At 36.5% G+C, this 226,115-nt stretch overlaps 5 protein-coding genes and 1 long non-coding RNA gene across 20 annotated transcripts; all 6 read right to left on the bottom strand.

Annotated features, from left to right (window-relative positions):
- Positions 1-26,300: 26,300 nt before the first annotated feature.
- ralba (v-ral simian leukemia viral oncogene homolog Ba (ras related)) lies at positions 26,301-41,133 on the bottom strand. 2 transcript variants are annotated; one of them, XM_028022720.1, is made up of 6 exons: positions 40,986-41,101; positions 39,413-39,461; positions 31,094-31,306; positions 30,047-30,255; positions 29,418-29,595; positions 26,301-27,756 (listed from the first exon to the last, which is right to left on the bottom strand). In XM_028022720.1, exons 3-6 carry the CDS (start codon positions 31,205-31,207, stop codon positions 27,634-27,636), a joined length of 624 nt encoding a protein of 207 aa, XP_027878521.1. In that variant the 5' UTR covers positions 31,208-31,306; positions 39,413-39,461; positions 40,986-41,101; the 3' UTR covers positions 26,301-27,633. The 2 variants fall into 2 exon arrangements, with proteins under 2 accessions (XP_027878521.1, XP_027878520.1); XM_028022719.1 differs by lacking the exon at positions 39,413-39,461 and having other exon boundaries at positions 40,986-41,133.
- Positions 41,134-42,187: 1,054 nt separating this feature from the next.
- Positions 42,188-47,855, bottom strand: rmp64 (ribonuclease MRP subunit p64). The gene is made up of 9 exons (XM_028022715.1): positions 47,717-47,855; positions 47,426-47,580; positions 47,187-47,275; positions 46,655-46,783; positions 46,440-46,517; positions 44,576-44,877; positions 44,410-44,450; positions 43,636-43,847; positions 42,188-43,537 (listed from the first exon to the last, which is right to left on the bottom strand). Exons 1-9 carry the CDS (start codon positions 47,802-47,804, stop codon positions 43,204-43,206), a joined length of 1,428 nt encoding a protein of 475 aa, XP_027878516.1. The 5' UTR covers positions 47,805-47,855; the 3' UTR covers positions 42,188-43,203.
- Positions 47,856-49,226: 1,371 nt separating this feature from the next.
- Positions 49,227-51,973, bottom strand: tex30 (testis expressed 30). Of its 2 annotated transcripts, none has more exons than XM_028022717.1 (5): positions 51,588-51,973; positions 51,178-51,414; positions 50,588-50,639; positions 50,266-50,480; positions 49,227-49,452 (listed from the first exon to the last, which is right to left on the bottom strand). In XM_028022717.1, the coding sequence occupies exons 1-5, from the start codon at positions 51,603-51,605 to the stop codon at positions 49,282-49,284; spliced, it is 693 nt and encodes a 230-aa protein (XP_027878518.1). In that variant the 5' UTR covers positions 51,606-51,973; the 3' UTR covers positions 49,227-49,281. The 2 variants fall into 2 exon arrangements, with proteins under 2 accessions (XP_027878518.1, XP_027878519.1); XM_028022718.1 differs by having other exon boundaries at positions 51,504-51,602.
- Positions 51,974-52,087: 114 nt separating this feature from the next.
- poglut2 (protein O-glucosyltransferase 2) lies at positions 52,088-58,663 on the bottom strand. Its single transcript, XM_028022714.1, has 10 exons — positions 58,192-58,663; positions 57,029-57,234; positions 56,701-56,906; positions 55,946-56,023; positions 55,595-55,767; positions 54,400-54,637; positions 53,599-53,808; positions 52,712-52,801; positions 52,482-52,586; positions 52,088-52,121 (listed from the first exon to the last, which is right to left on the bottom strand). Exons 1-10 carry the CDS (start codon positions 58,377-58,379, stop codon positions 52,104-52,106), a joined length of 1,512 nt encoding a protein of 503 aa, XP_027878515.1. The 5' UTR covers positions 58,380-58,663; the 3' UTR covers positions 52,088-52,103.
- Positions 58,664-59,987: 1,324 nt separating this feature from the next.
- On the bottom strand, positions 59,988-204,060 carry stxbp5l (syntaxin binding protein 5L). 13 transcript variants are annotated; one of them, XM_028022314.1, is made up of 30 exons: positions 202,979-204,060; positions 174,375-174,472; positions 144,207-144,288; positions 138,633-138,733; positions 130,849-130,983; positions 122,766-122,829; positions 115,805-115,888; positions 114,251-114,374; positions 110,168-110,243; positions 109,776-109,930; positions 109,249-109,321; positions 108,254-108,401; positions 107,450-107,517; positions 106,795-106,835; positions 106,260-106,474; positions 105,917-106,092; positions 105,530-105,655; positions 102,793-102,944; positions 99,014-99,082; positions 94,556-94,621; positions 87,255-87,359; positions 81,853-81,906; positions 78,466-78,645; positions 71,131-71,232; positions 69,385-69,624; positions 67,358-67,721; positions 65,348-65,513; positions 64,819-64,930; positions 64,402-64,622; positions 59,988-63,195 (listed from the first exon to the last, which is right to left on the bottom strand). In XM_028022314.1, exons 1-30 carry the CDS (start codon positions 203,144-203,146, stop codon positions 63,154-63,156), a joined length of 3,807 nt encoding a protein of 1,268 aa, XP_027878115.1. In that variant the 5' UTR covers positions 203,147-204,060; the 3' UTR covers positions 59,988-63,153. The 13 variants fall into 13 exon arrangements, with proteins under 13 accessions (XP_027878115.1, XP_027878119.1, XP_027878117.1 ...); XM_028022318.1 differs by lacking the exon at positions 71,131-71,232; XM_028022316.1 differs by lacking the exon at positions 81,853-81,906.
- Positions 188,444-200,069, bottom strand: LOC114147742 (uncharacterized). Its single transcript, XR_003596125.1, has 3 exons — positions 199,883-200,069; positions 193,777-193,779; positions 188,444-188,455 (listed from the first exon to the last, which is right to left on the bottom strand). It is a non-coding gene; the product is annotated as an uncharacterized LOC114147742 (long non-coding RNA).
- Positions 204,061-226,115: the final 22,055 nt, after the last annotated feature.

The following is a 226,115-nucleotide window of genomic DNA, read 5'->3' as shown; positions in this document are numbered from 1 at the left end:
AAGAGCAATAGTGAACTGTCTGTCAGAAATGAAACTACAGAATATGTGTGAGAAAGTTAAACGTATAAGACATGTGAGTTTACTGCGACAAGTTATAATGTAATTTTTTCCCTGTGGCTCTCAGACGCTTTGCAACAAGTATCACCTAACCAGTGTATGATGGCACAATGAGAAAAAAAACCCTAATCTAAATGTGAGGAAATAGAAGGGATTTTGTAGAGGATAGATTCTGTTCTCTTCTGAAGATTTTCACTGTTGATGAACTCTGAATAGTTTCTGTGTTTTGGGATTTATGGTGTGGGAATCACAGTGTTCAACTGCATCAAGATCTGGTAAGATACTTTTGCTATAATGTTACATTTCTTTGATATTGGGGAATCTCATTCCGATGCTCTGAGTGCTTGCAAGTGCAAAGTTAATATTTCTCAAATTAATAAGAAGGTACGTTTTTATTTTTCAGCTCAACACAAATTTGAAATAAATAAATCACAAACCTGTTGGTTTTTTAGGGAATGCAACGGTTGTAAACAAGTCTCCAGAAGTGCATATTTAACTCTAGCATTTCTACAGATGCTCATAAAAACAAGACAGCAAACCTCTGCATCAATCTTCAAATTGATGCAGATACTTTAAAGTTGTAGGAGAACAAATCAAAGACAAGTAAACATTTTAGACTTCTTTTGATTCTTATATCTTTAATAGCAGCTGTGCTCCTTGCAAGTTGTGAAACAGATTTGATCAAATATTTAAGTCACAGATTCACAGAATGTACATCAGGGTTGTTTTCATCTGTCAGTTTGCTGTAAATAAAATAGGCTGAGCATTTGGTTGGTTTGCAGGCTTCAATCAGTGTGGTTTTAATGAAACTAGTTACGTAGCTAATTGAAAAAATGGGTCTGAGGCTTTCACTATGCATCACTTCAAAATGCTCCCCTCTTAGATCAAAGTTAAGCACTCAAATTAAGATTTTGACTACTAAATCTTTATCTCTCCAAGATTTTTAGTTAATAATTTATTTTAATATTAATATTAATTTAAAAACGTAGCGACTGCTCCAAACACTGTTTTCATCATGATTTTTTTGGATCAAGAGACTCTGTCCTCTTTGTTCTTTCAATAACTTTTCACTCCACATTGATATCAAATTGCTTGATGGTAGACAGAAGCACTCCAGTTCCAGCAGTCTCCAGTGTATAACCAGTTTGAACCATATTTGGTCTGTAGGGAGTATTTTGAAATGATGGGCATGTCAACAGCTCAATGATCAAACACACTTCTGACATGGTCTTAATTGCAACAGAATTGATAATTTATGGATAATAGTAAAAAGCTGTATTCCTAGCAGGAAACTAACCAAAAGATGAGCCCTACAACTTCTGATAAAAACATTTGACAAACATTTAGCCAGAATTATACCAGAAGGTTGGTTCTGCAGTTTTGAAAATCCTGTAGTCAATGTGCGAGTTCCCAAAGAACATTTAACCAAACATAAGTGAGGATCTCTGTTTGTGTTTAAGGTTGTAATTATACTTTGGCTCTGTGCTGATGAGAGAAAATCCACAATAAATTGCAACTTCTACACATCATATTTATTTTTAAAATTCAGTGAAAATGTACGCTGTATAATTTTTCTATTCCACATTATGAATGGACAAAAATTAATATAGGATTCATACCCATTGTAATTTTACAATGTCTAACCTTGTCCTTTCTAGCAAGCTCAAGGTTAATATATGTTCATTGGTAGATTTTATTGAGAAACGGAGCAAATGTTGAGAGGCTCCTCTGTTTTATCATGTATCATTTGTTGAAAATTATTAGATTATCTATTCTTTACAAAACGTACAGATAAGGTTTAACCATAATAATGCCTTCATTTTGTGTAATAAAATTCTGATCTTGAAACTTTCCCAAAGTAGGGAAAATTGGTTTTATAATGAAATACAGTCAGTAAATGAATGGCAGTGGCCAGATATACCGGCTGAAAATGAAATTGGCACTTTGGAAGCAGTTCTCCTGCCAGGCTCTGTGACTTGCTACCTCCTATTTAATCTGTCACAGACAGCCATTATGTCTAACACTGGCAGTTATGAAAAAACATCGCTATCTCTCATTGGGAACCTGTTTACTGTCTTGTTGGTTTTAAACAAACCCAAGAGATTCATTAAAATCGATTAGAATCATTTTAGAGCTGTCATCTGTCTGACATGTCATAGCCATCGCTTGCAATAGATTCACACACATCTATTTGTAATAACTTTACTATTGTGATGCCCAGTGCTGCTGAGAAGTAATACTTTTTCATAAAAGTGTGATAATTAGGTGATAGCAAAGTTGTTCAGAACTCGCCCTGCGAAAATGTTCATCATTCATCTATTTCATCTGTCTTTCATGAGAAAATTAGGTAAAAGTCTTACACAGGCTGAACTGAAAGAATATGGGAACCCTTCCATACAAATTTGCTGATTTTGTAAGGTATTATGAACAGCAAGAGGCTTGAGTAGTGAGGTGAAAATAGAGAGAGCAACAAAAGAAAGAAACACCTGATACACACATGCAGCTGTGTAAAAAGTAAGTGTTCCTTCTCTCAACCCAGGAGTTTATCCGTCTGGAAAATTATCAAGTCAAAGCAGAAAGAGTAAAGATGGCAAAAGTGCAAAGGTCTGACTGTCATATAAAGAATTTTAAGAACTTAAGCTGAATAGATATAACGTACTACTTTGTGTGGGTGAAATAAACATTCTGCTAATCCTATTAGTCACTTTGTATTTTACAAACCTACATTTCTGCTTTTAGCCATCTCAAACCCGACCTTAGGAACATTCAGTAATAATTGAAAAGTTTGATGTGTCGAAGTGGGAAATCTATTTTTTATTCCTGATTGAGACTCGCAGATTGAGAGTTGCAGATCACTGAGAATACATCATAGAGATAAATAAAAGAGAATTGACAATTAAGTGTCTTTGACAAAGCAAGTTTTCACTAAAATAGGGGTATTATGTACAAATCAACTTGCTTGAGCTTTATATCACGTTATAAGATTATTCCCTCATCAAAAACATACGTGAAGTGTTGCTTTGATTTTGTCTCGCATGTTTGATAAATCCTTGAATCTTAAAGTTGAATTTTAAAGTTAAATGTGATTTTGTAAGTCATCTTCCTTCTTTTTAGTTTTCCCCTATTTTTAATGCAGTTGTAAGACCCACAGGCAGCATAGCTCCACACAAGAGTACTGACTTCTCTCAGAATATTTGACAATTTAAAAATGATATCGAACCACCATTTTGTTTTCTTGCTTCCTCTCTAAAATCTATAGCTGATCCTTTAAGCAAATTGATTTTTGTTTTTATGATTCAGTGAAGTGTCACGGCATATGCTATGGACTCTGTAAGTGCACCAATATGAAAAAAACAATGTTATAACACATTTATTTGTTTGGTCACAGGACATGAAGGTCTAACTGTAATTGTCAATTATAGTTAGTCACATACACAAAATGTTCACTCAAGATGAGGGATTGCTGCAAAATCAATGAGTTGATGCAATTGGCTGTGGTCCATTAGATAACTTTTCACCAACTGAGATAATATACTGCATTTTTCTCCACTGTATTAGAGCTAGAATTAAAATGGAATGTGTTTAACTGAATTTGAATTCGTCATTATGACTTCATTGATTTGATCTGTTTATGTTTCTCGACAGTTGGCCTCATAGTGTCTGAGATTACATTTTTATAAATAAACGGAATTAAACTGAATAAGAATGATATAGGTTAAGGAGACGTGGAAAATAGGTGGTGAATGGGTGGATGTTATGTAAAGTCCAAGTAAAAGAGAGACTCAGAACTCTGTATTGTTTGGCCTCAAATGTCATACAGTGATATCAACCACATGCCTCTGGAACAACCTGGTAATTAAGTTAAAGAAATTGCTGGCGAGGCTGCTCTTATTAGAGAGATTTACTATCGAAGCTGGGCACTTTGAGTGACACAAAATATTGCCTGCCAGCCATTAACAGTGACCTTTCCTTTGGAGCCGGCTTTTATGATTGCCATTATTGAGATGTGCAATGATCGTTGCCTTTACCGCTGTCTGAAGTCGTCAAAAGACATTAAACACCAATCAGGCTGCAAATACTTATGTTTGCCCTTGTAGCAGAGAGAGAATATAAATCATGGGCTGAATGGCTATTATCCTGGTAAGCGCTCAATTAGTTACTTCCTTGCATATTGCAGTGAACTCGATCTTTACATTTAGGTGATTTCATATTTTTAATATTTTATTTTCCCCACAAAAATCTATTAACCTTCGTTACATTCAATAAAATGTAAATGTGAGATAAACTGAGGAAAAAACAGCCTTCATAGGAGTGTATATAAATATTTTGTAATTAAACTGAACTCTCTCTCTCTCTGTCAGAGAGCAATGGATTTCTTCAGGACCTGGGAAGATGGTGTGGGTATCCTGCACTAGCATAACCTCTAGAACAGAGCATATTTCTCCAATCATGAGTGAGATTTATATTATATCTAAAACATTGTCTCTGTGCGAAAATGGCAGTAAAAAATAATTGAATAAGGCACATTAACAGTGCAGAAGGCAGACAGTCTATTTCAGAGAAAAGTTCCAGATGAAGAAAACAAAATTCCCAATGATGGGACATTTCTTAAACTAGGTGTTTTACTGTATCTGATGTGACTTGAGATCATAAGAAAGGAGATTCAACTGAAGCATGTTTTCATGTGTTCGACTTATAACATTAAACCACAAAGCCATTTAATGTCCAGATAATAGACCCCATCCTTTTTGTATTTACTGTACCTCTGTCGTCTAAAGTACATGTCACATTGGGGAGTGTCAATGATGGAGGGGGTGAAATAAGTACTACAACAGGTAATGCAAAACTGAGATCTATTTGACATACTTTAATCAATTTTCTATCTGATCTATACTAGTTACTTTTCAGTGTACATGCAATATACATACATTCAAACTGATTACATATTCTCACCTGCTTTTTGCAGCCATCTATTAGATTTTGGTTGAGTTCTGATTGGATATTTGACCTCTCTATGTGGTAGAATTGGTGATTTAATTCACATTTGTTCCTTTCTTGGCACAGGCAAATCCTTTAAGCAAAGTCCACAATTTTATTGTTGAGGTTAGGGCTTTTTATATTACATTGGCCTGTTTTACCTATTCCAAAACCATTAGAGTGCTTAAATTGTTGTCCTGTTGGAACATCATATTTTTCCCCCCAGGTTTTAGCCATTTAACGTTGAAAGAGTTACTTTGCGTTCTACTTTATAATTTCATTCTTTTTTGTAGATAGGGTTAGGGTTAGAACAGTAGAGCAGAACAGTAAATTATAATGCACTATGTATGAAGTAGTAACTTTGTTCTTAGGTTTGATTTAATTTAGTGGCAAGAGAGTAAGGGAGTCTTAACATAGTTGCATTCTGCAGTTTTCACAATTTGAAGCTGACATCATTATTTACCCAAGACAGCCAATAAAGAGAGCCTGGCAGCAGACCTAACCAATGAAACACATCTGTATGGCAGAAAACCTTATAATAAGGGGGGGTGAGGAAGGAGAAAGCTTGGTTGTATCCTGCAGGCAGATGTCAGATAAACATGGATGAAGAACTCCTCAGCAGGAGAAGAGGACACGGGGCCACCTTTGGGCCGAAGACACTGCCTTGTGAAAAGAATTCAACCCTTAAGCTCTTCCCGATTAGGCATCCCTCATCAGCTGTAGTTCAAGCCCAGAAGACGAAGACAAAGAACTTCTCAGTGAGAAGTTGGTGAAAGTTTATATCCAAGAATCTTTCAAGTCATTTGGTGGATTTAGAGTGGTATCACCCCGTCATATCTAAAGATCCGATCTGACTGGGCTATGAAAGCCATTCTGTCTTTGAAAGCCTTCATTTAGAATTCTTCAGTTTTAGCATTAGCTATTTTAGTTTTTCTTGTTTCAATATTCTGCACTGCTTACTTATGCTGTATTAACCCTTGCAAAGCAATACCAATTAATGAAACACCAAAATTTTGGAGAAGTTGTGGACCTTCAATTATTTAAGTCATCTTTAATCTTAAATTCTTCAATGGTGGTAAAATGATCTTAGTGCATGGTTCATAAATTTATGGGAGGGTTTTAAAGGTTGCCTTAAGCAACACCCATGGGTCACCACAAAAGTCCCTAAATAGGCTGACAACAAAAGGCTGTAACGTGACAAAACGTAGTGTTTGAATACTTTTCCAAGGTACTGTACACAGATGGATAAAATCATGCCTCCAGCCTTTGATAGTGGTGTTAATCATTAATCATACTGACCTTTTTTGCTGTGATGCTTCTCTTTAGAGAGGAATTAACATCTCTCAATTCAAGGATGCACACAGTAAAACAGTGCACAATAGTTTAGCCTTGGTGAAAAACTCAAAGGTGAAAGGTGAAAATTTCTACTCAATTTCTCTATCTTTATATTTATGTCTTGACAATGTCTCCATCTTTGCTTGACAATGTCTCCATCTCCATCCCTCTGTGCCACACCGGTGTGGAGCAGAGGGCAACACTGAACCCATATGCAGGACACACATAAAGAGCAGAGGGGATTTGTAGGCAGCAAGACACTCACAGGCAGTTAGCTTGGGGGCTTCAAGCTTCACTTTAGAATCTGATACAGGCTGTGTTTGACTCTACATACCAAATGGAAGAAAAAACTAAATAGGGTAATAGAATGCATTGCCCCGAGATTCACTGGAAGTCACAAGCGTGGGCACGGAGGAGGCATGTAGCTGAAGTGTAAAAGCCATCTGAAATTGAGTTGGCAGCAGGACCTCTAAAAAGGAACAGCTAAGAAAATGTTGAAGATAGCTGAGGAAGGAATATTCCCCCGAGGAGTTTGGATTGCACCAATATGGAAGGAGCGGAGCCCTGTGGGTGGAGGGTGCAGTCAGGTTCACTGAATTCCACACAAGCCTATCAGTCTGAATATGACTTCTCCAGAGGGAGTGGATCCCCCACGCTGCAGCTGTCTGAGCTGTTTTTCTCTCTGGGGGTAATTTGTGGCACTGCTTGCTGAAACATCCATTCATTCTGACGTGGAGAGAAACAGGAACATTTAAAGGCCTTTATTTCTCATCCTTTTTTCCTCAGACAAATTTATTACTTTGGAAGTTGTTGGCCTTGAGATCCCTCACTCATAGATTAAGATATATCTCTTTCATGCTCATGCAAGTGGCTCGTTGGTTTGGTAAATACAGACATACTACTGCTCACTCGGTCAGACATAAACAAGCTGAAGTACACTCACGCATGTTTTAAAATATATATATATACAGTAACTTTCCATTTTCCTGACATACTTCTTCTTTTGTTATTCAATGATTACAAGCATAATTGCAGCACTCACATTTTCCAACTACCATTTAAGATGCATAAGTGCACAAAACAAACTGAAGTGGGCTCCGCTGGACAAACTGTTAATATGCTGAGTGGGTGACATGATAGATTTATAAAGTCTAAATTTCACCAAGTAGAACTTAGTAACACTACAGAACTGATACTGGCTAATTATCAGCATCAAGGCATCCCAAGGTTTTGATCCGTTCTCCTATGAAAGCCTCAAAAAGGTCCAACCATTCAAAAGGCTTAATGTCATTTTGTTAAGATGTGAAGAAAGAGTGACAAGACGGTAAGGAGGTTACTGAACATAAAGTCATTTTTAATAATAATTCTGGTCCCAAACTCCTGCAGAATAAGTTCAATCAAATTAATAAATAGCATAGAATGGGAACTGATATCTGGTCCAGTATTCTTTCACTTTATTTAATGCTTTATTTAATTTTTGATATGCTCTCCGTGAGATTTAAAATTTCTTAAACTTTGAATCTTTTGACTCTTTTTGTTATTTGGCTTTCATAACTTTTGGTTATGGTAATTTTGGAAGAGCACAGAAACTATATCCTGGGGCCTGTCAACACTTTTGTCTCACTGTATAGAGCAAAATGCCAGGGCAGGCAAGTAATTCTCCTAAAGGGCCACAGGGGAAAATATGACCACTGGCTGAAGACAGAGTGAGAGGGAAAGAACATTAATACAACTTAAGGTTACCATACCATGAGAATCTCATACTGGCCCATTCTTACAGTAAAATAAATGAAGCACATATCCCAATTTATTCATATTGTCAATTATAATGAGGCTTCTAAACATTTGGCAGCAAATAAACACACAGTCCTGCAAGCTTCCATGTTAGCCTGACTTGGCTTTCTCAAAGTTCTTGCATGAGTAAATGCTCCATCTGCCGATGCTGATCTCGTCTCCAACACTGCATCTAATCTCTATCCTTAGAAAGGATCAGACCATGTTTCACTGATGATTCTGCTTCCAAATCAGATGACATTCCAGATCTCACTTGGGCAATCAGGCCCCAGCGAGTCTTGAGTGGCTTCCAAGGTGACATTTTCATCTGATCCCTCTACCCACTGTGGACTTTCATCCTCCCACTATCAGGATTTGTATAATGTTACCACTAATCTAAATTCACATAATGTAATCTGTTATTTCATGGCATATGCACATATGTATGTACAGACACGCACACAAATCTGTGTGCATCTGTGCTTTGCACTTGAACAGAACGTAACAGACTTAAATGCTACCACACACACACAAACACATAAGCATGGGGAAGTGGGTATGAACACAAAGACAGACACAAACAACAAAACTTCAACAGACAGAAAAAACACACACTTTTCCACTCTCTCCAATAACTGGCAGGAGTAGAGGAAGCCCACAAAGGGAGTAATATCACACCAGGGAAAATGCCAAGTGTCTTATTAGTGCTTTAGTAGAGATGGCTTAGAATCGATGAGCGACCCTACTGGTCACAACACAAGCTCTCCCAGAGATGCGCACATCATGGCACTCAGTCTGCACAATCCATCATAACAAAACATCAGCAAAAAAAGAAAAAGAAAGAAAGAGAACTCCTCAATGTCTGAAGACTTTCTCCCTCTTATCCCCCATTCTGTTCTGCGCTTTGGGAGAGACGTGAGAGTGCTGCTAAGTGAAGGCACAGATAGCATAAGGAGTCTCTTATTTTCTTCTTTAGTGCTTTCAGGTGGCTCCTCTGTTCCACCTCCATCCTGTTCAGAGATCCTTTTTTTAACCTCCCAATTTTTAAAAGCTGCGAGTAATAGTTTATCAAAACTGTGTATTTTTTTTTTTTTGCTATGCACTCATCACTTGACATTAAAGAAAGAAAGCACAGATTTTTGTTTTTCTTTTGGATGAGGTCTAAAAACTTGTTTTGACTTTTGTCCCAGAAAACCAACCAATTTAAATATGCTCTCTTACTTCTGGTCAAATAAAGCATCCAGTCAGAATTATGCCAAGACCTGTTGATGACAAAAACTTACTGCCTTCAGTTTAATGTGCCAAATAACATTCATTCACATTTTAACACGAGTGCAGAACTTTTCGTTTTTATCGGTATTGGTGAGAAAATCCACAATACATTCAAACTTCTCAAAATTATTTTTGATCACTGAAATTCTTAATAATCATTTCCACCTTGTTAACAAACCAACCAAAATATATAAATTAATATTATATTCATCCTGATGAAGACTATATGTAAACCTGTAATCGAAACTATGTATTGAAAAACGATACACAGACAGAACCTATATAACATCTTTCACCCAGCCACACTCATTTCTGTATTGACACACAGATTAGCAGGCTACTTGGAGTTAAGTGCCTTGCCGAAGGGCACTTGTGAGTTGCGGGAACCTGCAATAAAACTTGCAACCCTCCAACTTCTAACTGTCTTGCATTTTATGAGTTAATTTATGGGTTTTACTCACAATCACGTACTGAGTCATAATTCAGCTGGCAGCAACTAAAAACATCCAGAAGAAAATTGTGAAGGAGTGTGGTGTGAAAATTGCCTTTCAGAATTTCTACTGGGCTTGATAGAAAGACAAATGAACCCTGCAGTTTGACTTGAACTGACCTTTGCAAAAGACCAGGTAGTGCCGGTGCATTTATAATGTGTAGTCATGCCCTTACATACGTATATGCTCTTCATGGAAATTTTTTTTCAACAAAAACCTTTTACTTCTGTACTCTCACAGAGAAACTCAATAGTAAGCTTTACCAAATGAACAAATAGACATGCCGAATGCTTTATGGGGGGAAAAAATGACTGTATGCGGCAGAGGTGTATTTAGAGAAAACAATTCAGGATTGTAAGGTCAGAACATGTTCATTTGTTTAGCAAAGCTGACTAAACATTCAGCGTGTGTTGCTGGCATAAAATGTCCCTCCAATAAGGATAAATGATACCCATCAAAGAGCTTTTACAAATCTATTGTGCAGTATACCAAAACGGTTACTATAAATCACATTTCGAAGTTTGACAAATAGATTACTTTAAGGCCTCTAGTCTTTTGGCATATATATTTCAATTACTGGTAGTAAACAGAAACAAAGATAAAGCGTAGTTTTATGATTTTTTAATTCTAATTCAGCTGTCTTAGTGACTAATGTTGACATTTTTGTACTGCAGCATATTTCTAACATCAACTATGTACAGTACCTACCGCTTTACATGTTGTAGTAGTTAGCATTGTACCCAATTAATAAATGTCATCCAAAAGCATTTAACAAAATAGACAAATCTAATTTCTAAACAGAAACATGCGACCAAGTCAGTCCAATCATACAGAACGACTGGAATTCAGTAACATGGATTTTGAATTGTTCCAAATTATGCTTCAATTCAGTCAAGTTCAGCCTATCAGGCCATTTGGTGAACAATGTTTCTAACAAAACATAAGTGACTACGTTGGCTTTGAAGTAATTCCTTGTCCTAAGCTAACATTCATGTCCACTTAAAAAAAAATTTTAATTACAAAAAGGAGAACATAAATAAAAATAGCTTCTGTTTTGGAGCTGAAGAACATGTTTTTGCTTGAAGGCAGAGTAATTACCATAATTATTGTCACTTCAGATTTACCCAAAACAATAGATTGCCACCCACTGCAGTCTTGTTGTTTCACAGTTTGATTTTAGGCAAAAATCACTAATAATATGAATATGTTCCGTGTGTTGTTTAATGATGGAAGGAACTACAGGTTACACGGTTAGAAATAAGCCATTCTAAGGCGGACCTTATTCCAACCTAAGATACACCTGTCATAACAATAATGGTACGATAATATTTGTTTAAAGTTAGTCTTAAATACTTGCACAAAGCATATGAAACAACTTCAATGTGTGCAGTGTAACCTGTGTGCTCACAAAAATAACCAAGTATCATGATTTAGCCATGGTCCATCACGTTTTATAAAATAAATGAGTGCTTAAGATGTGTTCTGAGTTTCTTTTTCTGACATGATTTCAAAAACCTGTGCTTCAGACAGCAGCAGCAAAAATCATACCAACCATGATTAATGTGAAATGTAAGTGAAGATGCAGTCACAAACCAGTCAAGATGACACATTTCAAGATCTCCATTGCCATTCCTCTAGCTCTTTTTAATCATTAAGAATGCTGTCATAAAGTTACGGAAAGAGGTAGCATAAACAAGGTTATTCTGTATGGGAAGTGTGCAAATTGAACGGCAGCAGCATGACAGACAGGGACACAGCTGGTGGCTAATGGAGTTTCTAAGAAACAGTCTTTATGACTATCTTCCGTGCTTCACTCTGCTTTCCTTTATTTTACTTTGACTGGGCTGCTCATCTTGACTTTCTGATTTACCTTAGTTCAAAATCACGCTCAGCCAGAAAATGAGCTCTGAAATGAGTTCTAAAATGACGTGCCTCAAGGGATACACTCTTTAGTGTTTTTCAGTAAACACTATAGCCACTAAAATAGCCATTCATCAGACAGAGCTGCTCCGACACTCACCGGCTGCTTCGAAATTTTAAATGTTTGAGAAATGATTTGGCAATATGTTCTTTTGAGTTTCCAATTTTGGGTTGATAGTTCCCACTCAGTGTGAATGTATCAGTTTTTGAAGATGAACATATTGTAAGTTTGTTAAAGATAAAACACATCTAAAGAAACATTATTTAAAGTTGGTTTTTAACAATTATGGATAGAATAGCAGTAGGATGAAATATTCTTAAACCAGATTTTGTAATACCAGCAAATGAAGAGAACTATAATGCTTTCTTCAATGTTCTTTTTCAAATGCATTTTTATATATAAAATGTTATGTATGAGCTGCTGTCCATTTTACTGTTTCTGATCTGGAGTTTGCAGAATTTGATAGTGATATATTATCATTTTTATCTGTGGACAGGTTGTTGCATTGATACATCGTCAATCAATCTTCTCATATCCCGATCTCTAGAGTCAGTGTAGCTGAAAAAAGAAAGCGGTGCACGTAGATGCATCATGACAGAGACAAAGCCCCATCCCAAAGTCTGACAACACACAGAACAGTGGCAGTACAAGGAATAAATGAAGAGCTCATCCCTGCCATAAATCCCACTTAAATCCACTGTCTAATCAGTATTCTGCTTAGGCACTCTTTGGCACATATTTCTGTTATATTAAATTCTCCTGTGTGATAGAACATATTAAGTGTTGAAAATGTTGTGGAAACCACCAAAGCTAATTAAAGTTACTTGAAACCTGGTCTAAAGAGTCTACAGTGTATTGCATGTTATATGATAAGTTAGTCTAAGATGGGAGGTGTGACATTAGACTAAGACTGCCACACTTTCAATTACAAAATACCAGTTTAAAACAAAAAATAGAAAGGCTCACTAAAATTTTAGCAAAATTCTAGTAAATTTGTATTAAATCACTGTAAAATAGCAGTAACATTTTAGTAAATTTGTAATAAAAGCAAAGTAAAAATACAAAATAACAGTAAAATTGTAACAGAATTACAGTATTACTGTCATAAAATTACAGTTAGGATATGGTAAAGATTACAGTAAATGTAACAGTAACTACAGCAACACCGCTGCCAGTAATTTATTGTAAATTATACAATTTTACTTTATTGTTTAAAGAAAGCATATATAAAGATTTTTTTATTGAAGGATTTCTCAAGTGTATCAATCTACATGGTAAATATTGTCAGATTTGCCACAAAGCATTTCTTTTAGCATTGTTTTATTTTGTTGAGTAGTTAAATTTAACAAGCTGTCACATTTAGACACCCACTTTTTTGAAACAAATTAACATTCCCAGAGCTTTTTTTTTCAATCAAACTTTTTACAGTGCATTTACAATTACAAAAAAACATTTTGATATAGTGTGTCCTTTGTTTTCCCTCATGTAGGACACAGCAGCCCTTTAGTCCATTTGACTGGTAGAGACTAAGATACAGGTGATATTGAGACTAAAACCTGGCACAGCACGTTATTATCATTGCTGCATCTTAGACTCAGTCTGAATCCTTGAATCTTTTATGCTCAGCTGAACAGTTCAGTCGATGCACCTAACAGTGGAGATAAATCACTTTGGACATTACAATACAAACTGGAGCAGAGGGCTGCTTGTTATTTGATCAGAATCCTATGAGACCTGAATGGGAAGCACTTTACCTGCAAAGGAGCACTATCATTTCTGACTTGCTATTTGATATCTTCCTTTAGTCCTGGACAATTGTTCCATAATTGCAGTCTGATCTCCAAGCCGCACAGCACAAGGTATGTAAATATTATGTTTCTTTGAGCCCATCCAAATACCTGAGGGAGATTAGGGTCGTTGTACAAAAGGTCAACCAGCAGCACAGTAATTGGGGAAACGGCAAGTCTGCTGATTAGAATGGAGGTCTGAGCTTTGGTTAATCCCCAAGAGGCCAGCTGGGTCAGCACCTTTCAGGCAAACATCCATACATACTTTTCATGAACCACTTAAAAATGTATGAGATAATACATTGTAATGCCTTGCAATAGTATTTTTACCACTGAAACTTTTTCAAATTTGTTCATGTTATGACAATTTTATTTTAAGGGGGATCTTTGTATTAAATAAATGTGATCCTTTTTTGGTTGTGTTTTTGTAAATATATACGGTATATAAAAATACAAATTTGAAAGTGTGGTGTACGTTTTATTTAGCCTCCCTTTACTCCACTAAGCCAAAGTAAATTATGTCACTTTAGTTAATTTAATCTCAGTGTAAAGGTCTCTGAGCTATGCAAAAGAACATTAGTGAAGAAATCGCTTCATGAAGACTAAGGAACAGTAATAGACATCAAGTGTTGGTCAAGTTAACATGCTTGGTCAAGATGTGTCAAAGAGAAAGCTGTGGTTGAAAGAAAGTCATAACAAGTCCCATTTGCATTATACTACAAGACATGTAGGTAATACGATAAAAATGTGGAAGACGTTGCTGTGGTAAACTTTCACAGAAACTAATTAGAGGCTAAAGACGGCTACAATAGGTTTAGATCACAGCATATCCATGGGTAAATCAGAGTTCAATCCATCCAATCTGAATGACCTGACACTGTAATGCAAACAGTAATAGGCAAAGATGTCAGTGTCTGCAGCTTTAAATGCACCTGAGAGGGTGTGACTGTTGCACCGTATAACTCATGTCACAATAGCCCTAAAATAAAGAGTAAATTTTAATGTTTTGAGGCAAGAGAAGGTCAGAAGAACTGTTGCTAGATGTAAGAAACAGGCAGAAGAGACTTTACTAACGTCCAAATCAATAGGGCTGGACTGTGTCGAAGACTCTTTAAAATATGTTCATCTACAGTATCTGTGTGTACCCACTGGCAGTAAACTGTAGAGAGATGAAACATGAACTAGTGAAAGGATTGTTATAGATGCTGTTAAGCATGTTTTATCCTCAGCGACCCCACCTGCAAACTTCCATGACTTAAAAGATCTATTACCACACAGCTAATTCCCTGAATGCTGAAGGTCACCTTCAGAGATGTTCTGGACTCCATCACAGCCAGTTTGAGATGTGTTGGCAGCATATAAAGTGCTTGCGGCATATTGAGCAGAATGTGTCATAATATTTTGGCTCATCAGCGCGAGCCTAAAGGCAGAACGCCAAAGGAGATGTTATAATTTGAGAAATCACCATTCCAAATCTGTCAATTAAATTTTACACAAAGGCATGTGTGCAACAAGTAGTGAAGTGATTTTATTTTACTTTACAAGACTAATTAAAGGAAGCACTTTTGCATATTATACAAACACACTGATCACATTCCTTCACACCTGTCACCTGTTCAACAGAATTATAGTGCTGGCACCAAGAGCCCAGCTGTGTTAAGGAACAAGACATCCTTCTGCATCACTATCTTTTGGAATAATTGAATTCTTAACTGCACACACAAACACATTCACACATTGTGTCTTTCCATCTTCATGAGGACATTGCATTGACTTCCATTCATTTTTCGCTCCTTTCTATTGCCAAACCCTGACCGTACACATAATCATTGCCTAACCCTAAACCTAGCCTAAGCTCAACTCACACCTTAGTCCTAAACCCCTAACCCAAAAACAACACTTCTTTTGGAAAATGGGCTTTAGGTTGCCCTAAGGAGTAGTGGGTCCTCACAAAGCAGTATTTGTTGGAAAAATGGGCCTTACAGGGTAAGAAAAGCTAAAGCACACATATATACACACACTTAAACAATTTAAGTTCCTGATGCAATTATTGCCCATATACCTCATGCAGATGATGTGAGCAGTACTGTGGTATCCTGCTGTTCTATAATAAAAATAGTTTCTAATGAATTAAGCATACAGATCCTCCACTGACAGGAGTCATGTGGTTAGGAGGGAGCATTCAGAAAGGGTAATTATTGTCTATTTCGCTTTAATCTGCCTTTGCCGCATCCTTACATGTTACAGTAAGATTGCAGGAAGATGTGTTAGAGTCTGATGATCTTTCAAATCTTCACTGACTCTTTGTTGGATTCTCCCTGGAATCACCATCTAGAGGTTCAGGCTCAGAGCAGATTTCACTCTTCTTGCTTGCCAGCACTGACGACACAAAATGTTCATATTTCTTGATTATTCACTCAGTTGTGTATGTTATTTATTCTCATTCTCTGTATTCAACACTTGGCTAGTAATATACATTTGTTAGTTGTGAGAAAAATTGTGACTTACTGCAAAGAAAATCTGTTTTCTAGTAACTAAAATAGCAAATGACTGGTAGTAAACATGCCCAGATGTACTTTAATGTCTAATCCAGCAGACCCAGTAAGACCTCTACTGTAGTTTTAAACTTGATATTTTAAAAGTAAAGAAGTCAAAGCTGAAGATAAGAAAATCAGTGTCAAAAACAAGAGGAGCAGACAGCATGGGCAATACACATGCGGTCTAAATGCGGTCTAAAGTCCTCATTCAAACCTTTTTGGTTTTGAGTTACAAAATGCCATATCCAGAACTGCTCTTTCATCAACTGCGACCAGAAGAGAACAATCCTCACAGCATGACGCTGTCACAACTATGTTCAATTGAATTATGGTCTTTTCATGGTGATGTGCAGTATTAGATTTTTATCACAGAGAGCAATAAGTTTTACTTTGGTCTCATTTGATCACAGCAAATTCTTCCACTGTCAGAGAACATGGACCTAAATACACACGCACAGCCACAATGTTCAGGCTCTTACTGGTAAAAGAAAAAATGGACAAAAATGATGACGAATAAGAGTCGCAATACTCTTCCTTTTATGTGTTACATTGTGTTGGTCTATCATGAAAAATCTCACAAGATACTATGAATTTGATGCCTATAAAATGGTACAATTGGTAAAGGTTTAAGCTGTTACATTTTCTTCAGTTGACTGTATTTCATCTTTGGATACTTTACACATACTTCTAGCTAATTAGCTGTTACACACTTAATTGATCATGTAGTTTCAGTGGCATATTTGCAGTATATATTTGTTAATTTGTCAAGCTTATCAGTTCATGGTGACCTCATCTCTGTGCCTATAAACTACAACATTGGTCCAAAGTAGGACCAAAGTATACTTTTTTTATTTTGGTGTGCCACAAGAAGGTTTTCAATGGCCTGCATTGTTCAACAAAATACAGTGCATAAAGTAGCTGACCGTAATGGATCGTTTAAATAAAATAAAAAAAAGAACTAGGAATAATTTAGACATAGCGATCCACAAGCTAAACGACCATCGAAAATGCGGTTTTTATTGCACTAGAATATTTTTTCTCCCACATAACTATATTCACAGTTGGTGTTCAAGGTTCCTTTCCTCTGTGTACCACTTGTAGATACTGATAGTGATAAGAATGATAAACAGCTTCCCGTCTGAAGTGCTGACGGATTGTACTGTCAGCTTGACAACATCAGTGGGAAAAGATTTATTGCAAACCTCAGATACCTTGAGGCTTAATGCAGCCACACAGTTGTAAATGAGAGCAAAACAGGGTTCATGTTTCTTACAGGTGCCAATGATGCTTGTCAGCAAATTGAAGCAAACCTTTAAACTCCTGCTTTGAAAAACAGCACATCCACTGCATTATGGAGCTTTTATTCACATTTGAAGAGTGTGTGACACTCTCTGCTCATCTTTGATGCTGAATAGAGTTGAAGGTTGACTCAAAGCTTATATATCTACAGATAACTCCACACTACATTTAACCTGTTTGCAGGTCACTGTGTCTCAAGCAGAAAATAGCATCAGTTGCCTCGCTTCTTTAATGTGTGTGCGTGAATTCAGCACATTATAAGCATCTCTAATTCTCCTGGTATTAGCTGCACAAACTGCAAGCTGAGCAGAATACTAAATCTCAGTCACCCAGGTAAACTGTGAGGTTTGTGCTGCTTTTTTACAACAAGCTGTAAAAGATTAAATTCAGCTAACAGTGGAAATGGCGTCCATAATTACACATTCACACTCACACTGTAAACTGCGGGTATCTGCAGAAGGTGTTAACAATCAGCTAGGAGGTGAGATTGTTATGTGGCAAGCTACTGCTGATAACATATGGTGATATGGATCTGATGATGATCTTCTACCATCATTCCCTAACAGTATGTAACGCGAATATTTTTCGAGCAACATTCAGTGTTTATTATTGTGTAAGGCATTAACAACCTTTCTTCATGTGCATTTGTTATTGATATTCATACCTTCTGAACAGTTTTTTTTATTACATTCACAAACTTTAGCATATTTAATTGGGATTTTAGATCAACACAGATCAAAGTAGAAGAAATGTTTTTCATTTATCAATGAAAATCTAACATGTGTGGCATGCATTAGGATTCAATAAGCCCCATTTACTGTAATGTCCCTAAATACAATCCAGTGCAATTATTGCCACTAGAAGTTATCTAATAGTTAAATAGAGTACTTCTGTGCATTTAGATTTAAGTGTAAATACATGTACAAAATGTAGTAAAAGCACACAGGAAAGAAAATGGGAAAAGTTGTAAATAAAGTTTAAAAATTCTAATACTATTCAGTCCAACATCCAAAAATGGGAAATAGTATGGAATCAACCTAAACCAAGATAATGGGCCAAGATAAAGGGCAAGGAAGTTATTAATTGCAAAAGCAGTCAAGAGCTCCATGATAAGTCTGGAGAAGATTCACGGCTCAGGTGGGAGAATCTATTAACAAGACAAACTATTACTTGTGCACTCTACAAATCTTTTTGCAAGACTTGGGGAAAAGAAGCCATAGAGGAAAGAAGTTCATGAGACATGTCATTCACAGCTCACCACTAGCATTCCTGCAAAGCACCATGAACACACTTGCAACACAATGGTGGTGGCAGCATCATGCTGTCAGAATAATTAACTTCAGCTGCATCAAGCAGGATGGATGGCAGTAAATACAATGCAATCTTTGAGGAAAACTTCTTAAAACCAGCAAAACGTTTGAGACTAGAGCAGAGGTTCACCTTTCCACAAGATAACAACAGGAATCATACAACCAGACCTACAATTGAAAAAGTTAGATCAAAGTATTTCAACATGTTGCAATGGCACAGTTGAAGAAGGGCACCGCATTTTGATGAAAAATACCCTTTCATTCTGCAATTAAGCACTGACTATGCAGCAGCTAGCTCAACATTTAAGAGATGTTGCAATTTTGAAGCTGTATTACAGGGGTGCCCAAGTCTAGTCCTCGAGAGTTACCATCCCGCGACTCTTAGAGCCATCCCTGCCCCAAAACCCCTTCGAATGCCTGAATTCCCTCATCAGCATGTCGCGCAGTTCTGCAGTAGCCTGATAACAAGCAATTTATTTTACTCAGGTGAGCTGGAGAAGAGGTGCATCTAAAAGCTGCAGGATAGTAGCTCTCTGGAGTTAGGAGGATTGGAGATGGGCACCCCTGCATGAAAAGCTACAAATGACAAAGTTTACAAAATTTGACAACGCAGAACACAAACTGAAAAGGAATGGAACTGATTGCAAAGCACTGATGAGGATAGAAAAAAAATCTTGTTTTTAAAGTAAACAACTTCAAAAATTGGCACAATTGATGTATTATAGAATCTATGTAATCAGTTTCTTTTTACATTATAATGAGGTCATATTATGTAAAAGAAACAAACAAGCATTTGGTGATTTATCCTAAATAAAAACTAAGCTAAAGATCCGGTTCCTGTGCTGGGGCTTTAACTGTTATGAACAGCAGTGGTGTTAAATGTGGCATGATATGGCTTCTGGGTCATGTCACAGTTGCAACAGCCTGGCACTTCATCCTCATGCTGCTCATTACAAATATGGCCCCATATAAGGGAAAATAAACAAGTTTTCCAATGGCATAACATTTATTGCCAACAAGGCTTGTTATGATGAAGAGGAAAAAAAATCAACCAAACACAAATTTCATCCCTTTTTGTTTATATCTATACCTGTATCTATGTTCGCAAGTTCATCTTTATGTCTCTCAAATGTAAGGTGCTTCTAATGTCTAATCAACATTTTTAACATTAGAAGCATGAGGACACCATTTATGCAAGAACCGCTGCTGATTAGAAATGACAAATCCCTCAGCTGCAATTAATCTATAAACCAGATGCAACAGTAATTATTTGTATCTCTAATAAATTACAAAATGTTAATTCCATTATTTCTTTTTCCGAACCCATTTTGTCCTGTTCAGGGTTGTGTAGGAGAGCCCATCCTAGCTGTCATACATAAAGAAACATGGATTTCAGTCATTTTGGTCATTTATTCTTGACAAAATTTGTGTTGGACAGTTCAGATTATTACTTATCCCAAACAGGGTCCAATAAGGTCAGCTGATTGGTGTGAGCTTATGTTGTAAATTACATGTCATATGGTGAACTCCTGTTGTTTGTTTTTGGATTAAAATAGAGCTGCTCGATGGGTTCGTTCATTAACTCATAATGAAGAATTGCACTGATTCCTCTAATGAGTTTGTTAGTGATTATGGGAGGACAGCAGCAATTTGCAAGAAATGGCAATCTTTGTCTGCCATGTGATGAAAGAATAGACCACAAGTGTCATTAAAATAACTCTGTGTGACTTTCACATATACTATACATTCATCTCAATGTTCCTCATCTTATTTGAACACTTTATGCAGCAAAAAGCTGCTCAGTTTAACTGAGGAAGAATAAAACATGTCGGACAGTGTCCAAAGACTTAATTAATGTTAAGAATATTTAATTTTTCATATTAACAGAGTAGAAATCCAATGTCATAAACTGAAAAGATATTTAAAATTCAAAATCGTATGTCTTTTTCAACTAAACAACTTCTGACAGAAGTCCTTTACTCCATAATGGTCTCCTTGATGGGATCTGGGACAGTTAAACAATCCTGGTGTGTATTCATTGTTTTGTTTATCATTAATTGGGATAAATTTCTTATCATGATAAGAATTTTGATTTATTGTGCAATAAATTTGCATTAATAATGTTTAAACCCCAAAAAACCTGTCCAAATTGTAGGGATTGTTAATTTTATTGTTTCCCCCACCATTTGTTCAATGAGTATCAATACATATCAATACATTCGAAAATATAATTAAATGCGGTTGGTGTGAAGTTTGGTGACAAAAATCACATCTTCATGTGACTGGTGTCCTAAAGAAGCATATTAGAAATTGTATTGTTTTCAAGAGCAACATTTGTGTTAGTGAGGCTGTGGGAGAGAGAAGACCATAACCACATAAAGTGTTTCCACTGGTACAATAGCATTGTAGTGGATCCATATTAAGCATTGTGGATCTGTCCCAGCTCACACTCTTTGCAGACTGAGTGAAGAAAGTGTCTGCAGAGTTGTTCCAAAGGGATCATCTGAAGATAGCATGTGTGCCAGGCAATAAAAGACACTGTGCAAAACAGGCTTTTTTCATAGGCACTGTTTGTTTTGTTGTGGGGAGCTGATGATAGTTTAGCTGTTATGGAAACAAAATTCAGCTGAAGGAGAATCCTTCACTTTAATTCAGCAGTAATTTATTCTTCAAGAGACAGACATCTGAGCCACTGCCACAACTGACTTTTATGATTTGTGCTTCAGTTGTTGCAAAGGGTTCCATACACCTTGAACTTCTTCACTTTGTGTCTCGTTAAATCATGAATTTCACAGTATTTTTGTGAGACTCCATGTAAATAGGTCAACACAAAGTAGTGCATACTTGTGAAGTGGAAGAATGAAAGTGAAGACTGTTAAATGATAAAAATCTGAAAAGGCCATCTGTATTCATTCACTTTTACTCTGATATTGCTGAATAAGATCCAAAGCAAGTAATTCTCTTCAGAAATCAGCACAGTGGAGTATAAGGGTGTATATAATTTAATGTCAGAAAAATTGAACTGCTCTATGAATCTCAGAGGTTTGTCAGAGAAAACCAAAAACATTGTGAAGACCAAGGCACACATCGGATAAGATAGGTGAGGGATAAAGTTGTGGAGATATTTAAATCGGGGTGATGTCATAAAACAATGTCCCAGACCTTTGAGCTTCAAACCTACCAAGAAATAGCCTTCACCTACATTGACAGGCTGGACGAGCAGAGAGAATTAATCAAAGAAGCAGCAAAAAGGTCAACGGTAACTCTGGGGGAGCTGAAAAGATCCATTACTCTGTTTGCATTGAAAATGTTAGTTGTGCATCTAACAAGTTATGAGAAGTTCAGGATACATTCTGCCACAAGTCATTCAGAGGACACAGCAGACATGTTTAGCTTCTCTGGATAAGACGAGATCCAAAGCCAAAATAAAGTGGTAGTAACATCACTTGAGGATACTTTCCTTTACAGGAACAGTGAAGCTGGTCAGAGTTTATTGGAGGATAAATTGAACTAAATACAATAATAAACATACATATATGACTGTACAATGGAAACTGGAAGAGATGGAGTTGAATGAATCATCATGGAAAAAAACTCCCTGCATGGGAGGTATCCATTACAGATAGCTGTAGTGGCTGATATGACCAAATCATACCAGTAGCTAGAGAGGGTCGGACTGAAAGGCAGAACTGAAATACTGATCACTGTAGTACAGGAGCAGGTCTTGAGCAACAGAAGCTCTGATCTACCATAGCAGGAAAGGTCCCAGACTGTGCAGCTATGCAAAGAGACTCCAGAAACAATCCAGCATCTCATGGCAGGAAAGGAATACATGGAACGCCATAGGCCAAGCAGCCAGGATAGCTGGAATACGACCTGGAGACCCGTAGGTCAAAGTGGAAATCACCTCCCAAGGTGATGGAGAATTGTCATCACCCTGGGAGCTAAGATCCTGTGGCACTTCCAGATACAGACGGACAAAACAGTAATGGCCAATCCACTGGACATTGTGACCATTGATAAGCAACAGAGAATGAATACTGTCATCAATGTGGCAATCCCAAATGTTGGAAACATCAGGAAAAAGGAACACAAGAAACCAGAGAAATCAGGGAATAACTAGAAAGAGCCTGGCAGGTGAAGGCAACATTAATGTAATTAAGCATAAATGCAAATACACACAAATTTTTAAATATTTTTATTTGTATGTATCTTTTAAAGTCATGTCTTTTTCTCTTTCACTTTACAATTAAGCATTAATTATGTTTGTCTATAAACCAAAATCTCAATGCATTAAAGTTTGTAGTTTTGAGAAAAGATGTGAAAAACTTCAGGGTGTAGGAGTACATTTACAAGTCACTGCAAAAACTAAATCAAACAATAAACATTTTAATACACTTTTAATAAAAAATTGCTGACTCTTGTTTTATATTTAATACTTATTTATGGTTTTGGATGTTCAACACGCACTCACTCAGAAGAAAGCTTAATTCATTCCATTAACATTTAAACAAAAATGTTACCCTTGTGTTATCAGTGATGATACACATACATTGGGCTATAAAAATAATCAAAACTTAGTCTTAATTTCTGCAAGAAGACATGATTTAATAAGGGGTGATAAACATTTAGTCATTCTGCCAGCCTATGTCAAGATGAATGAAGCCTTGGGGTGGAAGAGAAGCTGGTAGCACTAATGATGCATAAAACAGCAAACAGCACACAGGCTCTAGAGAGATGCAAGACTGCCATCCCATGGCCAAAGAGTGAACAGAAGTCCTCCCTCATAAGGCTCAATGTGCAGACAGTAGGAAATGGCACAACCGCTAAAATAGGAGTTATTCTCTGTCCATTGCATTTATTTTATAGGTCGAGCGCAATTCCATAGAGCCGGTTTCTCTTTCTGTATAATGAAGGACTGTGATGGTGCTTTATCACTTGAACATCCTCATCCCCAACATTAGCTCAGATATAATGAGGGTTATTCAGAGGACGGGGGCCCTCTCCACAGAATGATAAAAGACCCGAGAGTGTGTCTGTGACATGGCATCGGTCATTAGCCTGCCTCACTTTGCCCTTTCATGTATTTCTAAATAAGTGCCTTCCTGTGGGTTTAACAGACCACCTAATCTGCCTACTTAGAGGTGCGGGCGAGGAGTGGGAGCCCAGAGAGGTGAATTTCAGGCAGGTAAATGTGCTTATCTGTGCTGTGACATGTTTAGCCTCTCTGGTGGAAATTCTGCCACAGGCTTCCAACCCCCGGCAGGTTTCACTGGTGATATAAATTATGATGAGGTGGGGGGGGATTAGTGTATTTATGTGAAGTATCCTGTGAAAGTGGAGCAGTGGCTTTCATAGATGTTACAGCTTTAAATCCCCACAGTAACTCTCTCTGTGCCTTTTTCTTTTAAAGGTTAACGCTGATTTAAGAATTCCCCCGGTGTCGACCTGTCTGATCAATACTTGTAAATATACAGTTCTCTCCCTGAGACTGGAGAGGAAGTCTTATCTCTGTTGCCATAAAGAATAAAAGACTATAGATACAACAGGAGATTGATTTGAGGACAGGTGGGGATATTAAAGTGTTGGCAACCAAAAAGAACTTAACTTGATGCAAAAAAAAAGAAGAAAAAAAAAACAGATGCTGGAGAAGATTAAGTCAACTTTTAGAGAATGTAAAAAATAACACAAAATCAATTAAAATCCCTTAAGAGTTGCTTTTGAATGAAGCAAAACAAGGTCAGAAAAAAAAGTTGCTTTCAGGCAGATTTGTAAACAGCTCCCAAAGAATAAAAACAGAAGGAATTTGTTTGATGATTTTTATCATGAAGAGTACTGCAGACTGGAATAATGCATTTAATGTAGCATAAATGCAGATTACTCTACATTTAACTCCAAAGAAGGTGCAATCAGATTATGGGTCAAACATTTCGATTTACATAGCACCAAGGAAACATGTTCTTATCCTTCACACCCGAAGCTATTTTAAAAATGTCATTATAGTGAGTCTTTGCCGGGCGATGTAGTCAACCCCGTTTTCACACTGTGAAATGAGCTTCACTGACCCAGATGCTCCCTGGGCTTCTAAAATGTGAGCCCTTGCTTCGGCCGATCTTATACCAGTCTGCCATGTGACAGAAGGTTGCGAGGTTAACAGAAAGGCTGGTAAAACATCATTGTCACCAGGAAAACAAGCCCCAGGCTCCCAACTTGACTTGGGAAGCCATATGATGTAAGTTACTGGTCCAAAGAAGATCAGGAACAGCAGCAGTGACATTCGTCCTTTAGGGTTAATGTAAGTGTATGAGAACATTGTATAGGCTTGCAAAAGTATTGAACATTTTTCACATTTTGTCACTTTACAGCCACAAACTTCAAGGCCTTTTCTTTGTATTTTATGTAATAGACCAAGGCAAAATAAAGCACAATTGCAAAGAGAAAATATTATATGCATGGAATGCATTTGTATTCAGATTTACTCTTATAAACCTAAATCCAAAGGCATTGATTATATTTATACTTTATCTAAATAGCAAATAAAGTCAAACTCAACTTTGTAGAAATAACCTTTGCAGGAGTTACAGCTGTAGGTCTTTAGGGATATGATGCAACCAGATTTCAACATCAAGAAACAGAAACATTTGGTCATTATTTTTTACAAAACAGTTCAAAATTGATAACATTTGTGAAAAAGCAACTTCAACATCTTGCTACAGATTCTCATCTACATTGTGGACTGACTAATCTATCCTAGCACAAGATTCTTTGATCCAACCTGTTCCATTGGAGCTCTGGTTGTATGTTTACTGTTGCTACTGAAGGTGACCCTCCTCTCAAGTGTCAAGTGTTTTGCAGACTAACAGCCTTTCAGCTTCTCATTCTCGAAAGGGGAAAAGCATCAACACTCGCCACCATCACATTGTTTTATAGTTTTTTTTCTTCCCACAGCTGTGTAAAAACTAGATATGAGCATCACTAATAACCATCCACTAGACTGATTCGTCCAACTGGGATGTGATTCTCGGCAGCTCTTAAAACTCTAATGTGACCATTTTAGGTTCATGACCTTGTCTTTGTAAGTTTGAATTTGTACCTTACTATTTCCATTTTGGATAAGTTATTAAACAGTGCTCTCTGAAAAATTATAAGCTTGGAATATTGTATAACCTAACTTATCTGTCGCACACTCTGTTGTGTTCATTAGTTTTCATAGTGCCAAATATCCAACAATGTTTCCTGAGCTAAAATTGCACACAAGTGAGCTTTGTTAATGTTAATTAGCTGACTTTTGAAGAAAATAAGGTCAAGTTAATTTATTTAGTAAAAGAATAAATGAGGTCACCTAATAGAAGAATTAATTTTTTTTATTTTGTGTGATTACTCTTTTGCTAAAATTTTAAATATATACACCTACCAGGAGAGGATGATGTGGAACACCAAGCATAATTGTGGTAAATGACTTCATTTCACTTAAGTATTGCTCTCATGAATCAGCCATGGTTAAAACCTAAAACTGGTTTTAAATTATAAAAACATCAAGGTCAAGAATAAAGAAAAGAAACATTTATTTTGAAACTTTCATGCTGCAAGGAGACTGAAGCATGTTCACAGTAGAATGCATAAAACAAGGCATGTTACAAAGAATGGCTTAGGCAGTGGTAGAAACATCTCACTCACTACAGCACTTAATTAAACAAGAGTTAAGATGTAAAGCTTTGCTCAAAGACACAGTAAGGTAGTATAGTTCAGACAAATTGCTCTGTTAGCCCACATACAGAGTGCACAAATATAGTTTGATTTGCAGTTTAGTTGGCACAAACTATTTAAAAGTCTCCACTATGAAGAGACTTTTAAGGAATGAATTCCTTCATTCCTTCCTATGAATTGGCAATGAAATGCATGTTATTAAAATGTAAAGAAAAAATGTCATTATTGAAGATTGTCATCAAAATCCCAGAACATTGACATTCCTTTAAAAGAAACAAGAAATACCATTCTGCACTACTAGAAAGGTCGGAGTATATGAATGCTTTCTTCTGTGTGTGATAAACTAGTAAAGATATTGCATCATATCTGCACAAAGAATTAATTAATGAGTTTTTCAGTCCCCAAAATTCTGCAGCGTTTTACCTGCAGAATTACAAAGAATTTCTCTGATTAACTTTCTGTAATCCTACCAGAGCACGAAAGAAGAAAGGAATATGAAATAACCCTGTTTGGCCACAAATCTTCTAATTGGATTCCACTACCTTGAGAATCACGTGTGGGCACAAAAGTCACAATGTCTTGGGGAAAGATAAAGCTTACGCACTCAGAAAAAAAAATTATAATTTGAAATGTTTATCAATTCAAAGCAGCCAAGTTGAAAGGATAAGTCTGAACAGACCAAATGGATGAGACCTTCGCAGTAAATTTACTAGCAGTAAATGTAATCATTAATGGACAAACATGACAAACAGCAGCATTATAGTTCCTACAGTTTGATGAATACAGAAACAAGAGGTCTGCATGATAAGGTTAAGAGTGGCTTCGGAAATTTAACGCGTTGTTTACTGAAATTCAAAGGCATTATTCAGTATTAAACAGTGGAGAAATTCTTGAGCAGCATAGTTAGTGTCACTGGCAGTTTGGTCATTAGCTTAGTGTGAGCCATCAAGCACTGCAGTTTAAGTCACAGTAACAACAGTGGTCATCTTCCAGTTTTAGTATGTAAAATTGGCAACAAAGTGATTGAGATTGTTGTAGAGACTAATCTATCACAAGCCATTACAAAAATAATTATCAATTTCCATTTAAATGACAATGAAAAACATCTGTTTTGTTCCCCGGCAATACAGATGTGTGTTGTGGCTTATATTTAGGTCCATGAAGAGCTCAAAGTAAACAGCATCTCTCTCTGAAACTCTTCTTACTCTTCTTGTTCTTTCCTTTTCCATTTTTGTCCTTATTTTCAGTCATTTTCTTGCCACGCACTTCGCGCATCAGGTCGAAGAATACCTGGAGAGAAATGAGTAGCTACTTCACATGTTTGGGAGTCAGATAAAAATCAAACAAGTAAATTTGAGTTCATGTTAAAATTCAGTACTGTACAGAATTTACAAGTTAGATACGAGTGGTTACTGTTAGCAATTTGCACCAATGCTTTACAAATTTATGGTTTCATAATCACCAAATTTTCCATCAGAGAGTGAATGGAGTCGTCATTGGTCATATGGGGCAAGCTTCACTGACGGAAAAATATTATTTTGCTGTTTGTAAACATTCTTGTCAGAACTTAAATTCTCTTCTGGAGTGGGAAAACTTTTTTTTTGAACTTTAGGACCAGATTAAGTTAACTTTTGTTAGCATCCAAGATGCAAGAAACTGTTACTTCCTCAATTTTAGCTAGAAATAGATATTTTTCAAAGAATTAAGTTGGAAGCGTGATCAGAAACAAAACAACCAGCAGTTTCTTGGAATATATTTGGTTTTGGAACTTAAAAGTCAGTGACAAAGAGCCTCACTCATCTACTCTGCTAAAATAATAGAATTTTAAAATGGCTTAGGTCAGAGATGCGTTAATAGGTAGTCCGGGGTCTGCATTCGGCCTGCGAACCAGACATTGTGGCCCCTAAACTGTGATTTTACTTAATTTTTTTAATATAGACCGAGGCGGAGTGAAATTGTATGTTCCGTTTCCCTAATAATAAGAAGACAACTAAATGTCAGCCATATAATAAAGCAAGCAAGACAGTCATCTCCATGTCAACCTGTCACTCGGTCATTACTGCTGCAACACCAGCGGTACATTTTTACTTTCACTTTGGGAGTGGTTTTCTAGTTGAAACCTCCCCAGCAGTAGAAAACGGTGAATTCCAAATTTGCAGTGAAAGTAAAATGTACTGTATTTTTATGTGTTTATTCTCCCTCCAACCAACACAAGCTTGATGTGCTTAATTTACCAAGAGACCGTTGGTATGACAAAGCATTTGAGAGCAAGGAGAGGCATTTTGAAGAGACATTTTCTCAACCTTTTGAGTTAAGAAAAGTAAGAATAAAAGCTCTATGACCGTTTTATCAAGCTGCAAGTAGAATTCTTGTTCCATCCATGACACAAAATAAAACAATCCAACAGCATACTCACTCTTAGTGGCATGGATTTTAAAACAGATCTTACTGCAGATCTTAATTTCTGTGTTTACCAACAAATTCTGTGGAGGAGTTGATTCTTTCTGTTAAATTGAAAGGGAGTTGTAACTTTATATTAGCACTTATTTTATTTATTTTTAATTTACGAGATTCTTGAATTATTTTGAGTACAACTGTATTGTTGTATGTATGGACTATAATACATGGACCTCTGACTATGGAAAATTTCATTTTGGTCCTTTGACATATGTATTCATATAACTCTAGTTTAGGTAAATTATGCCTATCCTGACTATGGAAAATTTCATTTTGGTCCTTTGACATATGTATTCATATAACTCTAGTTTAGGTAAATTATGCCTATTAAGTAGCTGACAACAGTCTGGCTACCTGAGCAGGCTGTGTTGTTTACTAACCAATCAACATCAATGCTGTTGATTGTGACTAATTATTCATAGCATAAATTTACCATGTACACCTATAATTTTAGCCTATTTCTGTTCAGTAATGCAGTGAGTGAGCATTGGCACCTTATCCACGTTGGCTCTAGTTTTGGCAGACGTCTCTACATACTGGACCCCCCACTCCTCAGCCTTCCCGCGCGCCTCATCACCAGACACCTGCCGACGATCTTCCAGATCCGACTTGTTGCCAACCAGCAGGAGAGGGATCTTGTCCTCCTCCGCCTTCACTCGCAGGATCTGCTCCCTGCAAGCACAAAACAGAAACCTAATAAGCAAGTGCAAGGGTTGTCGAATATTGTTTTTGTACTTTGCAAATAATAGGTATAATTCTTAAACTAACATTTAGCAGGAGCATAATTGTTTTTGCAATATAAAGGGTTATTTTCTTCCCTGCAAAACAGATCCATGTTAGACTGCATGTAACAATTTTGTTGTATTTTTTTGGATCAGATTCAAGCAAACCTTTTTGTCAATTCCTCAGAACTGACACTGAAAAAAAAAGCTATTAATTTAATCCTAAACTGAACTTGTCTAAAACAATAACATGATTAAGGAGTAGAAAAAAATGTAATAGAATCATTTCAGTGATCACAGTCATTACCAATATAGCAACATGTAATCTAATTTACATCTCATCAAAGTCGCGGACCTTCAACAGATGCCACATTTACGTGCTTGCCTCACTGCATCATTACCTGAACTCATCTGTGGCACTGAAGGACTCGTGCTCTGTGATGGAGAAAACCAGCAGGAAGCCCTCCCCGCTGCGAAAATAATTATCCCTGATAGCAGCGTAGTCCTCCTGGCCAGCTGTGTCCAGGATGTCGATCTGGACTTCCTCCCCGTCCAGCACTACCTTCTTCCTGTAGCTATCTGCCTTAGTGGGTTCGTAGTCTTCGACAAACTGAGAAGGAGAACATTAAGACAATTTATTTTCTTGCGTTTTGAAGACTGTATGTGTGTTTGCACAAGGATACAGAACACCAGATTTAAACAACCTGTCAACCTTTTCACATTATCAGGTTCCAGTCATAACATTCAATATGTTTTCTTTGGATTTTATGGAAGTCACCATCACAATGTAATGTATTTTACAGATTAAAATATGAAAGGTTTGACATGCATTTGTATTTATTTCCCGAAGTCATTACTTTGCAGAATCATTGTTACTGCAGTGAGGGTGACACTACCACCTTTACCAAAGAGGCTTTTCATTTTTAAATTTTTACCAAAACAGCTCAATTTGAGACACACTGAACCATATGTGAATAGCAGAGTAGATTCTTACCTGGGTGTGTGTCTGGGCCATTAAACCATTGTAAATGTACAGCAAATGTTTCTAATTTTTGAGTTCACTTCAACAGAACAGAGACCTAGAGTTTTAGGCGGGCCAGAGTTCGATTGTGCAATCACATGTCCCCAAATGAACTGGACTTTCCAAGCAAACAAATTGGTGTGAATGCATCCTCCCTTTCACTTCACAATTGCACACTTCACACCAAACAGCATTAAATTACAAAGAAGTTTGTGGTTGTAATGTGTAAAAAAGATCATATGATTTAAAAGAAAGTTTGAGCTACTGGTCTTATTAAAGTGTTTTAGCCTCTCCTATATAGTCGTTTTGGGAGCCCTCATCTCATTTTAACAGCGTTTCCCAGGAGACCAATTAAACAAAGGGAACAGTGGGTAACTGATAAGACAGGAGTTTGCGGGTAGACCAGGTGTGTGTAGTATTAACTCACCTCATCATACATAAATTGCAGCGTTAGGGCGGACTTCCCAACACCTCCACTTCCCACCATTATCACCTTGTGCAGTGCCAGAGAACTCTGGTTTTTACCTTTATTGGCAGCCATCACTGGATTTTTCTTCGAGTCCTTCTCACACACTCAAACACATGTGCACTACCCACACGCACAACCCCACACATGCACACACTCGCCCACGACAGCGACCTGTGAATGACAAGAGAGGAAACTTAGCAGTGTGTACAGTGGATAACATCAATAAGGAGGGAACATGTGAGAAGCGGATGGGCAGATGGCAGTTGTTACTTAACAGATAGCAGCGCTCTGTGCCAAGGCTCTAGGCTGAGTTCCAACAAATCTTGAATCTTAACACCCACCGCCCCCTTTAAAGTGCCAAATTGCCTACTCATGAATCCGAGAACTTTATAAAGTTGCCCATCAAAAGGTCATTGCAACTGATCAGGAGTAATGAAGCCATCATTCTCCATGGCCAGGCTGAATTTACGAAAGCATTAAAACAGAGCATCATGTGCTGGAGCCATTAAAAACGAAAAAAAAGAAGAACTGACTGGCCATCTATCTGCTTTATAAGGGCCCTGCCCCGAGTAGGTGAAAGCTCAGAGTCAATTGCTTTTTGCCTGCTTCTGTATCTCCCATCCCTGTCAGATATAACTTTTAAACAGAGTGCTAACGGACTCCACCGCCGATGCCTTAAATGTCTCATCTGAGCTTCAATTAAAATGGAAATTATTTCAAGTGTTGAATGCACTGAGAGCTAAAAACCAAGCTTCTACTGTCAATATTTCTGCAGTTATTTAAAACTGTGATTATATCTGCATTACCGTCACATTACAGCTGGATAAAACACACTCTTCACATTGTATCTTTAGCAACTAGAAGTCCAATCATTTCTTGTGAACTTTAACCTTCATTTCTTGCTGAGTTTGTTTGCCAAGTGCAGTTTCTGTTTTGACAGCCTTAAAAAGCCAACCAAAATATTTATCTTACTTTAGTCCTTTTAAGTGATATTTTCTTTAATTTAGGTTGAAGAAATAAACAGATGGATAGAAAAATCCACCTCACAAGATGAGACAACAACATACTGGATTTCTCTGAAATATTTTAATTTTTTGTTGTTTTCACAGACTAAACATTGTACAGACTACAAACTTTTAAAGAATCCTTATACCATTATAATATTCCAGTTCAGCTTTGGCTGCATGTTCTTTTTATGCTTCTTTTAATCTATTGTAGTCATAATAACAAAAAAAGCACTGAAAATGTGAGATGCATTTATCAGAATGCAACAGCTCTGTGTGAGAGCAGCAACTGTTAAGACAAGCTTTCATTAACATTTTCAACTAAACCAAGCTAAGTTGAGTTGACATTTTAAACTACTGGTACCTTCACTGTTTTTATTAACAACAAGTATTACTTAATAAACAAAGCAGTTTCTGTGTGCATTTCCAACAGAAAAAGAGGATTACTTACTCTGAGATCTTAAAAGCCTGCAGACATATTTAAATCTAGCATTTCAATCACTGATACTTAAAAGGACAAAACAGCAACTTTGCATTAAGACCCCTAGCCTTTCTGTTATCTATTAAAAGTCTTGCTCTCTCTCGTCGCCTCAATGAAAACGTCTTGAAACATAGAAAGTACAGTTTCCATTTATTGCTTCTTTTGACTTCATTTTAAAAACACCATGCATCATTTTAAAAATGGCTAACTTTGCATCTTTTTCACTCAGTAACCTACTGAAAACTGTTGCCGTTAACGTGGCCTGGTGAAGCGTAGGTATGACCAAGTGTGTTAATGAAAAGGATTCTTTGTCTGAATTTCATGGCCAATCAAATTTGCATATTTCAATCAAGTTTGCCTCTACTCCGAATTGATTTTATATTGGAAAAATAAAAATAAAAGATAAAATTCATATAAACTATTGTTTAATTTACATGTGTCCCGTTTAAAGTAATCTAGTTAACGGTTCAAACAGTACAAGTGTTGTATATTTTGAAAAAAGAAAGCCACTGACTTGAATTAATCTACTGGCAGAATAGAAATACCAGGAGGAAGAACTCAGAGTAATATTTGTTGCATCTTTAACTACTAAATGCAGCTAATATAATTTATTAACTTATAAAATTCATCTCATCAGATGGTAAATTACCAGACATTGTTCACAGGAAGATAATTTGCTAGCAAGAATGTATCAGTGTCTCCAAGGTACAACATGTTGTACCTTGTGAACCTAATAGAGAGCACTCAGTAAAATAAAGTGCTCCTGGGTCTATTGTGCTCTGATAAAAAGCATTCTTCAATCTGTTGTGTGAGCTGATCTAATACAAAGACTTAACACAGTCATGTGTTTACCTTGCTCTGGATTGATGCCACTTCTGTCATCTATATCAGTGCATAGAATACCAACTGAGCCACCCAGCAGCAATGTATAGCCAAAAGCACAAGTCCAAAACAAAATACCAGAGCATAAAAATCACTTTGAAAACAGCTTTGACACAAAAACCTCTTTAAGTTAATAATGTTAGACTCTCCTGGCCCCTCCTAATACATTTATTACCTTATCTTTAACATTTTCTCTCTCTCTGTCTCTGTAGAGACAGATCCTTCCCTCCTCTCAGGATGTCATGCTAATGGAATCACTGAGCTGATTCATAGCAGTATTCATAATCTGCTCCTCCCCAACAGTAAACATTTCTGCTTGAAACCAGCAACACTCATCTGGAGACAAGACCAAGAGGAGAAAGTCTTAAAAAAATACCTTAGAATTTCCACTTAAACTTGTCATTGCAAACAGAAGGAAACAAGCCTTTAAATCAAATAAAACCTAAAAAAAAAAAAAAAAGATCTCTAAATGGGCCACATAATATGAGAAGTTTGAACATTTTTAACAGATAACAGCATCTGAGGATGTGGCATCATGGTTCCACTTTCCCTAATCAGGGAATGAAGCCTGACCTTTACTCTTCCTGTCTTTGTTATCCCAAACCAGGCCAGTGGAATAGTTGATATGAAGGATGCCCACACAAACACATTTACACACCTTCTTATGGAACTTGCAGAATTCAGCATTTATGTATACGGGTCACCATTTTAATTATTCACATGTAACCCACTTCCCTGTGCACAAGCACAGATGGAAAAACGAGGCAGGGATTAACATTAAACTGAACACAATAAACTAATTTAACCAAAACCTCCAACATTACAGCAACACGGTCTCAGAAATGCTCAAAGTCAAGATAAACCAGTATTCTGGCAAGTCTCAGATGTTTGGTACAAGCCCTTTAAAGAGGATCAGGGGTTGTGAAAAGGGAGGGGTGAAGTATAACAAACCACTTTGGTTGCTAGGCTTCTGAAAAATAGATGACACCATTGCAATGTGGACAGCAGACATTTATTAGAAAGCCCTTCCGAGAACTACCCAATCTTCAACTGCTGTTTATTTTAAGACATGGTTGAAACTAAAACAACTTTTCCAGGATTCAGCATAGAAATGCCTACAAGCAAATTTTTCACCAACTGAAAAATGTACTTGTCCACTTAATCAAAAGTGATGCAACTTTTGGTCATTCAAGTACGAAGTACGGGTGCACCAATTGCAGTTTTCTGGCTGATTGCAGATCTTTAAAAGGTCTGACCTGCTGATTCCAATTCTGGCTGATTCTAATTGTTTTGTCTGAAATGCTGCTAAAAATTAGCAAGAAAGGTGCTGAGTTGGCACCTTTCCTGGGGTGCCAACTCAAGAAAGGTTGAGTGGGGGTCACTATTATGGGGTCACTATTGTCACTATTGTTTACTGTAATGTGCAGACATTATCTTTTGGTCAAACATCTCTCATGGCAGAGTAACAGAGGACAGTGGCTGATTTTTAGACTTTTGCAGGTGTAGATAAGATCTGTGGATAAAATCAGCTTCAAATTTAAGTATCAGCCGATCAAAATCTCCCAATATTCTGAAAATCATGGCCAATTTATTGGTACACTTCTAGTACGAAGTGAAAATAATCACTAACTTTGGAAACAATTTGGATAGCATTCGTTGCTCATAACCAGTCCTGCCTGTATATTGGTATGGTCAAAGAATATCCACCATCTTGTTTTACAGGTAATGACTTTAACCATATCATTTATGTGCAGTAGCTTGGTCTCACACAGGTGTTGCATTATTACCTTTCAAGATTGATGAGAGTTGCATCAAACAACTTATAACAAATATTATGGTTTGTGATAAGATAATCTGCTCACCTCACCCTCAAAGATGAAAAACTAAATTACTCTCAACACTGACAACTTACTAAGTGAGCAGAAATACGTAATTACTAATTGGAGCAGAAAGTTTATGTTGAAATCTCAATTATATATTTTCTTTTTCTTTTTTTTCCAGAGAACTGCTTTGCTCTCCTTCATGTATGCATTACTCTTGTTGCATCTATATACCAAACAGCAAATCATCTTTTTAATGTTTTGTCTTTATTTGCTACAAGTCTCAAATGAACTCCAGGAACTGAAGGATAAATCTGGCTCTCAGCTTGTTGTGCCAAAACAATAACCTGACAGAGTCACAGTAATGAGGGGAGAGTAAGAATGGGTAAGACGTTCCACGACCCCAGACCAGGTTTCAAGACTACAACTTCTTTATCACAGTGCAACAAACAATGCAAAATTTAAGCGTGAAGCCCTGCAGGTGGCTTTGCATAAGTGAGTTTGGTTCTTCATATGTAGCAGTTATAATAGTCACCGCCTGTGGAGATCAGGAAATGATTTACTATACTTATAAAGACAGCTACAGCAGATAGGAGCCCATTTTCACCCTACAATGCATACTAACAAGTATCTGCCTGTGGGAGTGTACAGAGAAGCCTTTGACAAAACTGGGCAACTGAGAGCTTAAATCCTCCCCGTGTTGGAATCCCCTCAACTGCAGCAGCACTAAGTGGGTTGCTTTTCTTTTTCAAACCAATCTCTAAGAATGAAACACTTCTTGTTTCATTTAATATGAAAATATAATTTTATAAATATCATATTTTCATTTAATATGAAAATATCTTCCAGGTGAAAATGAGGTACTGTCTAAACTGTTCCTCAAACAAACTTGTCTTTTGTAGGGTTGAAACAATTGGGTTAATCGTGATTAAGCAATTGATGATATATTTGTCAACTAATTTGGTAATCGATTAATCATTAAATGGAGTTAACAGACTCTACTAGAGATCATTTGCAGAACAAACAACACCCTCAGAATAGTAATTAAGCCAAAACTGTGCAAACAATATAAACATTTGCATTTCAGATGATATCCATTTTTTGTCTATAAATGTGTTCTACTTTGAACTAGTTAATTGGCATACTTTTGGCTTCACCAGGTTCAAATTCTGGCAAATTGTAGACAATAAAATGTTTATTTTCTTATTTAAAAATAAATTGAACTATTTAATTTGCAAGTGATGCTTCGGTAGCTTTATGCTGAGCATGATATTTGCAGTGACATGCAACGAACAAAAAGTCAGCAAAAGCTTCTTCGAACAGCTGAGCTTCATTTGGATGTTTTTTTTTTCTTAGTCAGAGAACTTTAAAGGTAAATGCAGTAGTGTACTGTCCCATATTTAACATGATCTAGAATTTGGTGGTCACTTCTAAAGACACCCATCTCAGTTCATCATTTAAGTTTTACCATCTCCTTAAGGCTAAGTTACATACCACTGACTATGCATAGGGATGACACCTATGGCTAGAGTTCCACAAAGTAATTGTATTTGTGTCCTTGTCCCAAAAGCAGAAAAAAGGAAAAGTGATTTATTGACTCAAAGTATGTCTAACTCACTTACAGCAAGTGGCCATGTCTCCCCCCTCAAGGTCAATTTTATTGGGCTGTTTTCTGAACAACCTAAAACAACCAGACAAGTCATCCTGTAATGCAGGTGAGCATTAGAGGGTTAATCAGCTTTAATAATCCTTAATATTTTATACATGCTCTATGTATGCTTTTGTATTTTACAGATAAAAAAAAAATATTATTCTATTTTATTTTATGGATCTTTCTGTGTAAAGCCCAGTATTTAATGGGAAGTCAAAGTCTGCTGCTCTGCACAGCACCTTAGTATATTTGGATCTGATTAAATGTACAAAATGTAAATGTACAAAATTAAATTAAATTTCCCACATTAATACCTGGATTCTGAATTTAATTCAGAATCCACATATTATTACATGTCAAGTTGAATTAAGCATCTAAAAATATTTTAAAAGGTAAATTCTAGCAGTACTAATATAAATTTGATTATATACAATGATTATATATGCAATACAAAAAAATTACATATTATTAAAGCATTGCTTTGCATTATTTGAAGACAAATAAACATTTTATTGAAAGTTTAATTCAGAAAAATTTGAATCATTTATCCACTTTAAATTTAAAAAATAGAAACAGAGAATGATCACGATGGCAACCAGTATAGGGTTAATTCATCATTCTAGTTTAAAACTAACATTGTCTCAAGTTAACAGGCTTAATTTCATGCTGTTGAATGCCTTCTCTACCCTTCATTTTGCCACTTTTATACAGGTATAGATTTTTGAAATTTAAGGTAGAGGTTTGACAATGGGTGAGTTCTACATTAATCACTCTGTGCCGTCTGCTTTCAGATTCCCCAAACAAAAACATTTCAATTCAAATGTTTTTAAATTCAATTAGAGGATTATAAGTCATTAAAAGTGCTTTGAATTTTAATAAAACAATCAAAAGAGTGATTTGCACTCATTAGCCAGGGCATCAGATTGTTGTGTAAATTCATACCTCTTTATTTGGCTTGAGCATTTACATAAATACACACACCATCAAGTTTGTGAGTAGAGACAACCCACTCACTAGTCAGTGAGTGGGCCAACACTCACTGACACACTCAGTGAGTGTTGGCCTTGATTATAGCGCATTCAGAGAGTGAGAGACTGAGGAAAGACGGGGTAGTGGTCTAAGAGACTCCAGGTGTCCCTACATTAATGAGAGCTCTAAAATTGGAAACTCTCCTGCTGCTGATTAGGATGCAATGAAAGCAATTACAAGAAAATATTATTTAAAATTCAAGAATAAGAATCACATGTATATGAACCATGGAAGAAAAAAATGTAATCAATTCAATGAAAGTAGATCTAAAAATTCTGACACCAGCAGAAGTTTCCATCACGCTGAAACAAAGCTGCATTTTAAAAAGTCAAACAATTGCCACAGGTAGCGTCTGTCACAGCTTGGTAAACATGCCCACAGGCAGCAGTTGAGAGCAATAAGTTGAAGAATTTATGAATATGAACAATATAAAAAAAATTTAAAAAGGCAGAACGTTTTTACAAATGTAAATTTGCATAACTTGTTCCTCTTCCTCAGGGGAAACAGGATGCTCTGCTGTGTGTTGCTAGTTCCTTACATCCTCATCTACTTTCATCATCAAAAATGAGCTGAAGCAAAAGCTAACAATGTATCAGGTGAATGTCAGAATCAACATAACTCCAAGTCTCATTTAGTCGCTCACTCAATCACATTAAATTAAAAGGTAATTAGTAATTTTTTTACTAATTACCTTTGAAATTAGTAAAAAATTACAAAATCTGCAAAACATTGCAGATTTTTAAGCAACGTTCTAATAAGCACACAATAACTTAACACAAGTATATGGCTCTTTCTGTGTCTCTTTTCCTGTAACCTGAAGCTATTGGCAAAAACAACTCCCACTTCATACTTCTCATACTACTTCCTGACACAATTTTATTTTTTTTCATACACCTGACAGACCGGGCATATAACAGTTAACAAATACCACATTCCATACAGTCGCTTTTGTAGTTCAAACACTACATATGACAGTTGTGATGCAAGTGTGATCTGCTTCTAAATGTTTTTATTGCACACACTGTGGTGGCAACAAGTGACACACTGGTGAGTTTGTTCAACTCACCAGTACTTTCAGTGACGATATATAGTGTTTACTGTATCTTTTTGACCTACAAATGGCACAGAATAGATGGAAAATAACATGAAAACAGCAAAGCTGCATATTATTTGTGGACAAACAAGAGGTTTCACTTTAATATAAACTGTAGGTGTGTCTCTGTGTCTCATATATTTTTGGTTAAAATATGTCTGGTCTTCACTCTCTGAAATTACTTGCACTAAATAGGGTAGCCAGGAATTTTACTCAAGTAAGAGGAGCGATACTTCATTCTACTCAAGTAAAAGTATAAAGTATAGTGTAGTAAAATTACTGTGAAAACATTTTTTTCCTCATTAGTTACTACCCACCTCAGAAACATGAAGATGGTGAGGTCTGGATATACGCCATCCTGACTGACTGAAGAGAAGTGATGGGGGAAAAATGTCTATCATGCTCTGACAAGTTACAGAGTAAAACAAAGACAGTAAACAGGTGGCTACCAAACCAAATCCCATGCTGAGTTAAGAGAACATTGTGGCTGAAACAGAAATTGTTTAAAACCTTTTAGCCATTAACACGTATACTTGTGGTAATGTATACTTTGAAGTGCCTATGCAATGTTTTTAAGTTACGGCAAAAAAGTCCTAGACTAAAACATAGGCACCTTTATGAAATCAAAAAAGTTAGTTATCTGATATATCCAATGTGTTTCATTGCTGAATAAGTGTTAGAAGTAACATTTGAATCAAATCACAAAAAAAAGTAAAACCCTCAAATGCTGTTTGTTGTGAGAAGAAAAAATACCTAACAATCTGCATTAGCTTCTTAAAAGCCAGGCCAAAGCCCTACAAGACTGCCAAGCAATTCCTAAGCTGGTTTCCCTGAAAATGCTGCAAATGTGCTGGGCTCAGCATTCTGTTCACGAGTTGTTTATGGGGGATGACTGCATGTTTCATTCCAAAGCAGATCCTAAAAAACAAGTTTATGCAGGCAGTTATCTGGAAAAGGAAACACACATTTCACTTCCCCTGCTACCTAAATGGACCTGTCATTAATATCGAGATAGAAGCGTGGTGCTTTGCTAACACCGCCCTATACACCCCTCTTCCTTACTCAATAGAAAAGGGGAAAAACCAACCCGCATCTCTACATTACACTGTTTATATGTAAACTATCATCTGGCAACTAACCGAACTGGCTTTGGATCTTTATGACTCTGCATCCTTTAAGAGAGGAAAAGACGAACGTAAAACCTAAAGGTCTAATAGATTGGGTCAGGTTGCCTAGTCTGAAGATACCAACGGATTTACAACATCAGCAGAAGAACACATGAGCTAGTTTGGGTGTGTCTTAGTGGCAAAACTTTACAGTAGTAACAGTTATTACCAAGGTGCTTATTCAAACATTTAATGATGGGAGACATTATTGATGTACTTAAATTATGAGGAACTCACAAGGTTGTTAATTTTAAAAAGAGTAGTTCACCCGCTTGGGCTTTAACAGTTGCGAATACCATTATTGTTAAAGAAAAAATAAACAGTACTTCAAAACCACAGCGTAATGAAGTAAACATAAACGTTTATTCAGAGTATTTTTTACAAGTCAGAGAAAAAAAATTAAGTGCCAACAGATCGAGGGAAATGTCCAAATCAGTTATGCTAGCGTAAACTCAATCAATGGTGCTGGTATTATTCTACTATTAATCGGGTTTTCTATTTAGAAAAAAGTTTGACAACCACCACAACGTGACAATTTCATCACATTAATCTGGTAACTACCAGTTTTTAAACACCCATAATCTGTTAAACGCTGAGCACTTTGCCTCCAGCAGTCACTCGCTCTGCCCTTAAAAACGTATGGTAACGTTATTTCCAGAGCCATACCAATAAGCACATAATAATACAACTACTTTACCGAAATAAGAAGATTCGGACGCCTTACCGAAGCGTAGTTCCAATGACTGCCCTTGGTCGATGCTATCTAGCTGTCTGCTTTTCCAGCGCAGACCGACGCATTGGTTCTCCGAATACAAACCGCTCCCACAACAAAAGCCCCACCTTACGGAAGTAAAAAGAACATATGACAGGAAGTGACGCATCGGCCCTCGCTCCAGTTAAAGAACCCGGTTTGTGGTTTTTGTAGCTTGAGAACCAAAACCCTCGTCCAACTTCTTAAACCACTTAGCAGAAAATAAATAAATAAAACACAAATGCAAAACAACCAGGAAACAGATCTTGTGGTTTTTAAATCTTTTTCTGAAAGGCATTTTTTTCAATTTCACAGTGGAAAAACAACTAAGGACGGATAATTGATTCAAAATTGTACTATGGAACAAGGGTAAAAAGTAAAATGTCCAAAATTACTGCAATATTGTATTAAACTAAAGACATACAGTGCAGCAGTAGAAGTGGCCTTTCAAAGAAAGCCAGTTCATCACAAGTTCAAGAGACAAACAGAGACCAACAATACCTGCAAACACTTCTAAGTTCTGCTCAGACCCATGAATCAAATTTATGAATATGAGAGCATGTGTAATACTTGGTCCATACTGCATCCAGACAAAATAGCCTGCAATGGCAAGGCTTACATCAGATACTTTCTTAATCTTATAAACATTTTAGCACTATGATCCTCTTATGCAAATATTTCATCATAGTCCTTTTAATCCTTCTAATCTTATAAAATAAATAAAATGTAAAAAATTCTAAACTTGGCATACAATGCATTTTTATTTTTACATTTTAGGATAGAAAACAGAACCAGATTCCAGAAATTGCAACAAAACCTGTATTTTTGGAGAAGACAATAAAGTTGTCAAGTTTTAGCTTAATACAGTATGTACTCAAAACTCAGTGCAGCAATAAAATCCTAACTTTATGACTGTACCTTGATCCTTGGATAAAGATTAACAGATTAGGACAATAGCCTTGCTTTTCTCATTTTTATAAGGATCTAAAACCTGTTAAAATCACAGCTTTAAAAGAGCTACCAATTAACTGATTAGAGGCACAACAGTGGTGACGGAGTTCTCACCCTGAAAACGTATCATTCCATTTAACATAATCTGAATTGCAGGATCTCATTGGTTTTAAGATTAGATTGTTTAAGACCATTAATAAAGCAGTTGATGCTAGAGTAGATTCTGTAATTTACAATGAGAATTTTTATTGCAAAGCTACAACAGGGCATTCTGGACCTTAGATCTTAAAAGGAACTGAGACATAACTTGTCTAGATATTATGAGCTGTAACAGAAAACAATAAAAAGACGTAGGTCCCATTGTTTGCTAGCACCTTCTAAACGTATTCATGACTCTTGAACTTTAACCTTTTGTTACGATACAACTGCACATCTCAAAGCATTTTATTTGGATTAATGTAATAGAAAAACACAAAGTAGGGCACATTTATGCAGTTTAATTATTTTTATTTACAAATAAAAATCTGAAAAATGTGACATGTATTTGTATTCAACTCAATACGTTTGGAATACGTCTTGGCCAGAGTTCCTTAGCATTTGGTTTGTACTTTATGTCTGTTTTAACACAGAGACATAGTGTGTGTAGATTTCTTGTTTCCCTATTTAAGGAAAAAAAAAAGACTACATGCAGTATAAACTGACGTTGTGGCACTGAAGAACATTCAGATGCACCAAAGCACTGGTTTTCCTGTAATTTAGAGCTGCTGCTACACTGAGAGAAACTGATACAGGATCGCTGCGATGACGTCCTTTATCCTCCCAGATATCTTCTCATCTCCGATTTGTTTTGTGTGTCGATCTGAGACACGCCCGAGCGAACGGGTTGGACTTCCAGCGTACAAAGAAACAGATCATGTCGATTCTGTATTTTCATCATATTCTAGGCATTTGAATACAAACTATTAACCTACTACAAAAGTAATATCTTGGTATCTTTACGTTTGAAAAATTCAGAATTAAACACAATTCATGTACAAACTTTCAGAAATTCATCCGTGTCCTGTGTGATGAGGTGCAGCGATATAACAGGTATAAAATGTAAAAATATCTGTTCTAATACAACACTTGGCATAAATACAATTTACACATAGATCACTGACCTGACGATTGACCACATTTACTCTACATTGTCAACTTATGACAGTGTAGAGTCATAAGTCTTGTCTTGATTTATGAAGCATTACAAGCCTGCAATTGCAAATATATCATCTATGTCTTCATCGCTATGTGGGTTATTAATCTGTAATGCTCTCCTGGTTGAAGTCTTGCTTTTTTCGACATCTTCAAAATACACCACTGGCCCAGAGTCTTTTTGCTGTCCAAGCAGTCCTGTCCTCTTAAAACTAGTCCTGGCTCTAGATAACATAAATCTTTTCCAGAGTGATTTAGAATGACTTCTTCGGCCAGTGATCCTCTTCGTTACGGCCAGAAAACGAAAAGTCCTCACTGCTGATCCCTGGGGAGATACAGCCTGGCACACTTCTTGTCTGAAGACCCGAAGTTTCCTCTGAACACTGAGTAAAAGGGCAGATAATGAGAGCAGTTAGCATTCAAAATGTGTCACAGAAGTTGAAAGTCATGGTTGAACAATTTTATGTTTTATTCATCTTACTTGTGTCCTGCTGCTTCGAGACACTTCATCTTTTGGCACTTTAATCGCAGGAATGTAAGGTGACGCTTTGTCCTCTTCATTCTTTCAGAACTGCACCACTGAATTATCTCCTCCAGATTGTCATCCAGGAGTGAAAATGTAGTAGCCTCACTCACCTGTTTCTTGAACTCTTGTTTTTTGATTTGGTTGCTCAATTTTGAGATAGTCTTACTCTTTGAGATCAAAATGAGACAATAAGGTAAACAAGGACAAATAAATACAGCGCCCTCCACTGGTAAAGATGTGCTGAAAGGCTTGAAATAAATGTATCTTAGTCGCACAAGCAAAAAAAAAAAATAGGTCAGTCAGCTCACTGTGTTGTGATAAGATAAACATGGGTTCTACTGCAACTTAATTTTTTACAGTTCCAATTCATATTTATTTTTTTGTTGTTACTTTGACTGTGGAAACTGGAAAGTTTAAATAAAAAGCTAATTTCTGACACAAGAAGTAAGTAGTATCCAGACAAAAGGTGTTCTCTAGTCTTTCCCATTTTAAGAAGTAACTATGACAAATCAACCACAGGAAGCCATGAATTCCTAATTAAAAGTCCTTACATATTGTTTTTTTTGCCACAATTTTTGTGTACAAATATTTAAATAGGGGATTTTTTTTATATAAATGAACTAAACTCACTTAAATTAAATTTTCAATTTGGTTAAAGTTTTCTGTGAATAAAAATTAGCTGTATATGGCACATGTTAAAGGAATAAACATCTTGGTTATCATACTGACCTTGGAGAAAAAAGGCTTGTCGTCAACATCAAAACCGACACCTGCAAATAGATTTTTGGACAAGAATTGGTTAGGAGGAGCCAAATTTTGCAAACCAAAATACCAAACCAAATAAATGGAGATAATTGGTCTGGTCTTGGGCTTGTGTAATCAAGTGACTCCATACCTCTTTCTCTTTCAACAGCCACCCCAAGGTCTTCTTTAAAGGTCATCTGCTGTTTATTGTTTTTGACTTTAGGTGTCTTTGTTGCTTGGCATTTTGTTTTCTGATTTTTAGGACAAGTGTGAAATGCTGGATGCTTCTTCAGCACTGAAGCATCAGAGAGATCCAGGAACTCAGCCATATCTGCTGGCAAGACCGTGTTGGTGAGGAAGGGTATGGGTTTGGCTAGGGCTACAGCTTTCAGGAGTTCCAGGAGCCACTGGTAAAGATTGCAAAGGCTGACCAGCAAACCACGGAAAAACACCCTGATGAAGCAAAAGAACCAGATCAGTCATTTTATATGAAAAGAGAAAGCGTTTCTAAAAGACCACCCAAACAAAATTCTTTTATATATTCATTATAACTGTTTAAATTGTTGAATGTACAATACACAGCAGCCTAAAGCCAGGAATGCAGTTTCACAGGAAAAGTCTTTTCCTGCAGCATCAATTAGCTCCAATAAAAATGGCTGACAGAATTGGCAGAAATAGCTTTTATATACTCCTGCTTTGCAGAAATCAATCACAGACCCAAGCACGGTGGAGCAGTGTATGAGCTATAAACTTTACAGCCCCACAGAGGAGAGACTCTGCGCCAGGAGGTATTTGGATGGCTTCCATTTCTGGCACATTCATTATCAAATTTCTCCACAACTAATCACCAGTAATGTTTGCTTTCAGTCACTGTTGTTACCGTTCATTTACAACATTTACCACTGACTACTTAGTCCGAATTAGATTTCTTAGAGTTATCTTTACCCCTAAATGTCTCCCCATTCCTTAGGATTTAATTCAAGAAGTGTTTAAAATATCCTCCAAAGAAATGGGACACTTCTTCACAAATCCGATACATCAGTTTTCACAGAATCGTACAAGTAAGGATTACTGACTTAATATGGCTGAGTGTGTTGAGGATATCAATTAATCAGCAGACATCAGGCTACATTACTGTTCAATGCTTGTTAAAGTGGAACCAAACTATAATGCAGAAAGTACCCTAGTAAAAATACACTTTGCAATATTTAAACTAACTGCAAGAACACTTAAATATGTCAACAACTAATATATTAAGAACAGTTTTCTTACAATGGCAATACATCAAAAATACATCACAATGTTTTTTGTTATATAATTTTTGGTCTAGTGATAATATACAGTTTTGGAAAAAAATAATTTCTGAAAACACGTCCGTTTCCTGAATGAGAAGCATTCAGTTCCAATGTTTGTTGAATTCCAACACAAGCAGAAGTAATAATTATGTGGTCAAATTAACACAGTCAGTGCCAAAGACCGGTGGGAAGAATAAAATTTAAAATAATTTTATTCAAACCAAATATGGATTTCTTAACTGTATCCAGGATAAAATATTGGTAGTTACCGGTATATTAAAAAAAACAACAACTTATGAACTTGTTTCCTTTGGATTGTTTTATATTCAATTCAAAATACCTAATTAATCCCAAAGAGAAATGAAATGTTTTATTTCATATTACCTAACTTCTAAATATACGTAGATGGTAATGGGCAGGAAAGCCTTTCTGGAGTAGTCTGCACTACAGAATGTCTGCGTATCCACTGACTGAAAAACAAATTCAATTTATTATTTTATCTTAATTAGAATGGTTGTTGTGGTGGTATCATGCTATATATTGATAATGTCACACATAGTTTCTAATTTCTGGTCAAGGAAATCTGAATTCTGATGGTTTCAACCTTTGACTTCCGAGTCAAATCATTCTAAAAAGCAGAATTCAAATTATTTTTTGTGCTGCTCTATCTCCCACATCCAATTGCAGCTGCAAATATGGAAAAATAAAGTAGCTACTTACCATAAACGACTCAGCATGCTAGTTAGCACAATATTCAGGATGAGAAACTCCTCCCATTTCATCTGCCACTTTGCTAATCTGAAAAATTAATCTGTTAAAGACAAAATAACTCTGACAGAGATGTTCAAAGATGCATCACAAACCCTCTTTTGGTTCTAATAAAAATAACACTAAAGATTGATCTACAGAACAGTGTGAACTGCTAAACGGGATACAAGAAAGCTCTGCTGCAGCGAGACAAAGTGCAGCTCAGCAGCTTGCCAGCTCCCAGCACTTTCAGACAGGTCCACTCCAGCATGGGTTGACTCGGAACATCACAGTCACCCTTCGTCTTGCACAATGCCCTAAAACCCATGAAGAAACTGTAATTAGAGATGGTACATGCAGCTGCAACATGGTAAACAAAATGCCTCTGCAGACACTAGAGAGTGTGGGGAGCTCAAAGGATCATGGGGTTTTGGCTTTACAATGAAGTGACAACAAACTGAGTGTAGATTTTATCTTCAATTCTCTCTATTATTTATAATTTTCTCATAGTGTTCTGTTAGGGCAGTGCAATTTTGGTGAAAAAAATCACAATTAAGCAGTTATAATAAGAGGATTAACCATTAATCCCACATTTCTCATGGCTGAAAAAAAAATGCAGACAAAGAATTGTAATAACTGCATTGTGTTTTGTAATTGAAACACGTCTGGCTTGTGTGTTAATGATAGCTACATTTACAACAATAATTAGTTAAAACTTACAACTGAATCTGATTGGGACATAGTTCTATTAGCCCCTGAAGAGCAGAATCAAGCTTCATATTCTTCAGTCTGTTTACACATTGTTCAACCTGTGGGACATAAATAGACAAGCTCATGTAGAAATTCAGATTAAGATTGGACAGTCTGACACTTCTATTGTTGCTCGACATTCTGAGGCTTGAAAAGAGAAAATGTGACACACTGAAGCATAATGTGAGGTTTCTGCCTGTAGTTCTCACCTGCTGTAAGCCCTTGAAGGTCTTGTTCCCCCTGTAGCTGTTGTTCAGCATGTGCATCAGATCGTAGAGAAGCCGGATCTCCGTCTGAAGTAGCTTACTGTGAAGAAGCTTCAGGACCTCGCCGTTTTTCAGCAGCAGGTCTTTGAAAAGTCTAACTGCAAAACATTAACGGTGGATTGTCAGTATCCCTGCAAAAGCACGTGGTTAGGGTTAGGTGTATCATTTCGCTTGATGTGTCTTTAAGAATGAGCACGCAACAAGGGAAGACATTTTCTGTTTGGACGATCAAACCTGTTTTTGGAGCAACTTCTATGCGGACGGTTGAAGTTGCACAGGGATAAGGAATGTTTACCCTGTTCCAAAGCTGTTCCTCTGCCATGCTTCTCTGATTGAAATGTGCGGAAGTGGAATAGCCAATAGCTTTTCCAACAAAGGTGACGTCAGAGTTGGCCTTAAAGGAGCCGCAACAATATTAACCCTCCACGGTACGAACCACTGGCATTTTCTTGTCCTAAAATAAACTGCGTAACAAAATCTAAAAAAGAAATTATATGAATTTGCATTTTCATTGCTAATAGACAACATATAAAAAATAATGCATACCTTAAAAAAATGTTTATATTTTATTTGAAATAATTAAATTCATTAACCCATGTACAATTATTAATTAGCTACAATAATGTCTTTGTCTATTCTTTGTATTTTTCCAATAGGCAACTTTGTACAGTTGAGGAGTAAAACATTTAAATGAACATCTTAAAAAGTCACTTATAAAATGTAGTTTTGATCTCCACAATTGATCATTTTCATCTATTCTATAAGATAAGATAAGATTTATTTGTCATTGTCATCAACAGATTACAACGAGATTGAGATTTGCTCGACTCCAGTTAAAATGCAGGTTATGTGTACATAATATACAATATACATATACATACATACATAAAAACGATAAAGAAATAAATAGTACAAAATGAGAAATAAATAGACATCAGAAGATGGTTGCAGCGCCTGGAGGTGTCGCAACAGAATTTACATTTTTTAACAAAGTGGTGAGCAGAAGTTCTTATGCCTTTGAATTTAGTGCCATGATTGCCATCGGGTAAAAACTGTTTTTTAGGCGATTTGTTATTGCTCTGTAACTCTTGCCTGATGGCAGCAGCTGGAAGAGACCATGGCCAGGGTGTGAAGAGTCATTTAAAATGTCCAAAACTTTCTTGTGGAGCCTGGAAGTGTAAATCTGTTCCATAGTGGGGAGGGGGCAGCCTATGGTTCTCTCTGCTGCCCTAACAACCCTCTGGAGCACCTTAACAGATAACTTAATAGAAGATACAGATCATCTTGCCTATCTAATCACATATTGCACTTGTGTGTTATTTCACTCTTACTGCTTTTATCAGTCTCGCTACCTCCGAGTAAGTTTTCTTACAGCTTCATTACCACTGCTTCATTTTACTTCATCTATACTGCACTCACCTGGACGTGTGATTTCTAGTCTTTTTCATCTTTAAAATGAAAATGGAAGGGACTGGCTGAATTCACTTATTTAAATAGAGGAAATTGTGTGGAAATTATTACCCATGAAGACAAGGTTTACTGTAACAGTAAACTAAGCCAAACAAAATATTAACAAGCTGAACTTTAAGTTCTTACATACCTTGCATTAAAATGTACTTCCTTCTCCGCTTGCACTATTATTTACTATATCAGAGAAAAAATCTGTTTTGAAAACTACACTGAAAAAGAAATATATATTAATTTATGATTACATAACGCGGCATGCAGAATCAAGTCATTTATGCACATTTATGATGTAATATCTTTTATTTAACAACACAGTGGACAAACACCAAATGTCAATTCCCTGATACTGTTTTCTCCTTTATCCACAGGAGGACTTTTAAGTTCACATCATCCATTACAGAATCCTCAGACCTTCCTTTCACAGTCAGACCGTGGCTGCCTCCTGGTAGCCAAAAAACTTCAGCCTCGGCTCTCATATCTTTTAGTACTTCATTAAAAAGGTCCTGAGCAAAGAAAAAAGAAGAAAAGTCACCACTGTGGCATGAAATATCATTGAATCTTCAAGTACACGGCTTGGCAAAAACTGATCAAAGAGAGGCACGGTAAAAAGGAGACTTAACAGAATTATAGATGTTGAAGAAAAAAACTGAAAAGTCTGTGAAAAAAGTAGAGTAGAAATGGTCAAATGAAATAAGCTGCTCTGCATGCAAGAGGGGTGGTTTATGTGTATGAAGATAAACTACAGTCATAAAATATTTTACTTTAGAATATGAGCTCTTTGGAAAAACTAAGCCCAGTCTTATTGCTTCTGTAGAATTAAAAAAGTAGATGTAGCAGTCAGATAATACTAAAATGCACTTGATTAAGTTATGATCAGCAAAATGACCAACAAATGTGTGTTGACACAATGGCAAGTTGGGAAAAACATCAGCAACAATCTGTACCTGCCCATAAATTTAGGAAGGTTTCAGGGACATGTTGAGACAATTTGAGGTTCCAAACACAGCAGCAAGTCCTTTTTTTTCTATAATTTTGTTCAGTTTTCCCTTATTTTGAGACATAGAACGTCTCAAAATATTTTATTGCATTTTTGACTATATGTTAACCTGCATATTGAAAAGTGAACAACCAAATCTAAAACAGTACGGAGAATGAAGATGTTGCAATAGAACAGTAAAAATCCGGACTGAAACAGATTGAAATGTTGTGGCAGGACGTTAAAAAAGGAGAACAAATGCAAATGTGGAAAAAAAAATTAAAAATTGCACAAAAGTAAATCCATTTCCTCATCCAATCCAGAACACTTTCACCCTCACCCCGTTGCACATTGTGTCCTCAGTGCCAGACACAAACAGAACACAAACACTCCCAGGCAGCATTTTTAAATCTTCACTCCGCTGATGATGGGTGTGTGTCTTTCCTGGTGGATGCAGGGGGAAAGAGAGGCAGATGACACCCTGCACTGCGTCCTCAGACTCATCGCTCAGCTGCACGGCGAGAGCAGCAGCTGCACGGCATCCCATTGACCTGCCTGATTTTATCATGAAAGGAATCGCAGTTAGTGCAGTAGTTTGTCTAAAACACAAAGTAGCTATTATAAGTGGAAATCAACATGGGCAGGTGGCATTTTCTATTTACCTCCAAAAAATATGTTTTTCAATGTAAACCTCTCCAAGGTTTTCAAGTAGTCCTGAAATGACACATATGTGTTTCTTTTATTTAAATGAGGACTTTGCAATTAAAATAACACAGCTGGATTTCACAACATGCACATTTCTTAAAATGCGCACTGATAGAAAATGTACATTTTGCCTCTTATATATTTCTGTCGATGATGGCACAAGAAAGATTCGATCAGCTGCTATTGCAAACTGTATGTCAAATTCACAATAGTTTACATATTTCTACTTTTAAGCAGCAAAAGAAGCAAACAGTGAAAACAATGTGCATCTTCAAAACTTTATTTGGTACATTTCTGTTTGGCCATCTGATTGGTTTCTATCTATTCACTACTTGAAACAAAAGTTTAAAAAAGTAGAATGTGACTTAATTCTCTTGAATTGATTCTGCAGTTTGCCTTATGTAACTTCATTACAAAGATTTTTGCATAGCGCCTTGTTTTTTGAACACTAAAATAGTGTTCAAGTGTCAAAATAGCTCACAAGTCAGATTTTTCCTTTAATTTTGCATTAGCTTTTTTTTAAAAAACAGAAACAAAAAAGACTTACCCAGACAGCATTATAAGCTTTAACTCTATAAGCCAAGTTCAAGCCTTTGCAGGTGAAACGAAGGCAGAGAAAACCGTCTGATGCCAGAGCGTGTGCAAGAGAAACTAAATGTTTGAAGTTCATGTCTCCTCCCGCACCGTGTGTTAGTATGACGGCTGTCTGAACATCATTCAGTGACGCTGGAACGCACAAGACTGCGTCCAGACTCTTTGTCCCGAACGGCACTTTTACAAGTTCCTGAAAGATAAGTTTAAAAGCAAGCCATTCAACTGCACAGTTCATTACACTTTTTCATGACGTACAGTTTCTGTATCCTCATTTACAACCTCTATGTGTTAAATCTTCTTTTCAGCCTAAACCGCTTGACAATATTTTTAATGAAGAATTTCATATGCTATTTTAACGAATACCTCATTAAACTTGTCCATTGCAGGCGGTCCTTCTTTGTAAACTCTTTAAAATGGCTGAAAGTGAGTGCCATCTAGCGTTCAGGAGTGGTATTTACAATTTTTCAGTTTTTGCCTATCTGAACATCAATTTTGGAACAGTGCCACATATTGAATTCAGGTTTGGACCGCTGCCATGTTTCGTAAAACACTTAGAAAATGTAGAATTTTCCTTTAATTTCAAAACTATGCGATTATTTGTGTTGGTTCATCACATAAAACAATTGAAAAAAAAGGGGGGTGGGGGGAACAATTGTGTTGTGTGTAACATGCAAAACATGAACACAGGGCCAATATGACTTTTGCCGTGATTTTATGTGAATGTAATGCTAATGTGTAAATGCTGAGTAAAGACAAGGAAATAAATCACACACAAATGTAAAAAAAAAATAATTTTAATTATATAAAAAAGTGACATAACTTGAAAAAAATTACTTGGTAATTTCAGATATAATGCATTACTCTTCCCATGGTGTAAGATCAAAGTTCATCTTTTGCCTGAAAAAGGGAGACACAGATAAACAGAATTAGTAAAAGAAAAATATAGTGCGATGTCAACTCATGTACAGCAGAGGGAGCCAGAGACTTTAAAATGAAAGTATGTTCTTATTGGTCTACTATTACGAAAAAGCTAAATTTAACTGAAAACCTAGTTTCTTAAACTTTAAAGGGAGTTAATAACAATAAATCACTTTGGCCAACAGAGCATCCATTTAATGGAGGGAAAAAAAGACAGTTCTTCAATAAAGCATTCACATGTTTAAGAACAGATTTAAACAATTGATAAATATTTTTTTAGCTGTTTAACACTTGTTCTAAACTGCCCTGGTATAAAGGAAACGTACTGAGATCCCTTACCATTGTCCGGTCGCAGGAACATGGAAACAAGTCATCTTTAGGTTGCTCTACAAACTCCATGCCCTCCCGAACCTTAGGCTCTGTGATCTGCAGTCTGGAATACTCCTATATGAAGCACAGCAAAAATTATTTTACCAATATTGTTTACTCAACACAACAACCAACATGATTTACTCAACATGATTTACTCTGCTGTAAGCAGAGGTAAAGGAAAAATACAGCAATGATACCTTGAAAAGCTTGTAGTAGTAACAGAATATACTATCCCCCATTAAATGACTGCGGGCAAACTGCTGACCTGCAAGGGCAATTTTCCTTGCCTGCAAAAAAATGAGAGTTTTAAAAACAGAACCACAAGGAGGAATTACACCTCAAAAAATCAATACCTAACATGCTGAATTTAATGCTTTTCAAAAATATAAAACCTAAAAGAAAATACACATCTAGCAAGCCTGAAATCAAAGAAAAACAATGCATTTCAACTTATTTGTTAAATTACAGGAATGTGGACTTCTTACAACTTTTTTACAAACTAAATTCTGATTACAGTAAGTGTACTCTGCATTTGTATCCAACACCCCCAAGAGTGACAGATTATGTTTTGTACACAAAATCCTACTAAATACGTTGCAGTTTGTGGTTATATCATGATTACATTTCAAGAGGTATGAATACTTCACTAAGCACTGTATAATTGATGAGCTCCTGTTGATAGATTTATATATAGTTAACTCATAGAGGCATAAAATAATCTCAGCGAGTCAATAAATTCATACTCATGAATAATGTATTCTTAAATGGACTGCCTACAGCATTACTCAGCAAGCTAAAGAGATCTGATAATGCAAAAATAATGTGACCATTATTTAACAGATACAATGAGCACAGCAGGAAGGCTTGCATTTTTCCATTACTCTGTTTTTCCAGTTGGGATTTTAACAGTGGATTCTGGTGCTGCTCGAAAAGTAACAATGCATATGCACATGTCTTCATATGACGTGTCTTCATATATCTTCATATATTCTCTTGATGAAAGCAAAAAATCTGTGTGTGAAATGGTTGCTCACAACGACACCAGTTCAATTTTAGTGACCATAATTATCCAACACATGATCACCTCGTCATCATGGTCTCGGGACCACTTGATCTTTTCCAGCAGGTCACCCAGGTTTGCTTTTATCGGGATGTAATGCTCCCACGGCCGCAGCTCATTGTAGAAATGCTCGTAGTAACTGGAATCCTGCTTTAAGACCACACTGTCTCCTGCCAGCAGATACGGCAGACGGTAGGCGGCTACTGTCCCATCAATGTTTATTTGATACTTATACTGCAGGTGAACAAGAAGAGAGACATAAATCAAATGAGATAATTACTTTCCTTAAGCGAAATTAGTTTCTAAATAGTTTTCATGTAGGTATTCCATACTTCTCTGTCCACTTCTGCCTGTTTGTAAATAGAAATTCAAAAACTTCCTGACGAGGGCAGACATTTTTATTAGGCTAGTTTTTACTTATGGGATCTACAAATACCAGGCACTAAAATATACAGGAAGGAAGAAAGGACAAGAGTGAAAATGAAAGAATGGAAAATATGACAAAAGGGCACAATGAATGACAAAAGGAGGCAAAGACAAGGAAAATGAACGAGCTCACAAAGTAGGAGGAAAAGACACAAAAACTGAAGGACATAAAGAAGGAACACTGGAAAGAAAAACTCAAGAACTTTGGACTAAAAGGAATTTATGTTTCCATACTCCTTGTGTTCTTTTTCCATGCTTTTACTGAGTGCTTCTGTATCTAAAGTTGTACTTAACTTGGCAATTAGTTTTCGCGTATAGTAACTTTAAAGATATAATTAATTGGTTTCAGGACATATTGCACAGAGTTGACGTGTCTTCATGCACCCTCACCACTCTCACCTTGAAAAAATCAAAGAAAGAGACATGTTTGACCAGCGGGCCGTAGAGACTCTCATCATGTTTGAAGAAGAAGAAGTTGGTGAAAGCAGCATCTATAAAGTCGGGATGAGCTCTAGAAAGCTTGACCAGCTGTAGGCGCTCCTGGCGGCTGTCCCGGCCCCTCCAGAAGGCCGTGGCGTTCTTCTCCGGCCATGGTGGCCCCGTGTTGGCCTGGACCGACATCATGTCCAGGCTCACTCTGTCCGGTTCAGGAAAATAAAGAGTTGAAGTCAAACTTCCTGCTGTTCCAGAGGGAAATAATCTGTGTGACAAAATATACTTCTGTTTTGCCAAACTCAGTATCTTAAAAAAGCAAAGTAAAATTTGTAGGCTGTGCTTTTTGCATAAAATAGAGTCCAAGTCATTGTGATAAATCAGCAGAGACATTACAGACAATTTATATACAAACGTTTTATAAGCAAATGAAGACCCCTTTAGACACAAAATGAATAAAATATAATCTTTCAAAAAAGCAAATTCTGCTTTTTCATTTAAATAATGTTTTATTTGCTAAATAAATCTACTTTTTAAAAGCCTCCTCAGAATACACAGTGGGATTTGTTTGTTGTTGGGTCAGTTAGCGGGGCATTCAGACCTGCTGTGCATAGACTATCACATCAAAGATGCAGTATTTCATTTCTGGCCCTGTTGTCCATGAGGAATAATTTTTGCTAACAAATTATTTAATTAAAATGAACAAAAACAATAATAAAAAAAACACCCATATGCATGTACAGGACTTATTTGTAAAAATTTTATATTGGTCTACCACATTAAATACATTTAAGTTAGTAATTTTAAAGGCAAATAAAAAAGTTTCTGGGTTGTGAATCCTCGTGAAAGGCACTGAAGGACAGGGTGCCTGTTCTAATGGAGCAGTTTTCTGCTGGTCTATTTTTAAACTTTTGCAAGGACAGGAAGAACAAGACAAATTACTTCCTTTGATTTTAGTTTATTAGAGAAATTCCCTTGAGCGAAACCAGCAGAGGCTTCGTTTTCAAAAAGCTCCTGGAGTGCACTCCAAGTTCACCTGCATAAATAGCTGATTGTGTATAATAATAATAATGATCCTGTAAGCTTTTGCTGAATGAGACTGAATTATACTATTAACTCCGGTGCTAAGCAACACGTAAGCATATTGATTCAAAGGCCCTACCTTCCCATGCTCTCTAGAACTGACTCCGTCAGGTCGTAAGTGGGCATGACGATATCGCTGGTGTTGTTTGAGCCACACCAAGAAAAGATAGGATGGAGCTTATCAGTGGCTTTCCTCTTCTCCAGGGGCCAGTCACCCAGATTTACAAAGAACTCAACATCAGGGAGTCGAACCTACAAACACACCCTTGTAGAATATCAATGATTCAGCTCCTGTCTGATGTTCTCATATATATATATATATTCATGATGAAAGGTTTGCAGAAGAGAAGCATCACATTCGATAGGGTCAATATTCTCTGTGCTGAACTGTTAAGATGAAGGGTATTAGGTTATTCACTTTAAAGCTCACCTTTCTTGTGAGTGAGAGTAAGATGGCATCCATGAAGATTCTAAAACCGACATGTTCTCCAAATGTTTTCACATACACCTGGAGGGAAAAGGAAGGACAAAATGAAGATGCAGGGTTTCCCCTAGTACATGATAAGCCTGGCGGGCCACCAGGCTTTACTTGTGTTCCCACCAGGCTAAGCATTGCTTAAGTTATTTATAAGTTGGTTTTTTTAATGTTTGCATTTTTAAGACTTTATAGTTGTGTACAGGCATCAATCTTCCAATCTCCAATAACATAATTATCAAGTGATATTTTCAAGTTTCCTGTTAACTTTAAACATTTTTTAACTCAAAAACACGCTGGACCACTGGATGAAAGACTGCCAGAGCACTTCAACCACCAGGCTTTGCAAGTTTTCTGGGGAAAACCCTGAAGACGTTTGGCAAAAATAAGTCACACTAACCTCTTTTGCATTTCAAATTGATTTTTAAGTTAATCTGGGTTCATTTATAAAAACAAAAAACCATTCTATTTCTGAAAAGATGCCATTTTGGGAGTGACACTTTAGAATGATGCGTCAACTTGTGTTGATTAATTCTATAAAATCTCAAACAGGTACACAGATGTTTGTGATTGCAATTTTACAAAATCTGGAAAAAAAGCATAAGTCGTGTAAACGGCAAGGGGATGCATTTAGGATTTTCTGTGCTGTTCTTTTATAGAACCTGTGAGTTATAACTTGTATAACTTTTATAATTAAATTTGTCAAGTACCTTGTTTTCTTTAATTGTGTAATGACAGAGGCTTTGGCGCTGCCCAAAGCGCTTTGGGATCTCCTGTGCGTTCTGATCTGGATCAACACTTGAATAAAGAGAGAGATCCCTGCTTATCTGGGCGAAGGACTCAGGACAGCGCATGCATTTCTCCCATACAGAACCACTTGGCTGGGGACAGTCACAGCCTTCGTGGTAGACTCTGCCTGGGAAGGAGAGACATATTCATGCTTTTTCACCCCGTTTCATAGCAACAATGTTGATGTTACACTTCAAAAATGTAATCTTTTGATGTTTCAATGTTATGGCAACTTGAACAGTTTTCTACCTTGGAGAATATAGGGTGACTTGGCAACATGCTTGGCCTTCAGCAGAACATGGATGTGCAGGTCAGTATAGGTGGCGTACGTCCTGTAGCGAACCAAGAACGACCCATCCCGACGATCAAGAACTTGAATCCAGATCCTGGTGAACTGCTCTGTTGGGGAGACCATCTTTACCTCAAAAGTCTTCTCTCCAGGCGACGTTGTTAAACTAAACGTATCAGGACACGGAGAGATTACTCACGATTGGTAATAGTTTAAGATTAAACTGCCTGCTTAAAATTAAATCTGATATCTATTGTTGCTCTCTGTGCAAAATGAGTGAAAATGATACAGCTAAACAGAGAACACACCCTCAATGTGAAACCTAGAGGGTTTTTTTTTTTCTTAGAGGATAAAGTATGTGTGACGAAACTGCTTGAAAGTCAGCTCCATGTGTTCTCCCTAGTTTTAGGTTTAAACTTTTTACTTAAGCAAACAGGGAAAAAAGAAACTGTAAACAGATAAGACAGCCTGCAGGCAACACTAAATATAGTAGCAGCTTTTTCCAGTTTTGATAACTATTGTCAGAGCAGAGAGAGTAAATGTTTTTTGCAGCCAGAAGTGAAGTCAATATTTGAAAACAGCTTTTGCCCAGGATATCTTTACCTAATATTAAAATGTGTTTGATGATTATATGCTTCTCTGCTTTTTTCTTTGTTTTTTTTTTTTTAAAGATATTTGATATATTCTCAAGATATTGTACCAGTTGTTGTAGCAGAATGTTTATAATTCTCTTTAAATGCAAAAGATTTCCTGACTCCTCTGATCCACAGCTTGAGGCCCGACCCTTCCTTTAACAACAACTGGGCTTAAATTAGAATGATTCGAATTGATTTGGAATTCTGTCTGATTGGGTCTAAACCGAAACTGCTTTCTGTAAAGGGCCTTAAAGCTATTATAAACCATCGCTATATAACTAAAGTTGTACTTGTCTGCACTCTTGTTTAGAAACAACTTCCAAAAATCGATTTTTATTTATTTATTATTTTTTGGAGGACGGCTGACGGCAAACTATTTAAAAAAGGGAAAACTTTCAATGTGACACATTTAAAAAAAAAAAAAACATCCATTACTTGGGATTGAGGGAGGTGTAGCAACATACGCAGACCAGGCCATATTTACTCACTTTTTCCCTGAGTTGTCCACCGCCTGAATGTAAAAGAATCGAGCAGGGAGGACGATGTCCGCCTCCAGCCCTGGTCCCCACACCAACGTTTTAGCAGCACTGATGACCGAGCCAACCTTTTCTTCGGATATCTCACACCTGAACACCTCCAGACTAAAAACCAGCAGCAGCAACAGTCGAACAGACATAACGCCAGGTCTTCTTTTCTTTCGGTCGAGCCTTTTCTCTCACTGCCGTCTTCTGCTGATGCCCACCAAAAGATGAGAAACACGAGGGTCGTGTCTTAATATGTTCCGTTTCCATCTGCAAATGCTCCCGGAAGCAGCCGCATTGCTAATATTTAATGTCTGTTTAAAATAAACCTCACATTATATTTGTTTTACAAATATTTTTTCTTGCAGTTCAGCTAAACTTCGGGAATCTGCTAAATAAATCTGGGAGGCGGGCTCAGACTTGGCAGGGCAGAGCTCCTATTGGTTGAGGCTTCACGGAACTGTAGCAACAATTGGCTTCGGGAGCAACAAAATACTAAACAAGAACATGATTGGAGAGAAACACGGAAGTCATTCTTGGCTAGGTCTGCTCTTTTTATATTGCCCGGCACATGACACAGCTACGGCGGCGGAGGAGGAGTTTATCTATAGAATGGAATGGGGGGGGAAAAAGCAATGTTTTGAAATAGGACCCTGGACAGGTCGCAAGTTCATCATTGTGCAACATAGAGATACACAGGGCAAATAACCATGCAGATTAACACCTTACAATTTACAGAGACAAAGTAACCAAACAGTCATGCTCTGGACTGTGTAAGGGAGCCACGTACCTGGAAACCACAAAAGATCCATGCCAAAAGAAACAAGAGCAGAATTCAAATCCAGGACAATCTTGCTGGAAGGTAACCATAGATCCATCAGTATATGTATCGTATGTTTTATATATACATTCAGTATGTGCTGACTTTCTTCAGTAAATTGAACCTAACTTTTGATTTTAGCATCAAAACAGACAAATTATGTTCACCTGGCTCTTTGAGCTGTATTAGCAAAATATCTGCTGTATTGCTGCACTATATTTGGCTCAAAGATTCAGATTTAGTATTAACACTCAATTTAACATACGAAAACATTGGGGATTTGCTAGTTGTTCTGCTCAGCGACCAGAATAACTAGAATTGGAAAAACAAGATGAAAATGTTTTTTTTCCCCTATGTAGTGCATTCAAACATAACATTTTCACTAATGACGGTCATACTCTGCTATCAACATGATGGATTTAGTGAGGCACAAAAGAGCAATTAAGCTGTTTACTGTAACCGTAATTTTCTTTGGTATTTGCAGCAGCCATATTGGAGTCAAAGGTGAGCCACCAACTTTTAGAATTGTCTCTGACTTAATGGGGAGATACAAATCATGTTTTGAACTTCATGCTGTTTAAATGTAATTTTTTTCTGAGTACAAATGGAACATAATATAAATTTGTTCCACTTGAATCAGCAGTCAGATAGAACTTCCAGCTGTGAGCAATGGGAGCTGAAATGGTATTAGGCAAAAGCATTCTTAACTGTTCAACTGTTTGTCGTGTTGAATGGTTAACCTCATTAGGATTTTATAACATACAATAACACCTTTTTCTATTGTGGAGAAAAATGTATATATGTTGTTGAAAATATAGATTTTCAAATAAAAAAGTTCTAAAATGTAAATATAATTGCTTTCCTTAACGTTTAACTCCTAAAATTGCATTTCCTGTACTCTGAATAAGGAGCATGACAGCATTAGAGGCCAAAGGAACAGAGATTTCCAGTGTGTACATCAATCAATGTTTATTTCAGTTTTGCTTTTGCATCAACATATTTTCAGACCTTTTTTTTAATCAAGTTATTTCTATTACACTAGAATATATCAAGAACAAAAAGTGGAATCCATTGAAATAAGACAAACGTTGTTGCCATTATTGAGAAAAACAAATAAATGCCATTTCAGCATACTACATTGTGAAGAACTACATAGTTCCAGTGATTTAGACAGAGCCAGAATAGCCAGATAGTATAGTACCAGCAGTAACAGGTAGAACAAATACAGAAAATATCCCAAGTCTCTCATTTTTTGTATGTTTTACCTTTCACCCAAAGTTAAACTGTACAGTTAATATAAAAACTGAAAACATACAAACCAAAAACAAAAAAAAAAGCTTAATAACAAAACACCCTGTCAACAGAAGTCAGATTTTTTTGAGTTTTTGTTTTTCCTTCTGAATTTTGGTTTTGTTTTCTTTTTATGCGTATTCTCTGCCACTGAAAGAACTGCACAGAACACAAATGTCACTGACGGTACAGAGATAAGAGGATGATGTATTATTGAATCAAAATCATGGTGTTTTTTTCTTTTTACTCATGTAGTTCCACTGTGAAAGGTCAGACTATTTAGGTTAGCTTATGTTTGTGTGAAGGCCATTTGAGTCTAAGGAATGTGTTAGCAGCCTGACAAAGCTGGTGGAAATTACTGATTTACTTGTGAATCTTTGTTTTACAGATTTTAAATGCATTTAATGTATGTCCCATTGAGGATGTGAAACTGGCCTCTACTTGACAGAGGCAATTTATTTTACCCTCGGTGTGGTGATGCTCCAAAGGATAAAGAACACGTGAGTGATCAGATTTTTTTTTCAGGTCAGTTCAAAATACAGACGAGTACACAAGTACAAAATATCCTTCTTGTTTGACGCTGTTAGTCTGTGTCGTGTGGCTACCCACTGATGTACAACACAATCACAATTTGATACACGACCATGTATCATAAAACATTAGTTGCTTTTAAAAATACAGAAGCCATCAGTGAAGAGGCCATAACCATCAAATATTTGACTGCGACACAAGGATATCATAGTCAGTAAGAACAATATTGAAAAGAAAAAAACAACCATTTTTGCCTCCAGTTGAAATTTCTGCAAATGTTTTACACATATACATATTTTCTTCACTGACTCAACATTTTAACGTCACTAAAAAAAAAATACTGTTATTTCCCCTGAACTGTTTACAGATACACTACTCACAGACGGCAGAGATGAAACTGATGTGATCTCAACTCACTTTTATCGGAAAAACTGAAAATCACAATGCACGCCGTCCGGGTTGCGAGTAAATGCCTATTTGGGTTTAACACTGAAAAGAAGGGAGGGCAATTTTTTTGATTGCTTTGACAGAAAAAAGTCATTTGAAATCTTTCTTGAACACACTCACATACACAACCCAAAGGCTTGCTAAACGATGACGTCCAACAGAGGCTGTTAAAGACCTACATAAAATAAACGCCTTTGTTTGCTACGCGAGTCCCTTTCCTTCTGGCCCCAGTTTCTTATGTTTCAGTGCCAAAATGTAAAAAAAGAAAAGAAAAAAGAATTAAATTTTTGTGTTTTCATAAACAGAATAAAGGTTTTAATGTGTCTTAAATCTACCTCTTCTGTAGATTAATAAACCTTCAAGGTTGAAATTATTCGTATTTTAACAAAAAGAATTTACAAAATACATTCAGTACTAATTTATAGAAAAGAAAATTCTTCATTTTGGATCAAATTAAAAGTTGTGATACAGGTACCAACCTAAGAGTCTTTCACCACCCACAATACAGGGACATATTTTCTCTGTTGATCCTGAGTCCCAATTGAATAAACATGCAGATAAGCAATAATGAAACTAGTTGGTATGCAATAGATGGATTAGAGAATAGTTCTTCCTCCCAAGTGCTAGTGCCACCCTTCAACAGGATGCAGTCTTGCAAATTCACCCATTTCAAAAACCTCCACTGCCCTTATTCATACTGTTTAAAGAAAAAAGGAAATGAATTTTGATATGCCCTCTATTACAAACTTCATGTGTAATTCTTTAAGATCTATCGCTCCCATTAATGACCTCGTCTTGCTTAAGCTTCCAGTGAAAAGATTCCTCCTACTTGCTTTTTATGGCACACAAACTGTATATAGGTTTGTACAACAGATATAAACACACGATTCAGAATACAGTCCTCATCTATGTCACTTCAGTTGCTGTTTTTACACAACTTTTGAATATGGAGTTGTCCTTCTTTGTCATCCAATGTATTTGAGAGTAGCAGCAGCTCAAACAGTGAAAACACACTAGGGTGATCAGACCTTGCAGAGTTAAGTGTTATTACTACTTATTTAAATTTGCATTGTGCAGCCCAAAGTAAATGAAGTTAGAAGTAAAGTTGAATATTACATTATTCCAAGTCTGTGTAGATAGTTATTTATGTGCATTTATATTGTATTAAGTAATATTTGCTTAGACTAATAAAAATACTAATAAAATTAACCATAAATGAAAATTAAAAAAGGAAAAGTAACACAAGTTTTGGCTTAATAGCAATGCAGTTATATGATTCCTTTTTAGATATAGTTGTTCTTTTTTTTTTTGCCAGTATCTCAAAAATATAAAGTTTTTCATAGTTTCTGTTGTTGGCTTACATCATAAATAAAAGTTAATTTTTAAATCATTTTAAATCTCCTCTTAAATTAGCATGCTGCTTTTTAATATGGCAGTTGGATATTTTTAATACTCATCCATTGCTGTTTCATGCATTTCTTGTTGGTTTCATAACTTTTGAGTATCTACACAGTAAGATCCAGAAAACCCAACCATACAAGCTCACACTCACGCCAACACGCATACACACACTCACACCAAATTGTTGGATATTTCAAGTTTCTTCTTTAGACCGTCAAACTGTCCCCAACTGTCTGTATTACCTCCTGTCTAGACGAGAAATAAACCTGCTCTCGTTCTTCAGCAAAGTGACACTGAAGTACACACAGCTAGCTCTAAAAGCTGTAAAGACAAAGTCACTCTTCTGTCTCTTCTGATTGCTTTCATTTCACATGTGAAAGTCCAGTCGCAGCATGAAGTTCTTGATAGGCCAATGGCAGCCTCATCTCGCCGTCCCGATGTTAGAACTGGTACCACTTCTTGTCCTTACACTTCAGCATCAGCTGTAAAAAGACAGAGTCATATGCTGTTGGTTAATAAATCAAAGAGTTCAAATTAACAGTAGCTGAGCCTCCAATGAATTTGGTTACTTTTTCTCAAAACGGGGGAGCTTGTTTTTGTCATTATAAAAGCATTTTGCCAATAATTTGAAAACAACAGCTGTCAGGTCCAATAGCAATGCAAGTCCAAGTCAGTCACACCAATGTTAGCTTGCAAACCATATTTCCTGCAACCCATTAAAAAATCACTTCTAAAAGATATGCTTTTCTTGGGTTCCCCCTAACAATCCAAGTGTTTTTCAACCTTTACAAGAGAGACTGTAAATGAGAAACTGTATTGGCTGCTGTAGCTCCTTATCAATGTAATGCAACTTTAATGAAAAAAAAATAAAAAATCAACTAATAGATCTTGTGGCTTATGAAATCTCTGACATGAAACCACATAAATGGGCCCTTTCCCCATGCTAAATTACTCACACCTTTCAGTATGCAGCAGTTTCCTCAACCTGTGGTAAAAGTCAAATGAAATGTCTCCAAAGCCTCAACTAACTGATTGTACAATTAGAGCGGGATGTAAATGTACATTTTCTTCATCTAAAAAACGTATCAAATCAGAATAAATATGCTAGCATTATCATAGCATTTAGGAAATTGCTCTGCAATAATACATTATCTGCAGGAGCAATTCATTAGTTTATTCAAGTTTGTAGTTCTGTGCTTTGAATCAAGTCTTTAGACAAAAATGATGAAGCAGTACATGTTTTAGGTGGTATGTTGTTAAAACACTGAATTAAAATCTTGCAGCAACACCTTTTAGGTTGGAATAACTGTTACTGAAATGAAAATGAATAATCCTGCAGAAATTTGCAGTTATAATTGTAGTACTAATGTGCATAATATCACAATTGGAACAAGGTGCTTGAAAGGAATATTCGGTAGAATATTACCTTTCAAATACTACTCCTTCAAACTGGATGGACTTCTCTCTCCCTGATGTAAAATAAAAAATGTTCTTTGTGTTTGAGATACCAAAGATCATGGGCATGAGTGATAACATTGTGATAAATGATAAATAAAGAGAGGTGAGAAAAATGTGGCAAAAAAGCAACCAGTCAAACCATAACATTGTGCAGACATATGAAATATTACTGACAGTATGCCTACCTTCACTGTGGACCCTTAAACCTAAATATTGTCTTTTATCCTCACCTCATGAGCATGTTTGGAGAAAGTTTCTGCACTGGTCATCATCAGAGCGGTCCGCTCCTCCAGCTCTCCAAGCCTCTGGCCTCTCTCATCCAGAGCAATACGAGCCCGTGCCAGCTCCCCCACTGCTCCACTCGCTGCCACCTTCATGCCTTCTACGCCTCCCTGACCGGGGATGTGCTGTGCCAGACTCCGAGAAGCCTTCCCAGCTGCCGCCTCACCAACTGGGAACCACATCAGGTAAAATTACATTTTTATAAACTGCTATCTTTGTGGTGCTCTTAATGTATATTTTAACTATTGAATTTATCTTGAAAGGGTTAATTGTTTTATGTTTCCTTAATGAATAAGTTAGGTTCCTAGATGCAATGCATACTGGGATTGTATGATAAGTTATAATTAAATAATAAAAAGACGCACAAAGCTCCTCTCTGTCGAAAGTATGGGCGTTTCCTCCAAAGAAGCCCTTTAAAAATCCTCTGTTTTGAGCTTCTGGTGTTTCTATTGGAGTAAACAGTTCCCCAAGCATTTCCTGCAATGAACAAAAAGAGAGCAAAATAAAAATTTTAAGACTCACATTTCAGCCATTTTTTAGAGGTACACTGCCAAAACATCAGTAATGACACTATGACCACCTTTGCCTCTAGATGGCACTATAGAAACATCACATGACTTAATCCACATCCATTTGTTGCAAGTGTGGAATGTCAGCTCTGAACAATAAATATCTTTGATGATGCTCATATTTAAATGAACACATTTACACAGTAAAACCATATAAATTTTCAATCCTTTGAAGTTTGCACCATGTATAACCAAAGTGACATCTGACGTCTAATCCCGCCGTCCGCCCCGGGCTTTAACAAGGACATGAATAATGGGTACAGCTCCTTCACAACACTGGTGCTTTTCCCAACCAAAAGATATATATCTATGCACAGAAGCTCACCTGCAGGTTGTCACACATTTCCTGGCTGTATGTAATTCTCTGGATTTCTGTTGGGGAGCTGAGATACAGTGCCTGCCCCTCATTGGTGAAACAAAAGGTTCTTGCTATGCGCATGTCTGTCAGAGGCAGGTAATTGACATCCATCAGCGGTCTTAAGCTGGGCAAACTGCGAGATAAATGACAGGAGTGAATGAAAGACACATTAGATACCTGCGGAACACTTGGATCATATGAGTTACCTTTTAAAACACCAAATGGGAAGTCAGAGCTAACTTTATGCCCAGCAGTGAAAAGGAAATCAGATATTCAAATAAAACCAATTAGCTTCCAGCCGAGTAGTGAAGAGTAATTTCTTGAAGCAGATTTTCTCAACTATGAGAACATTATATCTACAAAGCGCATGAGAGAAGACTAGAAAGCCAATGCATATCCAGATGAAGCACTTGAATTTTAATATTCATGTCTGAAATACATCGGATCAGGTGCTTTAAATGAAAAATATTGAGTGGAATCAGTAAACTATATTTGTAAATGTTGGAATCTCAATCTGATATCTATGCAGTTAATTTTAGCAGTTCTTATCTGGACTTGACAAAAATCTCCCTATTTTGATGTGAGGAGATTATTAAAAGACAATTCCCATAAGATGTAAAGAAGACATATCATGCAACATCCAATTTTTTAGTTCTTGAATGCATTTTGTTGTGTACTTGGAGTCCATAGGAATGCAGAAAAGTTGAATTTTTCTCTGATGCTGTGTAGATACAGTATCTTTATATTGTCATATTTTTTCTATCTGTTCAGTTTCTCTATTCTCTATTGCATTTTTCTCCAAGCAATAAAAAACAGTATTTGCTTCAGAACTGCCAAAAGAAGGCCATGAACTTCTGGCTAACCAATTTTGCGACACTGCCAGGAGGTTATTTCTTGCAGCAATTTTGAAATCTAAGTTCAAGGAGCTCGAAGCTACAAGTGGATTGAAGTGTTCAGATGTTGGGTGTATCAACTCACACAATTTATCACAATGTTCCATAGCATCAGAACATCTTCGAAGGTTCTTAGAAATGTACCCACATCGTGGGGAAAGTCATTTTTGTTTGCACAAAGCACTTCAAGGACAAATACTTTGGTAGCCTCTGCTACTGTCAAGAAGGATTTGCTGAAAGATTTTGTCTGATTGAAGGTCAGTTCTTTCTGTCTATGGAAATGATGGACACAGCAAAGCAGTATCCAGCAAATAACATTAAAATGACAAAAACCTATACTTTAGACATGAATTTATTGGGTGTTGATATAATGTTGTGGTCATTATATTGATAGCAGTAGCATCATGCCTTCTACTGATGTTAGCGCTTTGTGCTTTCTTTTTGCTCCTCGAGGACATAACTGCACAAGATGTTTGAATTGACATATTACATAAACAATTTGGCATTGCTTTGGCTGCTTTAATTTTTTTTTGCGCTAGTGTTAGCTAACTTGTTAAATATGTTGAGTCCTTGTCTAAAAGACTTGTTAATTGAAATTTTGGTAGCAATTCTGGCTTGAACATGTAAAGATGGATAGTAAAATTCTGTGCAGCTAGATAATTGTAAATAAATGCTTAAGCTGCATTTAAAGAAACCACACCTAAGTGAGTTGCTCTCAAGCACAAATCAGAACAGAGATACAAAAGAGGCTTGAGGAGCTAGTATAATGAGAAATTCAGACAACTTAAAGTAGATCACAAGTAAATGATTTAAATGTGGAAAGGAAGTATTTAGAAGCATGATATATCCACTTTAAAGTTGCAAATTGCAGCAAAACATGATTCTAAAAAGTACAGATTCAAGATTGCTGGGAATGCGTGCTGTTCTTTTCAGAGTTTTACTGGTAAATAACTTTCAAAACAATCCTTTGTCTTGCATTTTGGTTTATGTGTACATTACAAAAGAATTTTATCATCTATTTAAAAAACAGAAGTGATAACTGTGAGCCACAGGCAGAACTTTGAGCACTGCAGATCAATCTTACCTGAGTGTCATGACATGCCCGTTAGCACAGAAGCAGGCCAGGCACACACTGTTGCACAGAGATACCACATCAGCTCGAAGCACAAAGGACGACTCTGTGATGTTGTGGACAAAGAGGCAAGACTGTGAGGGCATCAAGAAGACTTTGGCCTGCCTCTCAGAGCAAACTATGGCCAAATGTCCCTCTCCAAAGGCATCCTGGGAAGAGGACGGGGAAAAGTGGACCAGCTTGCGCCTCCGTGGTCTGTCAGGATCCTCTGGGGCATTCAGGTCCCGCCAAACCTCATATGGGCTCTGAATTAGGGCTCCATTGCAGTCCAAGAAACCAAAGCGAAGCACAGAGCCTTTTAACATTTGGACTGCTCCTGGGAAGTTTTAAAGGATAAACAAGATATAAGAGGCAAGTGGTCTACAACTTTCAAGGCTGCAAATATAGAAGCTATGGAGCTGTTGGGTCCATAACAATATCTGTTAAAGTAATTTAAAGTTTAGATTTCATAAATAAGCTTAAGAAACCCACATATGATTACACAATTGCCAGTGTTTTTACTGACAGCTGCTAATGTTTTCTTAGTTACACATATGACCAGACTGATGTCTTCAAGATTTGGACAACTGAAAAACATAAATTGTAAAAACAAGCTTGTTTCAGCTGTTCAAACCCTAACCCTTAAGACAGCCAATTTTTAAGAAAGTCATTACTTTACAAAATGTTTCTGTTTTACTTCAGAGGACAACTAATGCATGTTTTTCTGCTGCAATTCAATCATGTTCAAAGTAAACAGCGAAGCAGCAAACCCTTTTGAACTCTTGAGTGATAGCAGTAATTTACAAGATCAAGGATGACAAATTCCTGTAAAAGTTCTCTTCCTCTACAGATTAAATCCAATTGAAATAAACGAGTTTCCTATGCTTGCTGTGTTTGACTTGCATTGTTCTAAGAGTGAACATTGAGCACTTAAGTCTGCAGAAAATGTCCTGCCGTTTTACTAAATTGGCCTCCTTTGCGAAAACATGGTATTTTGAGAGGTTTTAGAGTAGATGGGCATGTAATCGCACAATTTTCAGAGGAAAACAACAAAGAAAAATAGAGAAACACACTTTTTTCCGTTCCATTACGCTATTTTTATTAAAATAATCCCATTCTGAAAAAAATAGCAAAAATGCAACCTTTAATTTGAGCACTTTAGTGATGTAAAATTTATCTTAATTTTTTTTTAAAACAAATCACTGGTGAAATAGTCATCTTCTCTAACAATTTTAACACAATAAATTTCTCTTAAATTTTCACTTCCTATATAGAAAAGACGAGAGAATAAATAAAGTATAGCACACAGCACCACCATGCTTTCTGTTGAATATGGTAGGGCATCAGTGATGCTGTGGGCCTGCTTCTCTTTAAAAGATGGAAAAGTACAGGCCACCATTGGCTTATTGAAATACGGTCAGAGGGCGTTCAACGAAAATAGCAGTTCTTTTTCATGTATTCTAATTTTTTATAACACAAGGGACATTTTCTTGTACTGACAATTGCCGCTCTTTATCTAGATGTTCTCCAATGGAAGTACATTAGCATCAAGCTAGTAAAATATTTTTTGCAAAGTGACCAATGTGACTTCCAAAAACGCGTTAATGTAACTTCATTTTACTAATACAGTTTTCTTGACTGTAAGTAGCAGTATTCTTTTAATAATAACAAGTAATAACTTGATCTCATAGAGAATTTTCCAGGATGATGGTAACCTCTCAGATAGAATGTCAAAATAAGAGTGGAAACATGCAAAAAGCTTATCAACAATTATAAGAAGAGTTTGACTGCTGTATTGCCAGTAACATTACAGCAATGTTATTGGCATTACTGGCTTTTCGTGTCTGGCCCGGACACGGAAAGGATTGACAGATTTATATCTTTTCCACTGATTATTCACAAAGGCATACATATTTTCGTCTTTTAAAACAACACATAAATAAAAACAGTTCCTGAGCTACATTTTGTGTCACAAAAAACCTAGAAGTGCTGGCGCTTACCACTAGGGCCAACAGTGACAGGGTCCTCCATCCTCTCCTCTTGGTCAGTGGGGATCGATAGTGGGATAAGGATGCCCACTCCTAAGCTAGTCCCTACCCACAGACATGGAGTGGGCAGGGCATCACTCTTGCGTCCATAGGACTCTCCAAACTGCAGTGTGGTGATAGCTTCTTTGGTGTCCCTGTCAATGCTAGACACGCTGGAACTGCGAGAGCGGCTGAAGGAGTTTTCACGACTCTCTGTAGCAGCAGCGGCAAGAACAATGGCCGAACACACAGGCATGGCGGAAACAAAGAATGAGGAGGCAGATGGGAAGCAATGATGGGGAGAAGAGGAGCAAGAGGGAAAGAAACATAAGGTAAAGTTGTGGAAAAAGGTTGTTTTTTTACAAGAGTTGGTGAAAGATTAGTGGAGAGGAATGGTAGCATAACAGAAAGGAGGTATGGCAGGACAAGCAGTTAAAAAGAAAAAGTTCATACAGGAAGGAAAATGAGTGATAAGCATGGTTGAAACTTTTTTAAAACTCAAAAATGGTTAATTTCTTGACTAAGTGATATAAAACACTGCAACAAAAATGCCTGTGAATGGATGTCAAACACTTAGAAGCAAAGTGAATATTCACAGTAAAGACACCTGGACAGAAACACCACCTCTACCTGAAACATAAACATCCGCACACATAAAGAAACGCATACACATTTATGCTTTAAGTTTATTGACATTACACTAGTCCTTAGTCACTGGACTAGCCAGATGGACAGGACTCCATCTGGCGAGACATGCATACCCACGCACTCATTGTGTGCTTAAAGCTTCCATCATGAAAGTATTTCCGTATTGCTGCATTTCTGAATAATTCAGAGCCAAGAGACGTTCAGTACTGCACTCTTAGACTGATGTTACAAAAAGTGGAGGCTTTATGGAAAAGCAAGTACAGATGGGTGCAAAGCCTTATCAAACAGATAAATTGAATCCAAACAGATATTAAAAGGCTGCATCTTTTTTTGCAACACTTTACAGTATGCAATCTAATTATCTTTTACATAGATTTATACTACCAATGCCATTAAAAAGTATTTTATTCCTTAAACATTTACCACATTTTGTCCAATTCAAACCACCAACATCAATGCCTTTTGTCAAGATTTTGTGTCAGGCCAACACAAAATCATTAATACTTATTGAAGAAAAAGCTTACATGGTTTTCAAACCAGTTTCACTCTGCAGATTTAACTTTTTTGTTAAAAAAAAGTTTGAAAAACTGTTTCCTTTCATTTCACAATCATGTGCAACTTTGTTTTGTTGCATTACGTAAAACACAATAATAAAATACAATGATGTTTTCTGATGGTAATGGGACAAAATGTGGAAAAGGCCAAGGATTCCGAATAATTTTCCAAAGTGCTTTTATCAAAGACAAGTTGAACATTTGATCTTTAAATGCCAGAATACCCAAGCTCTCCTTGTTGATTAAACACAACCTAAAAAGAAACAAAAACAGGACATCTCCGTTGACCATAAAAGCAGTACCAAGCAAAAAGCCTGTGAAAGATTTAGCTGCTCCTCTGTAAAGATGACATGGCCCACCCAGTTCGTACATTGTCTAAGACAAGATGACACAGCTGAAGGCATGTTCAGATGACACAGGGCCACAAAACGAGTTGACATTCTGACTGACGGACGGACGCAAACAAGTCAGCAGGACAGCGGTAGGTGTGTTTGTGTGTCTGCCGAAGCCCCCTTACCTCTCTCGTTCCAGCAGTACGCGGCAGTGGTGTGGTGCTCGTCATGGGAGTACATAGTGACTCCGTGTAACTGCTGAAGCATTGCCCTCCTTGATGCATGCCCTAATTGTCCCCCAACAACATGAACCCCGTAGAAGAAAACCACATCCCCATCATGGTCCAGAGAAACACGTACACACACCAGTGCGCACAAACAAACAAGAGCAGCAACGCAACAGACAAGATGGACGGATGAACAACGGTTCCAGAGAACAACAAAAAGGAAGAGAAGAAAAGAAAGCAACTGAGCGTGGAAAACATTTCTTTAAAAGTATACGGCAGTGAAAGCATAGCAGTAAAAGATGGGTGATCCGACCTGTTTCTAGAGACCAAACAATGTATCTTCACATCTTCTGACTCTTTATGCTCAACAACGTGCTCATGTTTAAGCTCAACTGTTGTGGGGAAAAACACTGCAAGCAGGACACTGTGACAGATGAATAGATTCTGAACAAAACTATTGCATGACAAAATATTAGTGGACATGAATTTTAAATTGGTGATGGAGAATTTGTAATTATTTTGGCTGATATTACTAAAACCACACTCTGTGTTTATTCCCTAGGGCACATTGACCCTTACCTTAACACGGACATTTTCAATATTCTGCTGTTAGTGTGTCTTATACTAAGCAGAGGTTGAAAGCTAAATATAGGCAACCTTATTGTAATATATGAAACCTTCCTATTATGGGCTTAAAATCTTGCTTCATGCATGTGCATATAATTTTCTGTCAAAGAACTCCTTTTATCAATTTAAGCACCTCACTTATTATGATTTTAAAATAGCTAATTCAGAAATTCTGGAATTGTAGATAAACTGACAAATCAACTTGATCTTCTTTGAGGCTGGAGCAGCTGGTTATGAACTCAACAATCCTATTGTTTTTGATCAGTGAATGCATCATAGCTAAGCTCTGACAGATCGTCTTTCAGTTAGCAGACACACATAAATAGAAAACTGTGATAATCATGCTTATCTAAAATGTAAGATTTCAAAGTTTAAAATGTTGAAACATTTTTGAAACTGTTTAACTGCAGAGTTGAGAACCACAGGCCATCTGCTCTCACTTAGACATGGTGTAAATCTGCTCCAAATGTATATAAAAAATATTTCTCAGAGTAGAAAGGCTGTTTTAACTCTCCATTGAAGCTATAAATAAACAACTGGATAAATAGTGTAAAACCTTACATAACATCAGAGTATTTTTCTCTCTCAAATATTAACTTGGACTTTGCTTTACTGTTCTTACTTCATGTGTTTTGAATGAGTCTATTTTTTCTCAAGAGCCATTCAAAACCTGCAAAAAAAGCAAGTCAGCTGTAGCCTCATTTGTAAAAGACAGATGATGTAATTCTGTGCTATATCCAAAGGGATTTTATTGTATTTGTAAGTTTTCAGTGATGCAGAGTAAAACAGCTCTTTACATTTGGGGTACTGGCAAAGAACCAATATTTTATTGGTAGATCTGTTTTTATTATTTAAAAGAGGAATTGGCTAACATCAGCAAGTCAGAACTAAATTGGTGATCAGAAATTGGATACAAAATTGCTGATCAAATAATCTGCAATTAATGTTATTTCAAAATATGTGTACACTGAATTTCAGTTTCCAAACTAGTTAAAAGTTCACTCATGCATCTATGTGGAAAGATACAACAAAACATGTGGGTAAATAATTGCTCTCTTTTTTCTCCAAAACCTTTGCTATCTTTGAAAACAGTGCTGTACACTGCAGCAGGCATCTGTGAGAATACAATAAACCTCTGTCGTGTGTCTGGGCGGCAGCAGCCTGCTTTCGCCGTGTGTCACTGGGGTGTGTTTACGCTGCGTGACAGAGCCTGTGGGGTGCTGGCTAATGAAAGTCAGGCACAGTGGTGTTCTGACAGGACACAGGGACCCCTTGAGGCCCCTTACAGGGAGGCATAGACAGGCTAGGCGGTATAGAGGAGGTGAGACAGACGAGAGCTAAACAGTGCTATGTACACGTACACCTGCAACACATAATAGAGACATGGACGAAAGACTGGAGACGATGCCTAATTCTATTTTATTTGGTGGGGGGTACTTATATTGGCTGACTAAACACAGACAGGTCAAATTTCAATGCCTAACTGGGAAAGACTTTGTCTTCAATTTGTAACAATTTAAAGAGCAAAAGAAGTAGCAAGAGTATGGGTAAGAGTAAAAGCAGGCCAATCAATCTCATATTTGTTTGAAGTTCAGCGAGCCACAACAGTGCGTTGTGATTTAGCTAAAAATGTGCTGTATGGGAGATTCACTAATTGTAAACAAGACTCACTAACTAATTAGACATACAAAGTACTGAACTATAAGTTGGATTGTTAATATTTAATACATTTGCGCTCAAATTAGAGTCGGTGCTGTAGAAATGTTCACTGTACATTCAGTCGGGCTTCCCCTGCCATTTCCCTCCTCTGTCTCAAGGCCTGGCATGTAGGCCTCATTAACATCAGCCTCATTTCTCGCACTGTTTTCTGACCTTTAATTATTTCAGTTATCCTGCTGTCTCTTCACCGTGGTAACCCAGCGCAGCTGATACACAACAGTCCCAAAGGTAGGTAACCGATACAGTATATGCAAAGGTGAGCCAGCAACTGAAAGGCTAATTAAAAGAAGTTGCAGTGTGTGAAAGAAAAAAAAAGTTTTTCAGAGAAAATTGTGATAGCATCCCTAGTGGAGATGCATAAAGTCTTAAAATAAATCCATCTGTTATTGCAGCAGTATATTCTCACATGTTTTATGTTCTTATATCTTTAGCTTCCTGTGTGAGATTATGCTGCTTCAGTAAAAAATTCATGTATTTTTGAAAATGTATTCATGTGCAATATTTACACATCTTCTGCAATGGTGCCCACAAATGTTGTGTCTACAGATAGCTTTAATTGCAGCAAAGAATTTACTTTTAACTTGTTAGTACACTAACACTTGTGAAAAACTTTTCTACCTTTGACCTATAACCTGCCAGATACCTGTGGTAATTGCATGAGACTCCAATGGAGACAGCTAGCACAACAAACCCAAGGACCCACTTGATTGATTTGAAGGGTTCAACTTACAAGCAGTATTCAGTAGAGCTTACTTTGCCTGAACACCAGCATTGCCAGAATTTTGCTAATAGTCAAGACCAGACAAGAGTATTATAAATTTGAACATAGTTGAGTATGAGCTGTTGCTATCAAGCAAGCAGTGGCAATAGATTTGTGTCATTTTCCATGCTTGCACTGATCTGCCTTAGAAGAGCCTAAGTTGTGGATTTGCAAAAAAGCTGAATGTAAGATGTAGAAAAGAAAGAAAACCTTTTGAAATATGCTGCAAATAACTTGATAAATACATATAAAATCCATGAAATAGGCCAACTTTAAGTGTTGTTATATCTCGACATCCAGGTTGAGGCAGGGTGATATGGTACTGCTTATCATTCACATTATTATAAAATTTTTATGCTACATTTCTCAAGCCGTCTGTCAAATTGCAATTATCAGAGGTCATAAATGCTTGAAATCAAGTGTGGTAAGGAGTGACTTTCTCTGTTGTCAGCATTGCTCTCACTGGTAATGCACCTGTAGCCAAGAGAGCAACTTTAATAAAACATTTAGCTTATGGTAATGAAGAACTGCTTCCCTCCTGGTTCCAGGTCACTCTTGTATAATGAGGTTGATGAAGACAGCAGTGTGACTTGCAGAACTGATATGAAGGGCTCGGCTTTGACTGCAACTAACAGCACTGCACTCTGGTTGGTAGAATATACTTTCATTAGCTGTGAAGACTCCTGAAAGCATTCATGGAGCTTACAAACAGACTGAATGCAAATAGTTACAGCTTTGAAGACCAGCAAGGATTTGAAGAACGAGGGATTAGAGAACGCAATTTAACCTCCAACTGACCAACTTTTGCTCTTACTTTAAGCTTGATGTGCGTGCAGGGTGGCAACAGTAGCTGTGACATTTCGTGGGCTGTCACAATGTTGAGTCTCCTGTGGAGAGATCTGCCTTTCGTGACTTGACTGAGACTTTTTGTTGATCTGAGAGAGCTCAGAATAAAAGTGAAAATAGGTCCATGAGTGAAATGGGATTGGCCGACCCACACTGCCAAAGACTTTTGAAAGTTTACAATCAATGGAGAGATTACACGTGGCATCAAGGCACTCTGAAATCAATTCATTGTTTTAGTTTGGCTGGCTTTGCTTTAAGATAATGCATTGAGCTGAATTACAGCTGCACAGTAAGACAGATTTGAACTGTAAATTAGCACACAGCAGTTTGTCACAACAACGTACGCAATAAGGTTAGTCAGACTTCAGTCAATTTTATGGATAGCCAGTTTAAATCTTGTCCTTGAACTTGCAATTTCCTTGGTATGTGTAATTTTTCCCACCTTCAGAGCATCAGCCAACCAAATCAACCTCTCTCTGTGTGACTTTTTTTTGAGAAAATTATGTTAGGTACCCTTTGAATAAATGTAAAAATGCTCAACATCACCATAAATTGTTGATTATTCAACTAAGATGATGCCAAAGATTTCCAGAAACATCTCTTTCTCTCTGCTGCCTGTCAGTGACGGACTAAGTACAAGAACTCACACACAACTTGTGATTAAATGATGCAGTCTTAGCTGAAAAGCCATTTTTATGTCAGTTCTGTTGCCCATACCTCAGAAATTATGTTGCTAGAAAAAACATTTTCATCTTGGATTTGACAGCGCATACTCTTGCCATTTGCTATGTAAGAGATAAAGGGACATTTTTCAAATGTAAAACTGAATCGTGTTTCCCTTTACATCAGGCGTGTCCACAGTCGGTCCTCAAGGGCCGGCATCCTGCATGTTTTTGTTCTCTCCCTGGTTGTAGTAACAACCTTCTCAGCTTGTCAATGTTCTCCTAAGGCCTCTAATGAGCCATCATTGGATCCAGGTGCGTTAAACCAGGGAGAGAACTAAAACACACAGGATGGCGGCCCTCCAGGACCGACTTTGGACACCCCTGCTTTACATGGTGAACAACAACACTGAACAGAAGACACAGACTTTGCTAAGACAATTATCTTATGGTGTCTGTCTTAATTTAGTTAATTTAGCTAAGGAATATGCTAAAATTGCTCAAATTGATATACTGCCTCTAAAAGTGTTCACAAATTTTAAACTTTTTTATATTTCGAAAGAACCGTAAACTTCAGTAGGTTTTGTTTGGAGCTTTGTGGTTGACCAAGACAAAACAGTACATAGTTGTAAAATAGAAAAAAAAAAAGAAGTGGTTTCAGATTGGATGTAGAGAGAGGTTTCTCTCATCCTTACATAAATATGCTTCAATGTAGCTATAACTGTAAATTTAAGGTAATTATGCTGTAAGAAAGTAAGCCTTTGGGCCTTTTACATGCATTAGGAAGGTTGCCCTAAATTTAGCTCAACCCGTCTTACTGCAACTCTAACCATGTTTCCTGATCCTACTGAAGGCGAGCAACCCCTGTAATCAGAATTATTTTCATTGAAATTTCTCACCAACCATGGAGTCTTGCATAAAGGCCAAACACTGTTTAGAGTCATTTAGCCACAGAACAAGTTTTTAAATGTTTGCTGTGTTTCCTACATGCCGTATGTAAAAGGGACTTCTCGGTGAGTTTCTTTTACACAACAGCGTTCTCATTGCCATTCTTCCATAAAAGGCCAGATTTGTGGCATTTCTGACAAATACTTTTTGTTTCTAAGGATTTTCCCACCTGAGCTACAGATCCATGTAGCTTTTCCAAAGTAATACTGATGGAATTAAATATTACAACATCAACCTCTAACCTATCTGGAAAATTACACTGAGATCCCTTAAAACACATCAGTGATGCTGTAAGTTAAAGGTTATGATAACCAACATAAGATATTTTGGATTTTGAAGAGGAAAAAAAAAGATCCTGTGGAAAAAAAAAACTTATCTTGCAAATTCACTTTACATTGCACAACCTTCAGGCCTGGAACATGGTTGACACAAGCAACAGTTCAAAAGCGCACAATGCAAGGGTTGTTTCTTGCATTTGAAAGAGGCAGAGCTTGCAGTTAATTTAGTTGAGAGGTGATGCTAATGCAAGGTGCAGAAATCCTGTTCCACATAATCAAATGAAGAGCACAAAAAGAGTTTCTTGGGAAAAAAATGTTTCTCATATTATTCCAACAAGTAATTCAGCTGATAGATGAGCATATTTTCCCAGTCATTGCACACCAGATTAAGACTGCTCTATTGAATACAGAACATCAGTCTATAGAGACAATTTCATTCTCTTCAAACCTCATTTCAGTGTTAAGGTAACATGACTCTTCTGATTTTTTTAAGTATTTCTCCATGTGACCTTTTTGGCCACCCAACATTAATTCCATCTCTATTAATACTATATCTTCACTAGATTATTTTTGTTTAAATCTGCGGAATCTCCCTGTTAATATGTGAGGTCCCTGTGCTTTTATCAACAGTTTCAACTTTTCTGTGGAGAAGCAAACATCACCAGTGGTCTACCACTGTTGGGTATGTCATGTTATTGTTATTTCCAATAAGTTTTACCTGGTGCAGCACTCTGTGGGCATATTTCAACAAATGTAGTTAGAAAAGAAAAATCATGCATACAAAACTTGAAGTGTTTTTTTTTTTAGTGATCACTATTTCCTACTATGCTGTGGTTATTGTAACTGTTATTACTGTTGCAACCATTGTATTGTATTACAAACCCTATGAACTGCTGCTTGGAACTTTTCCTCCTTTTTTGTTCTTTACCATCCTCATTATATAGTATGATTCCATTGGTTCTCTTTGAGTCATCAATATATTTTTTATTTGAACAAAATATATTGAAATTAAACTCTAGTTGGTTTTCAAGGAATCTTCCCATATGCACAATTTGGAGGTGTGTGTGATTCTCCCCAGTCTTAGCTCAATTATTAAGGCTTTTGTTTTCCTTTGGTTTTGTCTTAGTCTTTTGTGAAGTGGAACCGAACAACTAATATACTTCGTACAATTAGAGTGGTAGCAGACTGTGCTAAGCATATTTTTTTATTTGACCTTTACTTTTTTGCTGCAAATAATTAGTTGTTGTTTATTTTATTATGAGACCATGTGCTCTCTCCTTTTGAGGAGTACAAAAATCAGGGTGCCATCTTGCATTAGCATTGTGTTAACTATGTATCAGGTCACAGTTCACTTACCAAAGGGACAGAGGGTAACATGCACTCATTAGGAATGTTGGGGGTGGGTTATGTTATGAAGGTTTTAAGGATGGGATTTGGGAAGACAAGCACACACCTTCAGTGTGGGACACAGGCAAAGAGATCTCCATGCAAGCAGCAGACTGGGCCTTTCGGAAGGGTGGTCGGCCAGGGCCTCTGCGGGTTAGCCGTGGCCCTTCGGGACCCATTGGAATGCGAGGCTTCCCCGCCGAGCAGGGCTGAGAGGTGGGACTAGTGCAATGTCCATTGACATGATCTGTAACAACGGCAAAGCATTAGCAAACAATAGAACGGAGGGAAATGATAAATTTGTCCAACATATTGTAATCCACAGCTGCAATATCCATCTTTATAGGTCTGAAAATAGGAAGTGAAATCAAAACATTAATTGGCCTTTTTGAATTGCCATTAGGAAGCAGTTTTGAGAATGTGTCTTTTTGTTTCTAGAACGGAAAGGCAAATATACTTCAGGGCCAATGAAGATGGATATGTTGCAGTGTAAGAGGAATAAAACCTGATTATCAAGTAGGAAAATGACAGTGAAGGACAGGGGGTGAGTGCGTGGCAAAGGGCTGAAGAGAGGTTTGAAGGTAAGTATGTGCAAGGAGAAGAAAGAGATGCTGTGTCCAAAGAAAGGAAAAGGAAAATGCAGAGTGAAATTTGTAAGTGCAGCTTCCTCGACTCTGTGCCAGTAAAGAGATTAAAAAAAGCAGGCATATTTCATCTCCACTTTGTGTTTTTATATCTGTCGGTAAATTCTGTTTTTAGCAGAAGTTATTAATTTCTTCATCTAATCACAAGCCTTAAGACATTACCAGCTAAGCTCATAATAAACCTTTAATATCTGCTCTGTTATTCCTGTGCAAATTATTTTAGTTGGAGTGGATACAGAGTCACAGATGGTGCTCACATGAAAACACTTGTTACACGCTGGAATCGTGGCTTTGCATGTTTTCCCCATAGGGACTGCATTTGTTGCTGGCTTTGTCTTTATTTAATGGAGTGGGCCTACGGGAACGAGCATCGGAGAATAAAATAATTTGTTTAGAACTGAACCCTATTAAAGAGGCAACAAAAAGAAAGCAGTGCAGTTTGGATTGGGTGGACTCTGCTATTCTGTGTTAAACAGACAGATTCTGTCGGGATCATCATAATTAACAACCCCATGATATCCGTGCCTTTGCGTGTCTGTTCTCTCTTGTCCTCAGAGAAACAATAAATAAAGCAATGCCCTTTTTAAATGACATCCTTGTAATAAAACCAAGGTTAAAAGCATTTGGGGTTGATGGGAATGTCTGATGGAATTGCCTGCCTTTATTATTTTTCTCCTTCTCTCTCTGATATTCTTGTCCAGACTTTTATGAAGCTTGAGGACAAACAGCACTATGCTAATTGCTAAAAGCAGTATGCAGTGTCCCCTGTTTTCTGATCTCTTTCATATGTCTCCCTTTTCAGATCTAGTTTCCCATTCAGGTGCGTTTTGCAGAAATAATCCAATTTCAAAGTGAAGATGAAAAACTCTGGGTGCCACCCAATCCACGTGCAACACTCACATGGGTTCACAGCAGGACGGACAAATGTAGTACAGGGAGTTTTTTTCCTCAGCATGTAAAATGGGGCTAATGGGAAGCCACATGATAGTATTCATGTCTATCTGCCTGTGTGTTTTCAAACAGGGATGCAGTAACACTATCCTCTCTCCAGATGTTGTGTTTGAAACCCTTATCCACAGCACACCAATCCACAAATCTACTGAAAATAAACGTTTACACACATCCACACAAATCAGAAAATGTTCCTTCCGACAGACTGCATCAATTTTTCCTTTGTTTACTCTACAAAGTTGCTCCTTTTCTTTAAGAAGCCAAAAATTCATACCCCATTGATCTTTTTCATACTTTGACTTGCTTCAACCACAATCTTTAATGCATTTTACCAGGATTTTTTATAACAGACCAACACAAGGTCAAGCAGATTAGTGAAGTGCATCGAAAGTGATAATGTTATTGTATTGAATCTGATTTGGATTCCCTAACTCTAAAGTATCTGTTAACAGAAATTTTAATTTTCACAGTCATTCCAAAAAACATAATATACTTTATACTATTATATTGTGGTTCTGACTATCTTTATTGTTATCATCCAACAGAGTCGCAACTCTCTTGCAACCTCAAACACATTTTCATCCAGGATTAGCCTGAATTTAGCTCCATCCATCTCCCCACTATCTCTGCCTCACTACTTTGTCCCTGTTGGAAATCATCCTCACATCATGATGCTGTCAACACAATGTTTAAGTATAGGCATGGTGCATTCGGATGGAGTGTTAGTTTTTCACCACCATTGCATTTTGCATGAAGGCCAAAAATATTTCATCTTACTCTTTACGGCTGAAAAATGTTTTATAACCCAACAATGTTTTTAACTTCTCACCAATGTTAACCTTCATCTGTCTGCTGTGTTTTTTGGTTTACATGACGCTATTTGCTTTTATTGACACTTTTCTTACTTTGTAAAAAAAAAAAAAATAAAACCATGTATCATTTTCCCTCCACTTCATCTACAACTTTGTGTTTGTCTGTTACATAAAATCCCAATGGAATAGATTAAATTGTGTGGTTGTAATGCGATGCATAAAAAAAGTTCCTACTAGTTGTCAAGGAGAAATACCAAAAAAATGTTGTTGTTTTTTGTTTACTAAAAAAACTAAAGTAAACAGTTTGGACATTTTGATTCTGGCATAAAAATGTTCACTCTTACCATTGCTGAAAAGAATATTACTGTACCTGCATTAAAAAAAAAGTTTGTAATGAAGACAGTTACAGAGATAAGTAGGGACAGGCAAGTTTTATGTTGAAAAGCAGAAATTGTCAGTATGGACAGCCTATGTCATACTGTAGAAGGACAGCAAGGGAAACCAGAGATCATGATGTGTAGCAGTTAGAGATGCATGCGGGGGTGAACACGTCATATCTGTAATGTAGGTGATCCAGTCAAAATGAAGGAAGAACTGTTTGAGAAGGAAATGATCCAGTTACAATGAGAAAGGGCAACGAGTGATCCAATACTGAAAAGCAGCGGTTGTCGATGAAGGAAAGATTGAGGAAAACCAGAAGATGGTCCAATCATGGTAAAAGCGATAGAAAGCCTCAACTTTGAATATGAGTATGAGTTACAAAATCACCTTTATAAACACTTGCAAAATGTAGAAGAAACAGACACAGTAGATTCAAATGAAATCAAAACACGTCAAAGGGCCAAAATAGACAAACATCTCAGGCCGACAGTCTTATGGGCTGGTTGAAAAAACAAACCAGAGAAAGTCATAAGGAAACGGAAAAGGTAGTGAGAAGAATAAAAAAAAGTTCTTAAGCAACAGAAAAGCCTAAAATCTTTGAGAAAAACAGAAATTAAACAACTTAAAAGAAATCAAGTGAAAACTGCTGGCTTTCGCCTACCGTACCAAGATCAGTCTTAAGATCTGTGGGCAGACTTAACTTTCTGCCGGGTCCCTTTACTGAAACAAAAGAATAGGAAACAAACAACCGGTTAATCCCTTCAAATAAAAATAAGTAAATAAAGGAATTAAATAAATAAGAAGAAAACAAAGCTGATGTAATCTATGTTAAGTAATGAGAAACAAAGTCCAAAAAATAAACAGAAAACTTAATGAAACATAACTCAGTCAAATGAACAAGGAACCAGTGCATGCAGATTTGTGCAGTTGCATAAGGCAGGCAAAATGCATGCGCTAAGGTTTTCCCAGGCCATTGTTCACAGTTCTTTCTGCAATACTGGTAACACCCAAGACTGATGTGGTGGTAGAAAACCGCTCTGTGTTGGGTGAAACAATCACTTTCTCCTGTTCATTGAATTATTTAACATCCTTTTGTTTAGTTTATTGAGAGTATTTAAAAGAAAATAAATTCATATTTAGTGCTTTTTATTTTCAGAGGCCTGGGATGTCTCACATGGAGGCAGAAATAAATAGAATGACACCACATGGTGCCGATACAACAGTCACAGTCAGACACTGAAGGCAACTAAAACAGCTCAGTGAAACATTTTGCAAGCATTTTACAGTAAGTAGAGAACTGTAAAGGTTGAAGTTGAGGTGCTAAAAGTCAGTTCCATCTCAAAAAGAAGAAAAAATAATAAAAAAATAAAAAATAATAAAAACTGATTATTATTTACGTATTTCTCCTGAATGATTTAGTTGACACGTGGAAGACAGAAAATGTTTTTTATATGATGCCTGGTAATTTTAATGATCAGAAGAAAAATGGAATGACCATGAATTTGTCTATTTATTTTCATTTCATCTGTGTTTTCAATTTATTGGAAGAGGGCAGAAAAAAATCAAAGGAGCCGACAGATTTCTTTGTGAAAAAGAAGTGGACTCAGGTTTCAATCCTTCTGCTGTTAAACGCCAAAGAAACAGTGCAGCATAAGAGGTTTACCAGGGCCTACAAATGATACAAAAAAAATAACACTAGTGTTAAAATTTTGACAAAAGTAAACTCCAGTTTATGCATGGTGGGTGGAGTCTTCTCAAGATGCTTTCATCCAAAGATTTACCTCCAGTTCCGTGTCACCTGATACTCCAATGACAATGATATCTTCTGGAAAATACTGGGAAAAAATTCTAATTATACAGAATAAATTAGAAATGTATGTGGACAAATTTAAAGAGTCTATTTCTGACTCACTTCATTGGATTTTTTCCAACATCGAGTGCAGACCTTCAGATTAATGCTACTAACGAGATAACAGAGGAGCACTTATGTTTTTCATATATATTAGGGATCAGATGCTGCAGCAGCAATATGAAATGTTGACTGTAAGAGATACAATAACAGGAAAACTATTCTCAAATTAAACCTGTTGCACACAGATAGTTCTCGCTGTGCAATTGCTCCTTCGCTGAGGGAGCTTTACTCGAAACTGGGGAAGAAAAACATCCCGAAAGTATATGTTACTTATGCATGTATGTGGACTGAAAGAGTTTTTTTCATCTCTCAAATTTCTTAATTGAAATTTTCAGTTGGTTCTTTCATCTTAATAACTGCAGGCATAGTAATGTAAACACTCCTTTTATCAATACACAAAACAGATTTAAGTTTGGGAGGGTCTACTGTAACTGGTGTCACAATCAGACCCCAACTCTTGCCATGAGCAAAATTAAATTCACACAACACTACAAAATTAGTGTCAGCTTCAGAATCAGATCTTAAATGGACTTCGTACTTAATCTGATTCATAGTTAGATGTGATTAAATGTAACAAAATTCAACTAACGGCAAACAAGGTGAATATTTTATGAGACACAGTGTATGATTGGTTAGAGACGTAGAGAAACAACAAATATTTTTTCAGTGAATGTCAATTTTATGTAATACATGGTAATTTTTGTGTTAAATTTTTCACCATGTTATGGTGATTTCATGTCACTTTAAACACAACAGCAGTTTTTGGAGCAAAGGCTTCAAATGTGATGTCAGCAGTCTTTTCTCAATCATATGCATATCTCTATGTGAAGAAATTGCACAATAAATTGTTTTCCACTGGTTGCTGACTGTATTAAAGTTATTTTTCTGGCCCAGCGAGTACTTGCTTTCTCTCTACAAATATAAAACATTTGCTCAAGGCAAAAATAAACATTTAACTGTTCTCCAAAATGCTCTGGCAGTGCAGAGCTCAACAGTTTTTCCTTCCTTTTTTTGCACTAGGCAAAAGTCGACATTTTATCTTTCTGCAAAGACAAGCCATCAGTTTACAGTCACATACAGTGGCTCTTAAAAATGTGCACTGTGGTAAAATGCCAGGTTTGTGTGATGTTAAAAAAATATAGAGCATAATAAATCATTTGTGGTTCTTTTGGACATTTTGTGACATTTCCAGTCCCAAACAAACAAAATTAAGAGGGCAAATTCTGAATGATGAAAAGTTGCATTAACTTGCTGGTGTAAAAATGTAAATCCTCAGAAAAAGATGTTTTTTGATTAAGATTGGTCAAGTTTCGACATTTTGTCATCTTAAGTATACACCAACATCAGTTATTTATCTCATAATGTATAAATAATGTTCAATGTAATTTCCTTGACATTTGTTCATTTGCATCTCAGCCAAAGCCATACGTAGCTTGGAGAGTTTCAACAGATCAAAAATAATCTCATTTTACAAATCTACCAGTCAACAGACTAGAAACAATCCTCATCTATGTAAATACATGCCTTGTCACAGGAAACAGAGGCCTCCATAGTTAGGGAAAAATTTCAGTCACCGTCCACCTTCCTGCCTTTACTCATGCCCACAATAGTGGGGAACTGATCATAATGTCGATGCTCCAAGCTGGAGTGGAACTGAACCGGAAATTAACCCGTTAGTGAGACTTGACAATATAGAAGTGACTTAAGAATGTTTACTCCTACTTAATGAGGTAGTTACAGTGTTTTTTTATCTTCTTAGAATTAGCCCTCTTGCATTTTTGTTTTTCAGTTGAGTTGTTCTGCATATATGTCACAATTCAGGTGAGAAAAAAAAGATTTAAAGTTGTTTTTAGGTCACAAAAATCAGGTATTTTAGTGGTAAATTTTTTGGATCTTGACTGAATAATGATAATTTGCACCTATCCTGTCCTGATTCTTCAATGACAAACTCATAATCACTGTTCTGAATTACAAAACTTAAATCTATAAAATGGGATGCTGACATCACATATGAGGCTAATTCATGGGACTAAGACACACATTGCTAAACTGACAAAAAAAGCAAGCTGTATTAATATTTATCAGCCCTGCAATTGGCCACTCAGTGAGCTCCATGCAGTTAGTTAGAGACAAGACAAGGCAATGATGAATGTTAGCCAAGAGGACAACAAGATAAGTATGTGAGTTTATTGACACGCAGACAAAGACCCCAAGCACTATGGCTCAGGAAAGGAGCTTGTCGCCTTTTAGTGGCAGAGATGAGTGACTCTAGAGGAGGCACTTTGAATTATGCCACATAGAATGAATCACTAAGTGAGGAGCAGTATCCAACTGGAATACAACCCCTTCCTCCTCTTCTTAAGCCCACCTGCGTCACAGCATTGGAGAGTGATGAGGGATCCAAGGTCAAAGCCCAGGTCTGGTTTTTACGACAAACATCACTGCATGTGGAGCAGCGGAGACAATGACACCGCCCAGCAATCATCCACACAAAGCATGGAGCACACTGAAAAAACAGCCAGACACACTTTCTTCCTAGCAATACCGTGCTTGTTTACACTGCAAGCAAGCTCATTCATGAGTCGTTCTGTTGTCACCAATGATGGCTACGGAAGGTCTGATTAAATTTTTTTCTGCTGAATCATAAAAAGTAGATTTATCTCAAAACCTACATAATGTTCCCCATGTCTATGTGGTATTTCCATAACTAGAGTGCTGTAGAAGTAAGAAGATTCACAGTGCTTTGCAAAGAAATGCAATCCCCAAACATTTTCTCATTTTGTCACCTTACAACCATAAACTATGTTCATATTAATGGTACTTTAGGTGATACAATAATGTGGTGTAAAACGCTAACATTGTGTTGTACATTTGCAATCACAGCTGCAGATCTTTTTGGGTACATTTCCAAGAGCTTTGCACATTCATTCTTCTTTGAAATATAGCTAAAGCTTAGTCATATTGGATGAAGAGTGTCTGTGAATATCAATTTTCAAATCTTTCTGGAAATTCTTAATTGGGTTTAGGTCAGGATTTCTACTGAGATTTCTACCATAAGGTCCAAGCCATGCTGGTGTATGTATGGGGTCATTTTCCTATGGAAATGTGAACCTTTGCCCCAGTCTCATGTTTTTGTGTATCTAAGAGGTTTTCTTGCAGAATTGCCCTTATTAACACATATTAACTCTGACAAGCTTTCTTGTTCTCACCAAAGAATAGCATCTCCACACTATTATTCTGCCACCACAGTGTTTAGGAAGAAGGAGGAGGTCTGTTTCGATGCAAGTGTAGTGTTAGTTTCTGCCAGACATGGCATTTGTCATGTTTGTTATAAAGTTACATTTTTTGTGTCATTTGACTAATCCACAACCTTTCACATTAGTGAAGGGAAGTTCAGCTCTTTTCAGAAAACCGGTTCTTGTGGCACAGCTCCCAAAGAAGAGCTGTGCTCTTTTTGGCTCCCAAACAGCTCCAAACATTTATTATATCCTGCAGCCTTGTATTGATTGACTCACCTGACTGTAATGTCTATCATCCTATCTGCTCTCATTAGTTAGGCCTTCTTTTTGTAAGGCACAACTAATATTTATCCTATCAAGGAATTCTTCCACCAGAGTTGTGGATCTCTGCAGCTCATACACACCTACCATATGACACTTCTCTGATTAATAGTCTAATAAGGCAGTGAATATAAATGCATATTACATTCTTTGTTTTTCTTTTAGTAAACAAATGAAATGGAAAAAATGCATTTTTTTATTCTGCTTCATGAGTATGTGCTATTTTGTGTTGATAACCATACACAATTCTATAAAATAATTTGCAGTTTATGAATGTAAAGTGCCAAATGTTAAAAAGTGCAAGGGGAATCTGTACTTTTGGAAGGGACTCACTCTATTTTTTTTCTATTTTACATCATCTAATAGTGTTTAACTATGTCAAAGGTAATTGAAATAATTCAACTTCTGCTATCCTGTTAGTAGGGCTGCTCACAGTGTTGAAGCATAGCAAGCATGCAAGGTGAACACTGAAACAACCACCATCCTAAAACTAATGATCCTATCTTCCTCATGTATTACATGTTTGCCACAGAACAAAAACCACAAGCAGGTGTCCGTGAAGAGGCCAAGATCCATGAGTCATCCCTCCGTCTTACCATTGTCCAGTAAGTAAAAGACTGGACTGCAGTGGCTGGCTCTCAGACTGGCCACAGGCTCTGGCAGGATGCGTGGATCATTGTGAAGGGAGGTTGGGTAATGAACTGAAACAGGAGAGCCAACAGAACAGACAGACTTTTGAGGGAATCAGGGGAGAGACGAACACATTGGGTGAACTGGGGAGAAGAGAAACTTTGCAGGTAATGGACAGGAATCAAATCTGAAGGTATAAAAACAAAGGGGTTAATGAGATCTTTAGGAAATATTCCATTCCATCAACAGCTGACCACTCAGCAGTCTTGATTTGCTCTCAACATAACAATGAAAGGACTATCAATACTACCACAAGTACAACAAAAACTACCACCAGCCTAACCCTATATTTACACTACTACTCTAATGTAAATATTTAATGTGATAAACCAATTATAGTAAAAACATATTTAAACATTTTAACACAATCCTTGTAGAGCTACATCCGCAAACACTAATAATAAACCAAACAATTATTGCTATGTTTCTAGCCCAAGCTATTTCATAAACAATGCATCTTTCTCTCAGCTGTACTTAAATTTGCTATTCTGATATCTATATTCATTTTGACTGCAAAATGTACAACTAACTGAACCCCGTGGAAACAATGACAAAGATTTGTACAGCTGATACAATCAGTGTCACATTGACCATGGTAATTATTATTTCTTCAACTATAAAACTACTGAAAGTAAAATGTGAGACATTAAAGTCAAAATCACACAGGTTTTGTCAAAAAAGAAACTTTTTTTTTTTTTAGAAATGCTTATCTTAATGTTTGTTAATTCCAACATGAAAAAAATTACAAACGATATAATCCCATTTTATTACTAGACAATGTAATATTTACCTAACCGTCAGTCCTGTTTCTTCTTTGTATATTAATGCTTTGTTCATAATGCTGTGGCATTCAAAAATCATTTCAGGTAATATTTTAGAGATTCAGTAATGCAGTGTATTTTCGTACAACCAACTCAGTACTCTAAAGAAAACTAATTGGTCATTGATTATACCAAGATAGTGTATTTATTGCATATTTTTAGTATGCTATAGACATCATACAAGACTAATGCTATATCATTAGTTTTAGATCAGGATCCAACCAGGAACTACTACATAGAATTCAAAAAATGCCAAAGATGTTACGACAATGTTTCATTGTCTATTTATTTTGTATTTTCACATTTAGAGAAGCCAGTTTACTCTGGACTGACTTATTTTGCATGAAGGCTGGACTGATATCAATTGCGCCTCTTATGATAGCAGCTGTGTTATGTTTGTGCTGCTTTGTTTTTCAAACACTGGTTAAATTTTTGGTGCAGGTGTTATATGCTTGGACAATTATTCCCTCTGGTTTTGGATGATGTGCCGCTGGAAGGATTTTGACATTACATTTTTACTTTTGGACAGCTACTATGATATGTATTCAAGGCAACAAGGTATGCTTTGTCCACCTGGGAGTTGCTGACTAGCATCTTGACAGCTCAAACAATGCCTGACCTCTGATCCCAAATCCCAAAGAAGTTGAACAGGAGGCTTCATGGATGCTGAGAGAGAAGGAAGAAGTTCAAACCATTTCTGCCATCCATCATAATAGGCAGGGATTACATCCCCGTCTCTAAAGTCTCTCTTCTTGACTTTATAAAGATATGGTCAAATAGAAAATTTTAAATAGCAGCAAAAGGAAATGAGGTGGATTAGCAGTGCTTGCCAACAAGTGATTGTGCAATCCATGACATGTTACTATGAATTTTCTGCTGCCTGGATGTTGAGCTATTAGAATGTCATGACAGTCATGAGACAGCAACAGTCTTCAGTCAGAGGCTTCCTCAGATTCACTGTCAGAACCTTCATCCCTGAAGCATCACCAAACTTATCGACTCTGTAAATATACTTGAATTATATGAATTATACCAACATTTTCCCTTTGGGATAAAAAAGTATTTTTTTAATCGAATTAAACTGAATTGAATAACCATGTTTTGTTCTGTTAATTTGAACTTTTTGAGTACATACAGCATCTAAGTCACTGTTTGGATGAAAATTTTGAAATGTTTTAAATTTATTGTTGAATTTAGCAGTACAAAAATTTTACTTTCATACACGACATGGTTTGTTAGCACCTTTCTATTAGCACTGGTGTTTTTCTCTCCATGTTTCTCTTAAAATATATTTTCTATTCAAAAGAAGAAAACAAAAATCCAGAATTAGCATTTTTTTAACTTTGCTATGGAAATAGAGACATTGATTTATGTGTACTGTCACACTTCAACTGGAGGGAGTGTGGCAAGGAGGGAGGCCTGAATGTTTACAATGATGGACATACAGGTGGAGTAAAATATTTACTTTTTCTCATAAAATGATTGCTAAAATGGGATTTATTCTTGACACATAAAGTGTTTATTTTCTCAAAACCCTATTTTTTTTTTTTACCTTTTTCAAAGTTTTGCTCTTGGTATAATTCTGCATAGTTGTTTTGTTCTATTATTAAGTGGTAGGAGGTTTCTCACAATTAATTGCATGGAAGTTTCAGGTTTGAAGGACCTCTGCTGAATTTATCCTTCTAGATCCAGATCCCATCAGTCATGTCCCATCTTATTAGACTGACTTTGAGGATCAGCTATAAACCCTACTATGGCTACTTGTTGCTTGAAATTCACAAGAAAAAAGGTGGCACATAACCCCAAAACTACTGACCCCTGGAAGTAAAAAGAGGCATAATGTGCCAGGTGTGGAGGGAGACAATGTGCAGTCAGCGGACAGGCCAATTACAGCATCTAATGGCAACAAAAAGATAAGAAAACCGTCAGAATAGAGAGATGAAGATTTGTTAAGAAGAAATCTACAACTATGCTTGGAGTTACCGACTCATGGGGTGAATAAAGACAATTGCTGACTTGCTTAATAAGCTGTCTGAGGGTGTGTACAGCTTTGAGGAGACGCAGAAAACCTGGTTTGCCAGGGGCAGAGAAGTAGCCACAAAGAAGAGTGGCAGTGTGTATTCATCCAGAGAAAACAGGCCATGAACTCTCAGTCTGCCAAGCAGAGCACAGCTGTACTGTCTTATATTACTGCAAGAAAAACACGTTTCTGTGTGTTTTTTAATCGTTCTCCAATTAATTTGCAACAGGTATTGAGATGCAGGGGAAACAATTCTTAAGGTGATCATATTAATTTTCCATCTTATAATTCTAAAGCTATGAAATGGTTTTTATCTGCTTTATGAGTAAGCTCTCCTATAGACAAAATGTGAATCATAGATGTTCACAGTGTCATGTCCTACATATACATATACCTGTGCTTTTCATCCATCTATACATGCATCGTGCCTTCTTTTAATTAACCAATGACAAGCCTGTTGTTACAGTGAATGCCCGTGACCTAGACGACAAGACAGCTCTGAAAGACGTGGTACCACAAAAGAAAAGAACATCTTGTCCTAGTCACGCTATTTTGTCCTTGTGGTCTCAACAGAAGGCAAGGTTGGTGAGTACACGTGAAAACAGGTGACATATATCCTATATTATATTTTAAGAGGAAAAAAAAAAAATGGCTTGATATAAATTTTGACACACTCATAATATATTGCAATGAAAAATGTGTGGGCTGTTTAAATGCACGATAAACACTACGACTCTTAATCTTAGCAAATTAGCTGCAGTGCAAATAAATACTAATTTAAAGCACTTATTTATGGTTGTCCAAATCAAGGTAATCAGTCTTTTAAAACATGTGCCTTCAAAGCCTCATAATGTTTCCATGATACTACTCCAACAGTTTTACATCGTTTAAATATCATGTTGCCCAATGGTGCCCTTTCCCCACATGTTCCTGCAAACTCTGCTGGTGGAAAAAAGGTAACTGCACCATTTTAATCAAACGTTACGCTATTTATCAAAAATCATGAAGAGGAATGGAATCAGATTGTAACTTTTAGTCAAGTCCATCCCTGGAAAGGCTCACATCATACAAAATAAAAGTTTTTGAGAAGCCTAGTCAGCATCAGGGCTTTAATGGCATGCTGTTGAAAGACCTTAAGTAGCCTTTTTGTCATTAAAAACAACTCCAATGTGGCTCACTCGAAGAACAAAAGGCCAAAATTCTTCCATAGTAAGTTCAAATTTGCAAGTTTTCTCAAATGCACCATAGCACTTCTTGCCACCAGGAGTGCCACGACCATTTAACTGGTTTAGGTGGCAATTAGATTTTCAGATGAATCTCTTCAATTTACAGTTATTATTGATAGAAATTTGTTTGATGATCTGAGCCACTTAAATATGTCGGAAAACAAATACAGAATACATTTGAAAATTGGCAAAAACCTTTTTAAGTCACCGTTTAGAAAATTGAAGAACAAATGCTGAGTTTTCTCCTACTACTTCACACAAACCAACAAATTAGGAGCTTAACCCAAGGACACCTCAGTACATGGAGTGGGAAGATTGAGAAGACTGCCAACCCGTCAATTGACAGAGAAGTTTCTCCCAAGCACTTCTGATCTGCTAGACAACTGAAAGGGCAGACATTTCATAGTCTAATTTATGTATTATACCCTAATCAAGAGATTCCAGTGTTTTCGTTCCAGTTGGACACCCTGAGACGTGGAATGGGCTGGCTGAGATCAAACTGTCAACCATTCAATTGGCAAATGTTTTCCTTTTTAATGACTGCCAATGTGCTACTATTGTTTGTTTCTCAGTAAATCTGTAACATGCACTGCTTCATATTCTTATTATTCACCACATGCAGCACTGTTATTTATTATACACACACGTACATGCTGATGAGCACATTAGGGTAATTCAGGGCTCAGTGTCTTGCCAGAAGACACTTTGAAGCATGAAGGACAATTTAACGGGCTGTACGGAGTCAACAACCTTCCAATTGGTGGGTGACCGGTTGAACACTCAAGCCACAGCTGCCAGAGTTGATGCCAGCTCGTTCTTCCTAGATAAGCCTTCAGGGTCTGCCATTTTGGAACCAGCCACAACATTAGATAAGCTAGAACTTTATACCACTTTCCCCCCAAAACAGAGCTCCAAACCCTCTACCAAAAAGAGGTCTTGCAGAGATAACTGGAAGATTCTTATCAAAGAAGCATTTCTGTGTCCTTGGCTTTCTGAGGACAGCTGAGGAAAGAAAAGCTGAGGTTTTGCCGCTGAAAATTGTGTCAGGTGAGTGGCCCCTTTTAAAGTCATTTAAAGGCCCAGCTCTGTGGGGGTCTGTGAGGATAGAATCTAACAAAACATGTCTCAGAGCCAAGCAGGGTCATCACCTATTTGGACAGGTGCAAAGATGAAGTGTTGGCAGCTGGGCAGGAGGGCAGCAGCTGTGGTCCTGATGGCTTTCACCCTGTCAAAATACTATGTTTTTCAGAATGAAATAAAAGGTTTCCATCATGGCACAATTCCCAAAAATCTAATTTCTCTGCAAAGTGAAATATATTGACAACCTACACATAACGAAATGAATCATGTCATTGTTGATAAACAATGACTCAATCCTATCACACAGACGTCCACTTTGGCATACTTGTATCTGGGAGAACAAACTAGATTTTACTGCAGCTCGTTCTTATTTCGACAATGTAACATTTTCAGTCCAAAACAACCTCAACTCTCCTTAGCCGCTCCCAAGAAATTGCTGAACATAACCTCACAGACAGCCAAAGTTTTAAATTAGCCACAATCTGTTGAAAGGTCTGAGAAATTGTGTGCAATTTCCTGAGATGTGAAAAGATTCTTAAATTGTTCCTTGTCTCATCAAAAAGAAGAATCAGACTGGAATAAATTGGCCATCAAGACAAATATTAGAAAGGATTTCTCACCGAAAGAAATTAGTTTCAGCTCCATAGAAGCAGCATCATTGCTGAAACAGGCTCTCAAAAATAGATTATTGTGATGACACACCACTTTATTGGGTGGCATCACATTACTCTGTATTATATTTCCTAATACTCATTCTCATCCCTGCTGATCAGTCCATTTTATATAATTCTATTCTCAATGACACCTAAAATCAGGCATTTTCTTCATATTCCTCACCATCTTTTTGTCTGCGTTTGACAACAATTACTTGAAAGTAAGACAAGCAATACATATGTCTCTAATAAGATAGATTACATAACATTTATGAGTGTATGATACTTTTAAATCACAGAATCTTGTTTTCTTATACCCATACTGTTAATTTATCTATCAGTGGTAAGAATGTTTAGGCAGGTCAAATATTTAAAGTTAAGTCCTGTTTTAACAAAATGAGCAAGTATGTTTGTCCCTTTACCACATGCACTAACAAAACCATTCTGACCTTTAAGTCCTGAAATAAAATGTCTCGCTATGACAAGCACAAAAGCACCCCCACAATGCACTTCCTTTTTTCTCTCCAACATGTAAAACTCAACAAACTGCAATCAAGGTACCAAGTATTTTAATCAAACATCCATACCTCAAAAACATTCAGTAGCTCATGTCAGTGGTTTGACCCTGCTTTTCTGTACGGTGTTATATTTATAATGAAAGAGACAAGATAATGAATAGAACATCACCTACATGCATACACACATTGCTGGATTATGTGGATTGTAACACAATTACACCTTTCAGAAGGCAAACCTCTTTCATCATACATCCTGTATAATCGAATACAAACAGGTCCCTCTCAGATGCTAACAAACACTTAATAGACAGAAGATCAGAAGAGTTTTTAAATGATATAGTACAAATAGGACTAAATCAGCTCAAAGAACAAAGAGGGTTATATAAACTAAGACCTTACCAGCCCAACTTCAAAAACATGATTATAACCAATGCTGCCAGATGCTTCATCAACTTTAGATGACAAGTCAAAGATGCACATAGAAAGAGGATGAAAAAATGATTGGGGTACTTTTTTCTTTCTTACCTTTGTGAAAACATAATCCTGTTGGATTAAAGAAATGAAAGAAAATAACAGCTGCAGTTGTGGAAAAACACATCAGATATTCTACTCTACTTCCATCACCTTTGCGACTTTTTAATCAAAGACTTCCAGCTAATCCCACAGAAAGAGAGCTGCCATTTTAAACAGCTGCCAAGCTCATCAAGTGAAGATGCTCATGTGATGGGTGAAGTGACCGAATGCTGTAATACAAGTTAAAAGTCAACAACAACCCAGCATAGTTTCAAAGTGCAAGCAATGAAACAGATGCAAACTTTAAGCAAGAATTAGGTAGAGGCAAGTGTGGCCGTGTTTTGTGTGTATGTGTAGGCATGTGTGGGTAGATTACCTGAAGTGGGAGACTTGCTTCTTTCCATGTCTATGGACTGCTGGTTGTCAGTGAGTTCAGTAAGGCCTGTCGCAGCCAATGACACCCAAGAGGAGGAAAAGAAGACACACATTCAGTCAAAACTTGCTGTAACCATTTTATTGATACCAATGAATCATAAAAATAGAAAATTTGTACCAGCCAGACAAAACTTTTAAAAGAGAAATTTATGCTTATTTATTGGCACCTCTACTATAGATGTAGGAATAGCATTAAAAAAATACAAATCTTTTTATGATTAAGTCTAACACAGAAATGATATAGAAATATCTACTTTGTGATTTGAATGCTGTAAAAAACATGTTAAGAAATAATATTTAACTAAATCAGTGGAAGCACAGTTTTAAGGGTACTCTAAACAATCCAATTAAAATAAAAGCCACTAATTATTATAATTTTTTTGGAAGTCAATTAAAGTTCCAAAGAGTTGCTCTTTTCTACCCTTGCCACATGTCAGTGACAATGCGATTGACTGAATTTCTTTTAAAGATAACATTTGACTTACTGACATTCGTTTATTTTAGTCTGCTAGTGTAATTGGATTTGTGTAAATTTCATGCATTGTGTATTTCTGTAAAATTACAAAAATGCCTTAAGATTACACTTGCTGTGAAATGCTGCCAGGCTGTGAGAATAAACTCAACTTAACTGCATTAAGAATTTCTTATTAGTAATCCACAAGTATCTGCTATCCTGCAGTATAAACCTAACATAACAAAGAGTCCAAGTTTTTAGTGACTGGCCACTAGTCTAGATAAGGACGAAGTTATTTTGTCACAACAAGGTCAGAAAATACTAGAAGACTGCCATCCTGAGGTCACCACGTCTTCACAACAACCATTTATCGGAATGATGTCCAATTCATCCTCACCTTAAAACGTAAACATCTGGAGTTTGCTTAACTCTGCTCTACTCTATAATCTCCTCTGAAAATGCTCCAAGTGGGTTGCATGTGAAATTTCTTTTTGAATATGTGGGAAAGCACTTTAGTAGGGATTGCATCTCTTCCAAAGACCCTGGGAACATCTGTTTAAACACATGATCTCATGAACTCTGAAACACCAGGGCATGCAAAAAAAGAACAAGACTGTCACTCAATCTTTCAACAAGATAATTGTTCAAATTATATGACCAAATCAACAGAGATTCTAACTTTCCTCAACTGACCTCACAGTCCTTAAGCCTAAATCCCAAAGAAAACCAATGGAATCAAGTGGACAGAAGTAAGCATACTTCTGTCTGTCCGAGAGATGGATCAAAAATTATCTATCTCTCTAGATCATTTTTGATGATTATTTTGAGTGAAAACATCTCAGTATCAGACTCTGTATGCCCCAACTTTGTGAAATCTCATAGGAGAAGACTTCGCACTGACGTGGGAAAACGGGCTCTACAAAGTATCAAGGGCTTGACAAACCTGTTTGTTCCTGTGCACTTAAGTCACTGCAGACAAGCATGCATCCTATTTTAGACCATTTTAAATGTGGCTAAACAATGGCGTTCCCCTCGGAGATGGACAGCTTTCAATACAATCTCTTAGGAGCTGATAATGCACTGGTTTCAGTGTTTCCACAGAAGAGAACAAGAACATAATTACCAAGAAAAAAACAAAGTGATTTCGGACCAGAATATGAATATAGTGTCTGTATCGTTGTTTCCTCTGAGAAATCAATGCTCCACTCTGTGAAAGCAGCTGTTCTCTCCCCACTGCATTTCTTAAAAACAAGATTTGTTTTTCTTTTTTTTATTTTGTTTCCGACTATGATCTGATTCTTTGTTTTTATTATCTGCTGTGTGTTTGTCTCTACCCTCTGACACTGACTATTATTGTCCCTGTTGGTGCGCATATCCAACATGATACTTGAGATTATGCTGCATGTGGCTGTCCTCAGAGAGGTCTCTGTGGGTGGGTGATTGAATTACGCCTTGAAGTGGAGTGGACAGTAGAAGACACTAGGAGGTAACAATTAAGTCTTAACAGCAGGGTGACAATAATGTTGCTCTGCTTTTGTTAAAACCAATTATTTCTTAATGTGGAATTTTTTCCCCTCTAAATAAATTGCACTCAGCTTAAAGCACATTGAATTGACTTGTTGCTCAAGTATGCTATACAAATACACCTGCCTTGTCTAAAAGTTGAATTTTTCTACAAATTTCCCAATGTTTATAGGTCTACACCTATTTCTCAGTGATGCCAATAAATATCAAAGTTGTGCAAGTACTTATTGAATATTATTATTGTCAATAAATAAATGACATTAAAATCAAGTTTTTTTTGTGCTGGGTAAAACTTTAATTTCATGTTAACGGGGACTAAATTTTCTCCACAAGGAGCAGAGTGGCTGATTGTCAGTGTGACCTGCACTACAGTCTGATTAAAATATGGAACTACTTTTGGGGACAAAAAAATTGCACTGAGATGTAAATTTCAATATAATTTAGTATATATAGCACATAGTGCAAATCACACTTTAAAATGACATAGACAAACAATCAAAACACAAACCAAACACAAGTCCAATCAAAATATTATTTCATGCAGCAAGCACAGGTCAAAATGCAGTCATTTCTCTTTCAAAAAATTAAAACAAACCACATCTGCTCACATAACTGCGCCCTGATCTCACTGTGAATGTTTGCTGTTTGATATACATTCATTGTGGGCTCATTAAAAGCCTCACTGAGTCGTCACACATTTTCAATAATTAAATTATTTCCCACTCAGTCAAAAGTTCTAACAAACCGTCTGGTTTCTAATTTTGTCTCGGTGAATGTCTAAAGACTTGACAGACAGTTCGACTGAAAGGTTTCAGTAAAACATTTTTATTGAATAGATCAAGAATTTATTTCAAACTGTATCCCACGAGGAACAAATCATACATATAGATTTCAATCCAGTGCAAGCACAATTCAAGCTCCAAAGTTTAATGTAGTTAAAATATACTTCACTTGAAGCCTAGAATATTTATAATTTGCTCTTACTAAACTCAAGACTTTTTCTCTCTTTCCTGCAAAGAACATAATTTAAACATGACTGAAACTGAAGTAGTCCTCTACAGTGGCTTTCACAAAGATTCCTACTCCTTAAAGGGTTTCCCATTTGGCTTGTTACAACAAAAACCCTCAATGTATTTCATTAGGATTTTATGTGATCCAGCAACAGAAAGTAACATATCTTTGTCAAGTGGAATGTAAACACACAATTAAGCCCAAAGTTATTTCCCTTTAATCAAAAACATGGAGCCTGATGTTAAATAAAACAGATGTCTCTCAAAAGTTAATAAAACAAAAGTTGGAAAACAACAATTTCTGTTTTTTAGAGCTTACTAAAAATGACATTTCAAAAATGATTTATACTCTTCTTAATGACTACTTCAGTTTGATCAGCTTCAGCTGGAGACTCTGGCTGGATTCCCACATAATATGACTTCTAGTCAAATGGATATATGGGTTAACTTAATACTGTTGGAGTATAATTTTTGAGAATAATTTTGGGCTTAAGTGTAACGTTTCCAAAAACTTTTAGACATAAAAATCCAAAATTTAGTATGAATGAGCCTCCTTTACTCTGACATCCCAAAATAAAAGTAAATGCAACCAATAGATTCCAGAAGTAACCTAATCAGTGATTAGCTTATAGAGCAATATTCAAAGTTTTGGAAATCTTCTGTCAACATTAAGTCAATTTTCTGAAAATGGAAAGGCATATGCACAACTTAAGACCTATGATTGTCCATCAAAACTGAGGGGCTAAGCAAGGATATTATTATTCAAAGAAGCAGAACAGACTTCCATGGGGCTCTGGAGGAATCAATATGGTAACTTATGCACTTATATCTGGCCAATGTGTTAGAGAGGATAATAAGAAAGTTGGTGTCGAATGAAGGCTACAAGAAATATCTTCATTACACGAGAATTAAAATTTTGCAAAAATCATGGGAAAAATTCTGGTCAGTGTCTGGAGGTGAAAAGCTATAAGAATCTGGTTCTCCAAGCTATGGTTCTTAGGGACGAATACAAATGCACACCACACTTTTCAGATTTTTATTAAAACCCAAATTTCTTTTTCTTTCGACATCACAATTATGCACCATTTGTCCAGGTCAGATCAGATAAATCCCTCAACAAAACACATTGAAGTTTTTGCCGATAATGTCACAAAAGGTTTAAGGCCCAGGAATGCTTTTGAAAGTCATTGCACATGGCACAATTTTCTTTAGGATTTGCTATTATGCTGAAAAATAGGTTTTAAATAATTTCTTCAACTTGTTGCTTCGGAATGTGTCCAAATCTGTTCCTATGTCTGTCCTCTCCACCAAAAACCTATTAGAGACTCACTCACCCAGCCAACCCCGTCCACTCACACACATTCACAGAGTTCTTTCACTCCAGCCTTTACTGTAGGAAGGCCCGACTTACTCTGATAGGATGTACGGATCCTTTTCTTTGAATCTGAATAAAAGTTAGACAGGCCGCGCATGCAATGCTCTGTCAGGCAGGCCCCACATGCCCACATCAGCAGCCACAGAGTCACCAATAGGTGGAGGAGGAGGGGCCAGTGGAGGGGGAAAGGGAACGAAGGAAAAAAGAGGAAGAGATGTGGGAAGAGATTCAAGACAAGACATGAGATAGGACAGAGGGAAGAGAGCGAGTGAGTGATAGCATTGCGAGTAGGGTGAGAAATGGCAGAAGGAGAGGAGATAAAGGAGTGATGTCAAGAGGGAGAAAACATATTTTTAGGGAGAAAGGCAGGGGGAAGGAAAGGGAGGGAGAAGGGGGGGAGAGAAGAACACACAGGCTTAGAGTGGAAAAGAAAGTGAGAGCAAGCAGCAACTGAGTTAGTGTCAGGGGAGGACAGACAAGATATACCGGCGGCTCCAGCAAACTCCAGAAATGCTGATGCTGATAGGTAATTTGCTCAAAAACCACTGTGTTAGCAGGAGAGATATCATTACTGAGAGGCAGACATAAAATAAATCTCTTGTTGCGAAAACTAATTGCTTTGTAAATAAAAACATTGCACTTTGTGGCTAAACTTTACCTCAGTAATGACAAGGTAACTCCAGTTAATTAATAAAGTAACAACATAAAGTACTTAATTTAAAACTATATTTCAAACTAGATGCACAGTTTTCAAGTAAAGTGTATTCCTTGGGATTGTTATTGTTGAATACACAGTGCAGTAAAAAAGTATTTTCTCCTTTAAATGTTTTTTTTGCTTTACTTGACATTCACATTTTTAATTTAATTATATTGTCTACTTTTGATATCAAAAAGTTCATCTGAGTAAATATAAAACATGGTTTTTAATTAATATTTTTATTTATTAGGGGAAAAATCACTATATAACCAATGACAGTTGTGCCCTCTTTTGACAAAAATGCAATCAAGCATTTGTGATTACTAGCAATAAGTCTTTTACATAACTGTGAAATACTTTTGTTTCCCTTTTATTTTAGTAATATTTTAATTCAGTCAAATTGTTTCTTAATCAGCTGACTATCTTGTAGCCTGCAACTGATTAGCCAGCAAATATCGGCTTGTACTCCTAAGTATTATTCTGTAAAAACATAAACATTTTTTTTGAATGACAAGTTTATATTTTTGGTTTCGATCTATGTATATAAAACAACATGAAATATTTATTTTTAGCAGTAAATGTTAGAAAAATTATCCTCCTGTTCATTTACTCATGAGTTTATTTTACAAGTTATGTTTTCATATTATTCTTTTCATATTATTCTTTTTATATTATTACTCTCATATTATTCTTCTTTTTATATTTACTTAACTTCTCTTTCTTTTGTAGTATATTATTAACTTTGTTTAGGATGGTTGCTTGGAAGCTAAAAACGTTAAACATTCATGTGTTATTAGTTCCATATGTAACTGATTAGTTGTGGTCAGTCACATGCCCTTGTAAGGGCATGTCCATAGGAGGTTCCAGAATGTGAAGACGGTTGGTCAATTCTCTGTGTGAAGAAGCCCAACCTCCTTTTTCTATACAATAGAGAGAAATGCAAAGAAAGAACTGGCAGAATTGATTTCAGACAGTGTTTGACAGCGATTCGTCGCGTCTGTTCTCAATTCTCCTATTCTGCAGAAAAGAAATTAAAAGAAACCTAATCTCTGTCTCTGGCTGATTCTTTGCAGGTTATGACAAAATAAACCCATCAGTAAACATAATTATCCAGTAATCAATATATTCCATTGTTTTAGCAGCAGGAGAAAAACATATTTTTGTAAGTTTCAAATAAAAGCAATTTGAGCATGTTTTACATTCTGATGCAACATATTGTGAGAGTATTTCAATACTCAAGGTTATCACACTGAAAAAACCCAAAAAGCATTAAAGCTGTTTGGCTCAGTAAAACAACATATAAAAGCATCAGAATTGCAATTTGCATAATATTAATGCTTACAGTCTATTTTACAGATATATATGTGTGGTGGGAACAGCTAAAAATGTGTAAAAAGACAGAACATAACTTTCAGAAAGACAGTTGAGCTACAGGAACAGCTGGTCATTATGGTGACTAGCATTTTTATATATATTTTTTATTCCGTTGATATTCACTTTGTAATGACTTTAGAACTGAAAACACTTTAGATTCACTACAAACACCAGTGGAACAAAAAATCTGGATGTTTTTTCTCGGTTCTGAATCCATACATAAAATTTTTTGCCAAAGTCAATTTAAAGACTTTGAAAAAAGCTACTGAAAAAAAATGTGGACCCTAAGACTTCAAATATCTTCTATGGTTTGTTTTTTAGTCTCTTCAGCACAGTTTCTAACAACATGCACATTGTCTCATACTATTTGTTTCTACTTAGATACATATTAAATCACGGGACAGTTTGAAAGTAAGACTAGTTTAAGGTCAGGACTTATTTTTCACAATATGTTCTGAATGTTGAAAATTGCTACAATGAATTAAGGTATGAATAACTGGGTTCAGAGGCCATCGCCAGCCGACGTAGGAAGCAGAGAAAAGGGAGGCAGGGGTTAGGAAGTACAAAAAGACCTCTGTGGCTTTTGACTACAGCTCTATGCTCAAGCAGGACTTAAAACAGAGCAAACAGAGAGACCAAATGACAACATGCATATTAAATGTCAATGTTAGATGACGCATAACTTGTTAACATGCACCGCATAACAATGTGGCAAGTGTTTTTGTTTGCTGTGTGTGACAGGAAAGAAGGAAAGAGGTAAAGAAGAGCAGTATTTTTTGGTAGAGGCTGTTCATGTCCAAAAGAATACAATTTTCTACTCGTTTTAAAGTTTTTAATCCAATTGTGAAATATGCCATTGTAAAAAAATTCAAAGCAGAAGTATTTTGAGGCGTTTATGACACTGAAGGCATTCAGCTTTCTGCATTATTATAGGCTTTTGAATGAAGCTCTTTTTTGTCAGATTAACAATATCTGATGAAAATAAGCTTGAAGAAGGTATTAAACACTTTTCATCATGCCCACTTTCATGTATTATTTTTCTTTTATTAGTCTGATGTCGTATCCTAATCTTTTCTATAAAATGTCTGATTAGCTGAATGCAAAAAAAAAATAAATAATAAAATTGTAATTAGCAGAAATAAAGGTTTGAAAACATCAGTCTGTGTAAATAATCTATAAAATGTGTTTTACTTAGAGTTTTGAAATTAACTTTTCAATAGTATTTTTTATTGAAAATTATTCTACAAGGCATTGGTTTTATTAATTTTAGTTAGTATGGGAGAGGAACTTGCTATCGACAAATGCCTGATGTTAATATCCTTCATAAAATGTAAACTGTGTAACAAATATAAGAAAAGGTCAGAAAACATAGAGGTTTAGGTTAGGATAGATTAGTTACAATAGGTTACACCTTTCTGCTTCCATCACTAGTGCTCAGTCATATGAGCTGTGACATTTACTGGGAATAAAATAAAGCACTAAGCTCATTTTAAAATATTAACCTAAAATGAGTTAGCTTTGCATGCTAGCGCCTTCAAGCATTTTAAATGTTAACAGAAACAATTGAGATAAATGTTAAAAAAAGTAAAAGCAATAGAAGAAAAATAGAGAGCACAGAAGCTTAGAAAATTGAGACAGAAAGATAGTGTTGAATTGCTTTGTTGACAATTAATTGTTTAAGTGCTTGGTAAGTGCATCAATGGGCAGGTTTATGTAGCAAGACAGATGTGCTTGTGTGTGCTACCTGAGGTGGACTGCCTGTTCCTACGGGGGGAACGAGTAAGGCGCTGATAGGGATCAGTGGCTCCATATAGATCCAGTGTCGAAATACACAATATAACAGTTTTTTGTAAGTAGTCAACCACTGCAAGACCATTACAGTTCCCAAACGCCAATCTGGATGCACAAACACACAAAGGAACCACAAAATCAAAAACATATTCATACTTTAGCCTATTTGACAAGGTTTCTCTCACTGACAAAAGATGGAACATGGAGGACTCCCGAACACTGGGAAATTATCTGTGACATTTTGATGCAATTACTGACAACAAAAGCGTGTCTTTATCGCACACCGCTGGTGCTGCTGTGATTTCAATATTAATGCCCGAATCCCAGAAGATTCACAGCCACCTGTTACCCCCTGGCTCTGGAGTATCAGGCATGACTGATCAAGAGAATCGGTAGCAGTACATTGTCCTTGTACATGCAGGATGAGATTTTTCATTTTTCTATAGTAGGGACATGTAATACTTCTGAAAATTTAAAAAAATAAATAAAATAAAAATTATTCTTGCTCGTATCCATTCACAAGTTTAGGGGAGTCAAATCCATGTATTTTAAGTAGGAATCTTTCAGTTTTTAGGCTTGTCCCTTGTGGACATTTTTTTGTCTATTTGTCAGGCACACTTTTAAAAGTAGGCTTCAAACTTAAAAAAAATCAGATAGTTTGGCTTAGGTTTCCCTATGGTATATTCTTAGTTATCCTGCTATAACTTTAGGCTATTGGAGGACTCATTAACCATTTTTTTACGATGTTACTGTGTGCTCCTCTTTAAGGCAATAACTGCAATTATTATTGCCGTCACATTAGTTCATTTCTTTTCTATGTTTTCTATAGAAAGTACTGTTGGCCTAGTGCTTCTGGGTTTCACTGCATCTTTATTTATTTGTTTCACAAAGAAAATACTGCTTATCTGTTGGTGACTCAAGTACACTTTTTCCCCTGTAAAATGCTTTGAGAAGACATTTTTTATGACTCTGTGCTGTATAAATAAACTGAATAAAGTTATATGGTGGTTTTTAAAGGAATAACAGGAATGTCAAACAGTTAAAAAATTGTTTACATATAATTTTAAATTGAAGAAGCAAGCAGTACCTCAAAAACAGGACTAATATCATCAATGCTACTTAAAACTTCTTTCATTTATGAAACATTTGTCTATAACAAAGAAACTAATTTGTTTTTGGAAGTCACGTAAATAATATTTAATCTTTCACTACTTCAATTAGCACAAAGCTAAAATATTTAATCTAGAAAGCTAGAAATTGCTCTTTTTTGTGTACTTCTAAGAAAGAGAGTTTGCATTCATGGAAAAGGCTAGCTAAAGACAACAAAATAAATAAATCTCTTGCAGCTATTTTCAAATTATGGAAAGCTTCAAATGAGAATTCAAACAAAAATGCAATGGCCTTGAATGACACTGGGCTTTTTAAACTGAGCTGTGACTTTACTGTTTTTGATAGCAGAGGTTCTTTTCAAAGAAAAGCAATTAAGCATTCTTAAATGGAAACAGGAAAGAGGTGTGTGGTTGCTGCATATACACATCCACATTATTTTATTTTATATTAGAGCAATGCTCACAAAGATGTTTTTTACTATAATTTTAAAAATGATACAAATTATATTATAAACTTGAGTTTTTACAATGAAGGGCACTTAAATTATCCTAATCAATGACAGCAAAAGTACATATAATTTTTCATATCCAAACTTATCTTCAATGCTTGTCAGAACAGCATGCTGCATAATTAACATTGCTAGGTTATTGCTTAACAAACAGTTCCTGAATGCTTAAATGTGCTGGCCGCTTCTGTTAATGTTTATTTTATGCCCTTTGGAACCTCATACAACCTTATATAACCACAATACATAAAAACCTGCTTTTATGTGTTGAAACTGGCCCAAAGAAATGACAGAAACAACCAGACAGATGGGCAGGACTATGCATACACAACACCATGTGTGCTTGGAATAGAATGCATTTACTCTAGGTTTAGGATTTAGCCTTACCTAAACATTCCCTGCTTGATAGAATTTGAAACTAAGATGCAATTGTTTTGTTTCAGCCCTGAAAAGTAAATCATAAGAATAAAACTATAGGATGGAGAAACACCAGGTTATTGCGGTATTTAAATGTTAATGTAGTCTAACTTGCAGTCCTCTGCAAGAAAACCCAGGACATCCTGGAGGAACTGTTCTCTGGGAACACCTTGGGATTCCCACAGAGGAGCTGGCCCAAGTGGCTAAGGAGAGAGAAGTGTGGGTTTTTCTACTAGGATGATGGATGGATGGATGGATTGGTTGAAACTTGCAGTAATAAGAAGAAGTGTTTGTGATATAAATAAAATCTAAATTGTCCACTGCAACTTGAAAAGGCATTAATCTGAACATTTAGTGTGGGATTAAATATTTTAATCAGTAGTCATCACATTGACCCCTTTTGAATAAGAAACAATCCAAAACACATTCTAACTTAGGCACTTTCTTCTAAAATCACTCATGTTGTAGACTGTAGTTTTTTTCTGCTCAAACAAACCAGCAAATTTCTAAAATTATTATAACATTCAAGCTGTTGCCAAATGTACACAAACTTCTTTCAAGGACTCTATTTGTCCGTGGATAGTAGATTTACCCAATCCACAAAATCCACAAAATATCAGTTGCACAGATAGACGGATAGACCAGCTAACAAACTTACAGCCCATATGCAGAATTGAGGTCCAGACTGGTGATTTGCTGTGGGGGTTCACCATCCACCCACAGCAGCTGTATGACCAAGTCTGACTGATAGCCAGGAGGGACCCGGACCATCTTGTCCTTTACTCTAAAACAGATACAAAGGACAAAGGCAGGTTGCTTAGGTACCCAGCACAGAAAGGAGGGGATTTACACTCAACAGTTAGGTGTTTGTATCTGCTATTAAAACTTTTGTTGTTTCTATCTTCAATTATGTCCTTGCATGCTGAAAAAAAAAACGGAAAAAAATGCACTTTATTTTGAACTATTCTGTTTTTAGTAAATATTTTCTTACACAAGTCAGGAATCATCTGATAATTTGTATTTGCAGTGTGAGCTGAGATCTTACTTGAGGCAGGGGATGCTGTCTTTAGCACCGTCTGGTGTTCTGCTGCCAGGGCTAAGCGGGTGTTGGTGGTGGGGTTGGGGTGAGTGGGAGCCTGGCTCTGAGAAGCAGGGATTGTTTTCATTCTCAGATGGAGTGATAATATCCTCCGGCTCACACTGCAAGCGTACTTCTAAGGACTAGAAATGACAGTGGTGCAGAAAGATGAATGAATCTACAAACCTACAGCTGCGGCAACATGTTTCAAACAAAGCCAGTGATTTCAGTGCTTTAGACTTAACATTTATGCAGGGCACCAGATAATCAGTTTCCGATCATGCTCGTTCAGATTCTTAGTTCTACTCACCACTATCTGAGTGTTGGCATCATATTTGCTGAAGCGATACAGAATAATGTGAGCCGAGATGCCGACCACACAGAAGATGCGACTATGAGGGCACCAGCTAACCATCTGAACAGCAAAAGGGTCTTCCTCCCCCAGCTCAGCAGCCCGGCCCTCACCTGGCTTTGGCTTCTCAAACACTTTGGAGGTCTTCAGCTTGTACAACATCTGCAGTGTGACTTTTGAAACAAATTTGAAGAACAGGAATACACTGAATATTTATTTTCTCTTTGGTAAGACCCCATTTTCATATGCTATTTTATGTCTGTTTCTGTTAATAGCTTTGATATGACTCTAGGCAATGTGCCTAATTAGCTGTGCAGTTTCTCCTATCATGAGTGCTATTAATTTGCTTTGGTCTCCTCTCTCTTAAGCCTGTGGCAAAATGGAAGTGACGCATTGGGGAATTCATATTGTTTATTGGATTGTGGTGTGTCACAAAGAACCTGAGAGGATCTCTAAACAATATTTCAAGAAGATTATTAGAGAAGGGACTTACATGCAGATGCATCCCAAAATTTTATTGACCCATCAGCATGTCTAAACAAAGAGAAAAAAGCTGTTATTTTTCTGAGCAATTGAAAAATCTGTCAACAGATGTAAATCTTAAAATCTCATTTTATATTTCAACACCACAAATTGCCACCCCTAAAGACACTTAAGCAGCTACCGCTTCAGAACTAACCAAACTTCCCTAAATTAGTTATTCATTAATATTTTGTAAATTGCTCTCGTTAGATCTGTAGCACAGCTATTTTTATTCTGTTGGATGAGAAATAAAAATTTAATTCTGAGATTCTTCTGAGGCAAAGTGTCGCTATGATCTAAGATTTTTCACACTGTGCTCTTCACATATCGGCATCAAACACTCGACTAGGCTGATGCTCAGAAACAGGCACCCTCCTGTGTCCAAGCCTAACAAGTTAACATGTCTGTCAGTCCTGTAAAAAGCATTGTGGGTAGTGTTCTTTTCTCCTGAGCTTGGTTTGCATGGACTCAGTTCACATGTGTTAAATCAATAGTATTCAGACATTACTTATAATACGGGTGCCTAAAGTTACTCCTTCTGATTTATTTTATATGTGGCAAGGGCTGCCAGACATCCCAGAAATACAAGTTTTTTTTATAATCTTATTTCAGTATTTCAAACTTACCCTGTGATGATGATTTCTGGATAAGTGTGAGAGCCTAATGTCCATGTTCCACCACCAATTGGCCATTCCTTAAAACAAATAAAATCATTATAAAATTTGCATATTTTCACTACTGATCACCGGTGGTCCTAAGAATATCTTTGTTAAATACTCCAATTATCATTTGACAAAATGTACATTTGTGCTCTTTAATTTAAAAGTGAGTGAATTAAAATTAATCAGAGCTTTCCTCAAGCAATTATGTTATAGCGCTAAATTCCCATGTCTGAATTCCCAAGTCTGAATAAATGCAAAACAAATAACTCAATAGAAACTAAGCTGTTTTTAGTATCAGAGTGTTGGTTATTTTTTGAAAATGAAGTCACAGAAAGCATAAAAAGAAGTTAAAAGAAACCACATTTTTTACAGAGCCTAAATGTTTGGTGTTAATTCAGTGAGTGATATGTCAGCAGATAACAGAAAGACTGAACATCCTATATTTTAGCTTCTATTTGGGATAGAACATACTGGATTTGGAAATGTTAACATTTTACTGAGACTTCTGCTTACGACTAAAGAAATTTTACATCTACAAAAATAAAATAAAAAAATAATAAACACCATGTTTTTAAGGGGCTCTTCCTTCACTCCCAGAGGGAAGTCACCTCTGCTGCGAAATAATAATTCATAATCACTCAACGTAGTAAAATTTGAAATATACTTTGAATGTCTTCAATTAAAGTAAAATATAGATATTACAGCTACAACAACAAAGAAAACAGAGATCTTTCTTAAATTTGGATTTTGATAATAAACCTTCCACACCTTGTGACTATAGCCAGTCTTCTTGTTTTTAGCTCCTATTGAGTAAAGAATGGGGATAATGTCTGGTGGACAATCTGCAAAATAAGCTGTGCAGGTAACAGGAGACTCATGGATATCCATGGGATATGGGTTTTCAAACACAGGAAAGCTGAAAGACACAAGAATATTAAATGTCATAATGTGATATTAGAATATGAGAAACAAAATATGAAGCATTGTAAGCTACAGAGAACAGAAATCTGTATGAGGTATGCTAATTTACAAGGTCAGTAAAATAAGATCTCTGATCTCAAACCATTTTGTCAACAATAAATTTTAACACATTTACAACGAAATCAAAATATTAAAATACATGAATCAGAAATTAAGTTTGTCACAACAAAGCACAGCAAAAACTTCATTTACTGATTGAATAGACTTCTATTAGCAGTGTGTCAGCTTAAACAGAACTTCCTGCTGATCAATGAGAATGTGTAATACAATCTGTGTGTGCTACCACTACAACCGTCAGGAGACATTTATATCTGACTGCTGTAATTATGAAATCTAATTTACTGAGCAAACTAATTTATACTGAAGTGTTGATCTACTATTCAAATGTACTCTGAGGGCTTAGGTGTTAATCTGTTAACATTTTTCATCAGCAGCTTTTATCTTCACATCACCCTTTAGAGGTTAATTAACCCAGGTGGTGGAATTTTCATCCTGAAAGCAAAGTATTTGGATTATAACATCTGAGGCCACATTCACAACAATTCTTATCTTAAAACTTGAAAAGTTCTTTTACAAAGTGTTTCCATTGAAATAAGAAATTTGCTTGAAAACATTTTGATAGATTGATGGACTGATTGATCAGTCTGAGAGGGCTAAAGAGCTTTCTTATGTTTTGAAGCTCAGCCTTAGGTGAAACTTTTAATGCTTTTCTTCTTTTATTATGTTGAATATTGTAGAAAATGTTTTGAGGTGGAGGTCTTTGCAGTATAGAAAGCACCTACTTGCTCTGTGTCAGATCCACCACAATCAAGTCCTTCTCCAACAGTACCACCACTGCATAAGGGTCCTGGACTTCTGCGAGGTATAGAGTCAAAACAAATGGTATCATTTAGTTCAAATTATTCTTCCTTAATCACTTTTAGATTAACATTAAAGTACTTACAAACAGTATGAGAGCAGAGAAAGAAATCTTACATCAAAAGTATGAATCATTAGGAAAATATTAATATGTTTTATACTTCCAGAAAATTCTTTGATGATGAATACCCGAAAACTCTACCGTACTGAATTTAATTTACTTCTGAATCAATCCAGGCCTGTACTGATCCACATTTGACCCAGGACATGTTTCGTATAGTAACCCAAATTGGTTGTTTTCACAGTGTATTGAGATGCCTGATGTTGGATAATTAATGTGTAGAAGCTTCATAAAGATTCTATTCTGACATTTTCAAACATCTTGTGGCTGCCAACAAATTATGTCATCATGGCTTTAAAACATCTGAACAGAGTTGAAAGAAAGTTGTACCGTTGTTGTATGGAGTTTCGCAGAGGACCATGAACTCTACAATAGGATAGTCCATTTCTAGAACCGTGATGGCCTTGCCATGCATGATGGTTAAAGCTGGTCGCCGTCCTGCTTTGTCGTATGAAAGACCACCAGAGAAAATAACAAAAGGCTCACTGTTGGAGAAGAAGAATTTATGTCAAGTAACTTTGAATGGTCGGTATCAGCAGAAGCCAAAAATGGCAATTTAATTATTCTATGAAATTATGCACAAATAGATTACACAACATGGATTAAGTTTCAAATATTGAATTCACAGCAGAAGTAATAAGATAAAACAAATTAAACACAACACATGCATAATGAGGAGTTACTTTAATCAAGAATTAGTTTTCAAGACTGACAGAACATACCTGCTCCTTGAGGTCTTGTACTCTACTTTGAGTATAGGTTTGCATGACTCCTTTCTCCCATCCTTCTGTATCTTTCCTAAATGAGTGGGGAAAAAAATATGAAGAAGTAATAGTCACTTCCAATTAACTGAAACTAATAATCTCTTTCCAGGAAATTAGCCATCAGGTTTTTATGGACATTTTCTCAGACATTCTAGATTAGCCTAAATACATGGGTTGCACTTCATTACTATTTATTTTGTTGCCTTAATACTTTAGTTGAGTTTTCTCTCTATTGGTGTACACACTATTTCGCATTCATAGTTCTGTCCTCTGTTGTTGGGAGGATGACATAGGCTGAGTAACATGTCTCGCCAGCAAAGTCATAAAAAGATTTGAACACAAATGTTTCCATTTCTTTTTTTTATTTGGTGGAATGACAGATCACTGTAACAGTCACTGCAATACAGAAAGCTATTTTCCTTCCAGTTCTTATAATGAAATGATTTGGCAGTTTACGCAAAGAGGAATTATCTCAGCTTGAATTCAGCGAGGCTTTGTGTTGTATTTCATGGGAACAGAACGATGAACAAAAGCCAACCTTTTGTGAAAAAATAAATGCATGAGAATTTCTAGTTGAATATGGTGTCATGGATTAAATTTGAAACTGGACAAGAGCTGAATAAAATAATGATATCCTTACAGATTTATTATACTTTTAACTAATAATGTCAAGGTTGCAACGTTGTGAAATTGTCGCACCAGTTAGAAATGAGTGTAAAACCTTTTTCCTAAACCTATCTAGTCAGACATGTCGGCAGAAAGTGTGTATTAATTATTCTTTACTCCATGTTGGGTCTAAAATGTTTCACACTCACAGATTTACAAGCTCTGTTTACAAATTTCTTGGTGTGAATTGCACACACTACGGTGTCCCTCATTATTTAGCTAATTACCTCCTAAATGCTGACATGGAAATGCTAAAAACAGTTGATTATGGCAACTGGGATACATCTCAGTAATTTTGCTGACTTTCTGCTATAGTACATTCTATAGTAGACCGTACTGCTACAGAAGTACGGTCTATTGCAGTACCGTACTTCTCGAGTGGAAAATTGCACTCGATTTTCTCCAACCACGGAGCCTCAACTAGAGAAGATTTGCTTGGATAAAATAACTTTCTATATATCAAAAGACTGGAAGTAAGGTATAACCAGAAAGCAACCTGAAAAATAATTTTGCTAATCTTGTATTAGAATTTACATTTCCATATTAGAATGAGTTTTAATTTTAATTCTTAAAACCACCAATCAACTCAAAACTAATCAGTAATATGTCAAGACAAATTTTTACCAGACTGTAACATAATTAAGGCAGCAATGAGACCATCTTATTTTTTATATCGCCAGTCCCAGAGCATATAACTATATAAACTCAAGCCCGTGAGAGTACAATACACAGAGTGCTCTTTAGAGGCAAAATGTGCCCTTTTCTTTGTAAACTGTGAGAGTCTGTTTATTCAGCATCAACACCACATCTTGAATTAAGACTTGAATGCTGACTTCCAGTTGGCCACCCCTCTGCTTACCAGTTCCCTGTCAGGGAGCCCACAGTCTGCTGGCCCTCAGCTGGAACCAGTCCCGGAGCAAACCTTCACAAAAAGAAGAAGGCTCCAGGCGGCGAGCTTTAGTCTCTGTGTAGCATTGCTCTCTCTGAGTTTTACTTTTGCTTTTTTTTACTGGGCCTTTTGCTGTAGTCACTTGGACCCAATCACTTGTCTGAGTGTCTGTCCTACAGTTCCACCCACAGTTTTGGTCTTATGCATTGCCTAGCAATGACAGTCACCTCCACTGTACTGTAACTCCACCCACACCGTAATTCCACTCGATTTTCTCCAACCACTCCAGATACCCTTCAAGTCCAGGTTGTTGAGTTCTAGCTGTCTTGTCATTCAAAATCTTGGGTCTCAGGATTCTCCGGTTCTGCCTGTCTTTACTGGTTTTCAAAACATTGACGTTGTTGCCTACTGAGATCTTTCAGGTCAGACCTACCATATAGTTGTCGTCCTAGCCTGTGTACTTATGTGTTTGTTTCAGTAAATATCAAGACAATATGACTGTAAGTGTGTTTTCACACCTGACAGTCTGGTAAACTTGGTTCAATTGGAGACCAAAATTAAAATATATGGTTCGGTAGTGCATTCACACCTTCCCAAACAAAACAAGACTTTCTAGAAAACAAATTAGAATCCAATTAAAGAGCAGTAAACAGGGAAGGTGACGGTGCACCTTTTAGTCAAGTCTCTTTCATTTAGATATTCATCTAACCATTCCTCCAAACAGATTATAGGCAATTGGTGATGAACAAAGTTGCTTTAATTTCATAACTTTCTTGAACATCTGTGTCTTAGGATGTTGACAGAATGTTACAAATTGTCAGGGTGGGCGTTTCAAATAGTGTATTTTACTGTGTGATTGACACACAGTTAAAATCATCTTTGATGAAATAAAACAAAATAAAATTAAGACTTCACTTGGGTCCTAGAACATCCTTCTGATGTTTACCTTCTCACAAGCATCTTTCTTTTCTGCTTCAACTTTCTGTTATTTCACAGCTCTCGGTGAGGGAACGGAAATCTGACAAGGTCAAGATGTCTCGCCAGTAAACAAAGCCAGGAGAGAAAATTTAAAGCAAGAGAATACATTTGAAATCTTTCAAGCGTAATATGGAAATCATTCAGCTGAACCACGGCTTAAGATTTCACAGCGATCTGATTCTGAAAGTTTTCTTTCTTTCCTTGAGCAAGTGAAAATTAGTCTGGTTGAATTAGAGTGAGTTTACGGCTAATTTCATTCTTTCACTCACATGCTTAACACACACACCCACGCCCAGATGGGTACACACCCACCACAGACCACTACTAATGACCTAAAGGGGGAATACGCAATATGGTCACATTATTAAAATGTTCATCACAAACACCATTAAAAAGAAAATAGGATTTGGTTACTATTCTAATCAACACACAGAGAAATCAATTTATTGATGTGTATTCCAATTTTTTTATTGTATTTCTGTTTCTACACTAACAAAAAGTAGTAAATAATTATAAAACAGAAGGAAAGAAAAAATTTTCTCCAAATATGTAACAAAAATAATCTGGCACCTCATCAACACCAGCTCCCATCCATTCACATACTTTTGAAAAGTTACCCTATTCCTTAATCTCAAGTGTTTTGTGCTCTTTAATGGACTTTCTTCCAATATTGCCCTCTATTTAGCTCCATCCATTTTCCCATCAGCTCTCACAAGCTTCCCCATCCCTGCTGGAGAAAAGCAATTCACAGTATGTTGCTGCCACTGCCATGTTTCACAATAGGATTTCACTTCCATCTCTGCACCTTCTTTAACAAACCTGACATGTTCTTCTAATGACTTGTGCCAAACTGCACACCCAACTTTTTGTGCGTTCCTTCCAAACATGGCTTATTCTTCTTGCCACTCTTCCATAGGGAACAGATATTTAAGTATATGACTAATAGTTACTCTGTAAACAAATTCTCCCACCTGAGCTGTGAATCTCTGTAGTTTCTCCAGAGATACCATAGGCCTCTTGGCTGCTCCTCTGATTAATGCTTTCCTTGCCCACTCTATTAGTTTAAGTTGATGGCCACATCTCTGTAGATTTGCAGGTGAACTCTAAATGTTTCAGGGCTTCACACAACAACTATATTAATACAGAGATTAAATCACCTACAGCCATACTAAATTTACCAAGTTGTTGATCTGAGAAGCAAATTGGCAACATGTAATTTATTAAAGGTACTGTTGTTAACTGTGAAAATTTTCTGAATAGGCACATCACACGTTTCTGGTTTTTATTTGTAAAGATTTTATAAAACCATGCATCATTTTTTCTTTCACTTCAGAATAATGCACTACTTTGTGTCTATCACAAGTAATCCTCAAAAATACATTGCAGTTCATAGTGAAATGGTAAAAACGTCAGGGGATATAAACACCTTTGTAATGAAAGGTACACAGGCAAGAGGCCAGTTACATGTTTTTCTGGAATTTGAGAAGTGGAATGAGTGGATATCTCACCATGAGGAAAGGTGACCTGGAATGGCTTGGTAGTGTTTCTGAGGGTCCATAGTGTCAGGCTGCCATCCGAGTGACTGCACATAAACTGCTTCCCTTCATGATGCCAACTGACTGAATGGATAGCCTATACCAATCATAGAGCAAAATAATATTTTACTTTCATATCAAGTCCTTCTTTTCATATATATGAAAAGATATATATATATATATATATATATATATATATATATATATATATATATATATATATGTAGTCTGCTTTATCTATTTATTGTTATATCACACTTAGTGCCAGCATGCTTTATGTAAAAGCTTACAACATTCGTGAAATTGCCCTTCTCACAAATTGTTCTGGGTGCACCCAAAGGATAATTTAGCTGTTTACTCTTGACTTGTCCAATTTTTTAAAATTAATTTTTAACTCAGTAGGTGTGAGACACAACTTTTACGCTATATTGACGATGAGCCACAGAAAGCTCTCGTAATGAAAGAGGAGATAAGAGTGGCAGCATAAGTGGAAGATAAGTGCACAAGGTGACAATACCATGGGCAAATATGGCTGTAAGGATGCCTTGCTTTAGAATAAAAATGAAAAAAAAGATTCAAGTAAAATTTGGTAGGAAAATACAAACAACATACATCTATGTTTGATTCAAAAAGACAATTTAAATGCTTAGCTTAAATTGTAAACAAACACCAGTTTCTTTGAAAATCATTGTTTTTTACATTCTTTAGAAGACGAGACAGCAGATTATACATATACCACTTTTGCTGACCTCTATCACCTCTAGCATATCTTTAACCTTTGAAATAATTTTAATATCTGTAATACAATCTCAGCTTGCTGAAATGTCTATTACATACTGTTACATTGTGATGACAGTTCTGTTCCATTTTTACATTAAAGTATTTGAGTTTTACCAGAAAGTCTCTTCCGACTAACATCAATATGGCAAACAAGTTGAGACAATTATACATCATAAAGAAAGTAAATGCTAATATCCTTCAGGACAGTGTAAGCTTTAAAAGGACAACTTCAATGACCAGAGCATTTGCAGGCTCCAATCCGTCCAATTACAACTCTTTGAAGAAACGGTAATTGGATGCTGACGGACTTGTTGAAGACAATACCATTTGATGCTGCTCAGACATCTTAATTGTGCTGCACTTTGTTGACTTTAAAAGTATTTGCAGGCAAAAAGCTTAAATTGTTTCACTCAATGATAAGAAGTAGACATGATGACTAGAGGCTTTTTTTAATCAATAGTACCGTCTTTCTGAGTAAAAGGTCAATAAAAGGAAAAGGCACTTTTCTTTTGAAACTACTTTATTTCAGCAAATTAAGTAATTAATACAACTAGTTGCATTGTCAATTTAAGTGGGTATTAGTTGTTTTACTTCTAAAGAAAACAATACCCACAAAGTGTAGTTAATCAATTCTGACATTCTTTTCAGAAGTTGCCTTTCATGATTGTTTTTTTTAATTTCTTTAGAAATAAAATGTCACATAAGTGCAGTTTCTATCAGTGTATTAAAGGAAGGAATGGAGCGAACCTCATCATAGTAGATTCTGAAGTCAGCCTTCTTGGCCCGGAGGTCCCACTGCACAATGGTTCCACCCTCAAATCCTATAAGCAACTGCAGAGAGGAGTGACAATAAATGAAATACAAAATCATAACACTTTGAAGAGCATATTTCATTTTCTTTTTACTAGAAAACCTATAACTCTTGATACTACACACAAAACAACTAAATCAACCTTTTAGCTGTTGTTTAAAGCACGTAAGTCATTTTAAATAGAGCTGCTATGATACACTGAGAGACTGTGGAGACAAGCCATTAAAAAAAATGAATTACCACCACCATGTATCAAATTTATATATGTTAATCACCACAGTGCAACAAATTATTATTCAAAGTGGAAACTGGATCATTTTGATTAGCAAGAAAGAATTTAGTAATAGAAATATGCCAAATAAACATACAACTGGTAACACAAAACACAAAAGTTTCTTTTATACACTCCTGCTATGCAAGAAAAGTAGGCAAGATTTGTAAAAATGAAGAGGGTGAGCATTTCCTCACCAGTCATAAACAATGTTTTCACTTCAAAACACTTTGTGCCATAGGATTAAGAAAGAAGGTTTTATGTCCGTGTCTAAATGTTTCCTCCTCAACACATGAAGCTAAATGTAGACTACCTTCAGAGTCTGAGTGGCATGACACTTGATTTGCTTAAATTACCTTTTGACAGTTGTATTTTGACATTACATCATTGCAATTGAGCCAAGAAAACATAAAAAAAATACATATAAAAATGAGACTTTTAGCAGCTTCCATTAATTGTTAGCATGTTTTCAGCAACCACTGAATCGCTTGTTGATGTAAGTATTCTGTTGACACACTTGTTCAGAGAAAACGCATCGTTAATTGTGCAAATCAGAGAAATTGTATTTAGAACCAGAGCAGAATGCTGTCTGAATGCTGAATTAAGGTGTCTTTTGTGAATTCAAATTGATCTCACGAATTAAAAAACAAGTAGGCAAAGCTTGCCACAGCATGCTTTTAATTTCCTGGTTAGTCTCCAGGCTACTGTCCTCACTCAGAATTCCTACTGATGTTGTTCTCCTACTTATTGCAGAAATAACCATTTAAATCTTGGTTTGATGAGCTCACATTTGAGCTAGAAACTTCTCTATTCCTTCTTCATTCTTGGGTGGAAACTGAGCTATGCACTGATGCCCAAGTTCAAGTTTGAACATCCACCTATGGCCATCACTCTTCACAACTTTCTCCCACATTTTCTGCTGCTTTGTTCTCAGCTTCTTTCTTTCAGTCCTTTATTACATATTTGTCAACTGTGGAGATATAAGTGCTTAAAACTTTAAAGGACACCTTTACAATCAAAATGACAGGATAATGGAAACATCTTGGCTGTTTAAATATTAGAGAACTATTTTAGCTTATTTATGCATTTTAAAAACATGAGCGCAACCCCAATTTCAGTTCTGTTCAAAAATTTTACATAAAAGCCTACTTACAATATATTCAGTTTTAGATAAAAAGTAGCCTCTGAGTTTAATGTTCTACAAAGAGAGGGAATTGCATGAATGTAGTATTAAATCTTTACAAATGTCGGAGTCCAATTATAGAAACTCAACATTGAAGTAACAAAAAAAAAAGTAAAGGTCAAAACGTTTTGGCTCTAATTGCTCAGATATTATCTGCTTTTTTGTTTTATTACTCATAATACAGTTCCAGTTGTGCCATGAAATGGGAACGTTTAAGCCAGTAGACAGACTCTTATAGCATTATCTTGCTTATTAATATTGATATACTGGTGCCTTACTTTAATAGCATACTCTTGTCTTTCTCCTTTAGAGAAAGGCTAAAAGAACTGGATCTCTGTATTGTGCTGTATTCAAACACCATAAAAACATGAAGTTATGAATTACTAATTAAAAATTCTTCAACCATGTGAGGAACTAAAAATTAAAACGCATAAAAAAATGAAAGTATAACTTATAAATTAAAGTTCTTTTTATTTTAGAGAATTGTTTTAAATGACTGGATGAGACTGAATAAAACTACTCACTTTAAATGTTCGAAAGAAATTGATTGACCTAAGCCTCAAGAAGTTTATAACTGCTTTCATGCAATTGAAATATAAAGTAGTATTACTTTAATTTGATGTTTATTGATGTAGGTTTCACATTTTCAGATTGTATGTTGATAAGAAGGATTGAGATACACTAATCGTTTACATTGTGATACCAGATTACTGAAATTCATTCAAAGACTTTTCAATATTTGCCACCTTTGAAATGTTCTATGAAGCATCTTTTAAATATGAGACATTAAGTTTATAGGGAGGCTGATTTAACTTTAATTCCAAAGACCTTGAAGGTTCTGAACTATTCTGAAGTCAGAGTAGATTTTTCTAATTAAAAATAGAACATAAAACATTAAGTCCTCTGGTCAAATGTTAATTAGAGACAGTCCTTGGTTATACTTTTAAAATGTTAACTTTTAAAACTACCTGTATAAACACCTTTATTTAAAACTAGCAATAAAGTAAAACTTAAAAGAAAGACACAATATTGTCAAATTTATAAAACAACACTTCAGGTGCAACTTAGACACAAAATGGTTCCCTGTAAGACTTCAGCCATTTGCTTGTTCAAGACTGCTGCAGACCACTGTAGAGTCTCACATTTAGATATATCATAGCATCATCTGCATGCAAATCTTACTAATCATCTTTAAAACTTTCAAGTAATGTATTAATAAGGTATACTGGAGAACAGCGGTTCTAAAAGGTTTACTTGTTGAACAGCTTTGAAGGTTGATCTTATGCCCCCTTTCTTATGAGCGGTGTAGCACGTGTCAGTGCAGGTCGGTATGTTATTTTGTTTGTTTCGACAAAATAATATGCCGACCCACAATGCACCATTCCTGTGCCCCCTTTAGTCGTAAGTCCATAGAACAGTGGTACAGTTAAGGTTAAGGTACTGGCATTACGCAACACAGTCCATTGATTGGGGAACAGAAAAATGTCACTGCTTGTGACAAGCATGAGACATGCTAGCTTGCTGGGCATTTATCCTAATCCCAAATGCCTAGTGTTTCTGGGATGAAAAAGGGAGAGATTCAGAATTTATTTTGTTATTCTGAGAACCCAAAAGGTTCTGGTTCTGAATTCAGCATCTCCAAACCTCTAGGAAAAATTTATTAAAGATCAAAATGGTTTTATTTGGGATAAAATGATGGAAAAGGTAAAAAAAAACAACCTTCAGACATTTGTTGGATAAGACAAAATGTTTCCAAAAACTTTCACATATTATGTGGATAAGATGAAATGTTCTTTTGTCTTATCCACGAATGATAAGACAAATCCAGGAGATCACTGCATCTCCTGCTGACCAGTGAAAATCCAACTGGTGGTGGAAATGCTCCCCTGAAATGCCAGACTGTAAAATAGTGTACCGAGCTGCACTGACCCTAGAAATGAGGCATTACACTGTTAACTCCACCAAATTGTTCTTTATTTTTTGATGGAAACAAAGGAATCCCACTGATTAGGACTGTACAGTTTTTTTTATCACAGATATGGTCAAATTTATACTGTAATATATATGACATGTAAAACTACTTCAAAGGAAGGTAGGACCTTTTGGACTTGAAATAACACTTAATTTCTTCTCCACATGTACTGATGGGTACAAAATTCTGCATGCACCATACAAAAGATAAGAGCAGATTGATGCAGTCTGATCACAAATGACAGGAGAAGGAGATCAGTAGTGCTGGGAGGAGCACAGACAGCATGCGGAAATGGCTCTCCTGCTGAGCAGAGACACAGTGTGACATCTCAAATATGAAAATAGGCGTGTGAAGTTGAGGATAAAAGCTGCCCTTTAGAAACATCCTGCAACCTTGAAGTTTTACATTAGTAACATCGAAAAGTAAAGAAGAATGAAGACATACTGTCAATATGCAGATAGAGAATCAATACTGCGAAGTATGTTCTCAAAGGTATGTGATGTTTGACAGCAAACCTAATTTAGCATGATGAATGGCTGTTTACCGTGTTCATATCAGTTTGACTTTGAGATTGGCGGCAGGTTGTTGACGTAATTCAGACTGAAAACTCAAAGAAATTTTCACAACAATCACCATGGCAGTCTAAGTAGGCAGACCGAACTCATAATGTCTGGGAAGTCCATATTTTAGAAAACAGCCAAATAAACTGGGTGCAAATTTCCAAGGGCAAACTGACACATAAAGAAAAATAAGTAAAACGGAAGCCGATGACAAGACAGACAAAGAAAGCACACAATTCTTTCAACTGCTTGTGGATGATTTAGCAAATGTGTCTGATGTGCAGTGAGTATATATACACAGCAAAGGTAAGGACAAACAGATGACAGCTGTAGGACAATTGACTAACATGGAAAATGTGTTGTTTTAAGCAAACACAGGAAATTACTGTAGCTGAACTGCACAGGAAATACCCCATCTACACAGGAGGGGTGAGTAGAAAAAATTTAAATTTGAAAAGGAAAACAAAAACAGAATAGAAACTCAAAGCCAGCTGCTGGCATTTTGAAAAGAGGATAACACTACAGCGAGACGGAAAACTGAACTGACTACGCAGTAATTTTCTTTCTGCTTAAGTGGAGATTTCATCAGCTGAAAACTCATTATAGGAAAAAAGCATTAGAATCAAATCAGCGTGCCAGAAAGAAACTTACTCTCCACAAAGCAAAGTATTTTTTTGAGTCAGACTTGTCATTTTCAGACATCTATATTCAAGAATAGACATGGGCTGTTACTGCTATGATAGTACACCAAAGTGTTGAAGTTTGTTTCAAAATAGTTACAATTTCCATAATAAAATGCCTATAGTTTAAAGATATTTAACGAGATGCCATTCACGTGGTTGAAAGAGGGCTCCTACACTTTTCTCTTGCTTATAAGAAACATGAATTCACCTGTACAGGAATGATATTCCATCACTCCCATAAAGGTAGAGCAGATCCAAAACTACAGTTTGCAAGCTAGAGGCATGTCTGTAAAGCTGAAGACGTCCAGTTGTCTACCTGAGCAGACAAGCCAACTACTTATCAGATAAACCTGACTAATAAATTAGGATGAGCCTGCGACAACCCAAGAGTTTTTCTATAAAGAACCCAATGACAGCAGGGTGTGACTGTATCTGAGTGTATTCATGGTGTTTATGATTGTCTGCTTTCATCTTCAGACTGCCGGTGTCTGCTGTCTGAAACCTGACAAAATATTTCTAAACACAAGGATTCAACTGCAGTCAGTAACAGAAAAGCATTGCTGTGGCTAAAACAAATTGAGGTCTTAATTTTTACAAGTGTAGCAATGGTGTCTATGACGTATATTAATTGTTATTCTAATCTTGACATAGGGATAAATACAAACAGTAAGTGAATGCAGGTGAATGAGCTGTTTCATGTACTTGAGAAGCGATTCAAATAATAAAATTAATTATCTAAGGACATCCAATAGAGGTAAATCTATCTCAATCACAAGAAATTAATTCACTTTAAGGTGACTAATAAAAACAGAAGGTCATTTTAATAGTTGTACTTTTTGTAACAGATGTTCACTGTAAAATCTGAAGTGCTGTTTTAGCATACCAAAAACAGGTGGGCGAATTCTGCCCTGTTAAAAAAAAAGAGCAAAGAAACATTGTGAACCATAAAGAGACAGAAATTTTATTTTTATATAAAATAGAAGAATAAGAATATTTACTGCCAAATAAATACATGATAGACCAATTCTACAGGAGAGGAAACCATAAATGACTTCTGTTGCTATCTGATGCAATGAAGAAAAATAGGAAAAAGTAGAAATAGCTGTTAATTTTCTATTGTAAATAAAAGGATTTAGATCAAGTCACATATTTATGCTTTAAGTTATTGAGCAAATCCACTGATACTGAAAAACTTTTATTTTAACACATAATTTCCCATTGAGCTATGAATAATTAAGAAGCACCTATGTGAAATTTAAAAATATATTTCTGATCACAATACTTGACCAAATTAAGAATTCAGAATTTATCTTTAAGAATTTGTTTTGATTGTAGGATTTTAATGAAAGATTGCATCTGGGCAAAATTTTTAACCAACACACCTATTGTACAGTTATGGAGTAAATAAGAAGCTCAAACTATCATTCACAATGAAAAAAAAATAAAGCAATCAGATACAGCACAATAAATAATATATTTAAATTTTATATACAAACTAAATTGGATATTTATTATAAAAATCAAATTCCTTAGAGTCCAGCTCAGATACCCGGCCCTACAGAGGTGAGTGTCAGATAAATCACAGCTATGCAACTTGATCGGAGGAGGAAAGAACAGGCAGGCTGATTTTCTTGGTAGAAAACATGATTTCTCTCTAAATCCAATCACCTGCCCAGTGTTTTCTTGGACGTGCCAGCTCTTTTCTAAGCAGTTCACAGCATAATCTGTCCAGATGGTTCTCAGTGACTAACCATCTGGTGAATCGGGTCAAACAGCATGACTATATCTATATATGTGTGTATATATACAGAGAGAGATTTAACTGCAGTGTTATTGTAGTGTGGATACATTTTCTGAATGCAGAAACACCTCGTTAAGTCTGCCTATATCCGAATTATCCTAAGTTTATTGTGGAAATTAATATGCTGAAAACTTTCTGTAAAAACTACTCTGCATGACACTGGAGTCGTCCTTAATTAGGATTGAAATACAAATCTGCTCAAACAGGTAGAGTCACATTCTTTGCACTTCTGTGAGCATAATTCATGAAACAAGAGGAAAAAGAAGACAGCAAACTCAAAAGTCAAAATAAAAGGCATACCAGGGGATGTGGGGCTAAGAGAAGTTTAACAAAGAGTGTAGCAGTGGGAGAAGGAAGGAGCCACCAAGAGTTTGAGTAAAAGAAACCAGGAGATGTTGCCAAGATTTGCTCGAGTCCACCTACTCACCTTGCCTTCGTCCTTTGGGCTGTCACTCAGATGAACTACAGGACCTGGGTGAGTTTTAGTTGACCTAAGATGAGAAGAAAGATGACGTATGAAACACAGAAATGTCCTGTAGTGCTGCAAAACAACATTACAGGAATTATTTTCCCCCCCACAGTCAAGGAATTATGTTTGCATTTTTCCTTTTACCTATACAAGCCAGAGTACAAGTCGTTGCTAGAAATTAGGTAAAACTATTGCTGCTAAAAGCTGTGACATTTATAGGCATTCTCTGAAAAAAAACAAAAGAACAATTACTGATATTTAGAGAGCACCGAGTAAAAATAAAAAGCAGCGAGGGCAGCACATATGCACTTTAAAAGGTGATGTGTTATAACTATAATTTTCTTGTAATAAAAATCCAGCCGACAGCTACATTTAGTAAATTACCCTTTTGTGCAATAACACATGTAATGTGCTTTCCGGAGTGCATTTCTTTTTATTACGTGCCAATGAAAGCTGCACAATGACATGCAATCTAAGAACCATTTACACCTATGTTCTGGTTCCCATTATAATGTCTGAAATACAAAACGGATGCACCAAGTTTTGGTATATATAACCTAATAATAATTGTACTGTTCTATACACTGATCTAAATTAGGGCACTTTGCATAATTAACTGAACTTACATTGCCTTGCAAGTGTATAAGGAGACTTTTGGCTTTTTCCCATATTGTTACATCACAATCAGATAAATTAGAGTATTTTATTGGGATCTAATGTGAATGACCAATGATTCATCCCTGCTGGGATGAATAAAGTACTTCTATTCTATCCTATTAACAAGCAAGTAGTTGTAAAGTGGAAGGATAGTCGATATTTTACAACAAAAAAACTCAGAGAAAATGGATTGTTGCATGTACGTACAGTATATTCCGCCCTCTTGAGCAGCAAAGAGTTACCTGTATGTATAAAAAGCTAAAGCTAATCTGCAAAATCTCTCAGAAGATTTTGGAGAGAATCAGGAAAGAAACAATGTCACGACTTTAGCTGCATGGCATGTTTAGTATTACTGTCCTGCTGGTAGGTGAACCTCACCCCAGTTAAGTCTCTTTTGTGCAGCATCTAACAGGTTTTCTCCCAGGATTTTTCTTTGTTTAGCTCCATACAAATCCCCATCTACTCTGAGCAGCTTGTCTGTCCCTGCTAAAAAAGCAAACTTATAATACAGCGCCGACACCACCATGTTTCACAGTGCAGATGGCATGTTCAGGGTAGGCTAAAATGTTGGTTTTCCACCAAACAAAGAGCTGTACATGTTAGATGAAGGTCTGTTTTAGTCTTTTCTGAGCAGAGAACCTTTTCACATGTTTTTCATGAGCCCTTCATTGTTTGTGGAAAGCTGCAACTGGGTCTTTTTATAGCCTTTCAACAACGGCTTTTTGCTTATGAATTTTACATAAAGGTGAGATCTTTAAAATGCAAGGCTAATACTTGGTTTACCTGTCAACAAATCTAGCCAGTCTATTGAAACAGGTGCGACTCCTTCAGAGTAACCGACCATTTGGCTTCTTCTTTGATTAATACTAATCAGTGTAGGTGAATGACTATCTCTTACCATAGACCTATTCAATCTTTCTGATGATAGATAGAACAGCTCTATGGATTTGTTCTGCTTTCTCCACAACTTTATCTCAGTTCTATCAGTTATTTAGTCTTCATATTGTTGTTCACCAACAATCTCTGACAAACCTCCCAGGCCTTAAGAGAAAAAAATACTGAGCTTAAATTAAATTAAGTATTTGCTAATGATCCCACTATACAGATGCTCCCCAACAAAAACACATAAATTGAAATACTTACTATATATTGATCTATGCATTTTCATAAAGACTAACTAAAACACTTACCTAACTACCTGCTCACAGATAGACATCCATTAGGGTCAACTGATGATACAAAGTTATCTTAGAGTTTATTTATGAAAAACATTGAAGCAGAGGAAAAATGTTCTCTGTACTTATTGGATTTTCCATGACCATGACTCAGGACTAATGCTTGCTTTTGTGTACAGAAGGCTGTATTCTTTGGATGCTGAAAGCCTTCACACTGAAGAGACGGATATGAGAATTTCAGGTGGGTTGCCAAGAAATTAGTGACTTTGTGATGAAGTTTTTTTCTGACAACTGCCAAGGCCAAGCTTTGAAATCTGTACAAAAGTAAAGCAGCAGATAATAACTCAAAAGATAAAAAAAAAAAAAAAAAGATTACATTTATGAATATAATTGCTGAATATAACTGTATTAAGAGGCTAGACAGCAGGCTAAAAGGTTCAGAATTTCTTTAAAAACATGTTGACTTGGCTCTAATAGACAAGAGTCTTTAATCATGTAGGTGTGTGTGAATCCTGATGTGATCATAGAGTTTTAAATGTAAACATTTAAGGGGAATTTTCTTAATCTAGAGGACCTGAAATAGTCCTCATAGTTTAGTTCCTTTGAGAAGTAACTTTGTTTACTTTGTTTCTGGCTCTGTTTTCATTGCTCTGCATGTTTACCCCCACACCTGCTTCCATTTAGTATCCATCACACCTACCCTTGTTCATCTCCCTTAGTGCATTCATACTGTCACTTCTGTCTCAGCCATGGTGCAGCTGTAAGTGTGAAAACCAATGGGATTTGCTAATTGTTGTGGTCAGCATTCAAACTAATTACTGTAAGTGATACAAGCAAATAACTGACTATGAGAAACACTTCTAAGTCAAAGCATACTGGCCCACTTCATCTGATAGAGTAGACAGAGGCAGTAGACATGCTTTATGACTTTGAGATATTTTTGCTACTCTTCAGTTTTCTAACTGAGCAAGTGTCTGTCATACAGGAACGAAACAAACATCTTTGTAAAAGGTAAACTCTCTGCTGACTTGCAGAGTTTGCTGGCATTGGGACCATTTGAAGAATAAGTGAACAGGTGTTTTTGTTTGTCTTACATATATAACTTAAGCAGTTCAAGGTCCACTAACTGTCCCAGGCAAAACACAGATTTCAGGAGTTGTTCAGGTTGGCAATTTCAGAGTAACAATAACAAACATTAATTTTGCAGGTTTTTTGTTCTTTAAGTCACATCCCTCTGAATGTCTTCCTTTCATTAATTTTTTTTCATTTTTCACCTTGTTTTTCTTAAAATGTTTCTCCCAGGAATTAGTTCATCTGACGCTACCCTGTGGAGCGCTTTGTCAATGGAAGGGGTAATCATAACACAAACTGAAGGGCATGATGTGATAGTAGCTCAACATTGTAGAGAATCATCTGTTCTCCATACTGAGTTCTTGATGTATGAGGTTAAAGAAGAGTCAGTGAGTTGAACCTATGAATTCCATTTATTAATACCAAAACACAGCTGGTCCATTCTGACCTGCCACCTTTAAGAGGTAACAGACAAAATGGCACCCCAGAACAGTTTTCCATTTCCTTTGTAAGCCTGTCTCTAAGCTACACCCCAAAGAGGACGTTCCATAGTTTGTCATCCCTTACCCCTAGCTCTCATTTGCATTTTCTAATATATCATTTCCTTTAGGTTTGGCTTAGCAACTAGCTAACAGAGATAGAAGGAAAACACAAATTATTTATTCTCAACAACATACACAGGAAGGATTTTGCTTCTTTTCCCAGCTAAAGTTTATCACATAAATTAATGAAAACAATTAAATGTTACATAGTGGCTTTGGTTGTCAACACGCATTTAATTTTAGCATGAGACAGTATTGCTAAGCTCCAACATTAATTTGTAATTTCGTTGTTTTGTGAATTTGTTTTCAGAAGTAGAGAGAATCTAAGGCCGCAATATTTCCTCCATGCACCCAAAATTATCTCTAAATTCCCCAAGTTAAATATAATATATATATAGCTAATGAAGCTACTGTATTATAGATTAACTTTAATATATACATATTAAAGTTATTAAAAACGTAACTAATATTAGTTACTTTTTAATTGAGTGTTCTGTGCTATAATTTATTATTTATCAGCTTTTACAAGTTTTATATTATAATCTATTTTGTAATTTAATGGTTATTTCACATTTCGTTTGGTCTTTTTAATGTTTTTGTTTTCACATTTCCATGTTTCGTTTTATTGTGTTGTCATAACCTGTCTAATATTTTACTTTTATGATTTTTGTTTCAAATGTACTTAATTTGGTGATTCCATTTGTGTGAATAGGATGTCAGTATCTTTATAATTCATGCAAAACTCATGTCTTACACTCATTTGAATAAAATGTTCTCCTCAAATAAATTTAAAATAATTTACTGACTGACTTACTGACTGATTCTAAACCACAGAAATGTCCATGTATACTTTTTGACACCTTGTTTAACCAGCCAGCCTTCTGGACTCGTCATACTGTTTAGCCAGAAGCCTTAAATAGAATAAATTAACATACAAATTTAAAATTTTGATTTAATTTCTGGCAATGTATTGTGTAACAACTAAATTTGTCCAGATGGCTTTGTCTAATGAACAGATTACCATATCAGTCCTCCTAAAAGCTTTTAAGAACGCTGCTGGTGTCCCAGTGTCTGTTGAGCAATGGTGTTGCCAAAGAAACCAGCAACTGTTAAACAACGCAGCCTTTTGTGGCCTTGGGAATCAAAAAATGGAAATAAAGCATGCTCCGGCACATGCTGGAAAGTGAGGGGAAAGGACTGTATTTAAATAGATATTGTAAGTATTCAATTATTTTCAAACAAATGTCATGCAAGGACATGTTTATCTCCACCAGGTCCACTGAAACCATGGCAACCAATCATGGATACATGAGGGTAAATAATCACAATGACAGCGGAAAGGGAGCCAGACTGGGCAGGAAATAGTCGGATGCAGACATGTCAAGAACACAATACATTCACACTACCACATATATTTATTTTATATCCCACGTGAGAAGGCTTTGCTTCAGGTTGCCCAAGCATGTGACATATATCTAAAGCATTCAGATTTAGATGCATGAAACGGCTAAAAATAGATTATTTATTTTAGAGGAAAAATCTGTTTGATGGTTGTAGATGTTTTGATTTATTTAGATTGAGAGGGATTTTGTAAAAAGAGTAGTGTTAGACAGTCACTGTGCAGGACGTTGTGGTAGAATAATAACCATTGAACACCACTCAAAACATCACAGAAAAAAATTACAGACATCATACTTTTTCATAAGAAATGATTGACAAAGAAATGTACTTAAATGGAGCACAGTAATGCTGGAGGTGGAAAAAAAATGACCCAGTAGTACGCCCTGGACAGGTCACCAGTCCATGACGGGGCACAACAGACACAGAGGACAAACAACTTTGAAACAACCTTGTCATATGACACTTTTAGAGGTAGCATCTAAACATTTTGAGATAAAAGTAACAACATGAACTACAATACATGTTCATATATTTTGTTTATACATTATTATAAACAAAATATGTTAAAAAAGGTTATGTATTGTTGGAGGGCATAACCACACATCATTTAGCCCTTTATTTGAAGCTTGCAATATTTGCATTAGGGTCTTTTCTTTCTGGAATCTCTTTTTCTGTACTAATGTTGCATTTTACCATGGATAAATTAACAAAGCTGCTCTCAATCATTTATATTTCTGCTAATTATGTCAGAACATGTGTACTTATTCCATTAAGAAATCATGATCACATTATTATCTTGTTTAAGTTCCTTTACACAATATGTTACCTTAAGTCTCCTCGCCTGAAAACATATTAAGAAAGTTTGATCTCAGGAAAGTGTAACTACTACACTGTTCAGATATAATCACAATTTTTGTATATTCATTTAAGGCAATGGTTAAAATTGTGATTGATGACCTTTAAAAACCCAGTCAAGATAATAAACTTTCTATACCCTAAGCCTGACATGAATTGTATTTTATGTGGCATGACCACTTTCTTTCTGTTTATTCACGAAGTTGTTGAAAGCCTATTGTTTGTTTTCACTATCTTTGCAGCACAAAGCTAGACATGCCAGTGTTGATTACACAATGCAAGGCGTAAACACAATTCCACTTATTATTAGGATCTATAACATGTAGCCGAGTGAGCTACTGTGTTCTCCCATTCCTCCTTGCATCTCATTTTTTACATCTCATTTTGGAACGAATTTCCTGGAGATGAAATTGGGCATTAAATATGTTGCAAAGCTATTTGAATTTCAATGAGAGTCAGGTCCTCCCATTTTGGCGCAGCAGTCCCTGTTGAATTGTTGCTATAACAGACTCTTTTCAAGAGTGCACACTTCGGTCTGAATTAAATTAATCCATCTGTGAACGGGTGTTACACAAACAAACACTCAGAGCGCACAGACACACAAAAGTGCGAGTAACATGTGCATGTTACTCACGGTTATTTGAAAAATCTGAACAATTTCTCTCCTGCTCACTAAATGATCCACAGTTGAAAAAGCACAAAGCCCTGGCTCATCCTTATTCATGTTCTGTGGAAACCGTTTCATTACAAACAATGAATTTCCCAAGTCCCTCTGTATACTGATAGGAGAAGAATGATTATCTTCTGGTTATACTTCTCATGAACTCTAGCTTAGAAAGGGACAGAATACGGAGAAATGTAAAATATAGAATAGATTAGTTTATGTTTAATAAAGAGAAAAGGATGCTTCCACTGAGGTGGATGAATGCCCTGCTGCCTCATGAGGAAGAATAAACAAACTAGTGACATTGTCAAATCTGTTGTTCTTTAAAAACCTTGGGGTTTTATTTATTGTTAACATATCCATAATTGTTAAATATGTTTGCATGCCCACAATTGAACAAAGCCTTACTGAGTATTTCGATAGCTGGTGGTTTAAAGGTATTTTTAGTGCAATACAGAGTCTTACAAAAATAAGTAATTGCACACCTTGAACTTTTTCACATGTCATATTACAACCATATACGTATTTTAACTGATTTTTTTTTAAAATAATGCAAAGTTATGCATAATCAAAAAGCAGAAAGATAATGGTTCAAGGTTTTTTAATACATATATGTGAATTAAAAGTAAAATGTATTGTGCTGTACAAATAAACTTGACTCGACTTAATTATGGCCAGGGACAGAAAATCCTGATTGGGACATCCACAACAAACAAGACTTGAACTGTTTGAAAATATATTATTTTTGCTTTGTTTCTTCCATTAGAGATCTACGACACAACAGATTAACAACACTTGCCGTCTAACACCCCAGCCCAACAAACTGATTGGCAGCCTTGCCTCCCACACAAACACATCAGTGTTAAAACTGCTCACTTTAGTTTGGGCTGATGTACAACATGGTTTGGAAAAAGACTTATGACTGACACTGCAGCAGGGTGACTTGTCAGGGTTACACCAGAAGAGTGGCATATAGGTGGGTGAAGCCAAGAGAAAAATGGGTGTACAATGCAACTGAGCACCAGTTGTTTTCTTGTGCTTTTAGTTGTCAATCTGCAGCTTCCTGTTTGTAGGCTGCCAGTCTGCACAGCCCGCCATACACAAACAAAAGTAAATGTCAGAAGAGTAAATCCTTGCATTTTAAGTAACGATGACTCCCAAGATTACTAAATATTATTTTAAGAAAAATATACTTAATAATCAGTGCACTTTATGGTGGTTTGTATATTCATGGCGTACTTATTCTGTGGGTGTTTGAGATATGTAAAGTGAGATGAGTTAGAGAAAAAGGCTAATATTATAAGTGCTATTTTTAATAATTACTTTCATAACCCTGTAACAAATTTTATAACAAAAATACAGAGTGGTCACGTATCTGCCCAGTATGCAGTCACCAGTAACAGCTCCTAATTTTAAAAAGTAATTTTATGTCACAAGATGCTCAGCAACAAATGAGCTAAATTTAAAGGTCTTGAATGGCTGCTTGTGTTTTTCTTTAAAGCCAAAAGCAAAAATATTGTAATTTACAATTAATACTTAGCAACCAACAAACCACCTTAACAATTGCTGTCTGCAGCTCCACAAGTATCATTATCCTAACAATTAAAAAATCTCTACTGACATCATAATAACAATGATCACTGTAAACTGTGGTGTTTGAAATGCTAGATACTTACAGTTCTATGGCCTTGTTCCACATGATAACATATCCAGACAAAATAAAAGACTCAATGTTGACGATGTGTGTGTTTCCACGCTCCGTCCCCACGTACAGCCATTTACTCTGAAAGGGCAGGTGGCAAAAGGTGATCCTGGAGAACAAAGGGTGGGAAATTGACCAAGTATGAGAATATAAGACAGAAGGGTAAAAGTCTGAAAGACAATAACATGACTTACAGTAGTTTTTACTGGTCCAGCTTTATTGGTCTTCATTGTAATTATATCTTTAAGCTCTCACAAAAAAGCTATTTTAACCCATTTCCTTTCAAATATAGACTGAATGAAACAAATCTGCATTTGAAGTGAAATTATCATCATGTGGTAGGGAATGAAAAACAAACAAAAAATCTTAATTGAATGAACCATGAATAAATTAAAATCTGAATTTTCATTATTTTCAAAGTAGATGAAACAATTTTTGAAACCATAAAAAAAATCAATCATGCAATTAAAAATCTGTTTAAAAGAAGTGATTGAGCACATTTTCTACAAAGACCATCTGGGAAAGAACAGTTGAATTCTGTGAAAGTACAAATGCAAAAAGCATAGACTGGTCACACATTAAATAATGCTTCTTCTGCAGGAAACATCTGAAACAATATGAAACAGCCACTAAATTGGCTATGAAGAGGACAAACCAAAGCTAAGCAACAGTTGCTGTAATTGAAATGAAATAGAAGGGAGCCAGTATGTGGACCATTAAGGCAATCAAGGTATTTCTTGTGATTTTAAAATATATTTTGTCTGTACAACATGTTAGCTGATCTGTACTAAATAAACTCAAACTTGAGCTGAAGACTTCTCAATTCACTACTTTAGTCCTGGTGTATGCTACACTGATGCCAGAGTTTGACATTTCCAGCTGAACATCATTAAGCGGTATCTTTCACCTGCCTTTTCAGTGACATTGTGCTGGCTTTTTTTCCCACTCAAATTTCCTGATTTCAGTCAAGGATGCACAATTCTGGAGCTCAAAGCTACAAGCTTGATCAAAGGAAAAAAACAAAAGAAAAAAGTTACAAAACCTTTAGGCCTATTTAATCAAAGAAACAACTACTGAATGAAAGAAAGTTAAACTTAAGCTTAACTTTAAATTTACCTATATCATTCAAACACATCTTATTATGACTCATTTCCACAAGCCAAACCATGAGTCATTCTGTATCAAGGTTTTATTTAGAATACAGGTTTCATTACAAGCTGTTGCTTTTCTTGATATATATGCTGTCACTCCCACTGAGTACTTCTTATGCCATAAAAGCAGTACAGTCTTTCAACATTTATATTTTACATGCACATGGTCCTTTTGGCTTCATCAGATCGTGATCTGCAGCTCTCGCTGGAGCGGTTCGCAGCCGAGTGTGAAGCGGCCAGGATGGGGATCAGTGCCTCCAAATCCGAGGCCATGGTCTTGAGCCGGAAAAGGGTAGAGTGCCTTCTCCGGGTCAGGGGGGGTGTCCTGCCCCAAGTGGAGGAGTTTAAGTATCTCGGGATCTTGTTCACGAATGGGGGAAGAAGGGAGCGGGAGATCGACAGGCGGATTGGCGCAGCGTCTGCTGTCAAGCGGGCGCTGTACCGGTCCGTCGTGGTGAAGAGAGAGCTGAGCCAAAAAGCGAAGCTCTCGATTTACCGGTCGATCTACGTTCCCACCCTCATCTATGGTCATGAGCTTTGGGTCATGACCGAAAGAACGAGATCGCGGATACAAGCGGCCGAAATGGGTTTTCTCCGTAGGGTGGCTGGGCTCTCCCTTAGAGATAGGGTGAGAAGCTCAGCCATCCGGGAGGGACTCAGAGTAGAGCCGCTGCTCCTTCACATCGAGAGGAGCCAGTTGAGGTGGCTTGGGCATCTGGTCAGGATGCCTCCTGGACGCCTCCCTGGTGAGGTGTTCCGGGCACGTCCCACCGGGAGGAGGCCCCGAGGAAGACCCAGGACACGCTGGAGAGACTATGTCTCTCGGCTGGCCTGGGAACGCCTCCGGATTCCCCCGGAAGAGCTGGAAGAAGTGGCCGGGGAGAGGGAAGTCTGGGCCTCCCTTCTGAAGCTGCTACCCCGCGACCCGACCTCGGATAAGCGGAAGAAGATGGATGGATGGATGGATGCACCTCTCTACATGTATTTGTTAAAATTGTGTTACTCTTCATTTCAGAGACACCAACTGCTCCACAAGTAATTTTCTCAAAGAGTTTAGTTTTAGATTTAAAAAGAAATAGACTTTTCACAAATATTTGACAATTTCAATGGATTTAGCTCTTAAAACAATCACTACTGTAGCTACGGCTAAATGGGTGTAGTAATTGTCCTTCTGTAATGTGAACCATCACCCGGCTTTAAGTATTTCTCAGCCTCCAACAGGTTATCTTTCTTCTCTCATCTTCCCTTTGGCTCTCAGCAGCTTATCTGTCCCTATTGAAAGAAGCATCATATTCCAACAACATAATGCTGTCAACATGTTTCACCATGAGGATGGAGTCTGGAAATCTAGGATTTTACAAAGGCCATAACTTTCCTCCCCATGTTTACTTTGACATCACAAAGTATTCATCGCACCATGAACAAGTAAAACATTGGCCTTTGTGGTTACAAAATGAAAAATGTTCAAAAAGTATGAATACTGTTGCAAGGCACAGTCTGTTATAAAGTTCTGCGTGTATCTTACAATATAATTGCCCTCAGTCAGTTATAATGGATCCCAGTGGTCTATTATATTTTGGAAACCTAGAGTAATGGGTTTTGCTTCATGACTTCCATATACATTCTACTGGGATCATAAAAACTCAGACACAGGCCTTTGTTGCCTATATTTTTGATTACTATGTTTAGCAGAACATTATTAAATAGAGATTCTAAAACAGTTATTCTACCAATGAGTAGTATCATCTTCACCATATAAAAAAGATCAGGAGACCATTATACATGTCTATGCTGATTACTTTACAGAAGTGTAGGGGCGGAGTGTGTGTGTGGAAGCAGAAAGGGGGGGATGCTCATTGGGCTTCAGCACAACATCCACTCACCCTGAGAGCAGTCAGATTATTTGATAGAAGACAAATGAGATGGCAGACAATTCAATAAGGATTTTAGGAGCTTAAGGTGATGACAATATCAGAATTGGCAGGAGGGAGCAGAATTTACTTTTACAAAACAGAGGATTAGACAATCTTATGCCTTCTAGAAAATACAAATTTCACATTTACTTTAAAAAGATTTTTCATGGTGTTCTTGAATTATTTTGAGTAATCCTGTTACATAAAAACAAGCCAGAGGGGACACTTCCAAAAGTATCAAGACTTTTAAACTTTACTGTTTCTAAAGTGACAAATAAACAGGAGTTACCTTGGAATGGGAAAATATTCATATTAATAATATTTCTATGGTTCTCACCTTGTCTGTGGGTTCAAGTGAGGCCTTGTTGGCACTGTTCACTACAACCTATAGTTAACCACATAGAACATTAACTCTCCTACAATGTTGTCCTCACTTTGTAACACCTCTTAAATGTTTTATTGTACTAACATAGACATATACACAAAATTTCTGAGAAATCAAACCTGAATTTTGAATATATTTAGTATTACATAATGGTCTGTTTTCCTGTAGTGAGTTCTAATACACTGGTATACCAGAAAATAGACTAAAGGCTGAAGGTTTCATTAACAAAAACTTGAAACATGAAAAAGTGGCAGTTGGTCATTGTAAAGTATTGTGGGAGAGATGTGATGATATATGTCTTCCAACAACTTTTAAAATTTTGTTAATTTTTAGTAAAAAACAAATTGGTGCTATCTTGAAGAAAACTGAAAATAGGCCATCACTGAATCTTTCAATAAGATAATGATCCAAATTATCAAGCCACTCACTTGTGCTGGGAAAAGACACAAAGTAGAGGAACAAGGTACCACAACTGGTGTAATAACAACTAAAGAAGACAGGAACAGAGTGTGGTTAGCTGCCTTTTGACTAGGCTCTGTGAGACCAGTTGAGAAGCAAATACCCTTAATGGAGTAAACAGATGTAGAGATTAAGTGGTTTGGTTGCATCACCCAGGAAATTGGCAACGTTGCCATCTGTTCTGCGTGACTTGTGACAACTGCTAAAGCAATTCCACAAAGACTTACTGTATCATTAACCAACAGACATGTGCCATGATGATGACTACATTAGCTAAAACAGCTCATTTTTGCAGAGAGGAACACAATAGAAACTGTCTGGTGTGTCATGTATTGCAAAAATCAATTTTGTTTGATTGTGCTCAGTTGTGTTTTCTATTTTTTTATTTTTTTTTTGACAGCAGCATGCCAGTCACAGGAGATTGCCAGGCACAAGCTGCTGGCTGACAGTTGTCACAAAACAATTCTTCAGACACTATTGTTTTGGGTCCCAGTAGGGTGTTAGGGTGCTAATTGTCAGAGGTTCTGAGACACAGAGCTAACTGGAAAGGCACTGCTCTGCCTCTAGTGGGTGACTCATGATGCCTTTTCCCTTCTTCTTTTGTCTTAGATGGTGACTCAGTGCACCTCCGCTGTGAGCAAGTGGCTCTGCCTCCTACCATTTTGCACCAGAGCCAGGACAAACACATCTGATTTTCTGGAAATCACTTCAGAAAATATTTACCACTGTATTAGAGAAGGTAGCTTATATGTATTACATATCTACAGAGATGTTCCCTAAAATTTTCCACAAATTAAAGCAGATCTTTGCCATTCATTTTTGCAAAATAGATAAAGTTAATGGATGGAGAATGTCTATGATTCCCACAGATTCTCAATTTGCTTTAAATCTGGACTTGCCATTATCTTCATGGAAGGTTATTCTCTGACCAAGTTTCACATTTTTGCAGCCAATAATATATTTTTCTTAAGGATTGCTGATTATTTGGCTCAAGTCATCTTCCCATAAACTCTGACCTGCTTCCTTGTACTTCCTAAAAAGCCATGCCCTGGTTACCTTTCAAGTAGAGGTGTCATAGTACACACAAATATTGATTACCTCAATTTTAATGTGATGTTTTTTGTAGAACTGAACAAAAAGCATAGACCAAATTATAGGTTTTGCCTTATGGCCTAATAACAGAGATATGCTACCTATTTAGCATTGAAAATGTTTAAAATATATGATGCAATGGCTTGCCATACTTCCACATATTATGCTGTAGCACCAGAAAAAGTTTGTGGACTGCTAATCAAAAACAAGCAGTTGGTACTCAATCTTCTGCATGCCATTATTATCAGTCATTTTTGCATTGCTGTTATTGTTGAGAACTTTAGAAATGTTATTTCTCTACCTGGATAATAAGGGTGAGGCCTTTGATAGATAGTCTAAATTCAGATGGGTAATTTATGTACCATGACGGTTAGGTATGAAAACATGTACCATTGCAACCCTACATTTAAGCACTGTTGGCAAAGTCAGTAATGACTTTGACTCTCAACACAGTCACAGTCTTCAAAAGCATTATGAAAGTGGCATCATGAACTTAAAATGGATGTGTCTATCCATGAGATAGCTACTCAGTGAGAAAGTTGGTTGGCTTTCATAATGAAAAAGTTTCACGCTTTGTTCTCTGTTGACCTATGTGTTCAGGTTGGGAATTTGGTAAAAGTTTTTATCACAAACAAATACGATAAACATTGGAAAAAAAAAACATTGAAAATATTAGTTATTCATTTTCTTTGCTCAATGCTAAGTTTTTGCAGCACATCTTTCTAAAGGTCAGCTATTTTAAAATAATTTCAATCATCAGCAAACCGCTGTTAAAAGTTATTGGATTTTGAGAGCAAATGTCTTTGCTGAAAGAAATTTAACACCCACAGTGACATTGTGACCCTGCACACTGTTAAAAAAAATGCATTCACTGTTCAACAAATTCAGCACCATTTTCATTAAATGTCCTTTCCGCTGACACAAGGACAGAAAGCAGTATTTCAAAGACATCAAAAGGTCTCTGATACTGAAGAAAGTCAGAAAATTGGGAAAAAAAACAACAAAAAAACAACATTAGTGCATAAATGCTGTACTATCTCAAAATGTTATCACCAACATTTTCCTGTATAACTGAGCTGCCTTGTTAGCTTGGTTAAGTAAACATGTTTCATAACCCATTTCATCAGTTCCTTTTTCACCAGATCAAGACTACCCTTATAATCTTTTTGCTGCTTCACCGGTCATCCTCCAACAGTGCTCCTCTGCTGGTACGTCTAAAGCCATTTCCTCACCATCTACAGATTTTCTTCCCCGTTATCCTTCCCCTGTAGGTCTTTATTTTTACTCCTTGTGGTTTTACTGGTTGTGAAAGATGTAGCATAAAATTATCAATCAATTCTGTTTTTCACCTCAGCTTCCTTGGAAAGCATTCCCACTAATTTCACACTTATGTGGCCTATAGGATCAGAGTTGATATGCACCCAAGAAGACCTCTCCAAGACCATCCATGGACTAAACAATAGGTTGAACTTTTTTTATTATTATTATGCAATCCTATTATGATATTGAGGGGACCAGAAAATGCTTACACAAAACAATGAAAACAGCTTGATAATTAGAGGCTGTTATTAAAGATGTTTTGTAGTTTCAAGTGGGTTAATTTTATGTTTGTAGTTGAAAACCTTGGATGATAAAAGATTATGAAAACAGAATTGAGTTAAAGTTTAATAGTGGGAACAGAGACCAGGCTGCTACCGTAAGGTGGAAGCGGAGAGTGCTCACATTAAGCTGCTGTAAATTGACAGACTCATGAAAAGTCAGGGATTAAAACTGGTGCATATTGACTTTCACATGAGAGCATACTTCATTTTCAGAGTGTGAGAAGAGGTTTGACATTTAAATCTTGAAAGACATGTTTGCTTTAGATGCGAGGTGAGCAGGTTTTAGAAACTTCAGCTCAGATGAAGAAAAACCAGTTATTTAAAGACAAACAAAGTAAGTCACAGAAAAAGATTTACTTGTATGCCTTTGTTAAATTTAAATCATAAAAAGGTTTTGATCGTTTTGACTAATCGGTAAGATTCTGCAATGGTTTTGTATTTTAGCATTACATGTGTAACCTTATATCTTGTGTAAAAGTAACACAGCAGCAACATCCTCTCTCTATTACCCTCATGACCCTGAAGAGATATCAGGCATAACAGCATCTGAAATAAACTGTTACAGGAACTTTAGGGCAAAACTTTGCTCCTCTGTAGGAGAAAGCCACTCAGTTCTTTCATACAGCAAAAAAATCCCTGGCAGAACCACTACGTTTACAAAGTTGCACATTTGACCCTTAATAACAAATCAAATTGAAGTCATGCACCACCATGCACAGAATGACCAGGCTGCCATTACCAATATATTTTTTTGTTTGGTTTTTGCTCTACAAGCTCTCCTCCATGAAGGCAGTGTGCAGCACTCAGATAAAAATGGTTTCATGTGGTTCCAGGGTTAAAATGCAAAAACAGCATTGGGGTTTTGTCACTACCATAGCTGTAAGGGCCATATCTCTGATAGAATCAAACCTAAAATCATTAATTTGGCCACAGCAGCAAGACTGGTAGAATAATCTTCTGGTACAGCATGATGGGCACAGACAGGTCAGCTGTGTAATGGGAGTCAGATCAGAAGAAGTCTTTGGCCACTGGACTGAATTATTCAGGCAGGTGCATTCCTTTTTCACAAGTGTAAGGTGTGGAGTGTGTGTTCACTCAGTGTTGGTATCTGCTTGTGCAAATCAGGTGTCTGTCAATCAAGCTGAATTTTTTCGAACCTCTCTCTGTTGAATTTGAGTGAATGCAAGACTGCTGGTCGTCTCTGGCGCAGATTCCACAGGTGTAGTGTGTCATCTGCACAGGCTGTAACCAGCGCCCCCTAAAAAAAAGAAAAGACATTTTAGCAGAAAATGTATGCACAAGCAGAAAAGAAATTTGACTTATGAAAGAATTTGGTTTGCTTGAAGTGAGGTTCTGTTAGTCATTATGAGTAATAATTCCAATAATTGTGGTAGACACAATGCTACTTTGATATAAGTAGAAAAGTGAAGAAATCCTCAAGGTGTAAGGATGTCAGACAGACATGATGTTTAGCCCGGTTTAATGATGTAAGCTAAAACTGGAAATGTTTATATTTATGGGATGCAATGCTATGTCAATAACTACCAGCCATCTAAACATTCACTATTGTTAAATATGTATCCATTTGACTGCTCCAACCCAGGTTGAGTATCTATGCAACCTTGAGTTGGTATCTGATTGTCAGTCTCTTGGGGTTATTTCTGAACAACTCCAAAACCTGTAAAAGTACAGGAATCTAGAATCCAGGGTTCTAGATTTCTAGGGTTCTTACAACTTCTAGATGTGTCTCAGCTTCAACAAACTTGAGTCCAATAATGAGGTCATTAGCAGGACTCTGGAGAACCTGACTGCATATTGAGGAGCTAATTGAGCCATTTGATTTAAGAATGCTGGACCAGGGGCACATCTAAAAGCTGCAGAAAGCCAGACCTCAAGTCTTGGATTTGAGGGTCCCTGTTTGAACTTTGCTTAGCTGACCACCTAATGAAAACTGATGAGACAGATTGATACAGCTGGCAGAGGTAGCCAACATGAATGTTTGTGGCACCATAGAGATTGTGCAGGTGCATACCATATTTTTAGCATTTGGACTGTTTCTAGAAGCATTACAGATCCAGATGGAAATGCAAAAACATGCACAAAGATAAATTTGCATAAACACTAATGATTCACTAAGATTGTGATCTCAAAATGCAATAAAGCTAACAAGAAATAAAAACTAGCGATTACCACAATGAAAAAAAGCAGATTCCCCTTTAATGAAGATTTGTATCACAGTAAATTATCATTTAGAGTTCTTTTCTCAGGTACTAAATATCATATCAGTAAGAAAATTCTGACAGCCTTTAAACCTGGAACTGGAACAGATTTTTACATTTTTTTGGATGTCACTCACAGCTTCAAGCTCCAACCCCATAGTTAAATGGAGCATGGCATGACACCCAGCAGTAACTGTTACTAGCTTAGTGTTGTCCTCTTCTGTTTAAAATTTAGTTTTGCAAAAGTGTTCCACAGAATTTTTCTTTTGAAAGTTTTCAGATGAAACAAAGGAACTGTGCTTCAAGAGCTCATGTTTAGGTTGTTGATGGAAATTAGCTTATATGACAGTTAATTCATTCACACTCATCTTTCAAAACAAACAAACAAAATAAATAAATAAAACTGCTACACTGTGCTAAAAGTACCACTAAGGCAGTGGTTCCCAAAGTGTGAGACACACCCCTTATGGGGGGCGCAGTGCCATTGCAGGGGGGGTTTGGGAAGCATTATGGATGAATGAAAAAAAAACTCAGTTACACAACAGTATTTCACTGTAAAGATGGTTTGTAGTGTGTTCTGTTGGAACCTGAAGTGTGAAATAAACTTCAGTGGAGTTTGAAAACAAAATATGTGTATAGGTTTATGTCTGGTTGAATGTGTGTGTCCAGTTGATTTTTTTTATTTTATTGTAATCCAGGGGGGGGAGCAGAAAATCTTGGGAACCACTGGGAGGGCATAGAAAAGTTCAAAATAATACAGCTAGTATCTCCAGAACATCTAGATTATTGTTTTTCTGACAGATCACAGTTTGTGGTGGCCAACAGTTGTGCAAATGAGAAAACAGTAGCACCACATATGGAACAGTTTCTCCTCAGCCCGCAGAAACAAGATATCCAGCACAACTTTGAGTTCTTTCAGCTACAGGAATACTCAAATGACTTCGCAGTCAGTCACTTTTTAGAGGGAATGAAAAGAATCAGAAGACATATTTGATCTTAAAAGAAAACGTTATCGCCAAGATATGAAGCATGAAGGCAAAAAGCAGAGTCTTCTTTTATTTTTTCATAACTCATCTCTTATCAGCTCCCGGTAGAGAGAATATTTTTTATATTTTTACCCCTAATCTTTTGGGTCTGCATAGTTGCTCAAAGAAACTGAACAAACAGACAAAAACAGCTTGCTTTGTCATTGGTACTCCCCCACAACCTGTAGTTCTGCTTAAATAAATAAGAGTGGTGTCCAAGCTGCTCAGCATAATGGACCGCACTACCTGCCACATCCTTCAACACTGCTACATCAAGAACGTTGGAGGTAATACCATTCTGCATTAATTTCCTTTTCAATTCTACAGAGGGAATACACAATTCAGATTCCTTTTCCTGTTTTTTGCTCTGTAATCATGCATATTATATTTGCAATTACAATAAAATTTCCCTTTGGGCGCTGGCATGGATTTGTTTGACTCCACTGCATTCAAGAGTAAAAAAAAAATTGCAATTAGGCCAGCAAATATTTACAGGATTTGCACTAAGCAAAGAAGTAAAATGACACATCATATTGGAGAAAACATTGGTGTCAGCCCAACATCTGAAGAAAATTGAGATTACAATTGAATTCCCACTGAGGCTGTGCCTGCAGAGCATTGCTGTAAAGACTAGAGCCCAGGGAGAATTAGCTTTAGATTACAAACCTAATCACAGGATTACGGACTGTAATGTTGCATGGACTGCTTCCAACTGATTTCCACATTGGTGACATATCCCACTGATTCTCCAAATCCATTAATTTATGGGAAGCAGAAAAGGAGTTGAACAGTAACTTGTTACAATTGTTTTTAAGAAGATTATTTACACCTATCCTCCAAAAATACTAATGCTACTATAGTACTGAAAGTCTTTCCCTCCTGACTGTTTTTCCTGGTCTATATAATTCTTTCAAAGATTTTTGTGAAATACAGCTACAGCTATAGAAAATAGCCTTCCCTTTTTTCTACAGACAGAATGATTTGGATGCTAGCAAGTTCAGAAAATTAACTTGTTTGTATAACTTTACCTTACCAACAGCTTTCCATTCAAAGTGACTCATTTTCTTTTCTGCATCTCATGTAATTGCTCCCCTGGGGTTGGATTATAGCTGTTCTGCATTGAAGGAATTAGTCATTTCCAATTACGGCAAAATGGATTTGTCAAATGGATGTGCAAACTTTCAGAGAGAAAATGTCTTGAGGTGTACTCTTCATTGCTCTGTATTCTTAAAATGATTCTTGTTTCAGAACAAATTTAAGAAAATTTTGAATGCATATAGTCAAAACAACATCCTGCAATGTGTTTTGACATTAGAAATGATCCAAATTACTTTTGGAAAAGAGTTCTAGTTTCAATGCACTCCTTTTTAGATGTTTATCCAACATATTGATTCTCAGCAATTCCCGGTCTCAATACATTTAATAAGTATATTCAAAATTAATCTTTGAAATGTTCCTGTGAGCCATAACCACATTATGCAAAAAAGACAAGAGTGCATGGATTCGAAGAAGGTGCAAAACCACCTTACAAAGAAAATATGTCAGGCAGGAGAACAAGAACATGAGCAGCTGACAGGGTACAATCTACCTGACTGCCAGTGTGTAATTATTGTGATGGCAACAAAAAGAAAGGTGAGCAGATAATACATGGATGGTGCATGTATGCTTACAGCAATATTATAATGAGCAGCAAAACCAGCAAACGATACAGTTTACGTATATACTGTATATATTTATGATGGCCTACACCATCTTGTGTCAAACTACTGACCTCATGGATTGAGAGGGAGCTACTAAAGGTCTGCTGGCTGTTCACAGTTGCTCTATCCTCATAGAAAGTTGGGTGGAAGGAAACAGTATAATATAGCCTGGTAAGGAAGGTTTGTGTATATAGTGGGATTTTTCAAATCCACCTGAGCCCAAAATACTGGTCTAATGTGCATTATTTCAACAAGACATGCTCTGTTGCTCTTCTCCACAGACTTAGTACACATTTGAGTGCTTAGAGTTTCACACGCAATGTTACGCCCACATCCAAAGTCAGTACCTGTCAGAGAGCACACAAACTACTCTCTCTTCTTTTACCATGATCCTCAATTTGCCACAGACACATCACAAGCAGGCCAGTGAGTGATGAAGAAGCAGGCTGAATGAGCCGATGGGCTTCGAAAAATATACACTCCATAAAGAAAGGGTGAAGATTACAGCAGAATGAAAAAGTAGAAAAAATAGAGAAACATTTTACATGCAAACCAGAATCTGATTGTTACTGAACAAGAATTGTCCTTAACGAATTTACAGCAGATTTTTCTGCTTTTGAGCAATTGTTTGTCAATATGATTCTTTTGAAGGCTAGTTCATTGTACACAGATCTGGTCAGACATAACAATATGAATATTCACAAGGCAAGTGAGTAACACTATTTATCTCTTTATTATTGTTCCTGCTAGGGTGGATATATGCTTGAGTATAAAACTGTGAACGGAAGAAGAATGGATCAGAGTCTTTCAATAACATCAGTGTTTAAGTGGTGTTCCTAGTCTGCAGTGGTTAAAGTTTATGAAAAGTGGTCCAAATGGAAGAACACTTATGAACCGAAGGCCGGATGATTGTCTACTGATGCATGTGGTGTTCAAACACTTTCACCAGGATAACAAAGCAAAAATGGTTAAAGTGTTTCCTGGTGAGCACAACAAGTTTTAGGTGCTGACCTGCCCCACAAAATCCAAAGGGTTTCAATTCAATTAAGCCTCTGTGGGAATTGATGGACAACCAAGAAATATCAAACTTACAGGATTTAAAGAATCTTCTGCTAGTACACCATGCCCTTTTCTAGAAAAAATAAGTTATAAGAAGAACACATCATCATTCAAGAACCAGTAGCTTTAACATTACAGCAGCTCTTTGGAAAAACAAGCTCAGCAGCATTTATCATCCCGCACCAGCTCATTTTAATCTGCTCATATGTAGAACAGTTTCATGAATTATCACTTACTTAAAATGTAGTCTGCATAAACTTGGCTTAGAGCAAGAATGTTTTTTATTTTAAATTCCAGATATGTCTGTCAAATTATGGCTTCAATGACTCAATGGCAACTGATGAACCTAATGCATCACATTCAAAATTTTGAATCTGTTCATGCAACATGGTTACAAAACCAACTCATGCTATTGCTGTGCAAAACAGAAACTCAGTGGTGAAAGGGGTTGCTATTTTTCATCCAATGAATATTTCCAACATTTCCTTTAAAATGAAGCATTTTTCTAAATTATGCTTTTTTTCAGGCTCTCTAATAAGGTTTCACACCAACCCCACCTGGAGTTTTCTGCTCACGTTTGCGTGCTAACAAAATAAATACTATCCACACACACCCTAGAGGTTTGTGGATAAGACAAATAAGACTCATGGCTTGTATCATATGTATGCAAGAAAAAAACGACTAAAAATCATAACTTTCTGAAAACATTCTCACATATTCAGGCTTACCTCATTGATGAGGAACTGAAGTTGAAGAACAGCTGCTCCGCTCTCATGTTGACAGTAGCAGTCCACCCCTGGTCGGCCCAGTCTGACGGCACCAACGAGTCAAGGACTATTATGTTGTAATATTCACTTACGAAATGACAGGAGCCTGTTTCAGCACTTCCAAAAAAGAAAAGACAAAATCAGCTTTACCGACTAAAGCACATCAACATTTAAATCCCTGAATGTGGATTGTAACAAATTTTCATATAGAGGTACACCATAGCTGTGTTGAGAGAATGCTGTTGCCTGAAAGTTGCTCTTGCGTTACATAATTTTTTGTTTTCAAACTATACATTTTTGTATTCACAGTAAACTCACAGTTGTTTGAAAAGACAGAAATTTTATAGATGATAATTAACTTTAAAGAAACAACTTGGAGAAATTATCCATATTTGAGCCTTTTTGTTTGCCAACTGATCCTCTGTTTTCACTATTTCACATTTTAACCTTCTTAAAAGTTTAAAATGTTCTTTCCTTCATTTCTTAACATAATGTTCTTTAGACTTTATTGTCCAGTGAGGCTGCACAATAAAGTCCATGGCAACAGTCCATGGCAAACAATAGTCTGATAAAAACCATATTTTCTCATGAAAAGATAATCTAGGCCAGATAAAAACCCTAAGCCTCATCTATTAGCTTGGGGGGTTGGGGATGTCTCGGAAACCTTAATTCAGAAAAGAAAATTCATCAAACTGTGATGCATGTTGGAAGGAAAATATAATAGTATGATGTATGGGAACGTTTTACCTGCACCTGCTCTCTGTGTGCTCCTGCTGTCTATCTGGTTCACTGAGAACAACATTTATTCCTTTTTTTAGTTTCATTCAAATACAGGTACCTGTATCTGCACACTAACAATATATACACATTTAGTATTAGGTCTGAAGCTTAGAATTGTTGGCCTTTCTGTGTCATTAGTTGATATTAAGCAGCATCAAAAATTTAGTTGTAATCTCTAGCTTTATTGTTGGTAAAGACATTCTAGTCTTTTCTGGTAATGAGAAAAAACATGAACTGATTTTTTTTTTCCAGCTACAACATCTCTTTCACAAAAGTTAAAACAAGAATTATGAATCTATTCTATATTGGCAATATTCTTAAATCTTACAGTTTTGAAAAGAATTCTCAAATTATATGTGATACATTTTTTAATTTGTATCACTGGCCATATGAATTGTCAAATTAAACTGTCAAATTATTTTTGAGAAGCTTTGTATTCATCTTAATAATTTTTTTTTTTAATCAAATTGAAGCTATGCGTTTTTCTATGCCACATAGATCAGAAAAAAAGAAACATGATTTGATATTGTGCAGTAAAAAGAGCAGAATTGGTTGCAAGAGCAAAGAGAAAAAGCAGCACCATGTTCCTCCCTCTCTGGTGCACACTGGACATTAAAGGTACACTTTGTTCCTGTCATTCTGGCAATTCTGGGCTGTGCATTGAAAAGCCTTTAATTTAAGAAAATGAGGGTTAAACATTGTGCTTTTGAAGCTGTGATTCACCCCTGCTTAACATTACAGCAGCACAGATAATGGGGCCATCAACAAAAGACTGCCTGTGAAACCTTTGAGTAAAATAGACAGACTTGAACTAATGTTGAGGCAGATGTCATTGTTACTTTGTTTTTAAATTCCACCTTCACAGTTTTGACTTATAATGTATTTTATTGGAGAGAGTAACACAGAGTAGTTGTGGGAAAAATCTGAAAAGTTTGGATATGTATTCAGCCCATTTTCTCTGACCTCCCTAAATAAAATACAGTGCAACCCAGAGGGTTTTTACAGCTTGGTTTATTGGAAACCAAAATTGTGACATTTTCAGCTGGTGTGATTTGCTTTCACACTGTGTCAAACAAACCCTTTGCAAAACGTATTTACCCCAACGCCTGTGGGGGCACTGCACTAGGAATCACTGAACAACATGAAAAACTCTGAGGAATTCATGAGCTTAACTTCCTTCATCACAAAATGTAAGCAAAAATGGAGTGGTGTCAGACTTTAGCTGTTGTAAAATTTCTCTTTTGTAAAACACCATGAGCCATTTCTCCCGCTAGCACTAAACTCTTGCAATTGTTTTGGTTGTTTACCCAGAATGCCCTGCTCTATATTCTGCTTCCTGCTTTTCCAGAAGTCTCTTGTATGCTTGGCATTCACATGTACAGTATATGCCAAGCTTACATATGTACCACACCAGAGTGAGACCTAGGATTTTAGGCAGGACCAGAGGTCGCTTTTTGGTCCACATCAGAGTCCAATTATGTATTCAAACCTCCACAAATGACACAGTTTGATTCAAATGGACCAATCAGGGCTGGTGTGAATGTACCCTAACTTTATAGGTTTGTATCAAACCAGTCCACAACGTTTTAAAATAAAACGTAACCATTCAAAATTTTCTTTGTTGCATTGATACAAAACAATATATTAATACTTTTAGCATTACAATTACTACAATATGTATTTCAGGCCTTGTCATATTTTCTATTATTATTTGACTTATTTTTATTTCAAGAATGTGCTAGTATGTGGAGTGACATCCTATATGAAAGAAGAATGCAATATTCACTAAATGTCTTTAAAAAGAGTTTTGAGGGGCAAACAAAATTGGATTTAATTTATTATGGGTAGACCACAGGAGACTAGAGGAAGTTCTCAATGTTTCAACAAACATATTTCTAAACAGATGGAAATCAGCAGGAGGAAGAAACAACATAATATGAAAACGGGGCTTGTTGGATCTCACTCAAGAGCAGAGGCTCAGAAACTACTCCTCACAATCAAAATCTTTAGGCATCTATTATTTTTGAGTAAGAATAACAAATCATTTTTCAAACAACTACTCGCAATTTACTCTACTTGGTTGTTATTTTATTCAATCACTGGAACAAAACATAATTTGAATACATGATTAAAATTGTAGTTTGCAGATAAAAGCTTAATTTTCTTTTTCATAATCCGATTGCAGATAGACTTGCTTTTTTTTATGAATGCAACCCACATACTCAACTGTGCTGCTTAACCTACTAATGTATTTTCCTTACAAAATTAAAAAATAAATAAACAGACTTTTGAAAGACATACAATTTGTTGGCAAGATTATTACAACAAAGAAATAATGAACCAAATGCAAATTTTCTTACTTAGTCATTTAGGTATAGATGGCACTTCATAAGACTGACTTCACTTTGACAACAAATGTGGTGGCATTTTAATTTCATCCCAAATAATATGTGTTGGCAATTATCCACCTTTTTCTATTTATAAAGAAACCCAAATTGTTTTCTCATTTTATGAGCAGAACAGAATATTAGTTTGTGCCCTGTTATTTTGTGAGCATATGAACTGTAGTGTTCCATTACAAAACACGGTGAATGATGTGACTGGTCGACTCAGCCTCCCCTTTTCCCCAAAGAGATTTCTGTCAACCTTGCTTAACATCACTGGATGCCTATTACACCTTTCAAACAGCTCAAGGCAAGGTGATTGTCTGAGCTGTAATCAAATATATGCTCACTTGACTGACAGGGTAAAAAATATATTATGTATTAAAAAAATACTTACTCTAGGAAAATATTTTCTGTTAAAAGAAAGCAGGAATATTGGGAAAGACAGATTTATTCAACACCAGAAGGAAACGTAGCCCTTGTACTGCTCTGGAAATTATTTTCTAATTCTATTGTGCCTGTTTAAGCAATATTTACAAGTTATAAGTGATGAAACTATGTACTTTTGTCCAGCTAAACATCTCAAGCTTCAGTGTAATGTATTATCAGTATGCAGCCATAAAATAAGGTTGATGGAGCAGAATGTACACATTGCTACACTTTTACAATGTGATCTATAGTCAACGGGCCAGAATCCTCCACTATATCATATCTCCAACAGCAGCAGCCATTGCCTCAGATATGCTGAACTGCTGAACCAGGCAACAGATTGCAAGTGCACCAGAGAAGATGTTTTCCGACCATTCAAGGTTCAAAATACAGCCTGCAATTTCAGGTTACAGTCAGGATTCATGCCTTTGGTGGGTGTGTCCCAGGAGACAGAGCGATGATCCACTGATTAAAAGGTCAGTGGTTTGATCTCTGACTTCTCGCTGTGCATGAGGATGTGTCCTTGGGCAAGATACTGATGTGCTCAACACAGAGAAAGAGGGGGAGAGAGACAGAGAGCAAGACTGTGTGTGCATGTGGGGGAAGGAGGAAGCACAGAAAAAAGGTGCTTGGATTACTCACAGGTCTTAAAGTAAGAAATTAGTGATTCTGTATCTGATAACTACTTTCGCCCATTAACATAACTACTATCTAGCATCAATCAATAATCTATTGGTTGGCTTGTATCTGTTTAAAAACATGTTCTATAGGATTTTTTGCATATCCTTGTGTAGGTAATTGTTAGTTTTTGCCATAATTTATTCATATACTTTTATGGTTACTTCTTATGTTATACAATGGTTAGAATTCAGTTAAATATATCACTGCCACATCCTAACTATAAAATGTACATATTTTATTTGTCTGTGGCAGACAGTAGATATGCTGATGACATTGTCTGAAAACTATACCCTTGAAAACTTGAACTTGTGTGTCTCTCTTTACACCAAATATGTATGAGTTATAGACTGAGCGTGCTGCACAGGAAGATGAATGGAGCCAAATACAAGACAATCGTGAAAGAAACATATAAGAGGCTGCAAAGAAAATGTGCAACCAAATCAGAGGTTCACCCTTCAGTAAGAAACCTTAAGTATACTGTTAAGGAAAAATGATTATTTTTAGTGCTTAATACAGTTAATCTTACGACATGTGTAAAAGGTATATTCAGCACTCTTATTTGGAACAGTTTTCTGTTGAGCATTTGGGATTGAGCAGATGAGCAGGCATTCAGACAAACAGGGGCCAAAATGCAGATCACTCAATGGAGTCTCCCTGCTGTGAGGCCGGGCCATAGGAGGCCATAAAATTAGCATTCCCGGCAATGCAGAAAGACTTTAGATTTCACAGGTATCTGTGAGATTGTATCTCAGGTTGTTCTGTACTCAGAATGACCGTGGGAGCCACGGGGGGTCAGAGCGCAGCGGTTTGCTTCTTTGTCTCGCTAGAAGACAGATGGCCCTTTGATCTTTGCGTAGATCAGGGGGAGTTACAAGTTTCTCTGAGTGCTTAAGGGAGTTTCCAGTTGGTCAACAGGAGGAACGCCTTGAGTGCATAAATTAAATAGAAAAAACACCCCTTTAGTATAAGATTACGTGTCAGGAGAGAAAATGCAGAGAGCGGCCACCATTTTGCCTTTTTGCATCGGCTCTCTCCAAAGACGCGTCTTTGCTTTTTGTTTGTCTTTGTTTTGTGTTTGTTTGTCTTCCCCTTGTCTGTCTTTATTTTTATGAGAAAAATGCATATCTCTGTTCCTCTGCAGTTTTGTTGTTGATTGCTTTGTATGAGATTAAACTCTGTGATCTGTGACGTCAACGCGCTTTGTTGTTGTTTCACTTTAGTGCACGCCGCCGCCACTCGCTGAGGATCCCGGAAGATTAAGGAGGAAAGAGCCAAACGTTTTGTTTAAAGTTAACATTAAATTATCCTCTTTTTTAACAATACAAACAGGGACACAAGAGTTTACAGCAAAACCTTTTCAAGTGTTGGAGTGGTCCAGTCAAAGTCCAAATACAATTGAAAATCAGTTTTAAAACTTGGAAAATTTGGAAAAGTGCAATCCCATCTTACTGAACTTTTGAAAATTCAGTCTCAAAATTTATAACACAAGCTGAGATATCGACCACAGACCTAATGCTAAAGAAATGTGAGAGACATTCCTAAAAAGTATTGACACATTTGGTTCTGAATTTAAAGGCACCATATCATTTATATTTGTGGATAGTATTGAAAACACATTTGACCATACTTTGTTGTTGATCTTATATAGTCTAAAATCATAATAAGAGGCTTGGATGGTTGTGGTTCTATGAGACAAAACGAGAAAAAGATAAAAGCTTTACAAGGCAGGCTTTAAAGCTTTATTAATTTCACTTCTCCCTAGTTTTTTATGCAATCCTATCCACATTGACTTTACTAAACAATCAAACAAAACAACAAAATACCAACAATTCAAGCTTACGAAGAGAACAGCAGCCTTTTTGTGGCCATGTACCCACATCGAGACACCGAACCAGTAAGGGAATATCTGCGATTCGACCTATATGACGCACAGAGTGAAAAGAACAGGCCTGTTCACACAAAGCAGTCGATAAGTGTTTCAGTTTTGAAAGCCCGTGCTGCAGGTGGCTTTCAAGCATTCAAAAGCTCAAAAGAAAACTACCCTGCGGTGAGCATTGGACAAAATAGTACAAAATGTCTGAGTTATGTTTTTGAAATGATTGCTGTCACAACCAGAAAACTGCACTTGACATTTTTCACACACAATGTGTAAAAACACTCTAAAATACACAAAAGTTAGTTTGATTTTAAAGTAGTAAACTATAATTATTCAAAAATTTGAAAAATGACTGCACCACTGCAAAGTTAACACAACATGGCCTTCCACCTAAATTGAGAGGCAAAGAAAGGAAAGCACTAATCAAAGTAGAGGCCAAGAGGTCCACAGCAACTCTATTGGGAGTCCCAGAGCTCAGGAGGGGGGAACTGTTGACACAACAACAATTAGTTACATTACAGAAATCTGGCCTCTGTGGAAGAGCAGCAAGAATCAAGTCACTGGAGGGAAATAAGTTCCCTTTAATGAGTGCTGCAAGCCAAAAGGCTTGTCTACAAGTGTTGACTCCCATTCCATAAGTATGCCATACCTTCTGTTGATTTCACAACTTAAATCTGAAGCAAATATGTAAAGGTTTTGTTGTAATGTGATGAAATGTGGGAAAATACAAGGAGTATAAACATTTTGCAAAATTCTTGAAATGAGCTTAGAACATTAATTTGTCACCTTTATTGGCTGCACACTAAAAATTGTTTACAGTTGTAAGATGTTTCATGTTTTACTGGGAAACATATATAGAAAATTGAGCTTTCCTGAACCAACAACTAGATCAGACGTCTGCAAATCCAGTCCTTCAGGGTTGGTGTCCTGCAACTTTTAGACATGTCTATGCGTTTCAACACATCTGAGTCCAATAATAGGCTCATTAGTTGGACCCTGTAATACTTGACTGAATACTAAGGAGGTAATTCAGACTTTTGATGGGCACATCTGAAAGTTGGAAGACAATCAACCCTTGAAGACTAGAGTTGAAGACCCCTGGCATAGATGTTAAAATTGCCATTCTCTTTCATAATGAAAATAGAATCTTTTGGTACTTTAAAATCATATCATGTGTCATCATTTCAAATGTGCTTATTTTTAGAAGTGTATTTTTTGTAATTTTACAGCTGTATATTCCATGTTTTCTTTGTATTGCTTCAGTAAAGTTTGTGTTGATTTATTTTTTTTCCTTTGTACATAAGTTGTAATTCCACAAAATGTGCACACCACTGCAAAAAAAAAAAAAAAGCAACAGATCAGAACATAGTTAAGTTTGAAAGCATGGCAAATCAGTGTGATGAGCATTTTTAGATGTGCTCAGTAAAGCAGTGCGAAAATGTGCGTCACTATCTTTGTGTGATTCAAAAACCAACTTCAAAGGGAATGAAAGACTAAAACCCATCTCTCTGCAAGTCTCCATCTTCCTCTACCCGACGGGCGAGTCTTTGTGCACGCCAAATTCAAATTCCCATCACACTAGGGACTGCATCAAAACACACAAGCCACTGTCAAAACACGAGCTGATGTGAAGGTGTAGTCGCCTACATCCAAGCCGGAGATAGACACCATTGCTGCAAGCTGAGTGAGTGACAGTGAATAATTGCGGCATGTAGAATTTGATTAATTTTGAAATACCAACATATGAATTTAAACATGTCATGAATGTTTGGTAAAATGTATTCTGTCAAGCATAGACCATATGTATATACATATGTATTGTATGTATGAATGCAAGTTCTTCTTACACTGGTTTGCTCTAATGTAATAAGCGAAGTGAAAGAAGACACCATTTAAACATACTAATACTAATGCAAAAGATATACTAAAATTTAGAAAAAGATTAAATTACATTTTTCATTTCCATTTGGAAAATAGCATAAAAACATCACAACTATACAATAAATGCTGTAATACTGTAAATGAAGCTAGATTAAATAAAATTAATATTGTAAATAAGTATCAAGGTTTCAAAAGTATAATATAGACAATAAATATTTACCCTTTCTGATTTTTGAAGCAATTATTTGCTTACTTGGTTTTCCATTGACAGTAGCTACTGGTTAGGTTTCAAGTTCACCGAAGTACATCGCTGTAGACATAAAAAAAATGACTTCATGCTTATCTCTGTGTCGGTGCAGCTTCACATGAAGCCCCAGGATAAACGGTTGATCCCACCTGTGTTAAGATGAAACTGTCTGCAGCAGAACACAAGATGAAGAATACTTAAGTCATACTATGTAGTGTGAAACTGGCTTTACGGTCTTACTTCCAATGTGTGTATACTACACTACAATTTAAACAAGCTGGAGATAAATGCGCACAGAAATACAGGTTTGTTGCTATTTTCTTCTGGAGGCTGCTTTAATCCCTTTGGATCTTCTCATGCATTTGAAAAATTAACTTGCTCAACTCCAAAATCCTCCAGGATACATCTCATTTTTAAGTCTCCAGTTGTTGCAGGTTGCAATTTAGAGCCTATTTATTCACAGTTAATCCATCCTGTGCCCTTTTTTCTCAGGTTGTTTACTTTACATTTACACCGCAAAAGATTTCTATGCAGGCAATGAGGAAATTATCTCCTCGTTTATTGCTTCCCTAGTCTACCCCAATCCGTGACCACAGAGCAAACTGGGACACAATTTGTGGGAGATTAACAGAGCTCTTCCTCAGTGGTTAGACTTATATCACCCCTCACAGGTTACCTGCTGCACCTAGTTTCCTGTCATCCCTGTAACTTGACTCTCAGACTGTGACAGAACCTATTGCAGTTCCCTGGTGCTGTCATTCAGCTGCCAGCTGCAAAACATTTCTTTGTTTTCTTCAAAATCTATTTATTTTAGAATACGTGAATGAAAAGATGGATGTTCTATTATTTCCAAAACAAACAGGTCTTTTATAAAGGGGGAAAGCAACATGCGTCAGAAACAAATACGTTTTTTTTTTTTAATGACAAACATTTTCGTGTCTAGACACCTGATAGATTTGGAGTCTGATATAAAACAAGCGATTACTTTCAGCATCATTTAGCATCTACATTATAGTAAAATGAGAAGGAATATCTACATGCAGTGTGGTGGTGTACTTATGTCTCTGCCTTAGTCTGGAAGCTGTGACTCAGTGGGGAAAGTACAGTCAATCTGACCTCCCCCAAGTGCATGATGAAGTATCCTTGGGCAACACACTGAACAGTAATGTTGCCTGTATTTTGCCTGGACGTGCATAATGGGGCCTGAATTTGAGTGCAGTAGGGTCAGTGTGACTGTGAGTGCTCAGTTATAGTAGAAAACATGAGTGCAACCCATTTGGAGAATGAGCTTTTCCTACTTAGTCTATATATTGTTACACGACTTGTTGGAAAACATCCCATATTTAAAGTTTTGCTTAAACTGAATTAACAGACAAGAAGTTAAATCACTATAAAAAAATATGGAAAAGCCTAAGTTTTTTCCATATTTTGTTGTGTCACAATTATCCCAATTCACATACTATACCGAGTACTCTGAGTGAGAGTGCATCAAAAGTGACACCAATACCTCACTGGCAGGACTTGATGTTCCCCAGAATTCACTTAATTTCTTGCCGTTCAGAGCAACATTAAAACATTTAGCTATAGCATCAAAAATGGGGATGTAATAAATAGTGTGAAAGCATTAACAGCATACAATATACAACAAAAGCATTAATTTAAAATTTTCTAACCAGTGTTCATTAAACCTGGAAGATACATTTGGTGAGATAAATAATTTCCAGCTGCCAGACTCAACATTTTAACTCTTAACCAACCAAGTTAACTTAACAATTTAAACTCCACCTGTGAGTTTTAGTTTGTAATATGTTACAATAACATGTTTTCAGTACAATAAAAACCACTTACTGAATGCAAGTTCTTCTTACACTGGTTTGCTCTAATGTAATAAGAGAAGTGAAAGAAGACATCTGTCATGCTCAGTAATTGGTTGTTTGACTATTTATATAACAGTGATTAAAAGACTAAAGAACATCTGGACTCAGACTAATTTTCTTTATTCAAGGACTGGCCACAATCTGTGCTGCACAAAGGTTCAACTGATCATCAGTGACAGAGCTTGTTATTTACTGATTACATAGTAGAGCTGAGTCTTATCAATGGAAATGCTTGTCTGCATGTTTTGCTTTGATATATATATATTTTTTTATATACGCAGATCCAGCCTGCATTAAGCCTGCATTAAAAGAAGTTTTACTTCTTTTAATGCAGGCTTAAGCAAAGTATTTGGAATCTATTTTATAAGGTTTAAGTTCTTAATGTACCTTAATGTTTATCTAGTTCTGAGAGAAAGACCTTGTCATGTTCTCTGTGGAATATTGTATTTACTGCAGTTAGCAATATTTTGATTTGAGTTTTATAATCACATCATCCTTTGTGCTTTATGTTCCTTCTTATATGTCTCTCTCATTCCTTAATGGTTAGAAAAAATAAGTAAAACACAATACCTTACTCTGTCTTTATTAGGTAGGGAGGCATCATAATCTGCACCTGTACTTCATGGACATGATATAATTTGATATTTATAAACTGTCAATGTTATATAGAACATTGTGACAGCAGTCTTACAGCCATCAAAAGTTACACACACACAGATATGACATTTCCTACAGGCTGTGTGAATCACACTTCCTTATTAGCACAACATTCCTGGTTCATGATCTGCACACACATAGAAAATGGCAGCTGACCTGTGCTGAAAAACGAGTGAATCAATTCAACATTTTCAGTTTACCTTCAGAATGTTGCCTCCAGCTTTGAGTCTCCATGAATCATAAAGCCTGTACAATTTGTTCCTGACAGAAAATCTAGGTCAAGTCCATCTGAATGTTTCTTCTGTTTATACAATAATAATGTTAAGACATGGCACATGTACAGTGTAAGTGCTCGTATCGAGAAAATATAGTGAAACACTATTTGGTTTCTTAATTGGAAACAAAATAGTCAATTCGAATAACAAAACTTTTGAGGGCGTGAAGGTATAAAGAATGACTTTTAAATATAAGCAAAGGAAACAGGGTGCACTGTTTTGGTTAATCTGTACTGTATCTTGATGAACAGCTCAGCAAATAACTAACCTTCAGATAACCAACTTCAGTAAGGCAATAAGGTTCATCCCAGAGAAGCTGCAAAGCTACTGTACAAAACACATTATTTTAGGAAGAAAACTACTGAGAAGACAACTACTGAATCCTTGTAAAAGTAGGAAACGCACAAAATAAGTCAAATATTTTTAGTTAAAGCAAGACTGCAGATTCCAGGGTTCTCAGTACATAAATACTTGATCAAATTACGGCATTCAGTGCTATAATTTGTCATTTGACTACACCTGGCAGTGTAGATTTGGATGTCTACATTAGCAGGCAAGCTCAAAAAAAGCAGATCAACAAACAGAAAACCAACACAAGCTGAAATTTGTAAATCAGGTGTCAAACTCGAGACCCACGGGCCACAAGTATTTTTGTAGCCTCCTAGACCTCAGAGGGCCACAGACATAAAACTTCAAGATAACAATTGAGTGCTTAAATATTGTTGTATCCGTCAAATTAAATGTTTTTATTATTATTATTATAGGGTCAAATTACCTCAATGTGAAAAAATGTTTAATTATGCATCTTAAAAAGTAAAAATCCAATGCAGAGAAAGTTGTAGTTTTTTTAACAGTTTAATAGATAGTTTTAGCTATACATCCTGCCACAACTGACCCTTTGAGGACATTCATGATCTTAATGTGGCCCGAAATAAAAACAAGCCTACTGTAAATAGTAAATGGCCAGCATATACAGTATATGCCATTTATCAACTCAGAGGACACCAAAGTGCTTTAAATTGCAATCAATAATTCACACACACACACACACACACACTCACGCACTGTTGTTCGTAAGACACAGTTGACACCACTAGGCTCTCTGATCAACACAAGCAGGCAAGGGAGGATGCAATGTCTAGCCCAAGGCCAAGGACGTGATGACAGATAGAGTGGGGATTTGTACTGGCAACCCACCAATTATAGGACAAAAACCTACACACCAAGTTGCCATTATGCCTGTACGGTTGGATTTCACAAGGTCACAAAAACTGGCCTCGTTTATCAATATGTGGGAATTATGAACCTCTCTGCTTAGCTTGCTGTCTCTGTGACCCAACCCCGGATAAGTAGAAGATAATGGATGGATGGATTATCAATATCTGGTTTAGATGTGGGCATAGACATGGTTGTAATTTGATTTTGAGGGTTATTTCTCTGACATATATTCTTTTCCACCAAGAACAAACCATTTGACTCTTGGGCATTACTTCTCCTTCTAACATATACTTGTCCAAAAAAACACCCCTTTTTTGGAACTGAATACTGTGAGGTAGGGAGCGCTCAAATAATACCAATTCAAAGATGACTGGAAAATAAGTTACTGTGAACACAGAGTAGGACCAGAGACAGAGACATTATGATTCTTCCATCAATCATAATGAGCAATGCATGATTGTTGACATGCAAGATTTCATCAATATTATCTACCAAGAAAGTACACTCCACCAACAGCTTTTGCTGACATTGCATTTGATGTCCTTAGCTCAACTATTGCTAAGATATAGAATAAGGAGATTCAAACATATTCAAAGCAAGACCTGCTCCAGGCAAATCAGATCATACTATTGTTTTCTCTGCAGGAATATAAATTCATTGCTAAGAAGCAACCTGTAATAAGGAAATCTGTGAAAATATTGTCACATGCAGGTAGAGAAGTTTTGAGACTAGATGCATCATAGGCCTGTACTCTCACCATTCATTTTCACTCTGTACACCTCAAGACGTCCAGTACAAGACAGAGTCCTGTCATCCGCAAAAAAACCAACAACAATTCAGCAGTCTTATATCAGGGACGGACAAGAAGCAGAATACAGAGAACCGGTGGACTGCCTAGAGGCACGTTGCAGAAACAATTATCTCTAATACAATCAAAACACAAAAGATTATTGTAGATTTCAGGAGAAGCAGCATTATGTCAAATTCTATTTTAAAAGTGGGAGAATCAGAGGCGTAGAAGTAGCATAAATATCTCACTGTTCACATGGACAAGAGACTGGACTAAAGACGCAACTATAGAAGAAGGGACAGAACAGACTGTTCTGCTTGAGGAATATTGGATCCTTCACTGTTGTAGCAAGGTCCGGCACATATTGCACAAGTTTTTGTGGAAAGTACAATCCCTTCTGCCGTCATCTGTTGGGGTCACAGCCAATGACCTAAAAAAAAAAAGCTCAACAAGCTGATAAAGGCAACTGATGGCTCTGGAACCTCTGGAGAGATGACTGAACAAAGAAGGAGTCTTCATAAAATGAAAAATATTATGGACAACTCCTAGTCTCTTTATGAGACTGTCACAAAACCATAGAGTGTCTATTGGCAGAGGCTTCTTCAGACTTGCTGTAATACAGACTAATAGGTCCAACCCAGAATCATCAGCTTTTACAGCAGCTCTTTGAAGAAACCTGCTTCATGTAACTTACAACAGCAGCATTATATTCCTCTTTGAGATTAATAAAGTATTCTCAATCACAGCTATCAATTTCCTGATTGAACTGAATTGAGGGAAACAACCATTTGCCTCTCAGATCAAAATCTAAATAAATAAAAAAAGAAACAGTGAGACAGTGGAGAAATGACAAGAAAAACTTAAAATACTCTGCTGTTAATTAGACATGCTAAGGTTTTTTCGTTAAACAGTTATGACTTACAAAATACATATTTTTGATATTGTACTACTTTTTACGAGAAGTATGTGTGTTTCAGAACTGTAAAAATCAGCACTAAGCTTTTCATCAAGTACCAAACTGGTAAGCTTAGACAGATTTTCTGCTCTGCAGAATTAAGTGCAGCTAATACAGGGTCCTGCTGTGGGCAATCCTTTCTGGGTACATGCCCTTCTAATCAAGAATAGCTGCTACAACCACACCAATTCAAAAAGACACACATTCACAAAGTTCAGCAACCAGCACAGACTCAAGATCCTTTTTCTCTCTCTGCAGATAAGGTACAACTTGACAACTGCAGCTATCGATTCAGCTGCCTGCAGGCTTTTTATAGAAACCAGCACCATCATTATGACCTGCAGCCTGTCCCAGCCTGCCTCTTTGCCTGCCTCGATGTATCAAGGCTAAGACATTTGGTAGAAAACGGAGAAACTTAGGGTGCAGTTGAAGCAGGGAAGCGGAAGATAATGATAGCTATTGTAAAGTTGGATAAATGAGGGGTAATTGGGAGAAAGACAGATGGGTTTTTTTGGAAAGAAAAAGAAGTGGTGGAGGCCAAGGCGAACAATAAGACAAAAGAAGATACAATGCCTATGAAAAGTGTTCATCCTCTTGGATGTTTTACCCTTTTGCCTTACTTTTACAAATCAGTCATGATCAACAAAATTTGACTTTGTTGACAAAAAGATTTAGAAAGAAAACCTCTTTAATGTCAAAGTGAAAGCTAATTTCCACAAAGCAATGACAATAAAAAGTAAATTAACCTTTAGTAAGTGATTGAATGAATATTCACTCCCTTACAGTCAGTACATGTACCTTTGGCTGCAATCACAGCACAGAGTCTGAGTGAATAGGTGTCAGTCAGGTAAGCACATCTGAACACTGTAATTTTGCTCTATTCTTTCTTGCAAAACTGCTCAAGCTCAGTCGTGTTACATAGGTTTTGGCTATGAACAGCCCTATTCAACAACCACAAAACATTCACCCTTTTGTCTTTAAACCATTTCAAACCATATAGCTTTAGCTGTTGTGTTTAAGGTTGATGTATTTCTAGAAAATACATGTTCTCCAAAGTTCTCTCACAGATGGAATCTAATCGTCCTACAGGATTTCCCTTTATTTTGCTGGATTCATTTTACCTCCCATACCTCCCATAGAGATTGTTCTAGACTTTTTAACAATCTTTTCTATGATTTGCTTGAAGTTATGTTTTGTCTTCGTGGCAAAATGGTAGCCAGGAATACCAGTGAATGGACCCTCCTATACTGGAATCACTGTCACACAGTCACTGGACTCAGATGATCTCAATTTCACTCATTGTGAGACAACAAGAACAAATTGTCTGGATTCTGTTGATTTAGGTCAGTCACATCAAAGATGGTGAATATTTTTGTGCAATCTCCTGTTTTATTTCAAACATTTTTATTTGTCGTTATTATGTTAAAATAAAATCAGTTTTCAATTTGACTTTAAAGGGGTTTTTTTTGTGCAATATTTTGGTCACAAAAACCTAGATTTTGTTGATCATGATTGATTTGTAAAAGCAATAGAAAGGGTAAAGCAAGGTGGTGAATACTTTTCCCCCCATTCAAGTATGTGCACACATATATCACATTATCTGTATGTGTCCCGATAGCTAATGTTCCAACCTAAATTAATTTTAGAATTTGTGGGACAGATTGAAAATTGAGGTTCACAAACATTTTCCATCTAATCTGACTAGCTAGCTATTATGTAACATTTTGAGTCTGTAGATATAGTTAATTTGATCTGAAAAAATGGAAAAAGGAAACAAGAACAGAACAAAAATCTACAGTGGGATATATGATCATTCAGATATTTTGCTCACATTGGCAAGGTGATTATTGTAAATGTCTATTTTTACTTTACCTTCATAAAAAAAGAGAAAAAAACAAGTTCCATTGATATTCAGCTTCCGGTATCTTGTGGTATCGCCTCTTTGACTAACAAGCTGTCTGGGAATAAACACCGAAGATGGTGTGCATACACTTGCTAACAGTAACACTTTCTCTGTGTTGACAGAGAATAGCAGGCATTAATGAGCAGCTGACTCAAAACAGAGTCCTCTCCTATCCGAATGACAAGAAGGTGAATTCTGACTGAAAAGAATGCTTCTCGAAATGTGTCTGCTTCAGGCAAAGACTTAATCTTTAAAGAGTTTGTGTTTTCCTCTGCAGTTTTCATCATATTTTCTCTGGATTTTATCATTCAATAGGCGCTCCACCAGGTGTTCAGAAACATCTGTCAGCTAAGCAATAAACAACTTTCACTCATAAATCTTGCATAATGAAAGTTCAGGACAAGCACTAGTAATAGATACTTTTATATTTAATAATCATGCATTAAGCTATGAATACCTTTTTTACTGAACAACAAATTATTATTCATTCAATATCTATTTTTCTGGCTTACATCTTTGTACAACTCTGACCAAAAGGACCCAGTTTAACAGCATCATCTTGAGATATCTCAAACAGAGCATGAAGAGGTAACATATGTGTTTGAAAACATGTTGGTAAAACTAATAAAATAAGAGCATCCATGTGAGTAGCTCTGTGATGTAGCAGTGGGGGTGCAGCAGAATTTACGCTTTTTGGTGGACACATGTTTCTGACAACATTTTAACACCCGTTATTTCCAATGATTACAAGAATTTTTGCAATTTCATCTAAACAGCCTGTTACTTCAGATATCCAATTTTACCATGGCTAAGTGAGGAACAAAGTATATGTCAGGGCCTCTTAAGAATCACTTAAGGTGTCTGAGGTTATGTTTTCCTCCAATGCTGAGAATTGGACAGAATCTACAAATTCTTTGCACTTCTCAGAGCTGCTATCAGTTGATCTCAGAGCAAACAGCATTTTAAAAGCACTCAGTGCAGCTTTTGGCTTTGGTAATACTTGTCAGTTGATTTAAAAGAAAATCATCCACTAACCATGTTTGTCCAGTTCTTTTTTTTCTTTTTTGGCATAATTATGCACAACTAAGAAGTTGTGCATAATTTGTACTTTAAAGTACTGACATCTTTAAAGTCAGTACTTTAAAGATGTTGGATGAGATTAAACTATGTGAGCACTTGTCATGTGTTTATTATGCAGACTGTCACTTCACTGTAAGCAATGTGGTGACGGTAGAACATTTGTAGGATTTATTGTTTTATTTATACTGCAACCACTGGACTTTGGTTTTTGATTCTCTGTAAACCTGAGAGAAATCTGAGGAAAAATTTCTGTGCACTGCTACTGAGACAATCCATATGGCTTAATCAATCTTGCCAAATTCAGAGCAACTTAAATCGCATTTTAAGCCATTTTATCATGGTCGTTTTGAACTTCAGCAAATCATCTTCTCCACAAGTAGATGCATAAGTGCATTGAAATACTGCATAGAAGAAGCCAACCTTTTTCCACATGTTTTCAGTGGCCCCTAGAAGATCAGAGGCAAACCACCACACAGAGCATCCCATAAACTTCTTTCAACAATGTCGACTTACAGCTCCTACAAATGCATAGCAGCTTTAAGACGACTTGTGTACATGACTAATAGTACAATACAACAATAGTATAACCACTGACTACAAGTCAATGACTGGCTATCAGTTTTACACATGTACAGTGTACCGTTCCTAAAAGGTGAGTATTGTGTGTTATTTTGTGGACAAAAACCTCATGGTGGAAAAACACAATCTGTCATGACAGCTATGTAGAAGAATGTAGTTTCACTGCTATGAAATCCATGATATTGTATACACACCAAACCAAGTGATGAACTTTAGGGGTGGACCACAAATAATATTATACTTATATTAATTTATTTTTTTCGTTTTGTATTTAGTATAACATCATCTTTGGACTTGATTAATATGGCATGCAATTTTTTTTAAGATTAATTAAATAAACCTATGAGTATTTGGAAAGTCTTTCAGAAAAATGATGAAAACATAAATCTTACAGTGTGTACACAGATCCACAATTACAGTATTATCATACAGTGAGATGAGATTTAAATGGAACAGCGTGCCTGTCATTGTATAATGCTCTGTAATGCATTTCTATTTGGTGTATTTAAGTGTTCTGTGGTGCTTATCAAGTGCATTTAAGACTCAGACATGGGAAGAAATGGAAACATCATCAGGTAACTAAGAGGGCACAGCTGTGTTTGTGTTTATGGTTGTGAATTATAAATGAATACAATACACAGAAGCTCATTGTAGGAAAACATGACTTGACTATTCAGGATCATGGCTTCTGAGGCCAACTGCATTTGTAGCTTGTCAATTTTAAAAACAAAGACAAAGGTAATGATATACAGTATATTTTTCCGTATTGCTCTTACGTACATGCTAGACCCTTGCCAGATGTTAACTGTGCACATGCTCCGGAGCGACACAGTTTTACTTGGCTCACATGGTGGTGACTGCTTAAGGCAGTCACCCAAACACTGAAGTCCTCCCACTCGCACATGTTGTAAAACAACCGAGTGTAAGCAGGGTGTACAATGCCTTGTGAGCAGTCAGCACACTCAGCCTCGGATATCTAAAACTGTTCTGTTTGGAGGTTGTATAAACCTTCTACCTACTGATATTGAAAACACAGCATACATACAACAAACTTAATTCGACTCAACTGTTTTGATTGTTGATTCTATGTTGCATTGTGTTTCTGTGTTTGATATGATGTAAAGCACTTTGAAATGCCTTGCTGCTGAAATGTGCTATACAAATAAAATTTGATTGATTTAACATTTAACTTAAAGCTCTTTATATACATACTGTATATAACGCCTGCATGTTGTACATACAACATGCAGGCGTTTACTGTATATATATACAGTAGTATATATATACAGTACAGACCAAATGGTTGGACACACCTTTTAATTCAATGAGTTTCCTTTATTTTCATGACTATTGACATTGTAGAATCACACTGAAGGCATCAAAACTATGAATAACACATGTGGAAATATGCACTAAACAAAAAAGTGTAAAACAACTGAAAATACCCCTTATATTCTAGTTTCTTCAAAGTAGCAACCTTTTGCTGTGATTACTGCTTTGCACACACTCTGCATTTTCTTGATGAGCTTCAAGAGGTAGTCACCTGAAATGGTTTTCACTTCATAGGTGTGCCCTGTCAGGTTAATAAGTGGGATTTCTTGCCTTATAAATAGTCATGAAAATAAAGAAAACCCATTTTAATTAGAAGGTGTGTCCAAACGTTTGCTCTGTACTGTATATGTTACATTAAAATTTGTTTTCATTTATTAAAATGAGTGCAACATATTTTATTGAATATATTTTGCTGTTTGGAAATTGGGTTGCAGACAAAACAGGTCCAGGAGGAAAACCCAGCCATTCTTTTCTTACTTGCATTTTCCAGCTCTTCCTGGGTTCCACCATTGTTTTTCAAGGCTGCTTTGGGAAATATAATTCTCTCCAGCAAGATTTGTATGTGCCCAGAGTTTTCCTACTTGTAGAATGTGCCCAGGAGGTATTCCAATCATATTGCATGCTCTTCCTCAGCTTATTCCTTTTCTTGCAGCAGCAAAGGGTCAACGCCAAACCTCCCTAAAGTATTATGGAGCTTTTCTGCCAATAACTATAGTGGACCCTGGACAATCTAGGAAGTTATTTTCAGCTACTGTTACCTGGAATCAAATGTTTAGAAGATCCATATTTCATGGACATAGGTGAGGGTTAATGGCAACCTAAGCATCTGGTGGTGGATGTCAGCAATAATAGAAACCATTAAGCTGAAACAGAAGCTTTTGGAATTTGATTGATGCTAAAGACAGATGCTGAGACAGTAAACAGGTATTGAGTGGCCAAAAGGATTGCATTTTCTGTAACTACAATACAACCTAGGTTTTGCCTCAACTCTAGGCTATGAAGAAGGTTTTCAACTCACTTTATATAATATCTGGGAACTCTTGGAAAAAGAAACCAAGTCTATCTTTCATGTAAACAATAACTAAATATATGGTGAAAGTTGTGCTTTGAAAATCATTTCAGCCTAACCATCATGAATGCTGTTTAGTAGACAGAGTCTAAAGACTCAATGAAAGATGGGTCATGTTACGGCCCTGGGCCTTATGAGCTGGGTTGCAGGTGTCTTGTTGTCTGTCTTTATGCTCCTCCCCTTTACAGGTGCTGCTGATTTTATTCATTTGGAGCACAGAGCATTTAAACCTGGCTGTCTCCACCTTCTGGGTCGCGATCGGCATCCACTCTGCCTTGATGCTTGCGGTGTTTTGTTGCCAGGCCTCAGCTCCCCTCCTTTTTGCACATTTGAGTTTGTCTTTGTTTTTGCACTTCAACAACTCCATATGCACTCATACACCACATCCAAACATTTGCATTACACCACTGATACTGACATCCTCAATCCATTGTTGTTTGTGTTAATAAACATTCCTTTTTATGCACTTTAATCCCTGCATGGTCTCCCGTTATTGTTATGACCTTGAGCCAGTCGTAACAGGTCATAATGAAATTGCATACCCACCTCAAGATTTAAAGGCTCCCTTGGTTGAATGGCGCTCCAACATCACTATCCTATGTCTCTGATACTGAAGCATGCAGAATTTGGTAAGTATTATTCAAATATAGGAGAAATATTTTATTTCTAGAAATTCTGTCTCATCCTATACTATGTAAATGATTTGTCTTCACTGAATAAATTAGTCGTGAGGCTCACCTATAGATGTTGAATGCTTGGAAAGTTGTTCAGCTGACTTGATTGGCTAGTTCAGGGTCCATTTTATGTCCAAACAAGGTAAAGCTCTCTCTTTACGGGTCTTTCTATAGCGTACGTTTAAATTATCTGGGTGATCTAAAATGTGTGCAAAAGAAACAACATTCAAATAGGACATGCATCAAATTGTGAATTTCTCTTAGCAATTTCAATTTACTCTAAATTTTAGCATTACTAGTTCTAACTGAAAAGTACAACTGTTTTTCACAAATTTTCAAATTTGAGCTGTATGCTGTTCTTCTTTTCAGTTTTATCTTTTTACATCTTTTCTATTCTTCTACCAAATTCTCTATTGCTTTCTATCTTTTTTAGTAACGGCTCTAGGACCTAAACTGTGTGGTTTGCAAATGGTGAGTCACAATGTGGGAAGATAAATCAGCCCGACTCTCCAATGTTGCCAACAACCTATCTGTCTTTGCAACCTTTTTCTCTCCTCCTCTACAACATGCAGGCGTTTTTGCGTTCACCCTTGTGTTCACACATCTACACCTACACCAATCGCCTGCTTACAATCGAAGGCAAGCATCCTTTTATTAAAAGCCCACAACCTCTCCTTTGCTTTGTTCCCTCTCTCACTTACAGACACATGAGTCAAGGAATGCATCCTGAGAATGCGTGCAGCGTTACACATAAACACGCAGATTCAACACTGAGCTTGTAACAACGTTTGCATGTTACAGTCTCAGTAAAGCTGCAGGCGGTATTAGAGAAGAGATTAGAGTGCTGTTTTACTGAGGCATGACTCATTCACCCCAAAAACTACAAATGTTTAGAACAACTAGAAACAGTGAATCCTCATAAACTGGAGCAGGCAGAGTAAAGTAAGGAACGGAAAGATTAATTACTAAGACAGAAAGAATATCACACATCATGATGTTGGTGATAGATGTCAACATCTTCGATGGTAATGACGATGGATGCCTCCTTAAACATCTATGACAGTGAGCATAGCAGCTCACAAAGCTTATAATAAAGATAATCTTCCAGATACATCATAGTAATATTTATAGCCATTTGACTTTTTTGTTTTTATCCTTTGAGTATTGTGGTGTCCTACAGTATGAGACAATAGTTCTTCATTGTCAGAAAAAGTCTAAAATTTCTCACAGCACTATTGCTTGAAAAAAATACATAAACAATCAGGTAAACATTGGAGGATAGACTGGTCTGCAAAAGTCTTTTTCAGTTTTACCTTAATAAACTGTGGAACCCTGGATCTTTGAACTGAGGGTAGCAATCTGTGTTCATAATTCAAAGCATGGTCAAGGTAAGAAAAGGCATTCACCCTTTCAGTTGTGTGATTTTTGTAATTGCTAAAAACAATGTGAAGTTCTACTGAAGTTTTCACTGACCTTTCTGCCATCAAGGTACAAAAGCAAGCTTTAAATATCACAGAAAAAAGCAAAGGTCAACAACAAACCTGAACCTTTCTTCATATAGATTTAACAATTTCAAGATAATTGTCCTAGTTCCTATACTTTTAGTGCTTGTGAATGTCAAACAGTTGATCTAAAATTTACATTTGCAAATGTTTCAATAACTGATAGTAGTATGATCCCTACACATGAGTCTACAATAACAATAAAAAGAGAGACAGGCCCACACAAGGGGCAAACTCTTCAAAATGCTGTAATCAATGTAGCAGCAAGTACCTTGAGAAGATTTGAACAAAGACTAATAATCACACATTTATATGTTTGCAAAATTACAACCTGTTTAAAAAGACTTCACTTTTACATTTTTAAAGAGACATAATTCAGCAAATTGGCTTCATGGCTAATTAACCTTTAGGTTAGTAATCAGTACCATTGGCGTTTTCAGAAGTTCACTAAGCAATTGTAATAACAGACATCTGACCTTTTATCCCCTAACTTATCATCCCGTCAAGAGTGAAAGGAAAGTGAAAAAATGCCACCGTGAAAAGATTTTTTAAAAAGTCAGGAGGAACATAATGGAAAGAAGTTTATATTAAGAACACCTTGATTGCAATCAGATAAAGGAAAAAGGTCTAGTGTCCCCCCCCTTGCACAGATTGAAAATTATTTTATTTTTTATCTAATCAGTGCATACCTAGCAACAACAACATTTCAATAAACTGAAAGCAACAGCCTTTCCATAAAGAACATTTCTGCAAAACAGTTCTGTCTTGCATCCTATTTTTATTATTTGGATGGATCTACTGGAAAATCTGACACTAATGTCACTAATGTAAAATTAGTGAATTAATCTGAGTCAAAAGCTTTCAGATCTACTACAATATCGGTTTGTAAAACAATTCACACCCCACCTTCACAAGCGATGTCAATTGAAAAAAAAACCTGTGCATTTTTTTGTTTCGGCACACTTTAGCACAGAACAAGTACATTTTCTTGCCTGTCGTTAAGCTTGACCAACATATTTATAATGTCATCTTGCTGCAGTTAGATGCAGTAAGGAACCTATGTTGTTTTTAACAGTTGCCATCTAATCAGAATTTAGCTGGGCATCATAGTCTCTCTTCGTGCACTGAGCAATGAAACATCTATGAATTTTTAAAAGTTCTTGTCAGTTACAGCCCAAATCACTATTGATTCTGCATGATATATTCACTATGTTTCCATATTCTCATCTACTCTGCTTGGTTAACAGCATACTTTCTTGCCACTATGTTGACTAATTTAACTACTACTGAATAATAACATAATTCGTCAGTCTTCAGTCTCGACTCCAGTACAAAGAACATTTCTAATTCTGTCAATGGCTGTGTATTATAGCAAGTCTTCATTAACTTTCTAATTGTGAGAGAACTGCCATGTGAAAGTCTATATTGAGTGTTGTTCTGCAAGTTTTTAACAAATAGGTCTTTATGAATCAATTTTAGTGCACTATTGCCCTTTTCTAAGTGTTTTTTTTTCTACAAAGTTAACAAAAGATTATAGTAGCAATATGAGTTAGTAAATAAGTACCTAAATAGTTAATCTAAATGATCATAACTACAGTATACAAATATTACATAACAGTAAGTTTGGAAAAATAATCATTGTGGATTGATTGGAAATAACATTTTCATTTTTTTAAGCTGCTAAAATGTGGTGATCTACCTAACTAGCTGTTAGGCTTCCTTTCCTTTGAAGATTTATTTGCTATTGTTGAAAATAACAGTGATACAACATATTTTGACCAGAGGTAATGGAACTACAAGCATTAAGAAGTCAAAGAGAGGCCTAGGATCTTGTTCAAATTGCTCCATTCCCTGTTTGTACCCAGCCATTACTATTTTATCCCAACCCACTTTCGTTTTGTACCAGTAAATAAACCATTCCAAACTTATGCTGTATGATATTAGGAAAACACGATGATAATTTTTTAACCATGTCTTGTCCAACTGTAGAGCAATCAAAATGGTTGCCTGATTGCCAAAAAGAAGCCTAATAATTTTACTTTCACATTACGGCTTTCGCTACATCGCTTCACTTCACTTATATTTTTGAAAATAAAAAACTGTTATAATTTGCTTTGGGCTCATTTCTATCACAGGTTACAAAAAATAGAAATGAAAGGGAAAAGAGAAAAATGGAAGAGATGTCGGGAAAAGAAACAGGGAAATAAAGAAGTGAAAATAGAAGAGGAGAAGAACCAGAGAGAATACAAATATAACACTATGAATCTGATTCTGTACTTGCAGGAATACAGAAAGAGAACACAGAATTTTGATATTATAGTTGAATATTTTTATTAAAATATTGATTAAATATCATGAACAATCTTACTTTTGTCTTCATCACATTGGCCCACCATTTTGCTTGAGCTTTCAAATCTCAAACACTATTATATGATGCGTCGAGACAAAAGCCAGTCAAGTCGCTCCAAATGTGTGAAACTCCATTTGATAAGGTTCTGTTCTGAAGATGAGGCAAAAGTAGCACACGGTCAAATAAAAGCAGAAAAGAAATAATGATCATGACAAAGTGAAGCTTGTTGAAAGCGAAGTAAGAAGAAATGGGTGTTACAGGATTTTTGATATTACTGTAGATCTAACATTTATTGTGACATTATAATAAAAAGTGAACTAATTAATGATTAGTTAGAATTTGTTAGCGCTTTTCTTCTACTTTTTTTTTAAGTTTAAAAAAATATGTTTGTTTCTAATTGTACTTTATATAAACTTTAGACGTCGTCATCTCACTTTCCATTCAACTAAAGAAATCTCCCAGGTATTCTATCTTATGCAACCTTTAATGGTAAGATACAAAATAAAAATGTACTCAAGTACATGGAAATGAATAACAGAACACTACCCGAGCAGCATTCTGTGAGTACAAACTTCACAGAGTTTGTACTCACTGTTTAAAGTGAGTACAAACTAATAGTGCCTTAGATTATAAGTGGAAGACTGGAGATCTGATTAAGTGAGATGAAATTCAGCCAAAGCAAGATACTGGGCAGCAGTGTCTACATATAATGTCAACACTTCCACGTGTGCATGGCCATGGCAACAGTGGTGTTGATAAGTTGTGTTGCTTCTGAACACACTAAAAAATAGAACACTGTGAAAATAAAATATAGCCATACCCTTGAAGTGAGCTGTATCTGATCACAGCACTGGCCATCATGTACCTTGTACAGTCACTGCTGCACACACAGCAAAATGTTCATCATGCTGCACATAAAACATAGCCACCAGCACAGTGACAATCATGAATACATAATAGACTATCTGATGTGTGTGCTTGTCTATCTGGCACTACCGACCTGTCCTATCTCTCTCTCTCCCCCCGTTCTCTCTCACACACATTTTAAAGACTGTCTGATTAATAATAAACTATAACAGATGCTGTGTGTTTACTCAGAGCCACCTTGTCCCATTCCTAGCCCACGCTCCACTGGCCAAATTAAGTTTCATCCTCAAAACCAGAGCCCAAGTCCCTTTTCACTCAGTGATGGTGGCTGCTTAACTTATCTTGATTACTTAGCACTGTCAACAAAATTTCCACAAAGTCTCTGCAGAGCCCGGGGTTGATAGAAGGGCATATGATACAAGTTTCACTCAAATTTGTCCACACTTATCAACTTCAAAAGACCAATTTAAACTAACTTGTTTATTTTCTTACTGCATACCACAATATAAGTTAAGTTTTACTAAAAGTAATAAATATTCCTTGCAATTCATGTCCTAATTAAAAAGGTTTTGCATTATTTTCAGTTTGATGAATATACTGACTGAGTGTACATCAAGACATTTAGGTGAAGATGCCATAATTTTTTTTATTTTAAAATTAGTATAAAGATTTTTGACTTTCAGTGTTTTATGATGGTCAACACCCCCTTTACACCTGACAAGGACCATACCATGAAATTATAAGTGAGACTGTACAGCAGTGGTCTTTATAGGGCCTTATGGAGTTTTTCAGGGGATAATCCAGAAAGCAGTGTGATATCCATCATGCACTGTGAAAATCTTTGATCGTTTTGATCATACAGCATCCTGCCACTCCTCTAGCTATAACCATAATGACGCCGCCAAGCAGCTGAAACAAACAACAATTTCAAAACATAGATAAGCTGATATGATAATAGAAAATGGAGATCAATATTGGCCATATTTTTGTGCAGCATTACTATCAACTAGGGATAGGTGCACACACCTCCAATTGTACATACAAGTGGGTTGCTGGTGGAGATTTTATTTAGACTGCATTTCTAAATGTATCGATTATATTAAAGGGAAGTCTTGTCAATACATTTGCAGTAAGTAGGAAGAATAAGGAAAGAATGCAATAAGCAATAAAATATTGAAGCCTTCAGAACATTAGTACTGTAAGCTCAGTCTGAAACTGATTTTCAATTTGGTCTCTATGATTCCTGAGATTTGTGTCATGTTAAAACATGCACAGAACTAAAATGAAAATACATTCTTCCGTAAAGCTGAAGAAATCTTAAGTAGCATAATGAGAATGCAACAGCAATTGACTGACAGTTGATCCACAATAATCCTAAATTGCTGCCCAACACATGTGGCACTTCAGACTGAATCTGACTTGGAGTGTTGGTCCTAAAGTGTCACACAGCTTAATATTATCTGACCCCTGTGTTATGAGATTATTTTTTTTCCATTCAGATACTGTCTTCTTCCTCTCCACCATTTTTTCCAGTCCTCATAGCAAACTCACTTTTTTGCCCTGTCTGATCTTTTTTGTTTTCTCCTTCCCTGATCTTATTGACTGTTATGAGAACTGACGGCCTATCAGGCTCTGGCAATTCTATTACCAGAAGCCTTTTGAAAGTGAATTTACTTTCACAGCTTTGACACACAAACCATTCACAGGTGGGAGGCAAACATGTGTGCTCTCAGACCTATAATATATTTCTGTGAAAAGAGATACACAGACGTGGACTCACGTAGACAGCCAAAGATTGCACACTCAGCAAGCCAGTTTGCACTGAGAAGTAAAGAAGGAAACATGCAATTGCAGACTCCTGCCAAGCTCTTTCTGTATTCTGTTTGTACTCAATAAACTACACCTCAGCATATGTTGGTAGTCGCGCCCCAGGCAGAGGGAGGAGTGTCTTAGGGACGCCACTGCAGAGAGCCTAGTTGCCAACCCACTGCGCCAACCCTGATGACATTGTTGCTATGCACTATTCACAAGAGCAAGGCTGGTCCTACTGTGAGTGACTCAGCTATTCAAGCTCAATATGTCACAAAAACATGGTAAGCATGGGTCATACCATCTGAAGTTATTTCAGTAGAAAGTGATAAATGATTGGGTATAGAAGGCAATTTGTCATTGAGGAAATCGAAGTAGATAATATGGATAATAGACACCACATTTCTTTAGAAATCCTAAATCTACAACATAAATAGACCCCTAAACCATACCCATCCTCAAACCTGGTCTTAATAAATGTGCCTTTGTCTTACAAAACCGCACACAGCTGGGGCACTTTGTGATTCCTTAGACAAACAGACAAAGACTTATTTTACTTTGTAACAACCATACAAGCTTGCCAGGTCTTTCATTTGGGAGTTTAATTAAACTTAGGGATAAAGAGAAACCAAAATTCCACAAACACGTTTTTGGAACATGCTGGAGAGATTATGTTTCTCAAATAGCCTGGGAAACGTAGTTCCCCTGGAGCAACTGGCCCCCCAGGGTGGAGGGAAGTGTAGGCCTCTCCACTTAGCCTGCTAGCCCTCCTATCCACTCAGTAGAAAATAATGCATGAAAGGACAGATGGATCTTCTTAGAAGTTTGCTCACACCTGGTATTTCGGGTATCTGAGAAGGTCTGCAGAATTTGCACCTTTTATTCCAAGTTGTCCTGAAAATGTGTTCATTGAAACTTAAACTTTCAAAGTTAATCACAGAGAGGAAATGATAAATCGAGTCAAAGGAATAATGGATTACATGGATTTAATCTTTAGCTTATAGCTGCTGAACTGTGTTCATATTGGTCTTTAAATTTGTATATTATTTTGACAATTTTTGCCACCTAGCCATGCAGAAAGGTATTGAAGTGAGGAGTGGTTTATTAGAAAAACTGTTTAGGTTGTAATTACCAACTTTGAAAAGCTGACATCGGTCATTTTGTGTTAGCCTACTAAAGCATTTTATGTTGCTTATGGCCTCTGTAGAGGTCAGGGTTTTGCATTAAGTTCAAAGTTGATGGCACTGAGGGTTGCTTCAGAGATGGTTATGTTATAGATTTTCAGAATTGCACCATTTTTTGTTGTTGTGTTTGTTTTAGGATTATTCCCCTTTGTAAACTAAAAGTTACTCTCCACTCCTACATTGCTGGCAGCACCATATATAACTGTAGGATCAAATCTCTCTCCCTTCTCACCACTGGACATTGTTTCCAAATCAATCAATCTTCCTTTCACCAGATCAGAGGGTTTCTCCTTTAGGTGGTGTGACTCATTCTGGTTACTTTAAAGCAATGCTTCAGCAGAATATCAGCTTCTTTACTGAGAAGAAGCTTCAGTCTAGCCACTCTTCTACAAAGGCCTTATTGGTGCCTCCAGGCACTTAAATCTATAGAGTATATGAAGGAAAAAGTTGCCCCTAAAGAAACCACTAAACACAGTCCCCAGCAGTCAATAAATATTGGCAACTCTTTTCTTTACATTTGAGCTTTTAAATCAAAAGATTTAATGTAAAAATCAAATAAAGCTAAAGGTTAAATTCATTAAAAAAGATTGAGAAACATTGCAGAAAATGACAGCAGACTTTCAAATGCTTTGAAGGAGAAATGCGCTGAGAAATACTATGAAGGACAGAGGAAGGGTGAATTGGATAAATGCAGGAAGAAAAAAACGAGGAAAAAGGTCCTCCAGACAGCCGGCATTACGGGATGAGGCTGAGAAAAAGTTAAAAAAAGAGAAGTGTGTGTATGGGTCTAAACTATGGAGAGAGAGAGACAGAGTCAGTGACAACCACATGGGAGTTGGGGAGGGTGTGTGCAGCATGTCAATACAAATGCTAAATCACTCAAGGGCTTTCATCCAGCTGAAATTTCAGCCTTGTTTCAAAGTCAGGTGTAACGCAGAGAAAAAGGAGGGGTGGAGATAGAGAAGAATTTAACAGATGTTTGCATTTTATTGCACTATGATGAATATATCAGTATAATCCACCAAATCACCTTATGGTCCAGCTCATTCTGACTAATTATTTCAGAAATATATAGCAACGTCTCCCTCTGTTGCTGCCTTTATTCTGTTTCTCTCCGCACAGACAGATTTGCACTCAATCTACTTGTGTATAACCACAAGCAAAAGCCTCGACTACAGCTTGCCACCTTCGGCACAGCCTCCCTGAAGAGATACTTGGAAGCCTCGGTATTTATGAGGATGTAATATCCTACCTGGGCTGCACTCGCAAATCCTCTCCCATCCCTGTAACAGGGTGGCCCAGGGGATGGATGGGCTGTTGGATGGACGGTTCTGAGACTCCAACACGACAACTGAGCAACATGATATGACAGGACAGAGAAAGGGGAGAGGAGGAAGGGAAAGCCTGAAGAGTAGAGACCCCTGCTTCAAAATACAATCTCTGTGGGAAGATAAGCTGCAAAGATTTAAATGGATATCTATTTAGAAATATTGCATAATTAGGTATGTTATTTTTGACATTGTTTTAATTACATCTACTTATGCTTTTGCTCCTGTTAGCATAAGATAGTATATCTTTACTATGATTGATGAGGTTTAATTATATAGATGTAATAGTGTACAGGGTCAAAGGTCACATCCTTGAATTACAGAATGATGCAGTGTTTTCATAATACTTTCAACAAGTCTCTAGCAACCCATAAATGAAAGACGACATAAATTCAAGGATACATTCGTACACCACCTGATCTTGAACCAATGGCCAGGATCTTCTGCACGGGGTCAAAGGCCAAGGACGTGGGTTGGTATGGGAATCCATGCCGAACCGTCTGCAAGAAAAACAGTAATGCAAAATATCAATACAGATGATATCTGTTTTACTTTTCAGATTTACTAAGTCAAACGTTATTTTGCAAAGAAAATATTTTTGTTTGCAGCTAAAAACCTGCAAGGAAAATACTAAAGTTTAAGACTTTAAGTCTTTCTTTATTGCTCCTTTAGGGATTACATCAACACACGAGAGAATCCCACAAGATGTAGCACTTAATTTTAACTTCATATTGTCGGGAACAATTTATAGTAGCAGATATTAAAAAAAAGAAATGTTCTACCTGTGACATTTTGCTTTGTTATTATTGCACCTTATGTTACTTTAGTAATGTTTATTGAAAACGTGCAACTTGCAGTCGAGAAAAAGCATTAATCTAAGAATTTACTGTCTTTGATTTATCTGAGATCAGGTTGCAACAATAAGGAGTCCAAGAAGGAAAACCCAAACATCTTTCATACTTATAGTTCCTGAAACAAGTTTTTGGTCTAAGCACTTAACCATCCAGTGCGACTTGAATTAAAGCACCAGGAGAGATCCTAATCATATGCCTGAACTGCCTCTACGCTCTTCTCCATGTGGAGAAGCAGCAGCTCTGTTTTGAGCTTCCTCTATATCAGTGTTTCTCAATTATTTTCTGTCATGTCCCCCCTGGAAATCATAATTTTTTTCACGCCCCCCTCCGTGACCTTTCCTCCCCAGAATGGAAATATTTCATATTTAATAATATATCTGTACAAACCAATGGCTCCGGTATTGTCTGACATTATCAAAACCGCTGTTTTATTTTTCTCTCAAATTAATTTCCAAAAACTGTTTATTAAGTGAATCAGTAACATTTAATCAAGACTCAGTTTGAAAGAGAAAAAGTGCAAATGATTCACTGGTATGTGCATTTTTAGACTTAATACAGTATAACGTTTTACAATTGTAAGCGTTGGTTACTTATCAGCTTCCTCAGTTTAGTTTTCCACAAGGTACATAGTTCTTAACATTTATTGTGGAAATATTTGCAGCAATATTGCATATATTTCAGCTTGTCAAATGAGAAGAGATGAAAAGTGTATAACATTTTGCATTAACAATAAAAAGATAGGTTTCGTCTATGTCCTGGCCTTTTTCTGCAAGCTACAGTTACTTGCTTATGATGGAGTTTAAAAACCAGGCTCTGAGGTTTGAGTAAAGTTGGACGAGAATAAAGTGGTAATTTTATGGTAACTTTTCACATACTGCGCTAAATTGCGGAATGCTGAGGGTCTTGTAAGGTTATAGTTGGTATTGGTTTAACAAATGACTAAGTACTAAATGTTTTAGCACATTAGAAGCAAATTTTCAGCCCCAGGACTTTGAAACGATTGTTTAAACAACTTTTTATTTAACAGAAAGAACCAGACATGCTGAGCGGGTCACGTTACATATCACTCTATGAAGATTTTTCTTCCGGCAATATTGTGTCTTTATTCTGTCAATATTTACCCAGTCCTATTAGCAGAATAGGACTGGGTAAATATTGACAGATTAAAGACACAATATTGCCGGAAGAAAAATCTTATTCTGCTAATACGACTGGGTTCTTGTAGTATTATGACTGTATTCTTGTATTTGAAAATAAAAATCTCTTAGCTTGGCCATAAAATTCCGTCACACTTGCTTTACTGACCTCTGCTGCCGTTTTTTCTTTTCACTGTCAAACGTCTCCATCTGTATGACGGCAGATATATTTCAAAAGCCCGCGCTTCTATCTTCCCCTCTGCTTCGTTTACAACAGGCCTGTGTAGCTACTTCTACTGGCTGGAACAGGCAGCCTGTTGACTAGTTTGAACACTGCTGCCACCTAGTGACCGGAGGCTTGTTTATCAGTTCTCGCGCCCCCTATGACACTTCGCCACGCGCCCCACTATTTGAGAAGTGCTGCCCTATGGCGAAGTGACGCTCTTTCCTAAGACTGAACCCAGTTGTCCTGGAGTGGATGGTCATTTAGTCTACGCTTGAATATAGACAGAAAGGGAAATTGAGAGCTTGGTTTTTCAGCTCAGTTGTTTCTTTACCACAATGCCCCACAGCAGGATTCGCATCACTGTCAAAATTGTGCAAAAATACCTGTTCTTGACTGACTTCTTCCTACTATTATTTATGAATGAGACATTAAGACAAAGAAAAACAGCATTTGTCAGAGACTTAAATTTTACAGTTCACCTTTTTCCAATCAACAACCAAATTACTTCATACTCAGCTCCAAAACCACTCCAGTGCACCTACCATCATGATTTGAAATCGCCAACAGAACCACATCAGCCACAAAAACAAGTATGAAATCTTGACGTTCACTAACCAATCACCTTCCTTTCCACAAACAAGATTAACGACCAGAAGCAGCCCTGACTGAGTACCACTCAATTTTGAAACAAGAGAATGCAGATAGCAGAATGAGGAAAAAGTTGTCTTTTTCTGTAATATTTTATGTCTATTATTCTCTTTTGCCAAAACAAAACAACATAACTTTGAGAAAAAAATTTGATTAACTGAAGCAGAAATAAAAAGGTCTATATTTTGAACTCCATTAAGTTAATACAGAACCTATATCATTGTACTGAGATGCAAGGGAATAATTTCTCGAGAACCTATTGTTAAATTGTACCTTCTGTTCATAATGCAGCTGGATTCTGATATGAAGTTAATTGAATTAGCTTCAGCTGTCTCATTCCAGAAGCTGACAAGGCAAAACAAGGCTGTCTCTCAAGCCCCACTTTGAAAGGCCCTGAATGCTCTGCAGCTGTCTGCCATTAGTCATGTTAAATATCCCAGCGGACTGTCACTTGCAATAAACCTGCTCTGAAGGGATGTACATAAGAAACATGGACATGATGGCTGCTGAATAAAAGCCCACTGCAGTATGAGGGAATGTCCTAATAAGATGCTATATAAAAAACAACATCCTATGCAGAGCTGCTAAATCAATTATGTGACACAAACAACCCACTGAAGGAGTGACCAGTCCTCTTTATACAAGCAAACTCAATTAAAGAATGTAATGCACTGAGTAATTTTAGTATTTTAATTGGACTTTGTGGTAAACACCACTATACAGGGACACATAATACCAGGGTAATATGGCAGTGCCCATTTTTTCTGTTGTCTTCTCAGTGACTCATTGCTTTCTAGTTTGTAAACTCACCCTGTGCTCTTTTTTCCTTACAAGCAGAAGTTCAGTTAAAGTCTCTCACTGACCATTTAAGACTTCACTGTTTGTATGTCTGAAGTTGCACATTTGTGGCCATTTAAGACTTCACTGTTATTCTTGTACAATGTAATGTCTGTTTGATCCAAAGTGCTGCACAGGACATCTGACAGAGAGAGCTCTTAGCATAATTAGCAGGAGGAAAAATGGATCCTAGACAAACATATCAAATTTAAAACTACAGTGCTCACCATTAGGTACACCTTGCTAGGTCCCTTGTTTGCTTTCATAACTGCCTTAATACTTCATGGCATAGATTCAGCAAGGTGTCAGAAACACTTTGAGAAGATTTTATGTTCGCAAATCCCAACTGAGAGCTATTGGAATGAGATCAGGTGACTGATCTGATTCTGATGGTCAGCTTAATATTCAGCTAAAGTCCAGAAGATGGCAAAAATGCTTAAATGTGATGCTTTGTTGCCATTTGTGTTAAGAATTTGATAGGGTGTAGACAATAACGGGGCTAGTGAGTTTATGTTACACTGAGAAACATTTCAACTTATCCACTTGAATGAAGTGAAGTATCTTAAAAACCATAATTCTATAAAACTAAATTATGGTAGTCATCTCATACCCATTGTGGACTGTTATCAGGCAATGCTCACACACTGAAACATATGGGATCAGAAAAACATAAAGGTCACTTAGTCTGTATCTTCTCTTTTAAATCATTCAATTTGATTGTTCACTGCCTAGTCCCTTTCCTCAGTACTACATCCTGTAAGCGAGGTAGAAGTGTGATTCATCTATGTTATAGATCTGTGTCTCTCTTTGCCAGCTACCATTTATTCACCCATTCACCACCTCAGTCCCTCCATCTCTGGTGTGTCCTCACTATGAATCCCACTCCATCTTCAGGAGTCATAAGCGAGAAGCTCTCACTCCCTTGGTACTCAGTGCTGCTCTCAGTCGCTTCTTGCACTCTTGTGAGTCTCATTAAGCTTTTCTTGTGTAGGCGTGTGCATGCAGCACCACTATCCAGACAGGGGCACATAAAGCAGGCCCTTACATGCCTCACTGCTTTTCACTGGCCAGGGTCAATAATGGAAGCAGTTTCTGTCATAAGTTCCACATTCAGTGAGTAGAGTACCAAATATTTCTATTAATGAATTCAAGCAACGCTCATGTAACAGATCATTTTCATATCATAGAAATTCCTAAGCATTTGCACAAACAGGGCACCATAGCATACGCAAGTTACTTTTATAACGCTGGTCTTGTAAGGCCCTTGTTGTTAAATTGGTTTAAAATATAAGTAGAAACCAGAATGTACATGTGAATGTGCAAATACAGTATAATTGAAATGTAAATAAACTACTTGTCTACAACACAAGAAAAAGACAAAATAAAATGTCTCTTTTGACTAGATGCGACATTTCAGTTTGAGTTCTGCAGTATGAGAAACTCCCCTGCTGTGTTGATATCTTATATCTTATATTCACTAGGAACAAAATGTTCCCAAATACAGCTAATAACCTCTGGGCCAAGAGAGATGGAGGGTTCATGGATCAAACTGTATGAGGAGAGAGGAGCTTGTGCCACTGCATTATTTGGCTTGCACATAATGTCTCATCATCCAAAATACCATCAATTATTCAAAAATGCTGCAATAAAAACCAATAACACAGCATGAACAGAAAAGCAGTAAGAATAGAAAAATATATGTATATTTTTTGTTCCCTCAAAACAGAGTGACGACTGAGCATCAAAATAGATGAACTGAGAAGTTCTTAACTCTGGATGTTAGACTATTGCTAGAACATCCATCCATCCATCCATCCATCTTCTGTACACCTCAAGTTTAAATATGGATTATGAACCTAGAGGGTTCCTGAGGTGTGCTGGTGCTTGTCTCCTGCTACAATATTCTGAGGCTAAATAAAATAAACTAAAGATTGAAAAGATTTACTTGCTACATTTAATTTGATTATGTATCTTTTGTAGCACTTCATCCATTCAAAATTTTGATCTAGAAGAATAGTAATATCTAAGGGACATCATAAAGACAGGGAGCCATGTTCTGCTAAAGTCTGAAAAGATAACATTTATACTAACAGAAAATGAGATATGACAAAAATGAAATCCAAACACAGCTAAAGAGTCTTGATAAGCCAATGATCACATTTAATGAACAGAAGTTTGGTTTTCAGAAATAAATTTTAAAAAAAGCAACAATCTAATATAAATAAACCAGTGAAAAACATGCTTATCATTAACCGTTCTGGAAACTTATGATAGCAAACTGCAGTAAAACCTGCAGATTGTTTTTAGTCAACAATTTTGAACGGCTAGTAAAATGTTAAACTAATCATCATCATTAAAATTCCAAGCCAATTTGGAATAACTCTGTAAACATCCAGCCTTCCCAAGCACCCAGTCATCAACACAAAACATATTTGCTTGACCACCTTGATTGTACAGAATCTGATGTTGTTGCTCTCATTAATGCATTTGTTAACCTGCTGTAAAATCACCTAGAGGAGGAGGTGGTTGCGCTAAACACAGCAATGCGAGAAACAAGACAGATGCAGTCTCATTTCCACTGCACTGCATATGTATGTGCACATGGTTTGCACATGCAGAGATACAAAAAAAGACATGACCCCTTCCAATAGCAATGGCTTTTCCTTAATGTGACATCTGGCAGAGCTTTTTGCAAGTTTTGTTTAGATCTTTTGCTTAGATAAACAGTGTTTCCGAAACATATACTCATTTAATAATGACTCTATTTGCAGCCTTTCTTCACTTGTGTTTGGGGCCAATACAAATTTTTACATCACTGGTTTCTGTCAAGAAATCATTTTGAATGTTGAATCTGACAGTGTAGAAAGCATCACTATATCACTGACCAGTAGGAATATAATGCTAGATGAACCGAACTGTCAGATAAAAGCAGTCAGCTGTTGAATGTGTCAGCCTCAGGTGATCAGTGCTCTGATTCAGAAGGGTACTCACACATGTGCTTTCATATCCAGGGGGGAAAAAATGAGACAAAGCCTCCACACCAAACTGCTAGAGGAATAGCTGGTAATGTTGGTGTGCCAAAGCTTTAAAATTCACCTGTTTGCTTTAAATCAGCATTTTGTAATTGTTAGAGACTTTTAGTAACACAGCCATAGCAGCGGGTAGCATAAAAATGTAGAAGCCCTATGGGTTAGCATAATGCACATTATATGTTAATGTGACATGAGTCTAATTTATATTTGAATATACTGTACATCTGACGATATATGAACTGTCAATCTAGACCCTGAAAAATTGACACTAGCCACAAGGTTAACCAACAACCAGGTCAAAAATGAAAAACATTCCACTTGGGGAGGCTAAGCCTTAATGAAGTTATTCAGTTCTGTTCTGGACTTCAAGGCCAACTTAATTAAAACAAACAGTGTAACTAGAGTTTCCAAATATGAGTATGTAGCAAAACTGCACTTGTGTACCATTATATCACCATTTACAATTAAAATCATAATCTAGTGACATCACAGCGAACTGCAGATAAAAAAAATCATGACCTAAAAAGGTAGACTGGTATAAATACTCTTTAAACACTTTGAGTCTTCAGATATCACAAAGTTCATATCAAATTAACATAATGCAATCCATATTTAAACTTAAACACTGTTTATACTTAAATTTTTTTTGTTTCTCTTGTTATTTCTCTGGGGTCTCTTCCTTTCATAGAACGTTAGGACAACAGTTGCACCGCAAAACACTGACTGCGTCATTGTCTCATAGAAAAAAGGGTTAACTGAAAATAGCCTGAGTACTCGCCACATGTGTGGCATTTAAATCCAAATCTTGGCATATACATTGCAGTTAGAAATGAGAATTTCATTAACTACCTTATAAATAAATAAAATGTCTTTATATTTCTGCTTGTGAGGCTAAGCCTTAATGTAATATGCCATTCTGAAAAAAATGGGTAGAAATATTATACTCCCTGAGGGTAAAGTTTACAAATGCGTTTCCCACTCAGAAAAACAGTACACATAAGCTTTGCTGTAAATCTATATGCTGTGTGTCAACGTGCATTAGAGTAAGCACTCCTGCAGCAGACCAATTAAGACTACCTGACCTTCAGATGCAACCATATCCGATGGTCAACAAATGCAAACATAGCAGGGTTCCTGATAAACAGACTTGGTGTGCTCATTTCATTAAAAATGTATTTGTAAACAGTAAATGACCTACATTCAAGACATAAAATGCAAATTTCAACATCAAATGTAAATCTACTGCAACCTTAACTTGTTAACATATTTTTGGTGGTTGGATGTCAAAGACTATCAAACTCTGGTGATCAACGTAACCTGGCCATTGTAGCCTGGCTCAATTCTAACCTCCCTTCAGTGACACTGGGATTTGTGCCACTGAGCTTGATTTCTCAGGATACATTTCATCCTGGCCAATCAGCAAACAGAGGGGAGGAAGTTGTTAACGATAACCTTAATTTTCTGGAATGTTTTTGAATTGTAGGCTGCCTGTAGTTTTAGCAATGGCAGCCGAGGACATGAACAAAGTCACTCATTCTATGTTGGGCATGCTTCTAAATATTAAACAATTAGTCAGGGCAAGATGAATGTTAAAGCCATTTTATTGTTGGCAAAGATTTTGTTTCCAAGCCTGCACCTCTCATTAACAGAAATTTCGTTTGGCTTGGCATTTCTCTTTTTGCAGTGGGAGATGGTGATTTATAGCATACACAATTTCCAGTAAGTTTCGTAGTGTCTCTTCCTTCATGATCGAGCTGGCGTATTGCATATGTAACGGCCAAATGTTAGAAATTGGGTAAAATAAGATCCAACCATTCAAAACTTAGGGTTTGCACCTCTTGGAATCAAATGTTTCTCAAAAGCTGAAGGGTCAGACTTTCTGTATGAAGCAAAGCATAGAAAAAGGAGCTGATTTTTTTACCAGGCTATAATCAAAGCAAATAAATATAGATACGTTAGAGACGTTTTTAAAATGGAAAACTCCCTTGTTAAGTAACCAGATTCCTATGCTTATATTACACGAAAATAGATAAATATTAAATTATGTGATTAACAGGGTATTGTGGCACTAGAATCTTCAATTCGGTGCACTGCATGCTCATGGTGAAGAAATGCGTATCTCTGAAGACCAGCCTGGTTAAACAAACACATTCACACCTTCTTCCTCCAGGTGTTGCCACTAGTCCCCTATGTTTTCTGTAGTTAGACTTCCTTGACTCCATTGCACAGTTGCTGGGATACAGGAGTACCAGCCCCCTACACAAAAGTGCCAAGGGATTGAGAAATGTGTTATCTATCTATCTTATACAAATGTCCTTCATCTACCTTCTTTACTCTTCACGCTGTTGTCCACACAAATACACATTTATCCACAGGCCTTATGCTCTATCAGATACAGTCCTCACAAATATCCCCACTCCCTACAGACTGATACCACCACATGCCACCCACCAGCCTCTCTCGCTCTCTCTATGCAGCGCTCAGCTGCAGAGCTGGTCTAGACCCCTGGTTCTATAAATAGCAGTCAGCATCCATGTCTACCAGTGCCAGCCAATTGTGCACTGAGGAGCTGGATCTACAAACACATATCAGCACAACATGACATCAGATTTTCCCTCCCAAATGTCCAAAAACAACAATTATCCATAATTATTATATAACATAAATTTATGTTTTGTTACTTAGTAGGATGGAACAATATTTTCTATTCTCCCAGTATGTTTTGCTTTATTATTTTCTATGTTTTCCCATTGATTTTATGTAAGCACAGCTGTAAGGATTTTCTTGTGTATGAATAGTGCTTTACAAACTTGTCTGAATACCTCAGCTGAATCCTATGGTGATTGCCATTATTAGTAAAAGTCGATGTATCCTGTTTTATTGATATTTCTCACTTTTCAGGAAGGTTGGCACCCCATGAATTATGCATTGCAACCGCCACAGAAATTACCAGTAGATGCTTTTTTCCCTGCTTTTAAGAGGTTAGAAATTCTGTTTCTTTTCTGGTCTAAGCAGAAGCAAAAAGTCTTCACATAAGCGTGAGTATATAGCCCACTGCATACCACAAGGAAATTCAAGTTTAAGAGTTGCACTGCCTTTGTTTGATGAAATAACAACGGTCTCTTCCTCACTGTTACTACAAGCCACTGCAAAACATCATGCTAATGTAGCAACCCCCCAAAAATCCGCTGTCTACTACTAGCAATTGCTCATGCTATATCATGCAAAAGTATTGATACCTGAGGATATTTTCACATTTTGTCATCTAGGAGAACAAACTTCAGAGTACTGAGTTTATTTTTGCATATTGGTCTTATTTGACCACTCTTTTTGTCACGTTTCTATGAAGGCTAGAATTTTATAGTGCATTACTAATAGTTGTGCTCTTGACAATATTTCCCACGAGAGTTGTGGATGTCTGCAGCAATTCCAGAATTGTTGTGGGCTTCTTGGTTAATTCTTCACTGCTTAATGCTCCTGTCAACCAATGTGTCAGTTTAGAAGGACAATCATATCTTGATAGCTTCACAGCTGAGTCATATGCTTCCATTTTTGATTGATATCTGAAATGGTGATGCATTAGATGTCCAAAGCGCAGGTTATTGTTTTGTAACCTTAAAATCTTTTTTACAGCTATATCGTGTTTCTGTCTGGTGTGTTCCTTAGTCTTCATGATAATGAGTATTCTCTAAGAAAGGGGTTCTTAACCTTTTTGTACTTCCCAACTTTTCTAGTTCAACGTGACCTGAGGCCCATTTTTACAAATGTATTAATTTAAAAATTGTCCTCACTTTTGTTTGATTTCTATTTATTATTTAAATTGACTACATGTACAGCGTAACAAGCAAAAATGTCAAATAATATGATATAATAATGAGATAATCAGAAGAACATTTACTTATTTGTATGCAACCCTGCATTTACAAGAATCTGAACAAGCCAGCAATTCATGGAACAAAAACTGCAACAAGAACAAAGCAATTCTTGTTGTAGAATCATTTAATTCTTTACTTTGCTTGATTCTTTATGACCACCAAAATAACTTTTAAAAATACTCAAATTTACATATAGGAAAATGTGGAATAAAATGCTCAAAAAAGCATATATTGAAAAAGTAATTTTCAAATTAAACATACTGTAAAAACACATTGAAATAAAATGCAAATAAAAATATAACCATATAATCTGCAAATTAATATGAAAGTTACTTCAACAACTTTAATTTTTACATGGCAGAACCAGAAGCTGCTCTTCATGTCTGTAACAAATTACAATCACAACCGTTTATCTTTTGGCAAACTACCACACTTTTTTTTATGTTCGCTTCTTACTGAGAAACTAGGGCCCGCCTCTTGCACACAATCAGATCCAGTTCAGTTTGAATGGGGGAAAGAATCACTCTTAGAGTAGTCTACAGATTAGCTAGGGGTCTGGTCTTTGTTGTAGCCACAATGGAAAATCCTGATTCACACAGGTATGTGGTTGTGAATGGTAAGGGGAGTTTCACACTCCTCACTGCTAGAGATGGATACTCCTTTGAGACAGAAATCCACAAGGAGCCCAGGTCCAGTTTGCACTACTGAAACGTTTAAATTGGTGACAGGAGAAACTTCTAGAAGCTGGGATTCAGATGTGAAGACAAAGCAACATAATTTTAGTAGGATCCACAGAAAATGGGTCCAAAATCCACACGTGTCCCCCTTTAGGATCCTCATCAAATTTCTCAGCCAGTTGTGACAGGTGCTGAGAGACTGTTTCACTGATCTTCACCTGAGAGAGAGCCTTCAAAAATGTCAGACAAAAGTGGAAACATGCCCATTCTCTTTTTTTTTGTCCTTTTTGTCCACAAAACAAGCTTTTTCTTGAATGCTTGAATGTTGTCTGCAACAAAAAACTTGGGTTTCTGATTTGCTATAGTCTTTACAGAACATATGCTGCAAAGACAGTAATTTACAGATAAGATGACTCTTTTTACTGTTCAGGTGACATTTGAAGTCAATTTGTTCAGAGTGGCTTTCCTGAGGGATATCAAGAAACACAAATGCATACCAACGTTTTCCATATTTATTCCAAAAATATTGGAAGGTGTGTCTCTTTTTTCTTTTAATGCTGATCAACTCTGGTCTTTCATATTTAATGAAACTTACATAGAAGTGTGGTTGTATTGCTAAGGTAGGCAGTTTCAATCCTTACGGGTCCCTGCCCGGCTTGTAGTCACGTTATTCAAGCAGAGAAATTATCTCCTCAGCATATAGGTTTCTGCAGGAGACTGTTAATGAGTTGCTCAACTAAATAAATGGTGTTCAAACAGGGAAAGATCTATAAAAAGGAAATGCAAGACAGGTACTTGTTCACATTGTGAGAAAAACAAAAAAAAGGGGGGGGGGAGAAATACTTTTGATAGGTAATGATTTTACCAATTCAAAATCACTATTAAAAATAGTCTCAGAGCTGCATCCTTGAAAAGCTTTGGGGTTTTTTAAATACAAAATAATGAAAATAATTACTATGAGCAGCAAAGAGCATCCTTGGCAATAACTTTTACAATCAAATGGATTCAGTGATGCTCAGTTGTCCTAAGTATTGACCCAAATGATTTGGTTTTGCTTAATTTATTCTGCATCACATTGCATCTTCAATAACAACATTCCACAGGTACATTAAAAATGTTGCCAGTACACATCACATCCTAACTTTAGTGTTGCTACATTTATTTATGCAAGAACTAAATCCCAGGAGAATCCTTGTTCACAGGCCAGGATACAATTGTAGAATAATTTAAGAGGCCACTTGTGATTTGCAGCTTGGAGCAAGTATTCTGAGAAATGGAGAGTAACACTTGTGTCTGCATGCTGACAATGGTGGAATGCAAATGGGGCAGAATTTATAAAGCCTTGTGTTATGCAAGGCAGGCCACAGCAATTCCTGTACATTTTTGCTTGTAAAATTTTCACAACAAAGTATTTTTGTGTTGCAAACATGAAGCAAAACTTGGCAGAAAGAGAGCACAATTTTAGTCTCAATATTGTTTTGCTATGGTGCTGTAAAAATAAGCATTTGTTTCTGTCTAGTTAAGGAGTCAGTTCCTTTTGTCTATGGAAATGATTGACACAGCAAAGCAGTAAGCAGCAAATAATGCTAAGTTGACAAACTTTAACTTAGCCAATAATTTATTGTTTAATATAATGTTCTGGCCATTGTTTATTAGCAGTGGCTTCATGTCTCCTGCTTATGTTAGCGTTGTGTGCTCACTTTTAGCTTCTCAAGGACATAACTGTATGTTGTGCTTTGAATAGTATTATTAATAGTATTATGCATAAAGTTTGCCATCGTGGATTAGTAAAGCAACAAAGTCTTAAAACGGGTTTGTCACCATTCTCAGACCTTTACACATCAACTATTCAGTTTTTCATCTCTACTTGTGTTGCTTTTTTAGATCTTGAAATCTACTTTATGTTGTCAGACCAGTCATATTTACTTAAGAATGTTAATGTTACAGGTTTGGTATTAAGAAGTCATTAAATTGTACTTTTAAAAATCATTGATGTTATTCTGTTAATTTATGATTTAACAAGCAGTGCAGATTAGTCCTCTATTAAATATTTATTTATTTGTATTTACTTTATATATTTTTGGCTTATATTGAAGTTTGTTTGATGATCAAACTTGAAACAAATGATGACAAATCCAGCAGGACTCTGTCTGGATTTGTTAGTCTCAAACTAACGGCAGCAGTAACTCCTGCTTTTTAGCCTATATGAGTTTGTGCATGGCCCTTCACATCTAAAGCTTTCCGGTGCATTTTTTACTAATAAAAAATTGAAAGACACTTATTTTTCAAAGCCAAAAGAAGTTGCTCTGTTTCCTTTGACTGGAACGGAAAAGTGGGCCAATAGATAATTTATGAAAAATTTTTCTAGGCTAAGTTTGTTATTGAAAGGCTGACGTGTGTAAATGCCACAACAGATCTAAAGATGAGTGCAGTAAAGAGGGACATGAGGTGTTTAGGCTGGACATCAGGCTAAAGGAAGATACGCCAACAAAATATGTAAAGGTTTCCTTGCACCATTTCAGAACTGCTGTTTTTAAAATCCACACACTACATGTGTATGTGTATGTTTGCTTATTTCACAAATTTATATTTGTGCACATATAGTCTACACTTTAACTGTTCACTTTGAATTTAAACCAGAGCTTTTTGAGGTAAACTAGTTTTCATGCTCATAGTGTTTAGATAATATATCAATATGTTTTGAATGCAATCTGCGATTCCTGGTTCCTGGTCTTCATCCATGCATCAAATCCAACCAAGTGGTTTTTACTATATCATCTGGCTATTCAATTTTAAACACTCTTTTTCATGAATCTCAAATATCTTGTGCCTATTTAATAAATGTAAGAGGAATGATGGTATTATTTTCAATTAGTTGAGTCCTGATCAAACAGGTGTTGATACATAATACACTAACAAAGTAATGCACAAACAGGTAATTCCCTCCAACGCTTTGCAGTATCTTTAGCTCTTATTTGATCACTCCAGTAAGTAAATAGGGCACATGTGGTCTTCCTGCAACAGTGCCAAACTATTCTTGTTCCTCTTAATCTGGTGAGGCTGTTTGGTCTGAAAGGATTTTTTTTTGTTGGGATATTTAGGTTTATTTATTTACCCTAAATAACTGGATATTATTACATATTTTGAATGCCAAATTGTTCTTTAAAATAAATTAGCTATTTTGCTTCAGAGAAATACCTTACAGGTGTTTATTATTTGTCTGACATCAAACAGTATATTACTGTGCAATCCTTTTAAGTTTTCTACATGTTTAAGTCATATGGTTTGTTTATACTGCTTTATAGATGATGCTTATTTAAATGGAAACATACCTGGATTCAATATGTGTCTGGTGTTTTCCAATAAAATAACAGCATTTTGGTGTCACCCTGAATGCAATAAGACTCAGCTTTTCCCAATTCCGGTCCTCAGGCCTCCCTGCTCTGCATGTTTTAGATGTGCCTCTATTCCAGAGCAGCTGATTCAAATGATTGCATGACCATCAAGTGCTGCAGAAACCTGTTGAACACCCATATATTCAATCCAGGTGTGTAGCAGAAGGGAAACACCTAAAACATGCAGGGCAGGGAGGCCTGAGGAACGGAATTGGGAAACGCCGCACTAAGTCATTATATTTTCACTTCAGTTTTAGTTGATCGTTTGGAGAAAGTTCTGAAATAATTATGCTTAAAATAAGTATGCTGCTTCATGTCATTAAACCCTTCTTTACTGTATGGATATAATGCTGAGCACAACTCATTTTGCCACTCAGCAAACAGACATGCTAATGTCACCAGTTTGGTTTATAACTATATTATAAACAGTTAATGTTTAATGAATGCCAACCAGGAGGTGAAATGAGATCATGCTCTAAAAGTATTTAATTTTAAATTAAAGTATGTCTTGCAAAGTGCTGTCTTAAGTAGCTATCATCATCTGCTTCTGTCTGGAGAAATAAGTGTGCGCCAACTTTCCCAGATAAAAAAAGTAAATGTTTTAAACTTCACACATTGAATCTATGTTTAATGTTCTTATTTTCAAGTAAAGCTGGGAACACTCTACATGATTTTCTGCCTGATTTTACCCCTGCTTTCAAAGTCGGGAAATGTTTGCATCAGTCTGCAATAGTTGCAGTGAGTAAGAGGGGTGAGTCGAAACAAAAATCTGTTAGTGTGGCACGGGATGAAGACCGGAGCCTGCAAGTGTGTGAGGAAAAGCAACCCTATCTGACCTCAGTCGCAGTCACACAAACGTGGTGTGAACTGATCACCAATCCAACTGCAGATGTTAGTCACTAACTAGATTGACAAGAGACACTGGAATGCTGTGAGTTATTTCATGAGGAACAGAAAACAGTGGGCGAAATAGAGGCCGTCATCTAACTAATTACAGTAGCAATGTGATTAAAAAAAACAACTGAAAAATAACAAAGAGAACTTTTTAAAATAATCTATTCTGCATCTGTTTTTCAGATTGAGTCATTGATAAATGAGATGGCCATTAGCTAACTGACAAACAAATGCTAACATTAACAATATGTTGGTCTCATATGTTCAGCTTAGGTTTAAAGAAATTCCTTATTGGAAAAACAAAAAAGAGATCAAATGTTTCAGAAAGTTACCAAGGAAACCTGGCAGGTAAATTTGGCAAATAAGAGATCTGAAAAACAAACAAACTTTGGAGCAAAAGTGTGACAATATAAACTGGTTCTGCACGTCGTCTCGCATTACCGTATGAACTCCTTGTGTACATAGCCTGCTTTAGTGTGTGCAATGTGTTACCTTTGTGCACCCAAACTGTTCTTATGCATCACCCAGGTGTGTTAGCACCTGTCCCCACAGGCTACGTGTCAGGATGAGAGGCAGCGATGCAGGGAGAATCAGAGTTGCTTATTCCTGTCACAACCAACCATTCCAATCAACATGACTTTACAGAGTCAGAGCACCCATCAAACAAACAACGGCGCATGTGTCTTTCGCCTACCATCGTTTGAAGAAGGGAGATATTTTGAGGTTGCTCTAAAATTCCTTTGATCTAGTCAGGAGCTGCCTAAAATAAAGAGAAGGCATAACAGAACGTGGATTGGAGAGGAAGATTTCTGGGAGGAGGAGTGGAAGAAGAGATTAGGGATGTCTGAGCGTGGGAACAAATGTTGAAAAAAATAAATTGGTAAAAAAAAAAACAACATGGCCTTGTGCCAATTATTCATAAAAAGTAAGCAACATCTATGCATTCATTTTTCAACTGAAGGTTAAAGTTTAATAGTATTTTTTAAATTATTTTTAAAAGTTACAGTTAAGTCGTCCCTGATTGACCCTTAATTGTTTTTGTTTTACATAATAAAGGCACACATATCACAATCTAAATGTCTTGCAGAAGTATTCAGATCACCTTTTCATCATTTTTGAAAATGTGGCATCCATTTGCATCCACACTCTTCTACTCTGATTCAGCTCCACCTACTGCCTCCAGAAAGCCCTTAGTTAGTAGAGTATCTATGACACAAGGAATAAAGTTATGAAGAAGCTCAGGCAGAGTTAGATTATTGAACAAGTTTAAGCAGAAGCTTTGGGTGACTTTGATGAGTACAAGAACATAGCCTGCTTGATAAAAAAAGCAGGCTAGATCCGGACTGAAACCTCAGCTATTCATGCTTATGATACTAAATGCTTCTTTCAGCTTCTACATGAATGAAGTAGTTCAGAAGTTTCACATCCTGATGATCTGTGAAAGTGAAGTGATGAATTGACTTTCCTTTCATCACTGAAAATAAACCAGACCTAATTAGCAACTCTACAATACTGGGTTGCACTTAAATACACGCACACACATACACATTCAGAACAGCCATCAAATGTACACAGGGTGAGAACCCAGTGTGTGAGAAGTCTAAAAATGAATGAATGAACCCATAAAAGATTCCTTCCCTGCAGAATGCGATGATCTCACTTGTAGAGTTACAGACGACGTGCAGCCAGATGGAATGGTGGTGAATCAGATGCATCTTTATTCTTTTACTCTTTTTATTTATAGTAATTTTAAATCTTAATTAGGATTGGTCTTTTTTTATATTTATTTTTTGGATATTTATATTGAACATTTTCTTTGCCTTTATTTTTGATTTACTCAGAGCTACTACCTATTTTGGCATAGGCCACTTTTGGGGTTACATTTTTAGAAACATTTCTTTTCTTTGAACACACTCCTTGAACTGCAGCCAGATTTAGATAAAAATGAGACCAACAATTCTGAAGGTTTTAAACGCAGATATGAAGAACAGTTTTTGATGAAAACTCTGGATAAAATGCTAAAAAATGCACCAATAACAGACCATTGAAATTCTTAATAATTACATTTAATTAATAATAATTACAATAATTACACTATAATATAATTCATTACAAGTTCTAGCATTTCAGTGCTCAGTGCTACAACTAGAAAAAGTAGCTTAAAGGCATTTTGTCATTCACGGTGCTTCCCAAATTCTTAAAGAGAGCTTAGAAATTACTCATCCAGTCATCAGGGGGTTTTCTTGAGTGCAGTCTGTAGTTTAAGGATGTTCAAATAAGCATACTTCATTTTGAGGGTTTTTCCTCTTAGTTTATTATGAAAGCATGGCCTGCTGAGTAACTACTCCCTGTTTCTGGCCACTATCATCAAAGCCACTGAGATGCCATCTGTAACTTCAAGAGGATTGTCACAGTTCTGGCTCTTCCGCCTGATTTGTGACCTTAAAGATGATCATCAGTTCAGGTTACAAGCTATGTGACCATGAGCAGTAGCACCAGTAAACACAAAGATGCATGAAGATGCAAAGGAAAATTGCTTTGGCCCATTAGTGTGTTATTCTATATGTCCAATCTAATCACAATTACATTTTATGCCAGCCAAGGATGATAGAGAATAACTACTCAAACATCCCTGCCCTATAATATATGAAAACATATTTGCCCTTGACAATCAAACTGGTTGCAGCAACCACTGTCCTCAAGAATTTGTGAAAACAGGTAATGACTCTTTTCTATCTCTGCAGAGGAAGTTGATTCACTCTTCTTTAAAGAATTGTTCATCACAGCCACCCTGAGGTTGTTTTCAGCCCAAATTCCCTGCTCAAGATCATTCAACAGCATTTCTATCAGGTTTTGAATGGGCTCCTTCAAAACAATATTTTTTTTATGACCAAGACTTGCTGGAGGCATTTTTGTTTTTGCCTTGGCACATTCATATTTTTGCCTAGTCACTTTCCTATTGTATAATCACTTTAACTGAAGCAAGTGAGGCCTGTAGTTCTTTATAAGGGGCTCTGGGTTTTTGGTGACTCCCGGACGAGTTGTTAATCTGCTCTTGGAATTATTTTGGACGGCTGGCACCTCTTGCAAAAGTTCACTACTTCTACTTATGTTTTATATTTGTGGATTATAGCTCTTTTTGTATTTTACTTGAGTTTCTAGGCCTTAGAAATTGCTTTGCAACTCTTTATAGACCAACAGATGTGAATTACCGTACGATTTTTCTCTGTTCTTGAATTTCTTTAGATCAGACCATAACATGTTGCATTTTGATTTATTTTTTTGATACTTCAGAGTATTTGCGCTTGAGAAATTTAACTGACAAAAAAAAGGTCTGTTGATCTGAAATGTTTAAGTGTAAAAAAAAAGAAGAAGATTTAAAAAGGGAAATACTTTTTACAGCAATATGTGAATAATAGAACGATAGAAAGAAATACACACCCAAATTTCACTAAAGGGTATGTAAAGTTGCTGATGCTTTTGCATCACTGTTTAGGAGAGCTAAAGGTTCACCACGTTTTATCAGAAATTGCTTCTAATTTGTTTGACTTTGTAACATTTTACTTTCATCTTCAGTTTTTACCTCTTCTCCTGTCTTCACATCATTGTTAATACCTGACCTTATTCTGGAAAGTAAATAATTTTTCACTTGATTACTCCCAATAAAAAGTTGCTGTGACACATGCAGCATTTGGCCTCTTTTTATCCGGCAGCATTTAACATCACTCTTTTGCATTTGACCCTTTAATGTTAAGCACATATCACTTTAGATGAGAGCGTGGGCTTGATATCCAAAAATACATAATTCATTTTACGTAATCGCAGAGCAATGCGTACACATGTGTGCGTGGGTGGAAGGGTGATTGTTAAGACTGTAGGCTGGGGTTTTGTGTTGTGTTTCCATGCATCCCTGAGGTCACAAAGCAACCATGCGGGGATCGACAATACATGTGGTTTAACCTTACAAACCAAAACAGCCAGGCTGTCCATCACATATAAAGTCAACAAGGACGGATAATACCAAGGAGACCAGTATGTCTTCCTGAATGTCTTGTGTTAACTAAAAGAATAAATATTTTAAAATGGGAATGAAAAAAATCAGTTGCTTTAAAACATATTTCTTGGTATTCTGCTCCATATAATGGTCCTAAAAGCTGGGCTTCTTGCATTTATGAATTATTAAACACTATGCAATACATTCAAGCTAATGCAATTGGTAGTTCCCTGAACAGTCTCATGGATGAGAGTGTGTTTTTACCACGCGCTAAATCATATGCTGAAAATGCATTGTAACAGTAATATGAGGTATGACTTCCTCCTAAGAGACATCAAGTAAATTTTTGTGAAATTTTAAACAAATGTGTATGAGAGAGAACTTTAACACATTAAAATACATCTTGAACAAACTTCATGTTTGATTTGAAGCTTTGCTGAATTTTCACCTGTCGTCCTAGATTGTAATTTTACTCCAAAAGTATTGGTTTGCACTTGTCTGGTCATTTACTCAATCATGCACATAAATTGCATGATGGGAATTATGTTCGTAACACACTGACCATCCTAATTAAAGCTTGAATCAAATAAACAGACAAAGAAAGACTTTGGATGAGATTAAAGATTTACTGTATTACTTTTGTGTGTTACTTGTATGTATACAATTACAATTCAACTTAGAAAAAGGGGGTAGCAGAACATTTTATGAGAATTTATGACTCCCTTGAAGTGGACATAGTCAATTTTACCCATGCGGTTATATTTTCCACCCACCACTGTAGCCTTGCTACTAACGTAAATGTTGAAGCATCCCAGTCTGTGGTTAGAACCAACAGGTTTCTAATTTCTTGGAATCGAGTCACGTTTAGGTTATCCATCCACCTATCCAGTCTCTGTATCTTACTGTCCTTGCAGGGTTGCAAGAGAGCAGCTGCCTACCTAAACCAGTCACAGGAATCGCCAGTCCATTACAGAACCGTTTTCATTTTAGAGGTTATTAATTAAATTTACTCCAGTTTACATAAAACTCATTTACAAGGACTGTAATATCTAGGCAACAAAGGAGGTTGATTCAGGTCCAGAAATATGTAATTGAATCAATATAATTGATTTTATATTTGAGCCACATAGACAAAAAGAATCATATTCTCAATTTGATCCTTGTTAAAATGCAGTAAGTCAAATTCAGGTAAAGCATCACACAGTAAAAAAGTTAAAACGTCCAACGAATCAAGACTTGCAACAGTGCGTCATCTTGAGCAAGTATATGACAACAATGGAAACAAGTCACCTGTGTGTTTTACTGTATGTGAATTCTCACTACAGACATATTTTGTGTTATCATGGGTCTCATTTGACTTTAATTACCTCTATTTCCTGAGTAGTGATGTTTCTATGGAAACAATATAATACGGGTTTAAAAATTTTAAACAACCGCATCAAGGATGGAAAGATGGGCCACTGGCTATTGTTGCATTTTTTTTTATTGGCAACTTAATGACAAATTCAGAGGTATAATCCCTTGCACAGGTTGTTTTATTTCTCAAAAATGAATGCTACTTGAATTTTATCCTCTAAATGAACCACATCATACAAAAAAGCATTGCATGAGCTCATTCTACTTGAGAGTGCAAACACTGAAAACTAAGTGAAGCGGTGATCTGTTTGAAAAGCTCGCTCGATTATATTTGCACAGCGTGAGGTGAGGCAGGCAGTCTGCTGTCACTGAATGGACAAAGTGTTTGAAAGCCCACACTAAAATCAAGAGGCGTCTATTTCTCGTTCACTCTCTCAGACACATGCTGTCACAGACACCAACAAAATGTAGAGTATGACACAACAGCAAGTGGTTTTGCATAGCATTTGGAAGATGTTACAGAAATGTGTGCATATTGTGTTTTAAAGGGTTCAGTGTTTTCTAAAGATGCTGAGGAAAACAGAATTTCCTGCTTCACCTGAATATGGATTACAGAAAATGTATCCTATATGTTGTTTTTTTTTCTCTATACTATCCTCCTAGCCTGACATCAGCTACTCCTTAATTGATCCCACACTGTGGCTTCTGACAGGCAGCCGACACATGGTAATGTGAGACTAGCTGGAAGTCAACCCACTGAGTCATCACACCCATGGAGAGCTTGTGGGGTCGCTGCTGAGGGAGTGAGGGTGATGTCATCCTTACAAGCAAATATATTGTGCTGACGGAGGAAGGAGATAATAGAAAAAAGCGGAGGTTAACACCAAAATACTAAACTTAGAACATAAGGTTAAGAATATGCACTCATCTAAAATTCCTTCAGAAGAATAAGAAAGTTATAGTTTTTCAATTAGCATAATTTTCTGAAAGGTTTCTGCAAAGTACATACACAAGGCATGAAAAGTGTAATTTCCCTCTAATAAAAAATACATAAGGAGCACTTTCTTTAAGCCGATCCATTACATCTGATTCTTATCTCACCCCATAAGCCTTAATGCTATGTTTGTAAAGGTTAAGGTATCTCAGATGCTTCTGTGTATGATATCATGGAATATCCCTTTATTGACAGAACAAGTCTGAAGTTTGTCTTGCATCACCGCACTATTGTTCACCGAGAGACAGAATCAAAAGTAGACATTATATGACAAGCAGATGGTTGTTAGGGGAAGGGTTGTTAACTGTGTAATCCTAAAAAAACCAAAACATAATGTAGCACAAATACTTTCTAGATGAGACGGACAATGAAAATAGAAGATTAGTATAATTATAGGATTTCATAAATATTTTTTGTATTTAAATTTAAGCAATGCATGATCAAAAATCAAAACACTTTTTAAATAAAGCAGATTTATTTTTATAACAAAGCAAAAAACATGAATTTCATCTTTGTATCCTAACAGGGACAAAAAGGATAACAATATAAAAAGAGTGTCTAATTCAAAATGCAACTGTGCTGCTGTTCTAGCTAATTGTACATCTCCTTCAGAGATTAATCACTTATTAAAGCAGATTAAAAAATGCATTGAGGTCAAGATGACCTAGCAGCACACCGTTTTAAATTAAAAAAAATTCCACCCAAAGAATTATGTATCAAAGGTTAGAAATGAATATTTATATGCAGATGTGGAGACGATAAGAGAAAGCCACTATACATTAAGTTTTCCTTTATTTAACAGAAACTTTTATGGTAAGGGGACAAAAATGCAATTATTGCAATACTGCAGCAAACACAACTAAGCTTTCTTTTTTCCTTCAGCAGACTGCAGTATCTTCACTTGCCTCAAGTGATGAAGAGATTCCCGTGAGCTAAAAGCAGTGATATAAACATGTATATATAAAGTAGATATAAAACTAATCAAAATTTAATAAAATAATCAACCTAACTTTGACTAAAATAGTTGTATCTTCACATCTTCAGTGCTACTGCCACACTACTGAATATTTGTCTGGTGTTTCACTAGAATAATGTAAAAGGTTCATAATTTTATCATTAGAAAATCCAGGCAAAACAATTTCCTGCCATTAGCACTGCAACTAAGGGGCTTCAATATATCTACCGCATTGCTGAGGTATATACATAAACTCAAATGTTACACTAATAAGTCTGCCTAATATCTGATATTATTATGCAGATGCTCTGTCTATTCTGATGAAAACTGACCTACACCAGCTTGCTAAATGTTTGGAGTCGCTGACATGGCAAATATTTTGCCTTTACTGTCATAGAATGGTGAAAAACAGCACCTAAATGCAGTGAGGAGGCAGGCAGGTACAAATAAAGAGTTTGTCTCGTTAAAAAAAAATCTTAGAAAACTAAAGTCCAAAGGAGAATCCAAAGTAACATTCAAGTAGAACAGAAGGAACCAAGCTGATGACAATAACAGGATGATGTAAAAGGAGCTGCCTACCTGAGAAATATTTAAGCTCTACAGATGATTACTGAACAAAGAGCAGGTGGCTGATTAGAAACTGGGTGCAGATGAGAGGGAGGGCAAATAACTGAAGATGAACTGAGAAAATAGGAGAAATGGCCGATAGAAATCAGAAATGCAAACAAATCAGAAACACAACCCAACACAAAAAAATGATCAAAATTCAAACCAAAACGGTGACAAGAGAACACAGAATCAAGAAGAATAAAGAATGCAGAAAAATAAGGTTCTCAAAATAAAACAAAAACTAAGACATAGAACTATAACTAAAAGACTCCAACTGAGAGTTTAAAATAAATACAAAAGACATAAAAAACTAAAGTTAACAAGAAATCCAAATAAACCAAGAAAAAAACAAAATCCTATATATCATGTCACTTCCTTTTGGATTAGTTCATCTAATAGTTGTCAGATTATTTAGAAGCTGTAATTATAAAGTCAGATTGTGCAGTTTGTAGAGTGTTCAATTTGATCAGTAATTATAAAACAAATTTAGATGGTGACATCAAGACTGTAATTATGCAGCCCTGGCCTAATAGGCAAACACAACATAAAGCAGAGACGCATCATAAATTATTCACATACTTTTAAGACATAGCAAGACAAATCTCTTTGTGCTTATTTACATTTTCAGACATGACAATCCTAAATGCTTAGGTAAAAGGTAACTGCTCTTCTCATTACCTGAAGAAGTTACCCCGCTCATCAAAAAGACATAGTTTTGAATATGTTTGAAAGCAACAGGCTTTGTAATCAGAAAAAATCACACTGATGGGTCTTTAAGGTCACTAAAGGGGTAACTAGGACAGGTCAGTCACTGGCTGTACCTTCTATTCAATTCAGTGTTTGGGTTGTTGTTGCCTGACATCTGAAATGTGTCTCTAACGATGCTGTGTGAATTGTTTTAGTCACATGTCCCAAGGTGTGAATGCTGTAAATCTGCCTGGGATGACTCAAGGCTCCACTGTAGGTGTTAGAAAGATTAAACCTGAGGCCACCTTCTATTTTAGAGTCATTTTCCCCCAAATTTAACACTAATGGCTTCTTTCACTCACTCCTTGTTCAAATAACCTGTTTTCCCTGTATAAAATGTGCACAACTTCAACCAAGTGAATTAGAAGTCCAGTTTTCTTCTACACAAGCACTTAAAAAGAATGCTCTTTGTGTTTGCATTTGCAGATGCACCAACTTACAAGGCAAGATAAGAAACAGTTTGACACATCAGAGAATGATTATGGTCAGGTTTTCCAATTTCTACAGTCCTTAACCTCACCTACCCTCTACGTCTTGCCTCAGTCTAATCACACACAGGGCTGTAATTATAAAGCCTCATTTTGAGGGAGTTAAAACCTGTGCACACCTTTGCACATCAAGCACCTCAAACATTTTCAGCCACCCAACCCAAATCACTTTAGAAAAGCTGCACTCTAATAAGTCTATTGCTGGGCTGCTTTCTGATTGGATGCAGGACAGGGTAGCTTTGTCACAGGCATGTCTGAAAACACACGTGTAGGTAAAAACGATCTACACTTATATATATATTTATAGATATATTGATATATCTATAGAGATATACTGTATATCTACATAGATATATATCTATATATCTGTCATAAAAATATGGCTCATGCACCATAATAGGTTAGGTTTTTCTATTCAGTATCCTTAAATTTGTTATTCAGAAATCCCATGAATAATCAGTATAAATATGGGAACCTGTTTAAGAATTCTACAGACAGGACTTCACTTCAGAGAGGTTGTGGAGTAAATGGGAGTTACACATGCAATATGAATGAAGTCATTTGGATGAAAAGACTTCAAAAAATTTAAATGACAGTCATTAAAATCAAATTGTACCAACTTGATGATTAAAGTAATTCCTTCATTTTCAGATGTAGAAGAAGCATTATTCAGAGGCAGTGTCATTGGTGATTGTGATTGAAACTGCAAGCTACACTCCACTTTAAGGCATGTAATTGCAATTTTGGCAACTTGGTCATGCCTCATCAAAGTTCTGTCACAGAATATGGCACAACAGATTAAACATCCCTTGAACTGTGAAAGTTACATATCTTACTATTTTGTTGGACCATATATGGAATTTAAGACATCACAAAACAGTCACAAATTTTAATGTATTTTAATGATTTTTTGTAATTTCTCAGAACAAAATAAGTCATTTTGGTCATTATTCTTCGCAAAATAACTTAAAATTAATTAGACTGGATGGAAGGCATTTGGTGATTTTCAATGTGTTGTCACAAACTAAATTGGATGCAGGTCTAAACTGACAGAACCTACTAATTAGGTGACATTTGAAGCCAGTTGTTACAATGGGTTTTGTCTTGGGTTATCAGAGTAAATGGGGATCAATATACAGCTCTGGAAAAAATTAAGAGTCCACTGCACTGAACCCCATTGAAAACCTCATGACTATTCCATCAAATATTGATTTCTGAACTCTTCCCAAGTTAAAACATTGGTATTGTTGTTGCTAAATGACTATAAACTTGTTTTCTTTGCATTATTTGAGGTCTGAAAGCACAGCATGTTTTTCATTATTTTGACCATTTCTCTTTTTCTGCAAATAAATACTAAATTTTTGCTTGGAATTTCAGAGGCATGTTGTCAGTAGTTCTTAGAATAAAAGAACACATTTCATTTTACTCAAACATGTATGAGTATGTACGTTTGAGTAAATCAAAGAATTGATCATTTTGCAGTGATGTCTTATTTTTTTCCAAAGATGCAAATGAACAACATGCTTTTCACAATTTGATATGTAAAATGAAAACAAAAACCAAGTACCATTGTCCTACAACTGCACAATTGTGTGGTACTTGTGTGGTTTATTGACTTAAATCCAAATAAAAGGCATTAACATTGAGAGCTTTAGCATGACAAAATGTGAATAAGTTCAGGTGAAATTAAAGGATTGCAAGTTATATTTTAAAAAAAGAATGTGTTAAAAACATAAAATAATAATAATAATAATACATAAATTTTTTCTGATATTTCTGGTAATAAATTGAGAAATGTACCACTCTGCAAATTATTTTCTAGTCAATCAAGGGGTTAAGGCCTGAAAAAAGCTCAAAGAAATGCACAGTTCTTGGTTACCTAAGCAACAATATCACACGATTGTTAGTATTTTGATAACTGTTTTGCCCTCCGTTAAGACTGATGTCTCCAGTATTCACTAGTGTGACCTTCTCTGTGTTCGGAGAGTCGCACAAATGTTAGTGAGTAACATTTTCTTGAGGAAGTGAGATAACCTTTAGTCTCTGAATCACAGGCATACATATGACTAACTGCCATCAAGATTTTGCTCTTGTTAAAAAAACAACATACTTTTGGTGTTTTCTTTGTTGTGTGTTACCAAGTAGTAAATAAAGCAGTGTGATAAAAATTCTTAGAAAAAAGGATAGATATTTGACATCTCAGCTACCACTTAGTGCCATGGAGTTTAGTTTGGTGGATATTTATGTTTTATCTTGCTACCTCTATCACAAAATTAACGCATTTCCCTCTTTCAGAAAAATCAATATGCAGAGCCACTGAAACTCCTCCCCACCAGCATGATTCCCATTTCCTTCATTAGCTTCAACCTTTAGAGTGATTTCATTTGAAAGCTTGTTTCAGCATCTCAGCTATAACCACTCAAAACCAGATGTTTTTGTAACCAATGTAAACAAAAATACTGTATTACATAAAAAATGAGTTAATGCATCTTCCTACACTCCACAGTAAGGATAGAAGTCATGACTACTTCGAGAAGTTTGCCAAACCCTCCCACACATCGTACTGCACCAGCTGACAGATTTACATCCACTCCAGAAAGTCTAAATCCTGTCTAAATATATTTGGGATAATGAATGGAAGGGTAAAATTAGATATATTCCTTGTTTCTCCTACTGTTTATTTGACATTCTCTAGCTAGAACATTCTAGAGACAGGTTTCACTGTCTCTGATTGCTCAGTTTGATCCAAACAATGACTCGTATCAATTTTCTTCATAGAATTTAAATTTCCCAATACACTTAAAATTCAGAAAGATGGGTTCCTTTGTGTAAAACCGGTTTGTTCTCTGTCCATGACGAAAAGCTAAGTTAAAGATAGTTTTATTTATTGTATTCTGCACAACATCACGCTCTGCTTCTGCTTGACAAGGGAGAGCAGAAATATCTGCACATCCTCACCGTAGAGATACAAATTGCAGCTATTATCATAGAACACGATGTCAATCTTACATACAACCTTTTCATTCCACCCTGATTCTTATAGATAATGTAGAAAAAATGGGGACACATCCAGATCCCCATCTCTCCACATTTTCTCTGTTGCTGGGAGAAAATAAATCTACTCATACAACAGGAAAATAAGCTACAAATTATTGGTGATAGTAGGTAGTAAGGTAATATTTCTGCATTCACAGCTTTCTCAAGAGAAGTTAAGTCAATGTATTGAGCCATTAAGTGAGGGGATGCAGCCTTCTGCATGGGACCAGTCTATATTGCTCTGCTCTCTTCTAGCAAATTCTCTTACTTGCTATACGGTGCTCTGCAGCATCTTTCTCAGCTTGTGAATCAACCTCCCTCCTTGGTCTTCTCCAACCCACTCCCTCCCCAACCAGTTTCACTTTGCCCAGTAATAATCCAGCTCTGCAAAACACCCTGTTTTTTGGGTTTTTTCTTCTTCTCAATGAATTATTAACAGCCATGCCCACAATGCACCTCAGTTTCTATAAGGAGGTAAAAGGGGGAGAAAAAAAATAAATAAACGCAGCAAAATGCATTCAGAAAACTGGCTGCTATGCACGGCAGTCGCTGCTATAAATACCCCCACCCATGCATTCAAGCTTCACCCCCTCCTTCCCAGTGAAAAGCGCATCAGCTAGGACAGCACTGCAGGGCCCCTTCGCTGGCTGGATGTGCACTTTTTTTTTTATGCAAAGGGAGGGACACCAGTTATGTCATCGCTGCCACACCATTCGTGCTCGCTTGCTGATGCAACGCGGGCTGGTTGCTATTCATTGACTCCCTTTGCACTGTTTGTAGCACATGTGTGTGAGCTACTGCGGCTACACAGCATGCTCATGTCGGGAGCCGTGCTGCACATACAGATGAACTGTGTACTGTAACACTTCCACAAGCGGCAGTTTCAGCAGCATTCCTGCAACAAAAGCGCCTCACATGTCAGCTAAACGCAACAACTAATCGCCTCATTTGAAAGCGTGAAGTCTGATAGAAGAGCAGAGAGAATTTGAATGCTTAATGTTTTGTTCAGAATCGCTGTCCCTGGTGCTGAAGCGTTTATACCGCGGACTAGAGATCCCCGCGGCAGGAACAGCTGCAAAACTCGAAACTAACTTTTCAGGGGCTTGATCCTTTTATGCCAGTAAACTCCCCCAAACATTGGCAAGAAACATCAACAAAAAAATGGATTGAGATTAAGTCTAGCAGGTCGATGCGTTTATCGACTCTGCGCCGTCCCCGATGTTGCAGACCTCCAGCTAAATGCATTTACCTACCTTACACAGCTGAAAGTTTTCCGACACCAGCGTCTCCTGGACGTCGATTTCCTTGGGAGTCGGCGCCGCGGTGGGAGTCCCAGCCGCGCTGCCGCACGATGGGGACCCCATAGTCCCCCCCGGAGAGGAGGTGGTCAAACCGTCCAGCACCTTCCGAAACTTCTTCATTTTCACTCGATCTGTCGAATGCTTTTAAGTGAGTGAAACGGAGGATACAAAAGGAAATCTGCTTCCTTAGTTTTCCCAGTGTTCACTTTGATGCAACAACCCTAATTCGTTTGACAGCAAAAGGGGGGAAAAAAGCGTCTCTTCCTGTGAAAGCAGGATGTACAGAGGGACCCCCCCCCCCCCCTCTTTTTCTTAGGTGCAGTTCAAAAAGTCACAAATGCACCTCATCCTGAGCTTAATGTGTTGCCCATATAAAATGTTCCACTCTGATGGGATGATTTCAGCCAACGTTGTAGATGCAGGTCGTCTATCTCATCTCAGATTATGCACCAAAGGCCACTTAAACTACTCAACTTCATCTTCTCCCTGCATCCTCTAGTAAGATCCACTCCTGAGCATGGAAACAAATCCCGCACCTCAGTTCCTTGATTTCATTAATTGCAGAACAGAGCAGAGATTCTTTCATAAGAAAGCAGCTTTAACATAAGGGGAAAAAATCCAAAAAGAAAGAAAGAAAGAACAACAACTTCGGACAGGCCAGTCCACTCTCTTCCCTCCGTTTTGTGCAAACAGCAGCAACAACAAAAAAAAACACACACACTTTCACAACACGGTAGCCGCCAGTAACAGGAGGAGAACGAGGAGCCAAAAGCCAGCAGACGCAGAGGCAATGCAGTTAAAGGAGGTTGGTCTTCTCAGTCAGGCCACAAAACGAGACAACTCAGGCATCAAGCAGAAGGAGGGGAGATGAGGAAGCTTTACGTTCGCGCTGTGAACTCGTGGTTCATCTGCAGATCGATATGAGTCGGGGTTTTTAACCTGATCCTGCCGCGTTTTGAGCGTCGCTTCGCTGCAGCCCACACACAAGTGGCGGGGAGCTGTCGTGGTGCTGGAGGTGGTGGGGGGAAATAAAACTAAAATAACCAGCCAGCCCTGCGCCCCGCCCCACCTCTCTGTTTCTCCTCCCGCCTTCTCCTCAACGATTGGTTACAAAGCTCTAAATCAGAGAAACGGCATGATCAGGACACAGAAGCAAACCACAATAATGGAGTAATCCACTTCAACATATTGCAGAAAACAAAGATGAACTTGACTCTCTTTCCATAAAGACACGAGAAGATCAGAAACCACCTGGTGTGGAAAACAGAGGACTGCAGTTATCTTCGAGTAAATTTCTCCTAAGGATTGCTTTATTTAACACATTTTATACTATGTTAACTTATGCGTATATTAGCGATATTTATAATTTGTCTACATTAAGAAAGTAAAACAGTTACAAAAATAATTTTCAATCGTGCCAATTCATGTCGATTTTCTTGGTGTAGCATTTTATTTTGAAGTGATGAAGCATTACTGGTCTGATCAAACAAAGCTCATGTTAATATTAACTAATATTCGGAGTTTTAATATTCGGAGTTTTAAGTAGTTAATCCTTCCAGAACTCCATAAAATAGCATAAAACAGTCAACCATTAGCACTGATCACATTCGGAGAAGTTATATTTCTACTTTCAAAGTACTTTTTTCACATTTCACAAGAATCCATTTTTGGTTCAGGTCACAAAAAATAAGAAATCAATTAATTTTTTCATCAACTTTTTTTTTAATGAAGAGCCATAGCTCCAGCCACAGCTGAAATGGTGCTGTACAGATAAAAATGATACAAGAATACATCTAATTAAATGACAAACACTAAACACACAACAATTTAAAGAAATTCTAAACTCAATGCAAAATATAATGGAACAAGAGAGTAAAATAGTAAAATCAATACCACTAATAGTAGGGGAATGAGTGAAAGTGAAGGAACCTGTCCAATGTACAAATACCTTCATACTTGCTAACATAAAATGTATTTTAATTAGTCAAATGTTTAAGGTAAATCTGTGCTTGTCTATTTAAACAAGTCAGCACACAAAATCATCTTATTTGTACAACAAAGAAAGCCTCTGTGTTGGGATGTGACCCATACTTGCCTATAACTCCACAACAGCTACAGTGCTTAAAATATTTAAATTCATATACATTTAGCTCCGTAGCTCCATTCAAAAGTAAGACAGAGAAGCTGTGTGACACTCTGTTAGCCTCTGCTGTACCTGCAAACCCCCAGCTGAACTCAGTGACTTCCTGCCTGCAGCAGGCTCCTGCACAGCAAGAACAGATTTTATTAAGTTATTCGCAGTTCATCAAAAAGTCATGAATGTCTCATTTTAAGGAATTTTTACACAACACTCAGATCTAATTATGCATATTGACTTTTTCCAGCATCTATCTGGCCACCTTGTTTTAAGCTGGAAAATAAATGCAGCTTCACATTAGAGGTCACTTGGATGGCTTGTGTCCCCAGATTTGTCTTCTCCGAAACATCGGAGTCTGAACCACATTTGTTTCACGCCTTGCAAAAATGTCATGACTATTAATATCAGCAGAGAATATAGTATTTTAATAAAGCCGTAGAATGGAAATATCAAGCAGGCTGTAGTTTTCATCTGATTGTGTTGAGCAGGAATTACTTCTTTAAGCCTCCTCATATCTGCTTCCCTCACATTTCCTTCTCACAGCATGTGAAAGTACAATACGTTATTCCACAGCTGATTATATATAAAAAGATGTATCACCTGATACTGTATACTCTATGCAGTATAATTAAATACTATCACTAATGTCTAGCATTGAATTCTAAATATTTCATAGAACAGTAGAAATTAGAACGATAATAGAATTAGATAAAAACTCATCTCATTTTTGAATGTAAATTTAAACCCACAATTATTAATACCCCTTGCAGATTTAGGTCTTAAGTAATATTTTACTTAAGGCCAACCTGCTTCTTCTGATTGGAAGCAAAACAAATGTTTTAGAGTGAACCAGACAAATGCCTAACTTGAATGTGATGAAGAAAGTATGGAGGGTGCTAAAGTTTAGGGTGATGGCAAGGAAACTTTGTAACTTAAAAAAACTTGGCCATTATTTCAGATAAATCAGCAAAATACCATGAAAGGCAGGAAAGTGAAGTTATATAAAGTGCTTAACGTCAATAAATACTTTTTGATTAGCTACTAAAGGAGGCATAAATAGTTTATAATGTGTTTTATTAAATAGAAATTTAAAAACGGTTATTTTTAAAACCTAAGAGATAGTTGCCTAATTTATTAAAAGAAAAAAAATGCCTTGGTTGAATGAAACAATTTTAAATCAAAGTCTCCAGCAGAGGCACAAACAATGTTTGACTTCACTATATAGTACTTATATTTACCTGTGCTAGTAGATCAAACACTGAAAAAGTATTTTACAATATATTATTTTATGTCAAACAGTGTACAGTATATACATGTGTATTTAGGACAAAGGACATTGAAATAATCCAGATTTCAGTCTGAGGCATTTTACCTTCTTGATTTTTTGATGAGATTATGCTGAGAAACATACAGACTGAACCTGAACCGCAACACCATCTGACACAACCTGACCAGGTGGTGCTTCAGATTTAAGTATTTAAATCAAATTTTGTGAATTTATTTTCTTTCTAAAGTCAAGCGAACTCAGTCTTTTAGTAAAAAACTGTGTGTTTAAAAATATATTGAGGCTTTTTAGTTATGGAAAACCTATAAAAAGAAACTAAATTAATTTCTGTGTACTATACAACTCGAAAGTATGTACAGTGAGAGATTGCATCAATCCTAATATGCATTGGAGGATAAACCAACTATAAAGCATGTTCACCTCACTTAGATGTTCAAGACCAGTGATGTTGCATAATCACTTACATCACCAGCCTCTGCCTCCTGGCCCCCCTTAATAATACTCAGCACACGTGATTGCTATTCTTTGTTCTCTAATTAAATAGAGAAACAGAAAAAACTAAAGTAGCATTTTCTGCAGACTCTGCATGTCACTATAACCACAAAGATATTTCAGTTTCTGCTTTTCATACCTTATGAAACTGATAGGTGATGTTGGAAAAATAATTTATTTCTTGAACTATATTACATGTACCATCAACACTTTAAATATCGGTTTTGATCAGTTTTACTACTTAAACTTGGGCATTGAGGACTGGAGTTTGACACCTGTAACTTAAAGTATTTTGCAAAAGAAAAAAAATAATCATAATTAAACTTTAACATTATGTCATATCATATGCTAAATATGTGGGGGAAAAAATCAGATTATTAAAATGAGAAAATTCTGAAAAGATGAGATGCTACATGAAGGAGTTTATGCTCCACAGCTGATTATATATAAAAAGATGTATTACCTGATACTGTATTAGTGTTAGTATAAAACTGATTATCAGTTTGTGTTACTTGTTTTGTAGCTGATGGATCTGCAGGTTAAGAACATGACAGAGACACCACCTTACTGACAGCATGTCTCTGCTAGTGATTTCTGGACCTTAAAAACCAGTTCTGGTTCAGTGTTTGTTCTTGTTGGTGGAAGGGCTGTGTGTCTGTGGTGGCCTGAAGAAAGGCTGTAACTGCATTGATACTGCTTTTAGAAGAGGAGTGTATACTTAGCTTGGTTTATTTATTATTCTATCATGGACTTTGGGTTTTAAAAACATTAGAACTAATCTTTCTTTGCTTTTCACATTCTACTTTAAGCTATTGCTACTTTAAATTATTTAATTTTCCCTTTTTCTGTCTATGGCCCTTCATTGTTGGAGATTTGCCATTACATCTATTACGAGGTTGAGTCTTACTCAAATTGTATGCAACAGGGTAATAATATTAAAGCATGGCATTTAAGAAGACCTAGGTTTGATAGTGTAAGATGTCTCAACACTACAAGCCCTTGCTCTTGGATCAATAAATGGTAATTATTTTAATGCTTAAGTATTATGTATTACCATTAGTAGGAAGGGTCAGAAAATAAACCAAATATTGCAGAAAGTATAAGTACTACTATATTGTGATAGTTTGAAACATGTCCAATTGAGATCCAGACACTAGAATTCTGATTATCATGTTGCTTAAAGATGTTTTCACTGTGTCTGTTTGCAGCACAAGTGCATAATGTTCAGGACATTACAACAATGTCATTTTGTGTGTTCGGTTCAAAGACAGTAAGTACACGAACAAGCACCCACATACGGATTTGTTTTGGGAGTTGCATGGTAATTAGGCTGCTTGCTAATCACAGGTCAGAAATAATCAACAGCCTTTGTCAAGATTTAAAAACACAAAGCAATTTTGTAATTTTTGGGGGCGGGGATATTTTGTGCACTAAATCACATGTCTGCAACTGAAGCTGGCTGTGCTGATGTGATCTCTGTTTAAAATGGCAGTCACAAACAACCTCATTACACCGTGCTTTCCATTTTCAGCTTGATGTTTGGCTGCTATCAAGACCCATCAAAGGATGTCTTGAAGCCCTTTAGGATAATTATAGCTCACCATCCATTGAGGGGAAAAAGGAGAAACTCCGAACAATGATTATATGCTTGACTTCTCCATTACAGGGAATATTGCCCCTGTGTTCAGTCAGCTTCACCTCAGAGATGATTTGTCGAGGTTGATTAATTTTGAGAAGCAGGTGTAATTAAAAGTCTGTCCAAGAAATGTCAGCTTAAACAGAAATTCTCAAAAACAAGCATGTGCACAAATCCTGCAAGGCCAAGGATAGAATAAGGACACTTGCCTGAGGTTAAGTATCACATTATAGTTTGTTTGTATCTAGAAATAAATCATTCTGGCATAATTTACTATTCTGCCACAAAGTATTCTCAGTTTTAGGCAGACTTCGAGTGAGATTTCTGCTAAATGTAAATCTGAACAGGTGAAACTGTTTGTGACTTCACTAAAACATTTGAAATAGTTTGTGACATAAAATGTGAGGTATTTGAAAACAATTGCCCTAAATCAAAGTTGGTAAGACTAATATGCTGACATTTAAATTTGTGTTACTTGACTTCAGAGGGAATAACAAAGTACTTTTGAAGGTGTTAGAAGATTAAGCCTAACCAATAGATCAGAAAATTAGATCAATCATAGCAATGTCCTTAACATTGAATCTGTATAGCATAAAATCTGTACAGATTCAGCATAAAATCTGTCACAATCTTTGTCATATTTTTAAAGATGTGTCAGCAGTTAGTGGAAGAACTGAAATGAAAGTTGGTAGGAAGTTACAAACATATCCTAAGCGTACCATCAGACCTAAAATAGAAAGTTTTTTTTTAATCAAATCCTGTTCATGCTACCAAGTCCAATAAAAATCAAGATTCAAATGCACGTGAAATTCTGTGGCAAAGGATGTTATAGCAGTGAATGGTTTTTCTATAAAGTTGTTACTCAGGGGTGCTCTATACAATTATAGTTTTCCTTGTATTGCTTTTTGTCCAAAAAAAAAAAAAAAATCACAATAAATGTATTAAAGTTTTGACTTTAACGTGGTGGCGAAAGTTCAAGAATATGTATTTTTACGAACTACTACAATAATGACCAAAAAACATAATCATTAAGACAAAAACTTTTAGTTTTGGTTTTACCATTTGTCCCTTGAATACATTTCTGATGTATTGAATTGTTTTTCAGTTGGTCATAATTCTTTAAAAAATGCTGTTGAAACTTTGCTTCACTCACTACCCTGAGTTTGTATGTGGCAGCAGTAAGTTGCAGTCTACATCTCTGCATATGTTTTAGTAAAGCTAACACATCTAAACTTCTAAATTAGATGAATATGAATGTTTTGTTTGTTTCAAGGTACATTTCTGGTCAAGTATTAGTTTTTTCATTTTACTCACCATTGTTTGTCTCTTTCAGACAGACTGAGGAGGCGAATGGGAGCATTTTCTGCTTAAATGGTTGTATGATGTCATTGATTACATCACTGGGTTCTACCAAATGGAGGTTGGTTTTTTTTAAGTAATCTTTTGAGTTGCCCTATATTACATCTTATTTTGCAGACCATTTACATGAATTTGTAAATTAGATTAATAATCTTATTCCTGTTTCTTTGTTCATATTTTGCTGTTTGGTTTGACCTGTTAAGTTATGGTTAAATGACATTCAGATGTGTTGCCAGTTTGGTATGAGACCAATAAGATTTCAGATTCTTGAGATGGATGTAGAAAAACTAAAAATGCTAAACAATAAAATTCACCAGAAGAATCAGAAAATTATTTTCCAGTTAAATTCCATTTGTAACTAAAATGGCAAGTGCAAAAAAGTCAAGAAATATATGGCAAAAAATGTAAAATACATTTAAAACTTGTAATAAGTTTTTCAATATTCATACTTTGAGTTTTATATTTCAAACTGATTAAATTAACACTTAATGATTCAAATATATTCCTCAAAGTTGATAGAACCTCTCTCACTTGCTGTGCTAGAGGTCACAGCAAGTGTTCAAATCATTGTAATGGCAAAAGAGAAAGAGATGAACGAGCAAGATATATATTGGATTGACATTATCATAAGAATCCTGTTATTATCTGATATCATGCAGCCCTGCCAACTTATTCTACAAAGAAAGCCCTTTTACAGTGGATTTTTAATTTAGTAATGCATCTTATATCAGTCAGCAGATAATCAGATAAATTGGTGTTTCAAAGGGAGAAGGTTGGCATCACTGTGTCCCACACTGGAACCTAGGAACAGCTAGTAGGACCAATGTTATCAATTGGGGTGGGGCTAACAATTCATATGAGGATTTTAATAGCGAGCAATGCAGCCTCAAAAGAAAAGGTCAAAGGATGTTTATTTATTTATCTGGATATGCTTATTTATCCCCTTCACAGATTTGCTTACTCAACCTATTGTGAATGTTCCACTGCTGCAAGCTCTCCAGAACAAATAAGCCTCTTTATTGAGTAAATAAATGGGATGGAGCATTAATATGACTGCTGTCAACTTTTTTTTTTCTAAAACTGAGATAATTAATACATCTGATGACCATTGAGAATATTATTGATGGATTAAAAAATATTTAAGTATTTTTGTTGGAAATAGCCTGTTTCAATGCCATTTAAATTTTTAAAAGGTAGGCAGTTCTGACCTTTGGTTTACATTTAGATCACAGATTTGGCTTTTCAATTATTTATGTCTTAGCCAGTATGCAGCACTTAAATGTTGCGTGGATGCTGAAGCAAGACTACCTCGTATAATTTTGGTGAATTAGTTGTACAGAGTTTTTGTATTGTTTTGGTAATGTTACATCATTATCTGTTTGGGAAATCTATTACAAAGGTCCGATTTTTTTTAGAATACCATAGTGATGATTCTAAAAGTCAGCCCTTTGGGATCAAAAGGCCTGCTAGGAAAACATTCTCATCCGTATGGAGCTGAACAGTAATACATCTCTTCCTCCACTGACAGGATGTTTTCTGATTGCCTCACTGTCGACTCAACCTTCTATATGCTGTACACTCATGTTTGTATTAGGAGGCTATTGCTCTTTATCCACCTGCCATCTTTGACTCACCATGACTCACCTCATGGGCTCTATTGCAAACAAGGTTTTGTGGAAGCTATCATGTCATAAATGCTGAGTATATTGAAGGCCTATGGTATGTAATTCTGAACATCCTGTGTCATATTGAAAGCTTAATGAAAAAACACAAAACTTTCCCAACGGATGTGAAAGCCTGCGTTATGGAGAAACTTTGAATAGGACTTAGTGAAGGGAAAAAAAGAATAATAGCATTTTTTAAATTTTAGACTGCTCTCACAGCAAAATCTGAAACAGCTATTTGATTTATCAAAAAGAAACAAGAAAAAAACAGGCCCCTTGTTGTGTAATGATCCCCCAAATGCCCTGAAAGAAAAACACAATGCAACCAGAAATCATGCAAATATAAATATGGCTGTTCACTCACCTCCAACTATATTTGTTACAAATATTCATAATTTTCACACATTATGATTTATTTGTGTTGATAGCAGTTGACATACAAAAAAACATCACTATGTTTTAAATGTTCATGGGCAAACTTTAGTTGGGTATTGATGTGCAATGGAGCAATGGAGTGACCTCAAAGTCCTCCATGGTGGAGAGTTCACACACCTGTCTTCCTTTACACATGAACTCCAGAAGAAGAAAGCTGATTAACAACCACATTGAGCTCTTTATTGCTATCTGATTATTTTTCTGCACAAATAAAAATAAGCAATAAGGCGTCGCACAGCTGTTCTAGATATCACAAAACATTTGGAAAAGGTTTAGACTAATTTATTTTTGGCATGATGAAGTTGCTTCTTATCAAAAGTGTCAGTCTAAGTGTTCAGGTATCACAGACCCAGCTAACCAGAGTTCCTTATGTAAGGTTCAATGCTGAGTGATTTCTCAGGTGTGCTGTGAAAGAATTAAATGCTCAGCTATGTCAGATTTGTCTTAGAAAGCACAGGAAAACTAATAATCTTGGCCATTTCAATTTTCTTACAATTCAGTACGTTACTAAAATATACTTATCAGACTTTGTTAAGAATGTCTTTTTGAAAGCACTACAAGTATGAACAGTTTTCACTATGGTCATTTTCATGGTAATATTAAGAGTTTGTGGGATTTCATTAAGGGCTAATAATTCTCACCTTAAATCCATCTTAAGCTCAATGTTATCACATTTTTTGACCTAACATTAATGTCCAGCTTTGTCTTTTTCAATTACTTCTAAGCTCCTCCTTTGCTGCTGAATCTATTAATGTCTGCTTGTCTACTACTTTCCTACTTTCCTGCTAAAACTACTTCTTATTTAAGCTACCATTGCCTTTCAAATGCCTGCCGGGTTATTCGATAAAGGAGCAGAAGAGCAGAGTTCAGAAGCAAAGTGAAGCCATGTAAAGTTTCCCTTTAAATCAATTTCCAATTAAGAATGCTTCCCTATCAGTAAGACTACTTGTAATTGAGTTAAAGTAGAGGGAGCTAAAGCCCAGGAGGTACAGAAGATCCTGTGGGGAATATTAATTTCCATATAAATGAGCTGATAAATGCACACCTGATTTTCAAGATTCATTATTTGCCAAAAGACAACGATAATGACTGCTTCCCATTTTCCCTTAGAACTTATTTTATTCCAGAGCTGCTGAAACCCTGCTTGATGTGCTTTTCTTGTGCAAAGTGTAGATGGTTAGTTTCGGACAAGCAAACACACAAGCATGGACAGGATATTCACCCCTAAGCAAATAAAAACCTTTATGGAAGACAGCAGGAGCCACAATCCTACTGAGAAAACAATAGGATTGATAATCAAGTGTATGATGATCAAGTGATGAAATCTCACATCTACAATACAGAATACTTGCCAAATATTTGCTTCAATGCTGATGTATGTCATAGTTCTCTGATTTACAACCCCCCCACCCCCCCACACACAATTTAATACACAGAAAAAGATTCGCTATATTTTTTATTTGTATTATATATTTCTGCTCATTCAGTATTTTATTGTTGCACTTTACAAATATTTTAGGTGACAGCCAACAAAGGTAACAGCCACGCCTTTAAATTGTATATTTATTTTAGTGTATGTACAGGAATAAGAAAAAATATATATATTTTGACAAAGTGACAACAGTTCAGCTCTGTTTTGGTTGCTATGGCAAGAATCCCCTTTTCTGTTGCTCCCAATTGCCTATAAAGTTCTGTGTTTGAGTGCAGCCAATCAAACACAACAGGAGGGCTCTCTGACTTCTTCCTCCCTCTCTCCTGTTTCCAGCTTGAAAAAAGACTAAATCCTTCAGGGTCATTGGTTTCTAATTCCTTGGCTCCAGTTTTTGGAAAGTCAACCTTTTTGTAGACTTTTCATTTTGCAACAAAAACTCAAATTAATTATGAATTTAACTTGAACCAAATTTTGAGGTCAAAGAGATATTGAGGTCACAAATCAAAGGTCTCAGCTGTGGGATTAACTTGAAGTTAGGTGTGATGTTGCTTACTTAAACAATTGTGGATATAAAAAACACAGATGTGCCTTTTTTAATCACAATAATCCTGACATGGAAATGTGACTAAATTAAAGTGAGCGTGGCCAAAGGTATTTTATTTTTTGTCATTGTTCTTTAAACATGGAGTAATTTCAGTCCATTGATGTCTCCTTGCAGTTGAAATCAATGATTGCCTGATAATCTTAGGTTGCAGATTCAATGCCCCATTTAATCCCACAATCTTAAACCATCTGTCTCAGTACAGCAAATGTAAAAGGATAGCTCAGATTTTTTTTTAAAAAAATGAGGTTCTGTTAAAAGGTTAAAAGCAGCAGATGTCATTAGGCCCTATTCTTCCTGTTTCTTAATATTCACTTTATTTAATACATTTTCCTCTTTAATTTGGGTTTCTGTGTAACAAAAAATGGAAATGATCAGCTGATTACTCAGCACAGGTGTCACTGCCAACCGGAGCAGCTGAATTGCACCCTGCTGCTTGCTAATCAAAGTATAAAATACAGTCACCACCAGGAAGCAAAAGACTGAAAGGTAATTTGGAATGAAGCAAAAATAGCTTGAAATGCTCAGTGCTTTACACCATGTTGCCAAAAACTGGCATAAAAAGATTAGAGATACGTCATGGAATATACGTCAATATCTTTTTAAAAATCCAAACACAGTTTTTACTTTTTCTAAGAACTTTGTCTTGTCCTGATACATAAATAAAATGCTACTGACCATAGCAAATAGGGTTAAAAAGACATTTCCAGAAAATACAAGAATAAATAGCTACCACTGCAGAATTAACAAATAAAGTGACTAATTGAATACCAATGAAAATAAACAGTATCTTATTCTACTTTTCTACATATTTCATACTGATTTCAAAATTCCCCATGTATTCTCTAAAAGGGCAAATTAACCTTGGGGTCAAATGCATAGTGATCTGCAACGGCCATCAGGGTGGAAAGAATTTGTGGACAAAGTAAAAAAAATACTGGAAAAAATAGTTGCATTCACCATTATAAGCTTTAGCTAAACATAATAACTTACCTTGAGAAAATATGATTAAATCTTTTTCGAGTGTATCACTTATGACTTGGACCCCCTGTTTGTCAGCTGCGTGATTTATTTTTACCTAAAATTGTATTTATTGTTTTAGACTGTCAGCCCACAAATGAACTACAATGTGACTGCATGGTCAACCCTGCCACATGTGCAATTGTGGAATAATTTCTATGTTAATCACTATTGTCTCTTAATAGTAAAAACGGCTATCTGTTCATAAAGGGCTAAAGTGGTGTGAAATGTGAAAGGAAAGGATGTGTCAGCACTACTGCCTTACTTTATATTCTGCTATCAATTTCTTTTTTGCAAGTCAGCTGTTTTCTGTCTGATTAAAATTTTGGTCAGGTTGATGAAAATAAGAACAAAAAAACCCAACAAAAGTATCAAAGTAGCAGTGAATATTGCTCTCATCCCAATCTTATCACATTTACCATAAGTGATAAATGTGATAAGATTTAACCCAAGTCACAACAAGTGAGGATGTCTTTTTTGACTGAAATTAGGTAGATTTATTTATTATTTTAAATTATTCAGTAATCTACATGTTGTTTATCTTTGATAAAGATGTCTGCTCTTAAAGCATTTCTTCCTGGCCAGATTGAGTTAAAGGTGTTGCAGCTGCAGCTCAATCCAAGCTCTTCAGGTTTTCTAACAGCAGCCTGGGGTAATGGCTGCAGCTGCAGCAGAGAGGGTCCAAAGGTGTCTCATCAAGATATCACCACAACATGCTAAAGAAAGTGGTTGTTGGTATCATACAGACAGATTACGTGCCATTTGGGGCAAGTAACCAATTATATTCATAAAATTGAACAGCAGCAATGATGTTGTAGTTAGTTCAACATGAGTATACTGAGTAAATGCTGACACAAAGGTAGCTTTAAGTGTCAAGCAGACATACAGTATGCCAACCGCTGTTTGATTGCACTTAAAATGAGACAACATACACTGTTTGCCATTTAACTCTCACAACTAGGTCTTTTATTTCACAGTATTTGTCACAGTTGGAGGATACATTTTCCATGTGTTTGCTTTTTATTCTTACCTTTACAGTAGAGTAGTGCAGTACACGGCGAAGGAAAATGGCCTGCTTGTTGTATTTTCATCCAGTCAGTGACTTGGTTTTACACCAGTTTTTATAGCCCATAAAATCCACCAGTTCATTGAGAATTGTTGCAATTCTCTTGATTAGCTACTCCTGGTCTTTCTCTCAAATATTAGATACAAAAATGACTACAGTTTACATGTTGTCAGTCCACTTCACAATGCGTCTGCATGGATGTGCTCTGTTGTCAACAAAAGTCTTGCTCACTCAGGATAGAAAACCATGAGTGATGTTATGACATCAGTAAATAACAAAAAATAAGTATCTGATGTTGCAAAAATCAAATATTGCAGGTGGAAATTAAACAAATTAAGAATAAACATGTTTCATTTTACTATTTTTAACTATAATAAATCGAGCTGGGGATTTACTCGTTTATCTATCCTCAGGACTCAAAAATGTTGAGTCAACATGACAGTTTAAAGCAGAGACCTTTTCATAGGCTCCATGTTCATATGTAACAGATGAGAACTACTCTTGCAGGGGAACCTACATAACTATAGGGGGTAGATGTCATGTTGTGGTCCACCAGTATGAGTCATTTTTCTGAGGAATGTCATGGAAAAAGATTTTTTCTTTTTTTCTGCAGTCTCAATCACTGGCTGGATGTGTCGGAAATGACTGACTTGTTTATTTTTAGGCTTTTCTGAGGGACACAGACATAAATATGAGCAGGAGTGCAACCTCTACAGAAAGAGTCATAATTTGATAACTCAGCTGAGCTGGGCTGCTGAGCTATTAACCTCATGTACTATGCATGAAGAGGTCCAGGGCACTTTGCATTCCACATAATAAGCAAGTGATTAAACTCAACATGGCCGGAGCAGCAGGGAAACATTAATTCATTCTACATAATCATGTCAAGTATAGAATTGCTTTTAGATATATATATATGTCTGTGTGCGTGTGTGTAAATCTACAAAGTCATTCATCATTTCTGCTACATTTTATTAAAGAATAGACTGGCTTTTTGTTCAACTCTTCCATTTTAAATCCTACTGTAACTTTAATGCTGAGACAGACTGGCGACCTGTCCAGGGTGTACCCCGCCTCTCACCCAAAACGTTCGCTGGAGATAGGCACCAGCACTCCTCCCAACCCCACTAGGGACAAGAGTGTACAGAAAATGGATGGATGGATGTATCTTTAATGTTTTGTTGGAGTGATGTGTGTTTCTTATATGCTGAATACTGATGACTGGATGAACAACTGTGGACGTTGTCATCAGCAGATCTTGCTGATGAAGACACATGACAGAATGGCCTCGAGTCAGACTGGCACTGCATTGCAATCAGTTTCAACCCAACAAAGCATTTATCATTGATTTATAGTACAACACTATGTTGTCGCTGAATATACCATCGCCAAAGGGAATCATGGTAGAGGCAGTATCATACTTTTTTCAGCAGTACAGGGAAGTTGGTTTCACCCATAAAGATAAGATGTATGGATGTAAATACTGGGCAATTCTCTTAGAAAACTTGACAAACCCAGTGGTAGCTGTGCCCAGTGACTTTGATGGGTGATACAGATAAAATAATGTTTGAAATCTATAAATCATATCAATAATAACTCGAGTAACTGCTTGTTTCTTAACAGGCTGAGGGAACCAGAATGAATCTCTGGGTTAATGAGAGCATGTTACAGATATGACTGAGTCACACATTAGTGGATAATTGTTTTCCTGCGGGGCCTGAAAGTTGCGTTTTGCCAGGAGACAGAAGCAAAGCTTTTGTTTGCTGGCATAGCAACAAGTTCTAATGTTGGTCAACTAATGAAAGGTGACGTCAACACTGCGATCTCCTGGGACTTTTCCCACAGGACAAAGAGGTGGGTGGAGAAGGAAGTGTGAAACCAGGAGTGGCAAAAAACAATTAAGCTGGAATAGGGATGCATAGGAAGAAATATCCAAATGCATTGCATAGGAAATCATTTATGCTTTTGATTTTCAAAAGCATAAAAAGTATAATAAGTTTTCGGGATACAGTGTCATACAAAATCACTGATTCACATTGAGGTCATTTAAATTTTTTTTGGTTACAATCACAAACTATACTTTATTTTTCTGAGATGTTATATGATAGATCCCAAATGTTGCATAATTGATAAGTGAAAAAACAAAGATGATTTGTTTTAAAAGCTTTTGCAAATTAAATCCCAAAAGTGGAATCTGCATTTGATTTCAGCCCTCCTTACCTTAATACCCCTAGATAAAATCCAGTGTAACAAGCAGCCGTGAGAATATAGTAAATGGAATGCAAATATACAAAAGTATATTTTTTTCATTTGTATTTTGGTTTTTTGGAGAACATATTAAATAAACATGGGTTGGATTGGTTAAAAAATAAAACCTCAGGCTTTTAACATTTTATGACATTATGTTAATTAAACCGACAAACTTTTAGGCTTGTTGTCATGGAAGAAAGAGAAGAAAGCCATTGTTGAAAGAAAGTAGAAGTTAGAAGAAGCAGTGTACAACAAGCCATGTAGGACACACAGCAAACATCTATCCCTAAGATATTTGTAATACTTAAAATACCATCAATTAAGGGAAGGGTACTTCTTTTTACATTTTAAATAATATAGCAAACATACAAAAAGCAAATATATTTTACAAATATCAATTATTAAAGGCTCACACTTTTTGTGCAACTTGGTAAATCCCATACAAAGTGAGAAGGTGAACTCTTATTTTAAGCAATTGTGTTAAAGATGCTTGACATGCTGACATCCAATCTCAAATGTTGTACATTATTTCATTGAAACATTTTAATTAAGCAAAACTGGCAACCTCCTTTATTTTTAGATGACTATATGCTTGGTATGTTTTATTGTGTAAATGCTTATGGGAGATAACATAGCTTGCTGTTTGCATTACACTTCCCTCGGGTGTATTCATCCATATTATGGCTTCAGCTCTATTTAAAAATGAGACAATTTCAGGTACACATACTTCAGTTCACCGATTATTTAGCAAACTAAAATCTCCTTGGATTTTGAGCACAGCAAACACACTCAGCCGCCTTTTAGATAGGAGAAAAACAACAAATTGTACGAGTATAAAATATGTCATTGCACTGGAGGTACAGAGTTTATTATCATGTGAGAGAAATGTTGTTCCTGAAAAAGTATTTCAGGAAACAAACTACAAAAGTGTTTTCTATTTTACATGTGATTTGCCACTTTACTTCAAACAATAGTATTTAGAAACCTAAGACACCATTTTATTTCCAATATTGAAGCAAGTTTTATGAGCAGATTAATCATTGTTATTTAGAACTATGCAAGAATGCTGTCAAAATTACAACTAATTAAAATCTATTCCATCCATGTACACCCAAGGTAGGTCACCAGTCCATCGCAGGGCAGTGTAGAGATACACAACTATGACCGCACAGACTTAAAGCTAAGGACAATTTACAGAGACCAATTAACATGACAGTCATGTTTTTGGACTGTGAGAGGCAGCCGAAGTACCCAAGGAGAACCCATGCACACACAGGGAGAACATGCAAACTCCATGCAGAAAGACCTGACACTGGGATTCGAACCCAGAACCTTGTTGCTGCAAGGCAACAATGCTTCCAACTGCAACACTGAAGTTCACTATTTAAAATGAGAATTGATTTTCTTAATTCTCCTGTTTCATAGTAACTTAGATACATGTGGAGACATTTTATCACAATATTTACTTGAAATAGAGTGGCACAGCAATCATGTATGGATAATATTGACTTCCTCTTCAATACTGCAGTCAACCAAAGATGACATAAATTACCTCTGCAGCTCTGTACAAGAAAACACCTAAAAACATCTATGCAGACATATTTAAACGTAAAACACTCCTGTCTGGATATTTCAATTTCACACAACAAAGGCACTAAATACAGATACTGCAGCATATTCATTCTGTGAAGTGTGAACAAAAGCAAAAGCTGAGACTTGACAGTCAGGATGGAGGCAGTTTGCTAAACCAAGGCTCATCTGGCGGAACGGGAAGGTGAAAAAGCAGGGCAGACAGGATGGGAAGGACGCAGGCGACGGGCAGGAGTCAGACAGATAACAGGCTGTGGCACCACAGACAATCTGGCAAACACATACTGAAACCTGTCCTCCATATACCACATACTGGGAGGTTGATAAGGGACAGCTGAAGTGGATGATTGGATCACGTGACTGGATGCAGCGCAAAGCTCAAGGAGGGCAACTAGTGGGGACACACAGGATGACAAGGTCTGCAGCTTTCCACGGTCATTAAAGGGCTGATGTGTAGAGACAGTTGGAGGCTGAATAGAGGGGAAGGGGTGACGTGTCAACACAAATGACACCAATGTTTGACTGTACAGCCTATTAAAAACACTGCCTACCAGCTGCTTTGACAAAATTCTGTGCTGCCTTTTCCTCTTATGTTATCTTTTTCCTGTTGACGTCATCTACTGTATTTTTCTTTTAACTAAGACAATTCGAGATATATAAAAAAAGGGTGGATCACAAGAACGTTGTCACAAGATACCTCAGGTTCCTCATGAAGAAAGTTATGATTAAAAAAAACTGTGTCAATTATCATTTCACGGAGCTGTAATACACAGGGACAAGCAGAGACATGCAGATGGTTTTACATGAAGCTGTCTCATCAGCACATGTTGATTGACTATGTGCCCTTGCATTCATCAGGCTGTAAACACTTGTGCGATTTCATTATCATGAATACATGTACACACTAATCAGGCAGTTCCTGTTTTCAGAATGTTGGCTATGATTTTTATTTTTGTTCAGCCTGTTGTCAGGATCTATTTTACGTGTTTGAACACAATAAATTGAACTCAGTGAAATTCTGTCTCAGCGCCTGTCAGTTCAAAAGATTGGAACATTTTATTTCATTTTAGTCATTTAATAAGCATGAAACTATACACAGAAAAAGGCCATTGAGCTGTTGCTCTCTCTTTCTTGATGAAACATGTTGGTTAGCAATTTTAGGAGATAATCAGGGGAAGAGAGTGCCACATCTTGGAACCGAACACTCTCCCTCAGATGCATTACTGTCCTTTGCTAGTATGGACAAGTTCAAAGATTCTCATGAATAAATAAGGAGATTAATGGATGTGAATCCTTCGATAAAAGGTTAACAGCCTCTAAAAAGGACAAACATTTGTCATGCTTGTGCTGCTAAAGGGTCACTGTAACCCGCAACAAAACAAACCCTCCATTCAAAACTTGCCTTCAGATGGCATACATTTAATCAAAGATGTGTAATCTGTGTTGGTTTAATCTTTAGTTATGAATGCACAATAGGGCACACGTGGGCAGGAAAAACACCTTCCAGTCACATACTCCACTGCTTTTGCTCATATAAAATATGGTGATCTGTTATAAATAATGTTTTTTTCAGAGTTGTTAATTTGATCCAAAATTAACAACTCTGAAAAATCTGAAAAAGGTATCTATTGTGAGACAATTACATATTCAACACATTTAAAGAAATTAGTTTGACTGTCCAGCATTAGGTCCAATTATGCTTTTTTATGAATGCTTCCCTTGGGCTACATTATCAGAAAATATGACATTGTCTTTTGTTTCTTCACTTCTGCCACTTAACTCTGTGTAGTAAAGTAACAATGTACTACTGAAGTTCTATTCTCGTCTGGAATGTCGATTAATTTTCTCAAGCTGAATTTAAGAAATTGTGGAAATATTGATTTTTGGTCGCAAAAGAACTTAAAAATGATCAAGTAATCACGTTTGATGAACTGACACTGGCAGCACCAATATGAAAAACCTTGAAGTTGTTTTCAAACAAGACTTATCTGTCATTTGTCATATTAAACAAATCACCAAAAAAGTGTATTTTTTCACCCTTGTAGCACCTGCAAAATAAGAAACCTACTGTTTCAAAGTGATTCAGATATACAGCCCCAACATTTTATAAATTTGACTTGACAACTATATTGCTACATCAACTGGATGTTCCAACAGCTCCTTAAAGAGATCATAGTTGGTCCAGAATGCTGTGGCCAGATTCCTTTCACATGCAGTCAGAGGAGATTATATTACTCTTGTTCTCTTTCTTCTACTGGTTCTTTATAAAGTTTTAGCATTCATTCCAAAAATACTGCTTATAATACATAAAGTCCTCCAATGTCTAACCCCAGTATTCTTAAAACAACAAATTCTTTACAAAGCCACATAAGAGCCATCTTCACAAAATGCAAGTTTGCACCCCCGTGGGTTTTCAGGACCAAAATAGGAGTCAATCCAAATATTATTATGGTTTATTTACTCTTACACATTTTTTTTTATTTTATTTATTAAATTAAGCATCTTTTATCATGGTCACATGCCTATACTTTTTGCAGCAACAGCAGCAACTCAGTTTTAATTCTGAGGCTTGATTGTTCAGGTGAGCCTCTGCAGGGGAAGAGCAGAAAATGTCTGCATTTGCAGTCCTGCTGTGTGAAGCTTTGTACGAATTTAGTGAGATGAAAGTGGCTCAGTTTGTGTTGGTTCTGATGCAAAATTATTTGTTTTAAAGAATTTGTATTTTGGTATTGATTATATCAAAAATATTGATTAATTAAGCAACACTAATCTCAATAGTGTTAAATTGTTACCTTCCAAAAAAGAACAGTGCAGTCAAAGGGAAAACTAAAACGATTTGCTAACAAAGTACTTCATTGGATTAATCAATTCACTGCACCACTGTGATTCCTTCAGTCAAAGTTGAGAGAAAATGCTGAATGCAAAGGCTTGTCTCTGTATAGTAAAACATCTCTACATAATTCATTTAAACAGCATTTCAAAAGTCAATTTTCCCCATTGGAGCAGTTACTATCAGTATGTTTTTTAAGGTTGTGTAACATTTTACTACAATTCCTCCCAGCAACAAAAGAGGTAGACAAAGATTGGACTAACTGGGAAATTGATGGAAAATCAAAGGTTTTTGTCCCCTATAGGCCTCCTTCATAAATTGTTGACTTTATCAGCTCACAAATAAAATCTTTGTTGAAAGTTTGACTATAAGTCTCATAGGTTCACAGAATGCTGCCATACTTTAGGTGTTGTTATTTAAAGCAAATCTAAAACATCCCTCTTTGGCATATCTTAAACCTGGACAGACATTTTTATGGTCAAATGATCCAAGCTGTGCAAAGAATATTAGATGAGAAGGGCAAAAATATCATTACAATTTAAGAGTGGAGGCATGGTGTAATAGCAAGCAATGCTGCTTCATGGCATGAAGGTTTTGGGTTTAAATCTCAGCAGGCCTTTCTGCCTGGGCATGTGTGGGGTTTTAGTCTACAGTTCAAAACATGCATGTAACATTAAATAGTAGAACCTAACTTGTTTTGTGCATCTCAACAGCTGTTTATCTTATATCTCTGCTTGAGGAACTGGAAAACTGTATTTGGTAACATGAAGGGGATAGTTAATAATTCAAAGATTAATTAACAAACTTGCGAATTAATTAGTGCTGCTATATTGGTAGTGTATTTTTTCAGAAACATAGTTGCTAAAAGAAATCATCATATACCATCTCTGCAACATGAACAGTGTTAAACTCTGAGCTTATGTTTGAATAGTCGTAGTGAAGCCAGTAAAGTAGAAAGTCACTTTACATCAGGTTAGAAAGTCAATGTGTATACATGCTTGCATTATTATTGTTGCATATTAGAATTCAGTTATGAGTCCTTGATTAACAAACGATTTGATATAGGTTAGTTGCAGAAATAAAATCTTGTTTTCAGAAACATTCTTTGTTTTTTTAAGTTAGGCTGCATGGTGGATTAATTGTTGCCTTGCAGGAAGAAGGTCCAGGGTTCAAATAGTTCTTTTGTCTTTTTTTCCTGCAAGTGCCATAAAACATTTAAAAACTTTTATCAAGCAAATATTTCTCAGACATTAAACAGCAAGGGTGTTTTGCCACTTCAGCATCATATATCTGATGACACCAACCCTTTCCTCAACACCCAGAGCAAGAATGAAAAAGCGAAAGCTGAAAAAAGCCTGATCCAAACAATTCAAAAGTTAGCAATGACCCTCACTTCTTTATTCTAAATCTTACTGTGATGTTAAATTTTTCATTTGACCACTTGACTTTTTAAAGGCTCAAAGTAAGGGATCAAAGGAGATTGCTGTGGCTGAGTGACAGACAGACAAACAGGGTCGATTATTAAGTCGTTAGTCTTTGGGCTTCATTAGATCAAGAGTGGCAGACACCTGCAGTCAATCAATCTTTATGTAATCTTCTCAAACAAACCTTGTCAGGCATCACTCATTACAGTCTGCCTTTGTGTGTCTCCTCCCACACTCACGCCAACCAGTCAGATCCTACTGTGTTCCTCATTCAGACCAAGTTAAATGTGATTTTGTTATTCTGTTTGTGAATGTTAACCCTGAGTGCCTCTTTGTAAACTGTTGTTCTTTTACAGAAAAAAAAGGAAATCAAGTTATGTATCCTTCACAAAAAAAATGTCAGGAACAAGGTCTGGGTTCTAAACTTAGTCATCCATGTTCTAACTTATTAAAACACAAACCCACCTGTTCTTTCAGGTACTATGACTTTTTGCGGCCTTGTGGATTCCCCCCCTGAGTTCTTTTTCACCCACCCTGTGACCCAGACCTGCTTTGGTAGATCAATGGAACAGCATGGGCTCAGCTTTTTAATTGAGCTGTCCTGAAGGGCAGGGGATGTTTTAATGAGCCCTGGTCCTGTTTTCATCCTGACCTTTGAGGTTCTTCTCTACAGGTGTCCATCCTCTAACTTAAAAAGAATGTAAGGGCTTGTAGGGTTACCCCAGAGGATTTTACCTCACCACAGTCATCTGCAAAGGATGACATTTTCAACTCAAATTTAATATGTACCAAAGGCTTTTTATTTTATTGTGATTAAATACTAGACACATTTTAATGTATGTTTTATCAGTGTGAAAAGGAATAGAATCTTAGTCAAAAATATTAACAGGCTACAACAGAGCAGTTTTCTTTCAACAGAAACTGTTTGACTGCATTCTTCTTATTGAAAGCATTAAAATACTTAAAATATAAAGCAAGACTTTTTTACATTATTAAATAAAGTAGAGTCTTGTTTGAAATGTCTAAAGATCGAGATATACTGCACTGATTCCTGAAAAGTTTAACAAATAAAGTTAATTAAATTAAACATCTTACTAAAATAAAATAATTATTTCTTATAAGAAACCTAAGATATTAAATTGATGTTTTTGTGTATGACCTTTGTGTTTTACATGACCTACATTTCAGTCACAGTTTGCTGATTGGTTGGCTCAGTGGTGTTTTTGCACATTCAAAATTGGCTGTTTAACAAAACCTCCTCCAAGCTTGAAGTTTGCCCTCCAATCAGTGAACATGCATGTTTCTTCAAAGTTCTGGTTGTTTTGAAATTGGCAACTTATTCTACATCAAACCTCAACAAAACTGTCAAGACCCTCTACTTGTACTACAATAAACACAATTCTGTTTAGAAAAATGCAATACCATAACCTATAAATTGTCATAAAGGCAGTCAACCAATGTTTACCAATATTACATGATCAAATCCTCTCCTCCTCTTGCAACACATACACAGAGGGCAAGATGGAAATAAATATTGGTAAGTAATACAGGCATAAAATCAATATCTCATACATCCCTACTTGTTACAGGTTTAAATACTTGCGACTTTTGAGAAGAAACAGAACTGCTGCCTGGATATAATGCATTTCTCCCTGCAAACAGAAGTTTTAAAACTTAGTCCATTTCATCCACTATATTGCAAGTTCCATTTTTAAAAACAATTCATTAAAGCATTTTTCTGTAATTAACATTAAAGGTAAAATCTGACCTCTACAGACAAATTCAGTGAAAGTCTAATTTGGCTACATTTGAACTATTAGCGTTTTGCTGCAGTGTGATGACAGAGCATAAATTATTACCCCTTTTTA

The sequence above is a fragment of the Xiphophorus couchianus genome, chromosome 7, assembly GCF_001444195.1.
Source record: "Xiphophorus couchianus chromosome 7, X_couchianus-1.0, whole genome shotgun sequence".
Taxonomy (NCBI): Eukaryota; Metazoa; Chordata; class Actinopteri; order Cyprinodontiformes; family Poeciliidae; genus Xiphophorus; species Xiphophorus couchianus.
Note: the sequence above shows the minus strand (reverse complement) of the source record. Positions and strands in the feature narration are given on the sequence as shown.

What these genes read in the sequence shown, in the direction of transcription:
- ralba (XM_028022719.1), bottom strand. Translation starts at nt 31,207, where the DNA reads ATGGCTGCCAATAAAGGTAAAAACCAGAGTTCTCTGGCACTGCACAAG. An exon ending in AGTGCCACAGATGAGTTCAG is followed by an intron (nt 29,596 to 30,046) that starts GTAATGATGCAG and finishes TTGTGCTTGCAG; the next exon opens with GGAGCAGATCCTGCGAGTGA. An exon ending in CTAGAGCCAACGTGGATAAG is followed by an intron (nt 27,757 to 29,417) that starts GTGCCAATGCTC and finishes ATTTCTCTCCAG; the next exon opens with GTATTCTTCGACCTGATGCG.
- rmp64 (XM_028022715.1), bottom strand. Translation starts at nt 47,804, where the DNA reads ATGGCAGAGGAACAGCTTTGGAACAGGGTAAACATTCCTTATCCCTGT. An exon ending in CGCTGCAGCAGAGCTTTCTT is followed by an intron (nt 46,518 to 46,654) that starts GTATCCCGTTTA and finishes TTAATTTTTCAG; the next exon opens with ATTAGCAAAGTGGCAGATGA. An exon ending in CTCGAAGCAGCAGGACACAA is followed by an intron (nt 43,538 to 43,635) that starts GTAAGATGAATA and finishes CCTTTTACTCAG; the next exon opens with TGTTCAGAGGAAACTTCGGG.
- tex30 (XM_028022717.1), bottom strand. An exon ending in AAGCTTATAATGCTGTCTGG is followed by an intron (nt 50,640 to 51,177) that starts GTAAGTCTTTTT and finishes GTGTCATTTCAG; the next exon opens with GACTACTTGAAAACCTTGGA. An exon ending in GAAAAACATATTTTTTGGAG is followed by an intron (nt 50,481 to 50,587) that starts GTAAATAGAAAA and finishes TGATAAAATCAG; the next exon opens with GCAGGTCAATGGGATGCCGT.
- poglut2 (XM_028022714.1), bottom strand. Translation starts at nt 58,379, where the DNA reads ATGTCTGTTCGACTGTTGCTGCTGCTGGTTTTTAGTCTGGAGGTGTTC. An exon ending in GTCACCCTATATTCTCCAAG is followed by an intron (nt 56,907 to 57,028) that starts GTAGAAAACTGT and finishes TCTCCTTCCCAG; the next exon opens with GCAGAGTCTACCACGAAGGC. An exon ending in ACACAATTAAAGAAAACAAG is followed by an intron (nt 56,024 to 56,700) that starts GTACTTGACAAA and finishes TTTTCCCTCCAG; the next exon opens with GTGTATGTGAAAACATTTGG.
- stxbp5l (XM_028022314.1), bottom strand. Translation starts at nt 203,146, where the DNA reads ATGAAGAAGTTTCGGAAGGTGCTGGACGGTTTGACCACCTCCTCTCCG. An exon ending in TTCAGTTCCTCATCAATGAG is followed by an intron (nt 138,734 to 144,206) that starts GTAAGCCTGAAT and finishes TCTTTTTTTTAG; the next exon opens with GGGGCGCTGGTTACAGCCTG. An exon ending in TCAGAATCTACTATGATGAG is followed by an intron (nt 114,375 to 115,804) that starts GTTCGCTCCATT and finishes TGATTGGTATAG; the next exon opens with GCTATCCATTCAGTCAGTTG.